Genomic DNA, 288,358 nt, shown 5'->3' on the forward strand with positions numbered 1-288,358 from the left:
CAATGCTAAGGCTCAGTAGCAACATGGATACAAAATGGGCAGAGAGGCAGGAAGCTTACTGATTTATTAATTTATTAGTTGATGAGACAAATGGTTGGTGGATGTTTTTCAGACTGCACAAAGCTTTGTAATGTGGTTCCCCTGGATTTGTTCTTGCTGATATTTATCAAAACTGTACATTTTAGCGCATAGGAAGCAATTCCAAAACATGTGTCATATGCAACTTGGAAACATGAGGAGCGTAGTGTGGAATATTAGATGGGCATGGAAAAGGCAGTAGGATGTGCATATATGTGGCAGGTGAAACCTAGCACAGGGAAGGCTCAAGTGATACATTGTCATAGAATCCCTACAGTGTGGAAGCAGGCCATTCAGCCCAATGAGTCCACTCTGACCCTCTGAAGAGCATCCTACCGAAAACCACCCCATCCCTGTAACCCTGCATTTCCAATGGCTAACCCCACCTCACCTGCACCCCCCTGGGCGCTATAGCATGGCCAATCCACCCCTGCACATCTTTGGACCTGGGCAGGAAACCGAAGGAAACTCACGCAGACACAGGGAGACTGTGTGAACTCCGTGCAGACAGTCGCCCAAGGGTGGAATCGAACCCAGGTCCCTGGCACTGTGAGGCAGCAGCGCTAATCACTGAGCCACTATCATTTCCTGAAATGTCAGTTTTCCTGCTCCTCTGATGCTGCTTGGCCTGCTGTGTTCATCCAGTTCTACACCGTGTTATCATTTGGCATGTGACCATTTTGGTCAGATAAACATTGATAAACAGTATAAAATAAAGGTATAGCTCGAAAGGGAATGTGAAAGCAGAGAACCTTGGGATATATGAGAGCATGGTCATTGAAGGGGCGGGTACAGGGCAGGTAAAGAGTCTGATTTATAAAGTATACTCTATTCTGGGGTCTTATTAATAGAGGCGCTGAGAATAAAAAGCCCCTGGCATGTTGAAACTCCACAAAGCACAAATTCAACTTCAACTGGAATAAGGTGTCCAGTTCTGGGCACCACATTTTGGAAAGGTGTTAGACAGGGGTACAGAAATGATTGACAAGAATGGTTGCTGGGATGAGGAACTTCAGTTCTGAAGGTGATTTGGAGAAGTTGGCGAAAGCAGGGGAGAAGGTTGAGTGAAGAATTGATCCAGGTCTTCATAGCCACTAGAAATCTGGGTAGAATAGATGGGGAGAAAAGAAGACAGAAGTTGCTGGAAAGGCCCAGCAGGTCTTGCAGCGTCTGTGAAGACAAAATCAGAGTTAATATTTCGGGTCCACCTCAGAACTGGGGAAGGGTCACCAGAACCGAAGAGTTAATCCTTATTTTGCCTTCACAGATGTTGCTAGAACTGCTGAGCTGTCCCAGCAACTTCTGTTTTTATTCCTGATTTACAAAGCCCGCAGTTCTTTCAGTTTTTATACGTTTGGGGAAGAAGTTGTCCCTGTTGGTGGAAGGACTGGGATGAAGGAGTCAGTGGTGGCATGAGGGAGGACACTTTGTATGGAGTGAGTGGCTGGTGTCTGAATGCTCTATCTGAAATTGTGACAGGTTTAATCCAGAGGTTAAGGGTGAGTTATATTACTGTTTGAAAAGGAAGAATGCAGACTACAAGAAGAATAGTGCCAGTTAAATTACTGCGATAGCACAATGTGCCAAGTGGCCTCCCACTGTACTGTCATCATTCTGTGATTCTGCAATAGGAACTGTCTTGATTTGATGCAATTCTGGTGACACAGGTATTAGATAAATGCCAGGATTGAATCAGTTCTTATCTGATTTTGTTATCAGGCAAACTCAGAGGTCATCATGAACTGGCAGCACACCAGGGAGTTGGGTCCCTCTATCAGGGATGTATTAGTGAGATAGATGTGTCTCCAAGACAACACATTGTAACCTCAGTGGTTTCGGTAAGTTTCCCTTAGAGATGCTTTTTCCTGCAAGGCCAGGACCCGGGACGCAGTCAGCACCTTTCGCCATCCTGTATATAGAACATAGAACATTACAGCACAGTACAGGCCCTTCGGCCCTCCATGTTGTGCCGACCTGTCATATTGATCTCAAGCCCATCTAACCTACACTATTCCATGTACGTCCATATGCTTGTCCATATAGTTACTTCTCTAGGCCCTCTTGGATGTTGACATCCTCTCTCCTGGAAGACAGCTACCAGCTCACAACAACCCAGCCATGGATAGTGAACTGTCGCAGCCTCATCCGTCTTGGAGGCACCATTCCCAAAAAGGAAGTCCAGGCATTGTCACAACCACGGTAGCACACCCTCTCCCCTGATCTGCAGGGTCTGATCCCATGAGAGGACCCAATACTGTGCCACCTTCCTCAGGGAGCTGTAATCAATCAGCACACTCTGGACTAAGAGAAATATAGGATTCAAGGCTCATAGTGTCCTTGCTGAAATCCCATGCCCTCCACATGTAATGTGTCTCCTTTGCCACCCCTATATCCATCTGTCTCTCTCCAAAGGCTGATTCCAGAATTGAGAACATTGCTTTATGAGGGGAGATTGAGCAGAATGGGTCTATGCCCATTGGAATTTAGAAGAACGGGGGTGAGTGGATTTTATAGAAACATATAAAATTATGGAAGGAACAGATAAGATAGAAAGAGAGGGTTGTTTCCACTGGTGGGTAAAACTAGAACTAGGGGGCATAACCTCAAAATAAGGGGGAGTAGATTTAGAACTGAGTTGAGGAGGAACCTCTTCACCCAAAGGGTTGTGAATCTGTGGAATTCCCTGCCCCATGAAGCAGCTAAAGCTACTTTGTTGAATGTATTTATGGAAAATATAGATAGTTTTTTGAACAGTGAAGGAATAAAGGGCTATGGTGAGTAGACGGAGCTGAGTCCACAAGAAAATCAGCCATGATCTTATTGAATGACAGAGCAGGCTTGATGAGCCAGATGGCCTCTTCCTGCCCCTGTTTCTCATGTTCTCACAAAGTGGAACCCAATAGTGACTGTGACTGAGCTCCCAATGATTGGGAGCAAGTGATGGACTCAGGGCCCTTGCTGTGCCAAGCAAGATTTTCCCAAAGTCCAGCATCATCCCTTCGGAGCTCACTGAGCTCCTTCCAAATAAAAACTCAGCAAAAGCCAATCAAAAGTAAGAAACACAAAATGGGAAGTTTGGAATGATCTGTTTAGGGTGCGGGCTGCAGCTTCTTCTCACTGATGGGCACATGTTCAGGCAAAATACACTCACCAAAGCACTGGGATCAGCTTGTGCAATGTTGGGTGCTGACCAACCTCGCCACTTCCCACCTCTGCATATTTGTACACTGCTAAATGCATTTAAGACCTACACTGTTCTCCTCAGAAAGCTGGTGTTTGGTGCTGGCACACACACTGGAAGTGACAAACAGCAGCATCACGGCTGTACTTCCAGCAAACCATTGCCTGTCACAATCAATCGACTGGCACAAAGCAGCCCCTGCCCCGACGAAGCACAGAACCCACAGTGTATAAACCTCCAGCCTAGGTGGGAAATAGAGCCGGGCTAAACAGGCAGAGCTGATACTTGGGCAGATCCCAGTGTGCTGGAATATTTACTAAGCTGGGTAAAAGGTCATTGATTGCTGACCAGGCAGCATTTATTGCCCAAATCTAATTGTCCACAGGACAGTTTAGAGTCAGCCACATTGCTGTGGGTCTGGAGTCACACGTGGGCCAGACGAGATGAAGATGGCAGTTTCCTTCCCATTGGTGAGGCTGATGGGTTTTCCTGACAATCAGCAAAGGATTCGTGGTCATCACTAGATTCTTAATTCCAGATATTTTTATTGAATTCAAATTCCACCATCTACCATGGCAGGATTCGAATTCAGGTCGCTAGTGTTCTGGGTCACTAGATTAACAGTCCAGCAATAACACCATTGAGTCATTGCCTCCCTGCAGAGTGCGCCTGGGTATGTGTGTCTGTGTTTGTGTGCGTGCATGCGCGTGTGCATGTGTGTGCATGTGTGTGCGTGTGCGTGTGTGTGTGCGCGCACGTGTGTGTGTGAGTGTGTCTGTGTGTGTGTGCGTGTGTGTGAGTGCGTGTGCGTGCATGCTGATGATTCCATTGTCCAGGCACTCCTCTAGTGGATGTAAATGCTCTGTGTATCCCCAGAGAGACAATGCCTCAGGAGCAGAAGGGCCTGGGTGAAGGAGCTGGCCCAGTTGTTAGAACTGCGCTTAGTTACTGATCGGGTCATTGCTGGCACATTTACTCCCTGATCCAGCTGTTGTACAAGAAACTGGTGCAACATTCACATTACATTGGATCCACCCATTCTGCTGGCGTCACACGCAGTGGGGATACCTCGAGCTTTCAGAGGGAGCTGCTGGATTTGTCGCAGCTCCATAAGGTGCTCGGAATGAGAACTGACCGAATGGCATCGTACTGAAAGCTATCAATCTCCCTGTTATGGAAGAGCAGCCTCTTCTGTTGATACTCTCCATTGGTGTATCCTCTATCACTGATCACTAGATAGGCCCAAGGCAGAGACAGAGACAGAGGAGGATTGGTGTAATGAACCACCTCAAACATCCCTTACCCACCGACTGGCAGAAGTGCCACATACTATCATGTGGTCACCTGGGCTCACACCAGACCTACTGGAGTAGGACAGCCTGGGTGCTGAATCCCAGCCCCAGCTGTGTCTCTGTGCCCCCACAGACCAACCCCTGCCATCCCCCTGCTGCTGAGGCCCTGGTGGTACTGGGCAGCAAAAGAAAATGTACAATGAATGCAGCAGCCATCTGGTGCTCAGGAAGATACCACAAATACTAGCGAAACGAAAAAGATACTCTTTCTTTTTCTGCAGGTGGTGGTTGAAAGGGAAATATCAGCCTGGGATCCTGGAGGTACATTTTATCCTTCAAGCCAGATCATTTCCAAACTGGTTCCAATGGCCCTGAGTTAACGCCACAAAAGTGACGCATTTAGCAATTTACCACTTCCCCAATACTTTCTGGATTAGCTCAGCTGCTTGGTACTACCATGCCACAACGAGAATTATGTGATTATATGATCTTTTCCTTCACGTTCGCCTCACTTTTTCACTGGAAGTGCGGAGCGACTGGTTCACGAGTTGTGAAGTCTCTGACTTGCTGGTTGAAAGCAACAGTTGACAGCGATTGCTGGGGGAGAAACAGTTGGCTTTCTTTAGTTTTTAACAAGTATTTTCACTAGAGGGAGTGACACCCCATGCCCTTCCAGCAGTCCAATGGCTTCTCACTATATTGTTCCCATCCATAAGCTGTTCATCTTCTCAGGAGCCAATCAGAGCATTGTTGTTGGGCTGATGACTTTTGACAACATGACTGGTCACTACTGCCCTAACCAATCAGCTACGTGTTACCAGCAGAATTTCCGGTTGTATACATACAACCTGTTTATTTACACCTTCTACAAAGCAGCAACATAAAGACAGCCCTCAATGGGTTTTAGTAACTTTTTTTTGGAGTACAACTATGCCTTCCTTAGTCCTTTGTTGTAAAACAGTCCTTTTCCCAATTCAGTCCACAACTGAAAAAAATTTCAAAAAGATACAGTCTTTACAACTTCTCCTGCCTTTTTTTAGTGGGACAATTAATTCTGTAGCAAATCTGCACCAAAATGATTCCCTCATTTTCCCTCTGGTACTTCTGCCAATTCTCTTTAATCTCTGCCCTGGGGTTACGGACCCTTCCTGCCAAAGGCCAGACGTTCTCTTCACTTGTTCCGCAAAAGCGCCACATCTTAAATGCACCTCTGTTTGCTCTCCCTGTCCTGACCTCCCAATCCCAGTGACTGCTCTCGCACATACTTCGGGATCCATCACAATGTGCTCACAGTGCAGTGTAGTACTGACTCCTGGTGCTCAGCAGTAGAATCACAATGTTTCAGTCAATTGTTTTTCTTCTTGGTAGTTCCCAGTCACCCAAATGTGCCACCTTTAGGCCTGCATAACAGGATAGAGTAATTGAAAGAATTTAATATTTATAGGCTCCTGTCCACAGGAGATATTCTGTATCCTGAGAGAACAAGGTGTAGAGCTGGATGAACACAGCAGGCCAAGCAGCATCAGAGGAGCAGGAAGGCTGACATTTCGGGCCTAGACCCTTCTACCTTTGAGTGGACTTGGGTGTACAGTTCTCCATTGCACAATCTAAATCATTAAACAGCCACATGAAACTGAAACATTCTCTCCTAACCCACAGTGCTGAACATTTGCAGCATTTTCTCTTTACTAAACCGTGTTGGTCCCCTCTAACCAGCTCAAATTTCTCCAAGTGCCGACTCACTCCCTCCTTATTCATAGCCACGGAAAACTCCACACCCCAACTTGTGAGACCATCAGGTCTGCTGTCCCCCCTCGCCTTTCTCAAATCAGACAGCTCTGATGAAAGCTTCCTAAATCACGAAGATTTAAATGTTATGACTAAAGGATTTTGCAACTTTAAAACCCTAGGGCATAAGCCATCAGGTTCCGACAATTTATCAATCTTTAATTTTCTGTTTCAAGTTCACACCAACCTGAGTGAGTTCCCGTCCTGGATTCACTGTTAGTTTTCCGGGTTTGTCAGGTATATCCTACTCTGCCTCTCCCATGAAAACTGACACTTCTGTTTCAATAATACAACTCCAATTACATTACAACACAGTACACTACAGCACAGGAACAGACAACTTCTGCACACCAAGCCTGCACCAATTCCTAACCAGTACTTACTCCCGGAGATAGCATGAACTGCAGATGCTGGAGAATCTGAGATAACGGGGTGTAGAGCTGGATGAGCACAGCAGGCCGGGCAGCATCAGAGGAGCATCAGTACTTATTCTCACTCCTTATTACCCATGCACGGGTTCCATTTCTTTGTTAGCCTCCTGTTCATGTGTCTATCAAGATTCACTTGAAGTGATGCTAACATGTCTTGCACCCACCACCTCGGCCGGTAGTCTGTTCCAGGCACTCACCACTCTCTGTGTGAAACATTTCCCCCTAAACGTTACTCTTCTCACCTTGAGCCTAAGCCCTCTTGTGGTTGGCCCTTTCACCCTGAGAACAAAGTCCCTGACCATCCATTACATCTACGCCTCTCATAATTGTATGGATTTACATGAGGTCATCCCTCAGTTCCGTATTTCCAGTGAAACCAATCCGAATTTATCCAACCTCTCCTCATAACTAAAACCATCCAGACCAGGCAACATCCTGGTAAAGTTTCTCTGCACCCTCTCCAAAGAGCCTATATCGTCTTGGTAATGTGTTGACCAGAAATGCATGCAATAAACTATCTCCACCTGCTTGCAAAGGTCCATGTTTTTCTTTATTACTTTTCACTTCCACTGTAATTACAAAACCCTTTGTATTAATGTTGATGTCATTCACACAGTTCATTGGAATTTCCTTTCTACAGCCCTTATTGTTTTGCTTTGTCTTCCCTTGCTGTTCTTTATATCATTTGCAGTCTTCTGGATCCAGGCTATTATTTGCACATTCACATGCTCTTTTTAAATTATTCCTCGATTCTGTTGGTGGGCCCTGGCTGTTTTACCGGGTAAGTGTCCTCTTCCTCCCTCAAAGGTACATACTGATCTGTATTGAGCTAGAATCTTAGAATCATACAGCATGGAAACAGACCCTTCGGTCCAACTTGTCCCAGCTGACCTGATTTCCCAAACTGAACTCGTCCCATTTGCCAGCATTTGGCTCATATCCCTCTAAACCCTTCCGATCCATGTGCCTGCCCAAATGAGAGTTTGAGGCTGAGACAGAGGGTGGGAGTAAAGATGAGTGAGTGAGTAGAAGTATGAATGAATGTGAGAAGGCGTGAGAGTGACAGCACGTGAATGTGACTATCAATGTGAGTGTGACAGTGAGTGTGCAAAATTAAATCCCAGCAAGGGTTAAGCACTAGCGCTCAGCTAACAGTCCAGATCCCTGGTGGTTTCAGTGACCCTTTATCTCACGTTGTCACGGCCGATGTTTATCTTTGACGTCACATGCTAAAAGGAATTAAGCAGGGTATGGTTTGCTACAGTTTAGCTAGTAACGGGATCAAAGTGATGCTCTCTCACAGACAACTGTCAATTAAACACACAGTAACAAGTCCCACACAGCTTATCGACTGAAAGGAATTGCTTGTTATTTTGATAGCTCTCAATGCCCTGTGATGGTGGAATATAAAACACTTTTCCTGGCTGTGACTAGAATGGTGCAGAAGCTCTGCATTTAACACATGTTCCTTCTGTTTGATATATGGGGAAGACCTGCGGTTACGTAGCACCTTGCGTGACTTCAGGATGCCCATCAGTAATTTCCAGCCAATGAAGTAGCTTTGGGGTGTGGTTACTATCGAGTTGTGGGAAACGTAGCGACCTAATTACACACTGTAAGATCCCAGAAAGAAGTTGGAATTGAGTGACCTCCCTGCAACCCATCTGAGCCACATGAGTTTTTATGTTAGGCACCGTGTGTGATAACGATACAAGCATCTGCTTCACTGCAGCCACCAGGGTAAACTCTTCCTCAAATTAGTTTGGTGGGCCGATCAGCCCACCCAGTTCAAGATAGTGTTTGTGCTCCACTCAAACTTCTTCCCATTTTCTCCTCTATATCGAAATCTCTCATCATGATCTCCATTCCTTTCCCTCCCACTTGTGTCCGTTTTCTCCTCAAATGCATTGATCCCATTTTCCTCCAAGGATCCACAATCTTACCGATCTGTCAGCAATGACATTTCTTGGTGAACCATCCTGAGTTGGTGGCTTCTGGGGATCCCCACAGAAGGAAGCATCATCCCCATGTCCATCTGATCGAAATCATTCAGAATGTCAAAGAACTTTCTGAGGAACACCTTCCTCTCGTGAGAGGTCACACCCAGCCTATGAGTCCTGTCCCAACATTTATGTTCCAACATTTCTATTAACATCATAGTGCCTTGGAGATTTTTACATCTCACTGAGAAAGACCTCAGAGTAAAATCTCATCTGAAAATTATGGCTCTATCGGGGGATAACCTATGAGCTCTGGCCTGTGCTCAGTTTCTGAAGGAGGACTTTTGACTGGTCAATGTGTACAATACTCACTGAGCTCCTGCTGACAATACGCAGCCTCCACATACAGGTTCAGAGCTAAGAAATATCTTCTAGATTAACTGCATCCCACTGTGGACTCTCCACACACTGATCTGCTCTTACTTTAACTCCATAAGTAGTATTTAGCAAGAAATAAACGAAAATGCAGGAGATTTCTCCTCTCAAGAAAAGTGGGTGTCACTGGCTAGGACACCATTTAAACCCGTCCCTAGTTGCCGCTTGAGAAGGTGGGGGTGAGCTGCTTTTTGAACCGCTGCAGTCCATGTGCTGTAGATAGACCCACAATGCCCTTAGGGAGGGAATTCCAGGATTTTGACCCAGTGACACTAAAGGAACGGAGATATATTTCCAAGTCAGGATGGTGAGTGTCTTGGAGGGGAACTTGAAGGGGGTGGTGTTCCCATGTATCTACTGCCCTTGTCCTTCTAGATGGAAGTGACCATGGGTTTGGGAGCTGCTCCTTAAGGATCTTTGGTGACTAGACGGCACACACTGAGTGTTGGTGGTGGAGGGAGTGGATGCTTGGGGATAAGGTGTCAATCAAGTGAGCTGGTTTGTTCTGGATGGTTTCAAGCTTGTTGAGAGTTCTTAGAGCTGCACCCATCCAGATAAGTGGGGAGTATTCCATCACACTCCCAACCTGTGCCTTGTAGATGGTGGACAGGCCTTGGGGAGTCAGGAGGTAAGTTACTTGCCACAGTGCCACAGTGATGCCACCTGAAGGTTGCAGGAACAGCAACTCATATTCCGCTTGGGAACCCTGCAGCCCAATGGTATCAATGTGGACTTCACCAGTTTCAAAATCTCCACTCCCCCCCACTGCATCCCAAAACCAGCCCAGCTCGTCCCCGCCTCCCTAACCTGTCCTTCCTCTCACCTATCCCCTCCTCCCACCTCAAGCCGCACCTCCATTTCCTACCTACTAACCTCATCCCACCTCCGTGACCTGCCCGTCCTCCCCGGACTGACATATCCCCTCCCTACCTCCCCACCTACACTCTCCTCTCCACCTATCTTCTCCTCTATCCACCTTCAGTCTGCCTCCCCCTCTCTCCCTATTTATTTCAGAATAGTCTCCCCATCCCCCTTTTCTGATGAAGGGTCTTGGCCCAAAACGTCAACTTTTGTGCTCCTCGGATGCTGCTTGGCCTGCTGTGTTCATCCAGCCCCACACTTTGTTATTTCTTATTCCTAGTCTCTGGCCTGTTCTTGTATCGAATGTATTTATATGGCTAGTCTAGTTCAGTTTCTGGTCAAAGGAAATACCCGCGGTGCATTGATAGTGTGGGATTAGGTGATGATGCCATTGAATGTCAAGGGACGGTGGTTAAATTGTCACTTACTGGTGATGGTCATAGCCTGGCATTTGTGTGGCGTGAATGTCACTTGCCACTTGTCAGCCCAAGCCTGGATAGAACATAGAACATAGAACAGTACAGCACAGAACAGGCCCTTCAGCCCACGATGTTGAGCCGACCATTGATCCTCATGTATGCACCCTCAAATTTCTGTGACCATATGCATGTCCAGCAGTCTCTTAAATGTCCCCAATGACCTTGCTTCCACAACTGCTGCTGGCAACGCATTCCATGCTCTCACAACTCTCTGTGTAAAGAACCCACCTCTGACATCCCTCTGATATTGTCCAGATCTTGTTGCAGTTGGGCACGGACTGCTTCAGTATGTGAGGAGTCGCGAATGGTGCTGAACATTGTGTAATCATCAGCGAACATCCCCACTTCTGACCTTATGATGGAGGGAAGGTCATTGATGGAGCAGCTGAAGATGGCTGGGTGTAGGATGCTAGAATAAGGAACTCCTGCAACCCCACAATCAACATCTAACCTCTGCAGTTCTTCATCACCCAGTCATCAATGGTCCTAAACAATTGAACATCTCCCTCTGGAAGGCGGCTCCACAAATATCCACATTCTCAACGCTGGGGGAGTTCAATACTTCATCAGCTCTGTCTCCATGCATTCTGTTTACTCTTTCCCCAGCTCAACCCCTGATTATTAACATAGATAATGCCCTTTCCCAGCTGCTTACAGTTCTGGCAAAGTGTTATTGGACCCGAAACTCTAACTCTGTTTTTCTCTCTCTACAGATACTGAGACCTGCAGAGTTTCTCCAGCATATTCTGTTTCTGTTTCAGATTTTGAGCTTCTGAAGTTCTTTGTCTCAATTTGGAGCTCATAAAATGGCTTATTTACGTCCAGAAGCAACAAACATTTGCACGCAGGGATCTGTCCTTCACAAGCGAAAAAACCTTGCTGTATTTTTCAATAACACAGGACCTTGGAGATTCTCCTCGGCTTGTTGGAGCGGGCTTGTCAATTGTTCAGCTAACCTTTCTCCTGGAATGTAGATTGTCATGGACATTCACAATCTGGTGCTCTTGCGAATTGTCTGGCCAGACAGTGGTTCAGTGGTTAGCATAAGCTGCCTTCCAGCACCAGGGGCCCAGGTTCAATTCTAGACCCAGGTGACTGCCTGTGTGCAGTTTGCACATTCTTCCCCACACCCCACCACCCCACCCTGTGTGGGTATGCTCTGGTTTCCTCGCACTGTGCGGGCTAGGTGTACTGGCCATGCTCAATTGTCCAGGGATGTGTGGCTGGCCGGATTAGGAGAAGTAAGGGGTGGGATGTGTTGCGGAGGTATGTGTGGCTGGCCGGATTAGGAGAAGTAAGGGGTGGGATGTGTTGCGGAGGGTCAGTGTGAACTCAATGAGGTGAATGGCCTGATTCCACACTGTAGGGGGTTCTATGATACTATTCCTGATGACCGCAAGACAGAAAGCTTCAGGTAGTGTCTCTTTTTTTCAGCAACATTCAAGTTCAGGACTTCCAAATAACTGTGTCAGGAATAATTCCCTTTGTTTCAAGTGTCTATCTGGAAGGATTCCAATTATTCACTCCTATATATTCATGGAATTCCAAAACGGTGCCAATATTCCCAGAAGCCCATGCACATTTCATCTCATATTCATGCAGCAAAGACAGCGTTCTGTCTTGTTGCAGACTCTTTTATGTGAAAATGAGATGATTATCTCCGACAGTGACACCCTGGCTCCCTTCCAGCTTGGAGTGAACTTTTTACTTCAGGTGTTGGCTCAGGACTGACTGAGCTCTTTCAGAACGTAGCCCCGTAACCTGATCCATTCGAATTCTGTCCCAGGTCTCCTGCTGGGAATGTGATGGAATGTGGGGAGCTCAGATTAGACTCTCCATTACCAAAGTGTCCCGCATGAACCATCATTACACTGGGTGTTTTTTGTGAGGGCTTCATGATACAAAGGCGACCCCGACTCAACCAGGATCCTCATAGCCATGGAGGACAATCAGGCTGCCTCTGAAAATCATACAGGGAGGGAGACCATTCTCATTTGGTTTTTCATTTCATTTTCATTTTCTTTTGGTTTCCCTGGAATCATATTGCAGCCTAGCCCCCAGGTCAATGCTGGGCCCCATCCCAAAGAGGCGTGAAGGTAAGATGGAGGAGTGATAGACAGCAGGGGGCAGGCTTGATGTGCATTTATTTTTAGGGTCCTCCTCGGCTTTACGGGGCGGTCTATGGGAAGCACAAGTTCAGGTGAATCCATCAACCTGCTGGGTTCACTGATCATTGGCGTCTCCTGCATGAGCCTATCGGTGTCCCTGTTTCCTACAACACAGACGCCTGTATCGGGTCGGCTGCCCCAGTTCACTTCAGGAGAGCTTCCTCACCGTCAGCATTTGACCTGGGTCTATCACCGCACCACCGCCCCCCCGCCCCACCCCCCACCAAGTTTTATCGGACTCCCTGTCACTCTGCCTACTGTGGCAGCTTCTGTAAATCTAACCCATGGCATCAGAGAGAATACAGCAGGAAGATTGTCAGGTATTTGAGGTCATCGCTGGCTGGGCCTCGCATTTCTTGTCCATCCCTATTTGCCCAGAGGGCAGTTAAGACTCAACCTACTTCCTGTGGGTCTGGAGTCACATGTAGCCCAGGCCAGGTAAAGAGAGTAGATCTCCTTCCCTGGGGGTTAAGAGTGAACCAGGAGGGTTCTTATGACAATTGACGATGGCCACAACTAGATTGTTTACTGAACAATTGTCACTATCGGCCGTGCTGGGGGTTTGAACCTGTGTCCCCAGAGAATGGGGCTCTGGGATATTAGCCGCAGAGGGACAGGGCCACTCTATCACTGCCACCTCCACCGGGAGAACAGCTCAGAGAATTGCCCTTGTGTCCGAGCCACAAACTGAACCTCTTTATCACACTGACCCTCACACTCACCGTCACACTGTTATACTCACTTTCACACCCACACTGACCCTCACACTCACTGTCACACTGACCACACTGTTATACTCACTTTCACACCCACACTGACCTTCACACTCACTGTCACACTGACCACACTGTTATACTCACTTTCACACCCACACTGACCTTCACACTCACCGTCACACTGACCACACTGTTATACTCACTTTCACACCCACACTGACCCTCACACTCACCGTCACACTGACCACACTGTTATACTCACTTTCACACCCACACTAACCCTCACACTCACCGTCACACTGACCACACTGTTATACTCACTTTCACACCCACACTGACCTTCACACTCACCGTCACACTGACCACACTGTTATACTCACTTTCACACCCACACTGACCTTCACACTCACCGTCACACTGACCACACTGTTATACTCACTTTCACACCCACACTGACCTTCACACTCACCGTCACACTGACCACACTGTTATACTCACTTTCACACCCACACTGACCCTCACACTCACCGTCACACTGACCACACTGTTATACTCACTTTCACACCCACACTGACCCTCACACTCACCGTCACACTGACCACACTGTTATACTCACTTTCACACCCACACTGACCCTCACACTCACCGTCACACTGACCACACTGTTATATTCACTTTCACACCCACACTGACCCTCACACTCACCGTCACACTGACCACACTGTTATACTCACTTTCACACCCACACTGACCTTCACACTCACCGTCACACTGACCACACTGTTATACTCACTTTCACACCCACACTGACCCTCACACTCACCGTCACACTGACCACACTGTTATACTCACTTTCTCACCCACACTGACCTTCACACTCACTGTCACACTGACCACACTGTTATACTCACTTTCACACCCACACTGACCCTCACACTCACTGTCACACTGACCACACTGTTATACTCACTTTCACACCCACACTGACCTTCACACTCACCGTCACACTGACCACACTGTTATACTCACTTTCACACCCACACTGACCCTCACACTCACCGTCACACTGACCACACTGTTATACTCACTTTCACACCCACACTGACGCTCACACTCACTGTCACACTCACACTCCCTGTCACACTCACACTGACTCTCACAGTCACACTCACTGTCACACTGACCACACTGTCATACCCCGACACTGACTGTCACACTGATTGTCACACTCACACCGACTGTCACAGTCACACTCACTGCCACACTGATCACACTATCATACTCACTTTCACACCCACACTGTCCTTCACACTCACTGACCACACTGTCACACACACTTTCACACTCATACTGACCTACACACTCACTCTCACACTCACACTCACTGTCACACTCACACTGAATGTCAGAGTCACACTCACTGTTACACTGACCACACTATCATACTCACTTTCCCACCCACACTGAATGTCACACTCACTGTCACGCTGACCACACTATCATACTCACTTTCACACCCACACTGAATGTCACACTCACTCTCACTGTCACAGTCACACTGACTGTCACACTCAAACTGACTGTCACAGTCACACTCACTGTCACACTGACCACACTGTCACACTCACTTTCACACCCACACTGACCTTCACACACACTTTCACACTGACCACACTGTCACACTCACTTTCACACCCACACTGACCTTCACATTCACTGACCACACTGTCACACACACTTTCACACTCATACTGACCTACACATCACTTTCACACCCACACTGACATTCACACTCACTGCCACACTGACCACACTGTCACACTCACTTTCACTCCCACACTGAATGTCACACTCACTGTCACACTCACACTGACTGTCACAGTCACACTCACTGTCACAGTCACACTCACTGTCACACTCACACTCACTGTCACAGTCACACTCACTGTCACACTGACCACACTATCATACTCACTTCCACACCTACACTGACCTTCACACTCACTGTCACACTGACCACACTGTTATACTCACTTTTACACCCACACTGACTGTCACAGTCACACTCACTGTCACACTGACCACACTATCATACTCACTTTCACACCCACACTGACCCTCACACTCACCGTCACACTGACCGCACTGTTATACTCACTTTCACACCCACACTGACCTTCACACTCACTGTCACACTGACCACACTGTTATACTCACTTTCACACCCACACTGACTCTCACACTCACTGTCACACTGACCACACTGTTATACTCACTTTCACACCCACACTGACCTTCACACTCACCGTCACACTGACCACACTGTTATACTCACTTTCACACCCACACTGACGCTCACACTCACTGTCACACTCACACTCCCTGTCACACTCACACTGACTCTCACAGTCACACTCACTGTCACACTGACCACACTGTCATACCCCGACACTGACTGTCACACTGATTGTCACACTCACACCGACTGTCACAGTCACACTCACTGCCACACTGATCACACTATCATACTCACTTTCACACCCACACTGTCCTTCACACTCACTGACCACACTGTCACACACACTTTCACACTCATACTGACCTACACACTCACTCTCACACTCACACTCACTGTCACACTCACACTGAATGTCAGAGTCACACTCACTGTTACACTGACCACACTATCATACTCACTTTCCCACCCACACTGAATGTCACACTCACTGTCACGCTGACCACACTATCATACTCACTTTCACACCCACACTGAATGTCACACTCACTCTCACTGTCACAGTCACACTGACTGTCACACTCAAACTGACTGTCACAGTCACACTCACTGTCACACTGACCACACTGTCACACTCACTTTCACACCCACACTGACCTTCACACACACTTTCACACTGACCACACTGTCACACTCACTTTCACACCCACACTGACCTTCACATTCACTGACCACACTGTCACACACACTTTCACACTCATACTGACCTACACATCACTTTCACACCCACACTGACATTCACACTCACTGTCACACTGACCACACTGTCACACTCACTTTCACTCCCACACTGAATGTCACACTCACTGTCACACTCACACTGACTGTCACAGTCACACTCACTGTCACAGTCACACTCACTGTCACACTCACACTCACTGTCACAGTCACACTCACTGTCACACTGACCACACTATCATACTCACTTCCACACCTACACTGACCTTCACACTCACTGTCACACTGACCACACTGTTATACTCACTTTTACACCCACACTGACTGTCACAGTCACACTCACTGTCACACTGACCACACTATCATACTCACTTCCACACCTACACTGACCTTCACACTCACTGTCACACTGACCACACTGTTATACTCACTTTTACACCCACACTGACTGTCACAGTCACACTCACTGTCACACTGACCACACTAACATACTCACTTTCACACCTACACTGACCTTCACACTAACTGTCACACTGACTGTAACACTGTCATACTCACTTCCACACCCACACTGATCTTCACACTCACTGTCACACTGACCACACTGTTATACTCACTTTTACACCCATACTGTCACAGTCACACTCACTGTCACACTGACCACACTGTCACACTCACTTTCACACCTACACTGACCTTCACACTCACTGTCACACTGACCACCCTGTCACACTCACTTTCACACTCACACTGAATGTCAGAGTCACACACACTGTTACACTGACCACACTGTTGTACTCACTTTCACACTCACACTAACCTTCACACTCATGTCACGCTGACCACACTTTCATACTCACTTTCACATCCACACTGAATGTCACAGTCACATTCACTGTCACAGTCACACTCACTATCACACTCACACTGACTGTCACAGTCACACTGACCACACTGTCATACTCACTTTCACACCCACACTAACTATCACACTCACTGTCACACTGACCACATGTCACACTCACTGTCACACCCACACTGACTATCACACTCACTGTCACACTCACACTCACTGTCACAGTCACATTCACTGTCACACTGACCACACTGTCACACTCACTTTCACACTCACACTGACCTTCACATTCACTGTCACACTCACACTCACACTGAATGTCAGAGTCACACTCACTGTTACAGTGACCACACTGCTGTACTCACTTTCATATTCACACTGACCTTCACACTCACTGTCACGCTGACCACACTGTTGTACTCACTTTCCCACCCACACTGAATGTCACACTCACATTCACTGTCACAGTCACACTCACTATCACACTCACACTGACTGTCACAGTCACACTGACCACACTGTCATACTCACTTTCACACCCACACTAACTATCACACTCACTGTCACACTGACCACATGTCACACTCACTGTCACACCCACACTGACTATCACACTCACTGTCACACTCACTGTCACAGTCACACTCACTGTCACACTGACCACACTGTCACACTCACTTTCACACTCACACTGACCTTCACATTCACTGTCACACTCACACTCACACTGAATGTCAGAGTCACACTCACTGCTACAGTGACCACACTGTTGTACTCGCTTTCATATTCACACTGACCTTCACACTCACTGTCACGCTGACCACACTGTTGTACTCACTTTCCCACCCACACTGAATGTCACACTCACATTCACTGTCACAGTCACACTCACTATCACACTCACACTGACTGTCACAGTCACACTGACCACACTGTCATACTCACTTTCACACCCACACTAACTATCACACTCACTGTCACACTGACCACATGTCACACTCACTTTCCCACCCACACTGAATGTCACACTCACACTCACTGTCACAGTCACTCTCACTGTAACACTGACCACACGATCATTCTCACTTTCACACCCACACTGACCTTCACACTCACTGTCACACTGACCACACTGTCACACTCACTTTCACACCCACACTGACCTTCACACTCACTGTCACACTGACCACACTGTCATACTCACTTTCACACCTACACTGACCTTCACACTCACTGTCACTCTGACCACCCTGTCACACTCACTTTCACACTCACACTGAATGTCAGAGTCACACACACTGTTACACTGACCACACTGTCGTACTCACTTTCACACTCACACAGACCTTCACACTCACTGTCACGCTGACCACACTATCATACTCACTTTCACACCCACACTGAATGTCACACTCACTCTCACTGTCACAGTCACACTGACTGTCACAGTCACACTCACTGTCACACTGACCACACTGTCACACTCACTTTCACACCCACACTAACTATCACACTCACTGTCACACTGACCACATATCACACACTGTCACACCCACACTGACCTTCACATTCACTGACCACACTGTCACACACACTTTCACACTCACACTGACCTTCACATTCACTGTCACACTCACACTCACACTGAATGTCAGAGTCACACTCACTGCTACAGTGACCACACTGTTGTACTCACTTTCACACTCACACTGACCTTCACATTCACTGTCGCGCTGACCACACTGTTGTACTCACTTTCCCACCCACACTGAATGTCACACTCACATTCACTGTCACAGTCACACTCACTATCACACTCACACTGACTGTCACAGTCACACTGACCACACTGTCATACTCACTTTCACACCCACACTAACTATCACACTCACTGTCACACTGACCACATGTCACACTCACTGTCACACCCACACTGACTGTCACAGTCACTCTCACTGTAACACTGACCACACGATCATTCTCACTTTCACACCCACACTGACCTTCACACTCACTGTCACACTGACCACACTGTCACACTCACTTTCACACCCACACTGACCTTCACACTCACTGTCACACTGACCACACTGTCATACTCACTTTTACACCTACACTGACCTTCACACTCACTGTCACACTGACCACCCTGTCACACTCACTTTCACACTCACACTGAATGTCAGAGTCACACTCACTGTTACACTGACCACACTGTTGTGCTCACTTTCACACTCACACTAACCTTCACACTCATGTCACGCTGACCACACTTTCATACTCACTTTCACATCCACACTGAATGTCACAGTCACACTCACTGTCACACTCACACTGACTGTCACATTCACACTGACCACACTGTCATACTCACTTTCACACCCACACTGACTGTCACACTCACTGTCACACTCACTGTCACACTGACCACACTGTCACACTCACTTTCACACTCACACTGACCTTCACACTCACACTCACTGTCACACTCACACTGAATGTCAGAGTCACACTCACTGCTACAGAGACCACACTGTTGTACTCACTTTCATATTCACACTGACCTTCACACTCACTGTCACGCTGTCCACACTATCATACTCACTTTCACACTCACACTGAATGTCACACTCACACTCACTGTCACAGTCACACTCACTGTCACACTGACCACACTGTCGTACTCACTTTCACACCACACTGACCTTCACACTCACTGTCACAATCACACTGACTGTCACAGTTACATTCACTGTCACAGTCACACTCACTGTCACACTCACACTGACTGTCACAGTCACACTCACGGTCACACTGTCGTATTCACTTTCACTCCCACACTGACCTTCACACTCACTGTCACACTGACCACACTGTCACATTAACTTTCACTCCCACACTGAATGTCACACTCACTGTCACACTCACACTGACTGTCACAGTCACAATCACTGTCACAGTCACACTGACCACACTATCGTACTCACTTTCACACCTACACTGACCTTCACACTCACTGTCACACTGACCACACTGTCATACTCACTTTCACACCTACACTGACCTTCACACTCACTGTCACACTGACCACACTGTCACACTCACTTTCACACTCACACTGAATGTCAGAGTCACACTCACTGTTACACTGACCACACTGTTGTACTCACTTTCACACTCACACTAACCTTCAAACTCATGTCACGCTGACCACACTTTCATACTCACTTTCACATCCACACTGAATGTCACAGTCACATTCACTGTCACAGTCACACTCACTGTCACACTCACACTGACTGTCACAGTCACACTGACCACACTATACTCACTTTCACACCCACACTAACTATCACACTCACTGTCACACTGACCACATGTCACACTCACTGTCACACCCACACTGACTGTCACACTCACTGTCACACTCACACTCACTGTCACACCCACACTGACTGTCACACTCACTGTCACACTCACACTGACTGTCCCACTGACCATGCTGTCACTCTCACTTTCACGCCCACTCTGACGTTCACATTCACTGTCACACTCACACTGACCTTCACACTCACTGTCACGCTGACCACACTGTCACACTCACTTTCACACCCACACTAACTGTCACACTCAGTCACACTCACTGTCACAGTCACACTCACTGTCGCACAGACCACACTGCCAAACTCACGTATACACACACACTGACTGTCACACTCACTGTCACACTCATACAGACTGTCACACTCACTGTCACACTGGCCACACTTTCATACTCACTTTCACATCCACACTGAATGTCACAGTCACATTCACTGTCACAGTCACACTCACTGTCACACTCACACTGACTGTCACAGTCACACTGACCACACTGTCATACTCACTTTCACACCCACACTAACCTTCACACTCACTGTCACACTGACCACACTGTCACACTGACCACACTGTCACACTCACTTTCACACTCATATTGACCTTCACACTCACTGTCACACCGACCACACTGTCACACACAATTTAACACTCACACTGACCTTCACACTCACTGTCTCACTAACACTCACTATCACACACACACTCACTGTCACACTGATCGTCACAATCACACTCATTGTCACACTGACCATCACAATCACTCTCACTGTCATACTGGCAGTCACTGTCACACTCACACTCACAGTCACACTGACACTGTCACACTGACTGTCACAATTAGCTACACTGGAGTTATAAAATGACTTGGAGTGAATGTAATGTTTCAGGTTTGTCTCCATTGGTGTTACTGAAAGGGTAAACAAAACGATGGCATCTCAGCTCCTGTCGGAACATGATGAAAGCACTGCATGACATTCCAGCTTCTTCATGGGGAAGTGGGCAAGACCCTGAGTATGAAAGAGGAACAGCCCCTCTTGCTGGTAATGAACATGTCCTTCTCCTCACCCTCTGTCACACAGCAGCTGATCACCCAGGGACAGTAACAGGTGAGAACTGGAAACTGCTGAACCCGGCTATTGGGTAGGGTGGGGGCCTTGGATAAGGGAGAGCTTAGGCCCTGAAATTATTGAACTCAGTATTGAGTCTGGAGGACTGTAGGGTTCCCAAGTAGAAAATGAGGTGTTGTTCCTCCAGCTTGTGCTGAGCTTCGCTGGAACACTGCGGCAAGCCAGATGCAGAGATGTTGGCCATGGGGCAGGGTGGTGCATTGAAGTGGCAGGCAAAGGGTAGCTCAGGGTCTTTTTTGTGAGCAGAACATAGATGTTCTGCGAAGCGGTCACCCAGTCTATGCTTCATTTCACCAATGTAGAGACTACATTGTGAGCAGCGAATGCTGTAGACTAGATCCTGGGAAGTGCTGTGGAGTGTTGCTTCATCTGGAAGGGATGTTTGGGCCCTTGGATTCTAGGGAGGGAGGAGTTAAATGCGCAGTAAATGCGAAGGCAAAACCTTCACCGGTTACATGGTAAGGTGCTGTGGGGCTGTGGGGAGGTGTTGGGGTTGAAGGAATTGTGGACCAGGGTGTCCCAGAAGGAACGGTCCCTGCGGCATGCAGACAAGAGAGGGGAGGGGAATATGTGTTTGATGGTGGCATCTTGCTGGAGGTGGTGGAAATGGCATCTGATGATCTTCTGGATGTGGATGATTGTGGAATGGGCGGTGAGGATAAGGGGAACCCTATCGCTTTTGCGGGAGGGAAGAGAAGGTGTGAGGGTGGAAGAGCAGGAGGTGGACCAGACCCAGTCGAGAGCCCTATTGACATTGGTGCTGGGGAATCCTGGTAGGACCTCTTCCAGAATTCCAACCCCTCTCCTTTCTATCCCTGCCACTCCCTCTCTCTCTCCCTCTCTCTCTTTATCTATCTGTGATTTGTGTTGGGAAAGGGTGCACATGGCTATTGAGCGTACACTATGATGAAGTATGATTGTGGGAGACCCCATTATAAATGTATCAATGTCCCTGAAATTGGAATCTCTCTTGTTCAATCTCAGGGGATGTTATCACTCTCCCAAAGCTGCCTGAAAGTATGTTGGAACTAGTGACAGAAAATGTACAATTCCTTCCATTCTCTCTTTCACCTCCTCCCTTGATCTCTTCTTCTCCACTTTCCCATTCCCTCCTTCAGCTCCTCTCCCCGTACCTAGATCTCACATTCAACACGACCCACTTTGCCTTTCCCCTCCCTTTCCCATCCTCTCTACTCTCAGTCCCTGCTAATTGGCTCCACCCATTTGCACTCCCCTTGCATCAGCCAGTATTCACCACACTGATCAGTGTGCCCTCCAGCCCAACCCCATATTCCTGTTGGGTTTGTTTCACCCTCCTTCAATCCCATGTGATCTGATCATGCCAACTTGGTACTTTCAATCAGGACCTGTTTCACAGAACAGGAGAAATTTGCATGGGCAAACACACAATCATTTTAGAACATAGAACATAGAACATAGAACAGTACAGCACAGAACAGGCCCTTCAGCCCACAATGTTGTGCCGACCATTGATCCTCATGGATGCACCCTCAAATTTCTGTGACCATATGCATGTCCAGCAGTCTCTTAAATGACCCCAATGACCTTGCTTCCACAACTGCTGCTGGCAACGCATTCCATGCTCTCACAACTCTCTGCGTAAAGAGAGATTTTGCATCTGCATTAACATTATGCTTGAGGATAGCTGTACCAAGATGTTGAGTATTTATCTATGAGATTAAATGACTGCAGAAACAGAGATCCCTGCATTTTTATTTATCCATTTAGGACCTCAGAAAGCCCCAAAGTGCTTCACAGCTAATTAAGGGCTTTGACTCAGAAGCAAACTTATCAGAGCTTTGAAATTTGAACAGGTAAACAGGGTGGGTAAGAAGGTGTCTAGCATGCCTGCCTTCATTGCTCAGACCATTGAGTTTAGGAGTTGGGATGTCCTATTGAAGTTACACAGGACATTATTTGGCATGGACGGGTTGGACAGAGGGGTCTGTTTCCATGCTGTATGGCTCAATGACTCTGTAAGTAAAGCTAAAGAAAGGCAGGATGGACAAGCTTTATATAATGATACAAAAACAGGATGAAGTGACAAGAAATAAAGGAAAGGAATGGTTCACAATGAACAATGCTGCCAGACCAAATGGGCGCATCAAGATGTGGGTACAGTTGGAAAATCAAGGACCATAGAAATGTTTCACATCAAGGTCTCAGGGGCAGGATTGTTGTGAGGAAGAATTCAAATGACATTTGGGATAAATTAAAAGTGAAGACAGGCACAGTTCAGTAGAAGAAGGTGGGTTCTAAGAGTTTTGAGGCCACAGTAGGAGTGTGAGATCTGTAATTTTAATCGTGGTTCTCATGGAAATAATTAAGATCCCAAGCACACAGCTTTATATGGGGAAATCATGAAATAGGACAAGCACTGGTGCCAAGAAAGGTCGGAAAATATCCATCTTGCCTGCAAAATGTTGGAGGGCTCTGTTTTACCTGGCAGCACTTCTATTTAACAGAATTAAAACATTTTTACAGCGGTTGGTAATAAAGCAATGTTATATTGCATTGGTAATTTTTTTTGTCAAGGGGAACCAAACAGTATTGCTTTTTATAGAAGTAAAAGTCTTCAAAGGCATGAGATTACAGCAGCTGTGAAATTCTGCAGAATTTATAAGCAAGAGGATTAAATAGTCACATTCAGAAGATATACCATGAGAAATAATATTAACTTCAAGATTTAACATCAGAGATGGGCCAAATAGAACAGTGGATTAGACATTTTGGCTAAAACAGTTCTTAAGTTTGAATTGCTTCAAACCTAAATACTAAATCATAAGCTGAACAAGTAAGTATGCGATTGTATTTAACTGAATTCACAGCCAACTGTGGTACAAACCAGCAAAAGATAAATTAAGACAGAGACTTGTAAAGATGTTTTGACAGGCTTTTGATGATTATTTCGATCTGAGAACAAATGAAGTTTTGTTTTCAAACTGCAAGATTTAACAGAGCAGTTCAATATCCAGGGGAATCCATAGATAGTTCAATTAACTATCTCTACAGGTTGGTGGGAAACTGAGACTAAGACGTTTTGAAAGCAGAACTCGTAACAGAACAGAATTGTTGTTGGGAATATAATCGGAACTTTGTCAGATTTATTACAGCCAAAACAAGACATGGGTTTTGGAAAAAGCTATCCAGATTGTGTTGGAATTAAAAACCAGGAAGAATTGCAGAAACCCCCAAGAGGAGAAGAACAACCTCATTGTAAGACAACAATAGAACCTATTCATTTTGTAAAGGTACAAACACTCGAAAGACGCATCACAAGTGAATACAAAAAGCTGGCCAAACAACAAATGTTAAGAGTGTCAGTGTTTTGAAAGCAAAACAAAAGCCTCACAGACTCAAACAGTACCCAGCCATGACAAAAGAATTCTACAGTTGTAAAACAATAGGTTAATTCCAGAAAACGTGCAGAAGTAGGTTGCAGTTACAGAGCACTAAAATGTTAATTAAATGTTTGTTCGTACAAGGTTAATGCAATAAAACCACAAGCAATGGAAAAAGTGCCCAATGCAATCTGAAGGAAATTGGTGTGATCAAACTGACTCAGAGGTTTAACAAAGCTCATTTATATTGAGATCAGTATACATTAGCAATCCACATGTCTGACTCATCAAACGTTTTGCTTATATATTCTTTCATGTGACGTGGGTGTCGCTGGTCGGCCCAGCATTTATTGCCCATCCCTAATTGTCTAGGGAGCCAAGTGAATCCCTAAAGGAGTTTAAGGGAAGTAGGAGTACACTTAAGGGGGAATTCAGGAGGGCAAGGAGAGGACATAAGATAGCTTTGGCAAATAGGATTAAATCAAATCCCAAGGGATTCTATAAATTAATAAAGGCAAAGGGGTAACTAAGGAGAGAATAGAGCCCCTTAAAGATCAGCAAGACCACCTATATACGGAACTACTGGAGATGGGAGAGATACTAAACAATATTTTGCATCAGTACTTACTGTGGAAGAGGACATGAAGGGTAGGGAACTTGGGGAAATTAGTGATATCTTGAAAAGAGTTTGTATAACAGAAGAGGAGGTGCTGGAGATCTTAAAATGCATAAAGGTAGATAAACCCCTGGGACCTGATCAGAACTTTGTGGAAAGCTAGGGAAGAGATTGGCGAGGATGAGGTCAAGTATGATTTCCCCCCCGTTGGTTCCCTCACCACCTGTCTCGCAGCTATGACCTTTAGGACCTTTAGGACCCGGCCAGCTCGATCAGTAGTCCTGCTGCCGAGCCACTCTCGGGGGTGGACAATGAAATCCCCCTCCCAGAGTACATTTTACACCCTTGCCATCCTTCAGGCTTTCTCCAAATGTATTCATTCAGCATGGAGGAGGGCTGATTCATCAGTCGAACGAGGACGGTACGTGGTAACCAGCAGGAGGTTTCCTTGCCCATGTTTAACCTGAAGCTTTGAGACTTCATGGGGTCTGGAGTCAATGTTGAGGACTCCCAGAGCAACACCCTCCTGACTGTATCCCACTGTGACACCCCCTCTGCTGGGTCTGTCTTTCTCTGAACCTCATGCATTTTTCCGACAATCAACAATGGCTTCATGGTCATAAGTTGATTCTTAAATCCTTTTTTTTTAAAATTCTTAAAGTTTTTAATTGAACTCCTGTTCCGTCCTCTGCTGTGGCAGGATTTGAACCCAGGTCTCCCAGAACATTAGCTGAGTTATCTGGATTAATTGTCTCACGATAGTACCACTAGGCCACAGACTCTGTCTTCACCCAGCCTGCACCCGTACCATGTAATAAAATCCACGAGGATCTCGCAATATTTCCATTTGACTCTTTTACAAAGCAGTTCCAGCGCCCGATTAACCCAGCAATGCTTCTGCTGTCTGATTTTTCCCGATCTGAAGGGCTTTGCATTTGTGTCATCGAACGCATTGCGATTCTCTAATCAGTGGCTGGAGTGTGGTTGACACACATTACTCCCATTAAGCTGTCGGTAGCAGGTGGGGTGAGGAGCTGCGCAGAGGGTTTGAAAAAATAATACAGATTAATTGTCAGTGACAAACATTTCTGCAAAACCTTATAGAATTCCAAGGAATGATGTCTGAGGGCTGTAGTCATGGGCCATGCACTGCTGTTAGCCCTATCCCTCTGGTTTACATTCATTAACTTTCCACTAATGTGACTGGGAAAGTTTCTCATTGATATTTATTCAATGTTGCAGTCTCATAGGAACATCTATCAGGGACAAACGCAGGCCAGGATACTTCATTTACACTCTTCTCCATTCATTTGGAAAGTTGAGAAACTTCAGAAGAGGAGGGTCTATTCAGCCCCTTGAGGCTGCTGTACCTTATCAGTCAGGATTTTTTGACCTACACCTCAGATCTATTTATATTATTATTCAACAACAGTTTGTCATTTACAGTCTTGAGGGGTACCATGTAACATTTCAGGAAGGGGAACAGGAGTCACTAAAGATGATACTTTAGCTGTGAGTCAATACTGGGCATGGCACCGTAATGATCCTGTAACGAGAGTGCGTCTGGACTAATCTTCCAGAGACGTGAACAGTTCGAATATTGTTAATAAATAAATCAGGGATTTCAAAAGAAAATGAGTATCATGTGTTGGTGAGCATGAAGCAAGCAGGTTATTGTGAAACGCCGCTAGCTCAATAGTGCCATCAAAACCCAGGCTATGACTTCAGGCCCACGAGCAGATGGATGGTTCTTCATGGGTCGTGGAAATGGCCCCCCAACCCCCTCCCCACTGTATCAAACTGCCCAATAGATGTAAAACCAGCCTGATCTAGGCCCGAACCGTCAGCTTTTGTGCTCCTAAGATTCTGCTTGGCCCGCTGTGTTCATCCAGCTCTACGCTTTGTTATCTCGGATTCTCCAGCATCCGCAGTTCCCATTACCCCTGATTGCCAAGGCATCAGGCACCGCAAATCCAGAGCCTGTGTGGTCAAGCCTGCAAATTCCTCTTTACCAAATCTGTAGACTCGGCAGAGCTTTCTCACCGACTATTCGAACAACAGCCTGGCAATGGCTATACTCAGCGACTCACACTACTGTGTGTCCCAAAGCCATGCCTCAGTAACACGGGCTCTGAAGCCCAGCCATTACATCGCTGGCTAAGTGGTTCTCACTGATTCTCATTTCATACTTGGCCAGTGTTGAGAGTTCTGCTCTAAGCTTCAGGAATGAGAAACTAATGAGTTCCCTTGAAGAAAAGGTTCAACACGAAACAAGCTCCTTTACTGCTACCAGTCGCTGTAATTTCACATTGGTGCCTGCGAGCTCTGCTCAGCTTTATCCTATGTTGCACAAAACAGCAAATTACAGCCAACTTGTCAAAGCCAAGTGCCAAGGGGAGAAAGCTTCATTTTGTCATTGATTCGTCTCTGGTGCTTGATAGGATGCATTCCGCACACTCTCAGGCAAAATTGGAAGGTTGGAGAAAAGAAATTCAAAAAAAGTCTAGAGAGAGAAAGAATGTGTATGAGAGGAGAGGGAGGGAGAAGTGGGGGGAGGAAAAGACAGGAGACAAGAGGGAGAAATAACGGATGGGAGAGATGGGGAGATTAGCCCCTATTTCCTTCGCCCTCTAACTATTTGTTTGTCTGTTACATAGTCTGGTGCAGAATATTAGTGGATAAGGCATACCATGGGCCTTGCTTCCTGATAAACTCAGCACTTTTGGAGTTTTAACGTTTTATTTTCATCCGCTAATGGCAGGTGGATTTGCCGGCTGGGTCACCCAGCAGTGGGTCTCCTTGAGAAAGTGTGGTTTTATCCAAACCGCTTTGGCGTTGCCAGCGAGCTTTCGGTCAGCCAACCTAACATCACCTCATGTCAAGTGGCGTAAAATTTCACCTGAGTCAGCTCCTGTGAAATTTCTTCGCGGCATTTTACTTCGTTAACGGCGCTACGTAAATGCAGCCCGTGTTTGCCTGTCGCTGACGATGACAGGATCTGAAATGTCCAGTTGGCTAATTCAGATAAAATTATCCAGTCGCGGGTTGCAGGGTCCCCCGGCCTCGGGGAGTCCAGCGACTGGACCCATGGTTTGGTCTGCATTTCTAACTGCCACAACTGCTCTCCCACCTTCACCACTCCGTCTGAACTTCTCAGTCATTGCTGAGATTAGCTTGACAGATTATGAGATAGTCAAGGCCAATCGGGGCAACCAAGAGGCAATATAAATGCAAGGGGAAACTGTCGAGCAAGTAGTAGGCCCTTAGGATCATTGATAAACAGAGGGACCTTGGGGTGCAAACCCATAGCTCGCTGGAAGTGGCAACACAAGCAGATAAGGTGGGAAAGAAGGCGTTATGGTGTTCATTGGTTAAGAGTATAAATGTTGGCAAGTCATGTTGCAGCTGTACAAAACTTTGGTCAGGCCACATTTGGAGTATTTGTGTGTCATTCTGGTCACCACGCTACGGGAAAGACGTGGGGGCTTTGGTGAGGGTACAATAGAACTTTTCCAGGATGTTGCCTGGATTGGAGAGTATTAGATATAAAGGAAAGTTGGACAAACTTGGATCATTTTCACCACAGCATCAGAGGCTGAGGGGCGAGCTGTTAGAAGTGTATAAATTATGAGAGGCATGGCTAGGTGACAGTCTTTTTCCCAGGGTAGAAATGGCAAATACTAGGCGGCATAGTTTTAAGGGAGGACAGCATCATCATCATCATCAGCAGTCCCTCGCGGACGAGGGTGACCCTCTTCCACTCTCAGGGTGAGTCTGTAGGTGGCCGTACAGACCGATACAGCTACCGCAGGCTCTGTTACAGAAGGTGGTCCCAGGGTGGGGGTGTGTGGGGCGTTGGTGTGACAGTCTGCTCCTTATGCTGTCTACGCCTGGCTTCCGCCTTTTCCCAACAGCAAGTCTCGAGGCGCTCGACGCCTTTTCCCGGATGCTCCTCCTCCACTTTGGATGGATTTGGCCCAGTGATTCCCAGGTGTCTGTGGGAATGTCGCACTTCCCCAGTGAGGCCTTGTGGGTATCACTGATGCGCTCCCTCTGTCTACCTGGGGCTCCCCTGCTGTTTCGGAGCTGGGAGTGGAGTAGCTGCTCGTGTTGGTCATGTGGACAACGTGCCCAACAGGTTGTAGCCGATCAAGGCGGGGTCAGTGCCTCGCAGCTGGGGATGTTGACCCGGTCAAGGACCCTGGTGTTGGTACGCCAGTATTCCCAATGGATTCACAGGATCTAGTGAAGGCAGCATTGGGTGGTACTGCTCCAGTGCACTCAGGTGCCCGCTGTAGACGGTCCATGTCTCAGAGCCATAGAGGAGGACAGGAACCACCACAGATCTGTAAACCAAGAGCTTGGTGTTGGATCTCATGTTCATGTCCTCAAACACACCTTTCTTCAAGCGGCCAAAGTCTGTGCTAGCAGACTGGAGATTCTGGATCTCTTCATCAACAGTTGCTTTGGCCAACAGGACACTGTTGGTGTGGTCAACATTCTCTAAGGCCTCCCTATGGACCTTGATGGCTGGGTTTGGGCGTTGGAGGGTTGGTATTTGCTTCACAATGCCAGGCTAGGTTTGTGGAGGAGGGTTTTTGTTCATGTTGAGTCATTGCTCGCACATGCATCTATAAAAGTGCTGACGATGGTCTGGAGTACATCCTTTGAATTTGCACATAAGCAAGCATCATCTGTGTACTGCAGCTCGATGATGCTGGTCGGGTGACTTTAGTTCTGGGTTGAAGGCAGCAGACGTTGACTAATTTCCCAGTGGTTCTGTCGATTAGCTTGACTCCAGTGTTTAAGAGGCAGGTACATGAAGAAGCAGGGAATAGAGGGATACAGGCTGTGCGCATCATGTTTCAGAGACGGTAGGAACTGCAGATGCTAGAGAACCTGAGATAACAAAGTGTGGAGCTGGATGAACACAGCAGGCCAAGCAGCATCTCAGGAGCAGGAAGGCTGACATTTCAGGCCTTGTCCATGCCTCAGAAATTTCCCTGAAGAAATTTTTCTTCAGAAGAAGGGTCTAGGCCCGAAACGTCAGCCTTCCTGCCCCTCTGATGCTGCCTGGCCTGCTGTGTCCATCCAGCCCCGCACCGTGTTACCTCATCCTCATCATGTCTTCCCTTTCCTTGCTTATCTTTTCTAGTGCATCTGTCCCTCTTAATCCAGGCTGAGGCTTGTTTGCCATTGATCAGCCCGTGTGAACAGCTTGCCTGTATCCTCCTGGGATTTACAATTATCCTCCTCACTTTTCAGCAGCCCTCCAGTTTTGACATCATCAGCACACTTACTGATCAAACCTCTGAGTCCTGGGAGATCCGCAGCTCCTCTGTGAGGGAGGTGAAGTTTAGATGGATTTTATGACTTGGATCAATGACTGAGTAAACAGTAATGCCAATCTGTCAACTCTATCCAGCACATTTTGATTCTCTCCCAGGTGTCTGTTATTCTGTTTATAACATTCCCAAATCCCTAGATTAGCTTCCAGCCTGTAACTCACACCCGAGTGTCTGTTATTCTATCCATAAACTATCCAAATCCCATAATTATTTTCAATCGTGAAACTCACTCCCAGTTATTTGTAATTCAATATGTAAACGATCTAAATTCTTGGATTAGATTCCAGTCTACAGCTCACTTCTGGGTATCTGTTATTCTAAACGCAAGCTATCCAAACCCCATCATTAGATTTCTGCCTATAACTGACATCTGGTTTTGATATTTGATGTCAGAATAGTGAGCAGGAACTTGTTTTGACTATGCCGGCTTCTTAAAAAACGTAGCAATCACGTCATATGCAGCTAAATCTGGATGATTACTGGTCTAAAGATTACTGGGGTTCGTGCAGGGGTGCAAGGATTACAGTAGCAAGGCAGATAGCTTGAAATGCCTCAGAGCAGAGTCTAGCACTAACTGTGTGAAGGAATCAGCTTGTCTAGCCTCATTACAATTAAACAGATGTGATATAAACGCGCAAGACTCACAATATGCTGTTTCAATGTGAACACCAGTGACACTTACGGACATAATGCCTGTGGGTAATGTCTTATTAACACATCTCATTCACATATTCAGTCCTGTGCTCTCCTGCCACTCTCTGAGTGTTGAGCCACCCATCTCTCTCTCTCTCTCTCTATCTCTCTCACCCCTCTCGCTCTCATTGTTTCAAAGATTAGGTCTCCATAGGCTCCTGGCAATGTGACATGTACAGCAAATTCAAAGGATACCCTTCAACTTTAAACAGCTCAAATAATGAGGGGCATGGATACAGTTAATGGTATCAGAGATAATGGGAACTGCAGATGCTGGAGAATCCTAGATAACAAAGTGAGGAGCTGGATGAACACAGCAGGCCAAGCAGCATCTCAGGAGCACAAAAGCTGACGTTTCGGGCCTAGACCCTTCATCAAAAAAGGGTTAGGTCTAGGCCCGAAATGTCAGCTTTTGTGCTCCTGAGATGCTGCTTGGCCTGCTGTGTTCATCCAGCCTCACACTTTGTTATCTTGGTTATTGGTAGCTGTCTTGCCCCGGGACGGGGGATTTCAAGACTTGGGGGGGGGCACACTTATTTAGGGGAGAGATTTTTAAAAGGCTTAAGGGGCAATTTTATTTTACACACAGAAGGTGGTTCACATGTGGAATGAACTTCCCGAGGAAGTGATGGATACAGCTACAATTCGGATAAGTACATGGATAGGAAAGGTTTGGAGGCATGAGGGTCAGCAGCAGGAAGGTGGAACTAGTTGAGTTTGGCATGAACTGGTTGGGCCGAAGGGTCTGTTTCTGTGCTGTATGACTGCATGACTCTAACCATGTGAAGGTAGGAGCACTCGAGTGCCTTCAGCCACGTAAACATACTCATTTCAGGATCTCCCGCTGTTTGTTGCGGTGGCACAAACAGATAGCAGCTGCAGGCTCCCACATGCTGAGCTACACATAAAGGACCCTGTGAGAGGATGCCACAAACTGTCCATCTGTGCACGAAGCTCTGAAAGTGGGGCGCACATGTTGCATTGCAGTCTTACTGAGACAGATCCAATTGGAAGTGGTCTGCACTGAGCCTTCTCAAATAGACTCTGCACATTCAGTCATGAATTGGAGGTGCCGGGGTGAATGAGGTCAAAAAAATGTGCAACGAAAACAGAACTTGCTGGAAAAGCTCAGCTGGTCTGGCAGCATCTGTGAAGAAATAAAAAATCAGAGTTAATGTTTCGGGTCCTGTGACCCTTTCTCAGAATTGATGGTAGCTAGGAAAACATTGGTATACATGAAGAAAATAGGGAGGGGGCTGGGAGAGGGAGTAAACAAGAGGATAGAGCCTCTAACGGGAGAAGAGCAGTTGGATAAACAAAGGAGTTGATAACAATTTGCCGAGGAGGGTGAATAGTTGTTAATGGGGACTGTTAGTGATTAACAAACGGGGGGTGTGTAATGGCAGGCTATGTGGTAACAAGGCCTGGTGTGCTGGGTAGGAGGCAGGAACATGGGAGAGTTTAGGCCCTAAAATTATTGAACTCGATATTGAGTCCGGAGGGCTGCGGGGTTCCCGAGCGGAAAATGAGGTGTTGTTCCTCCAGCTTGCATTGGGCTTCGCTGGAACCCTGCAGCAAGCCTGAGGCAGAGATGTTGGCCAGGGGGGCAGGGTGGTGTGTTAAGGTGGCAGGCAACGGGTAGTTCAGGGTCTTTTTCGCCGTTGGAGAAATGAAGTGTACACTAGGTGATGCAGAACATCTACGTTCTGCTTGCAAAAAGGACCCTGAGCACCCAGTTGCCTTCCACTTCAACGCACCACCCTGTTCCCTGCCCAACATCTCTGCCTCAGGCCTGCTGCAATGTTCCAACAAACATGGCTCATAACACGTTACAAACATTACTCCAAACATGCCACAAACATGACTCCCAACATGACACAAGCATGCCATTGACTCTGTTCCATTTTGTTTGCAGTTGGTTGGAGAAGTGGGATACATGACGATGGACGATTTGGGCAGCCAATGGCTTCAGGGTAGTGGGAGCGGGATTGTTGGAGGCAGGAGGTCATGTGAGTAATGCATCCCAACTTTCATTCCAGTGGAATCTGAATGGACCGCGGATGCTGTAAATCATGAGCAAGAATTTGCTGGGAAAGCTCAGAAGGTCTGGCAGCATCTGTGAAGGCAAAATCAGAGTGAACGTTTTGGGTCCGGTGACCCTTCCTCAGAACGTACATCCCAATGGGGCCACTATAACTTTCCTTGGTAAACAGTCACAGTGAAGCCTGCTATTAGCTTCTTTCCAAACCAATCCCCAAACCTTACTGGTGTCATGCTTCCTGAAGCTTCTGGTGTGGCCTTGCAATTTCTTTGTGAGGCAACAGTTTCCAGGTCGAACCCGATCAACTGGGCCCGCGGGTCGTGGCTTCAAAACCATTTTCAGTTTGCCAAGGGGATCGCCGCCCACTCCAGCTTACAGGGCCCACACGCTCAACCTGAGGACAGGATTCTCCCCGACCACGAACATCTGCAGGCTGCCAGCAACACTCATCTGTCCATTGGGCCCACTCAGGGGGGTCAGGCCACATCAAGTGGCAGCCCATAGTGGATGAGACCAAAGCCGCCAATTCTAGCACAAGCGCCGGACCTGAGTCAATGAGACCCTCACTCCTGAGGCAGACAGTTGAGAGCCCTGGTCCTGCTTGAGAGTCTGAAAGGTATAGTCAAGGCCAACAATCCAACACCGAACCTGGTTGAGTTGACAGTGTTGGAGGCAACACTGTGTTTGATGACCAGTAAACCGAATCTCCTGAGATAGCAGGAACTGCAGATGCTGGAGTTGGAGATAACACAGTGTAGAGCTGGATGAACACAGCAGGCCAGGCAGCATCAGAGGAGCAGGAAAGCTGACGTTTCAGGTCGGGACCCTTCTTCAGAAAAAAAGATCCTAAAGCACTACTTTAAAGAAAACTGGGGCGTTCTCTCGATGTTCTGGACAATAGTGGAAATAGTTTGGAATGCCCCCAGATGATCAAAAGCCTACAGGCCTGACCTACCTACAAACATGCCCACCTCACTCAGATTTCAAAGGAAGACCAGCCATGATCTTATCGATAATAAAATGTGAGGCTGGATGAACACAGCAGGCCAAGCAGCATCTCAGGAGCACAAAAGCTGACGTTTCGGGCCTAGACCCTTCATCAGAGAGGGGGATGGGGGGAGGGAACTGGAATAAATAGGGAGAGAGGGGGAGGCGGACCGAAGATGGAGAGTAAAGAAGATAGGTGGAGAAGGTGTGGGTGGGGAGGTAGGGAGGGGATAGGTCAGTCCAGGGAAGACGGACAGGTCAAGGAGGTGGGATGAGGTTAGTAGGTAGCTGGGGGTGCGGCTTGGGGTGGGAGGAAGGGATGGGTGAGAGGAAGAACCGGTTAGGGAGGCAGAGACAGGTTGGACTGGTTTTGGGATGCAGTGGGTGGGGGGGAAGAGCTGGGCTGGTTGTGTGGTGCAGTGGGGGGAGGGGATGAACTGGGCTGGTTTAGGGATGCAGTGGGGGAAGGGGAGATTTTGAAACTGGTGAAGTCCACATTGATACCATATGGCTGCAGGGTTCCCAGGCGGAATATGAGTTGCTGTTCCTGCAACCTTCGGGTGGCATCATTGTGGCAGTGCAGGAGGCCCATGATGGACATGTCATCAAGAGAATGGGAGGGGGAGTGGAAATGGTTTGCGACTGGGAGGTGCAGTTGTTTGTTGCGAACTGAGCGGAGGTGTTCTGCAAAGCGGTCCCCAAGCCTCCGCTTGGTTTCCCCAATGTAGAGAAAGCCGCACCGGGTACAGTGGATGCAGTATACCACATTGGCAGATGTGCAGGTGAACCTCTGCTTAATGTGGAATGTCATCTTGGGGCCTGGGATGGGGGTGAGGGAGGAGGTGTGGGGACAAGTGTAGCATTTCCTGCGGTTGCAGGGGAAGGTGCCGGGTGTGGTGGGGTTGGAGGGCAGTGTGGAGCGAACAAGGGAGTCACGGAGAGAGTGGTCTCTCCGGAAAGCAGACAGGGGTGGGGATGGAAAAATGTCTTGGGTGGTGGGGTCGGATTGTAAATGGCGGAAGTGTCGGAGGATAATGCGTTGTATCCGGAGGTTGGTAGGGTGGTGTGTGAGAACGAGGGGGATCCTCTTGGGGCGGTTGTGGCGGGGGCGGGGTGTGAGGGATTCCATCCCCTATTCCCAATTCCTCCGCCTCCGCCGCATCTGCTCCCACGATAAGACATTCCACTCCCGCACATCCCAGATGTCCAAGTTCTTTAAGGACCGCAACTTCCCCCCCACGGTGATTGAGAACGCCCTTGACCGCGTCTCCCGCATTTCCCGCGACACATCCCTCACACCCCGCCCCCGCCACAACCGCCCCAAGAGGATCCCCCCCGTTCTCACACACCACCCTACCAACCTCCGGATACAACGCATTATCCTCCGACACTTCCGCCATTTACAATCCGACCCCACCACCCAAGACATTTTTCCATCCCCACCCCTGTCTGCTTTCTGGAGAGACCACTCTCTCCGTGACTCCCTTGTTCGCTCCACACTGCCCTCCAACCCCACCACACCCGGCACCTTCCCCTGCAACCGCAGGAAATGCTACACTTGTCCCCACACCTCCTCCCTCACCCCCATCCCAGGCCCCAAGATGACATTCCACATTAAGCAGAGGTTCACCTGCACATCTGCCAATGTGGTATACTGCATCCACTGTACCCGGTGCGGCTTTCTCTACATTGGGGAAACCAAACGGAGGCTTGGGGACCGCTTTGCAGAACACCTCCGCTCAGTTCGCAACAAACAACTGCACCTCCCAGTCGCAAACCATTTCCACTCCCCCTCCCATTCTCTTGATGACATGTCCATCATGGGCCTCCTGCACTGCCACAATGATGCCACCCGAAGGTTGCAGGAACAGCAACTCATATTCCGCCTGGGAACCCTGCAGCCATATGGTATCAATGTGGACTTCACCAGTTTCAAAATCTCCCCTTCCCCCACTGCATCCCTAAACCAGCCCAGTTCATCCCCTCCCCCCACTGCACCACACAACCAGCCCAGCTCTTCCCCCCCACCCACTGCATCCCAAAACCAGTCCAACCTGTCTCTGCCTCCCTAACCGGTTCTTCCTCTCACCCATCCCTTCCTCCCACCCCAAGCCGCACCCCCAGCTACCTACTAACCTCATCCCACCTCCTTGACCTGTCCGTCTTCCCTGGACTGACCTATCCCCTCCCTACCTCCCCACCCACACCTTCTCCACCTATCTTCTTTACTCTCCATCTTCGGTCCGCCTCCCCCTCTCTCCCTATTTATTCCAGTTCCCTCCCCCCATCCCCCTCTCTGATGAAGGGTCTAGGCCCGAAACGTCAGCTTTTGTGCTCCTGAGATGCTGCTTGGCCTGCTGTGTTCATCCAGCCTCACATTTTATTATCTTGGAATCTCCAGCATCTGCAGTTCCCATTATCTATGATCTTATCGATAGCTGAGCAGGCTGGTGGGGCCGAATGGTCTACTCCTGCTCCTATTATGACCGCCTAGTTTGAAATGGGGTCACAGCCAAACAACATTCGTTCAGACCCCAACAGTCCTGAACTGGCTAGAGAAATCCAAGTTCATTCTGCTTGGCAGCTGCGTACCTCAAATGACTTAAAATATTTAATGTTGCATATTCAAAACTCACGTTGCTGGGGAATAATTTACCAGTGCACAAATAATTGATAGGTTGTGATTTAACAAGAGCATTTTCACTTGTGTCAGTGTCAACTAGTGTGATCTCACTTTGTTAATGTAATGTGCCTTTGAATATTCACTGTGGGATGTCACTCTGGTGCAGAGCTTTCTTCGCAGACAACACTTCCATGTGTGCCTGAGTCAAACTTTCTCTGTGCATTAACAGTTCATCCACTTCACCAACACCTTCCACCCCAACCTTCAGCTCACCTGGACCATATCCGATACCTCTCTCTCCTTACTGGACCTCTCTGTCTCCATCTACTGCAACCACCTGGAAACTGATGTCCATTTCAAGCCCACCGACTCCCACAGCTACATAGAATACACCTCCTCCCACCCACCCTCCTGCAAAAATTCCACCCCCCATTCCCAATTCCTCCGCCTCCGCCACATCTGCCCCCAGGATGAGGCATTCCACTCCTGCACATCTCAGATGTCCTCGTTTTTCAAGGACCGCAACATTGCCCCCCAGCAGTGGTCGAGAACACCCTCAACCGTGTCTCCCGCATTTCCCACAACTCATCCCTCACACCCTGCCCCCGCAATAACCGCCCTAAGAGAATACCCCTCATCCTCACGTACCACCACACCAACCTCCGGATCCAACGCATCATCCTCCGACACTTCTGCCATCTGCAATCCGATGACACCACCAAAGACATTTTTCCATCCCCTCCCTTGTCTGCCTTCCAGAGAGACCACTCTCTCCGTGACTCCCTTGTCTGCTCCACACTCCCCTCCAGCCCCACCTCACTCAACACTTTCCCCTGCAACCGCAGGATGTGCTACACTTGCCCCCACACCTCCACCCTCACCCCCATCCCAGGCCCCAAGATGACTTTCCACATCAAGCAGATGTTCACCTGCACATCTGCCAATGTGGTATATTGCATCCACTGTACCTGTTGTGGCTTCCTTTACATTTGGGAAACCAAGTGGAGGCTTGGGGACCGCTTTGCAGAACACCTCCGCTCGGTTCTCACTAAACAACTGCACCTCCCAGTCGCAAACCATTTCCGCTCCCCCTCCCATTCTCTTGATGACATGTCCATCCTGGGCCTCCTGCAGTGCCACAATGATGCCACCCGAAGGTTGCAGGAACAGCAACTCATATTCTGCTTGGGAACCCTGCAGCCCAATGGCATCAATGTGGACTTCACAAGCTTCAAAATCTCCCCTCCCCCCACTGCATCCCAAAACCAGCCCAGCTCTTCCCCACCTCCCTAACCTGTTCTTCCTCCCACCTATCCCCTCCTCCCACCTCAAGCCCCACCCCCATTCCCTGCCTACTAACCTCATCCCACCCCCTTGACCTGGCTGTCTTCCCTGGACTGACCTATCCCCTCCCTACCTCCCCACCTACACTCACCTTTACTGGCTCCATCCCTGCTTTATTTACCTGTCTGTCTCCTCTCCACCTACCGCCTCCTCTATCCATCTTCTATCCGCCTCCCCCTCTCTCACTATTTACTTCAGAACTCCCTTTCCCTCCCCCATTTCTGATGAAGGTTCTAGACGCGAAACGTCAGCCTTCCTGCTCCTGAGATGCTGCTTGGCCTGCTGTGTTCATCCAGCTCTAAACTTTGTTAGCTCAGATTCTCCAGCATCTGCAGTTCCCACTATCTCCATTATAGCTGAACAGCTGATTGGTGTGAATAGTTGATTAGAAATCATCAGGCTCCAAATCAGGAGAGAAATATCCTTCTGTCTGTGGTGAAGAAAACCGCGTTAACTCTGAAGAAAACATGTTTATTTTCCTTGACATTTGCTGCATGATATATCGATTAAGCAATAGCCAGAGACTTTATAAGTTGTGAACCAGTTGCTCTGTGCCACCTGAAAGCAGGTGAAAGCGTCTGGAGAAGGAAGATTGAGGAGCAGTGAATGCTGACAACCCACTCTACATCCTCACTGCCTGTCTCATGCAAAGACTCCATTCCATTCTCTCAGTTCCTCCGTCTCCATCACATATGTTCAGATGAGGCCAACTTCAACAAGGGAGCCTCTGACGTGTTCATCTTCTTCCTCAGTGGAGGATTCCCCAGCTCTGTGGTCAACAGGGCCTTCAATCAGGTCCGACCCATCCCCCCACAGTTCTGCCCCGACCCCTTCTCTTCCCCACAGCAACAGCGTTAGGGTTCCCCTTATCTTCCCCGACCATCCCACCAGCATCCGCATCCAAAAGATCATCAGACGCCATTTTCCCCACCTCCAGTGAGATGCCACCGCCAGACACATATCGTGACCTGTTCCCTCGGAGACGCTATGGTCCACACTTCCTTCACCCCCAACACATCCCCACAGCCCTACGGCACCTTCCGCTGCAATTGGCGAAGGTATAACACCTGCCCATTTACCTCCTCCCTCCCCAGGATCCAAGGGCCCAAACATACCTTCCAGATGAAGTAACACTTTACCGGCACTTCCCACAATCTAGCCTACAGCATTCGCTGCTCACAACATGGCCTCCTCTACAGTGGGGAAATGAAGTGTAGATTAGGTGGTCACTTAGCAGAATATCTATGTTCTGTTTGCAAAGAGGACCCTGAGCTACCTGTTTCCCGCCACCTTAACACACCACCCTGCCCCCAGCCAACATCTCTGTGTCTGGCTTGCTGCAGTGTTCCAGCGAAACCCAACGCAAGCTGGAGGAACAACATCTCATTTTCCACTTGGGGACCCTACAGCCCTCCAGGCTCAATATTGAGTTCAATCATTTTAGGACCTCAAACACCTTGTCCCATGTCCTTATTCTAATCTCCACACACCAGGCCTTGTTATCACATGTTAACCCTTTGCTAGTCACTAACAGTCTCTATAAGTAGCTATTCACACTCGTAGCCAGATTGTCATCCATTCCTTTGTCTATCCAACTGTTCTTTTGTCTTATTGGCCTCTATCTACAATTATCGTTAACTCTCTTACCCCCCCAGATCATCCTATCTTCTGCTTAAAAATACTTTTCCCACCTACCCTCAGATCTGAGGAAGGGTCACCGGACCTGAAACATTAACTCTGATTTCTCTCCACTGATGCTGCCAGACCTGCTGTGCTTTTCCAGTAACTTCTGTGCTTCCTCTCCCTCCCAAACACTGATAAAGTTCCTCCTGGTCACGAATTCCCACTGCACCAGCCTATATCTTTCAAAGGTGCTAGCTCTACCAGCTTCAATGGCCAGCCATATCCCTCTCTGTCCTTCTCTTGCAGCATTCTGAAGACAACCTTCCTTCTGTGACATCCTGATCCGCCCTTCCACACTCCCAATTTCCCATCTTTTCCTATGGTGCATTTCCATGCAAGTGTGGAAGATTAATATCAGTTCTTTGACCTCCTCCCTTCTCACGCTGCAGGGCCCAAGACACTCCTTCCAAATGAACCAAGAACCGAATCTGCTTCTTTTGATGAAGCCTACTGTGTGAACCCAGAGTAACCTAGCAGTATTATGTTCAAGTGGTTGGAAACAGCAGATCAGGTTGGGAGAGGAGTGACAAAACAATCTATGGTAGACAGAGGAACAGACTACAAAAGCAAGGAATTATGACAAATCTCCACACAAACATTGGTTCAGCCTCGACTAGAGTCCTGCGTTCAGTTCCAGGAAGGATACTTTAGGAGGGAATGTGAAGGCTTGGAGGGAAGCAATGGTCTAGTGCCATTATTACTGAACTATTAATCCAGAGACCCAAATAATGTTCTTGGGTTCCAATCCAGCCCTGGCAAAAAATATCTGGAATGAAGAGTGTAATGATGACGATCATGAGCCCATTGTGAACTATTGGAAAAACCAATAGTGGGGCGGCATGGTGGCTCAGTGGTTAGCACTGCAGCCTCACAGCGCCAGGAACCCGGGTTCGATTCCAGCCTCAGGCGACTGTCTGTGTGGAGTTTGCACGTTCTCCCTGTGTCTGCGTGGGTTTCCTCCGGGTCCTCTGGTTTCGTCCCACAGTCCAAAGAAGTGCAGTTTAGGCGGATCGGCTGTGATAAATTGCCCGTAGTGTTCAGGGATGTGTGGGTTATAGGGGGATTGGTCTGGGTGGGATGCTTCAAGGGGTGGTGTGGACTTGTTGGGCCGAAGGGCCTGTTTCCACACTGTAGGGAATCTAATCTAATCTAATCTTAAACCCATCTGGTTCATTAATGTCCTTTAGGGAGGGAAACTGCCATCCTGACCTGCTATGGTCTACATGTGACTCCATACCTACAGAAATATGGTTGACTCTTAACTGCCTCTGGGTAATTAGGGATGGGCAATAAATGCTGCCTGGTCAGCGGTGCATGAACGAATTTTAAAAAATACTGGCAGTGAAGAAAAGATTCAAAATAAACGCTTCCAAAAATAAGGCATTTCAGATGCAAAACTAAACTGCTGTTCAAACATTCAAACCTACTAGAGGGTCTGGGGATAGTGGAGCATAGGGGCCAGTCTCTGGGTGAAACCCTGTGTCAAAGAGAGTTAGATAGTCCCAACTGAGCACCTCATCAGCAACATGGGATTCTGTGGCAGACCCACTATTTGCAGACATCTCCCAAAGCCCACCACCAACGTCCTACTAGAGCAGAACTCACCCCCTGAGGAGGGAGCAGATGTACCATCGTTACCCTGGCAGCAGGGGGCAGAACTGGTTGGAGTCATACCTGGCATGTAGGAAGATGGTTGTGGCCATTGGAGGTCAGTCATCTCGGTTTCAGTTCATCTCTGCAGGAGTTCCTCAGGGCGGTGTCGTATGACAGGCAAATCGTTTCTGGGACAGTTCTTATAAACCACGCCTGGACCCCTCCCCCACCCCAAAGGCCTGCACATCGCTCCTTAGATAGAGGGTCCAAAACTATTCACAACATTCCACATGGACAGAGCCTCAGACAGACTCAGCAGTGCATCCCTGCCTCTTGTACTCAAGCCCTCTCAAAATGAATGCTAACATTGCATGTTCCTTCCTAACTGCCACCTGAAACTTCATGTTAACTTTAAAAGAATCCTGAACTAGGATTCCCTTTGCAGTTCAGGCTTCTGAAGCCTTTCCTCATTTCGAAAATAGTCTGTACGTCTATTCTTCCAACCAAAGTGCCTAGTCTAGCACTGACAGCATGATGACTCAGCAGTTAGCACTGCTGCCTCACAGCGCCAGGGACCCCAGTTCAATTCCAGCCTCAGGCGACTATCTGCATTGACTTTGCACATTCTCCCCATGTCTGCGTGGGTTTCCAAAGATGTGCAGGTTGGGGTGGATTGGCTGTGCTATAGTGCCCAGGGATGTTTTGGTTGGGTAGGTTAGACATGGGATATCAGGGGTAGGCTGATGGTCTGGGTGGAAGCTCTTCAGAGGGGTGGTGTGGACCTTTTGGGCCGAATGGCCTGTTTCCACACTGTGGAGATTCTATGACGATTATATTCCATCTGTCATTTCTTTGCTCACTCTCCTAGCTTCTCCAATTTCTCCTGCAACCTCCCACTTCCTCAACACCACCTGTCCCTGCATCCAACTGTGTGTCTTCTACAAGCCAAGCAACAATGCCCTCAGTTCCTCTGTCCAGATTGTTAATGCATAACGTGAATAGCTGTGGTCCCAACACCAACCTGCGCAGAACTCCATTGGTCGCCTGCTGCCATCCTAAAAAAGACCCCTTTATCCCCCACTCTCTGCTTTCTACCAGTCAGCCAATTCTCTATCCATATCAGTATCTTACCCCTGTCAACATGCTCTCTTAACTTAACAGCCTCTTATGCAACATCTGGTCAAAGGCCTTCTGGAAATCCAAATAAATCACATCCACTGGTTCTCCTTTTTCGAACTTGCTCGCAAAGTCAGAAGTGGGATGTTCGCCGATGATCGCACAATGTTCAGCATCATTCGTGACTCCCCAGTACTGAAGCAATCCATGCCTAAATGCTACAAGATCTGGACAATATCCAGGCTTAGGCCTGACAAGTGGCAAGTGACATTCATGCCACACAAATGCCAGGCTATGGCCATCACTAATAAGAAAGTATTTTCTCAAGTAGTTTGTGACGCATCATGTCTGTTCTTCCCACTTGTTGGTTCCCTCACCACCTGCCGCAGACCCAGTCTGGCAGCTATGTCCTTTAGATCCCGACCAGCTCGATCAGTATCACTGCCTCCGAGCCGCTCTCGGGGGTGGACATTGAAATCCCCCACCCAGAGTACATTTTGTATCCTTGCCGCCCTCAGTGCTTCCTCCGCGCAGTTTTTCAACACAATCAGCTGAGGGAAGGCAGTGCAGGTCGACCAGCAGGAGTTTTCCCTGCCTGTGTTTAATCTGAAGCTTTGAGGCTTCACAGGGCCTGACGTCAATGTTGCGACCGTGCAGTTGTGTGAAAGTGCCATGTTCATCTCTCGATCCCTCTGTGTTTGTCTGGATGCTATGTGTTTTAAGTCAGCCTGCACTGCCCTCTGGTGTTTTACCGTCACAGTAGAACCTACTGTACTCATCATTGGCCTCAACACAAGGTATAGAAACTTGAAACAAGGGAAGATAGTGCTGCTGGTTCAGGGGTCTAGATCCAGCAGCAAAGCCTAAACATTAGAGACAGACTTCAAATTTAGTGAAATAAGAAATATTACAAAACGTGAGGGCTTCTGGATGCTTGGATCTCCAAATTGACGCTCTACCAATCATAAATCTACCAGACTGTGATTTAAAATGTTTACTAAAGCTACAGCAGGATTATGCACCAGAGATAGTTGTGGAGTGGTGCACCAGAGCGAATGGCGAAATTGTCATCTCGCGTACCTGTACAAGTAACCTCCCACAGATAGTGACCTCTGAACCCTGAATTTCCCCCTTGCTCGCAGTCAGTTTGAATCTGGTGCCAAGTTTGGGGGATCTGCAAACATCCCACATCAGCGACGTCATCAGAGTGAGCAGCCAATCATGTCAAAGGAACCTCACAGTTCGCAAAGCAGGAAGTTTAAAGCACTGAAGAGCATCACGTTTTACTTTTAAACTTTACAGATGGTAAAGATTAGAACGTACACACGGAATTTAGGTAGAATTGAAAACACAATTAGCAAACTTTAAGAAGGTATTGCAGCATTTTGATGGCAAGAGTATTAGCATTTCAGAGAAGAATGACATTCTATAAGTAATTTAGATAAATGTGAGGTGTTGCATTTCGGTAAGGCAAATCAGGGCAGGAGTTATACAGTTAATGGAAGGGTCCTGGGAAGTGTTGCTGAACTTGGAGTGGAGGTTCATAATTCCTCGAAAGTGGAGTCACAGGTAGACAGCATAGTGAAGAAAGCATATGGTATGCTTACCATCAGAGATAATGGGAACTGCAGATGCTGGAGAATCCGAGATAACAAAATGAGGAGCTGGATGAACACAGCAGGCCAAGCAGCATCTTAGGAGCACAAAAGCTGACGTTTCGGGCCTAGACCATTATTGGTCAGTGCATTGAGTATAGGAGTTGGGAGGTCATGTTGTTGCCGTGCAGGACATTACCAGGCCCACTTTTGGACTACTGCGTTCAGTTCTGTTCTTTCTCCTACAGAAAGATGCTGTGAAATTTGAAAGGGTTCAGAAAAGATTTACAAGGGGTGGGAGGGTTTGAGCTATAGGGGGAGGCTGAACAGGCTGGGGCTATTTTCCCTGGAGCGTCGGAGGCTGAGGGGTGACCTTATACAGGTTTATAAAACCATGAGGGGCGTGGATAGGGTGAATAGCCACGGTCTTTTCCCCAGGGTGGGGGAGTCCAAAACTAGAGGGGCAGAGGTTTAAAGTGAGAGGGGAAAGATATAAAAGACTTAAGGAGCAACTCTTCCACGCAGAATGTGGTGCATGTGTGGAATGAACTGCCAGAGGAATTAGTTGGGGGCTGGTAGAATTACAGCATTTAAAAAACATCTGGATGGGTATATAAATAGGAAGGGTTTAGAGAGATATGGACCAAATGCTGGCAAATGGCACTAGATTAATTTAGGATGTCTGGTTGCCATGGACTGGTGGGCCTGTTTCTGTGCTCTATGACTCAATGAGTTGATGGATCATGAAGTTAAATGTTCAAGGTCAGTAAACTTCATTAACTATTAAAAACTCACTATGCCACATTCAGCTCGGCTTGATGTGTTCAAAGGCTTTTACCCATGATATTAACAGCTTAGAAGAGAAAGTTCTCACCAGCTCAGTGATTCCTGTTTGATTACAGTCTGGGTGTTTCATTAACTCACTGTGGGAATAGGAGAATTCATGGACAGAAACTTCAAAGATGCTGAACACAAATAGTTTCACACATTATTATCACATCAACTCAAGTATTGTTAGCTTTCTGAGCCCCCTCTTAAATGAAGCTGCTTGAATATCACAGGACGCTTTATAATAATATCCTGCAGACTTTAAAATGCTCATAAGGAAACTTGCAAATGCTTATAAATAGTTGTGATTTTAACTTGATTTCTGCCTCCATGTCCATCATAAGCAACTTTCCCCAGCGTGGGGTAGGAGGGCAGCCCGGAGGTACACACATTTGGAAATGGGAATCAGAACTGCTGCAGTTTCAACAAAGTCAGCCAGAGTTAGGAAGCTGGTACAAGATGTATTGTGGCTGACCTACAGTTTGGAGGCAGGAACGATACAAAAGGAAATTATCCTTCCTTTTCGTGGTGTTATGGAACACTATAGAATATTCTCCGTCTTTTCTTTTTTACTGCAGTGAATGATGAAGGAGCTCTTGATTGAAAAAGTGAGTGAGTTTTAAATGATTTGGTTAGCAGGATGTTACTTCTGACATCTAGCAACCCATCGGGTGAAGGAACAGCATTGGAAAAGGATTTAAGAACATTAGTTAATGGATAAATGCAGTTCTGCATTGCACTGTGTATAAAAAGTCAGTCCAGTTTGAAAACCAATGCTGTATGTATGAAAGTCTCTCCTGATTTAAGCATTTTCCTCAGCTTAGCTATCTGTTTGGGTATTTCAAAGATTTGACGCATGACTGAACTTTCGGCTGTGCTCAAAGGCTTGAGTGCGTTCTGTTCAGGTGAGTGCGCTGCCACAATTCTTCAATGGAATTTTGATTTGAACTTTTTGCTGCATTTTAAACTAGTAATGGGTTCTGCTCAGCAGGAGTTATTGACACAGCTGTTCAGAGGAAGAGGAGCTTATCATTTTGACACATTTATGACCTTTCTAAAGACATCCGAATGTTATCATTGAGCTCATGAACTCAGAATGGACGCTGAGTGAGCAGTTTGGGAGGTTAATGGAAAAATGGAGGGATGAAAGAGGAGTCAGGGTAAGGAGACTGGTAGGCATGACAGGAAGGGGAGGGTGGTTAGGATGAGAGAAGGTGTAAACAGTGAGGGTTAGCAGTCTCCCACAGTGTTCTCCAGAACTGGCCTGACATCTAGAAAACAGCAGAAGCTCCTTTGAGGCCAAGTTTCAAGCCACATCCTCCTGCTGCCCAAGTCCTGGTTCATCACCATTGCCAAGAAGCTGCCCTGGTTTCAGGCAATCTCCCAGCTCCTGCCTGCAAGGTGGAAATCCAGCCCACGGTTAAGCAGCGGGAATCAAGCAGCAGGTTAAGATGGGAATGTTGCTGGGTTGTCAACTCTACTGAAGTGACTGGGAGTGTCCTGGAACTAACCTCAATCTCCCAATGGCCATTATTTTAGGGAAATTAATGAATATGCTAGGACCCAATACTGCAGTATGTCAGTAGGGCGTCCAGTTCTGGGCGCCCTATTATAGGAAAGATGTGGATGCTTTGGAGAGGGTTCAGAGGAGGTTTACCAGGATGCTGCCTGGACTGGAGGGCTTATCTTATGAAGAGAGGTTGACTGAGCTCGGTCTCTTTTCATTGGAGAAAAGGAGGAGGAGAGGGGACCTAATTGAGGTATACAAGATAATGAGAGGCATAGATAGAGTCGATAGCCAGAGACTATTTCCCAGGGCAGAAATGGCTAGCACGAGGGGTCATAGTTTTAAGCTGGTTGGTGGAAAGTATAGAGGGGATGTCAGAGGCAGGTTCTTTACGCAGAGAGTTGTGAGAGCATGGAATGCGTTGCCAGCAGCAGTTGTGGAAGCAAGGTCATTGGGGTCATTTAAGAGACTGCTGGACATGCATATGGTCACAGAAATTTGAGGGTGCATCCATGAGGATCAATGGTCGGCACAACATTGTGGGCTGAAGGGCCTGTTCTGTGCTGTACTGTTCTATGTTCTATGTTCTATGTTCTATGTCATGAACATGCAATGTGCCAGTTGACCCAACAGAGTACAGGCAGCAGAATGGTGAACACCATGCTACTACTTCCCTCTCAAGGAGCCTCAGGGAGAGGCAGGGGACTCAACACCTCTGCAGGAAGCAGGGGCTACAGTCCAGGCAGATGGAGTGTGTACAGGAATTGAGCTTGCGGTCTACAGTCCCAGGGATGGAGTGCGTACAGGAATTGGGCTCGAGGCCTACAGTCCTGGGGGCTGTAGTGTGTACAGGAATTGGGCTCGAGGCCTACAGTCCCGGGGATGGAGTGTGTACAGGAATTGGGCTCAAGGCCTACAGTCCCAGGGATGGAGTGTGTACAGGAATTGGGCTCGAGACCTACAGTCCCGGTGAATGGAGTGTGTGCAGGAATTGGGCTTGAGGCCTCCAGTCCCGGGGGTGGTGTGTGTCCAGGAAGCAAAGCCGACAATCGCCGGGGTGGAGTGTGTGCTGGAAGCAAGGCTCAAGGCCTACAGTCCACTGTAACTGTTAGGGGGAAGCAGAGCAGGACTGTCCCAGGCTGAGGAGGGGAGCTGGTTGTTGTCTGTTTCAGGGGAGACTGGGCTTGGAGTTAGGGATGAGGTGAGGATCCAGGAGCAGATCATGAGGGCACTGTGTTGACTGACAGCGCCAGTTCGAAAACAGGATCATGTCACAAAATCTCTAAATACATTGTGAAGCAGAGACATTCATCCACCTGTTCCTGCTCATGTCTTCAGGCCAGGGTTAGAATGTTGGATGGTCTCCCTGGCTGGGGGCTTTGGACAACCCCCTCACCCCCACAGATGAGCTGTGCCACCTGATGTGTAGCCACCCCCCCACAGCCCCACCCACCATTGCTCCTTCACGTTGATGCTGATGATGTGATAGATGATAGTTTGTAAGGATGGAGGGCTCCAGGGTTAATTATTTTGACGGCAGGCGATGAGAGTTAAGGATTAGAGGGACAGTAACTGAGGGGAGAACCTTGTTTATAATTGGCCAATGTGGGGACCAGATGGCATTCTGGGTAATCTGCAGCATAGAGGGAAATTGGATCAAAGGAGCGGGCACTAGGTCTCATAGACAAGATGGACGTGGAGAAGGAGGGAATGGAAAGGACATGACGGAAGGAAAAGGGAGAAATTAGAGATCAACACTCGGTTGGTAGCATTGATGGGAGGTTGCGTGGATTGGCTACGGACAGGGATGGATGTCATGGCAATGGCAGCTGACTGGCCGTTCTCCATCACAATGGCAAAGACATTAACGAACTCCATCCCAGTCACTGACCAGCCGGAAGGAAGCTGTGCTGGTTATGTCCTTATATCCACTTCTCTGCTGACTGTACATAGCTGGTGACGAAGACGGTGCCCTGGAGATGGTAAGTTCGACAGCATTTACCTCCACAATAAATCCTGGCTGTGTGTACTGTGTTGTGGAGTGCAGCGCTCCTCCACCGCTGTTCAGCGCAACGATCTGCTCAGTAACACTCCTTGCGGTAAAATTGGTTCCATTTGTGTGTGCGTGCGTATGCTGTACACATGTAGACAGACAGCACACTCTGAGCCAGGTGGGCAGAGGACAGTAACCATCACCTAATCTCTTGCCATGCCTCAAATGGAGCTGGTGTGACCACAGGATTAGGGCATTGTGACAGCTGCCAGGATACTGGGCAATGATGTGCGTGGTCACACCAGGCAGGCATTGGGGGAGCAGAATCCTTTGTGGTCCAGATACATCACAGACTAGTTTTTGCAGTGTGTGGCAGCCATGGTGAACACTGCTACCCTCCCAAACTCAGCGCCTTACTCCACTTGCTTCTCTCTGGAGATGGGGAATGTGGTCTACCGCCATCTCCACGTACAGTGTGTGCATCAGAACATCACAGTGGATTTTGGGCCAGGACAATGTCTCAGATACCACCTGCTCAGACTGAAAGGAGCAGGGCACGAAGCAATTTAGGGTCAGGGTCACATTCATGATGACAACCTGGTCCGACACTGGGGCTGCAGAGACAGCAGACAGATTTGAACAGGCACCCACTGAGCACAAACCTCAGTCAGTACTCCTCGCTCAAGCTGAGCCAGCAGAAATTCCCATGGTTAGTTCCTGTGAGCCACTCCTGCGATTCCCTGCACACATTCTCCCTGTGATACTGCAGCTTAAGGCAGGCAGGACTGACTGCACACACCTTGGAACAAATGATCCATTTCTTGAAATCAGAACGATGGCCGCTCCAACACTTGCTGTAACTTCTTCAACTTTACATAACGGTAAAAGTATTTCCTCAGCAATAGGCAGGAGAAATATCCCTTTGGACACATTGTACTATGTTCCTCAAATTGACTGGATTACAGCCTGCCACCTCTGCATGGTGCCTACTATCCTTGTCCCATTGACATGTGTTCAAGTCAGACAGTCAATGCCAGGCAGGGCTTGGAGAACATTCGGAGAACCAGAGCTATTAGTTGTTTAATATACTTAACTTTCTCTCAGACAAGTCATGGAAATGGGGGGGGGGGAGAGGGGGGGGCAGGAGAGTGGGGTTGAAGCCCAAGATCAATGGCAATCCTGTTAAATAGCAGAGGACATTCAATGAGCAGAATCGTCTACTTCCGTATCCATCTCTCACACTCTTGGGACAGCAATGGAATGCTCCCCACTTGCCTGGATACGGTCTGCTCCAAAACTTGAGAAGCTCAACACCATCCAGGGCAAAGCAGCCTGATTGATTGGCACCACATTGACAGACAGCAACTCCCTCCCCAACCAGGCTCAGCAGCAGCTGTGTGTACCATCAGCAAGATGCACCGTACAACTCACCAAGGCACATCGGACAGCACCTCCCAAACCGCTCTGTACCACCATCATGTAGGGGAAGGGCAGCAGATTGTTGGGAGCACCACCACCTCCAAGTCTCCCCCTGAAACACTCTCCCATCCTGACTGGGAAATATATTTCCGTTCCTTCAGTGTCGACAGGTCAAAATCATGGAATTCCCTCCAAGGACATTGTGGGTCAACCACAGCAGACAGGTTCAGCGTGATCGAGGGGCAGCACCGGGCAGGTTCAGCGTGATCGAGGGGCAGCGCCAGGCGGGTTCAGCGCGATCGAGGGGCAGTGTTGTGTGCATTTGAAGATAAGGAGACTTTCCTACGCATGTCCCGTAATCTTCAGAGATAATGACTGGTGGATTCGTTGAAAACTACAGAAGTTGTTGTACACCTTGAGACATAAAGCAGCAATCAGAAGGTTTGTCTGGAGTCGCTTTATTATGAATAGGTGCAGCCATGAGTGAAATTCATTAAATGTAGCAAACAAGGCAGCCACATCCATTCTCCAGCATTAATGACATCCTGAAGTGGACAGGCTGGGAAATCTCAATAAATAACACACAAAATACACCAGCTTAAAATCCTACAAAGGAAACATTACCAATGCAGAGGTGAAGATGGAAGAGATCAGTCAGACAATTATGTTGGCCCATATATAGTTCTTTGCCTATATCCAGCAACTGCAAACAACCTTCAGTCTCTGCAGTTTCCATGCATTGAGAATCCACATTTTGTCTAGTCATTCATTCACGGTCTGATCACAACTTGCTAATGTACTCTGCTCCATCCGCAGCATCCCGCCACACACTTGATGAAGACTGATCAAACTACACTCCAGCACATTGTACAGCTACCAAGCAAAGGTGGTACCTTGCCTTGGGTAGAAGAATGTGCACTGACATCTGGCCGTCGAACAGTGCCATGGGATAGTGGTGTGTGCTAGGTTGAGTAGCACATGTGGGGGTGGGGAGGGAAGTCAGAGGCACATTTGCGAGAGCAGTTCACATGCAGGGTGCACAGGGCGTGTGCATGGGGACAGTGGTCTAGTGTCAGGAGACTGAAGAACGTGCCACAACATCCAAATCAGTAAATGCTGCTGGTGTCGACGAGCTGGGGCTCCGGCCTCTCCCTCAGCCTTCCCCTATTTCAGGTGTCGGAGCTGTCGCTTCCCCTTTCCGTTGGAGTTGCTGATCCCTCGGGATCTGTTGTCCAGACTGAAGTCTTTCTCCACCACAAGGCTCTGCTCCCTGCTCCCCATTTTCCCGGTGTGACATTCACCCTGATGCATCATGCATAGTCTGAGGGAAGCAGAGGGGCTGTGATAGGGGCAGGGGGGAGCACACTGCAGCGTGCGCAGGCGTTGTTTCCGCGCCTTCGCTGTTGAGCTGCAGTGCAAGAAGGCGGTCTCTGAGGGCCCCTTTCCAAGCACCGCCTCCTTGTGGCCGAGGAAGGCTCTCGCCTTGGGCTGACCACCCGCTCTCAGCGGGGAGCCTGTGCCACGCTGCTTTGTACTGGAGCTGCGGGAGAAGTTCTGGTATGCCTCAGGGCGGCTGTTGCCAATGCAGTCGGGGTACCGTAACCAGCAGTGACTGCAGGCACCGGCAACAGTGCATGCAGGCCCAATAGCCAGATACCCCGGGCTGCTGGGTAACATCAGGCAGGCTCTCCTGCCTCTCCCGGGATGCCGAGCAGGGTTACAGCTGCCGGGAGCGGTGTTGGAACGCGGGCGGGTGAGCCTGCTCCTTTCGGCCTGCTCCGTCTTCAGCTGCAACCATTCCAAAGCAAGGAGTCGGCCCACAAAGCTCTCCAGAAACCCCATAGGCCGGGCGGTGACCGGGCTCCTGGCATTGCTGCTGCTGTTGACCAGCAAAGAGAGCTCCCGCAGGTTCCAGCTGGCGTATGGCTCGGGCAGGAAATCTGGGTAGTTGAACTCAGCGCAGCTGGAAGTGGGAGTCAGGTCAGCTGGGACTATCACTTCAGCCCGCAGGTTCAGGTCCGGAGGTCTGCAAGGGCTGGATTCCAAGGGAATTCTTTCGGAATCAGAGAGGTCACTCGCGCTGTCCTCATCCGGGGCAGCTGATGGTAAATCGAAGCTCTGTGGCAGTGGGTTCAGTGTGGAGCAGCAGGCAGCTTTACGGGAGCAGGTGCTCAGCTGCTGGCAGGGCGCGTCCGCGTCAAACGTTGGGTCGCCCAGCGCTGAGGAGTCCGCTGACACCATCGGTGTTACAGGCCTGACGTTGGAGGGAGACTCCCTGGCCGCCACCGACATCCTCAGCAGCTTCCTGTGGGAGGCCAGCAGTCTCGCTGGCTGCTTCAAACGTGACGCGGACCTGGTGTTCCTGCCAAGAGAAACCCAACAACGGGATTGAGGGAGGATTCAGAGCTTCGCTCCACACTTTGTTCAGCACTTATTCCAAAAAAAACAGAAACAAACTGAAGCTTCCCAGTGACAGTGACAATCATACACACAGCAATTCCAAATTTGATCCTTGAAATACCCCATTCCTATTTATACAGCCCAGGTCAGGGTGGCGAGGGATTAGGGGAAGCGACCTGGCACAAAGCCCAGGGGACCTCATTGTCACAAACCCATCAGAAATCTACGTTGGCTCCATCAGTTTGCGGTCATCCAAAAGGTTATCTAAGATTACAAAGAGACCTTGATCAAATGGGTCAACAGGTTGAAGAATGGCTGATGCACCTTAAATTTGGATAAATGCAAGGTGTTGCATTTTGATAAAACAAACAAGGGCAGGACTTATACAATTAAAAGTAGGGCCTTGGGTAGTGTTGTATAATCGAGAGACCTGGGGTTCAGATACATAATTCTTTGAAGTTTGTGTCACATGTAGACAGGATGGTTAAGAAGGCGTTTAGCACACTTGCCTTCATTGCTCAGACCACTGAGTACAGGAGTTGGGACACTATGTTGAAGTTGTACAGGGCGTTGGTGAGGCCTCTTCTGGAGTACTGTGTCCAGTTCTGGTCACCCTGTCATAGAAAGGATATTATTAATCTGGAGTGGATTCAGAAAAGATTTACCAGGATGTTGCCAGGAATGAATTAAGGAGATAACAAGGTGTGGAGCTGGAACAACACAGCAGGCCAAGCAGCATCAGAGGGGCAGAAAAGCTGATGTTTCGGGCCTAGACGCTTCTTCAGCTTTCCTGTTCCTCTGATGCTGCTTGGCCTGCTGTGTTCATCCAGCTCCACACCTTGTTATCTCAGATTCTCCAGCATCGGCAGTTCCTGCTGTCTCTGAGTGAAATTAAGGAGAGACTGGATAGGCTGGGACTGTTTTCACTGGAGCGTAGGAGGTCGAGGAGTGACTTTATAGAGGTTTATAAAACCATGAGGGGTATAGGCAGATGTCTTTTCCCTAGGGTGGAGGATTACAAGACCAGGGGGCATATATTTAAGGTGAGAAAGGTTTTAAAAAGACATGATGGGCAATTGTTACTTTTACAGAGTGGTCCATGTGTGGAATGAATTTCCAGAGGAAGTGGTGGATGCAGGTACAGTTACAATGTTTAAAAGACATTTAGATAGATACATGAATAGGAAAGGTTTGGAGGGATATGGGCCAAGAACAAGCAGGAGGAGCTAGTTTAGTTTGGGAACATAGTCGCACGGGATGGTTGAATTGAAGGGCCTGTTTCTGCGCTGTATGACTTTAAATGATCAGGTACGCTGTCCCTATCATCAGATTCTTGCAAAGTTTACAATAAGGCACAGACAGAGGATTCCTCAAATTTCTTTAGCACCCACTTGTGTACAGATGACCCTGAACAACAGCAGAAAGATTGGGTCACATCCTGAGATGGGGGAACAGGGGGTGGGGGCAGCAAGGTGCAACTATATCCTCATTGGAAGACAGGTAGCTTACATCTATGGGGAGGGTTACCACCCAATATTAATCACAGTTAGTGGTCATATGAGCAGGTCAACTGTGTGGAAGATAGTACTGAGCTCTCACATCTGCTAACAGAAAATCAAACTGATCTGAATTTGGAGCTGTTTCTCTGAACTGAAGTACTTATCCTGGGGAGAGATTAAAACCAGAATATGCAACTCAAAGATGCTCTGCCCTAACAGAGTGGCTTGTGGGCTCGAGCTGCAACTAGCGTTCTTCCACTTTGGTCAAACGTTGGAGACCTGGAACCGGGGAATCTTGCCTTGCCCGCAGGCCATATTCGGGATCAATTGCTGCAGTAGCTAGTCTATGAGCATTAACCTCCAGGACTGGGACACAGCTTGTACTCGCATCAGGATTATCAGCTAGTCAGCTGGTTGGAACTTAAAAAGCACACTGCGCTGCTACCACTGAGTCTGGGCTAAATTACAGATAAGTGGATTAAAGGGGCAGTGCTGGCATGGGTACAAAACATTGAAGGGGTAACAACAGCAGGAATAAAATAGGACTGTGAATTGTGAACCTTGCAAAGTTTACGGGGTTGTGAGGAGTTTGCACAAAGTGAATTACCTTGGACAACTCTCAGTCAAATTATTGCTCATCTCCTTCTTCTGAACAGAGCTGTTTGGTCGGAGTAGAGAGGTGCCTCTCCTGCCTGGATTTGACATGTTTCTGGTAATCTACAAAACAGCACAGAATGCATGATACTTTCAACGATGCAACAGCCAAGAGAAATCAGGATTCTGGGAACTGGATTCATAAAGTGCCTGCACCAAGTGGTGAATTCTCTCCATTTCCAACCAGTATGAAAACATATAACTAGAAATACACAAATGTGAGGAGAAAATGAGACAACTTTCTTTGGATCACACAGCTACCATGCGTTCTCGGTTTCCTTTAAGTGGATTCTTGGCTCTTCGTCATATTTATTCCTTCTCCTAGGTCAGTGATAAAGACCAAATGTCCAGGTTTGCTAATGATAAGTTATGTGACAGGGCGAATGCTGCTGATGTGAGTCAGTAAAATGGTGACAGATGGAGTTCAACCTAGAGAACTGTGAGGACCAGAAAAAATAAAATTGAACAAAGCATTTTGCAAATGGTGAGGTGCTGAGAGACTTGGGGATGTGAGTCCAGATATCACTAAAAGCTGGTGAGCAGCTACCCATTAGAAGTTTGAGAATTCTATTATGTCAGCACTTATCTTGAGGGCTGGAACATTAACATTGGAACTTGGTTCCAGTTGCAGAGAACTCTGGGTGGACAGCATCAGGAACAGAGGGACTCCTGGGTCATGAGAACAGGGGACGAGACATAACAAAATGCGGGGCTGGATGAACACAGCAGGCCAAGCAGCATCTTAGGAGCACAAAAGCTGACGTTTTGGGCCTAGACCCTTTATCAGAAAAGGGGGATGGGGGAGAGGGTTCTGAAATAAATAGTGAGAGAGAGGGGGAGGCGGATCGAAGATGGATAGAGGAGAAGATAGGTGGAGAGGAGACAGACAAGTTAAAGGGACGGGGACGTAACCAGTAAAGGTGAGTGTAGGTGGGGAGGTAGGGAGGGGATAGGTCAGTCCGGGTAGGACGGACAGGTCAAGGAAGCGGGATGAGATTAGTAGGTAGGAAATGGAGGTGGGTCTTGAGGTGGGAGGAAGGGATAGCTGAGAGGAAGAACAGGTTAGGGAGGCAGGGACGAGCTGGGCTGGTTGTGGGATGCAGTGGTGTTGTTAAGAGCTAAGAAATTTGAAAATACAATCACAATCTCTACTACAAGAGGTAAATTTAACAGAATATTAATGCAGAGCAGGTTTAAAGGCAGAGTTAGAATTAATAGTTTAAACAAGAGACCAACTAGATTGTAAAACAGGGAAATATTTGACTTTGGTCTATTCTAAAGAATGTGATAACTGGACCGTTTGAAAAGAAGGGACTAGCGTGAACATGAAAGGGAAATCTTATTTGCCAAACCTGAAGTTTTTTTTGAGGATGTTGTGTGTAAAATTGATAAAAGAAGAACCAGTAGATCGAGTGTACTGGATTTTCAGAAAGCTTTTGATAGCGTCCCACATGAGAGGTTAATGAATGAAGTTAGAGCTCACAATTTGGCTGGCACGGTGGCTCAGTGGTTAACACTGCTGCCTCTCGGCACCAGGGACCTGGGTTCGATTCTCGCCTCAGGTGACTGTCTGTGTGGAGTCTGCGCATTCTCCACACCCCCCACCCCTATCCCCTCCCCCGGCATGTCTGCATGGGTTTCCTCTGGGTGCTCTGGTTTCTTCCAAAGATGTGCAGGTTAGGGGAATTGGCCATGGGAAATGCTGAGTTACAGGGATTGAGTGGGATGTTCTTTGGAGGATAGGTGCGAATTCAACAGGCTGAATAGTCTCCTTCCACACTAAAGGGGAATTTATGATAATTCTATGAATTGGGGTAAATAAACTAGTACAAATTGAGAACTGGCCAATGGACAGAATGCAGAAGTAAACAGACCATTCTCAAACTGGCAGGCTATTACCAGTGGGGTATCACAAGGCTCAGTGCTGGATTTACAATTCACAATCTACAGCAGGTTCCTGATTTATATACACTCATACTTACAAACAGGGTCTCATGTAGGGCTGCAATTTTAAAGACCCAACACCCACATTTTTCCTGTCCTTACAAATGGCTGCTTTCGATTATCTTGCAATGAGTTCTGATTTGCATACTAATTGACCGGTGAACAGACTTCAGAATGGAACTCATTCCTAATGTAGGGGATTGCATGTGTAATAAAACGGTTTGGAAGTGGAGATCAAATGTAATACTTCCAAGTTTGTTTATGCCACATGCTAATGGGAATGAACCTCGAGAGGGTGCAGGGAGGTATCAAGCAGACTCTGATCATGTGAGCAAATGGGCTAGAGCACAGCAGATGGAAAACAGCATTAATGAGAGTGAAGTTATCCACAACAGAGAAAAATTTTGAAAGACGGTTTATTTTTTGAAAAGAGTGAGAGTTGGTAAGTGCTGGTGTCCAAAGTATCGCGTTCACGAATCACAAGAAACAAGTAAGTGCATAGAGGCAGAAAGAAATAAGGTATGATCACGTTCATTGTTAGCAGAGAGACCAAAACTTTCTCAATCCTACGCTAGAATGAATTCACTGATGGAGCGGCTACAAACCTCTGGGTACAGAATTACAAGATTCATAACCCGCTGAGAGAGGAAATTTCTCCCTATCTCAGCCCTATATCTGAGACTGCACCCCGAGGTTCTAGCTTCCTCACTAAGGTGGAAGCAACCTCTTAGTATCAACCCTACCAAGCCTCCCTTCGGAAGCTTGTTTCAATATTTCAATGAGGTCAATTTTCATTTGTCTAACCACTACAGTACTGGCCAATTTACACAGCTTCCCATAGGTCAAGCCCCTCATGCGAGGGACCAATTTAGTGATTTTTTGCTGTTACACTTCCAACACAAGTCCATCACTCCTTAAATGTAGTGATAAGACCTGCATGCAGTTATCTAGGTGTTTGTGTGGCCGGGGTGAGAAGTCAACAATATAGATGTCTTGGTGCTTAGTGTTACTGGGAAAGGTGTGGGTGTAAGAGTGCGGAAAGTGTCTTGTGAAGAAGACACAAGCTGCAGAGAATAGGACTGGAGCTAGCTCATGGTGTCAGAGTTATTTTGGAACAGGAGATCATTTAGCCCTGTGCTGGTACTTTTAGAACATTTGAGTCAGTTTTATTCTTACATTGAGTCTCCTTGGCTCAACAGCTTCATTTCTCTCAATTATCTTTTATCGTCATTTATCATCTCAGCTTCCACCACCCACACTGTCACCAAGTTCCAGGTCCGTACCACTCAACGTGTAATAAAATTCTCTCTCATCTCCCTGTATCTCTTCACAAAAACCTTAAATCTGTGCTCCCTAGACCTTATACCATCAGCTAACGGGGACATGTTCGACTTCATTCACACTTGACACAATCTTGTAAACTCTCTCCGATCTCCTTTGCTGTAAGAACTCTCAGGCAGTTACAGGCTATCATAAGTGATGATGATTCTTCTGATCGCGTAAGTATGCTATTGGACCTGCTTCAGGAGTGCACTGCTATTCACAGAAAACAGTTTAAACAACAGATTACCTTTTTTGAATTCTTGTCCTTGTGGTCCAAGGAAAGGTTCTTTAATTTGGTTGCACAATCTCTGTGCGAGACCTGCAGTGAAAGAGGAATGCAAGTTAATTCTACAATAATTCAGCAAGACTAAGGCTCTGTCCGTCTGATGCTCCCAAAGACACGACCTGCGCTGTCAGTTTGTTTCTTCCTCCCTTCCCCTCTCTCTGCCTACATTGTGATTCAAATCAATAGCAATGGTTGACTCTTAACAGCCCCCAAACAACAAATGCTGACCGAGCCTACATACCCACATCCTATGAATGAACGAATACTAAAAATAAGATACACTGCTGTGCTATCTCTCCATAATACGTGTACACTCAGAATCCCTACAGTGTGGAAACAGGCCCTTCAGCCCAACAAGTCCACACTGATCCTCAGAGCATCCCACTCAGACCAATCCCTATAACTCACCTAATCTACACATCCCTGAACATGATGAGCAGTTTAGCACGGCCAATCCACCCTAGCCTGCACACCTTTGGACTGTGGGAGGAAACCAGAGCACCCGGAGGAAACCCACGCAGGCATGGGGAGAATGTGCAAACTCCACACAGACAGGCACAAGAGGGTGGATTAGAACCCGGGTTCCTGGCGCTGTGACCACTAACCACTGAGCCACCGTGCTGCCCTGTAATGTCACTGTCTATAACGCTGTTTTATTTTAAGGCACGAATACTGTCTGCAATGTGTATTTTTCACTGATTCTATCCCAGACAAAGCAACTCATTTGATGGGCATCACATCCACTCCCTCCACCACCAACGCTCAGTAGTCGCGGTGTGTACCACCTACAAGATGCACTGCAAAAATTCACCAAAAGACCTTAGACAGCGTCTTCCAAACCCCATGACCGCTTCCATGGAGAAGGACTAGGACAGCAATTTCATGGGAACACGACCTGCTAAAAGTTCCTCACCAAGCCACTCATCACTGAAATACATCACAGTACAGTCACAATCCTGAAACATCCTCTCTAACATCATGGTGGATCTAACTGCCACTAACATTGCTTGGTGTTTCACACACAGCCTGTACTGTCCCTCCATCTTTAACACACACACACACACACACACAGCCTGCACTGTCCCTCCATCTTTAACACACACACACATACACAGCCTGTACTGTCCCTCCATCTTTAACACACACACACACACACACATACATAGCCTGTACTGTCCCTCAATCTTTAACACACACACACACACACACACACAGCCTGTACTGTCCCTCCATCTTTAACACACACACACATACACAGCCTGTACTGTCCCTCCATCTTTAACACACACACACACACACACATACATAGCCTGTACTGTCCCTCAATCTTTAACACACACACACACACACACACACACACACAGCCTGTACTGTCCCTCCATCTTTAACACACACACACAGCCTGTACTGTCCCTCCATCTTTAACACAGACACAGACACAGCCTGTACTGTCCATCCATCTTACACACACAAAGCCTGTACTGTCCCTCCATCTTTAACACACACACACACACACACACAGCCTGTACTGACCTTCCATCTTTAACACACACACACACAGCCTGTATTGTCCCTCCATCTTTAACTAACACTCCATCTTTAACTAACACACACACACTGCCTGTACTGTCCCTCCATCTTACACACACACAGCCTGTACTGTCCCTCCATCTTTAACACACACACACACAGCCTGTACTGTCCCTCCATCTTACACACACAAACCCACACACACACAGCCTGTACTGTCCCTCCATCTTTAACACACACACACACAGCCTGTACCGTCCCTCCATCTTTAACACACACACACACAGCCTGTATTGTCCCTCCATCTTTAACTAACACTCCATCTTTAACTAACACACACACACTGCCTGTACTGTCCCTCCATCTTACACACACACAGCCTGTACTGTCCCTCCATCTTTAACACACACACACACACAGCCTGTACTGTCCCCCCATCTTTAACACACACACACACAGCCTGTACTGTCCCTCCATCTTTAACACACACACACATACACAGCCTGTACTGTCCCTCCATCTTTAACACACACACACACACACACATACATAGCCTGTACTGTCCCTCAATCTTTAACACACACACACACACACACACACAGCCTGCACTGTCCCTCCATCTTTAACACACACACACATACACAGCCTGTACTGTCCCTCCATCTTTAACACACACACACACACACACATACATAGCCTGTACTGTCCCTCAATCTTTAACACACACACACACACACACACACAGCCTGTACTGTCCCTCCATCTTTAACACACACACACATACACAGCCTGTACTGTCCCTCCATCTTTAACACACACACACACACACACATACATAGCCTGTACTGTCCCTCAATCTTTAACACACACACACACACACACACACACACAGCCTGTACTGTCCCTCCATCTTTAACACACACACACAGCCTGTACTGTCCCTCCATCTTTAACACAGACACAGACACAGCCTGTACTGTCCATCCATCTTACACACACAAAGCCTGTACTGTCCCTCCATCTTTAACACACACACACACACACACACAGCCTGTACTGACCTTCCATCTTTAACACACACACACACAGCCTGTATTGTCCCTCCATCTTTAACTAACACTCCATCTTTAACTAACACACACACACTGCCTGTACTGTCCCTCCATCTTACACACACACAGCCTGTACTGTCCCTCCATCTTTAACACACACACACACAGCCTGTACTGTCCCTCCATCTTACACACACAAACCCACACACACACAGCCTGTACTGTCCCTCCATCTTTAACACACACACACACAGCCTGTACCGTCCCTCCATCTTTAACACACACACACACAGCCTGTATTGTCCCTCCATCTTTAACTAACACTCCATCTTTAACTAACACACACACACTGCCTGTACTGTCCCTCCATCTTACACACACACAGCCTGTACTGTCCCTCCATCTTTAACACACACACACACACAGCCTGTACTGTCCCCCCATCTTTAACACACACACACACAGCCTGTACTGTCCCTCCATCTTTAACACAGACACAGACACAGCCTGTACTGTCCATCCATCTTACACACACAAAGCCTGTACTGTCCCTCCATCTTTAACACACACACACAGCCTGTATTGTCCCTCCATCTTTAACACACACACACACACACATACACAGCCTGTACTGTCCCTCCATCTTTAACACACACACACACAGCCTGTACTGTCCCTCCATCTTCAACACACACACACACACACAGCCTGTACTGTCCCTCCATCTTTAACACAGACACACACACAGCCTGTATTGTCCCTCCATCTTTAACACACACACACAGCCTGTATTGTCCCTCCATCTTTAACACACACACACTGCCTGTACTGTCCCTCCATCTTTAACACACACACTGCCTGTACTGTCCCTCCATCTCTCTCACACACACACACACACAGCCTGTACTGTCCCTTCATCTTTAACACACAAACCCACACACACACAGCCTGTACTGTCCCTCCATCTTTAACACACACACAGCCTGTACTGTCCCTCCATCTTTAACACACACACACACACACACAGCCTGTACTGTCCCTCCACCTTTAACACACACACACAGCCTGTAACTGTCCCTCCATCTTTAACACACACACACACACAGCCTGTAACAGTCCCTCCATCTTTAACACACACACACACACACACACACACACACACACACACACACACACACACACACAGCCTGTACTGTCCCTCCATCTTTAACACACACACAGCCTGTACTGTCCCTCCATCTTTAACACACACACAGCCTGTAATGTCCCTCCATCTTTAACACACACACAGCCTGTAATGTCCCTCCATCTTTAACACACACACACAGAGCCTGTACTGTCCCTCCATCTTTAACACACGCACACAGCCTGGACTGTCCCTCCATCTTTAACACTCACACACAGCCTGTACTGACCTTCCATCTTTAACACACACACACACAGCCTGTATTGTCCCTCCATCTTTAACTAACACTCCATCTTTAACTAACACACACACACTGCCTGTACTGTCCCTCCATCTTACACACACACAGCCTGTACTGTCCCTCCATCTTTAACACACACACACACAGCCTGTACTGTCCCTCCATCTTACACACACAAACCCACACACACACAGCCTGTACTGTCCCTCCATCTTTAACACACACACACACAGCCTGTATTGTCCCTCCATCTTTAACTAACACTCCATCTTTAACTAACACACACACACTGCCTGTACTGTCCCTCCATCTTACACACACACTGCCTGTACTGTCCCTCCATCTTACACACACACAGCCTGTACTGTCCCCCCATTTTTAACTAACACACACACACTGCCTGTACTGTCCCTCCATCTTACACACACACACACACACACACACACACACACATACACAGCCTGTACTGCCCCTCCATCTTTAACACACACACACACAGCCTGTACCGTCCCTCCATCTTTAACACACACACACACAGACACAGCCTGTACTGTCCCTCCATCTTTAACACACACACACAGCCTGTATTGTCCCTCCATCTTTAACACACACACACACACACATACACAGCCTGTACTGTCCCTCCATCTTTAACACACACACACACAGCCTGTACTGTCCCTCCATCTTCAACACACACACACACACACAGCCTGTACTGTCCCTCCATCTTTAACACAGACACACACACAGCCTGTATTGTCCCTCCATCTTTAACACACACACACTGCCTGTACTGTCCCTCCATCTTTAACACACACACTGCCTGTACTGTCCCTCCATCTTTAACACACACACTGCCTGTACTGTCCCTCCATCTCTCTCACACACACACACACACACACAGCCTGTACTGTCCCTTCATCTTTAACACACAAACCCACACACACACAGCCTGTACTGTCCCTCCATCTTTAACACACACACAGCCTGTACTGTCCCTCCATCTTTAACACACACACACACACACAGCCTGTACTGTCCCTCCACCTTTAACACACACACACAGCCTGTAACTGTCCCTCCATCTTTAACACACACACACACACAGCCTGTAACTGTCCCTCCATCTTTAACACACACACACACACACACACACACACACACACACACACACACACACACACACACACACACACAGCCTGTACTGTCCCTCCATCTTTAACACACACACAGCCTGTACTGTCCCTCCATCTTTAACACACACACAGCCTGTAATGTCCCTCCATCTTTAACACACACACAGCCTGTAATGTCCCTCCATCTTTAACACACACACACAGAGCCTGTACTGTCCCTCCATCTTTAACACACGCACACAGCCTGGACTGTCCCTCCATCTTTAACACTCACACACAGCCTGTACTGACCTTCCATCTTTAACACACACACACACAGCCTGTATTGTCCCTCCATCTTTAACTAACACTCCATCTTTAACTAACACACACACACTGCCTGTACTGTCCCTCCATCTTACACACACACAGCCTGTACTGTCCCTCCATCTTTAACACACACACACACAGCCTGTACTGTCCCTCCATCTTACACACACAAACCCACACACACACAGCCTGTACTGTCCCTCCATCTTTAACACACACACACACAGCCTGTATTGTCCCTCCATCTTTAACTAACACTCCATCTTTAACTAACACACACACACTGCCTGTACTGTCCCTCCATCTTACACACACACAGCCTGTACTGTCCCTCCATCTTTAACACACACACACACTGCCTGTACTGTCCCTCCATCTTACACACACACAGCCTGTACTGTCCCCCCATCTTTAACTAACACACACACACTGCCTGTACTGTCCCTCCATCTTACACACACACACACACACACACACATACACAGCCTGTACTGCCCCTCCATCTTTAACACACACACACACAGACACAGCCTGTACTGTCCCTCCATCTTTAACACACACACACACTGCCTGTACTGTCCCTCCATCTTACACACACACAGCCTGTACTGTCCCCCCATCTTTAACTAACACACACACACTGCCTGTACTGTCCCTCCATCTTACACACACACACACACACACACACACACACAGCCTGTACCGTCCCTCCATCTTTAACACACACACACACAGACACAGCCTGTACTGTCCCTCCATCTTTAACACACACACACACTGCCTGTACTGTCCCTCCATCTTACACACACACAGCCTGTACTGTCCCTCCATCTTTAACTAACACACACACAGCCTGTACTGTCCCTCCATCTTTAACTAACACACACACAGCCTGTACTGTCCCTCCATCTTTAACTAACACACACACACAGCCTGTAACTGTCCATCCATCTTTAACACACACACACAGCCTGTACTGCCCCTCCATCTTTAACACACACACACAGCCTGTACTGCCCCTCCATCTTTAACACACACACACACAGCCTGTACCGTCCCTCCATCTTTAACACACACACACAGACACAGCCTGTACTGTCCCTCCATCTTTAACACACACACACACTGCCTGTACTGCCCCTCCATCTTACACACACACAGCCTGTAACTGTCCCTCCATCTTTAACTAACACACACACACAGCCTGTAACTGTCCCTCCATCTTTAACTAACACACACACACAGCCTGTAACTGTCCATCCATCTTTAACACACACACACACAGCCTGTAACTGTCCCTCCATCTTTAACACACACACACAGCCTGTAACTGTCCCTCCATCTTTAACACACACACAGCCTGTAACTGTCCCTCCATCTTTAACACACACACACTGCCTGTACTGCCCCTCCATCTTTAACACACTCACACACACCCTGTACTGTCCCTCCATCTTTAACACACACACACACTGCCTGTAACTGTCCCTCCATCTTTAACACACACACACACACTGCCTGTACTGTCCCTCCATCTTTAACACACACACACACTGCATGTACTGTCCCTCCATCTTTAACACACACACACACTGCCTGTACTGTCCCTCCATCTTTAACACACACACACTGCCTGTACTGTCCCTCCATCTTTAACACACACACTGCCTGTACTGTCCCTCCATCTTTAACTAACACACACACTGCCTGTACTGTCCCTCCATCTTTAACACACACACTGCCTGTACTGTCCCTCCATCTTTAACACACACACACACTGCCTGTACTGTCCCTCCATCTTTAACACACACACACACTGCCTGTACTGTCCCTCCATCTTTAACACACACACACTGCCTGTACTGTCCCCCCTCCCACACACACACACACACACACACACACACACACACACACACACACACACACACCTACCTCCAGGCACTGCCTGTACATTCTCTCCATCTCTCTCATTCACGCTGCCTACGCTGTCTCTCCCTCCCTCACACATGGTGTCCTAACTGCCTTTCCACGACCAAACATCTGTCCACGTTTCATTCCATAAGACACAGGAGTAGGCCATTCAGCCCTTCAGGTCTACTCTACCATTCAATACGATCGCGTTTGATCTGAGAATCCTCAACTCCACCTTCCTATCTTATCCCCATAAGCCTCAATTGAAGTTCTGTCCACCTCAGCCTTGAAGATACTTAACAATCTGCAGCCCACTGTGGTAAAGAATTCCATAGATACCCTACATGCAGAGAAATAAACCCGCATCTCTCTTAAATGGGTGACCCCTTCCCACAATAGTGGGGAGGGTGGGAGGCCAGAACTATCTCTGATCTGACCCTGCCAAGCCCCTAAGAATTTTACAACAATCACAGAGAATGCTGGAGAAACTCAGCAGGTCTGGCATAATCTGTGGAGAAGGAAACAGAATCAATGTTTGGAGTCCAGTATGATTCTTCTTCAGAACTAGTGAACCCTCTCTGGACTGCCTCTGGCATCAGTGTGTGCTCTGTCTAATGCTTTGTACACTTTTGGCAAAATCTCCTTTTTTTAACAGTCCATTCCTTTTGAAATAAAGGTCCCTACTACCCTCTGAACATTGACTAAAAGCTAGCATCATTCATACCAAAGGCCTCCCAAATCCCTGTTCTGCAGCTTTCTGGAGATGTACCCCAGTTCAGTAATATTTAGCTTATCTCTTCTTCCTGCCAAAGTGTACAGCCTCACATTTTCCCACATCATGTTCCATTTATCAAGTTGTTTTCTTCGTTACCCTCTCATAGCCTGTCTACGTCCCTCTGCAGACTCTCTGTCATCCTTGTCTTTGCACCCATTTTTGTGTCATTCACAAACTAGGCTATAAGACGCTCACTTTCCTCATCTAGGTCACTAATATATATAGCACCGCTCCCTCTGACACTCCACTGGTTACAGAGTGCCATCTGAAAACGCGTCCTTTCGCCCAACTCTGTCTGATAAAAGACAATCCTCTATCCAAGTGAGTATTCTGCCTTCAACACCACGGGATCTTACCTTCTTGAGTAGCTCTGTGTGCAGTGCTTTAGCCAATATCTTTCAGAAATCCAAACAGATCAACTAGTTCCCCTGTACCCAGCTGTAAGAAGTTAGTCAGGCACAATTGCCTCCGTGTGAGACTACGCTGATTCTGCTTAACAAATTATGTTTTCCTAAATTTATCTGCTACTACCTCCTCTATAACGGATTCTTAACATCATCCTAAAGACAGACATTAATCTAACTGAACCTTTTTTTATCGTCTCCTTCCCTTTTTGAATAAGGGTGTTACATTAATATTTTCTCAATCCTCTGGGACTTTTCCAGAATTGAAGGATTCTTGGAAGATTACTCCCAGTGTATCCACTCTCACTATAGCTGCTTCCTTTCAAATCCACGAAGGCATTGTATCAAACCCAGGAAACATATTGACCTTAAACCCCATCAGTTTCGCTAGTACATTTTCTCCAGTGATAGCTAATGTGCTCAGAGCTTCCTCCTCACCTATGCCACTCCCCATCCGTTGAGCTCCTTAACTACTTAATATCTTAAGTAATAAGGATGACACGGTGGCTCAGTGGTTAGCACTGCAACCTCACAGCGCCAGGGACCTGGGTTTGATTCCAGCCTCGTGCAACAATCTGTGCGGAGTTTGCACATTCTCGCTGTGTCTGTGTGGGTTTCCTCTGGGTGTTCTGATTTCCTCCCACAGTCCAAAGATGCGCAGGCTAGGTGGATCGGCCATGCTAAATTGCTTGTAGTGTTCAGGGATGTGTGGGTTATAGGGGGATGGGTCTGGGTGGGATGCTGCAAGGGGCGGTGTGGACTTGTTGGGCCCAAAGGGCCTATTTACACACTGTAGGGAATCTAATCTAATCTAATCTTTGGAACGTTATTAATGTCCTTGACCATGAAGACTGATCAAAAGCAGTAATTCAACTCTTCTGCCTCACTTCTGCAGAAGAGTCACCTAGACACGAAACACTAGCTGACCCAGTGCAATCTCCAGCATTTGTTATTTCCAGTACAGTTCTCTAAACATCATGCATTAAAAGATACAGTCCCAACTGTTGGTTGCCCGAGTTCCATATATAGGTGCATCTTATGATACTGAACCTGAGATAAAATCCGAAGATGGTCGCATGTGTTAGCTCGCAACATTACAGTCAAACCAGTAGCTTCCAAATTTCGAACCAACTCTCAGTCTCCCATGCAAAGCCAGCCTGCTTCAATGTCATCAGAACAGGGTTTGAGAATGTTGTTGAGAAAGAATACGTCGTTACTTTGATAGGGCTAAAGTTTAAAATCCCCCTACGGTCAAAACCTCATTCTCGGGAGGAATGGTTAAATGTGTATAAATATGGTTAGCAACCAAACGTGAATGTTAAAAAGAGGTGGAAGAGATGAGAACGAGCAACAGAATTATATACAAAAAGAAGATGGGAAAAGGGTCTTCAGGTATATTGGAGCTTTGGCATTGAAAAACTGAACTGGTTAAGTTGGAAAGACACCAAGTAACAGGAAACAAAGAAAGCCAATGGCAGGAGCTGACGGCGTTGCGCAGTCGGAATAAACGGAAGGAGCCACTTCCTTTCTCGGAAGGCCAATTTCCAACCAGGCGTTTCTTCCAAATGGGTATTTGACCATATACAACAGTTGCATCCCTGCATGGTGCCGCAGCACGAGTCCCGTCGCCCCGTCCCCCACCCACAGTGCCATAACGACGGCGCCGTCCCCGGCCCACACCGTGCCGTAGCGACGGCCCCGTCGCCCCGTCCCCCACCCGCACCGTGCCGTAGCGACGGCCCCGTCGCCCTGTCCCCGGCCCGCACCGTGCTCTAACGACGGCCCCATCGCCCTGTCCCCGGCCCGCACGGTGCTGTCACGATGGCCCTGTCTCCCTGTCCCCGGCCCGCACGGTGCTGTAATGACAGTCCATGTCAAATTCAGAGTTTTCAATGTGACTGGCAGAAGACAGTGTGGCAGTGGATGAAGGTAGTACAGGAATAATAAATGGTGCTTAATGAGTCAATTAGGTTGTCCCTGTCCTTCATTTCTGTACGCAGAAAACAAACATGAGTTGGAATACAATGCAACAGCTGACAGAAACGTACCTCCTCAAAACGTGATTTATCTATCGTGCTGAAACTGCAACACTGTGCCCTTGTTTGGATTCTCCTCCACTTGGGCATACTATTCTTTACCTCACTCTTCCTAGAAAGTGACAGGAAGTACAGTTAATGTGGTTGAGACAACGGACAGTTTGAAAAGACATCATGTGCATGGAGATGGAAGGAGAACAAGCAGGGTAGGAGTGAATCATGTACAGTACAGGCACAGTCAGCAGGAAAGGTAGAGGGTGAGCACGCAGCGCAGGTACGTACGCTGCAGATAGACACAAGCAGTCCAAGTACTAAAAATGCACACGCAGTTACAGGCAGTGCGGGTGCGAGTGGCACAGAGGCGGTACAGGCAGTGCGGGTGCAAGAGGCGGTACAGGTGTTGTGTGTGCATACAAACCCAGTGAAAGTGGCTTGGATCGCAAGACAGCTCAGGTGGTGTCAGTGTGTGAAAGAGCGAATAGGTGGTGGAGCTGTTTATGATTGATGTATACTGCAGGCACTACAGGCTTGTAAAACAGACACATTTCATACAATGCAGTTGGGCAGACTGGACAGATATTTCAGCTGTGTAAGGGATGGTCTGTACAACCGACATGCATGCGTAGCACTGCTCGGACAGCTAAAGGCACACTACTATCAGTGTTGGCGTGGAAAGCGGAGAGACCATATCGAGACACCATTTGCATTCAGAATTAACAAGAGTTCATGAACATGTGGAGTGTTGAAATGGAGCTCTGTAACATACACAAGAAAGGAACATTATTTCAAAAAGAAGATCCCCTGCGCACGCTGCACTATCCACAGTCGAAGTAGGTTTTGGGATGCCTGACCATGTTTTGTTACATGGCATTTCTCACCAGCCAGGAAGTACTATCCAAACCTCCTCATCTGATTAGATCGGGGCCACTGTCAGGGGCAAAGTGCCTGGGTGTTACACAAACACCTACCCAGTTCCATCTCCGGCTAATAAGCCTTTCTTGATCAATGACTTTCTGACTGTGTTGTGCAGTCCTTTGGCTTCCCAGGCATCACTGGATAGTGTCAAAAATGCTTGGTGTGGCAACTGATCGGGGCTCATCTTCCAGCTCGCTGTGGAAACAAGGCAAAGAGTCAGTAACCAGCAATCATGATGACGCATAGCCCAGGGCAAAACTCATGAAAACTCATTCAAATCATCCGATTTCTTTACAACATTGTCCATGGCATGATTTCTATTCTCCCTGTTCATTTGGCCCTTCAGATGATCGTACCTTGAGATGACAGGGCCCTGAACTCTGGAATCCTTTAACCTTTAACCTCCTTTAACCTCTCCCGTACCTCACCACCTCCTTTATGCTGCTGCTGTGAATCTACATTCTTAAACCATCGTTTCATTATCTGGCCTAACCTCCCATTTTGTGCTTCAAAAAACCTGGAATATTGTGCGCAGTTTTGGTCTCGTAATGTGAGGAAGGATGTTATGAGCTGTAGGGAAGCTGAATAGGCGGGGGTTTTTTCCCCCAGGGGCATAGGAGGCTGAGGAGTGGCTTTATACAGGTTTATAAAACCATGTGAGCCATAGACAAGGTAAACAGCGAATCCCCAGGATTGGCAGGGGTGTGATGAGTTCAAAACTAGCGAGCATAGGTTTAAAGTGAGAGGCTACTTTTTCGTACAGAGGGTGATTTGTGACTGGAACAAGTTGCCAGAGGATGTAGTAGAGGCAGATAATAATGACAACACTTAAAAGGCATCTGGAAGTGTATATGAATAGGAACGGTTTAGAGGGATATGGGCAAAATGCAGGCAAAATGGGACTAGTTCAGCTTGGGAAACCCAGTCAGCTTGGACAAGTTGGGCCGAAGGGCCTGTTTCCATGCTGTTTGACTTTATACAGGGAGCGCACCAAAGGTTTACAAACTAATGCCAGGGATGGTGACACTGACACTGACAAATGAGGAATGGTTGAATGGGCTAGGACAATTTTCACTGGCGTTGAGAAGGAAGAGGGGCCAGAGTATCCAACAGAAACATTGTAAACTCAAACAGGGGGAAAACACAGGATAGGCATTCCTGATGACTGGAAAGTCCAGAACCATGGGGGTCACAGTCTAACAATATGAAGGGCTGAGAAAGGGGAGAAATTAGTCACTCAAAGAGAGGGGAGTCTGTGGAATTCTTCATCACTGAAAGCAGTGGTCCCTGTCCAACAGGTCACATTTCCCTCCACCCACCCTGTTCCTTCGCCCCCTCCCTACCAGCATCTCCCATTCCCCGTCCCTCGGTGCACCAGTCAATCCCGACCTAATCCCCCATCTCTATCTGCTCTCATCTCACAGTTCCCTAATCCCGAGTCCCCTCTTGCCATCCCTCAGGACTATCCCTCCCACCATTTGTGGATCCTCACATTGCCCCCACCCCTTCATCATTAACCCTGCCCCCTTCAATCCGCCTCACCATCTCCCACATTTCTCCCTCAGTCCATCTGCCTGCCTAAACATGATATGATTTCATGGAGTAACTGCATCAAGCACTTAGGGCTAATGGGATCCTAGGGTGTGGGGGGATTTGGGGGTTACGGGGGAGGGGTGTATGGGGGGCTATGGGGCAGTATGGGGAGGTTTGGGGGATACGGGGCATTATGGGGGTATAGGGATATGGGGGTGATGGGGCATAGGGGGCGATTATACGGGGAGAGCACGCGGGGGGAGAGCACGCGGTGGGGGGGCGACGTGGGGGGAATACGGGGGGGGATGTGGGGAATGGGGGGATATGGGGAGGGATGTGGGGGGAGCATAGGGGGATATGGGGGGGATGCGGGGGGGATATGGACGTGGGGGGGGAACATGGGGGGGTTGCGGGGATATGGGCGGATGCGGGGGGATATGGACGTGGGGGGGGAACATGGGGGGGGATGTGGGGAGGGACGGTGGGGGAGAACATGGGGGGATGTGGGGAATGGGTGATGGGAGGGATGTGGGGGAGAACATGGGGGGATGTGGGGAATGGGTGATATGGGGGTGATGGGGGATGATGGGGGAAGGATGTGGGGGAGAACATGGGGGGATGTGGGGAGGGATGTGGGGGAGAACATGGGGGGATGTGGGGAATGGGGGATACGGGGCAGGGCTGTAAGAGAAGGGACCAGTTCAATTGAATAATCAGGATAACAGAGAGTGCAGCACTCCCACAGCAGTGGCCCTGAGGTCAATGGGCCTTACACACATTTCTGGGATATTAGCAGCGCTGGAAGTTGTGAATCGGGGACATTCCGTGAGGATGGTATTTAATGATAACGATGCTCCCTCCACCACTACCGCACCCTGACTGTCTCTGAAATACTCACCGCCCACGACCAGGCCCCGGCGCACTCTCCGCCGGGAGTTGTAGTCCCCGCCCGCTTTGCCTGCCGGGAGTTGTAGTCTACCCGCCGGGAATTATAGGCTATACGCATTGTCCCACCGGGCGTTGTAGTCTCCTGCTTCGCCTTCCGTCGGGTCTTACACTTTACGTCGCACTGGCCGCTGGGGGTTGTAGTCCACCTTCGCACTGCCCGCCGGGAATGGTCGTCTACCCGCCAGGTATTAAAGACATGGCCCGCATTGCCCGCCGGGAGTTGTAGTGACCCCGCGCAGGGGTTGCGGTTGAGGTGTTGGCCTCCCGTTAGCGCGCCCCCGGCAGGTGGAGCGGTTTGTACCGGGATTTCGGCTCCGTGTGGTGACGGTATCCATGGAAACAGGCACATCAGTACCCGGATGGGAGATAGGGCCAGTGGCAAGAGATTGGGATTAGGCAGGGAGATGGGCTGAGGGAGACATGTGGGAGGTGGTGAGGCAGATTGAAGGGGGTAGGGTTAATGATGGAGGGGTGGGGGCAATGTGAGGATCTACAAATAGGGGGGGTGGGGGTGAGGGACAATCATGAGGAATGGGAAGAGGGGACTCGGGATTAGGGTACTGTGAGATGGGAGCAGATAGAGATGGGAAACTGGGTCTGGAGGGACTGGTGCACTGAGGGACGGGGAATGGGAGAGGCTGGTAGGGAGGGGGTGAAGGAACAGGATGGGTGAAGGGAAATGTGACCTTTGGGACAGGAACCCCCACCAGACAGGGAGCTGCAAGACTGAGGGACAGGAAACTGAAAAAAGGGAGACAATGGGAATGAGGGACCAGTGTTGAGGAAGAGGAAATTGTGGGAACGGGGCTGAGGTAGTGAGGGGCTAGGGCCAGGGGAAGAGGAAATTGTGGGAATGGGGGCTGGGGTAGTGAGGGCTAGGGTCAGGGGAAGACAAAATTGTGGGAATGGGGGCTGGGGTAGTTAGGGGCTAGTATCGAGAAAGAGGAAATTGTGGGAATGGGGGCTGGAGTAGTGAGGAGCTAGGGTCAGGGGACGAGGAAATTGTGGGAATGGGGTTGGGGTAGTGAGGGGCTAGTATCGAGAAAGAGGAAATTGTGGGAATGGGGGCTGGGGTAGTGAGGGGCTAGTGTCAGGGGAAAAGGAAATTGTGGGAATGGGGGTTGGGGTAGTAAGGGGCCAGGGTCAGGGAAGAGGAAATTGTGAGAATGGGGACTGGGGTAATGAGGGGCTAGTGTCGAGGAAGAGGAAATTGTGGGAATGGGGGCTGGGGTATGAGGGTCTAGGGTCAGGGGAAGAGGAAATTGTGGGACTGGGGGCTGGGGTAGTGAGGGGCCAAGGTCAGGGGAAGAGGAAATTGTGGGACTGGGGATTTGGACAGTGAAGGGCCAGGGTCAGGGAAGAGGAAATTGTGAGAATGGGGACTGGGGTAATGAGGGGCTAGGGTCGAGCAAGAGGAAATTGTGGGAATGGGGGCTGGGGTAGTGAGGGGCTAGTGTCGAGGAAGAGGAAATTGTGGGAATGGGGGCTGGGGTATGAGGGGCTAGGGTCAGGGGAAGAGGAAATTGTGGGACTGGGGGCTGGGGTAGTGAGGGGCAAGGGTCAGGGGAAGAGGAAATTGTGGGACTGGGGATTTGGACAGTGAAGGGCTAGGTTCAGGGAAAGAGGAAATTGTGGGAATGGGGGCTGGGGTAGTGAGGGTCTAGGGTCAGGGGAAGAGGAAATTGTGGAAATGGGGATTGGAAGAGAGGGAACTGAATAGCAGAAGCTAAGGGATGTGGGCCTGACAGAAGGTTGAATTCAGGAATGGTAGGGAGCGTGCGAGAGATTAACTGAGGTTCAGTGGGTGTGAGGTAAAGTAATACTGAAGGAGGGCAGTCTAAGAGTCAGGGACATCGAACTGAGAAATTTGCACCTAACTGATTGAAAATTTGCAACACTGAGGAACTCAGGAACATTGCAACAAATTTCCTACTTTACTCCAAAAGATGTTGCAGTGCAGTTTTGTTTTAACCCAAAGACACCTGGTGTCAGTTTCTCCCCACTTGTCCTTCTCAATGTGGCTAAAAAGACTGAAGAAAATCAGAAAACTGAAAAGGAAATTATCTAACAAAAGCCTTAGGATCAACTATCAAAGTGTAGGACACCATCACTTAACAGGTAACAGTGAGTCATCATTGCTGAAATCAAAAGGAACTGTGAAACAATTTAGTTTAACACACCCTGGTGAACAGGATTTGTGTTTTCAGAATTTTATTCCCTGCGTTCAGAGTTTTTTTTGTCACGTATATTATCTGTGGCAAACCATCTGTTTTGTTTCTGTCTTAAACATGAAGGAGTGTATTTGGGGTTTTAACAGGACAATAGTTTAAATCCCTTAGTAATAGATTTGGTGTTTCTTTCTTTCTGCAGTTTTTAAATGTTAAATGTGTTACAATAAATAGTTGTTATCTGTTAATGATGAAACCTGGTGTGAACTGCTTTTGTTCTGAATAGCAGTAAATCAGAAAAGTGGATTATCTGAGATATCTAATTGGGATTTTACACAGTTTGTGTCAGTTTGTGGGGTACGGGATACATTTATCAGCACATTCTCGGTTAAGTCTTGACACTACAGTTGAATTAATAAGCTCTATCGAAATAATCTCACATTTCGAGTTTTTAATTTATCTGTCAAGGCTATGGGATTATGAACAGCATGCATCAGTATGATATGATCATCATAAACTTCAAAATGTTTAAGAGGCAGTAACAATCTCAGACAATAAAATGTGAGGCTGGATGAACACAGCAGGCCAAGCAGCATCTCAGGAGCACAAAAGCTGACGTTTCGGGCCTAGACCCTTCATCAGAGAGGGGGATGGGGAGAGGGAACTGGAATAAATAGGGAGAGAGGGGGAGGCGGACCGAAGATGGAGAGAAAAGAAGATAGGTGGAGAGAGTGTAGGTGGGGAGGTAGGGAGGGGATAGGTCAGTCCAGGGAAGACGGACAGGTCAAGGAGGTGGGATGGGGTTAGTAGGTAGCTGGGGGTGCGGCTTGGGGTGGGAGGAAGGGATGGGTGAGAGGAAGAACCGGTTAGGGAGGCAGAGACAGGTTGGACTGGTTTTGGGATGCAGTGGGTGGGGGGGAAGAGCTGGGCTGGTTGTGTGGTGCAGTGGGGACGAACAGGGCTGGTTTAGGGATGCAGTAGGGGAAGGGGAGATTTTGAAGCTGGTGAAGTCCACATTGATACCATATGGCTGCAGGGTTCCCAGGCGGAATATGAGTTGCTGTTCCTGCAACCTTCGGGTGGCATCATTGTGGCACTGCAGGAGGCCCATGATGGACATGTCATCTAGAGAATGGGAGGGGGAGTGGAAATGGTTTGCGACTGGGAGGTGCAGTTGTTTGTTGCGAACTGAGCGGAGGTGTTCTGCAAAGCGGTCCCCAAGCCTCCGCTTGGTTTCCCCAATGTAGAGGAAGCCGCACCGGGTACAGTGGATGCAGTATACCACATTGGCAGATGTGCAGGTGAACCTCTGCTTAATGTGGAATGTCATCTTGGGGCCTGGGATGGGGGTGAGGGAGGAGGTGTGGGGACAGGTGTAGCATTTCCTGCGGTTGCAGGGGAAGGTGGTGGGGTTGGAGGGCAGTGTGGAGCGAACAAGGGAGTCACGGAGAGAGTGGTCTCTCTGGAAAGCTGACAGGGGAGGGGATGGAAAAATGTCTTGGGTGGTGGGGTCGGATTGTAAATGGCAGAAGTGTCGGAGGATAATGCGTTGTATCCGGAGGTTGGTAGGGTGGTGTGTGAGAACGAAGGGGATCCTCTTGGGGCGGTTGTGGCGGGGGCGGGGTGTGAGGGATGTGTTGCGGGAAATACGGGAGACGCGGTCAAGGGCGTTCTCGATCACTGTGGGGGGAAAGTTGTGGTTCTTAAAGAACTTGGACATCTGGGATGTGCGGGAGTGGAATGTCTTATCGTGGGAGCAGATGCGGCGGAGGTGGAGGAATTGGGAATAGGGGATGGAATTTTTGCAGGAGGGTGGGTGGGAGGAGGTGTATTCTAGGTAGCTGTGGGAGGCCCAAGGGACTACAGTTCACATTTCAGCCTTCCCAATTTGGCCCCAAGGGACAACAATCTCAGACTCTACTTTTCCACTGTAAAATACGTTTTCTGGTACTCGTTTAAGTTTTTTTAGAAAAGTGACTCACTGGGCTTATTATTTCCTGATTCACCATTTGCAATATGATCATGATTTCACCCCCAGTCAACAGCATCAATTGCTACTTTAAAGGGTTTATTAGAATCGGGGCTAATACTAATTCAATCACTAGGATTGCCTTCAGGTTCTCAAAAGCAGTTTGTTCATAATAATTGCCTTTGCTGTTTTCAGACTAAATCTGCTAGTGCTGCAGTGACGTATCAGTTTCTTTAAAATTTCGTTAACAGGATGAGCGAATCGCTGGCCAGGCAGCATTTATTGCCTGTCCCTAACAACCCAGAGGGCAGTTCGGAGTCAACCACGTTGCTCTAGGTCTGGAGTCATGTGTAGGCCAGATCAGGTAAGGATGGCAGTTTTCTTCCCTCAAGGGTATTAGTGAACCAGATGGGTTTTCCCTGACAGTCGACAATGGACCCATGGTCATCATTAGATTCTTGATTCCAGATATTTAGTTGAATTCAAACTCCACCATCTGCCATAGCTGCATTCAAATCTGGCTCCCCAGAATATTATTCTGAAGAAGGGCCTAGGCCTGAAACGTCAGCTTTCCTGCTCCTCTGATGCTGCTTGGCCTGCTGTTTTCATCCAGCTCTACATCTTGTTATCTCAGATTCTCCAGCATCTGCAGTTCCTACTGTCTCTGTCCTTATTCTCTTTGGGCTGCTCTGAAGTGTCTTGGAACTATTGATTGTTAAAGGCGCTAGACAAATGTGAGTTATTGTTGTTATGCAAGGAGCCTGTCACCTGGCAACAGACCGACAGACCTTCTATCTGCTTCCCCTTTTCTCCCTATTTATTTCAGAATCCCCTTCCCCATTTCTGAACAAGGGCCTAGGACCGAAACATCAGCTTTCCTGCTCCTCTGGTGCTGCTTGGTTTGCTGTGTTCATCCAGCTCTACATCTTGTTATCCCCGGAACATTATCTGGATTTCTAGATTAACAGTCCAGCGATAATACCACCAGGCCATCACCTCCCTTTGCAAATTTCTGAATTAAACAAAAAAGCACATTCCCAAAAATTCTGTTGATTTCCTATTTGGCTTTAGCAACTGGGATTTTTTCAGAACCTTCACTTCCACTGTTCTTGGTAACACCTGCTCTTACCTCACAATGAGGCCTAGTCACTTATTTCATGTAGCCTTTGAGAAAATAGCGAGTGAAAAGAATTAGCCAGAGGGAATTGAAAACACAGAGTCAGTTGACAGGGAAATTTAATTTGCGAAAGCAAGAGTGACGTACTAAGTTATGCATTGTAGCATAAGGACAGGTGTTTCCCAGAGCAGCAAGAATGCTATAATAAAAGTTCTCATTCATAAAACTAGATGAGAAATCATGAGATTTTTAAGAGTGCATGGATTCTACTGAACATTTGTGTAGAATTACAGCACAACAGCGATACTTTGAGGGAGTTTGTGAAAGAAACAAGGAACCGTTAGTTGTATTTTCAGTTGAAAGCTAGGCAGCTGCTGAGAAGTTGAAGACAGTCCTTATAAACAGACTAGTGTTGACCATCCCTGATTTTTCCAGTCCTTTTAAAAAGGCTAATCAGTTAGAGTGGCAGTGGGGGTGATGGTTAGGCACATGCTTGTTCAATGATGATGAGTCAGAAAGTCAGGAGGGTACTATTGTCAGGAACTAAACCAGTGTCCGAGGAACTACTCTCCCATAGAAGGAGAAACTTTGGGATTATTTTTGACTCTTCAACATTTTGCAATCCATGTGTGACATGGCAATGGAGAAATATTAATCTGCAGAGGCCATAATCATTGAAAAATATTTAAGCTCAAAATGCAAGACTATTCAGATGGGTCCTGTGTTTTAACCATTTAATGTAAAGGTTGTTCATGATGCTGGAAAAGATAATGTATTGGAACATATATTATCCCAAGCATAAAATGTTGGAATAAGATAAGGGTTTAAAAATACCTGAGGGGGACCTGAACTTCACAGTGGATATAGACAGGTTGTTACAGTGCAGAAGACCATTTGGCCCATCATGTCTGCAGCAGTGGCTTTCTGAATGAGCAGTGCCTATGGTGCAACTGCCTTGCCTTCTCCGTGTAACCCTACACGGTCTCTTATGTTGCAGTTCCCTCCTGAACATCTCCACTGTGATGTCTTGGGGTCTCAGCATGAACTGGACATGCTGATGATGATGATGTCATATGAAATGACTGGAAAAGAGCTGGAGCAAAATCTATTGGAGGAGACGCACTAAGTGCACATAGATCCACGACTGTGGAAATCATTAGTCTGTAGTTTAAAAGGTTATTGTTGAAATGTACACAGGCCACTGCAGAGTCATTAAAAAACTGATCAGATCCACCGTCAGACCTGCTAAAAGATGCAACATGAGGCAGCGTGTGGAAGCTTAGGGTAGTGATGGAGAGCCCAAAAGCAAGAGCTGGAGAAAAAGACTACAAAGGTGGAAAACTACTCAAATACGCCGACATTGAAAGGAATAGATTCTTCAACTCCACGCTGGGCAGCCGGCCTGACCTCAGAAGTGGGGTCAAAGTCTGAAAATGCCATCAGGCAGAGGTCTAGGGATACGCAGAACCAGGACAACATCTCTGCCGCTTCCACAGTGTTTTCAAAGACATGGCTCACATGTGGGATGTCAGCAAGAAGCGTTTTGTCAGGTATCAAACAGCCTCAGGATCGAACAGCATAGAACAACGAGATAAGGTCAGAACAGCCAGAGCCATCACCATGATTGGTGACCAGGCAAGGTCTGACTGAGACACTGTCCTCTGAGAACAATATCCTGAAGACCTTCAACACATATTTACAGTATCAAAGCATTTGCTCTTTGAATGGGGAAAGTTTAACAAACAGAAATGGAGACTAGGGAATGCATCAATTCCTTCATTAACTTCCTTTATAGATTAGTAGACAATCATGCGTATGGCAATCGAAGGAACAAGTTAATATGGGACCATATAGTCATTGCAGTGAGATGTTTGGCCCTTACAATCGAAGGAGGATTTAAGACTGGTATAGTTTACGAGGCAGTCTGAGATTTGGAAGAAAAATTGGGAGATAGTTCTGGAAGAGTCCAAGGCTCCATGGAAGAAGCCAAGTGAGTCCGCACAACTTCTAGACCCAAAAGTGGAAAGCCTGCCAACATGGAGAAAGCAGGTGAAATGCCAACTTGAAATGCTTCTGATGAAGTGAGAACAAGGCACATGCTCTCTGATGAAGGGTCTAGGCCCGAAACGTCAGCTTTTGTGCTCCTGAGATGCTGCTCGGCCTGCTGTGTTCATCCAGCCTCACATTTTATTATCTTGGAATCTCCAGCATCTGCAGTTCCCATTATCTCTGACATGAATGTGACAGGTGCCTAGCTGTGGATCTAAATGCCACAACTGTGGTAAGTGAGAGAGTTCGTTTCAAACAAATTTATAATTCTAGACCTGCCAATAATGGAAATAAATAACAACAGAGTTCGGAAACTAGCCATTGACATCCTTGGAGAGATCAATGACCCAGACAGCAAACGTTAGTCAATAAATCTCGATGCAGAGGGACACTCTGTTGTTTTAGCTGAGACATTGAGGCTGGTGTTAGCATACTATCTGACAAGATAAAATGGCTGAAGCAGAGTTAAAACCTTTTTAAATCAAACCGCAAGGTCCTGGAGGAACATGTTTGAAAGTCAAAGGTCACACCTTGGCAAGATCAATAACTAAAGGCAGAAAAATAACTGAGCCATCTGTGTTTTACACCATCAAGAATCTTCACTTCTCTGCAAAAAAGACTGCCTATGATTAAAATGATATTTAAAGTAGGTGACATTGCTAAGGAAGATAGCACTGGAGAATTTGGAGAAGAATTTCCTAAATTATTCTCAGTATTGGATAAACTGAAAATAAGGACAGTGTTACATTGCATTTCTCATGTTTGTTTTCTTCTTGTAAATCTCAAATTTCTCTTTGCATCTCAAAGTTATCAATAGTGTTGCCCTCATTTCTGTTAGTTATATTTCTCCTTTCATACAGTCGCCTGTAAGCTATATATAGATGGTCTCACAAATTGTGCCCTCCATTTTCTGTCATATTATCAATTACTCTGTGTACTACGAAAGGTTTAGTGGACTTTGCTTTTCTAAGAATATTATTGTACTTCCAGTGTTTCTACCATCAGTGTATGTTAAAACACAAGTTTATCTTCCATAAAACTTATAAGTCTGCCCATGTTTGATACTTTGGCACAGCCCAGTAACCTCAATGCCAGGAACATATTGGGGAATTTTCAACTGAAACTTCTGCTTCTTACATATAATCTACTGAAGTTAAAATGTATTCTCCAGTAATACTGCCCTGAGTCTTTCAAAATTTGTCAAAATCTGACTACTCCTCATAAGAAGTTAATAGATCATCTTTTTAATACATGACAGTTCACAATCTGTCCAAACCTTCATCCATATTCAAATCATCAAGCTCTGATTCTTAAAAATCTTTGCTTCTTTTCATGCTTCTGATTTTAATTTAAGTGCTAAAATCATTCCTCAGTAATAGAGATCCACATTGTAATATGAATCTTCCACTGAGCACAAGGCTTATTTTCAGAACAGGGGGAGTGATCAAAACTTTACACAAAAAGCTTTTGAAAACAAAATGATTTTGACCCCATAACATACGTTCTCTCTTTTGACTCCAGGAATTTTATAAAAGATACAGAACTTTGTGTTTCTGATATGAACTGTTAGGCATTAACCACAAGTGAATTACTTAGCAGGAGTGCTATCAAGTGGTACTTGCTTTGGAATAACTTGCTCAGTTTGGATTCCACCAGGGCCGCTGAGCTCCTCATCTCATTCCAGCCTTGTTCCAAACATGGTGTTGTGAAGACATTTTATATTTAAATATTATCTGGGAGAGCTTATGTTTTGAAGAATGTATAAAAATGAATTTATTTCAAGTTTATGGACATACCTGGAGTGATTTCTTTAGACAAGATGAGTGAAAAGTCACTGTGGATATGGGAAAAATGTTCAAAGAAAATGCAAGACTGATAATCACGACTTGTTTGCTGTAAAACCTGGGGCTGTTTATTGAACAATGCCTGACTTGTAGAAGGTGCATGGTTGATCTAGCTGGGTGGAGGAAAGCTTGCTAAGAACAAGCTGTCCATCTGATAACTCCAATATTTGAGAAGGAAACACTCTTGTTAAGTTCAAGATGATAACTTACGAGTGATTGGAAAGAGCATCTACAGATTACAGTTCCTGAACAAGCTGTTATTGCAAGACTTCAGAGAAAACCATGCATGATTCAAGATTGACCATACTGCCAGAATATCAGAGCAACAAAGTTTGGTACAGTCTACACTATATTTTTTTACCTTCAAGTATAGCCTGTTGGCCAAAGTTTTTGTTCTTCAGAAAGTCAATTGCTTTTACTTTCCTCGAGTGTGTGGGTTTTAGGGATATTTGCAGAAGCATGCACTTATATTCCTAATGCCAAATTTCAAACAAATATTGTATCTTTATTAAATTAGTCCTATTTTGATAATAAACCCACAATTATGTTTATTAAGAAATCTGGTTGATAGATCTTTTTGAGTAAAACCTGATTTGGATAAGGTGTTTATTTGGTAATCTTGAAAAGTGGAAAAGTTTTTTTTTAAATTTTATGCTGTGACTGTGGAGCAGTGGGAGTGAAGTGACAGTGGACTCCCCAAGTGGTCACTTGATCTAAGGCACCAGACACAACAAGTGTCATTGCTTGCCTTGTCCAAACCTGGTGACCTCTGCTCCCTTTCTAAAGGTGTGGGTTCAAATCCCACTGATCTCATTCACCTTTCAGCTCCACAAAACTTTGGGGAGGCAGTGGCTTAGTGGCAATGTAACGGGGCTAAATGCTGGACCAGTGCAAGTGGGAATGCTATCTCGTGAGGCTGTCTAGGCTATAAGGGAATCTAACCACTGTCACTTAACATTAAGTGACATTACCATCAAAAAATTCCCCACTGTCAGCATCCTGGGGGGTTACTATTGACCAGAACCTGATTGGACTAGCTGTACAAATAAATGGTGACAAGAGCAGGTCAGGGGTCAGGAATCAGACAATAAATAACTTACCCCCAGACTCTGCAAAGCCTGTCCACCATCTCCAAGGCACAACTAAGAAGTTGCCTGGATGAGATCAACTCAACAACATTCAAGAATCTCGACACCATCCAGGACAAAGTAGACTGATGGATTGACACTGCATCTATAACTGTTCACGCACTCCATCACCGAATCTCAATAGCAGCAGTGTGCATTGTCTACAAAAGGCACTGCAGAAATTCACCAAGGCTTCTTTGATAGTGCTTTCCAAACTTATCACCTTTATTATCTGAATGGGCAAAGGCAGCAGATACATGAGAGCAAACACCGTCTGCAAGTTTCCCTACAAGCCGCTCACCATTCTGATTTGGACATATATTGCTGTTCCTTCAGTGTCATCAGATGTTTGAGTATAGGATTTGGGATGTCCATATTGAAGTTGTACAGGATGTTGGTGAGGCTTCTTTCAGAGTACTGTGTACAGTTCTGGTGACCCTGTTATAGGAAGGGTATTATTAAACTGGAGAGCGTTCTGACTGGGGCAGCACGGTGGCTCAGTGGTCAGCACAGCTGCCTCACAGCGCCAAGGAACTGGGTTCGATTCCACCCTCAGGTGACTGTGTGGAGTTTACACATTCTCCCCATGTCTGCGTGGGTTTCCTCCGGGTGCTCAGGTTTCCACCCAGAGTCCATAGATGTGCAGGTTAGGTGGATTGGCCGTGCTAAATTGACCATAGTGTTCAAGGATGTGTAGATTAGGGTGGTGAGTCTGGGTGGGATGCTCCAAGGGTCAGTGTGGACTTGTTGGGCCAAAGGGCCTGTTTCCACACTAGGGATTCTATGAACAGATTTACCAGGATCAAAAACAGTTGCTGGAAAAACTCAGCGGGTCTAGCAGTATCTGTGGAGGACAAAATAAAGTTAACATTTTGGGCCTGGTGACCCTTCCCTGTAGGTAAGGATACGAGTGATAGCGGGTCATGTCGTTTTGTGGCTAGTTGATGTTCATGTATCCTGGTGGCTAGCTTTGTGCCAGTTTGTCCAATGTAGTGTTTGTCCCAGTTCTTGCAAGGTATTTTGTAGATGACGTTCGTTTTATTTGTTGTCTGTATAGGGTCTTTTAAGTTCATTAGCTGCTGTTTTAGTGTGTTGGTGGGTTTGTGGGCTACCCTGATGCCAAGGGGTCCGAGTAGTCTGGTAGTCATTTCGGAAATGTCTTTGATGTAGGGGGGCGTGGTTATGGTAACCATAACCACTTTTCCCCCCTCCCCACCCCTACATCAAAGACACAGTCCACAGATGTGCAGGCTAGGTGGATTGGCCATGCTAAACTTGCCCGTAGTGTTCAGGGATGTGTAGATTAGGTGGGTTATAGGTGATGGGTCTGGGTGGGATGCTCTAAGGGTTGGTGTGGACTTTTTAGGCCAAAGGGCCTATTTCCACACTGTAGGGATTCTACAGTTGTTAATCTATGATTGATAGATAAGGTGAATGACAAGCGTCTTTTTACTAGGGTGGGGGAGTTCAAAACTGGGGTCATACTTTTAAGGTGAGAGGAGAAAGTTTTAGAAAGGAGGAGAAACAATTTTTTACACAGAATGGTTCATGTGTGGAATGAACTGCCAAAGGAAGTGGTGGATGTGGGTACAATTACAATGTTTGAAAGACATTTGGATAAATACATGAATAGGAAATGTTTGGAAGGATTTGAGCCAACGGCAGGCAAGTGGGACTAATTTAATTTGGGAACATATTTGGCATGGACTAGTGGGCCAAAGGGTGTTTCCATGCTGCGTGACTCTATAACTCCAACCCTAACCGCACAGAGGGTGCCTCTACACACTGTAGCAGTCGAAGGTGACCCAATATGATCCATTCAAGGGTAATTATGGATAAGCAACAAATACTGGCCTGACCAGGGCCACCCACATCCAGTGAACCGAAAACAAAATTCTTCAATAGACACAGGAACCAGTGAGATGATGAACTACGTTACTTGTACGAGTGAATGGGAATCTGTCTCAAAGAGGTTGCTACAACCTTTTAGGACGTCTTTTAGCTGAAAACATGCATTCTTCCCCCTACCTCCAACCCAACGATCCTCTCTGCCTAACCAGGAACCGCCTCCCAGCTGATCCCTCACCGATAATTGGAGGTGTCCTTACAACTTGACAGCTGGAGAAAGTATTGGCTGAACGAGACACAGTCTCCAATTTGAACATGGTCAGGGTGCACTGGGGAGGACGAAGAGTAAGGAACTAAAGAAATGAACGTGAAACTTCAAGAAGCAATTAACATGGTAATATGAATACAATTCAGCAGGCTGCAGGGTTGGTCTTGTGATCTTTGCAAGAAAGGCATGGACTGACACCAATTCCACCAGGAGCGGAAGCGAACCATCTCTCTCCCCCCAACTCCTTGTTATGTTTCCTTGGAAATAAACTGTCGGCTCAGCTCTGACGCCTTTAACAGCGGTGGGGCGGATCCCTTTAACAGTGGGCTGCTGACGTCCCACGGCTGGCTTCACAAAGGCGGAGAGGTGACGGAGGGGTGCCGCCAGCGCCGCCTGTGGTCAGAGCCGAGGCAGCCGCGGCGCTGCCACGGAACCCCAGCACCACCTGATGGCCATACCGTGAATGGCAGCGGCTTCCCAAAGTCTGGGCGACAGCACCATCCAGGGGCGCCCGGCGCCGGTGCCAGATGCTCGGGCAGCCCCTACCAATCGCTGCACAGGTTTCAGAGACCAGATCCAGCAGGTCCTGGGCTGGAAGAAAGGGATAAAGCAGCAGCCAGCAGCGGGAGAATCACGGTCAGAGCAGGGCACCCACCCTGTCCTGGGAAAGGGTGCTGGGATAGAACAGGGCACCCACCCTGTCCTGGGAAAGGTTGCTGGGATAGAACAGGGCACCCACCCTGTCCTGGGAAAGGTTGCTGGGATAGAGCAGGGCACCCACTCTGTCCTGGGAAAGGGTGCTGGGATAGAACAGGGCACCCACCCTGTCCTGGGGAAGGGTGCTGAGATAGAGCAGGGCACCCACCCTGTCCTGGGAAAGGGTGCTGGGATAGAACAGGGCACCCACTCTGTCCTGGGAAAGGGTGCTGGGATAGATCAGGGCACCCACTCTGTCCTGGGAAGGGGTGCTGGGATAGAGCAGGGCATCCACTCTGTTCTGCAAAAGGGTGCTGGGTCAGAGCAGGGCACCCACCCTGTACTGGAAAAGGGTGCTGGGATAGAACAGGGCACCCACACTGCCCTGCAAAAGGGTGCTGGGATAGAACAGGGCACCCACTCTGTCCGACGTAACAGCGCTGGGTCAGAGCAGGGCACCCACCCTCACCTAGGTAAGGGTGCTGGGATAGAGGATGGCACTAGGTTTTCTCTGGGTAAAGTGCAGAGTTCAGATATGACCAGCCTGATGGTGGTTTCAGCTCTATCAAAGTCTGGACAAAATGTCAACCCAATAGTTTTAGATTCTGATTCAGAACCAAATGAGCAGCAGCTTTGTGATTCCATATCAGAAAAGGCAATTAGTGTGCCTGACTGGTGCCAACCAACAAAGCAGGGAACCCAACCTGTAGTGGGACAGGATACTGGAATCACTCAGAGAGCCCAATCATGTGCTAGTTACAAGTCAGGATTAGAATTGCAGGTTCAATTTGTGACTGATTGGCTGGTGAAAGGGTCTGAGGAGTCAGTGCAGTCTGTTCTGAGTAAGAAGCAAGGTTCTGAGGTGGGAGTGCAGCTCTTTCTGAGTAATGATGGAGGGTCTGAGGAGGGAGTACAGCCTGTCCTGAGTAACAATAGAGGGTCTGAGGAGGGAGTACAGCCTGTCCTGAGTAACGATAGAGGGTCTGAGGTGGGAGTACAGATTGTCCTGAGTAACGATAAAGGGTCTGAGGAGGGAGTGCAGCCTGTCCTGAGTAAAGATAGAGGGTCTGAGGAGGGAGTGCAGCCTGTCCTGAGTAAAGATAGAGGGTCTGAGGAGGGAGTGCAGCCTGTTCTGAGTAACAATAGAGGGTCTGAGGAGGGAGTGCAGTCCATCCTGTGTAACGATAGAGGGTCTGAGGAGGGAGTGCAGTCTGCCCTGAGTAACTGTACAGGGTCTGAGGAGGGAGTACAGCGTGTCCTGAGTAATGATAGAGGGTCTGAGGAGGAAGTGCAGTCTGTCCTGAGTAACCATAGAGGGTCTGAGGAGGGAGTGCAGTCTGTCCTGACTAACTGTACAGGGTCTGAGGAGGGAGTGCAGCCTGTCCTGAGTAAAGATAGAGGGTCTGAGGAGGGAGTGCAGCCTGTCCTGAGTAACTGTACAGGGACTGAGGAGGGAGTACAGCCTGTCCTGAGTAACGATAGAGGGTCTGAGGAGGGAGTGCAGCCTGTCCTGAGTAATGATAGAGAGTCTGAGGAGGGAGTGCAGCCTGTCCTGAGTAATGATAGAGGGTCTGAGGAGGGAGTGTTGCCTGTCCTGAGTAACAGTAGAGGGTCTGAGGAGGGGGGGCAGTCTGTCCTGAGTAACGATAGAGGGTCTGAGGAGGGAGTGCAGCCTGTGCTGAGTAACGATAGAGGGTCTGAGGAGGGAGTGCAGCCTGTCCTGAGTAACTGTACAGGGACTGAGGAGGGAGTACAGCCTGTCCTGAGTAACGATAGAGGGTCTGAGGAGGGAGTGCAGCCTGTCCTGAGTAACTGTACAGGGACTGAGGAGGGAGTACAGCCTGTCCTGAGTAACGATAGAGGGTCTGAGGAGGGAGTGCAGCCTGTCCTGAGTAATGATAGAGAGTCTGAGGAGGGAGTGCAGCCTGTCCTGAGTAATGATAGAGGGTCTGAGGAGGGAGTGCAGCCTGTCCTGAGTAACTGTACAGGGACTGAGGAGGGAGTACAGCCTGTCCTGAGTAACAATAGAGGGTCTGAGGAGGGAGTGCAGCCTGTCCTGAGTAACGATAGAGGGTCTGAGGAGGGAGTGCAGCCTGTGCTGAGTAACGATAGAGGGTCTGAGGAGGGAGTGCAGCCTGTCCTGAGTAACGATAGAGGGACTGAGGAGGGAGTGCAGCCTGTCCTGAGTAACGATAGAGGGTCTGAGGAGGGAGTGCAGCCTGTCCTGACTAACTGTACAGGGTCTGAGGAGGGAGTGCAGCCTGTCCTGAGTAACGATAGAGGGTCTGAGGAGGGAGTGCAGCCTGTCCTGAGTAACGATAGAGGGTCTGAGGAGGGAGTGCAGCCTGTCCTGAGTAACGATAGAGGGACTGAGGAGGGAGTGCAGCCTGTGCTGAGTAATGATAGAGGGTCTGAGGAGGGAGTGCAGCCTGTCCTGAGTAACGATAGAGGGTCTGAGGAGGGAGTGCAGCCTGTCCTGAGTAACGATAGAGGGACTGAGGAGGGAGTGCAGCCTGTCCTGAGTAATGATAGGGGGTCTGAGCAGGGAGTGCAGCCTGTCCTGAGTAATGATAGGGGGTCTGAGCAGGGAGTGCAGCCTGTCCTGAGTAACGATAGGGGGACTGAGGAGGGAGTGCAGCCTGTCCTGAGTAATGATAGAGGGTCTGAGGAGGGAGTGCAGCCTGTCCTGAGTAATGATAGAGAGTCTGAGGAGGGAGTGCAGCCTGTCCTGAGTAATGATAGAGAGTCTGAGGAGGGAGTGCAGCCTGTCCTGAGTAATGATAGAGGGACTGAGGAGGGAGTGCAGCCTGTCCTGAGTAACGATAGAGGGACTGAGGAGGGAGTGCAGCCTGTCCTGAGTAACGATAGAGGGACTGAGGAGGGAGTGCAGCCTGTCCAGAGTAATGATAGAGAGTCTGAGGAGGGAGTGCAGCCTGTCCTGAGTAACGATAGAGAGTCTGAGGAGGGAGTACAGCCTGTCCTGAGTAACGATAGAGGGACTGAGGAGGGAGTGCAGCCTGTCCTGAGTAACAATAGAGGGTCTGAGGAGGGAGTGCAGCCTCTCCAGAGTAATGATATGGGGTCTGAGGAGGGAGTGCAGCCTGTCCTGAGTAACGATAGAGGGTCTGAGGAGGGAGTGCAGCCTGTCCTGAGTAACGATAGAGGGACTGAGGAGGGAGTGCAGCCTGTGCTGAGTAACGATAGAGGGTCTGAGCAGGGAGTGCAGCCTGTCCTGAGTAACAATAGAGGGTCTGAGGAGGGAGTGCAGCCTGTCCTGAGTAACGATAGAGGGTCTGAGGAGGGAGTGCAGCCTGTCCTGAGTAAAGATAGAGGGTCTGAGGAGGGAGTGCAGCCTGTCCTGAGTAATGATAGGGGGTCTGAGGAGGGAGTGCAGCCTGTCCTGAGTAACGATAGAGGGTCTGAGGAGGGAGTGCAGTCTGTCCTGAGTAACGATAGAGGGTCTGAGGAGGGAGTGCAGTCTGTCCTAAGTAACTGTACAGGGTCTGAGGAGGGAGTACAGCGTGTCCTGAGTAATGATAGGGGGTCTGAGCAGGGAGTGCAGCCTGTCCTGAGTAATGATAGGGGGTCTGAGCAGGGAGTGCAGCTTGTCCTGAGTAACAATAGAGGGTCTGAGGAGGGAGTGCAGCCTGTCCTGAGTAACGATAGGGGGTCTGAGGAGGGAGTACAGCCTGTCCTGAGTAACAATAGAGGGTCTGAGGAGGGAGTGCAGCCTGTCCTGAGTAACAATAGAGGGTCTGAGGAGGGAGTGCAGCCTGTCCTGAGTAACAATAGAGGGTCTGAGGAGGGAGTACAGCCTGTCCTGAGTAATGATAGAGAGTCTGAGGAGGGAGTGCAGCCTGTCCTGAGTAACGATAGAGGGTCTGAGGAGGGAGTGCAGCCTGTCCTGAGTAACAATAGAGGGACTGAGGAGGGAGTGCAGCCTGTCCTGAGTAACGATAGAGGGTCTGAGGAGGGAGTACAGCCTGTCCTGAGTAACAATAGAGGGTCTGAGGAAGGAGTGCAGCCTGTCCTGAGTAACAGTAGAGGGTCTGAGGAGGGAGTGCAGCCTGTCCTGAGTAATGATAGGGGGTCTGAGCAGGGAGTGCAGCCTGTCCTGAGTAACAGTAGAGGGTCTGAGGAGGGAGTGCAGCCTGTCCTGAGTAATGATAGGGGGTCTGAGCAGGGAGTGCAGCCTGTCCTGAGTAACAGTAGAGGGTCTGAGGAGGGAGTGCAGCCTGTCCTGAGTAATGATAGGGGGTCTGAGCAGGGAGTGCAGCCTATGCTGAGTAACCTTACAGGGTCCCAGGAAAGAGTGCAGCCAATGACAAGTCTGCATCTGACACCCAGTCCAAAGATTGACAATGTTGTGGGTTTGAATCTGGAGTCAGCACAGTCAGAACTAGTTGAGACAGCCTGCCAAGTGAAGCCAGATATTCAGGCTGCTCTGAACAGAGGCTCTCAATCAAAGCAGTGGGTGAAGCCGACTGTACTTCAGGATGTCAGGTCAGCAGAACATTTTCAGTCCCTGGTGCCCTGGGACAAGAGGTCAGAGCAGTGTCTCCATCTGCCTTCTGCTGGGAATGGGGGCTGTAAGCAGCACAGGCAGACACTCAATTGCCATGTACACGCTGAGAACAAAGGCTTGGAGAGACACATCTTCATTGCTCTCACTCGAAACCTGAGCTACATCTCAGGTTTGTATGATAGTTTGCGGCTGGATGGGTTTAGCACACTGCACCATCAGCACAGTTCACCAGATGGAGCCCACCTTAATCTGGGTAAACAGGATCCACCATCACGACCGATGGTGCAGAAACGAGCAAAATTCTGCCCAGGCACCCCAACAGAGAAACCGCGTAGGAACAGCGGACACATTCGAGTACGTTTTGCTGACTCGGTGGGCTTACAGTTAACTGAAGTTCGCAGCTTTGACACGACAGTGGAGCCAACTGTGCCTGAATACGTATTAGCTAATCTCCATTCCACAACTCAAACCACACAGCTCATCTGGGTGCAGAGTTTTAAAAAGGAATTCAGCAATCCCAAGGACGATGTAAATTTTGACGAACGAGTGAACAGGCAGAAGGTGTGCCTGGAGACAGTGATGGAGTCCAATTTGGTGATCAGTGGCACCATCTTGGTCATAAACCTGGCGTATCATAAGGAGGTCACAGTGCGTTATACCTGCACTGACTGGAACCTTTTCACTGATGTGCCAGCCTTCTTTGAAAACAGCATTGAAGATAAAACAGACCGCTTCGCCTTCACACTGAATCTGTCAGTTCACATTCTGAAGCCAGGCTCCTCTGTTCAGTTTGCGATCAAGTACACAGTCAATGGAATAGATTTCTGGGACAACAATGACAACAACAATTACACATTGACCTACCAGCCATTTCAGGTCATGAACCCCAACAACAATTAGTTTGGTCAATTCTGACTGACACTTGAACAAAAAAGGCAGAGAGGGGCCAGTCAAATTAGGGTACAATCAGGCTGGTTTTAAAACTCTAAAACTGCAGCGATATCACCACAAAGCTGGGTGCAGTGTGCATGGCAGTCAGAGGCTGGGGATCACCCACAGGCAGAATGCACTTTGGAATCAAAAGAACTGCCGTGAGAGTTAATTGAAGGGCTCAAGAACAAAAAAAGGTCTGCCCTGAAAGTAGCCGAGATCCTGGGGCAGAGTGAGTACATGGGTCTGTACTAGATCCTACAGGAAGTGTGGCTACATTCATGGTGCTGATGCTGTCATTGACCTCATCAATCATCAGAAATATTGGTTACAGTACGTGTAAGCAATCTTGCTTTGTGTTCTCATTACTGGCATCCATATAGGTTCTGTTGTGCCCCTTGATCAGACAAGGATATTAGATGTTTTCCTGTGCATCTGTCAAGACAAGTCTCCAGAATTTGTTAACATTTGGACAATTTCTTAAAACAAACTCTGAACTGGGGCACATTCTGATCTTGAATTGATTATTAAACTGTTCATTGGTATTAATGACTGGCAACAATTATTGCATTACAAAAATCATGAGACAGGATTTCAGGGATCATTGTTTGCAATGACATGCAAATGTCTTCTTTTAAAAAAAAAACTTTTTTAAACCAAATTTCGCCCTGATATCAAATGAAGACCTCTCCATGTCCCTTTCGCACAATTCCATCTTCCAGAACCTTGTGCTGTTCATAAATGTTGAATGTTAGGTCTCAACTTGTATCCATTGGACATGCCACAAAGCATGTTCGAACATCCATACTCAACAGTAAGCTAAACAAAAAAATAGTGTTTGCTGGACTTTTGCAAAAGCACTGGTGCTGCTGGGTGATTTTTAATGATGGGGTCATTCTCAAGACTGTCCATGTATATACAGCTGCCCTAGACACATGAAGGTGATGTTCCTTTATGCACTGCCTTATCGATGACTGGTTCTGCACAGCATGACCTGGCCAAACAGCCACATGAATAACCACACCAGTCTTGACATGGTTTTCCACTTACCCAGTGAAGGATCCTTCACGTTTGCAAAGATCATACAGAACTTGCACATTGACAGTAATGCAGCCTCCATATGTTCATCTGAAACTGCTAATTTACTCTCCGGTGTACCACTGAAGAAAGCCATAAACTGCTGCACTGTATCGTGGTGAGCTAAACCTACCACCATGATGTGAATTAATACTCATCCAACCTGTAAACTTAGCAACTTGCACTGTCGAATTCAGTTATGACACTAAGTATGCCTGAAAGCATGGTGTTGCTGTGAGATCACCACAAGACCCAACTCTCACAAACACTTTTATCAAACTTCATAAGAAATGTACTTTTGATGGAATGACACCTCATCTCCTACGGCTTGTATATTTCTGGTTTGTCAATGATATGTCCGCTACATTTGAATCTGAAACTGCACGTAAAATTTTCCTCACCTATCTCTTTTATAAGACAATTCCATCCCACACTTAGCCATTCGCTAGTTTCTCAGGGCAATGCCTGACCAATGAGAATATTTCTGCTTGGTTTAAAATTTAAACAAGCCTGGCTGTTAAATATTAATCAGTAATTGGCACATTCTCCATGGCAACATCTCTACCAATCAGAATCCACTTGTCAACCTTTCATTAGAAACCCTACAGTGTGGAAACAGGCCATTTGGCCCAACAAGTTCACACCAACTTTCCAAAGAGCATCCCATCCAGACTCACCCCCTCCCCAACCTATGTCTTTAACCCTGCATTTCCCATAGCTAATCCACCTAACCTACACATCCCTGGACTGTGTGAGGAAACCAGAGCACCCAGAGGAAATCCATGCAGACACGGGGAAAATGTGCAAACTCCATACAGGCAGTTGGCTGAGGCTAGAATTGAACATTAGTCCCTGGCTATGAGGCAGCAGTGCTAATTACTCAGCCACCATGCTTCTCAGCACTCCTGTCATGCAGTATGAACTGTTTCCCCCTTGAATTGATATTCTTGTAAATAGTCCTGATAAATGAAAGATGAAAAGATTCGAGAAAATATGTATCTTTCAGCAATACTGAAGCTCTGTGCCAACTTGTGACTATGAGTACAATAGCCATTACAGAGACATTTTGTAAGGTTGCCAAGGCTGGAATCTGAATATTCAAGGATTTTTGACAGTTCAGGAAGAGAGGGCAAGGATGTGGTTTAGCTTTTTTAATACAGGATGCTCTTTGTAAAGTAGTAATAAATATTCTTGGCCTGGAAGATCAAGAAGTAGAAAGGAAAGGAAAGTGGTCACTGATGTGACTTAGAAGTATTAACATACAGAGGGATCAGGGCATGGAGATCCATAGAACCCTAAAAGTGGCAACAGAAATGGATGATGTGGTCAAGAAGGCGTTTGACATGCTTGCCTTCATTGGTTGGGACATGGAGAATAAAAATGGGCAAGTCATGTTGCAGCTGTATAGTTAGGCCACATTGGGAATGCTTGGATCTGGGTGCTACACAACCAGAAGGATGTGGAGGCTTTGGGGAGGATACAGAAGTAATTTACTGTGATGTTGCCTGGTTTGGAGGGTATTGGCTATGAGGAGAGATTGCACAAACTTGGTTTGTTTTCACCTGAACATCAAAGGATGAGGGGGCAACCCGATAGAAGTTTACAGATTTATGAGGAGCAGATTGCCTTGACTGGCATGGACATGATGGACCAAAACGGCCTTTATCTGCTCTGTCAAGAAGTATCAAAATGTGCTTGTATGAATAACAGTGCCTTCACCGATGGAGTGCAGCATGCAATATAAATATTTAAATAATAGAACTATGTTTTTTCCTATGTGCATGGGTACCTGTACTTTTTTTAAAATCATGGGAAATGAGCATCAGTGCCAGCATTTATGGTCCATCCCTAATTACCCTTGAGAAGCTGGTGGTGAGCTGCCTTTTTGAACTGCTACAATCTTTGGATGGATGTACAGCCACAGTGTCATTTGACAGGGAGTTCCAGGATTTTAATCCAGCAGCAGTGAAGGAATGGCAACAGAGTTCCAAGTTAGGATAGTGTGTGGCTTGGAGGGGAACTTGCAGGGGGCAGTGTTCCCATTAATCTGTTTTCCTTTCCTTCTAGATGTTAGATGTCATAGATTTGGAAGTTGACATCTAAGGAGCCTTGGTGAGTTGCTGCAGTACATCTTGTAGATGGTACACACTGCTGTCACTGTGCATTGGGGTGCTGGTGGGAGTGAATATTGAACATGTAGATAATGTGCCAGTTAAACACACTACTTTGCCCTGGATGGTGTTGTTTCTGGAGTGATGCTGAAGTTTCACTCATTCAAGATATTAAATGAGCAGGCATGGTGGATGAAGATGTTGGGTGGAAGAATGTATGAAGTTGGCCTTGGGGTTTGAGGGGCCATGGGGTAAATGACATTAGGGTGAGGTCTGGAGGGATGTTTTATATATTTTTTTCCCTTTCAGAGGGGTAAAATACCCTTTGGATTTGTAAAAAAAAACATCCATTTTGCATAAAAAGTACATAAGCATTTTGGGACTTGCGAAGTTGTCAAGAAACCTAGCAAAACGTGGATTAAAAATAACACATTGACGGCCATTTGGAAGTGTCTAAGTACACAAAACCATTGGGGGATTTGTGCTATTGACTGATTTCCCAATCAATATTATCACAATGGTGGAGCCTAATGATGGACAATTCGATCTGCTTATTGAATGGAAACAATGGTTAACATAAAGGATCAGTCAAAGCAATTTCAATGTATTGTGAGTTTTTGTATCAACACGTGTGCTTTTTTCAACAATGGCATCATTCATAGGCTAGTCACTTTAATGACATCATCCATAGGCTGGTAACTTCAATGGCATCATTCATAGGCTGGTAACTTCAATGCTGTCATCCATAGGCTGGTAACTTCAATGGCATCATTCATAGGCTGGTAACTTCAATGCTGTCATTCATAGGCTGGTAACTTCAATGCTGTCATTCATAGGCTGGTAACTTTAATGGCATCATCCATAAGCTGGTAACTTTATTTTCTGTCAAGATGTCTCCTGATTAATTTCCATTCTGGATAACAGGTGATTTAGCACAAAGACATGGTCAACGAGTGATGGTTGGAGGATTTCAGATTTAGGGCTCTGTGGAGCCATGGGAAAATTGGTAGATTGGCCTAATAGGAATTAAGGGTTTGGGGGTTGGGTACAACAGCAAAGATTGGTATGAATGAAGCAAGACGCTGAGAGCAGAAGGAATGTTTTCTGTTTAAACCTTTATTTTTGAACTTTATACAGCATGCTGGAGACCCCAGCCACCTTTACACCCAGGTAGCCTTGGAAACTAAGTAATTTCTTAGCCTCTTCCTAAGTCACTTAGCCAACCTCCCAATGCAGCACACCCAGACCAAAAATTGGAAACACAGCAGTCATTTCTGTCGAGTCTACATCCCTGACCCAGAAACGAAGCTTGGAGCCAATAAACCTGCCTTTATCAATTTTGTTAAGAACATCCTTAAAAATAGCTGCAACAGGCTCATCAAACACAATTCCCCATTCACAGAGATAATGGGAACTGCAGATGCTGGAAATTCCAAGATAATAAAATGTGAGGCTGGATGAACACAGCAGGCCAAGCAGCATCTCAGGGGCACAAAAGCTGACGTTTCGGGCCTAGACCCTTCATCAGAGAGGGGGATGGGGGGAGGGAACTGGAATAAATAGGGAGAGAGGGGGAGGCGGACCGAAGATGGAGAGTAAAGAAGATAGGTGGAGAGGGTGTAGGTGGGGAGGTAGGGAGGGGATAGGTCAGTCCAGGGAAGACGGACAGGTCAAGGAGGTGGGATGAGGTTAGTAGGTAGCTGGGGGTGCGGCTTGGGGTGGGAGGAAGGGATGGGTGAGAGGAAGAACCGGTTAGGGAGGCAGAGACAGGTTGGACTGGTTTTGGGATGCAGTGGGTGGGGGGGAAGAGCTGGGCTGGTTGTGTGGTGCAGTGGGGGGAGGGGATGAACTGGGCTGGTTTAGGGATGCAGTAGGGGAAGGGGAGATTTTGAAACTGGTGAAGTCCACATTGATACCATATGGCTGCAGGGTTCCCAGGCGGAATATGAGTTGCTGTTCCTGCAACCTTCGGGTGGCATCATTGTGGCAGTGCAGGAGGCCCATGATGGACATGTCATCAAGAGAATGGGAGGGGGAGTGGAAATGGTTTGCAACTGGGAGGTGCAGTTGTTTGTTGCGAACTGAGCGGAGGTGTTCTGCAAAGCGGTCCCCAAGCCTCCGCTTGGTTTCCCCAATGTAGAGGAAGCCGCACCGGGTACAGTGGATGCAGTATACCACATTGGCAGTTTTGCGACTGGGAGGACTTCACCAGTTTCAAAATCTCCCCTTCCCCTACTGCATCCCTAAACCAGCCCAGTTCATCCCCTCCCCCCACTGCACCACACAACCAGCCCAGCTCTTCCCCCCCACCCACTGCATCCCAAAACCAGTCCAACCTGTCTCTGCCTCCCTAACCGGTTCTTCCTCTCACCCATCCCTTCCTCCCACCCCAAGCCGCACCCCCAGCTACCTACTAACCTCATCCCACCTCCTTGACCTGTCCGTCTTCCCTGGACTGACCTATCCCCTCCCTACCTCCCCACCTATACTCTCTCCACCTATCTTCTTTACTCTCCATCTTCGGTCCGCCTCCCCCTCTCTCCCTATTTATTCCAGTTCCCTCTCCCCATCCCCCTCTCTGATGAAGGGTCTAGGCCCGAAACGTCAGCTTTTGTGCCCCTGAGATGCTGCTTGGCCTGCTGTGTTCATCCAGCCTCACATTTTATTATCCCCATTCACAGATCCATGTTGACTGTGTCCAATCAGATTACTGTTATCCAAATGTCTATTTATCCCATATAAATTTCCTAATACTTAGCTAACTGGTCTGTAGTTCAGTTTGCTATCTCCCTCCCTTTCTAAATAGTGAGGTGATGCTGCATTCAAACGGCTGGAACAATTCCAGAATCCATAGAATTTTGGAAGTTGATTGTAATGCATCCATGATCACCAATAACATCCTTTTTCAACATTCTTGGATGTAGAATATCAATTCCCAGGGACTTATCGACCCTGAGAACTATAATATTCTTCAGTATAACCATTTTATTAATACTAATTTCTTCCAATTCCTCATTCTTCCTAGTCCTCGGGACTTGAAATATTTGCAGACTGGCAAAGTAGTCATTTAGTTTCTCTCCAACGGCAGAGAATTTCCTCCCTAATGACATTGTGGGTCAACCTACAGCATGTGGAATGCAGTAGTTCAAGAAGGCAGCTCACCACCACCTTCTCAAGGGCAACTAGGATTGGGCAATAAAAATGCTGGCCAGCCAATGATGCCCACATCCTGTAAGTGAATAAAAAACCTCTATTTCCCCTTATAAATTCTCATGACTCTACCTGCATCTGACTAAGCTAACTACTTCCTTTCTACATACCAAAGGAAATTGTACTGTCTATTTTTGATTTTTGCCAGTTTACATTCACATTCTATTCTCCCTTTCTTTATCAGTTTCTCGGTCCTCCTTTATTGCATTCTAAAATTTTCCCAATCATCAGGTTTATTATTACTTGTGACAAATTTATAAACATTTTCCCTTATGAAATCCTTGATTTCCTCTGTTAGCAACCATTGACATTTTTTAAGTGTTGTCTGATTTGAAGGTTGTTTAGTTGCTGTAAACTATTGAAAGACAATATATTGCCCGCATACTCATTGAAGTATTTTCCCAATTCACCTCAGTCAATTTTCCCCTCATACTGTCATAATTTTCTGCATTCAAATTTAACACCTTGGGTTCACTAATTCTACCAAATTATAGTCACTTATCAGTAAAAGCTCTCTTATAACAAGATTGATAATTAGATCTTTTACATTATGTAATACTAGATCTAAAGTAGCCTCCTCCCTAGTTAGTTCATCACCATACTGTTCTAGAAAACCTTCCCTATCATACTGCAAAAATTCATCTTTCACAGCATTAGCACTCATGAAGTTTACTCAATCTATGTGCAGTTTGAAGTCATCAACAATTTACTGCATTACCATTGCTACATTTACCTCTTGGTTTATACCTTGCACCACATTAATGCAACTGTTTGATAGTCTTTAAACAACTCTGACCAATGTTTGCTGCTCTTGCTATATCTTGGCTTTGCCAAGAGTTCACATTCTGCTCTGAGATCCTCCCTTACTATTATACTGACTCCATCCTTTATCATCAGCACATCACCACCTCTTTTCACTTTTTGTCTGTCCTTCCCAAATGTCGAATAGCCTTTAATATTCAATTTCCAGTCTTGGTCACCCTGTAGCCAAGTTTCCAACCTGACAATTTGATCAGTCCCGTATACTGCCACTTGTTCCTTTAAATCATCTACCTTGTTATGAATGCAATGAGGGTGTCCTTACTTTTTTTTGTCTCTAGTAATGGTTGCAAGGTCAAACTACAAAAAATGATGGGACTAAAGACTGACAAGTCTGAGGAGCTGACAGCCTGTATCCTGGTGTATTCAATGAAGTAGCTGGAGAGATAATGGTTGCATTGGCTGTCATCCTCCAAAATTCCCAGATCCTGGAAAAATCCCAGTTGATTGAAGAATGGTAAATATGACCCCTGTACTCAAAAAAGAAGGAAGATAGAATTTAGGAAACTGCACATCACTTTCATTGGGAAAATGTTAGAATCCATTATTATGGAGGTAGTACCAGGAATTTCAGAAACCATAATGCAATAAGGCAGAGTCAGCATGGTTTTGTGAAAGAGAAATTATGTTTGACAGATGTATGAGTTATTTGAAGATGTAACAGACAAGGTGGATAAAGGAAAACCATTAGATGTAGAGTAATTAGATTTCCAAAAGGCATAAAAGTAATCACACAAGAGTATATGGTATTATGAGTGATACATTAGCATGGATAGAGGACTGACTAACTAACAGGAAAGAGGGAGTCATGATAGCTTGGTCATTTTCTGGATTTCAAACTGTAACAGGTGGAATATCACAGGGATCAATGCTGGGGCCTCAACTATTTACGATCCATGTTGAATTGAATGAAAGAGCCATATCTGATGTTACAGAGATCGATAGAAAAGGAGGTTGGTGACAAAGATAATGTTATGGAAATGTAGGAAAATGTTATAAGCCATCATTAAAGATTTTAAAACGGGCTCTTGGATAAGTCAACATGGTCAGACAGAGCCAACATTGTTTTGTCAAAGGGAAAATTATGGCTAATTAATATTATAGAAGAAGTAACTTGTACTGTTGATAAATGGGACCAGTGGGTGTACTGTATTTAGATATCCAGAACACACTGATAAAGTGCCATATCAAAGGCTATTGCTTAAATTAAAATCTCATGGTTTATGGGGTTACATATTGACTTGAACAGAAGATTGTTTTGCTACCAGGAAGCAGAGGAGTAAATGCGTCTTTATCAAGCTGGCAGGATGTCGCAAGTGATGTCCCACAGAAGTCCATGCTAAGGCCTCAACTCTTGACAACTTAACATCAAAGATTTGGATGAAGCAACTGAAGGTACAGTAGTGAAATTTGCTGAAGACACCAAGATGGGCAGGAAAGTAAGCTGTAAAAGATGTAAGAAGCCTACAAAGGAATATGGATAGGTTAAATGAGTGATTACAGATCTGGCAAATGGAGCATAATGTAGGAAAATGTAAAATTGTCTAATTTTGGCAGAAAGACTTAAAAAAGTGCATATTATCTAAATGGAGAGAGATTGAAGAGCTCTGAGATGCAGAGAGATCTGGGTGTCCTGGTGCATCAATCACAGGTTATAGTACAGGTACAGCAAGTAATCAGGAAAACTAATAGAACATTGTGTTTTATTGCAAGAAGAATTGAATGCAAGAGTAGGGAGGTTATGCTTCATTCAGAGCAGTGGTGGGACTGCATCTAGAGTACTGTGTACAGTCCTGGTCACCATATTTACAGATGGATACTACTGTGTTGGAAACAGTTCAGAGAAAGTTTACTAGACTAATAACTAAAATGAGTGAATTGCCTTGAGGAAAGGCTAACTAGTTAGGCCTGTGTGCTCTGGAGTTTAGAACAGACAAAGATGACTTAACTGAAACACAAAATACTGAGGGGACTTAATAGCTGGATATGGAAAGATGGTTCCTCACTTGGGAGAATCTGGAACTAGGGGTCACCCTTAAATTAAGGGTGAGGAAATATCTTTTTCTCTCTCAGAGGATTCAGAATCTTTGGAATTCCCTTCTTCAAAAATTAATGGATGCAGAATCTTTAAATATTTTTAAGGCAGAGGGAAATAGATTCTTGATGACCAAGGAAATGAAAGATTATCGGGTATTTGCAGGAATGTAAAGTTGAGGTTAAAATCAGATCAATCACAAGCTTATTGAATGGTGGAGAGGGCTCAAAGAGCCAAGTGGCTTACTGTTGTTTCAATACAAAGAGCGTGCAATGAGTAGGCAGACTATAATGTGAGAAACTGTGACATTGTCCAAAATAAAAACAACATTCTGGAGAAAATCAGCAGCTCTGGCAATATCTGTGAACAGAGAAACAAAGTTACTATTTCAAATCAGATATGACTCTTTGCCAGGAAGAATTGGAAAGCACAATATTACTTAAATGGATACAGACTGCAGAATGCTACATTACAAAGGTTGTGGTTCTCCTTACACAGTCACAATAAATCAGCATGCAGGTACAACAAATATTTACAAAAGTAAATGAGGTGTCGCCCTTTATTGTAAGGGGAATACAGTGTGAAAGTTGGAAAGAATTGTTCCAACTATAAGGCATTGGTGAGACTGCATCTATTATTGTTCTGATCTACTTAAGGAAGGATATCATTGCTGCGAAACAGGTCAGAGAAGGTTCACTCTGCTCATAGTCATTAGAGTATGGAAGAATGAAGGATATCTTACTGAAACATATATTCTATCAAGCCCTTAGAATCTTTTATGTTAAGAGAATAATCCCTCTTATAGGAGAGTTTAGAACTAGATGGAATAGTTTAAAAATAAATGCCGCCCCCCCCCCCCCCTCCCCATTTAAGGCAGATTTGAAGAGGCTTTTCCTTTCACAGATGGTCATTTGCGTTTGAATTCTTTTCACCAGAGAGCAGTAGAGGTTGTGTCATTGAATGTATTCAAGACTGGGTTAGTTAGATTTTTGAACAGACAGGAAAATGGAGTTAAGGCATATAATCATATTAATTGATGCAGCAGGCAAATGGTCTACTCCAAATTCTAATTCTTACACATCCATACATCAACTCAAAATCTGCTGGAAGTTTAACCAACTCCTCCACTGAGCCTTAATCCAGCAACTTTTGATTGATCTGCCATGCTGCCACGGGAACTGAGCTTCAGGATGCAGCTATCACTTATGTGCGTACTCACTTACTGTCCAAGCTCCAGGTCATTGTTCTTCAACTGTCAAGTCTTGAAAAATGTGAACTATTTTCTATGCCTTGGGAGCCTACTGTTAACAAAGGCAGACACTGGTGACAAATTCAACAATACTGTCTGTGTCAGCTCTGTCTTTGGTTGACTGAAACAAAGTGTAATTGAGGACCAAGATCTCAAGCCTGAAGATTTAGATTTGGACAACTTATAGTAGGCACCGCAAAGCACTGAGAATTACCACCAGGATCCAGCAAATTGCCGACACAGGATCCAGCACATCCAGTGGCAAGAAATAGTACAGTCCTTGCCCAAACCAATGTTTCCAGCATCAAGACGCTAAATAACATGCCGTTCATACAGGTGACTGGACTCCTAAAGTAATGGTGCAAATCAACTTGGTTGCAGCTGGAGACACCCAGCAGAACAACTTAGGGACAAAAAAACATTTCTGAGCAGTTTAAACATCTCTACTAACTAAAGAGACAAAAGCAAAATAATGCAGATGCTGGAACATACACACACACATATAAATTAGGAGCAGCAGGCCAATTGATCTGCCAATTCACAAAATCACGGCTGATCTGATTGAGACCTAATTCCATATACTCAGCTGCTACTGACAACTCTTTACTCCTTTGTTATCAAGAATCTCTTTAGCTGTGGCTCAAAAATATGAACTAAAACCAGAAAATACTGGAGAAACTCAACAATTCTGGCAGCATCTAGAAGAAAGAAACAAAGTCAAACATTTAAAATTCACAATGAATCTTCTTTGTAACTCACAGAAGTACCTGGCTTATGACTGATGAAAATAGAGAAGTTTCATTTGCGAGGACTCAACATATCAAGGCACATGGTTGAGAAAGTGCACAGGTGAAGTCATGAACACTGTCCCACACATGGCAGAGCCTGCAGGTCATGCATTAGACTTCCCAGATATCACTGAACCCATGGATTTAGAGTAGATGCAAGCCATCCTACATCACAAAGGACTGCTTAAAAAAAGATTGACAGTGTGTCACACTCAGCACTGTATTGATTAAGTGTGTCACACCAAGCAGTGTTCTTATTAACAGTGAGTCACATGAACCACTGCATAGAGGGACAATGAGTGTATTGACTGACAGTAACTAAGTTACTAAGCATTTTTCTTTTACAACGGTAGAAACAGAGGCTCTTTTTTTCGAAACAGAGACTATTGCCAAAAATGTTTTGGCAAATGTCTAGCAATCGCACCAGTAGTAACTATAATAAATCCATCAGATGTTCAAAACACAAGTCTCCCAACAGATAGAACCCTGCGAGAAATATCTCTACTTCAAGTCATCATTGGTATACCTTACTATGACTAAGATTTGGAAATAGATCAGTTCCTATTTTAATGAGGATTACAGACCCCATACAGTGAACATGTTTGACGAATTTAGGTTGACAATCCACCAGGATCGTCTGCAGTCATGCAAGTTCTAGGATTTGGTGGGTGAGGTATAGAGATGACAGACTCCACATTGGTGTTTCAATAATTGCTTTTTCTCGAAACTATTTACATATGAGAAAAGACTGATGAGATGTGGCAGTTGGAGGCAAAAGGTATTGTGCTAAAACTTGACCTTTGGAGGCCCAGTGGGTCCATTAACAAGACGCAACATTTAGCTTTAGCGTGTCTCTTCTCTCTGGTTCTGCTGCTTGTGGCGCTGGCTGTCTGGGACAATGTGCAGCTCTGACCAATTCTATCAGAAAATGATGTTTAGGATCAGACTCGTTGCTTCACTCAACTCCCATATTAAAATGTAGCGACTGCCTGGAACAGCAATTGAGGTGGGCACTCAGTCAGAAGAACTTTTTGAAATAGTCAGTGAACAAGTTGGAAAGGCCGTAAATTTCAAGCTGACGCTGTTATCATCAATACCAGACAACCAGGTCTTGTCTGAGATGCAGCAGCCAGCCTAGTGTTACAGGCTGACTGTCTTGAACATGATAGTGCACTCTCTGTACAAACAGTGACTGCTCCACATTCCTGGCAGAAACCTTGCTTTGTTTTCCAGAAACATACCATTGAAACTTAAATGTTATCCTCCTCACACAATTTTATTTTGTTTTCTACTACGTTCTGGCTGAAGTGATCATTCATTCCGAAATGGACGAAAGTTCAAACTGTGTGTTTTCATTCCATCAATACTTTGAAGTCAACAGCAACAAGAACTGAACTCAGCATTCTGGAGAAAAGTGGTATAGCAAATTGCGCTAAATATCGTCGTTCAGTGGGACACCAGGCAGACTACAGGCTGACAAATAGGGATACAAACAATTGCAGACAGGCTGCTCTGCCCAGGGTCAATTAGAGTATTTACATTCTTCATCAGTTTCTATCGTGCTACTCAGCACTGCTACTTCTTCTGTGTAATCAGAGGTTTAAAGAGTTGCCATAACTGCTTCTTCCTGTCATTAATGCAACCTGCAAATAAAACACAACTAAATGAAACACTGGCTGGAACCATTTACATGAGGAGAAACTGGAGCAGCCTGCAAAGGAACAACTGACAGAAAGCATCAACTTCCCTGATGGTTCATTTGTGAACACAGCATAGTGAGCCAGGACAGCAGGACTCCTAGCTCCGATTGTCAGTCTGTTTTCTGGAACACAATAGTGGTAGGTGTAGCCTTTGACTTATGGTCTGCTCAGTATCCCGGGGCAATCTCAGTCAGGAAGATCCTCAAACCTTATCACTACCCATGATCCCTGTATGTTGAATGATAACATCATAATAAATTGTCACGTTATTCACAGCCAAGTTGACTATATAGATTCTTTTATCATGTGGTCTGATGTGAGTTTGGGTTCAAGTCAGACTGGGTAAGGAGAAGGCAAAGCCAAGAATTGTCTTTACGCCTAGGCTTCAAAGTAAAACTGTTTCTTATGTATTAAAACTGATTTCTGTGATCCACCATAATCATAGAAATGCCAGGCTCTGACATAGTTACATTAGGTAAGGATTAATCTATCATCTGTGTGGGTCAATGACTATCTGCTTTAAATCCCTTTAGTGTTCTACTTTAGTGTAGTGTGAGCTATTGTAGTCTGTTCTGACACTGCCTATGCTGTGCTATTTATGCTCGGTGATATGCAATTCTGTGAAACCATCACAAGGTTGCTACAGGGTCCCAAAGCCCTTACACAATATGGATAAAACACAAGGAGTGAACATAATTCAGGTACCCAGCCAAAAAACCTTTGGGAGAAAGGACAGAAAATGAAACAGGAGAAGGTAATGAGAAGACAATTAAATTGTGGAAGGGTGAGCCAGAAGCAAATGGCATGATTTAAAGAACAGATACAACAGTGTGGAGCTGCAGGCCAGGCAGCATCACAGGAACAGCAAGTTGACATTTCAGGTCAGGACCCTGCTTCAGAAAAGAAGAGTTGGATGACGTCCCAGTTAGAAGAGCAACCTCAGGTGATGATATGACATGCACTGGGGCAGGGTAGAAGTCTCAGGTGAGGATGTACTATGAGTCAGGGTCTTGTAGGAAAGGGAAGACATAAAGAACAGCGGTTATATTAATTGGATTTGATTACATGGTTGAAGGTAGATTTCTGGGCAAGCCAGAGTCAGAAAAGGTGATGATGTTTCTCACCTAGCAACACAGATCACAAACCTGATCACTTCGTACTGACTTATTTAATACAGTAATCATCTCTCAGCCCCTCAATGTTGTTAATACTGCTTTATTTAATGCAGCAATAAATTTCCTATCTCTTAATACTATTAGTACTGTTCTATGTATGACAGAATAATTCCCCTGCCATTGAATATTGTTAATATTGTTTTATTTAAAACAGTAATAAGCCCCAGCCATCAATACTGTTAGTACTGTTTTATTATCATAAGAGACTCCCTGTCTCTCAATGCTCTTAATACTCTCCTATTTAGTACAGTGATAATCTCCCTGCACCTCAACACTGTTAATATTGTTCTATTTAATACAGCAATACATTCCATCCACAATGCTGTTTGATTTAGCACAGTAATAAATTCCCTGTCCCACAATGATGTTAGTACCATTTGATTTTTTTTTTGGTAAATAAACTCATTGCTGTCAATCCTCTGTTACCAGTCCATTTCTATCTCATGACAAGATAACTCAACCTCTGTAAAATTTCTCAGCATTGAGAATTAACTACCCTCTGCAGAACTCTGCAGCTTATAAATTGTTGGAGAATCTATTTTTTAAAAATCACACAGCATAAGCCATTAAACTACCTTAAAGATTTCTGTCTTTTGGGGCATGAGCCTGCAATCTGCCAGTGCAGATTGTCCTGTCTTTTTTTTGTGTGAAATATAACGGGAAATTGTACCGTTGTCTGTGGCTGTCTATTATTTACCTTACACTTGCGACACAGTCCGAGGTCAAAGTAGCACCGGTTTAAGACTGTGCATGTGAGTTCACTGTAAATGTTTTCAACTCAAATTTAGGCTAGTGTCATGTGAGTGTGCACAGTCATACACCAGGTTCAATGACAGAAGGGATATTTTTATACCTTAGATACAGAAAGAAAACAATAGTAACAACAAGAGGAAGGAATACCAGTTTGCTTATTACCCAAGCGAGTGTTAGAAATGAGGTTGATGCCTCCATCAAAGTTTCCATCATCACTATAAACTGGACCATCATTCCACATTAGGTCAAATCCTCCAACCTGTTTCTCCTTCCCGGATAATCTGAAAAAATAGAATGTCATATAAAGGGCGTGGTATTGTAAAAATTGTAGCTTCTCATTTTTTCTATTTTTTGACTGTGGACTAAAAAACAAAAATTATTGAAGGAATTTACTGTAATTTTGAAAAGCAAGTTACTGATACTGTTTGCAAGACTTTACACAGCTACTTTGTTTAAGCATTGAGGGAAGGCTGTTTGCAAACAAGCTACACCAGGTGGTGAGTAAAAATGAGATACACTGGCAACAGGATGCTGATTGGTTTGTGGAGTTGTGATCAGTTATGGATTTTAATGACCATCAGCCTGTCAACTATCTGACTGGCTTCTGAGTACTGAATAGCTGGTAGGTGTGAAAAATACTGGCAGGAACCTTTGGACAGTTGCAAGGGAAAACAATTTGTCTCTTAAGTAAAATCTCCAACATTTGAAGAAAGCCAGTTTATTTTGCCTTCGGGTTTAACCAGTAACTAAGAAACTTTGCAGCTAGTATACCAATTGCCTGTGCACCCCGCACAGTGATGAAAACCTGAGGATGGAAAACAGAAGTTCTCACAAAGCAAAATGATCATCTCAGCAAATCCTGCAGACAGGCACCATTGAACTGTTTCCCCAGTTTTTAATCCCTCCTCCATAATACCAAGTTGTGTGAGTGCCTGTGTATGTTAGGAATTGGTAGTAGCTTTAAATCAGAGTTATATGTTAACAGTTTGTAACTATTTATCTATAGCTAGAATCTATTTATGTGTAATAAATAGTAGTTTAAGTACAGAAACCTGATTCATGTTTTTTTTTGCTACCTCAGGTCTATCTGACAGATAAATGGGGATTTTTGTGTACTTTGACAAAATCTTTAGATTTTGTGATGATCTTAGGAATAGAGGGGCTTGATTTCCAGTGTGATACCCCAATGAGGTATGACAGTATCAAACCACAGAATTTCCAGAGTTCACAAATGTTAAAATCTAATTAAAATATCAAATTTTCGTATCTTAACCAACCATCTAATTCAGGTTAAAAGAATATATACATTACCAGGAAAATAACGATTTTAACCAGCCTGTTATAAGTACATGGGGAAAAGTAGACAGGTAGAACTGCTAATCCACACACGAAGAAGGGAAAATGAGATTTAGATGCCTTTTCTTTTAAGGCTTTATGTTTCTCCTGTACTGCCCAACACAAGGCTATTTGCCCAGGAACCATTGAGAAGTTGTTACTAAGCCGGGTTCTCCTGAATCCATCTTTCACACAATGACACCTTCTTACACAGTTTCCTTTGGTTTAAAGCTGTATCTTTTTACCATTTTTTAGTCCACAGTTCAGACAGAAAGTCGTCTTTTCATGGTCCACCCTGCAAAATGCATTTCATCAAAAGATATATGACAGAGACAACAAATCATGACTTATATGAGGAATGAATGAGGTTGAATAGATATATGTATTTTATACAATCTCCACCATTCCCTTCATTTCTTAACTTATCCTACCATTTTTATTTTCTGGAAAATACATCTTATCATATTATCATTTCCAGCAATGTGAATAATCTATAGATTACATCTAAAGGTTTTATATTTCAAGTTTTGCATTTTTAAACAGTCTGAGAAATATTGATGCTTCCTGACTATAATTTGACAGATCTACTTTCGAATTCTAAAGGATCATTTGTAGCAGGAGTCTCACCAATCATTTGGTATTTTTGGATTGTTCAAAGGCTATTTGCATATCTTGAGTCTCCCCTTCATTAGGCAACATTGCCATTTCCAGAGCACAGTATGAGTGATCTAGTCATGTCGCTACAGTGGTAACTGTTAGAGGATGTCCTACAATATTCTAAATGAAAACAGAGATTTCTGGAGAAATCAGCAGGTCTCATCAGCAGAATGTGTTACAGTTTCAAGTTTAATGGCTCTTTTTTTGGAACGTCTTCACCCCACAGATGCTACCAGATCTGCTGAGTTTCTCTTTGTTTTCATTTCATATCTCCAGCATTTGCAGAGTCTTGTTTCCATTATATTAGCTCGTTTAATTGCACAGCATTTGCCTGCATTTCCATGTGCTGGAAAGAAATACTACATTCCAGAGCATGGCAATCAAAATTTAACCCTGATGGTGTTTATGAATCTGTTATAGAACAGTGAATCACTGTAGGTACAGCTGTAAAGACCACATATGTTTTAAGTGCAGCCTGAAATGGAGAACAAACTATAGGTAGTCCTTAGGTTATGAACAGGTTACATTCTGAAGTCTGTTCACAAGGTGATATGTTAGCAAGTTGCAACACAATGCATAGTATAAAGAAGCCATTTGTAATTATGTCAGATCTTTAAAACTACATCTGTCAGAAACTGCGTTTGTAAGTCAGACATTCGTAAGTCAGGAAACCCCTGTACTATTAAAGTAAGGATTGCTGGACGATTACTGCATATTCTTTGAAAGCAAGTAACTTAACACTCATTGGAGGTAGATTTTACACAGCTGCTGATTAACAGCATAGCAAAAGGTGCAGCTGAGCTAGAATCAAGAATGTTTACAAATGTGATTCAGCTGGCAACAACTAGTGGTTTTTCTCTTGATGAGTGACTAGGCATCATTGACAAAGGTCTCTGCCTGTCAACAACAAAGTGATTGGCTGTCAGGTAGCTGAACAGCTTGAGGCTGGGAACAAGGTAAAGACAAGCCATCAGATCTCCACAAGTTTAGGAGCTCCCTGTTCTCTGCAGTAAAAGTCACAGTAGCCCGAAGAAAGCCAGTTTTTTTTCCCTTCAGTAGTTGTAGTAAGCTATGCATTTTAATTAATAATTCAGGGACCTTTCATTAATGTGAACCCATCACAGTGCCTCCTGTAAACTAATGAAAACGTCTGGAGACAGAAGACTAAGAAACAGCATCCTGCTCAGCACAAGAACCTTCTCAGCAGATCCTGTGAATAGGGATCACTGCACTGCTTTCTCAGTCTCTCCCTTGGTCCATAACACCCATTTTATCTCCCCCCACCCCACCACCATTGCATTTGTCATGTACATAAGGTAAAGTTTAACAAGGGATTTTGAGTTTTGCTTAGTCGAGGTTAGATGCCAACAGTCCACAATCATTTACCAGTAGATTTTTTATTTATTTGTAACAAATTAATTACTGTTAAGTACAGAACCCTGTTCTGTGCTTTCTGTCAATCTGGGCCCAAAGACAGGTAGAATTCCCCAATTTGCATACTTGTAACGTCTTTAACTACTGTGATGACTCGAGGAATAGGGCAGCTTGATTTCTGGTGCACTTAAGTTAGTCTTTACAGCATGCCAATAAAGGATCGTCAACGATAAATTCCATCACAAGTTCACTAACTTCTCTATCCTTTGATTCAGCTGGACAAAACTAGAATGTGCTGAATTGTTGGAAACTCAGCAAAACTAGGAGAGCTGAGTAGCACTTTTCTTGAAGTCTTGTAGGGATTCTCCTGGTGTCCTGGCCCACATTGCACCAAACTTCATGGCTGCTTATGAAACATTGTTATGTACAAATTCACTGTTTTATTTACCTACAGAACAACTATGTAAAGTCTACTGGTTATCAAGGGCTTGAGATACAATACAAATGCAAAATGTTCCTTTACTCACCTTCCTTCCATGTCTACAACATGCACTGTGTCCTCCAGCAAACGGCACTTCAACTCGTAATCTTCCTGGCTACTAGCTATTAGTGAAGGAGAAGCATTCACTTCTAAAAGCCACCTAAAGAAAGAGAAATGCACTAAAAGTGTTTTAAGGATGAGATGGAAAGGATATATATAAAACAAGAGAGGCATTGGCAGAGCAGAGCAAGGGAAGGAAATACAAAATTGAAAGCTATCCAGGGTGTGAGAGCACAATCCTAACAAATTTCAGGTCATTTCTGTTTAGTGTCATTGTACAGAGATATTACTGGCTAGAACAGACAGAGTGTCACAGAGAGTCACTGACCACCAGCTAAACAGACAGAGCACCATATGCAGGCAATGTCAATTCAGGTTAATGCTAGATCAAATAATGTAGAATGGATAGTCATTCCATTTACAATGAATCATGATAAAAAAATTACACAAGCAAACTTACACATAATCAACATTCAGCTTACTGTTCCCCAGCCTAAAAATCAACGACACATTGGGGTGGCACGGTGACTCAGTGGTTAGCACTGCAGCCTCACAGCGCCAGGGACCTGGGTTCGATTCCAGTCTCGGGCAAATGTCTGTGCGGAGTTTGCACATTCTCCCCGTGTCTGCATGGGTTTCCTCCAGGTGCTGCGGTTTCCTCCCACAGTCCAAAGATGTGCAGGCTAGGTGGATTGGCCATGCTAAATTGCCCGTAGTGCCCAGGGGTGCGTGGGTTTTAGGGGGATGGGTCTGGGTGGGATGATCCAAGGGTCAGTGTGGACTTGTTGGACCGAAGAGCCTGTTTCTACACTATAGGGATTCTAAGATAAACATTCAGCTTTCATCATTTCTTAGTCTAACGTCTAGAAATACATACAATCAGAAAGTGCTAGAGAAACCCATCAGGCACAAATATTCAAACCCATACAATTATCATGAAAGACAATGACACTTCCTTCAAAACAAATCATACTCCAAATTTTGACGTATATCATGCAATATGTACAGGTGCACACACATACTTATACAATAAATACAAACATAGACACAAGACAAACAAAGATACTCTAAGCACATCCAGGAAATCTCTCAGACACAACAGAATAAATCCACACTGAATTTCACACACAAGTTATTCCAACACAGTGTCCTCACGGTTTTAGGTTCTTGTCGATCAGAATGTCGTATCCATAGAGTTCGAAACAATGCTTGTCATTAATGATTACTGTTTGGACACTTTGCAAACTTTTAATGAAGATATTGTCCATATCTCTAAAAAGTGCTTCCACTGCCTCAGTGCCATGTTTTGCTGTCAGGTACTGTCGTAGTTGTTGCATCAACCACTTGCAGCCCTAGAAAACAGTACGTTTAGTGTCACGATGTATTACAGGGACTTACACTGTCACAGGGTACCATTGTTGCAGTGCGTTACAGTATATCAGTGTTGCAATGTATTAGCATCTCACGCTGTTACAGTAAATCAGCGTTGCAAGGTCTCACAGTGTGTCACAGTATGTCAGCATCACTGTATGTGACCGTGTTTCACACTGTGTCACAGAATATTAGTGCATCACAGTTATTAGAGTGTCTTGTACTGCATCACTGTGAAATGCCATGAAGTGATCTGCACGATGGTGATGCTGTGAAACATGGGTTCCATCATAGTGCATCAATGTATGTCAAAGTGATCATCATTTACCCTAATGTCCACATATACCCAAATAGTGAGTAAGATGAAACAGCAATGTCCCTTTCACCAAGTTCCCTCCCCCAAATCACTATGCCTCCTCTCAGTGCTGCACCCATCAAAGCCCCTGCACCATCAGCGCCATTCTCCCCTGTCTGATCATTATATATCCCAACTTATTGATTAATACTGCTTACCTTTTCTGGATCATAGTCTGGGGCGGTTTTCTGCACAGCAACATTCGTAAGATGTATGACTTTGTAAGGTACAAGTTATGGAACAAATGGAGCTGCAGTACAAACAGCAAAAGCTTCACATTCATCCAATACTGCAGTTAAAAATCTTGATGTGTCAAATTCACCCCACTTTGAGTGGGTGGCCATAAGCCTAACATTATTATAGAAATATTCAATTCCAACAATGTTAGGGATGTTAGGGTCTCTAAACATGGTCCAAATGATTGTCCTCATCAGAGGTTGTCTAATGATCTCACATCAAATTTTATTTTATTCAGAGCAAAATTATACTGACATATCAGACAGGAAGAAGCAGACACTTAAACTTGAGATTAATTAAAAATTTTAACTGGGTTAACATAAATATATCCAAAAAGAGGGAACAGATTTGTTCATCTTGTGGATGGATGGCTGAGACCTGTTGATTCCAATTCCTGTGCCTTGTCAGAATTCAAAACATGTGTCTTAAGGATCCACATGTATAGACAGTGTCTTCAACTGCTTTAACTCAAGTTTAGCATTTCTGGGATTGTGGGGCAGCTGGTGTCAATCAGGGAGGATGACAAATTCCTGTCTCATATGTTGCAGGAGGTGTTTATCCTACAAGAAGTGAGGGGTTAGGGTAGTAGAAGGGTGCAAATCTGGGGAAGAAGGAAGAACAGAGAATATACCACTTTGAAACTAGTACAAACCATGCAGTGGAGTTTGGATGAAACCAAGTTTGAGGAGGACAATATATAGGAAAGTGGCCAGTAGTGTATTGTAATAGTTAATTGGGAAAGTAACAAAGACATGGATGTAGGCTTATGAATTGGGACATGTTAAAGTCAAGCTGTGCTACTGAACTACCAGTAGTAGAGGTGGAAAGGCTTCAAACTCTTGCGCACTTGGGGACCTATTCAAAAGGCACTGACTAATTTCAGTACTTAAAACTAATATAAACCAATGGCACATAAATCTCCAGTGGAAGCTCAATTCCCTTACAATCAGTGGTTCCTGTTCACAGAGGTTACTGAGATGCTTCTTATGCTAGTCAGAATGCTGCTTCTACCGGTTTGGAAGAAATACACAATAGGCAGTTTACTCAATAAAGGTCTCAGACTCATCAATTAAAAGTCACAGATTTCAGCAACCACTGAAGAAGAGAAAAACTGATTCTCTTCAGGCTTGAAGTGACTTTTACTGTGGGGGGGGGGAGAGAGAGAGAGAGAGCTCCTAAGGGCTAGCACTGGTCCAAAGGCTTCTCCTTATTTTGTCCAAAGGTCCAATCTGTTTAACTGGCCCAGAAACAATCACGTAATCGCTGACAGATGAAAGATAGCTGCATTGGTAACTGGTCTCTAATCCATCAAGCAGTCCACTGCTTGGCACCAAAGTGCCATCTGTACAGGAACTTAGGTGATATCGGGGACCTCTGGAGGAAGCCTCGATGGATCACCCATTCAATGCCTCTGACCGAAGATTGTTGTAAATACTTCAGCCTTGTCTTTTGCACTGTTATGTTGGACTCCCCCATCAGTGAGGACAGGAGTATTTGTGGCATCTCCTCCTCCTGTTCATTTTTAATCATCCACAGTCATTCATGCAGGACAATAAAGCACAGATCTGATCTGAAACAAGAACAGAAATTACTGGAAAAACTCATCAGGTCTGGCAGCAGCTGTGGAGTGAAATCAGAATTAATGTTTCAGGTCCAGTAACCCTTCGTCAGTTCTAATCTGTCGTTTATGTGATTGCTTAATCATGCTGTACTTTTTGACACACAAGTTGCCCTACATTGTACTCAAATTGGCCCAACGTGACAAGTTGGCACCTGTAGGGTTCTGTACTGAGTCACAACTTTTTAAAAATTTTAAAAAATGATTTACATTACGGTGCAAAAGCATCGTGACTAATTCATACATGATACCAATATACGTAGGGTATATGAGATAGTAGGAACTGCAGATGCTGGAGAATCTTAGACAACAAGGTGTAGAGCTGGATGAACACAGCAGGCCAAGCAGCATCAGAGGAGCAGGAAGGTTGACATTTCAGGCCTAGACCCTTCTTCAGAAGGGTCATTTTCTGAAGAAGGGTCTAGCCAAAAACATCAGCCTTCCTGCTCCTCTGATGCTGCTTGGCCTGCTGTGTTAATCCAGCTATACACCTTGTTATCTTAGGTAGGGTATATGTTGTGAAGATGATATTTAAGTGGCAGAAAGATATAGATTGGTTTACTGACTGGGTGAAGATCTGGCAGCTGGAGTATGATATTGGAAAATACAAAGCTATTGACTTAGTCATGAAAAATACAAAAGCAAAATGTTACACGAGGATCAACTCCAAATTCTGAAATGCAGAGAGGTGCGAGTGTTCAGGTGCACGAATCATATAAAGTTAGTATGCAGGTACAGAATATAATCAAGAAGGTAAGGAAGGCATTATCCTTTATTATGACAGGAACTGAACACAGAAGTAAGGATGTTATGCTTCAATTATACAGGGCAGTGGTGAGAGTATACTTTGAATATTGTGTGCTGTTTTAGTCATCGTATTTAAGGAAGGATGTAAGTGCAGCTCAAAGGAGGTTTATTGCATTGATATCGTGAATGAATGGGTTGTCTTACAACAGTAGGCTTGGCATATTTCCACTAAAGTTTAGAAGAGGAAGGGTGACCAAGGACCTGAAGAAGGGTCACCGGACCCGAAACGTTATCCCTGATTTTTCTTCGCAACTCCTGGCAGACCCACTGAGCCTTTCCAAAAACTTCTGTTTTTGTTGTTGTGACTAACAGCTTCAATGGTCTTGACATGGTAGACATTTCATCTTTTGGGTGAGTCCAGAAGTTGGCAGCACTAGTTTAAACTTATAGTCCACTCTTTCAGGAGAGTGATGAGGAATTTTCTTCTGCACTTAGAGAGTTGTGTGTCTCTTGTTTCACAAGGAGATGTGCGATGAGTCGCTGACTATTTTGAAGGCAGAGGTGAATACAGATTCTTGTCAGGCATGGGAATTACAAGCTTTGGCACTTGATGAGAATGTGGAATCCAGTTTACACACAGAGTAGCTGTGAACTTAACAAACAGCACAGCAGGTTGATGGAGCCAAATGATCCACCACTCCCACTAATTCATAGATAAAGCTGAGATACGCAGGAGTTGCTCCAGGTCACACTGAGATACGCAGGGGCTGCTCCGGGTCACACTGAGATACACAGGGGCTGGTCCGGGACACAGTGAGATACACAGGGGCTGCTCCGGGTCACACGGAGATACACAGGGGCTGGTCCAGGACACGGTGAAATACACAGCGGCTGGTCCAGGACACAGTGAGATACACAGGGGCTGCTCCGGGTCACAGTGAGATACACAGGGGCTGCTCCGGCTCACACTGAGATACACAGGGTCTGCTCCGGGTCACAGTGAGATACACAGGGGCTGCTCCGGGTCACACTGAGATACGCAGGGGCTGGTCCGGGACACAGTGAGATACGCAGGGGCTGCTCCGGATCACAGTGATACACGCAGGGGCTGCTCCGGGTCACAGTGATACACGCAGGGGCTGCTCCGGGTCACACTGAGATACACAGGGGCTGGTCCGGGACACAGTGAGATACACAGGGGCTGCTCCGGGTCACACTGAGATACACAGGGGCTGCTCCGGCTCACACTGAGATACACAGGGTCTGCTCCGGGTCACAGTGAGATACACAGGGGCTGCTCCGGGTCAAGTGAGATACGCAGGGGCTGCTCCGGGTCACAGTGATACACGCAGGGGCTGCTCCGGATCACAGTGATACACGCAGGGGCTGCTCCGGGCAACAATGAGATACACAGCGGCTGCTCCGGGTCACAGTGAGATACACAGGGGCTGCTCCGGGTCACACTGAGATACACAGGGGCTGGTCCGGGACACACTGAGATACACAGGGACTGGTCCGGGTTACAGTGAGATACACAGGGGCTGCTCTGGGTCACACTGAGATACACAGGGGCTGGTCCGGGACACAGTGAGATACACAGGGTCTGCTCCGGGTCACACTGAGATACACAGGGGCTGCTCTGGGTGACAGTGAGATACACAGCGGCTGCTCCGGGTCACAGTGAGATACACAGGGTCTGTTCCGGGTCACACTGAGATACACAGGGACTGCTCCGGGTCACACAGAGATACACAGGGGCAGCTCCGGGTCACCATGAGATACACAGGGGCTGCTCCGGGTCACAGTGAGATACGCAGGGGCTGCTCCGGGTCACACTGAGATACACAGGGGCTGGTCCAGGACACAGTGAGATACACAGGGGCTGCTCCGGGTCACACTGAGATACACAGGGGCTGCTCCGGGTCAAACTGAGATACACAGGGGCAGCTCCGGCTCACAGTGAGATACACAGGGTCTGCTCCGGGTCACACTGAGATACACAGGGGCTGCTCTGGGTGACAGTGAGATACACAGCGGCTGCTCCGGGTCACAGTGAGATACACAGGGGCTGGTCCGGGTCACAGTGAGATACACAGGGGCTGCTCCGGGTCAAACTGAGATACACAGGGGCAGCTCCGGCTCACACTGAGATACACAGGGTCTGTTCCGGGTCACACTGAGATACACAGGGACTGCTCCGGGTCACACAGAGATACACAGGGGCAGCTCCGGGTCACCATGAGATACACAGGGGCTGCTCCGGGTCACAGTGAGATACGCAGGGGCTGCTCCGGGTCACACTGAGATACACAGGGGCTGGTCCAGGACACAGTGAGATACACAGGGGCTGCTCCGGGTCACACTGAGATACACAGGGGCTGCTCCGGGTCAAACTGAGATACACAGGGGCAGCTCCGGCTCACACTGAGATACACAGGGTCTGCTCCGGGTCACAGTGAGATACAGATGGGCTGCTCTGGGTCACACTGAGATTCACAGGGGCTGGTCCGGGTCACAGTGAGATACGCAGGGGCTGCTCCGGGTCACACTGAGATACGCAGGGGCTGGTCCGGGACACAGTGAGATACGCAGGGGCTGCTCCGGGTCACAGTGAGATATGCAGGGGCTGCTCCGGGTCACAGTGAGATACGCAGGGGCTGCTCCGGGTCACAGTGAGATACGCAGGGGCTGCTCCGGGTCACAGTGATACACGCAGTGGCTGCTCCGGGTCACAGTGATACATGCAGGGCTGCTCTGGGTCACAGTGATACAGGCAGGAGTTGCTCCGGGTCACAGTGAGATACACAGGGGCTGTCCCAGGTCACACTGAGATACACAGGGGCTGCTCCGGGTGACAGTGAGATACACAAGGGGCTGCTCCGGGTCACAGTGAGATACACAGGGGCTGCCCCAGGTCAAACTGAGATACACAGGGGCAGCTCCGGCTCACACTGAGATACACAGGGTCTGCTCCGGCTCACACTGAGATACACAGGGGCTGCACTGGGTCACACTGAGATACACAGGGGCTGCTCCGGGTCACACTGAGATACGCAGGGGCTGGTCCGGGACACAGTGAGATACGCAGGGGCTGCTCCGGGTCAGAGTGAGATACGCAGGGGCTGCTCCGGGTCACAGTGATACACGCAGGGGCTGCTCCGGGTCACAGTGATACACGCAGGGGCTGCTCCGAGTCCCAGTGATACACGCAGGGGCTGCTCCGGGTCACACTGAGATACACAGGGGCTGGTCCGGGACACAGTGAGATACACAGGGGCTGCTCCGGGTCACACTGAGATACACAGGGGCTGGTCCGGGTCACAGTGAGATACACAGGGGCTGCTCCGGGTCACACTTAGATACACAGGGGCTGCTCCGGGTCAAACTGAGATACACAGGGGCAGCTCCGGCTCACAGTGAGATACACAGGGTCTGCTCCGGGTCACACTGAGATACACAGGGGCTGCTCTGGGTGACAGTGAGATACACAGCGGCTGCTCCGGGTCACAGTGAGATACACAGGGGCTGGTCCGGGTCACAGTGAGATACACAGGGGCTGCTCCGGGTCAAACTGAGATACACAGGGGCAGCTCCGGCTCACACTGAGATACACAGGGTCTGTTCCGGGTCACACTGAGATACACAGGGACTGCTCCGGGTCACACAGAGATACACAGGGGCAGCTCCGGGTCACCATGAGATACACAGGGGCTGCTCCGGGTCACAGTGAGATACGCAGGGGCTGCTCCGGGTCACACTGAGATACACAGGGGCTGGTCCAGGACACAGTGAGATACACAGGGGCTGCTCCGGGTCACACTGAGATACACAGGGGCTGCTCCGGGTCAAACTGAGATACACAGGGGCAGCTCCGGCTCACACTGAGATACACAGGGTCTGCTCCGGGTCACAGTGAGATACAGATGGGCTGCTCTGGGTCACACTGAGATTCACAGGGGCTGGTCCGGGTCACAGTGAGATACGCAGGGGCTGCTCCGGGTCACACTGAGATACGCAGGGGCTGGTCCGGGACACAGTGAGATACGCAGGGGCTGCTCCGGGTCACAGTGAGATATGCAGGGGCTGCTCCGGGTCACAGTGAGATACGCAGGGGCTGCTCCGGGTCACAGTGAGATACACAGGGGCTGCTCCGGGTCACAGTGATACACGCAGTGGCTGCTCCGGGTCACAGTGATACATGCAGGGCTGCTCTGGGTCACAGTGATACAGGCAGGAGTTGCTCCGGGTCACAGTGAGATACACAGGGGCTGTCCCAGGTCACACTGAGATACACAGGGGCTGCTCCGGGTGACAGTGAGATACACAAGGGGCTGCTCCGGGTCACAGTGAGATACACAGGGGCTGCCCCAGGTCAAACTGAGATACACAGGGGCAGCTCCGGCTCACACTGAGATACACAGGGGCTGCACTGGGTCACACTGAGATACACAGGGGCTGCTCCGGGTCACACTGAGATACGCAGGGGCTGGTCCGGGACACAGTGAGATACGCAGGGGCTGCTCCGGGTCAGAGTGAGATACGCAGGGGCTGCTCCGGGTCACAGTGATACACGCAGGGGCTGCTCCGGGTCACAGTGATACACGCAGGGGCTGCTCCGAGTCCCAGTGATACACGCAGGGGCTGCTCCGGGTCACACTGAGATACACAGGGGCTGGTCCGGGACACAGTGAGATACACAGGGGCTGCTCCGGGTCACACTGAGATACACAGGGGCTGGTCCGGGTCACAGTGAGATACACAGGGGCTGCTCCGGGTCACACTTAGATACACAGGGGCTGCTCCGGGACACAGTGAGATATGCAGGGGCTGCTCCGGGTCACACTGAGATATGCAGGGACTGGTCCGGGTCACAGTGAGATACACAGGGGCTGCTCTGGGTCACACTGAGATACACAGGGGCAGCTCCGGGACACAGTGAGATACGCAGGGGCTGCTCCGGGTCACACTGAGATACACAGGGGCTGGTCCAGGACACAGTGAAATACACAGGGGCTGGTCCAGAACACAGTGAGATACACAGGGGCTGGTCCAGAACACAGTGAGATACGCAGGGGCTGCTCCAGGTCACACTGAGATACGCAGGGGCTGGTCCGGGACACAGTGTGATACGCAGGGGCTGGTCCGGGTCACAGTGAGATACGCAGGGGCTGCTCCGGGTCACAGTGAGATACGCAGGGGCTGCTCCAGGTCACAGTGATACATGCAGGGGCTGCTCCGGGTCACAGTGATACACGCAGGGGTGCTCCGGGTCACAGTGTTACATGCAGGGCTGCTCTGGGTCACAGTGATACGGGCAGGAGTTGCTGCGGGTCACACAGAGATACACAGGGGCTGTCCCGGGTCACACTGAGATACACAGGGGCTGCTCCGGGTCACAGTGTGATACACAGGGGCTGGTCCGGGTCACAGTGAGATACACAGGAGCTGCTCCGGGTCACAGTGAGATACACAGGGGCTGGTCCGGGTCACAGTGAGGTACACATGGGCTGCTCCGGGTCACATTGAGATACACAGGGGCTGCTCCAGGTCACAGTGAGATACGCAGGGGCTGCTCCGGGTCACAGTGATACACGCAGGGGCTGCTCCGGGTCACAGTGATACATGCAGGGGCTGCTCTGGGTCACAGTGATACAGGCAGGAGTTGCTCCCGGTCACACAGAGATACACAGGGGCTGTCCCGGGTCACACAGAGATACACAGGCGGAGCTCCGGGTCACACTGAGATACACAGGGGCTGCTCCGGGTCACAGTGAGATACACAGGGGCTGCTCCGGGTCACACTGAGATACACAGGGGCTGCTCCGGGACACAGTGAGATACGCTGGGGCTGCTCCGGGTCACACTGAGATACACAGGGGCTGCTCCGGGTCACAGTGATACATGCAGGAGTTGCTCCGGGTCACAGTGATACACGCAGGGGCTGCTCCAGGTCACAGTGAGATACACAGGGGCTGCTCCGGGTCACACTGAGATACCCAGGGGCTGCCCCGGGTCACAGTGAGATACCCAGGGGCTGCCCCGGGTCACAGTGAGATACACAGGGGCTGCTCCGGGTCACACTGAGATACACAGGGACTGCTATATTAATGATTCTTATTGAAGTTACCAATTGTTGTTTTATTTTATATTTATCCAGTATTTCTCAATGTGCCTGGCGAGCTGTGTCATTGCCATACGGTAAAGGATACAATGATCATCAATGCTGCTCAGTGAAAATCGGGTGTTTGAAAATCGAGCAAATCCATCTCTATATAACCACGCTTTCAGAGGAACATACTGTATTGTGCGAGAGAGGAGATGAAATTCAAGGTAACACATCACTCATATTCAGAACAAATATTGACCATCTGACTGCATTCACGGATAGCTTTTCAAACTCTTTCAAAGAGCACTTCCTCTTATTCCCTGGCTCAGTCCTGCCCCTTGCCCCATATTTCATTGTCCATTAAAATTCCCTTTTGCACCACCATTCTACATTTAATTGCATTCCAAATTCTAATCATATTGTGCATGAAAAACCTTTCCATTATTTTAGCTCTGTCTTTTTGCTCATAAACCTCATCCTGTACTCTAATCATGAACCTTACTAATTGAGTATACAAATGGGCTAAAAATTGACATAGAATTGTTATTGATTCAGCTGTGGTTCAACTGGTGACAGATTTGCCTCTGAATCGCAAGTCTCCAGGTAAAAGTCTCACTCCAGAGCTTGAGAACAACAGTATAATATTGAGGAAGTGCTGCACATTGGAGCTGCCAACTTTCAAATGAAAGATTAAACCATGAAACATTTGCCTTCTGGTCTACCCACACAGGAGGCCCAGATTTCAAGTTCTTTCTCATTCAGAGGGCCAACAAAGTTCATACAAATACTTCTTGGCAGAAAAAATATGAGTTTCAGGGAAAATGTTCCAATTTTATTATTTGTAAATAATGAATGCAATGACCATCGAAAAGTATAAAGCAGCAGAGCTAACTAATAAAACCTCTTTCTCACTGGTCTATTTGGTTAAGAACAGAGTGCTACAAAGAGAAAAACTTCACATCCTGCTCACTTGAGATGGGATAGGAATGGGGGCTGAGCTAAGCAAGTGAGTTTAACTATCACTGATCTACTGATCTTGATTCATGTCTGGAGGGACATGTTCTGAGCTGGCCTGAGAGGAATTCATGTGAAACTGGGTTGCCGTATAGTCTGGGTTTTCCTCCTCTCCCAGCTTGCTTTGTGAATAGGGCACAAGGGAAGGGAAGGTAGAGGCAAGGGTATGTGTGTGTGTCTGGCTCAGTGCCACTCAGTCACCTCCTCAGTCACTCACTCATTCAAACTCCAGTTACTCAGTCCCCAGCCACATAGAACTGCTTGGCCGGAGTGACCAAAATGCTGCTTTTGCCTTTTATACCGAAGACTTGGCAAAGGTTAAATCATCATAGTCCTAGTAGACCATTGGGCTGATCTATCATTATAGAGAGATAAACGTTGGTGGCTTAACCAGAGGGTCACCACATTTCAGGTGGGGGGAGTGGTCGAGAAGGACAGTCTTTCAATGTAACTTCAGTCAGTGTGAGAATTGAATCCCTTATGTTGGCATCATTCTGCATCACAAACCAGTCGTCCAAGCTAACCGATGCCTGAAATGTATTCAGCAATGAAACATTCACAAGCCTCTGATGTAGAGAAGTCCAAAACTTTAAGTGAAGAAAATTGAAATCTGAAGTTTCATGGTTTACAATTCTCCCAAGTTTCATGATGCCCATACACTTTGAAAATGCCCTCTTGTATATCAACATCTAGATTATTTATTTTATTTATATGTGGAGAACTCCACAACAAACCTTTCACTGGCCTGAAAAATACCCATTAACCATTACTTTTGTTTCCTGATCTTCAACCAATTCTGTATACATGTTACTACTTTTCTTCTATGACCTAAAACTTTCCGCACAAGTCTGTTGATGGCACTATACTGAACACCTTTTGGAAGTCATGTACATCTCATCAACACTCTATTATCTCTTCAAAAACCTCCAGCAAATTAGCTAGACACAACTTTCCCTGAACTCTTCCAAATCAATCCACATTTTGCTATTTGACTATGAATTCGATCCTGAATAACTGTTTCTAGAAGTTTCCCCATCACCACAGTTAAACTGACTGGTCTGTAATTGTTGATCAAGGATGAAATGTTTGTAACTTTTCAGTACCACTCCCAAATCCAGGGAGATTGAAAGATAATTTGCCAGTGCCTCTGCAATTTGCACTTTCACTTCCTGCAATATCTTTGGATGCATCTCATCTGATCCCAAGTCCTCATTAATATTAAGTATCTTCAGGTTATCCAATACTCCATTCTTATCTATTTTAAACCTTCTTGTGATTGAGTTTCCTCCTTTGTTTCGATGGCCTGGGCAGCATTGGCCTCAAAGACAAATGTAAAGTATTTATTTACACCTCAGTCATGCTACTAAGTATAAATTCCATTTTTAATCCCTTATTCGCCCTACACTTCCTTTTAATTACCCTTTTATTGTTGATGTTCTATGGAAGACATTTTTATATCAACTGCCAGTCTTTCTTCATATTTCTCATATTTGCTTTTTCATCTTCCTTCTAAACCTTGTATACTCAGCATGATTTTCAAATGTGGTTACTATTTTACATTTGGCATAAACATACCATTTCTTCAACTTAATTTCTAACTCCTTTGTCATCCAGGGAGTTCTGGCTTTGTCCTACCTTTCCCATTGCAGGGAATGTACCTTGACTGTGTCCAAACCATCACTGTTTTGAACGAAGCCTACTGTTCAGCTACTGTTTTTCCCTCCGACTCTTCATCAGCAGCCTTAACCCTCCAGCCCATCCATTACAGCTCTGTTCCTGATCCAGTCAAGTTAGCTCACCATTATTATTACTGTGCACTGACCAATGTCATTTTCTACTCTCATCCTAAACCTTACGATACAATGATCACCATCCCCTACGTGTTTCCTCACTGTCACTTTAAACTACTTGGCCAACCTCATTCCCAAGCACCAGGTCTAGTATTGACTTATTGGACTGACCACATAATACTGTAGGAAATTCTCCTGAAAATAAATTGAGCACACCTATCCCACAATGTGATACAATACAGTTATCCCGGATAATATACAGGTAATTAAAATCCCTACTATAACTACTCCACAATGCTTACACCCATCTGTAACCTCCATATAATTTGTTCCTCTATATCCTTCCCACCATCTGACGGCCTATATATTACATCAAACAGCATAATTGCAAGCTTTCTATTTCTTAGTTCAAGCTAAAGTGATCTGTCTTTGAACCCTCTGAAACATCCTCTTGCTGCGGTACTGTAATACTTTCCTTAATCCAAAATACCACCTCTCCTCCTTTTTAGCCCTTTTGTCTTTTCTAAACACTTTGCAACGAGAAATATTTAACACCTGGATCAGGGCATGCTGAAGCCAGATCTCCTTTGTCACCACAGTATTATCATAATGCCACATAGTAATCTGTACTTGCAATCTCCCAAACATATTCACTCTACTCCACATATTCACTTATATGCAGAATAATCCTGATTTAGGTTTCATTACTGTCTCCCTTATTCTAACTCCACCAATTAACTTACTATTCTCTAGTTTAGTGCTATTAGTTATTAACATTAGAAAATAACACTCTTGTAATTTTGATGAAGACGACTCAGTAGATGCTGGAGTCTGAAAGAAAGAGGGAAAAGTAGAAGCACATCTTCCTCATTCTGCATAGGATTCCCACATGAGCTAAACTTCTGACTTCACGTTTGGGCTATATCGCAGTCGGGCATAGTCCACCCTCAGTGTTTCCCCTCAATCATGCGACTTGCAAACTTGTCTGCTTTGATAGTCCCAAGTATGACTCACTCCGATTGCAATGGTTAAATTCTTTTGTTGTAAATGGTCACTGCCTAGCAATTGAGGGATGAATGTCACTAGCTCCTTATCATTCAAAGCCTGAATGTTGGCACGGTTTTGTTCTTTGTGGGCACAACTGTTTCAATATTGGAGGAGTTGTGAATGATGCTGAATATTGTGAAATCAACAGTGAACATCCCCACTTCTGACCTTATTCTTGAGGGCAGTTCATTGATGAAGCAGCTGAGGATCACTACTCTAGAGAACTCCTACAGTCATGTTCCAAATGATTAGTTCCAACAACCATAACCATCGTCCTTTGTCCTAGGTATGATTCCAAATTGTGGAGAGCTTTTGCCTGATTCCATGTAACTTCAGTTTTACTCGGTCTTGGTTAAATGTTGCTCTCATGTCAAAGACAGTCACTCTCATGTCAAAGACAGTCACTCTCACCTTATCTACAGAATTCATTTGTCCACATTTGGATCAAGGTTGAAAAGTGGTCAACAGCCAAACTGCCCACATGGAACCCAAACTGAGTATCAGCAAGCAGGTTATTGCTAAGTACTGCTTGATACTGCTATAAATCTCACCTTCTTTCACTTTATAGACTAATGTAACGGTTTTGGATTTGTTCTGCTTTTTTATTAACAAGCCACACCTTGATAACCTTCTACATTTATCATGTAGCTGCCATTGTTGTATCTGTTGAACGTCTGCAATTTTGTACTTCGCTCAACAATCTCCAACGTATCCCATTGAGCCTGGATTGCCAACCTTTCAAGTTTCTCCTCTTTATCTATATTTATCTCATCCAATATCCTGTCAATTTCCATTGTTCCGGTGTCATATTCTTCCTTACGAAATCAGAAGGCAAACTCATTGGGTACCTGCACTAACTGATCTCTCCCTTTGAGACACCAATTCACATCAAGAGCCATTTAATGAACCTTTTCACTGTTCATATGCCCACTGAAGAGCACTGGATTTCCAGCTTATTGAAGTAGTACACATGTAGCATGTCCTGGAACACATCCAGGTTTGGGCTGATAAATGGAAATGCCAAACAGTGACCACCTTAAACAAGGGAAAGATCATCTCAATCTCCCTTCAACATTTAATGGCATTACTATCATTCAGTTCCTCCTATTATCAACTTCTTGGGGTTATCATCGACCAGAAACTTAACTGGACCAGCCACGTTAATGTTGTGGCAACAAAAACAGGTCAGAACCTGGGAGTTCTGCAGCAAGTAATTCAACCACTGACTCCTCAACGCCTGACTACTAGCTACAAGGCACATGTCAAGAGTGTAATGGACTTGCCCGAATGAGTGTAGCTCCAACAACCCTCAAGAATCTCAACACCATCCAGGACAAAGCAGCCTGCTGGATAGGAATCCCATTCTCCACCTTAAAATTCACACCCTCCACACCCAACACCCAGCAATGTCTGACTAAGCCTCCTTCAACAGCATCTGCAAAAACCTTGATCTTTACACCTGGAAAGACAAGAGCAGCAGATGCATTGGAACACTACCACCTGTACGATTCCTTCTAATGAAACATCATTCCCTTTACTGGAACTATATAACCATTCTTTCAGTGTCATTAGGTCAACTGGGAACTCTATCCCCAACAGCACGGTGGATGTTCCGACATTTTATGAACTGCAGTACTACAAGGTAACTCACACCCACCTTCTCAAAGACAATTATACATGAACAATGCCAATGTAACCAGTGATGCCCATATCCCATGAATGAATCAATTAGCAAAACCTCAAAGGCTCTGTTACAGATGGTACAAATAATTCAAATTCATCTATTCAGCAGTCCAATTCACAAACAACCATAAGTTAATTCACTTTCATTGAGATGATATAGTGCACAAGTTGCATAATACTATTGTAAATAAATCAATGTATACATTTCTTTTGGATCAGAGTGGTAACTTGCACAAAGATGAGATCGGTTGAGAATTCAAGATTACAGTGAGTACAGTAATTACTTACTCCAAGTAAAATAATTACCATTTGTAAAAATAGATGGATGCTTGATGACTGGTGCAGACACAATGGGCAGTGGCCTTTTTCCACGCTATTAAAACTCTTTGAGTTGATGAATTTATAACTGAGATTAGAGAGTAAGTGAGGAGGTGGGTACTGAAACTTTACTTACTGGAAACAGACACATCTAGACTCAATGGAGTAGGATACATATCCACTGAAGATTGTGTGTTTGCAACATGTCACTAACATGCCTGCAACATGTCACTAACATGCCCACATTGGCTGGGATCTGGCTTGTATCTTGATATCCTGTTTTATTGTTCATTCTACATACTCACTTTTTGTACTAGCTTCATGCCAATCCACAATCAGCGCAAACATGAAATGGCATTACCAAGTCAGACAACAGCTAAGGCTCACACTCATTTCTGACATCACTTAACTAATTATAACCCTTAAAACTGGTGATTATTCTCAGATTAATGACAAAAACAAAATCTACTTACAGATGTCACCAGTACATAGACTCGCAGATCAAATTTTCTCCCTAGAAATAACAAAACACCTTGTTGCCAAACTTTGTGTAAACAATAGTAAGTAAATATAAAGGTTTCCAGGATAGAAAAGCAGCTATAGTTTTGCACAGATGACAGATTGTGTGCTGGAATAAGCATCATGAACAAGCACTGGAATACAAGACTAAGCCAGAGTCTTTAGCTTCTTTCCAAATGAAACCAACTAAGGACAGGCTAGGAATGGAGATGCAGCGGTGTGTGTGTGTGTGTGTGTGTGTGTGTGTGTGTGTGTGTGTGTGTGTCAGTGTCTGTGTAGGTCTGTGTGTATGCCAATATCTCTCTGTCTGGCGATGTGTGTGTCTCACTGTTTTCTGTCTATCTCTCCTTGTCCTGTTTGTGTCTCTTTCTGGAGTGTGGGTTAGTGAGTGAATAGCAAAAATATTCTCTGTGCTGTGTGGATCCATAAACAGAAGTCACATACTTTAAATTATTTATAAAATACCAAGAGGGAGATGTGAATTTTTCAGAATTTGTTCTTGGAACTCTAATGGAAAAGATGTTGAAAGGTTATTCTATAAATAATTTTAAAAACAGCAAGAACAAATGAGAGGTTGGAAGTCTTCGCCAGAATCTGCTTGAAGAGAAAGACAAGATAGTCTTTTCTGCCACCGAACGATGAATGCATTAGTGAGAACTTTGGGGACATCAGGTGTGATCAGCTGTCAAGTCTCCCAATGTCAAGGGAAAAAAAAGTCCAATTCTCCAAACTAGTGTTGAACAGTGAGATGAGAATCTCATTAGTGAGTGGTGAGGGGCCTATTCGCATGCATTATCATGCGTGACATTTCATTATTATTTAATCTCACCCCATTCTCCCACCCACCTCATAGTATCAGACGGTAACAATTCCTGAAATGAAAGTCAGAGTGGTAACCCAGTGACTCCAGCTTGCCACTAACTCCCCCAGCCCTCCATATTAGACACCATTCATCAACATCTCAGGAAATGCTCAAAAGCAGCAACTGCAAGCATCTACCAGCCGTTGAGATGGGAATGAGACACATGCCAGTCTCACTGTACCCTAATGGCACATCTCCAATCCATGTACAATACAGTGCCACCACACTTAAACGCTGCACTGGATTTGATCAAGCTGCACCTCAGGGGTCTTCAATTGCTGTCTCAGCCCTCACTCACATTGCTTGTACTTAGATTCTCACAGTATTATTGCTTTACCTCGCCTTAACTTTGTGTGCTTTGCCCCCTTAGCCACAGCTTAAATTTCAGAGTATTTCTGCCTTGCCTTTTAGCACAGACTCAAAGCCAGGCAGCTTGTCATAACCATCACTCATCTGGTTGAACATGTTTCTACGTGTCACTTTGCGGCATGAATCTCACACCCACACTATTGTACCAGCAGCCTCCAGAACAAACACACTCCATCAACCAAATGGCTATGTCTCAAAGTCTAAGGGGCGTAGTCCACAGTCACCTTAAGAAAGGCACCTTCAGTCAGAGGCTGCCAGCACAATCGGTCAACAGCAGCCTCCAATGTTGATTGCAGTTGGGCTTGGGTACTGTCAGCCAGCTGCTTGGGGTGGTCAGGGCCAGGTTACCTACTCATATGGGGTGACGAGATGAATGATGGCACCTCACCATCTGTATTGGCTCTTTATGCCCTGCGTTGGGTCTTTTTCTCCTGAAATGAAGCAAAGGGCGGGATTGTGTAAGATAAGTGGCATAGCTGCTAGTGCTGGTGCAGGTTGGGGGAATGATGACGAGGTGCCCGGAATGGGTGAGTGCAGGTAGAGGGAAGCCAATGCGGGAAGATGCCAAACGCAGACTGAGCATGAGCCTTGGTAGAGGAGTGTGCAGTGAGTGTATGATAGCAGGGATATGATGAGTGACACTTACCCTGATGAAGTGACAAAGATCAGTAAACCTTCCTCCTGAACTGCTGGGAGCTCCTCTGAAAATGGATACCGCAGTAGCCCAGGTGGCAATCTCAGACCAGACTTCCAGGATTTGGTACTGCGGTCTCTTCTAGCAGTCACGAAGGAACAGGACAGCCCTGTCTCCAACACCCATCTACCAGGAGCACCTGGTCTACTAACCAGCTGCAAATTCCCTCTGGTCCAAAACGTCTGGAATCATTCACATAGTCCGTGCAGGATAGCTGCAGACTGCCGAGGCTCAGCTACAAAAATGGCACCATCAACAGGATTCTCGGAAGGTCTCAGGAGTGGTAAATATTTTTGGGTGTGGTGCATAGGTAATGAATGTAATTTGGGAAGACAGTGTGAGAAATCTTGCCAGGAACCACAGAGAGAAACCCTCCAAAACCTCAACAAAACTGACACTTCAACAATTTTGGGTACAATTCAGTCCAGAGTTAGAATTTCAGGTCATCATCAGCATTGAAGGGAAACAGAAAACAGGGAAAGAGGTGGTGGCAAGAAGAAAAAAGGGAAAAATCTGTCGATCACAGGTGGAAGCCAGGATAGATTAATTAATATTTCAACTTTATCTTTCTGTTAAAGATTGGACAAAGTACCTCCAATTAGATAGGGGTTCTCAATGTAGCGCTGAACAACATAACTTTCCACAGCAACTTCATCCTTTGAGTCATCAGCACGATTCCCATCCTAGAGATAAAGAGACGTATTTGAGAGAATAAAGACTTTTCTGTTATCTACTTTATATTGAAGAAAGAAAGAATTTGACATCAGAAATATTATTCCTCACTGAGCTTCAGTGAAGGGAATTACTCCCTGAACAGACTGAGTGAATACAGCCTCCTGCAGAGAGCCTTTCCCACTCCTGTGTTCCAGCAGTTTGCCCTGCCTGTGTCACTTCTCCACATTAAATCCATCAGGCTACAATTTAGGAAGAGTACAAACTATTACATCCATCTGCGAGCACATTGTAAGGACCATTGTCTTTTCAAAACTGCAGATTGGATAAGAAAGAAGTATTTTAAAACCGATGTTTGAAAGGATGGTTTTGCATTTTGAAAGCACTTGCTGCAGCCATCTTGTAAACTGTTTGAACAAGCAGTAATCGAAGTTTGAGTTGCAGATGATTTGGGGCAGAGGCGTGTTTAGCTGCAGTTCCTTTCGACAACAAGAATTTGATTTTTTTTTCAATCAACAACAGATATTTTTGCCTGCCAGCAGCTGTGCGATTGGTATTCAGGTTACTGAACAGCTTGGAGCTGGAAACATGTTACAAAGAGAGAGAGAGACAGGTTCTTTTCTCTATAAAAACCAAAAGAACTATGGATGCTGTAAATCAGGAACAAAAACAAAGTTTTGGAAAAGCTCAGCAGGTCTGGCAGCATCTGTGAAGAAAAGATCAGAGTTAATGATTTGGATCCAGCGACCCATCGTCTGAATTTTTCCTCAGAACACTTAAGGAGTTCTGAGGAAGGGTCACCGGACCCGAACAGTTAACTCAGGTTCCTTTCTGTTTTCTGTGGTCAAAACTCATTGTAAACCTGAACAAAACTGGTTTATCTTCTCTACACCAGTTGTTGCAAGCTGGGATCTTTAACTGGCAAGTCAGAAACTCTTTATATGTGAACAACCCACATTCTCTAATGTCCTTTACAAAATCTTTAGTTTTTGTGATGACTGGAAATACCGGGGCTTCATTTCCAGCACGTTACCCCAGTGAGGTGTAACAATGTGGTTTATGTAGAATCCTTTAAGCCAAGGTAAAGCCCACAGCACCAATTTCACCACCAACTGTACATCTCAGCGACTTTTAAACTACTCTTCAAACAACTACAACTACTGGCAAGATCCAGTCAAAACCATGAAATACATGAATGCAGATTGATGATCTTTTCACATAGCAATGACTGGGGGTATACTTTTGGCAACTTCAACTGTATGTTTAATACAAGGGGTTATAGCTGGAGCAGTGTGCTTCACTTGACAGAATTGCTATCAAATGAGTAATACATAGCATCATTAACTTGACTGAATTTTATGAGATGAGGAAGCTGCTTGATGAAGGTAGAGCAGTAGGTGTTGTCTACGTGGATTTAACTAAGGCTTTCAACAAGATCCCTCACGGTAGGCTCATCCAGAAGATTAAGATGCATAGGATCCATGGTGTCAGAGATAATGGGAACTGCAGATGCTGGAGAATTCCAAGATAATAAAATGTGAGGCTGGATGAACACAGCAGGCCAAGCAGCGTCTCAGAAGCACAAAAGCTGATGTTTCGGGCCTAGACCCTTCATCAGAGAGGGGGATGGGGGGAGGGAACTGGAATAAATAGGGAGAGAGGGGGAGGTGGACCGAAGATGGAGAGTAAAGAAGATAGGTGGAGAGAGTATAGGTGGGGAGGTAGGGAGGGGATAGGTCAGTCCAGGGAAGACGGACAGGTCAAGGAGGTGGGATGAGGTTAGTAGGTAGGAGATGGAGGTGCGGCTTGGGGTGGGAGGAAGGGATGGGTGAGAGGAAGAACCGGTTAGGGAGGCAGAGACAGGTTGGACTGGTTTTGGGATGCAGTGGGTGGGGGGGAAGAGCTGGGCTGGTTGTGTGGTGCAGTGGGGACGAACAGGGCTGGTTTAGGGATGCAGTAGGGGAAGGGGAGATTTTGAAACTGGTGAAGTCCACATTGATACCATTACGCTGCAGGGTTCCCAGGCGGAATATGAGTTGCTGTTCCTGCAACCTTCGGGTGGCATCATTGTGGCACTGCAGGAGGCCCATGACGGACATGTCATCTAGAGAATGGGAGGGGGAATGGAAATGGTTTGCGACTGGGAGGTGCAGTTGTTTGTTGCGAACTGAGCGGAGGTGTTCTGCAAAGCGGTCTCCAAGCCTCTGCTTGGTTTCCCCAATGTAGAGGAAGCCACACCGGGTACAGTGGATGCAGTATACCACATTGGCAGATGTGCAGGTGAACCTCTGCTTAATGTGGAATGTCATCTTGGGGCCTGGGATAGGGGTGAGGGAGGAGGTGTGGGGCCAAGTGTAGCATTTCCTGCGGTTGCAGGGGAAGGTGCCGGGTGTGGTGGGGTTGGAGGGCAGTGTGGAGTGAACAAGGGAGTCACGGAGAGAGTGGTCTCTCCGGAAAGCAGACACGGGTGGGGATGGAAAAATGTCTTGGGTGGTGGGGTCAGATTGTAAATGGCGGAAGTGTCGGAGGATGATGCGTTGTTTATACTGGTTTTTATACAATGCTTTGCAGAACACCTCCGCTCAGTTCGCAACAAACAACTGCACCTCCCAGTCGCAAACCATTTCCACTCCCCCTCCCATTCTCTAGATGACATGTCCGTCATGGGCCTCCTGCAGTGCCACAATGATGCCACCCGAAGGTTGCAGGAACAGCAACTCATATTCCGCCTGGGAACCCTGCAGCCTAATGGTATCAATGTGGACTTCACCAGTTTCAAAATCTCCCCTTCCCCTACTGCATCCCTAAACCAGCCCAGTTCGTCCCCTCCCCCCACTGCACCACACAACCAGCCCAGCTCTTCACCCCCTACCCAAAGCATCCCAAAACCAGTCCAACCTGTCTCTGCCTCCCAAACCTGTTCTTCCTCTCACCCATCCCTTCCTCCCACCCCAAGCCGCACCCCCATCTACCTACTAACCTCATCCCACCTCCCTGACCTGTCCGTCTTCCCTGGACTGACCTATCCCCTCCCTACCTCCCCACCTATACTCTCTCCACCTATCTTCTTTTCTCTCCATCTTCGGTCCGCCTCCCCCTCTCTCCCTATTTATTCCAGCTCCCTCTCCCCATCCCCCTCTCTGATGAAGGGTCTAGGCCCGAAAGGTCAGCTTTTGTGCTCCTGAGATGCTGCTTGGCCTGCTGTGTTCATCCAGCCTCACATTTTATTATCTTAGGATCCATGGTGACTTGGTTGTGTGGATTCAGAATTGTCTGGCTGATAGAAGGCAGAGAGTAGTTGTGGAAGGGTGCTTTTCTGGCTGGAGGTCTATGGTTAGTGGTGTTTCACAGAAATCTATACTGAGACCTCTGCTGTTTGTGATATATATAAATTACTTGGATCAGTCGGTTAGTAAGTTTGCAGACAATATAAAGATCGTTGGAATTGTGGATGGTGTAGAAAGTTGTCAAAGGTTACAGTGGAATATAGATCAGTTACAGGTATGGGCAGAGAAATGGCAGATGGAGTTTAATCCAGGTAACTGAGTTACTGCACTTCAGGAGATCAAATGTTAAGGAAAAGTATACAGTTAATGGCAGGACCCTGAACAGCATTGATGTGCCGAGGGATCTTGGGTTCAAGTCTGTAGCTCCGTGCAAGTGGTAAAAAAGGCATATGGCATGCTGCCTTTATTGGTCGGGGAATTGAGTACGAGAGTCCGGTTGTCATGTTGCAGCTTTATAAGACTTTGTTTAGGCCACAGCTAAGAATATTGCATTCAGTTCTGGGTGCCACATTACAGGAAGGATGTGGAAACTTTGGAGTGGGTACAGAAGAGGTTTACCAGGATATTGCCTGGATTAGATGGTATGAGTTATAAGGAGAGGCTAGAAAACCCAGGCTGTTTTCTCTGGAGCAGCGTAGGCTGAGGGGAGACTTGATAGAAGTCTATAAAATTATGAGATACATAAATAGGGTTGATGCTCAGAACTTTTCCCCAGAGTTGAAATGTCTAACACTAGAGGGCATGCATTTAAGGTGAGAGGGAGAACGTTCAAAGGAGATGTGAGAGGCTAGATTTTTTTTTACACGGAGAGTGATAGGAGTCTGGAACACGCTGCCTGGGGTAGTGATGGAGGCAGACAAAATAGAAGCATTTAGGGACTTTTAGATAAGCATATGAATAATTAGGGAATGGAGAGATATGGACCAAGGGTAGGCAGAAGGGATTAGTTTAATTTGGCATCATGTTCAGCACATCATAAGCCAAAGGGCATGTTCCTGTGCTGTACAGTTCTATGTTCTATGATATGGTGAGCACCAGAAATGAGATTGTATGTTGTGGTCGCTATTCTGCAAGTAGCTCTCATAACTTAAAAAAAGGGCATCACGGAGACATATTTCATTCACAGCGCTGAAAAAAACAGGCATTACAGGACAAATTTCACAATCCTCACTTTTGAAAAGGTGGTAATATTTTCTATAGATCAGAACATTATTACAAGCAGAACATCACCTTTCTCCACTCCATAATATCTTTAAGTTTTCGGAAAAGAAAGATGCCTTTGCCCTGTGATCTTGCAACCTATTTGGAACAGAAATACTTTGTCAGGGGATATTCAGCAGAATTCAATATGATTTATGAAATTGCTGGCTGTGTACAAATACAGCACTATGTTCCAGCTGAAGCTTCACTGGCTGACATACAGTTACTTGAATTCAACAAGTTCACTGTGTAATCACCTAGTTGCTGAGGTGACACTGGACTGCACCAGTGCTCACAACCTTCACCTATTTTTCAGCTTCACTTCATGTTTAGTCCATCAGCGAACAATTTCAATCTACTGTCTTTGCATCACCATCATCATCATTAGTTTCCCTTCATTATCAAAGATGGCCATTTCTTGCACATCTCAAGACATTTGTTTTACATTCTAACATGGCTAAGAAGCCTGAACGCACAGGTTTCCAAAGCACAAGCTGGATGTCGTGTCTGATTTTGTTGGGACTTCCCTGTCTTTCTAACATGCATTTTTGTCCTTAGCTGCCAGACTTGTTGCTGTTCAAAGGAAACAATGCCACTATTTGAGATTGCTTTCCAGGTGGTTATTGTCCACTATTTTCTGAATCCGTGATGTATATGCCACATTTCCTGAGGTTACCCTTCCAGAACACTTTAAACCTTAAACTTAGTCTGCTTCACAGGTGCTGTCCAAGTTTAAGTTGTGAATACATGACCGCCTTAAGGATTTTATTGTCAGTCATACACATTACATGCACATCATAACCTCTCACGATGAGCACTCCTGGATCATAAAGTATAGGAGGAGAATTAGGCCATTCAGCCTATCGAATATGCTCCACCATTCGATCATGGCTGATATGTTTCTCAATTCCATTCTCCTGCCTTCTACCTGTAACCTTGATCCCCTTACTGATCAAGAGCCGACCTCTGTCTTAAATACACTCAGTGATTTCGTCTCCACAGCCCTCTGTGGCAATGAGTTCCATAGATTCACCACCGGCTGGCTGAAGAAATTACTCCTTATCTCAGTTCAAAAGGGTGGTCTCTTCACTCTGAGGTTGTGTCCTTACGTCCTAGTCTCTCCTACTGGTAGGAATATCTTCGACATGTCTATCGTATCCAGACCTCTCGGAATCCTGTAAATTTCAATTAGATTCCCCTTCATTCTCCTAAACTCCATCAAGTACAGACCCAGAGTCCTCATGTGATAAGCCCTCCGCACCGGGATCATTCTTGTAAGCCTCTTTGGATTTCCTCTAATGCCAGCACATCCTTCCTTAGATACAGGGCCCAAAATTGCTCACAATATTCCAAATGTGTCTGACCAGAGCCTTATATAGCCTCAGCAATATATCTCTGTTCTTGTATTCTAGCCCTCTTGAATTGAATGCTTACATTGCTTTGGCCTTCCTAACTGCCATATGAACCTGCATGTTAACCTTAAAAGAATCCCGAACTAGGACTCCAATCCTTCAGATTTTGAAAGCATTTCTTCATTTAGAAAATAGTCTACACCTCAATTCTTCCAACCAAAGTGCATAACCTCATACTTGTCTGTATTCCATCTGCCACTTCTTTGCCAACTCTCCCGGCCTGTCCAAGATCTTCTGTTTCCTCAACACCACCTGTCCATCTACCTATCTTTGTGTCATCTGTAAACTTAGCAAGAATGTCCTTAATTCCTTCATCCAGATTATTCATTTATAATGTGAATAGTCTTGGTCATGAAACTGACCCCAGCAGAATCCCATGAACCATCCTGACTCTCTGCCTTCTGCCAGTCAGTCAATCCTCCATTCATGCCCCTTGCCCCTAACACCGTGGGCTGTTATCATATTTAGCAGCCTCCTGTGCAGCACCTTGTCAAAGACTTTCCGGAAATCCAAACAGATCATGTCCACTGACTCTCCTTTGTCTAACTTGGTCATTACCTCTTCAAAGAATTCTAACAGATTTGCCAGGCATGATCTCCCCTTTACAAAGCCATGCTGATTCAGCCCTATTTTACCATGCACTTCCAAGTATTCTGCAATCTCATCCTTAATAATGGACTCTGAAATCTTAACAGTGACCGAGATCAGGCTAACAGGCTTCCTACCTTCTGCCTTCCTTCCTTAAAAAATAGTGTTGCATTTGCCATTTTCCAGTCCAATGGGACCCTCCCCGACCCCAGTGATTCCTGAAAGTTCACCTTTGATGCCTCTACAATCTCCTCACCTATCTCCTTTAGAACTCTGGGATGCAGTCCATTTCATCTGGATGAAATATCTACCTTCAGGCTTGTCATCTTCCCCAGCAGTTTCTCCTTAACGATGGCTACTAAACTCACCTCCGTCCCCTGACTTTCTTCAAGTTCTGATGTGCTGCCGGTGTTTTTCACTGTGAAAACTGATGCAAAGTACTATTAATTTCCTTTGCCATTGCTTTATTCCCCATTACTACTTCAATTCTGGACATTTCTGCTCCTTGAAATTTTGGCATCTTTTTCCTCGCATTTAATGCCCAAAATGTTCTAAATACATTTTATGTGGAATCTGTCCAATTGTTTACTATATCTGTAGTAGGAAATCCATACATCAAGCCATATAGGAGGGTAGGTGCTACAACAGCTTAAAACACAGAAAGCACTGTTGTAAGTTTGATACGATGTTTGTTCCACAATCTGCAACATAAAATGCTGAGCTTACTCTGGCAATCTTATTTGTTTACCTACTGTTGATGCAGAAAATTTGAGCAGATTGTGTTTCTGAGACATACAGAGTTAACTTCAAACTTATGACATTGATAAGCATAGACGTTTGTGTATAATCAGAGATTGGTGGTGGTTGGAGAACCACGTCAATTCATACTGATTGAACACACTATACAGGGTACCTTGGTCTGGATATACTGGATAGTGTGAGGAGTACCGGAGTACAGGCTTCACTATTGACTGTGTATGGTATCCAGGTTAGGGGTTTATTGTGGGCAGTGTGCGTGGCACCCGGGTCTGGGGTTTATTGTAGACTATGTGTGGGAGATACCCGAGTAAGGGGTTTATTGTGGGCTGTGTGTAGGGTACCCAGGTCTGGGGTTACTGTGCGCAGTGTGCGTGGGATTTCCAGATCTGGGGTTCACTGTGGGCAAAGTGTGTCTGGGGCTTATTGTGAGCTGTGTGTGTGGCGTACCCATATCTGGGGTTCAGTGTAGTCAGAGATAACAAAGTTTGGAGCTGGATGAAGACAGCAGGCCAAGCAGCATCTCAGGAGCATAAAAGCTGACGTTTTGGGCCTAGAACCTTCATCAGAGAGGGGGATGGGGAGAGGGAACTGGAATAAATAGGGAGAGAGGGGGAGGCAGACCGAAGATGGAGAGAAAACAAGATAGGTAGAGAGGAGAGTATAGGTGAGGAGGTAGGCAGGGGATAGGTCAGTCCAGGGAAGATGGACAGGTCAAAGAGGCGGGATGAGGTAGTAGGTAGGAAATGGAGGTGCGGCTTGAGGTGGGAGGAATGGATGGGTGAGACGAAGAACCGGTTAGGGAGGCAGAGACAGGCTGGGCTGGTTTTGGGATGCAGTGGGGGGGAGGGGACGAGCTGGGCTGGTTTTGTGATGCAGTGGGGGGAGGAGGGGAAGAACTGGGCTGGTTTTGGGATGCAGTGGGGGAAGGGGAGATTTTGAAGCTTGTGAAGGCCACATTGATGCCATTGGGCTGCAGGGTTCCCAAGCGGAATATGAGTTGCTGTTCCTGCAACCTTCCGGTGGCATCATTGTGACACTGCAGGAGGCCCATGACGGACATGTCGTCTGAGGAATGGGAGGGGGAGTTGAAATGGTTCGCGACTCGGAGGTGCAGTTGTTTGTTGCAAACCGAGCGGAGGTGTTCTGCAAAGCGGTCTCCAAGACTCCGCTTGGTTTCCCCAATGTAGAGGAAGCCACACCGGGTGCAATGGATACAATATACCACATTGGCAGATGTGCAGGTGAACATCTGCTTGATGTGGAAGGTCATCTTGGGGCCTGGGATGGGGGTGAGGGAGAAGGTGTGGGGGCAAGTGTAGCACTTCCTGTGTTGCAGGGGAAGGTGCCAGATGTGGTGGGGTTGGAGGGGAGTGTGGAGCGGACAAGGGAGTCGCGGAGAGAGTGGTCTCTCCGGAAGGCAGACAAGGGTGGGGATGGAAAAATAGCTTGGGTGGTGGGGTTGGATTGTGGAGGGCGGAAGTGTCGGAGGATGATATGTTGTATCCGGAGGTTGATGGGGTGGTATGTGAGAATGAGGGGGATCCTCTGGAGGCAGTTGTGGCGGGGGCAGGGTGTGAGGGATGTGTTGCGGGAAATGCGGGAGACGCGGTCAAGGGCGTTCTCGACTACTGCGGGGGGCAAGTTGCGGTCCTTGAAGAACGTGGACATCTGGGATGTGCAGGAGTGGATTGCCTCATCCCGGGATCAGATGTGGCGGAGGTGGAGAAGTTGGGAATAGGGGATGGAATTTTTGCAGGAGGGTGGGTGGGAGGAGGTGTATTCTAGGTAGCTGTGGGAGTCAGTGGGCTTGAAATGGACATCAGTTTCTAGCTGGTTACCTGAGATGGAGACTGAGAGGTCCAGGAAGGTGAGGGATGTGTTGGAGATGGCCCAGGTGAACTTGAGGTTGGGGTGGAACGTGTTGGTAAATCTTCGGTCCGCCTCCCCCTCTCTCCCTATTTATTCCAGTTCCCTCTCCCCATCCCCCTCTCTGATGAAGGGTCTAGGCCCGAAACGTCATCTTTTGTGCTCCTGAGATGCTGCTTGGCCTGCTGTGTTCATCCAGCTCCACACTTTGTTATCTTGGATTCTCCAGCATCTGCAGTTCCCATTATCTCTCTTTCAGTGTCGTCAGTGTGTGTCTGGAACTGGGGTCTGGGATTTAATGTGAGCTGTGTATGTGTGGAGTACTTGGTCTGGGTTTCACTGTGGTCAGTGTGTATAGAATAACCGGATCTGGGGTTCACTGTGGGCTATGTGTGTGTGTGGTATTCAGGTCTGGGGTTTAGTGTGAGTAATATATATGGAGTACTCACAGATATTTGAGTCTAGGGTGCTCTGCGGACAATGCGAGAACTTGGATAAGTGACCTGTGCCTACCTGTTGTGTTTTTTCTCACCGGTTTCATGATCCAGGTGATTCCAGGATTTCTCTTGAACTCCTCCACAAAAAGGTGGTACTCCACAGGCAGCTCAAAAGTCTTCGGAAAAAAGTCACATTTTGCTGCCTCTTGCTTCCCCTGATCACGCTCCAGCTGTTTGCGAAACCGCTTCAGGTTTTTCACCATAAAGTTTTTCCGTGTCAACTTCCATGCAAAAAAAAATTGTATGAACATTTAAACCTTCAACATGTAGATTTAGAGACTTGTTGGATTAATTCTTCACAACCCCATTCTTTAACTGTGGCCCACATCATAAAGGTCACAAGGAATATCTGAGACCTAATGGACCGAGAGAAGAGGTGATGGATACATTCATTGGATTTGAATGATAGGGATCTCATGGTGCAGTGGTATCATCCCTACCTTTGAGCTAGAAGCACAGGTTCAAGTCCCTATTGCTCCAGAGGTATGCAATGACACCCCTGAACAAGTTGATTAGAAATTTTTTTGGTAATTATTGAGCTGAAAGTTTTATGGAGTTTGGCTAACTGAAATAAAGCTCTCACTAGAAGTGTAGACTTGGATTCTGTTTAAATACAGTTATTGCCTGGAGTGATAGTAGGACAAAATCGCAAAAATCACAATTGTTAATGCAAAGGGAGGCCAAACAATGTGCATCTTGATCACTGGTGTGTGAAGTCTGTCTTCATAACTCTCAGCAACAACTTGCATTTATATAACGCCTTCAGGAAAATATCCTCAGGTACTACACAGGTGTGCTCTAGACGACAACTCACACCGAGTCACATAAAGGGAAATTGGAACAAACACCAAAACCGAGTAGGGGGCTGAGTTATAAGACAGGAGGAGAGAGATGGAGAAGTTTAAAGAGGGAATTCCAAGAAACCTGGCCAATGGCTGACGGCATGGCTGTCAATGATGATGCAATTACAAATCAGAGGAGCACAGAGATCTCTGAGGGTTGCACATTTACAGGGAGTTAAAGAAAGAGAAAACATGAAGCCCATAGAGGAATGTAAACATATCCTCATTCTTTGGGAAACTCCTTATAATCAACTCCTTTGGTCATAATGCCCTCCTGAATATTCGGTATGAAGTCATTGAGACTTTTTATGTTAAAGACAAGTTGACTCCAGATATGGGGAATGAGGAATGGAGACTGGGGAAGGAGGAAATGACAAAGGTTCACGGAGGGAGCTTGATTCTCCAGTGCCAGTTTGCAGCCAACATCTAAGACCAAATGTTTCCTCGTTATTTTAAAATCAGGATGGTTCTGATGATTACACTTAATGCTAATTATTTCTACCAAGCTAGGATGCAGTAAGCTTTGACTTTCATACCTCATAGTGATTGCGAAAGTGACAGACACGAACATGCTCATCCATATACGTGTAGCCGAAGTTTTCACGCAGCCAACTGATGTCACACCAGTAAAAGTCCCAATCTCCTTCACTGTCAACAGAGAGAGCTGAATGAGAAGAAGGACATGAACATACAGCAAGGCATAAAGACACAAACCACAATAACTTGCAAATATAATGTCACATCACGGATCACCATATATCTAGTTCACCAAACAGACCATGGAAAAGATTTATAGATACATCATGAACAAAATGAACATATTCAGATAGCTGAGACTAAAGATCATCAAACTTCTTATCCAAGGGTCCAGGCTTCATGTCTCTGAGCTTTATTCTGGAGAACAGATTTTCACTTGAGAGGAGAGAATGTTAAGGGTAAGTTAATAGATGCTTCCAAAACGAAACAGGAGCAAAACGTGGACTATGAATCGCTACTTATTTTAAGCTCCATGCGACTTCCTAATGTTTGACAATGGCTTGGGAAGGGAACGGTACAGAATGCCACCTTGCCGAAGGAGTTTATGCACATGCAGCTAATAACTGGGCAAACAGTGTCCTGAACTGATGCCAGGATTTCCACTATACTCCAGCCTGTGCTGTTTTAACCTAGATGCAGCTGAACACATCAGAGATAATGGGAACTGCAGATGCTGGAGAATTCCAAGATAATAAAATGTGAGGCTGGATGACACTCTCATCCGCCTAGCTGAACTCATCCTCACACTCAACAACTTCTCTTTTGACTCCTCCCACTTCCTACAGACTAAGGGGGTGGCCATGGGCCCCAGCTATGCCTGCCTCTTTGTAGGTTACGTGGAACAGTCCCTCTTCCGCACCTACACAGGTCCCAAACCCCACCTCTTCCTCCGGTACATTGATGACTGTATCGGCGCCGCCTCTTGCTCCCCAGAGGAGCTCGAACAGTTCATCCACTTCACCAACACCTTCCACCCCAACCTTCAGTTCACCTGGGCCATCTCCAGCACATCCCTCACCTTCCTGGACCTCTCAGTCTCCATCTCAGGCAACCAGCTTGTAACTGATGTCCATTTCAAGCCCACCGACTCCCACAGCTACCTAGAATACACCTCCTCCCACCCACCCTCCTGCAAAAATTCCATCCCCTATTCCCAATTCCTCCGCCTCCGCCACATCTGCTCCCACGATAAGACATTCCACTCCCGCACATCCCAGATGTCCAAGTTCTTTAAGGACCGCAACTTTCCCCCCACAGTGATCGAGAACGCGCTTGACCGCGTCTCCCGTATTTCCCGCAACACATCCCTCACACCCCGCCCCCGCCACAACCGCCCTAAGAGGATCCCCCTCGTTCTCACACACCACCCTACCAACCTCCGGATACAACGCATCATCCTCCGACACTTCCGCCATTTACAATCCGACCCCACCACCCAAGACATTTTTCCATTCCCTCCCCTGTCTGCTTTCCGGAGAGACCACTCTCTCCGTGACTCCCTTGTTCGCTCCACACTGCCCTCCAACCCCACCACACCCGGCACCTTCCCCTGCAACCGCAGGAAATGCTACACTTGTCCCCACACCTCCTCCCTCACCCCTATCCCAGGCCCCAAGATGACATTCCACATTAAGCAGAGGTTCACCTGCACATCTGCCAATGTGGTATACTGCATCCACTATACCCGGTGCGGCTTCCTCTACATTGGGGAAACCAAGCGGAGGCTTGGGGACCGCTTTGCAGAACACCTCCGCTCAGTTCGCAACAAACAACTGCACCTCCCAGTCGCAAACCATTTCCACTCCCCCTCCCATTCTCTAGATGACATGTCCATCATGGGCCTCCTGCACTGCCACAATGATGCCACCCGAAGGTTGCAGGAACAGCAACTCATATTCCGCCTGGGAACCCTGCAGCCATATGGTATCAATGTGGACTTCACCAGTTTCAAAATCTCCCCTTCCCCTACTGCATCCCTAAACCAGCCCAGATCGTCCCCTCCCCCCACTGCACCACACAACCAGCCCAGCTCTTCCCCCCCACCCACTGCATCCAAAAACCAGTCCAACCTGTCTCTGCCTCCCTAACCGGTTCTTCCTCTCACCCATCCCTTCCTCCCACCTCCAAGCCGCACCCCCAGCTACCTACTAACCTCATCCCACCTCCTTGACCTGTCCGTCTTCCCTGGACTGACCTATCCCCTCCCTACCTCCCCACCTATACTCTCTCCACCTATCTTCTTTACTCTCCATCTTCGGTCCGCCTCCCCCTCTCTCCCTATTTATTCCAGTTCCCTCTCCCCAACCCCCTCTCTGATGAAGGGTCTAGGCCCGAAACGTCAGCTTTTGTGCTCCTGAGATGTTGCTTGGCCTGCTGTGTTCATCCAGCCTCACATTTTATTATGCAGCTGAACAGATGCTCAGTCTTATGAAGGGAAGCCCAGTAGCACACTTCACCCTCCCTCTCCAGCTATAAAGGATCATGAACTCTTCTCTTCACAGGGTGCTCCCTCAAGACAGAGAATACCTTGCTTCCACACTTGTTCTGTGGCTTCTGAACTCAAATGTTTGCATGTTCTGTAGAATCTGCCAGATGCAAACTCCATGGTGTTTGAGACGGTCATGTGGAGGGTTGTTTGAACAGCTTGACTATGACATCTGAACTATATATATGCACGTTCTTGATCAAATTTCTCAATGCGCCCTCCTGAATGAGCTTTATTCTTTTATGGCTTTGAATATGACTGTATGCATTACTGGAGATTAATGCCAAGTATTTGTACAACTCCTCTACCATCTCCTGATTCCCCATTATTATTTCTCAGCCTCGTTCTTTAAGGGGCCTAGGTTCAGTTTGGCTTCTCTTTCCATCGATTAAAAGAGGTGGAACAGGGAGGCTACATGAGGAACAGCCCTGCTCTGCTGATGTTCTGCATGATTGAACAATGTGTGATACTAGTAACCTCAGCCACAACTCCCTTGTCACTGATATCCTATACCCCTTACCCTTCCTCCATTAATGATTGCCAGATCATGTTCTTTCTGACAAGAATGAACAACACAAGAGAATAATGCTGCAATACATTTCCCCAGTAACTGCAGCATGGCTGAGGGGAGGTAACAGACCTACAATTCAGGAGACTGAAAATGGCATAGGAAGAGCAGTTTCAAGCTCCCACGTCACTATCTTGAACAGGGGCAAGAGAGTTATCTCCTACTTCAACTAACATCACAAAAACACATTAAAGACATTTGGAGGTGGGTGAAAGATGCCACATGAAAGTAGACCTTCCATTTTTCCTTCCTGCTCTGACTCCTACACTGGGACTTACACTGCAGGCTGTGACCATGTGCAGATCCCTCTTTAGCTGAGTCTCTAAATGTAAACACAGTTTCAGTCTCTGAACTCATAACTTCAAGTGTAAGAATAAGTGACTCTGTTCTTCCAACTTCCACCACTGATGATAAAGGTTCCTCTTTGAGACTACCTGAACTGAAAAGGAACTGGGGCTGGGCTGTGGTGAGTGGACAGTAGAAAGCAGGACACAGCTCCCCAAAGTGGGAGTTGGGACTACAAGTGGGGTCCTGAGTGCCAAGGTAACAATAGCTGCTATGAAGCTCTGAATATAACAACTGTATCCCATACGTGACAAGTCCAACTTATACAGAAAGCTGTTTCAGAGATAGTAGGAACTGCAGATGCTGGAGAATCTGAGATAACAAGGTGTACAGCTGGATGAACACAGCAGGCCGACCAGCAACAGAGGAGCAGGAAAGCTGATGTTTCAGGATTCTGAATTTCTGAAGGTTCGAAGCCCGAAACATCAACCTTCCTGCTCCTCTGATGCTGCTTGGCCTGCTGTGTTCATCCAGCTCTACACCTTGTTATCTCTTATACAGAAAGCTGCTCTTTCTCGCTGGTCTCCCTCTGCAAACACACACACGCACGCACACACTCACACAGAGTTCTCTCTTAGGCTTGCCACAAATTTGAAGCCTCAAAAAGCGGTTACAATAAGTAAACGTTTAGGAGGCAGTGAAACAGGAAGTATGGACTCACAAACATCTTCAGTTTTTAAGTCAGAAGAGAAGCATCTACGTGAAGGTATTGAAATGAGGTTTAGCTATGTGAATAGTCACTTTATTGATCTCACAGTCCCAGTCATTCTACAGCTATTCACCTCCACTTTGTGTCCTGAGTTACCATTTGTCCAGGATTTGTCACCTTTGTGTTTGTTTCTCAGAAGCACATTATTAAGAGTTTTCAGTGAACGCCCACCCCCTTGTCAGCCAGAAATAAAGAGAGACTCACTCTTTGACTTCAACCCATCCAGGTCGCTGACGAAGAACATCAAGAATAGTGTTGGTCAAAACACATTTGAATCGGATGCTATTGCGTTGCTCCCTAATAATAAGAATTCGTCATGAATAATGTGCTGTTAACTTAGAATAAGCAGAAAGTTTAGTTAATCCACAATAACCAGAATGTACAATTAATTCACAAGGGAGGGGGAGAAGGGTACATGGAGAGGGGCTGGGAGGTAAAGTAATAGTGATAGAAGATTCTTTAGTTAGGGAGAGATTGCGTTGCTGTGGTTGCAGGCATGACACCAAAGTGTTGCCTCCTTGGTGCCAGATCAAGGATGTATTAGACAGGATTCAGGACATTGTTCCGGGGATCATGAACAGCCAGCGGCTGGGGTCTACATCACGACTGAAGTGGGAAAGAGACTGAGGTCCTGAAAGCAGATTTTTGGGAGCTAGGATGGAGACTGTAAAGCATGTCATTTCAAGCAGTAACCTCAGGTTTATCTCCAGTGCTACCGACTACTGAACATAGAAACAGAGGAGTAGAGAGTTGAACGCAGCTGGAAAGCTGGTATAGGAGAGTCAGCCTTGAATTTCTGAGACTGGTTTTGGGGCAAGTGAGACATGCGTAAACAGGACCATCTGCACCTGAACAAGAACAGGATGAATATTACAAACCAAGTTGATGTTATGGCCAGAGAAGTCAGATCCCAAATTGAAATCTTGGCTCACATTTCACCTTTTTTTGGCTTTATTGAGGTGGACTCTCAGTGAGACAGAAGCATGCAATTTTGTTTTTAATAAAATAGGTATGTATTACAGAAAATAAATACAGATATATAGAATAAACCAATGTTCATAGTTTCAAACACACAGTAAAATTATAATCCCTGTTAATCTGCTATGGTCATATTGAATGGCAGAGCAGGCTCAAGGACCCAAATGGCCTTTTCTTGCTCCTATTTCTTATGGTGATCTAGTGCGAAAACACTCCTTCAGAAATTTCAAAAAAATCCCTTGTACAATATTGCCACCAGAATCCCTTTCTCTAACACCTTGATAGGTTTAAGGTAGCTGTGACCTTAACTCTTAAATGACCTCAGCTTCAAGTCTTCTTCGGGGTTGCATCCCAACATTTCTCATCTAGGTACAACACTAACCCTTTACTCTAGGTAATCAAGTTTAATTAAATTCTCTCCTACTCAGGAGAATTGCTCTATGCATGCAATTCCATGCAAGGACTTCACAAAACTGTCCAAAATGAAGTAAAATTGAAACAAACATCTTTTCCTCTAACCTATAGGTGCACCACGTACACTCAATAAGAACACCCAGCTGAGATATTTCCAACAGAAACCTTACTACACTGTAGAGAAAAAAGCAAACTAAAGCCCATCAGGCGATTCAAAGTTGTCTTCACAGACTATTTTAAAAGAAATCACCATGGCTACAGAAACATTTACAATTATAAACTTCAGACACACAGAAAACCCATGTTACAAACCAATTTAAAATGATAAAAATAATTTCAAAACACAAAATGAATGATATTAAAGATAAATAGAACAGCATCACAATATCCTTTCAGAAAGATTCCCTAGTGCTGTTGGAGGTTTTTAAACTAGATTGGCAAGCAGATGAGAACCTGAGGACAGATTCAGGTAAGTCTATTTCAGAGCAAGGAATGGAAAACAGAAAATGTGAGGGAAGAAAAACTTCAAATGTATAGCACAGGAAATTGATAGTGGTAAAGAGTGCATATATAAATACAAGTGGTATAGCAAACAAAACTAATGAGCAGAAGAGATAAGGTGTAGGGCTGGATGAACACAGCAGGCCAAGCAGCATCAGAGGAGCAGGAAAGCTGACGTTTCAGGTCTAGACCCTTCAGATGTCTCAGATGGGCCCACCTGGCAGCATGATATCATTCCTTAACAGAAACTTGGCTTAACGAAGGCAAAATAGTAGCTCAGCACCTCTTGATACTTAAGTTTCCAGGCAGGATACAGAGGGAGACAGAAATTGTAGAGGATTTACATTATCGGTTAAGGAATCAAATTTAGCTGTGTGGGTTGAGGTCAGAGATAGGAAGACAGCCAGCCACATTACTGGGAGTGTACTACAGACCCCAAACAGTGGGACAGAGTCAGAGGAGCAGATAATTAGACAATTTATAAGTGCAAAAACAATAGGACAATAATAGGTGGGAACATCAATTACCCAATTCTAAACTAGGATGTGAACAGCGTAATAGGTATAGTAAGCACAAAATTCTTGAACAATATTGAAGAAAACTTTTTGAGCAGGTAGAATGCAATTCTACATTTAGTTTTAGGCAATGAAACTAGGCAGGTGGACACCACAGCAGTGGTGACATTTTGGAGCAATAATCATAACAAGGGGCAAAGATAGAACAGGAATGAAATATCTACAATGGGAGGAAGTACATTTTGCGAAGACTGAAAGGTGATCTGGCGAAAGTGGACTATGTACAGCTACTTGAAGGAAAATCAGTGGGATGTATTCATAAGTAAGTTACTATGGGCACAGTGAAGACAGGCCTCCACAAAAAAATAAAAGCAGAACTGCTCTAAACAGATGATGTAGAAGAATATTATTAGGAATTGAAATCTGCAGCTATGAGGAAAGACTGGATAAGCAATGGTTGTTTCCCTCAGAACAAAGGGAGCTAAGGGATAGCTTAATTGAGTTCTGGACAGGGAAGGTCTGCTTCCACAAGCTGAGAGGTCAGTTACCCAGGGCACAGATTTAAGGCGTTTGGTAGAAGGAAACATGAGGAAGAAAACTTTTTCATCCAGCAGATGGTGGTTGAAATAGAAATCCTCAACACACTAAAAAGAAAACTGGATCTGCACCTGAACGCTGACCAGGCTATGAATGTCAGAATGTCAGTCCTTAACATCTTCACTTCCAACTCCTCTCATTTTCGTCAGGTAAGGGGTGTTGCCAGGGGTACCTGCATGGGCCTTAGTTATGCCTGTCCCTTCGTGAGGTACGTGGAACATTCCTTTTTCCAGTCCTATTCTGGCCCCCACCCACAACACTTACTCTGATACATCAATAATATCATCAGTGCTGCTTCGCTTTCTCGTCTGGGATTGGAAAACTTCAATTTCACCTCCGATTTCCACCCTTCCCTCACTTTCACCTGGTCCATCTCTGACTCCTCTCTTCCCTTCGTCAACATTTCTGTTTCCATTTCTGGGTATAGACTGGTCACTAATATCCATCACAAACCCACTGACTCCTACAGCTACATGGACTATACATCCTCACACCCCACTTCCTGGAAAGACTCCATCCCATTCTCTCAGTTCCTCCATCTCCATCACATATGTGCAGACAAGGCCAGCTTTGACAAGGGAGCCTCCAAAATGTCCATCTTCTTCCTCAACCGAAGACTCCCCAGCTCCATTGTCGACAGGGCCCTCAACCAGGTCTGACCCATCTCTCATACTTGTGCCCTCCCGCAACAGTGATAGGGTTCCCCTTATCCTCACCGCCCATCCCACGAGCATCCACATCCAGCTCCAGCTGCCTTCCGCAGGGACCGTTCCTTCTGGGACACCCTGGTCCACAATTCCTTCACCCCCAACACCTCCCCATAGCCCTACAGCACCTTACCATGTAACCGGTGAAGGTTTTGCCTTCGCATTTACTGCGCATTTACCTCCTCCCTCCCCAGAATCAAAGGGCCCAAACATCCCTTCCAGGTGAAGCAACACTTCACCTGCACTTCCCAGGATCTAGTCTACTGCATTCGCTGCTCACAATGTGGTCTCCTCTACATTGGGAAACGAAGCATAAATTTGATGACCACTTCGCAGAACATGTACATTCCACTCACAAAAAAGACCCTGAACTACCTGTTGCCTGCCACTTCAATGCACCACCCTGCCCCCGGCCAACATCTCTGTCTCTGGCGTGCCGCAGTGTTCCAGCGAAGATCAATGCAAGCTAAAGGAACAACACCTTATTTTCCACTTGGGGACCCTATAGCCCTCCGGACTCAATATCGAGTTCAATCATTTTAGGGCCTAAACTTTCCCATGCTCTTGCCCCCCACCCCACACACCAGGCTTTGTTGCCACATAGCCTGCCATTACACACCCCCAGTTGTTAGTCACTAACAGTCCCCATTAACAACTACTTATCCTCCCAGCCTGATTGTTAGCAACTCCTTTGTCTGTCCAACTCTCTCTCTCTCTTTGGGCTCTATCCTATCATTTACTCCCTACCCGACCCACCTCCTTATTTTCTGCACATAAAATGATGTTTTCCCAGCCACCATCAGTTCTGAGGAAAGGTCATTGGACCCGAAATGTTACCTCTGTTTTCTCTTTCACAGATGCTGCCGGAACTGCTGGGCTTTTCCAGCAACTTTGTTTTTGTTCCTGATTTACAGCATCTGCAGTTCTTTTGGTTTTTTATTACCAATGTCAGAGACCTGGATTCAAGTCGCACCTGCTCCAGAGGTGTGTAAAAACATCCCTGAACAGGTTCAATAGGAAAATAGGTGGAATGTGCAGCTAGTAATATTTTTTTTCATTAGCTGATGCAGACACAGTGGCCTGGATGGTCTCTTTCTGTGCTAGAACTTCTCTATGGTTTGACAGTTCTTTTTATTAATATATGAACTGCCTGGTACAAAGTCTCTCTTCATATTACTGCCTGTTTAAAAATAAAGAACTCACTTCTGTTTCAGATTACCAGATGGTCCTTTGCTTCCAGCACCCTATGGAAAAAATTGTTGGTTAATGCACTTTCATTGTTCACCAAAAAAAGCGGGAGTGCGGCATGGAGAGGGGAAATAGTGAGGCATGGGAGAAGTAGGGAGGAGGGGGGGAAAAGGGAATGGGGGGGAATGGGGAAGGAATGGGGGGAATGGGGAGGGAATGGGGGGGTAATGGGGAGGGGGGAATACAGGGGGGGAATATAGGGAGGGGGGATCAAGAGGCAGGGGGATACAAGGAGGGGGGCGAATGGGAGGGAACATAGGGAGGAGGGAATGGGGGTAATAGAGGGGGGAATGGGGGGAATATAGGGAGGGGGGAATAGAGGGGGGAATGAGGGGAATATAGGGAGGGGGGAAATGGGGGAATAGGGAGGGGGAAATGGGGGGGATAAGTGGAGGGGGTGATAGTGGTGGGGTGGAATAGTGGAGGGGGTGACAGTGGAGGGAGTCATAGTGGAGGGAGTCATAGTGGAGGGGGGAATAGTGGAGGGGGTCATAGTGTAGGGAGTGATAGTGAGGGGGGAATAGTGGAGGGGGGAATAGTGCAGGGAGTGATAGTGGAGGGGGGAGTAGTGGAAGGGGGAATAGTGCAGGGAGTGATAGTGGAGGGGGGAGTAGTGGAGGGGGGAGTAGTGGAGGGGGGAATAGTGGAGGGGGGCAATAGTGGAGGGGGATGATAGTGGAGGTGGATGATATGGAGGGGATGATAGTGAAGGGGGCGATAGTGGAGGGGGTGATAGTGGAGGGGATGATAGTGGAGGGGGATGATAGTGGAGGGGGATGATAGTGGAGGGGGTGATAGTGGAGGGGGTGATAGTGGAGGGGGATGATAGTGGAGGGGGTGATAGTGAAGGGTGAGGATAGTGGAGGGGGTGTTAGTGGAGGGGGATGATAGTGGAGGGGGTGATAGTGAAGGGGGAGGATAGTGGAGGGGGGTGATAGTGGAGGGGGTGTTAGTGGAGGGGGATGATAGTGGAGGGGGTGATAGTGAAGGGTGAGGATAGTGGAGGGGGGTGATAGTGGAGGGGGTGTTAGTGGAGGGGGATGATAGTGGAGGGGGTGATAGTGAAGGGGAGGATAGTGGAGGGGGATGATAGTGGAGGGGGATGATAGTGGAGGGGGTGTTAGTGGAGGGGGGTGATAGTGGAGGGGGATGATAGTGGAGGGGGATGATAGTGGAGGGGGATGATAGTGGAGGGGGTGATGGTGGAGGAGGGTGATAGTGATCTGTTTATCAGGATAGGGAGGAAGTGAGGGGATAAGAGAGGAAAGGGCGATCTTGACCTTGCCCCGGTTCATGGCGCTCCGCACCCGGGGCCCAGGCTCGACGCCTGCCGTTCCCATGGTAACGACACCGCCGGGGGCCCGAGACTGGGCATGCGGACTGATCGTCTCACTGGGCGTGCGTACTGCTGGTGTGACCGGGCCCGGGACTGAGCATGCGGACTGATGGTTCCATTGGGCGTGCGCACTGTTGCTGTACCTGTTCCACTGTTGAATTTGATAACGCAGATGTACAAGCGGGGATGCAGACCCTTTTGGCCAATTTGTTTATGCCACCCAGATGTCTCAAATTAATCTCGTGCAGTTTGCCAGCATGTGGCCCATATCCCTCTAAACCCTTCCCATTCATGTACCCACTCAGATGCCTCTTAAATGCTGTAATTATACCAGCCTCCACCACTTCCTCTGGCAGCTCCTTCCATACACACACCACCCTGTGTGTGAAAAAGCTGTCCCTTAGGTCCCTTATAAATCTCTCCCCACTCACTTAAAATGATTGACCGTAGCAGTGTTTTACCAACGTGCATGTTGGTGGCTGCATCAGCATTTATTACCCATTCCAAGGGGCTCTCAGCATTGACCCTGGAGCCTGAAGTCTCATGGCTTCAGGTTAAACATGGGCAAGAAAACCTCCTACTGGTTACCACATACTGTCCTCTCTCACCTGAATGAATTAGCACTCCTCCATGTAGAACAACACTTGAAGAAGGCACTGAGGATGGCAAGGGCCCAAAGTAAGACCATAAGGCTATAGCTCATAGGAGCAGAATTTAGGCCATTTGGCCCATTGACTCTGCTTCGCCATTCAATCCTGGCTGATAAGCTCCTCAACCCCATTCTCCTGCTTTCTCCCTGTAACCCTTGATCCCCTTGATAATCAAGAACCTATCTATCTCAGTCTTAAAAGTACTCAATGACCTGGCTTCCACAGCCTTCTGTGGCAGTGAGTTCCATGGGTTCACCACTCTCTGGCTGAAGAAGTTTCTCCTTATTTCCATCCTAAAAGGTCTTCCCTTCACTCTAAGGCTATGCCCCAGACTCTCCAACCAATGGAAGCATCTTCCCAACATCCATTTATCTAGGCCATTCAGTGTCCTGAAAGTTTCAATTCGATCCCCCCCTCATCCTCCTAAACTCCAATGAATATAGTCCCAGAGTCCTCAAACGTTCCTCATATGTTAAATATACTCTGGGTGGGGGATTTCAATGTCCACTCCCTAACAGGTAGCAAGAACTGCAGATGCTGGAGTCAGAGGCAATATGGTGTGGAGCTGGATGAACACAGCAGGTTAGGCAACATCAGAGGAGAAGGAAGTCAATGTTTTGGATTTACACTCTTCATCAAGACCTTCATGATGATGAGTGTAAACCCGAAACATCAACTTTCCTGCTCCTCTAATGCAGCCAGATCCCCTGTTTCACCACCGAGAGTGGCTCGGCAGCATCACTGCTGATCAAGCTGGTCGGATCATGAAGGTCATAGATCCTGGACTGGGCCTGCGGCAGGTGGTGAGGGAACCAACAAGAGGGAAAAACATACTAGACCTCATCCGCACCAATCTGTCAGCTGCAAACCCATCTGTCCATGACAGTATCGGTAAGAGTGACCATGGCGCAGTCCTTGTGGAGACAAAGTCCCACCTTCACGTTGAGAATAACCTCCATCATGCTGTGTGGCACTATCACCATGCTAACTGGGAAAGACTTCACACAGATCTAGCAACTCAATACTGGGCATCCATGAGGCACTTTGGGCCATCAACAGCAGCAGAATTGTTCTCCAGCTCAATCTGTAACCTCATGGCCCACTTAACCATTACCATCAAGCCAGGGGATCAACCCTGGTTCAATGGAGAGTGCAGGAGGGCATGCCAGGAGCAGCACCAGGCATACCTGAAAATGATAACAAACAAAGTGTAGAGCTGGATGAACACAGCAGGCCAAGCAGCATCTTAGGAGCAGGAAAGCTGACATCTCGGGCCTAGAACCAAGGCGGGGGGGGGGGGGGGTTGTGGGTGGAGAGGAGACGGGCGAGTTGGGGGGGGTGGGGATGGACCCACTGGGTGTAGGTGGTGGGGGATGGGGGAAGTGTCAGTCCGGGGGGGATGGGGTTTGTGGGTGGAGGGGTGGGGGTGCGGCTTGGGGTGGGGGGGGTGCAGGGCTGGTTTTGGGGTGCAGTGGGGGGAGGGGAGATTTTGAAGCTTGTGAAATTCAGGGTCTCCCCTCCCCCAACCGCATCCCGGGGCTGCCCCATCTCGTCCCCACCTCCCTGGCCTGTTCTTCCTCTCGCCTGTACCGTCCTCCCGCCTCGGGCCGCACCCCCGAACCCGCCTGCTGGCCTCATCCTGCCCCCTTGACCTGTCTGTCCTCCCTGGACTGGCCTGTCTTTTCCCTGCCTCCCAACCTACGCTTACCTTTACTGACTCCATCCCACCTCTTTGACCTATCTGTCTCCTCTCCATCTATCTTCTCCTCTATCCATCTTCGGTCCGCCTCCCCCTCGCTCCCTATTTATTTCAGGGAACTCTCCCCCTCCCCTGTTTCTGGTGGAGGGTCTGGGCCCGGGGCATCGGCTTTCCCGCTCCTCTGATGCTGCTGGGCCTGCTGTGTTCATCCAGCTCCACACCTTGTTATCTCAGATTCTCCAGCATCTGCAGTTCCTACTGCCTCTGATACAAAATGTTCCAGGTGTGGTCTGACCAAGGCCAGGTACAATTGCAGTAATCCCTGCTCCTGTACTTAACTAGACTTACCATGAAGGTGAACATATCATTTACCCTCTTCACTGCCAGCTCACTTTCAGTGACTCGTGTACAAGGAGACCCAGTTCTTCAATCAGATCATGGACTCCCTACGGTGTGGAAACAGGTCCTCAAGACCACACTGAGCCACAGAGCATCCCACCCAGATGCATTCTCCTATTAATCCACCTAATCCACGCATCCCTGAACACTATGGACAATATCCCATGGCCAATCCACCTACCCTGCACATCTTTGGACGGTGGGAGGAAACCGGAGCACCCGGGGTAAACCCACGCAGACATGGGGAGAAAGTGCAAATTTCAGTTGCCCAAGGGTGGAATCAAACCCGGGTCCCTGGCGCTGTGAGGCAGTAGTGCTCACCATTGAGCCACCGTGCCGTCCCTTCTTCTTCTACAGGTTCTTCTTGTACGTCTCCCTTTCCCAATCCGCAGCATGCAGATAATAACCCTCTTTCCTGTTTTTGCTATCAGAGTTTGGTCACATTACACGTATTTGTCATGTATTTGCCCGCTCACTCAACTTGTCCAAATCAGGCTGAAGCATCTCAGTATCTTTCTCAAAGCTCACCCAAACACCCAGTTTTGTGTCTCTTGCAAATTTGGAGATATTCAATTTAGTTCCCTCATCTAAATCATTATTGTGAGTAGCTGGGGTACAAGCGGTGATCCCTGTGGATCTCTCGAATCATTAACTGCCATTTGAAAAAAGACCTGTATATAGGTTTTGTGCTCCTGAGATGCTGCTTGGCCTGCTGTGTTCATCCAGCTTCACACTTTATTATCTTGGATTCTCCAGCATCTGCAGTTCCCATTATCACTGTATATGCTAACTGCTTGTTTTCTATTTGCCCGCCAATTCTCTACTTATTTCAGAATGCTAACCCCCAATACCTTATTAATTTAATTTTACATGCTAATTGCTTATGTGTCACCTTATCAACAACCTTCTGAAAACCCACGTAAACCATAATCAAACACTGGCCAGGTATTTAACAGCGAGGAAGGAGGTCTTGGGTTACAGGAGGATATGGATGGATTGGACATCTGGGTAGACGGAATTTAGAACATAGAACATAGAACATAGAACAGTACAGCACAGAACAGGCCCTTCAGCCCACAATGTTGTGCCGACCATTGATCCTCATGTATGCACCCTCAAATTTCTGTGACCATATACATGTCCAGCAGTCTCTTAAATGACCCCAATGACCTTGCTTCCACAACTGCTGCCGGCAACGCATTCCATGCTCTCACAACTCTCTGCGTAAAGAACCTGCCTCTGACATCCCCTCTATACTTTCCACCAACCAGCTTAAAACTATGACCCCTCGTGCTAGCCATTTCTGCCCTGGGAAATAGTCTCTGGCTATCAACTCTATCTATGCCTCTCATTATCTTGTATACCTCAATTAGGTCCCCTCTCCTCCTCCTTTTCTCCAATGAAAAGAGACCGAGCTCAGTCAACCTCTCTTCATAAGATAAGCCCTCCAGTCCAGGCAGCATCCTGGTAAACCTCCTCTGAACCCTCTCCAAAGCATCCACATCTTTCCTATAATAGGGCGCCCAGAACTGGACGCAGTATTCCAAGTGAGGTCTAACCAAAGTTTTATAGAGCTGCAACAAGATCTCACGACTCTTAAACTCAATCCCCCTGTTAATGAAAGCCAAAACACCATATGCTTTCTTAACAACCCTGTCCACTTGGGTGGCCATTTTAAGGGATCTATGTATCTGCACACCAAGATCCCTCTGTTCCTCCACGCTGCCAAGAATCCTATCCTTAATCCTGTACTCCGCTTTCAAATTCGACCTTCCAAAATGCATCACCTCGCATTTATCCAGGTTGAACTCCATCTGCCACCTCTCAGCCCATCTCTGCATCCTGTCAATGTCCCGCTGCAGCCTACAACAGCCCTCTACACTGTCAACGACACCTCCGACCTTTGTGTCGTCTGCAAACTTGCTGACCCATCCTTCAATCCCCTCATCCAAGTCATTAATAAAAATTACAAACAGTAGAGGCCCAAGGACAGAGCCCTGTGGAACACCACTCACCACTGACTTCCAGGCAGAATATTTTCCTTCTACTACCATTCGCTGTCTTCTGTTGGCCAGCCAATTCTGTATCCAAGCAGCTAAGTTCCCCTGTATCCCATTCCTCCTGACCTTCTGAATGAGCCTACCATGGGGAACCTTATCAAATGCCTTACTGAAGTCCATATACACCACATCCACAGCTCGACCCTCATCAACTTTTCTAGTCACATGCTCAAAAAACTCGATAAGGTTTGTAAGGCATGACCTGCCCCTCACAAAGCCGTGTTGACTGTATTTGATCAAGCCATGCTCTTCCAGATGGTCATAAATCTTATCCCTCAGAATCCTTTCTAACACCTTGCAGACGACAGACGTGAGACTTACTGGACTATAATTGCCGGGGATTTCCCTATTTCCTTTCTTGAAGAGAGGAATTACATTTGCCTCTCTCCAGTCCTCAGGTACGACTCCAGTGGAGAGCGAGGATGCAAAGATCTTCGCAAGTGGCGAAGCAATTGCATTTCTCGCTTCCCAAAGCAGCCGAGGACAAATCTGGTCCGGGCCTGGCGACTTGTCAATCTTAATGTTTGACAAAATTTTCAGCACATCAGCTTCCTCTATCTCTATCCATTCCAGCATGCACACCTGCTCTTCAAAGGTTTCATTCACTACAAAGTTCGTTTCTTTCGTAAAGACAGAAGCAAAAAACTCATTTAGGACTTCCCCTACCTCCTCAGACTCCACACACAAGTTCCCTATGCTCTCCCTGATCGGCCCTACTCTTTCTTTGACCATTCTCTTATTCCTCACGTAAGTGTAAAATGCCTTTGTGTTTTCCCGGATTCCTTCTGCCAAGCCTTTCTCGTGCCCCCTCCTGGCTCTCCTCAGACCATTTTTGAGCTCCTTCCTTGCCTGCATGTAATCCTCACTAGCTGAACTTGACCCTAGCTTCCTCCACCTTATGTAAGCTACCTTCTTCCTTTTCACAAGAAGTTCCACCGCTCTCGTCATCCAAGGTTCCTTTATCTTACCCCTTCTTGCCTGTCTCAGAGGGACATATTTACTCATCACTCCCAACAACTGTTCCTTAAACAGTCTCCACATGTCTATAGTTCCCTTACCATGGAACAACTGCTCCCAGTCCATGCTTCCTAACTCATGTCTAATCGCATCATAGTTTCCTCTTCCCCAATTAAATATACTCCCATTCTGCCTAATCCTCTCCTTCTCCATAGCTATGTAGAATGTGAGGCAGTTACGGTCACTATCACCAAAATGCTCTCCCACCACAAGATCTGATACCTGCCCCAGCTCGTTTCCGAGCACCAAGTCTAGAATGGCCTCTCCCCTCGTCGGCCTGTCAACGTACTGCGTTAGGAAACCCTCCTGAACACACCTTACAAAAACAGCTCCATTCAAATCTTCTGCTCGAAGGAGGTTCCAATCAATATTAGGAAAGTTAAAGTCACCCATTACAACAACCCTACTGCGTCCGCACTTTTCCAAAATCTGTCGACCTATGCTTTCTTCAATCTCCCTGCTGCTATTGGGGGGCCTGTAGTAAACCCCTAACGCGGTGACTACTCCCTTGCTGTTTCTAATTTCCACCCATACTGACTCAGTAGGCAGATCGTCCTCGACAATGGAAGCTTCTGTAGCTGTGATACCCTCTCTGATTAGTAGTGCTACAAGCTTCTGACAGAAGCATCTAAACCCTGAAAAGAAATTCCATTTCAGTTTTGCAATGGGAATTCTACCATAGCCTTTACTTTTATTGTCCTTGGATGCATTTGGCCTCTCCCTACGTTGTGTCCCAGGTAAGATTACTGCACCTCTATGTGCTCATTCTTGGCAAGATTTGCCCCGAGATCAGTTAACTGTAACTGTTTAAACAAGACCTCCAATTGCTTTAAATGTTCATTCCATCTGTATTCATCTTCCAAGTGAACCACAAAGACTAGTTACGAGTTTGCAAAGAAGCTGGAGAGTATTTAAACCCAAGTTGCATTTACTTTTCATTGATGTAACCGATTTGGTGTAACGATAGTCAATAACACCTTAGCTTTCAAACTCCACTCTACTTGCCTACATCTCTTCAATAAATCAATCAGAGACTGACAGCCCCAATCTTCTTACTGATGAATTGATTATGAATCTGTAACACATTACTGTTCTGTAATCTATGTTATTTATGGAAATAACTTGGATGTGAACATAGTGGACATGGTTAGTAAGTTTGCAGATGACGCCAAAATTGAAGGTGTAGTGGACAACAATGAAGGTTACCTCAGAGTACAACAGGATCTTGATCAGATGGGCTGATGGGCCAATGGGCCAAGGATTGACAGGTGGAGATTAATCTCGATAAATATGAGTTACTGCATTTTGGAAAGGAAAATTAGGGTAAGACTTACACACTTAATGGTAAGGTCCTGGGGAGTGTTGCTGAACAGAGAGACCTTGGATTGCAGGTTCATAGTTCCTTGAAAGCGGAGTCACAGATAGGCAGGGTAGTGAAGAGGCAGTTGGAATAATTGTTTTTACTGGTCAGTTCATTGACCATAGGAGTTAGGAGGGTCATTTTGCAGTGGTACCATTTTTGGAATGATATGTGTAATTCTGGGCCCCCGGCAATAGGAAAGATGTTATGAAACTTGAAAGGGCTCAGAAAAGATTTACAAGGATGTTGCCAGTGATGGAGGGTTTGAGCCATGGGGAGAGGCTGGATAGACTGGGACTATTTTCCCTGGAACATTGGAGGCTGAGGGGTGACCTTATAGAGGTTCATAAAATCACGAAGTGCATGGATAGGGTGAATAGACAAGGTCTTTTCCCCAGCGTAGGCGAGTCCAAAACTAGAGGGGCATAGGTTTAAGGTGAGAGGGGAAAGATTTAAAAGGGACTTAAAAGGCAACTTTTTTCACACAGAGGGTGGTCCATGTATGGAACGAGCTGCCAGAGGAAGTGGAGGAGGTTGGTACAATAACAACATTTAAAAGGCACCTGGATGGGTATATGAATAGGAAGGGTTTAGAGGGACATGGGCCAAATGCTGGCAAATGGGACTGGATTAATTTAAGATATCTGATCAGCATGGACATTTTGGACTGAAGGGTCTGTTTCCTTGCTAAACACCTCTATGACTCTAATTGAGTCGTCCCATAACTTAAGAGCTAAGACCATTGTTGAACTCCAACTGCCTCAATTATTCAATCAGGTGATTTTCTCATTTATAGTTAATTTCTATCTTCACTTAAGCCTGTTTTTCTGTTTGTAAATGAGATTAACGTGTTTGATTGGTGCAGATTTCTCTGTTTCCACATTGTATTTGACTGAAGTTTTGCACCCTGGATTACCTCTACAAGTTTCCTGAAAATTTCGTAAGTCACTTCCCCTGATCTTCCCAACATCACTTCCCTTAAGTATGAGAATATGGTGTCTAACCTTTCCATTATTTCAATATTAGCTAATGAGATAGTAGGAGGTTAAATCTGTGAATCGTCCAAGTTTTGTGCTAACTCACTCTCACTGTTTCTATCGTTCTCAATGATCCTCATTATCTGATGTACTTAATCCTTTACTTTCTCTCTTCAATGGTTTTGTTTTAACATGTTGATATGAAAACAAGAAGTTAATCTTCCAGAAAGTCCACTGGATAATTTATATTACTAACTCTCTCGATTCCTTTCAAAAACACAAATTGCTGGAAAAGCTCAGCAGGTCTGGCAGCATTTGTGAAGAGAAATCAGAGTTAGTGTTTGAGTCTGGTGACCTTTCTGCAGAAGGGTCCTTCTGAGGAAGGATTACTGGACCCAAAACATTAATCCTGATTTCTCTTCACAGTCGCTGCCAGACCTGCTGAGCCTTTCCAGCAACTTCTGGTCTTGTTTCTGATTTACAGCATTCACATTTCATTCGTTTTTTTCTTCTCTAATTCCTTGTATAGACCAGTGGATCTTGTAGTGCGGGTCTCCCCCAGGGAAAAAAGTCTCCATCAGCTGATTGAAATGCTCAACTTTCAGCATTTCTATCTATTTCATAACCTGTGAAAGTTGTAAATGCTCCTGTCCTGTGTGTCTACACAGAGTGTATGATCCAATATCGAGGATCCATCTCTCTGTCCACAACACCACTCCTTTAGTGGACCATAGGCTCGTTCAAATAAGCAAAACTTGGGAGATCCATTCAAAATGTCTCTGAAAGCAAAGGAAAACAGCTCCACAACTTAGTCGCGAATATTCATTGAAATCTGGGGTTCTCTCAGTTTGCTGCTCCCTCATTTCACGTGTCAGGATGGAGAGGTCGAACCCTTCTGATAATTAAAATCGAATCACAGTTCCCCAATCTGTTATGGTGGGAGTAGAGGTCCCGTTCCAATAATTAAACCCAAAAAAACCCAGAAAAGCTCACCTCATCTCACCTAATCTGTTATAAAGGCGTGAAGAGTTATGGAGAAGGGGAGGTTAAATGAAAGAAAATCCCTCATATTTACTTTAGCAGTAACAAGTAACAATTTATTTATTTAACTCTAACAGTGAACAAACTAACAGGTCTACTAACAAACCAAAACAACTCCCTCTTAACCACTAACTATTCCCTAACTGAACCAGATTCCACTGGTATGCAGTTCCCATAAACACAAGCCCCCCGATATAAACCCAAGTAATAAGAAAATAAGTCAAAACTTCATCTCTCAAAGTCTACAAACCTTTCTTCTGCTTTTCTCAAGCCATAAACACCTTTCTTCCTCTGATCCAGCTTTCAGGGATATTTTCTCTATTAAGTCTTCTATGAGGACTCTTAGCTAGAAATGCCTTGGTACTTTTTATGGATAGATGGTGCTTTCTTAGAAAGGCTGGTGATTTCTTGTAATTTCTTCTATTTCTGAGGAGGCAGTGCACTCTCGCACTAATTTCCAAAAACCCTCTCCTTATATACCTTGGATGACATATCAATTTTCTTAGAACAGCATTTGTCCGAGATTGTCAAAACCATCAGATTTAAATTCAATTTGCTTTCAATTGCTGGTTTAAATTAATTGGCTGATTCCAGCTCATTGCCGAAACATCAAAACATGCCTAATGTTCTAATCCCACAGCCAACTGATACATGTTTCAATCTCAGAACTAGCTGTACATCTTTAGCAACATACAGAAATTTTTTTTCTGTATAAATCTCTTAAGCTTAGAAATTCACATCACCTCTTAAAGGGACCATGCACTCTTCCCCCTCCATCATTTTTACAAATAGATTCTAGCCTGCTGCATTCCAATTTATGAGTACTCTACACAACTTTGTAACACATTCGAAAAGGCCTGTACTCTCCCTGATTCCTTTTTGAACATCTCATGCTGTTCTCCCATAGGTTTTCCCACCAGTAGCTGATCCCAATCTACTTTGGTCAGATCTTGCATTACTTTCATAAAATCTACCTTCACCAGATCCAAAACTCTGTTTCAAAGATCGTTTGTTTTCTTTTCTGTAACACATTTTAAACATATGGTGTTAAGGCCACTATCGCTAAAATTCTCAACCACTATCCCTCCTATGCCTGTCCAACTTCATTTCATAGAAATAGAAACTGCACCATCACTTCAACAAGGTCCAAAAGGATGGTTATAGACATTTCAAAGAAATTTTTAGAAGGAATGAGTATATATATTCTCCACTAATTCAGTTTCTTTAAGTATTAGCTTTCGCTGCACTTTGGAGGCAAATTAAGTCTTTGTTTAGCAAAAGAGTTTGAATAATTCCTGTCTCCCTTCATATAGTTATGGTTTTAGCTGGATCATGTTAGGAATAAAGAATTACTTTTCATCTCATCAGAAAATGATTGTATCTCTTCTCTACCTTATTTACGTCGCCTGCAATCACAGTGGTAGCTCACCTTAGTTTCATCTTTATCGTTAAGACAACTACTTAATCTGCAGTGTTTCATTTTCTTCCCTTTTTCAGACTTGCTGTTATAAACCCCAATAAGACACATTGGTTTCCCCGTGATTACCAGCATTCTGAATCTAGATAAAAACTGAAAGAACTGCGGATGCTGCAAATCAGGAACAAAAGCAAAGTTGCTGAGCGGGTCTGGCAGCATCTGTGAAGGAAAAAAACAGAGTTAATGTTATGGGTCCGGTGACCCTTCCTCAGAACCGGTTCTCAGTTCTTGCCCAGTTTCCTTATGTTTCAAAACTTTTGCCTGAATACTGCAGGAATTGACCCACATGCCCTTCATCATAAACTATCGGAAAGTGATGCATACACTTTATAGGCGCTGCCTGTCAACTTGCTCTGCATGAACAGTGTCCAATGTTTTTTAAGCCAATTCACTTGTTTTGCTACTTTGTTGAATTGGACAAAAAATGCTTAGATATCCTCAAATCACAGTGGAAATGTAAATGCCTTATTGTTAGGTTCAGTTTTTATTTCCTTCATTAGATATCTTAATTTGATATCTTCTTTTATATCACCAATCTAAAACTGGTGTTTTATTTCTCTCTCCTCTTCTCTTGCTTGAAATACTCTTCCTCTTTCTTTTACAAGTTCATTTTTTTTTTAATTTTCCATTTCTTTTTCTATCCTTTTCAATTCCAAAGATCTTTCCTTGCCTTTCTCTGCTTTCAGAAAATCTGATCGTTCCTTCTCATGCATCACGTGGTGTAGCTGGTCTCCCTAGTATTTCTGCCAATCCCAAAGGCTATGATCATTCTTTGATTATCTCTACCTTCTCAGCTTTTTCAGGCAATGCTACCTTTTTTTCACCAATTCTCTTACTTTAGCTTCACTTCAATCCTGTAGACTTGTATTGCAATACCTCCTCCATCTGTAGGAAGGTTTTGGACACTTGCAACAGTCAAATAACATAAGATACTTGTCCTTCTATTCTCTATTAATTATTAATATTTGATATCCATTGACACTGTCCATGTAAAATAGCCCAATATGTCTGTGATGGTCAGAATACGTTGATAATCACTTCCGCTACTTGTATAAATGTTTTAATTCAATGAAAATTGATTGGCCAATTGTTTGTTTTTTATTATTGCTATCCAGAATAAAAGAGCCTTTCACCAGGCTTCTTTGATAAAGTTAATGTACTCCGTTTGTTATAAATAAAACACTAACCTCTTCAAAACAAAACTGGTTAACGAATGAACTACATCCCAGAATCAAATGGCATCTCTTTTTGAACCCTTTAAATCCCAAACACACATGCTCACACACAAAAGGCAACAACAATTCTGTGGAGATGATATTTTAAAAACAGCAGAATGTCCATATTGATCACTGGTCTGTAAACCAAAGGATAAAGATTGATGAATTTCCACAGTCCACTGAGCCTCTTGTTGACAAAATCGAATTTCATGATGGCCATATACAGATAGAACATTGTTTAAACAATATTTCCATTCATTTGGAAATCAGGTTAGATCCAAGACATTGCATGGCGATCACAGAGTTCAGAATTTCACGGTGTGCGAGCAGCTCAGAATACTGAGGTGTCGGTGTAATCAAAATTCCAAATTCCAAATGCAGAAGAGAGAGAGCGAGAGAGAGACTCTGCAGTGTTACTGCTGCTTCTTCACATACTTTCTTACCGACTCCCCAAAGGGTTCAGAGTAACCCAAATGAGGGCTACTTGGCAACATTCAGAGCAGAAGTCCCACAATCTCTACCAAAGGCAGGTATTCACACAAATAAATCCTTCTTATTCCAAACACATCAATGTTTTCCAGATATAAAAACAAAATACATAAGTGGATATGTGTATTCCAAACAACAGTAATATACTGGGATATACTGCAGTAATCCTCTCTATTGTAACCCACTGGAATACGCTGTACAGCACACACTGGGATACACTGCAGTAACACACTGGAAAACCGCAAACTATAACAGACTGGGATACGCTGTACAGCAATACACTTGGAGACACTGTTCAGTAAAACACTGGGATACACTAGCGAGTTTTGAGAAGATTTGTAGCTCAGGTTGAGGTTCTGGATGTGAGTTTGCTCGCTGAGCTGGAAGGTTAGTTTTCAGATGTTTTGTCACCATTCTAGGTAACATCATAGGGACGTAACACCAGCACTTCGTCGGAGGCTCACTGATGATGTTACCTAGAATGGTGACGAAACGTCTGAAAACTAACCTTCCAGCTCAGCGAGCAAACTCACATCCAGAACTGGGATACACTGTTCAGTAACACTGTACAGTAACACATTGGGATACGCTATGCAGTAACACTGTACAGTAACACACTGGGATACGCTATGCAGTAACACTGTACAGTAACACACTGGGATACACTGTTCAGCAACACAGTGGGATACACTGTTCAATAAAACACTGGGATACACCGTTCAGCAACACACTGGGATACACTGTTCAGTAAAACACTGAGATACACTGTTCAGTGACACTGTACAGTAAAACACTGGGATACACTGTTCAGCAACACACTGGGATACACTGTTCAGTAGCACACTGGGATACACTGTAAAGTAACACACTGGGATACACAGTCGAGTAACACTGTACAGTAACACACTGGGATACACTGTACAGTAACACACTGGGATACACTGTACAGTAACACACTGGGATACACTGTAGAGTAACACACTGGGATACACTGTACAGTAAAACACTGGGATACACTGTTCAGCAACACACTGGGATACACTGTTCAGTAGCACACTGGGATACACTGTAAAGTAACACACTGGGATACACAGTCGAGTAACACTGTACAGTAACACACTGGGATACACTGTACAGTAACACATTGGGATACACTGTACAGTAACACACTGGGATACACTGTTCAGTAACACTGTACAGTAAAACACTGGGATACACTGTTCAGCAACACACTGGGATACACTGTTCAGTAGCACACTGGGATACACTGTAAAGTAACACACTGGGATACACAGTCGAGTAACACTGTACAGTAACACACTGGGATACACTGTACAGTAACACATTGGGATACACTGTACAATAACACACTGGGACACACTGTACAGTAACATGTTGGGATACACTGCACAATAACACACTGGGATACACTGTACAGTAACATTGTACAATAACACACTGGGATACACTGTACAGTAACACACTGGGATACACCGTTCAGTAACACTGTACAGTAAAACACTGGGATACACTGTTCAGCAACACACTAGGATACACTGTTCAGTAGCACACTGGGATACACTGTTCAGTAAAACACTGGGATACACTGTTCAGTAACACTGTACAGTAAAACACTGGGATACACTGTTCAGCAACACACTGGGATACACTGTTCAGTAGCACACTGGGATACACTGTAAAGTAACACACTGGGATACACAGTCAAGTAACACTGTACAGTAACACACTGGGATACACTGTACAGTAAGACATTGGGATACACTGTACAGTAACACACTGGGATACACTGTACAATAACACACTAGGATACACTGTAGAGTAACACATTGGGATACACTGTACAGTAACACACTGGGATACACTGTAGAGTAACACATTGGGATACACTGTACAGTAACACACTGGGATACACTGTAGAGTAACACACTGGGATGCACTGTACAGTAACACATTGGGATACACTGTACTGTAACACATTGGGATACACTGTACAGTAACACATTGGGATACACTGTACAGTAACACACTGGGATACACTGTACAATAACACACTAGCATACACTGTAGAGTAACACATTGGGATACACTGTACAGTAACACACTGGGATACACTGTAGAGTAACACATTGGGATACACTGTACAGTAACACACTGGGATACACTGTACAGTAACACATTGGGATACACTGTAGAGTAACACACTGGGATACACTGTACAGTAACACATTGGGATACACTGTACTGTAACACATTGGGATACACTGTACAGTAACACATTGGGATACACTGTACAGTAACACACTGGGATACACTGTAGAGTAACACACTGGGATGCACTGTACAGTAACACATTGGGATACACTGTACTGTAACACATTGGGATACACTGTACAGTAACACATTGGGATACACTGTACAATAACACACTAGCATACACTGTAGAGTAACACATTGGGATACACTGTACAGTAACACACTGGGATACACTGTAGAGTAACACATTGGGATACACTGTACAGTAACACACTGGGATACACTGTACAGTAACACATTGGGATACACTGTAGAGTAACACACTGGGATACACTGTACAGTAACACATTGGGATACACTGTACAGTAACACACTGGGATACACTGTACTGTAACACATTGGGATACACTGTACAGTAACACACTGGGACACACTGTACAGTAACATGTTGGGATACACTGCACAATAACACACTGGGATACACTGTACAGTAACACATTGGGCTACACTGTACAGTAACACACTGGGATACACTGCACAGTAACACTGTACAATAACGGTTGGGATACAATGTTCTGTAGTGTTCCATATGATGCTCTTGTGTCCCGCTTATTTTGATTTCTCACAGAGCAACATGTGACTGAGGTCAAGTTTTGTCCAGTGGATCACATCTTGGGATTCTCTCAGATTGCCAGCGAAGCGAGTGATCCACAACTGCTGATCTTTTTCAGTCTGTTCGCTGCAGCAATAGCGTAATAATTCTTCTATAAAACAACACACAGGGATTTGAATTCGACTGAACCAGGAAATGAAACAGTTCACATTGAAGCAACATTCCCCAAAACCTTTTCTTGTTGTCACCTCACTTCAAGGGTTAAAAGTTGACCCCATCCCCCAGTGAGGACTAAGCAAGCAGGGAACCAAAAACAGTGAGACTAGTGGGAGGATGTGGGGATCTGAGAGAGTAAAGGGATGAAGGGGGCATGGAAAAACCGTGAGAATGGGAAGGGGGCCAACAGCAGGGCAAGTGGGTGTAGGTAGTTAATCTGCAGGAAGGTTTCTCAGCAGAAATCAGGTCCCAAAGATCACCGAGTGATGGAATGCCCATCATTAAAACAAACTTGAGGATGTAAGGGGCCTTGAGTCAGATAATACATTCATTCATAGAATGCCCACAATGTGGAAACTGACCCTTCAGCCCAACAAGTCCACACTGTGTGTGTGCGTGCGTGCGTGCGTGCGTGCGTGCGTGTGTGTGTGTGTGTGTGTGTGCGCGCGCGCGCACACGCGCTTAAGAGAGAGAGAGTTAATATGTCTGTGACCATCTGTGTGTGTATGTATGCAGGCCTGTGTGTGCATGTGCCTGTGTTTGTGTGTCTGTACATGAGTGAGAGAGTTAGGGTATCTGTGTTACTCTGCAAATGAGAGAATGAGGAAATGAGTGAGTGTCTGTGTGGATAAGCGAGTGAGTGAGTCTGTGAGTAAGTATGACAGTGAGTGAGTAAGTATTCATGTGAGTAAGTGTGTCAGTGAGTCAGTGTGCATTAGTGAATGAGTGAGTGAATGAGTGTGTCAGTGAGTGAGTGTGTTAGTGAATGAATGAATGAGTGAGTGGATGAGTGTATCAGCATGTGTGTTAGTGAATGAATAAGTGAGTGAGTGCGTCAGTGTGTGTGTTAGTGAATGAGTGAGTGAATGAGTGTGTCAGTGTGTGCGTTAGTGAATGGATGAATGAGTGAGTGAATGAGTGTGTCAGTGAGAGAATGTGTTAATGAGTGAATGAGTGAGGTGAGTCAGTGAGAGAGTGTGTGGATGTGTGTTTGTGTGTGTGTGAGAGCGAAAGTGTGAGTGTGCTAACAAGTGACAGGATGGGTGGAATGGGGAAGACTTTCACAGGACAGTGAAAGCCCTTTTACTGCAAATATCTCAACTTCAACACAAATGTTTACGATCCAAATTAGAAGGCCAAGGATGACATGTGTACCTGCAGTGAACGTGCTCAGAGTCCCCCAAACACTTTAATTGAACACGTTGGGAAAGGTCCTTGTTAAAACGTAGAGACCATGCCATCAAGAGACACATGACAGATACAATGAACTGTGCAGAGGAAATGACCAGGCTATCGGATTTAAAGATGCTTGTTGTGATATAAAACTCGGCACAGAGGATGAGAGCACCTGCAACATTTCTGTCACTGTGTGAATGCAACTACTTACACCAGCACAAGCAAATACAGGGGACATTGGTGAAATGTTGCATCTTAAAATCAGCGCCTCAGGACATGCAGCATTCCCTCAGCACTGACACTCCTACAGTGCGGCGCTCCCTCAGCACTGACCCTCCAACAGTGCGGTGCTCCCTCAGCACTGACCCTCTGACAGTGCGGCACTCCCTCAATACTGACCCTCTGACAGTGTGGCACTCCCTCAGCACTGACCCTCCGACAGTGCGGCAATCCCTCAGCACTGACCCTCCAACAGTGCGGCGCTCCCTCAGCACTGACCGTCCGACAGTGCTCACTCCCTCAGTACTGACCCTCTGACAGTGCGACACTCCCTCAGCACTGACCCTCTGACAGTGCGGTGCTCCCTCAGCACTGACACTCCGACAGTGCGGCACTCCCTCAGCATTGACCCTCCGACAGCGCGGCGCTCCCTCAGCACTGACCGTCCGACAGTGCTCACTCCCTCAGTACTGACCCTCTGACAGTGCGACACTCCCTCAGCACTGACCCTCTGACAGTGCGGTGCTCCCTCAGCACTGACACTCCGACAGTGCGGTGCTCCCTCAGCACTGACACTCCGACAGTGCGGCACTCCCTCAGCATTGACCCTCCGACAGCGCGGCGCTCCCTCAGCACTGACCGTCCGACAGTGCTCACTCCCTCAGTACTGACCCTCTGACAGTGCGACACTCCCTCAGCACTGACCCTCTGACAGTGCGGTGCTCCCTCAGCACTGACACTCCGACAGTGCGGTGCTCCCTCAGCACTGACACTCCGACAGTGCGGCACTCCCTCAGCATTGACCCTCTGACAGTGCGACGCTCCCTCAGCACTGACCATCCAACAGTGCGACGGTCCCTCAGCACTGACCCTCTGACAGCGCAGCACTCCATCAGTAGTGACCTTCTTGTAGGGAAACACTCCAAAAAGTTTGTCAATTCATTCTTGCTCAGAATTGATGTAGTTATTAATATTTCTTGGTATGGAGGTTTTGATTCCTGAGGTGGGTCAGGAGTTTGAGGCAGAGCTGAATATGTCAGTGAAGGGGAGAGATGGTACAGAAATGAAACACAGCTATGTGCAGGGACAGTACAACATGACCGGGGAGGGTCATTTTCTGTGACCCGAACATAGAGCTGCCATGAGCACAATGGGCAAAATGATATGCAGGTTTGGAATGAATGAAAATAGCCTTTGATCTCTCACTTTGGTCATGGTCAGATTATTCTGGAAATACACACTCTCACTGTTGTGGTATTGTGGTAATGTCCCTGCCTCTGAGTTGGGCAGATGTTGCTCGGTTCCTACTGGATGAGTAGATGTTTCACTGTGCTGTGATTGAAGAGAATGAATTTCAAATCTCACCTTCCACAGACGCTTCATTACATACTTCTTCAGCAAGAGCTGTGACTTCAGTTGGATCTTGCTGTGCTTGCTTTTCGCAGCAAAGTTGCTGAGCCAAGGATGTTTCAGACACTGGGCAGCACTGATCCTCCCACTGCAAAACACAGACACGTAACACCCCACGTACCCACGCTTGACCACAGGCCAGTGAAACTAGGACTGATGTAATTACTGACACACTCGCCAACGTAACTGTTGATACAGTCACTGGCACGCTCGCTGACACACTCACTGAATCAACCAATGAGCACCCATTGAAACAAGCACTGATACATTCATCAAGACTAGGATTTACAAGGACGTTTTGCCCAGGCTGAAGGATTTGAGCTCTCGGGGGGAATCTGAATAGTAGATGTCGGTGTGTCTGCTGAGCTGGGAGGTTTGGTAGCAGATCTTTCTTCCCCTTACGAGGTGACACCCTCAGTGCTGTGGAGCCTCCTGTGAAGCGCTGTTGTATTGTGCCAGTTTAAATTTATATGGTCGGGTTTTTTGCTGATTCTGAGAGGTGCTTGTTCCAGCCGTGCATTGTAATGGTCGGTGCATCTAATTCAACATGTTTGTTGATGGAGTCTGCGGCTGACTGCTACCCTTCCAAGAATCCCCTGGCTGCTCTCTGTTTGGCTTGTCCTATGATATTAGTGTTGTCCCAGTTGAAACACATTGAATTAGACCCAGTATACAGAACATTACAATGCACAGCAATGCAACAGCGCTTCACAGGACACTCCACAGCACTAAGGGTGTCACCTCATAAGGGAATGAAACATCCACTACCAAACCCCCCAGCTCAGCAAACACACCAACATCTACAACCTGCACCCAATCTACCAGTTTTCACTCAAGCTCTGAGAGCCTGAATAGGCTGGGACTATTTTCCCTGGAACATTGGAGGTTGAGGGGTGACCTTATAGAGGTTTATAAAATCATGAAGGGCATGGATGGGGTGAATAGCCAAGGTCTTTCCCCCAGGGTGGGGGAACCCAAGACTAGAGGGGCATAGCTTTAAGGTGAGAGGAGAAAGATTTAAAAGGGACCTAAGGAGCAACTTTTTCACACAGAGGGTGGTGCGTGTATGGAACGAGCTGCCGGAGGAAGTGGTGGAGGCTGGTACTGTTACAGCATTTAAAAGGCAGCTAGATGGAAAAATGAATAGGAACGGTTTAGAGGTATATGGGCCAAATGCTGGCAAGTGGGACTAGAATAATTTAGGATATCTGGTCGGCATGGACGATTTGGACCAAAGGGTCTGTCTCCCTGCTGGACATTTGTATGGCTCTTTAACTACTGACACACTCACTGAAACAAGCACTGACACACTTGTTAACTATAGAAACACTCACTGACACAACTTCTGACATGCTCTACAACTCAAATCCTAACACACTCATTGACACACATATTGATAAATGAAAAAAACTGCTTCATGTCACAAAGAGCAAGATTTTCCAAAGTGTGTTTCTTCTCCTCACTCTTGAAAATAGAAAGGGAGACGCATTCCTTGAGAGCGAAAAGGAAATCAAATCTGTAAAATGCCAGAATCAGTGTCTCAAGTAGAGGTTCTATCTTGACATGCTCCATATTGTGATACACCAACTGCACTGACAGGTTCTGAGCACGCATGTGCAAGAGCAAACAGACTCGCTGGCTCAGATAGTCACACTCACACCAGAAACACACACGCACAGAAACACACACGCACGCAGAAACACACTCACGCAGAAACACACTCACGCAGAAACACACACTCACGCAGAAACACACACGCACGCAGAAACACACACACACGCAGAAACACACTCACACAGAAACACACACTCACACAGAAACACACACACACGCAGAAACACACACGTATGCAGAAACACACACTCATGCAGAAACACACACACATAGAAACACTCACTCACGCAGAAACACACACGCACGCAGAAACTCACTCGCATGCAGAAACACGCACGCAGAAGCACACACGCACGCAGAAACACACACGCACGCAGAAACACACACGCACGCAGAAACACACACTCACACAGAAACACACACACACGCAGAAATACACACTCACACAGAAACACACACGCACGCAGAAATACACACTCACGCAGAAACACACACGCACGCAGAAACACACACGCACGCAGAAACACACACTCACGCAGAAACACACACACACAGAAACACTCACTCACGCAGAAACACACACGCATGCAGAAACACACACGCACGCAGAAACACACACACACGCAGAAACACACTCACACAGAAACACACACTCACACAGAAACACACACACACGCAGAAACACACACGCATGCAGAAACACACACTCACGCAGAAACACACACACAGAAACACTCACGCACGCAGAAACACACACGCAGAAACACACACGCACGCAGAAACACACACACACGCAAAAATACACACTCACGCAGAAACACACACGCACGCAGAAACACACACGCACGCAGAAACACACACACGCAGAAACACACACACACAGAAACACTCACTCACGCAGAAACACACACGCATGCAGAAACACACACGCACGCAGAAACACACACACACGCAGAAACACACTCACACAGAAACACACACTCACACAGAAACACACACACACGCAGGAACACACACGTATGCAGAAACACACACTCACGCAGAAACACACACACAGAAACACTCACGCACGCAGAAACACACACGCACGCAGAAACTCACTCGCATGCAGAAACACGCACGCAGAAACACACACGCACGCAGAAACACACACGCACGCAGAAACACACACTCACACAGAAACACACACACACGCAAAAATACACACTCACACAGAAACACACACGCACGCAGAAATACACACACGCAGAAACACACACGCACGCAGAAACACACACGCACGCAGAAACGCACACAAATGCAGAAACACACACTCACACAGAAACACACTCACACAGAAACACACACGCACGCAGAAACACACACGCATGCAGAAACACACACTCACGCAGAAACACACACACACAGAAACACTCACGCACGCAGAAACACACATGCACGCAGAAACTCACTCGCATGCAGAAACACGCACGCAGAAACACACACGCACGCAGAAACACACACGCACGCAGAAACACACACTCACACAGAAACACACACACACGCAAAAATACACACTCACACAGAAACACACACGCACGCAGAAATACACACTCACGCAGAAACACACACGCACGCAGAAACACACACGCACGCAGAAACACACACAAACGCAGAAACACACACACACAGAAACACACTCACACAGAAACACACACGCACGCAGAAACTCACTCGCATGCAGAAACACACACACATGCAGAAATAACACACTCACGCAGGAAGACACACACACAGAAACACACACGCACGCAGAAACTCACTCGCATGCAGAAACACACACACATGCAGAAATAACACACTCACGCAGGAAGACACACTCACACAGAAACACACACTCACACAGACTGAATTCTGTAGATGTCAGCCTTAAACCAGGTTTTTGAAAAGGCCTTCAATGGGAAGAAAGCCTAATTAAGAACCAGCTGAAACTGGATGGGATTACTTCATCAACTTGCAATAAATCCACTCCGAGGTAGTGGTGACCATAACATGGTTAAATTTTGCGTTAAGTTCAAGGGAGAGAGAAGTGGATCTGAGACTTTTGCTTCAGATTTAATTCAGGGGAATTATGAGACATGAAAGCAGAGCTGGTTCAAGTGGGTTGGCAAATTAAATTAAAGAATATGTCAATAGTGGGGCAGTAGCAGAGATGTTTCAGAATTCACAGAAGAGATACATTCCAATGACCAAGAAAGAAAATTCAACAGGATGGAATCACTATCTGTGGCTAATTAAAAAACTGGTAAAGACAGCATCGAACAAAATGAAAAGGTAACAATACAACGACAGCGGCAGGTCAGAAGATTGGACAGAATATTTGAAAAAATAGGAAGATTGCCCAAAATTTTATAAAGAGGGAAGAATAAGAGTGAGAGAGAAAGCTAGCCAGAAATATACATACTAACAGTAAGAGTTTCTACAAATACTTAAAGAAGAAAAGGGTTAACAAAATGAGTACAGGAAACAGATGCGGCTGCTGGAACGATTCCACCAATGTTGCCTGCGCTCTATATTGGGCATCACCTGGCAGGACCATGTCTCTAACAATGAAGTGTTGGAAAAGGCCAGGCTCCCCAGCATCGAAGCGACCCTTCTCCTGAAGCAACTTTGATGGTCGGGTCACGTATCGTGGATGGACAACACCAGAATACCCAAGACAGTGTTCTTCAGGGAACTCTGTGACGGCAAAAGAAACAGCAGTGCCCCGCGCAAGTGCTACAAGGACCAACTGAAGCAACAGCTGTCTCAAGCTGGCATCGTCTCAATGGATTGGCAAAGGCTGGCCTCTGACAGGGACGCATGGCGGAAGAAAACTACGACAGCGACGGATTAGTTCGAATTTTCGAGGAGAGCAGCTGCAGAGGACAGACGGAGACGCAGGAAGGAGACCTCATCTCAAGCCCCGCTGTCCGCAGCATTCCCCTGCCCGCACTGTCCCAGGATCTGCAGGTCCAGGATAGGACTCCACAGCCACCAACGGTCATGCCAACAAAATTGCTGACGAATCTCTTGCCAACTGATCTTCGCAAGCGAAGAATCTGCCTGATACAGGTCTTATAGAATGAGAGCCCAGGGGAATAACAACGGAAAATAAGGAGATGGCAGATGAATTGAGAAGGCGTTTTGTGTCAGTCTTCCCTGCAGACAACATTGGTAACATTGCACAAGCTGTGATAAATCAGGGCACGGGAGAATTGCAGAAAGTTACACTGATGAGGGAAGTGCACTGGGGAATTAGAGGAGCTAAGGCTGAAAACCGCCCGGGATTTGAGGTTAAAATCAGATGAGCCATCAGCTTACAGAATGACAAAGTAGCTCAAGGGGCTGAACAGTCGACTCTAATTCCTAATTCCTAATGTTAGTACGACGCACTCACCAACACTCACTGACATACCCATCAACACACTCACCAACACTCACAGACATAACCGTTGACACACTCACCGACACACTCCCTGACATACCCATCGAAAAGCTCACCAACACTCACTGACATACCCATCAACACACTCACCAACACTCACAGACATTACCGTTGACACACTCACCGACACACTCCCTGACATACCCATCGAAAAGCTCACCAACACTCACTGACGTTCCCATCGACACATTCACCGACACACTCATTGACATACCCAACGACACACTCACCAACACTCACTGACGTCCCCATCGACACATTCACCGACACAGACACCGACTCACCCATCAACACACTCACCAACACTGGCTGACATACTCATCGACACACTCACCAACACTCACTGACATACTGATCGACACACTCACCAAGGCTCACTGACATACTGATCGACACACTCACCAAGGCTCACTGACATACTGATCGACGCACTCACCAATACTGACTGACGTACCCATCGACACACTCACCAACACTGAGTGACATACCCATCGACACACTCACCCGCACTCACTGACATACCCATCGACACGGTCACCAACTCTCACTGTCATACCCATCGACACACTCACGAACACTCACTGACTTACCCATCGACACACTTACCAACACTGACTGACATACCCATCGAGTCGCTCATCCACACTCACTGGCATACCCATCGACACACTCACTGACATACCCATCGACAAGCTCACCAACACTCACTGACGTACCCATCGACCCACTCACCAACACTGACTGACACAGCCATCGACACACTCACCAACACTCACTGACATTCTGATCGACACACTCGCCAACAATCTCTGTCATACCCATCGACACATTCACAAACACTCTCATTGACTTACCCATCGACACACTGACCAACACTCACTGACACACCCATCGACACACTGACCAACACTCACTGACGTACCCATCGACACACTCACCAAAACCCACTGACATACCCATCAACACACTCACCAACACTCACAGACATAACCGTCGACACACTCACCGACACACTCACTGACATACCGATCGAAAAGCTCACCAATACTCACTGACGTTCCCATCGACACATTCACCGACACTCTCACTGACATACCCAACGACACGCTCACCAAAATTCACTGATATACCCATCGACACACTCACCGACACACTCACTGACATACCCATCAAGACGCTCACCAACACTCACTGACATACCCATCGACACACTCACCAACACTCACTGACATACCCATCGGCACACTCACCGACACACTCACTGACATACCCATCAAGACGCTCACCAACACTCACTGACGTACCCATCGACGCACTCACCAACACTCACTGACGTACCCATCGACACGCTCACCCACACTCACTGACACACCCATCGACGCACTCACCAACACTCACTGACATACCAATCGACACGCTCACCAACACTCACTGGCATACCCATCAACAAACTCAGCAACATTGACTGACATACCTGTCGACACACTCACCGACACACTCACTGACATACCCATCGACAAGTTCACCAAGACTCACTGATGTACCCATCGACACTCTCACCAACACTCACTGACATACCCATCGACACACTCACCAACACTCACAGACATAACCGTCGACACAATCACCGACACATTCACTGACATACCGATCGACAAGCTCACCAACACTCACTGACATAACCATCGGCACATTCACCGACACTCTCACTGACATACCACGACACACTCACCAACACTCACTGACGTCCCCATCGACACACTCACCAACACTGACTGACATGCCCATCGACACATTCACCGACACAGTCGCTGACATACCCATCGACACACTCGCTGACTCACTCATCAACACACTCACCAACACTGACTGACATACTCATCGACACACTCACCAACACACACCGACACACTCATCGACACGCTGACCAACACACACTGACATGCTCATCGACACGCTCACCAACGCTGACTGACATACCCATCGACACACTCACCAACACGCACTGACATACCCATCAACACGCTAACCAACACTCACTGACATAGCCATCGACACACTCACCAACACTGTCATACCCATCGACACACTAACGAACACTCACTGACTTACCCATCGACACACTCACCAACACTGACTGACATACCCATTGAGTCGCTCACCCACACTCACTGACATACCCATCGACACACTCACCGACACACTCACTGACATACCCATCGACAAGCTCACCAAAACTCACTGACATACCCATCAACACACTCACCAACACTCACTGACATACCCATCGAGACGCTCACCCACACTCACTGACATACCCATCGACACGCTCACCAACACTGACTGATATACTCATCGACACACATACCAACACTACTGACATTCTGATCGACACACTCACCAACAATCTCTGTCATACCCATCGACACATTCACCAATACTCTCATTGACTTACCCATCGACACACTCACCATCACTCACTGACACACCCATCGACACACTCACCAACACTCACTGACGTCCCCATCGACACACTCACCAACACTGACTGACATACCCATCAACACATTCACCGACACAGTCACTGACATACCGTTTGACATACTCTCCAACACTCACTGACATACCCATCAACACACTTGCTGACTCACCCATCGACACACTCACCAACACTCACTGACATACCCATCGACACACTCACCAACGCTGACTGATGTACCCATCGACATGCTCACCAACACTCACTGACATACCCATCGACACACTCACCAACACTCACTGACATACCCATCGACACACTCACTGATGTATCCATCGACACACTCGCCAACACTGACTGACATACCCATCGACACGCTCCCCAACAATCACTGACATACCCATCGACACGCTCACCCACACTCACTGACATACCCATCGACACACCCATCGACACACTCACCAACACTTACTGACTTACCAATGTACACACTCACCAACACTCACCGACATACCCATCGACACACTCACCAACAATCACTGACATATCCATCGACACACTCACCAAAATTCACTGACATACCAATCGACACGCTCACCAACACTCACTGACATAGCCATCGACACACTCAACAACACTGACTGACATACCCATCGACACACTCACCAGCACTCACTGACATACCCATCGACACTCTCACCAACACTCACTGACATACCCATCGACACACTCACCAGCACTCACTGACATACCCATCGGCACACTCACCAGCACTCACTGACTTACTCATCAAGACACTCATTGACATACCCATTGACACACTATCTCTCACACTCAATGTCATACCCATCGACACACTTTCTGACACACTCATTGGCATATCCATCGACACACTCACTGACATGCCCATTGACACACTCACAATCACACTCACTGACATACTCATTGACACACTCACGGACACACTCATTGACATACCCATCAACACACTCACTGTCATACCCAGCAATATACTCACTGTCACACTCACGGACATACCCATCGACACACTCACTGTCACACTCTCTTAAACACTCACTGTGACATTCACTGGAACACACTTTTGAAAACACCGTGGTGGTCACAGACAAGCTCCATGTTTAACTATTTTCTCAAATTTACCTTTTCTCCCTGATCAGCAGATTTGCAATAAAATCTTTTGCTTCTTCTGAGATGTTTTCAAAAGCTTCATCATCAAAGTTACAGTTTGTGGTGAGGATGTTACTGAGGGTCTCAGCATCGCTATCGCCTAAAAATGGTGATAGGCCACTCAATCTGGACGGGGAGAGAGACAGGCACACTGACAGAAGCAGCAACAAAAAAATAAAAGAGCATGAAATACCGGGATGCTTATGGAGCACTGCCATTGTGCTAAAGCATTACAATCTGACCAACCCAGTCTGTGTGTGAGTGTTATAGTCTGAATAATACAGTCTGTGTTTGAGGGTTACAGTGTGACCAATCCAGTCTGTGTGTGAGGGTTACAGTCTGAATAATACAGTCTGTGTTTGAGGATTTCAGTGTGACCAATCCAGTCTGTGTGCGAGGGTTACAGTCTGAGTAACCCAGTGTGTGTGTGAGGGCTATATTCTGACCAAGACAGTCTGTGTGTGAGGGTTACAGTCTGACATATCCAGTGCGTGTGTGAGGGTTACAGTCTGACCAACCCAGTCTGTGTGTGAGGGCTACAGTCTGACCAACCCAGTCTGTATGTGAGGGCTACAGTGTGACCAATCCAGTCTGTGTGTGAGGGTTACAGTGTGACCAATCCAGTCTGTGTGTGAGGGTTACAGTGTGACCAATGCAGTCTATGTGTGAGGGTTACAGTCTGACCAATCAGGTCTGTGTGTGAGGGTTACAGTCTGGCCAATCCAGTCTGTGTGTGAGGGTTACAGTGTGACCAATCCAGTCTGTGTGTCAGGGTTACAGTCTGACTAATCCAATCTGTGTGTGAGGGCTACATTCTGACTAATCCAGTCTGTGTGTGAGGGTTACAGTCTGACCAATCCAATCTGTGTGTGAGGGCTACATTTTGACCAATACAGTGTGTGTGTGAGGGTTACAGTCTAATCAATCCAGTCTGTGTGTGAGGATTACAGTGTGACCAATCCAGTCTGTGTGTGAGGGTTACAGTGTGACCAATGCAGTCTATGTGTGAGGGTTACAGTCTGACCAATCAGGTCTGTGTGTGAGGGTTACAGTCTGACAAATCCAATCTGTGTGTGAGGGCTACATTCTGACCAATCCAGTCTGTGTGTGAGGATTACAGTGTGTCCAATCCAGTCTGTGTGTGAGGGCTACCATCTGACCAATCCAATCTGTGTGTGAGGGTTACAGTCTGACAAATCCAATCTGTGTGTGAGGGCTACATTCTGACCAATCCAGTCTGTGTGTGAGGGCTACCGTGTGACCAATCCAAGCTGTGTGGGAGGGTTACAGTCTGAGCAATCCAGTCTGTGTGTGAGGGTTGCCGTCTGACCAACCCAGTCTGTGTGGGAGGGTTACAGTATGACCAATCCATCTATGTGTGAGTGTTACAGTCTGACCAATCCAGTCTGTGTGTGAGGATTACAGTGTGACCAATCCAGTCTGTTTTCGAGGGTTACAGTGTGACCAATCCAGTCTGTGTGTGAGGCTACAGTGTGACCAATCCAGTCTGTGTGTGAGGGTTACAGTGTGACCAATCTACTGTCTTTTTGAGATTGTCACAGTCTGACAGGGCCCAGTCTGTGTAAAATGTTTACAGTCTGATAGATTCTAGATTGTGTGTGAGTGGATTACTGTTTGCCAAATGCCGATCAGAATTGGAGAGAAGGTTACAGTCGGACTCATCCCAAACTGCATGAGGGGGTTCCAGTTTAACTGATCACAGCCTGTCTAAGAAAGGTCAGTCTGACAGATCCTAGTCAACCAATACAGCAACTAGAGGCCTCTAGAGTCATCGTATTCCCCCTTCCTTCCTCTTAGAGCTTCAATATTCAAATAAATGTGGCCTGTCTGGGCAAGTGTACATCAGCTCCTCAGCCTCTTGTAGCCATAAATTTGAGATATGGCTAAATCCTTGAAGGTCCTGAGTGTATCTCCACACAACACACTCTCTCTTTGCCCACCATCCACCAACCTCACTCACGAGGTTTCCCTGATGCTTTTGGAGCTAACCTCTGGGACCCTCTCTTGAAACGGTGCCCAGACTCAGAGCACAAATCTCCCTGCCTATCACAGTGAACTCTGTCTACAGTCAGTTACTCACAGCATGTAGGTGATGACACCCAGGCTCCACATGTCCGTAGGGAAGGAGACATGTTCAAAGTTGACAATTTCTGGAGCGAGGAACTCTGGTGTCCCGAAGGACACGCGCAATTTATCTCTGGGCTTGTACCTGAGGCAGGGAATGAAATGATAAGCGAAGGAAGGACACCATCCTACACAGAGACACTGCTGGTACTCTCCAGTATCTCCTATAATCATTCAATCCTTTGGCCAATAAATAAAAGGGGTGGGGTGGGGAGGAAGAGAAGGAAGTTCATGGGCATTTGTGCAGCAAGGTGAAGAAAGACAGAAATATCTAAATTTTGACTCTGTGGCTCAGTTGGTGCATTCAGACAGCACCTTCTAAACCCACAAACACTTCTGTCTAGAAGGACGAGGGTAGCAGATACATGGGAATGCCACCACCTGCAGGTTCCCCTCCAAACCACTCAGAATCCTGACCAGCCAGTGATGCCCACATCACACAAATGAATTTTTAAAGAAATTCTTCCTTCGAGACAGAAGGTTGTAGATTCAGGCCTGACATAAGCTGATTTCTGGATGGGCAGGCCTGTAGGTTACTGAGGGAGTGCTGCACTATTGGTGGCATCATCTGCCAGTTAGTTGTCTGAGGTGGATATCAAAGAGGTTATGATTTCTGAGCGGGGAGGCAAAGTCTGTACGAAGACAGGTATCTCCTTGTCTTTAGCATGAAGGCCAAACGAACGTATGCGATAGAACATTCACAATCGCAATGTTTCCGTTACTAATTACACCGAATGTGAGCTCTTGTCCAATGCAGTACAGCTTCAGAGCTGTGTTTGTATTTTCATTCATGGGCATTGCTGGCTTGCTTGTATTACCTGTCCCTAATTGCCCTTTTGAAGGTGGTGGTGAGCTGCCTTCTTGAACCACTGCGGTCCATGTGTTGTAGGTTGACCCACTATGCCCTGAGGGAGGGAATTCCAGGATATTGACCCAGCCACACTGAAGGAACGGTGATATATTTCCATGTCAGGATGGTGAATGGCTTAGAGCTAATGCTGCGTAGGATGGTATTCCCAAATTTATATTAATAAAAATAACTAAATGAAATGTTAGATAAAAATGACAACATATCTACCAGGTCAAAGAAAAAAAATGGCTTGTCTTAATGACTCCTGTATTCCACTCCCAATCCCCCATTTACCACAATCATATTCGTACCTCTCCTTCTCCAACCCAGATCTCTGACCAGGTTCTCCCTTTTCCTCACCATCTCCTCTACTGGCTACATATTTAACACATCATTTTCCATCGTCATCTCGTCACCAAACTTCCCCCTCCTCGCAGATATTGCTTCTCTTTCACATCCTCATCCATTGTTTCAATTTGCGCTCCCCATCCCAAGCAAGTCTCTATCCCTTTCCCTCCTTACTTGTACCAACGACATCCTACTAATTACAGATGCAACATTACATCTGCCTCACTACAGCAATCAAACTCTCCCCTGCAGTGGCTTTGTGGGAGAATCAGTTGCCTCCCTATTATTGCCCACTTGCTTGCCCCTAACCTCGTCTGAAATTTTACTCTGTCTGCCCCAGAGATTTTATCCATCTACAAGGTTGCTGACAACACCGCCGTAATGGGACAGATATCTAACAACATCGAGTCAAAATACAGAAGAGAGGTAGAGAGCTTGGTGACGTGATGCAATGAAAACAGTATGTCTCTCAACATCAGCCGAACTAAAGAACTGGTCATCGACTTCAGAAGGAAAGGAGGAGAACACACCCCCATCTCCAGCAACTGACCTGAGGGTGAGAGGGTGAGAGGGTGAACAGCATCAAGTTCCTCGCAGTAACAGTCAGCAACAACCTGTCCTGGACTTCCCCATAAATGTGACAGTCAGGAATGCACAACAAAGCCTCTTCTTCCTCAGGTGGCTCAGGAAATTTGCCATGTCCATAAAATCCTTCACCAACTTCTACAGATGCACCATTGAAAGCAAATTGCCCAGGTGTTAAACGGCCTGGCACGGCAACTGCTCTGCCCAGGGCTGTAAGAAACTACAGAAGGCGGTGAGCACAGCTCAGTCCATCACAGAGGCCAACCTTCCATCCATGGACTCTATTTACACAGCTCGCTGCCACAGAAAGGCAGCCAACATCATCAAAGATCCATCGCACCCCGGTAATGCTCTCCTACAACCTCTTCCATCAGGCAGAAGGTACAGAAGCCTGAGCACACTCACACACAGCTTCAGGAACAGCTTCTTTCTGGCCGTTATCAGACTGTTGAATGGACTGTAGCCTCAAATAATGTAACCTGCAATGTAACCCGCGAGCCTCTAAGTCTTTTTGATCTGTACATCCTTTGCTTGCTGTGACCTGCCTGTACTGCTCGGAAGCAAAGTTTTCACTGTATTTTGGTACACATGACAATAAAATCAATCGATCAATCAATGGAGCCTGAAGGCATGCCCGAGCCTCAATGGACCAATAAATGATAGGATATATTAGAAGAGAACTAATGTATAAATGTGGGGAATCAGTGGGTGAGATTTTATGCAGTGCGGTTAACTAGAATAAAGCTCTCACATCAAAGAGTGGACATGAATTCTGTTTCAATGCAACTACATTTTGGAGTATGCCACTGGAAACAGATGATGGTTAAGTCAAAATCTAAATATCCACCCCTGTTTTCTGAAAATGAGACCTCTGATTAGTGAAAGAATGGAATTATAATGTGGACCTGGGTTACTTCTTTACCGAAAAGGAAATGAGGTCTCAGCACTTTCAGCACCGTACAGAAGCAGGAGAGGAAGTCAAGATTTTTCTGCAGATGGAGCCTGATGATTTGAACATGGATGAAGGTTTGGGCAGATTGTCAACATTCTTGGATGATGTAATCAGATTTTGACAAATTTAAAAAGACTGAGCTCAGTACTATGGAAAAATACATATTGGAATTCAGTAGATTGTAAGCAAGACAGCAGAAATTTCATTTGGAAATTCCCAAATCTGTGCTAGAATTTAGGATATTGGACTGCACCAAACTATCATGTATGAACAGACTTCTAGTTCTGACAAAAGTTAAATTTGTGGATAAGCACATTGGAACAAATTTCAGAAGAATTTAAAACAAATTCTGAGGAAAACAATGCTTCCTAACAATATTCATTGCACAAGGAAGGCAATCAAAAAGTAGAGGAGGCAATGTTAATGAATTTGCGAAACCATCTAGATGCAGATTGTCAGCAACAGTACAAAAGGAGAACTGGAACTAATAGAAATGAGGACAGAAATGCTATTCATAATTTTGACAAGTTGAAATTCAATGTGAATAAATCCCAGAAGCACTAAGGGTGTAGTCAGCTGAGATTTCAGGTGTGATTCAAAGTATCACTCTGCCATAAACAGTTCCAAATGTTACAATATTTTATACAAAATCAAACAGGAGCCAAAAGATTTGAAGGAACCAGATTTAGCACAAGGTGTTTTGACCGAGAGTTAGATGTATTGGTGGCAGAGTCTTTCAATTGTAAGTAGCAGAGATAAATGTTAGATTTGTGAAGAAATTTGCAGGAAACATGGAAGATTTTCTTCATAGCTGACATTAGGTTCGGCCTAAGCAAGAGATTTACAATCAAGTAGGGGCCATGGATTTAAATGTATGGAATAAAGAAATAAAAAATCTTCATCTCATGTTTTTAAAAATTTGGCAACTACATTTTATCAGTCAACAATAATATTACTGGAGTATCAAGTTCAACGTAAAGGCCTTTTTCAATGTTTCTGTATTTTTGATTGTTGACGGGATTGGAAAAGAACTATTTAAAAATTGGGTTGTTGTGAGATTTGATGCACTTTGTTGAAAATAAATAATTTGACCCTCATTGTAACTGCTTTTACACAGCATCTGGTTCAAGCAGTAGTGGCAGAAGTTTATACATAAACTGAAGTTAGGGAATGTGTACAAATGGAGATTCAGCTGGCAACAAGTAGTTGATTGGTTTGTGGACCAGTAATGAGTTACTGATGATTTAAGGCCTTCTGCCTACCAACAACTATGTAATTAGCTCCCAGGTAGCTGAACTGCTTGGGATTGTGAACAAAGTAGGGGGAAACCATCAGATATCCATGTGCTGAGGAACTCACTCTGTTCTCTTTCTTAAAAAAAACACTTTAAGCCTGAAGAAAAGCAGTTTATATTTCTTCCAGTTGCTGTAAACTGTGTCTTGTAATTAACAATTCAAGACTTTTTTATAAGTTTGAGCCAGTTGATAAATGCCTCCTGAAAATGAGCGAAAGCATCCAGTGAAGGAAAACTAAGAAGCAGCGCTCTGATCAGCACAAGGACCATCTCAGAAAACCGTGCGACAGAGACCATCGACTGCTTTCCTGTTCTTTCCTTCCATTCATAAAACCCATGTTTTTTTTCTGTGTGTGTGTGTGTGTGTGTGTGTGTGTCTGTGTGTGTCTGTGTGTCTGTGTGTGTAGAGGGAAGGTCTACATGGGGAAGTGTCCGTGTTTTATCCAGTAGAGTTCTATTCTGATGGTTCATAATTGTTCACCTGCAGCTAATACCTAACCACTTGCAATAAATAATAATTCATGTCTGGTGCAAAATCCTGATCTGTGCTTTCTGTGTAACCTTAGTCTGAGAGACAGTAGCATTGGAGAATTTTGCATAATTTCTATAACCTTTAGATGACTCAGGATTAACAGGGATTGATTTCCAGCGCAGTACGCCAGTGAGACTTAGCACAAGTTAATAAAAGATACCAAACAACAAGAACTACAAAGCTGCAGGGAATTTGAGGTGTATGTGGAGGTCTCATAAAGGGGACAACAAGCCCTAATACATCAAGCATTATATCAATAAGAAGGAACCATGGGATAACAGACACGCAACAAAAAATATGATAGTAAAAAAACTGAGGATCGATCTGATTGTTGTAAAAGTATGAGAACGGAGATATTCCAAAACTGGAATAGGAGGATAGCTTTCTGATTGTTTTACGAGAAAAAGCAAGATCTCAGAAACTGTTAGACATACTGGAAAGAGACTTTTGGGATTTTAACGTGTAAAGAGAAACATGGGAATATAATCTGTCATCTTTATTATACAAAAATAAGAAGTGAATTTGTTATTATCTAAGAATTGATTTGGTTTGAATCAATTGCGTAAATATGGGGAGGGAATCAGTTAGCTCAGTTAGCTGGACAGCTGGTCTGTGGTGCAGTGTAACACCAACAGAATGGCTACAATTCCCACATGGGCTGAGGTTACCATGAACGACTCTCCTTCAACTTCAACCCTCATCTGAGGAATGGTGGCCCTCAGGCTAAACCACCGCCCGTTGTCTCTAATGAGAGGGGGGGGTATGATACAAATATTGGGAGCTAGTAATCAGTGGGGTGAGAGCTATATAAAGTTGACCAAAATGAAGCCCCCTCATAAAAGGGTCAATTTGAACTCCTTTAATATCATCTGCAATGAAAGTACTTGGGCCATTGAGGTGCTTGAATGGCCAAATAAGAGCTGCTTAAGGGCATCATGCCATCCTCAGACTGGTATCTTTAGCCCAAGAGGAAGGCTACACCACATGTTGAGCCCAGCCACTTCAACAAAGGAGGGAAATGGAGAGTGTGGGTGGGGGAAGGAGTCTCAATCAAAACCCGTTGGAGGGTTACCCTACTTCAAATGGTGTTTCCCCCTCTTTGAGACCTGCCATGACCTCTTGAACCCAGTACCCCACCCCACTCACTCTCTTGTTGAGATTCCTGACCAAAGACCTACCAGGGTGGGTGCTCAAGTTGGCAGCATTGATCATCATTCCTCATTGGCACTGCCTACTCCAACTGGGATTTAATCTCATTTGTTTTTCCCTTTTCCTCTCTGTGTTGTTCCAGTCTCTCCCATTCCCCAATGATGAAAGCTCGTTGAGCTGAAATGTTCACTCACTTTCTCCCTCCAAAGACATTTCCAGCATTTTTTTCTTGTTTGGCTTCATTTCAACTTGCCACAGGGTTTGGCATTTGCACCTGGCTTGAGGTGTGGAAATATTGGCAACAAGATTGAACCCTTATGGTGTGTACACAATCCCTGATACTGTGGCCCTTCACAGCAGGTAGAGAGCTGGACATCAATTCTGCTCAGACTCATCTCAAAAGTTAACGATTTTAACCAATTCACAGAATTCCCCAATTTTCCTGCAAAAAGAGAAATTGCTGGATAAACTCAGCAGCTCTGGCAGAGAACGTAGAGTTAATATTTCGAGTCCAGACCTGATGGGACCTAGGGAACAGTTAGTACATATACGGACAGGGGAGTAAGGGGAAGGAGTCAATGATAGATGGAAATGGGGCCCACAGAGAAAAATATTGGACAAAGGACTGAGTCAGGTTCACCTTCGGGGAACAAGTAGCAGCTTATAGGGACCATCAGTGGCTGACAATGTGTTGTTTGTGGTAGCAGTCTATGTGATAACAAAGCCTGGTGTGTGAAGGTTGGTACAAGAACATGGGAGAAGGTGCCTCGGGCCCTAAAATTATTGGACTCGATATTGAGCTCCAGAGGCTCCAGGGTCCCCAAGTGGAAAATGAGGTGTTGTTCTTCCACCTTGTGCTGAGTTTCGCTGGAACACTGCAGCAAGCCTGAGACAGATGCTTATCAGGGTTTTTTTCACAAATTACCTGTGTTTATATGTAGAGGTTGACAGAAAGCATGGACCAGTTTCTATGCTGAACAAAGATTACTATTTATCACAAGACTGCAGATTCCAGGTACAGATAAACTATTATGAATTATTGTTGTCTCCCAATTAGTGCCCCTTATAAACTTACCCCAATGGACACACATAGACAGGAATAAATTAGAGGATCAGGAGGAAAGGCTGGGAAGGCAGTTCAATAGTCTCTGTTCACAGGGATTACTGAGGTATTCATTTTGATTTTTCAGACACACTGTTCCTGGATTCTCCTTGTCTAGATACTTACATTTGTTTGCAGAAGGTATGGAACAGCTACTTCAGGCTTAAGAAGGCCCAGGCTTAGTGTCTAAGAATCAGAGTTCACAGCAACTGCTCAGGCTTCAGGAGGGTTTCTTTTTACTGCAGAGAAAAAAGACAGCTTCTAGCTTTACAGAGATCTGACAGCCTCTCACAAATGCTCACACTCTTAAGTTGTTCAGCTCCCTGGGAGCCAATCATATTGCTGTTGGCAGGCAGAAGGTTTTTGTCACTGATGACAGATCATTGGTCCACAGACCAATCAGCGACTTGTTGCCGGCCGAATATCCATTGTACGCACATTCACCAAAGTCAGCTCATCTGCAGACCTTGACCCACAGGATAGCAGTGAGTGTCAGGTTACTTGCTTTTTAAAAGTATAGAAATTCAACAACAATCCATTGTTTTTATGTCAGTTCTTTTACTATTTCAGTAATGGATCTGAAATACTGGCAATAAAATACATGGTCTTTATAACACAGTGTTCCTGTTGTACACTACCTTCTTGCCAATCCAAAATCGATGATCTTCACCTGATTACCATTATGGTCCACACACAAAATATTTTCTGGCTATCGAGACAGAACAGAAATGACAACTTCAATCAATGTTACAAATCCACGTCGAATTTATTAGACAATTACACGGAGGGGCGCAGGATATATCAGCGTGACAGAGTGAGGGGCGCAGGATATATCAGCGTGACAGAGTGAGGGGTGCAGGATATATCAGCGTGACAGAGTGAGGGGTGCAGGATACATGAACATGATAGAGTGAGGGGCGCAGGATACATGAACATGATAGAGTGAGGGGCGCAGGATATATCAACGTGATAGAGTGAGGGGCGCAGGATATATCAGCGTGATTGAGTGAGGGGGACGGGATACATCAGCGTGATAGAGTGAGGGGGGCAGGATATATGAGCGTGATAGAGTGAGAGGCGCAGGGTATATGAGCGTGATAGAGTGAGAGGCGCAGGGTATATGAGCGTGACAGAGTGATAGGCGCAGGATAGATGAGCACGAAAGAGTGAAGGGCGCAGGGCATACGAGCGTGATAGAGTGAGAGGTGCAGGATACATCAACATGATAGAGTGAGGGGCGCAGAATATGTGAGCGTGAAAGAGTGAGGGGCGCAGGATATATGAGCGTGATAGAGTGAGGGGCGCATGATATATGAGCCTGATAGAGCGAGGGGGGCAGGATACATGAGCGCGAAAGAGTGAGGGGTGCAGGGTATATGAGCGTGATAGAGTGAGGGGCACAGGATACGTGAGCGTGAAAGAGTGAGGGGCGTAGGATATATGAGCGCGTGACAGAGTGAGGGGCACAGGATATATGAGCGTGATAGAGTGAGGGACGCAGGATATATCAGTGTGATAGAGTGAGGGGTGCAGGATATATCAGCGTGATGGAGTGAGGGACGCAGGATATATCAACGTGATAGAGTGAGGGGTGCAGGATACATCAACGTGATAGAGTGAGGGGCGCAGGATACATGAGCGTGGAAGAGTGAGGGGCGCAGGATATATGAGCGTGACAGAGGGAGGGGCACAGGATATCTGAGCGCGATAGAGTGAGGGGCGCAGGATATATGAGCGTGATAGAGTGAGGGGTGAAGGATATATCAACGTGATAGAGTGAGGGGCACAGGATATATGAGCATGATAGAGTGGGGGGTGCAGGATATATCAACGTGATATAGTAAGGGTCGCAGGATACATCAGCGTGATAGAGTGAGGGTCGCAGGATATATCAGCACTATGGAGTGAGGAACGCAGGATGTATCAACGTGATAGAGTAGGGGGGGAAGGATACATCAACGTGATAGAGTGAGGGGCGCAGGAGATATCAACGTGACAGAGTGAGGGACGCAGGATATATCAGCGTGGTAGAATGAGGGGCACAGGATAAATCAGCGTGATAGAGTGAGGGGCGCAGGATAAATCAGCGTGATAGAGTGAGGGGCGCAGGAGATATCAACGTGATAGAGTGAGGGACGCAGGATATATCAGCGTGATAGAGTGATGGGTGCAGGATATATGAGCGTGAAAGAGTGAGGGGCGCAGGATATATCAGTGTGATAGAGTGAGGGGTGCAGGATATATCAGCGTGATGGAGTGAGGGACGCAGGATATATCAACATGATAGAGTGAGGGGTGCAGAATACATCAACGTGATAGAGTGTGGGGCACAGGATACATGAACGTGATAGAGTGAGGGGTGCAGGATATATCAACGTGATATAGTGAGGGGCGCAGGATACATCAGCGTGATAGAGTGAGGGTCGCAGGATATATCAACATGATAGAGTGAGGGGCGCAGGATACATCAGCGTGATAGAGTGAGGGGCGCTGGATATATGAGCGTGATAGAGTCAGGGGTGAAGGATATATCAACGTGATATAGTGAGGGGCGCAGGATACATCAGCGTGATAGAGTGAGGGTCGCAGGATATATCAGCGTTGTGGAATGAGGAATGCAGGATGTATCAACGTGATAGAGTGAGGGGGGCAGGATACATCAACGTGATAGAGTGTGGGGCACAGGATACATGAACGTGATAGAGTGAGGGGTGCAGGATATATCAACGTGATATAGTGAGGGGCGCAGGATACATCAGCGTGATAGAGTGAGGGTCGCAGGATATATCAGCGTTGTGGAGTGAGGAATGCAGGATGTATCAACGTGATGGAGTGAGGGGTGCAGGATACATCAACGTGATAGAGTGAGGGGTGCAGGATATGTGAGCGTGATAGAGTGAGGGGTGCAGGATATATGAGCGCAATAGAGTGAGTGGCGCAGGATAAATCAGCATGATAGAGTGAGAGCCAAGGATATATGAGTATGATAGAGTGAGGGGCGCAGGATATATGAGCGCGATAGAGTGAGGAGCACAGGATATATGAGCGTGATAGAGTGAGGGGCGCAGGATATATGAGCGTGATGGAGTGAGAGATGAAGGATATATCAACGTGATAGACTGAGGGGCGCAGGATATATCAGCGTGATGGAGTGAGAGGTGAAGGATATATCAGCGTGATAGAGTGAGGGGTGCAGTAGATATCAACGTGATGGAGTGAGGGGCGCAGGATACATCAGCGTGACAGAGTGAGCGGTGAAGGATATATCAACGTGATAGAGTGAGGGGTGCAGGATATATCAGCGTTATGGAGTGAGGGGTGCAGGATATGTGAACGTGACAGAGTGAGGAGTGCAGGATATATCAGCGTGATAGAGTATGGGGCGCTGGATATATGATTGTGATAGGTGCATGGAATATCAATGTATAACAGTGAGGGGTGCGGGGTTTAGCAGTTTGTTACAGTGAGGGGTGTGGGGTATATTGGAGTGTTACAGTGAGGGGTGCGGTGTATATCAGTGTGTTTCAGTGTGTGCTGTGGGGTATATCGGTGTGTTACAGTGAGGGGTGTTTGGTATATCGGTGTGTTACAGTGAGGGGTGTGGGTTATATCCGAGTGTTACAGTGAGGGGTGTGGGGTATGTCGGTGTGTAACAGTGAGGTGTGTGGGGTTTAACTGAGAGTTACAGTGAGGGGTTTCGTTATAACCGAGTGTTACAGTGAGGGGTGTGGGGTATATCGGTGTATTACAGTGAGGGATGTGGGGTATATCGGTGTGTAACATGAGCGGTGTGGGGTATATCGGTGTGTTAAAGTGAGGGGTGTGGGGTATATCAGTGCGTTACAGTGAGGGGTGTGGGGTTTATCAGTGTGTTACAGTGAGGGGAGTGGGGTATATCGGTGTGTTACAGTGAGGGGTGTCGGGTATATCAGTGTGTTAAAGTGAGGGGTGTGGGGTATATAGGTGTGTTACAGTGAGGGGTGTGGGGTATATCGGTGTGTTACAGTATGAGGTGTGGGATATAACCGAGTGTTACAGTGAGGGGTGTGGTGTATATCGGTGTGTTACAGTGAGGGGTGTGGTGTATATCGGTGTGTTACAGTGAGGGGTGTGGGATATAACCGAGTGTTACAGTGAGGGGTGTGGGGTATATCGGTGTGTTACAGTGAGGGGTGTGGGATATAACCGAGTGTTACAGTGAGGGGTGTGGGGTATATCGGTGTGTTACAGTGAGGGGTGTGGGGGTTATGTCGGTCTGTTACAGTGAGGGGTGTGGGGTATATCGGTGTGTTACAGTGAGGGGTGTGGGGTATATCGGTGTGTTATAGTGAGGGGTGTGGGGTATATCGGTGTGTTACAGCGAGGGGTGTGGGGTATGTCGGTGTGTTATAGTGAGGGGTGTGGGGTATGTCGGTGTGTTATAGTGAGGGGTGTGGGGTATATCGGTGTGTTATAGTGAGGGGTGTGGGGTATATCGGTGTGTTACAGTGAGGGGTGTGGGGTATATCGGTGTGTTACAGTGAGGGGTGTGGGGTGTATCGGTGTGTTACAGTGAGGGGTGTGGGGTGTATCGGTGTGTTATAGTGAGGGGTGTGGGGTATGTCGGTGTGTTACAGTGAGGGGTGCGGTGTATATCAGACTGATACAGTGAGGACTGTGAGGTATATGAGAGTGTTAAAGTGAGGGGTTAAGAGTTTGTCAGGATGATGTATGGTAATAATTGCAAAGACACAGCTTTGGTGTTATAAATGTTGCTGGCGTTTGCCCTGGCCAGTGGAAACACTGAGTGCTGGGTGTAGGGAACACAATTTGAACCCTGCCTCCCTTGGCTGTGTGCACCAACGCACTGCTGGTCCCTGTACACTTTACCTTTAGGTCTAGGTGTAGCACATACATGTTGTGCATGTAATGTACACCCTGACAGATCTGCTTCACATACACCATTGCGTCGAGCTCTGTCAGACTGTAGTTTTCATCCACAATCCTCTCAAAGAGCTCTCCACCTTCCACACTGCAAGGAAAACACGCAGTGTCAGAATAAAAACCAAAGGAACTGCGAATGCGGTAAATCAGGAGCAAAGTTGCTGGAAAAGCTCAGCAGGTTTGGCAGCATCTGTGGAGGAGAGAACAGTTAACATTTCGGGTCCAGTGACCCTTCGTCAGAGCTGATGGTGGCTGGGAAAACGTCAGTTTATATGCAGTAAATAGGGAGGTGGGTGGGGTAGGGAGTAAACGATAAGATAGAGCCCCGAAGAGTGAGAAAGACAGTTGGACAGACAAAGGAGTTGCTAACGATTAGAATGGGAGGGTGAATAGATGTTAAATGAGGACTGTTAGTGACTAACAACAGGGGGTGTGGAGTGGCAGGCTGTGTGTGTGTGGAATGGGGGGGCAGCAGGAGCATGGGAGAGTTTAGGCCCTAAAATTATTAAACTCAGTATTGAGACCCGAAGCTGTAGAGTCCCCAAGCAGAAAATGAGGTGTTGTTCCTTCAGCCTGCATTGATCTTCGCTGGAACACTGCGGCAAGCCTGCGACAGAGATGTTGGCCAGGGGGCAGGGTGGTGCATTGAAGTGGCAGGCAACAGGTAGCTCAGGGTCTTTTTTGTGAGCGGAACGTAGATGTTCTGCGAAGCAGTTGCCAAGCCTACACCTTGTTTCCCCAATGTAGAGGAGACCACATTGTGAGCAGCGAATGCAGTAGACTAGATTCTTGGAAGTGCAGGTGAAGCGTTGCTTCGCCTGAAGGCTATGTTTGGGCCCTTGGATACCGGGGAGGGAGGAGGTAAATAGGCAGGTGTTGCAGCTTCGCCAGTGACAGGGGAAGGTGATGTAGGGCTGTGGGGAGGTGTTGGGGGTGAAGGACGTGTGGATCAGGGTGTCCCAGAGCAAATGGTCCCTGTGGAAGGCGGACAAGGGAGGGGAGGGGAATATGTGTCTGGTGGTGGTATCTTGCTGGACGTGGTGGAAATGGCATCTGATGATCAGTGTCAGAATACTGCCATCCTCCTGCATGGCACAGACCAGTTCAGTCCCAAGTGGCACCTTTTTTAGATAGACTGCTGGGTCTGAGAGAGTGAGGGGCTGAGATATGCCCACTTTCACAGCGTAGACTGTTTGGTGGGGCTCTGCCTGTGATTGAAAACACTGGAAAAACATTGGCATGTACCTATTCTGAGTGAGAACATGTCTGAGAGAGCGCACAAGGCAATTTCATTCATTACACTCATTGGGGACCAGGACTGCCTTGCACAAAGCTCAGCACAGGGAATATGATTAATTAGATCGCTGTACCCAAAGATCTGGCGCAGACATAACAGGCCAAAGGAGGAAATAATTCTTCTTAAAGATTCCTGTGTCCTCAGAACCAGTGATCTCACAGGCACTGTAATGAACACACACACTCACACTGATACAAATGAAACCACACTCACACACACTGTCACACCCTCACTGATACAGCTATAGTCACACTCAGACACGGTCTCATACAGATTCACTGTCACACACTCACTGACGCAGATGTAGACACACACACACACGCACACGCACACACACGCACACACACGCACAGGACATTAATACTCACTACTCCATCATGAGAATCATCTCACTCCTGGTCTCAAAGGCATCATAGAGTTGAATGAGATTGACATGGTTCAGCAAATTCATCACCTGTACTTCATTGGTGATACTCTCCTAGAGAGAAACAAACAGACAATTTCACAATTTCTCCCTATTTATTCCAGTTCCCTCCCCCCATCCCCCTCTCTGATGAAGGGTCTAGGCCCGAAACGTCAGCTTTTGTGCTCCTGAGATGCTGCTTGGCCTGCTGTGTTCATCCAGCCTCACATTCTATTATCTTGGAATCTCCAGCATCTGCAGTTCCCATTATCTCTGAGACAATTTCACAGGGTCATGTTCCTAACTGGCTGATGGGAGAGAAAGAGAGAGAGAGAGTGAGAGAGAGACAGAGATCAGGGAGGGGGGTTCCTTCTCCCAGGCCCTGAATGACATGGCCAATGGTGAGCCTGTTGGTGCAAAGAAGATGCAAAGATCGGGTAATTGAGGAATCTCAGTGATGAGAAATAAAAACCCAATGTTGTCCCTAAGGTTTGAATGGGAGGGTGAGAATCTGGTGTGAGTGATCAGGGCCCTACTTGTATGTGTGTTACTTCCCGTTATCACCTAACCTTGCATCTTCAAAATGCAGGCTGCTACATCCCCAGTCATCCCATTGTGAGTGGGAGCTGGTAACGCTCGGCTCCTGGTGGCCTGCATCTTACTCGGGTAAGCATCTTGCCCAGCAGCCCCTGGACTCTCAGGGCATGCCATAAGGGTGCCAACTGTCTACATCCTTGGTCCATCGTGGTTGGCTTCCAGCTTCACCACATCACCACGGCATATTTCTGACGCTGCGTTTGGAATACAGGTCACCACTCTAATCCTGCACTCGAGACAGCACCAATACCTCTCATTGTAATCTCGCTGCCAGGCCACTTTGTACACAGGGTCAGGCTCATATATCACCGCAGGGGACATCTCAAGGCTTTGAGCTTGCTGGCTTAGCAACCTCTCCCCTAGCACTTATCGGGCATCCCAGGTATCTTGCCACGCCTCGCCTCTTACACTCTGCTGCCTCATTGAGAATGTCCAGGCTCCTCCCAGTACAGCTGTCTTATTTTGTTTTTGTCAAAGGCTACTGGCCTGTTGTGTGTACCTGCAACGATCAGTTGAGGGAAGTGGTGGCCATAACAGTGTAGAGCACTGTGTTACGTCAATGTCTTACCTGCAGTGTGGGTCACAATGTGCGAAAAATACTTGGCGCACTCCGAAAGCCTAAGAGCAGTAGGCCTCAGGTGGTCAAGGGGTCAATGTTCAGTCCAGCAAGGGTGAAGTGGCACAGCGAGTCAGTATCAATCCTGGGGCTTGGTCACAGCCGCAGGGCAGTAGGGTGGTCAGTGTAAGGAGTACCCTCCCTCAGGGCATTGTGGGTCAACCTACAACACATGGACTGCAGTGGTTCAAGAATCCAGCTCATCATTAGCTTCTCAAGGGCAGCTAGGGACGGGCAATAAATGCTGAACCAACTAGAACTGCCACTTCCCACCAGTGAATGGAATAAAATTACAGTCCAGGCAGTGGGCCACAACCAGCCCTACAGGTCCATAGCAACCCATCTGGACTAGGGTTAGGGTTAGGGTTAGGGTTAGGGTTAGGGCTAGGGCCAGGGTCAGGGTCAGGGTCAGGGCTAGCATCAGGATCAGGATTAGGGTCAGGGTTAGGGCTAGGGTTCAGGTCAGGATCAGTGTTAGGGTTAGGGTTAAGGTTAGGGCCAGGGCCAGGGTCAGGGTCAGGGCTAGCATCAGGGTCAGGATCAGGGTCAGGGTTAGGGTCAGGATCAGTGTTAGGGTTAGGGTTAGGGTCAGGATCACAGTTAGGGTTAAGATCAGGGTTAGGGTTAGTGTTAGGGCTAGGGTTAGGGTCAGGATTAGGATTAGGGTTGGGGTTAGGATCAGGGTTGGGGTTAGGGTTAGGTTCACGGTCAGGGTCAGGGTCAGGGATAGGGTCAGGGTCAGGGTTAGGGGAAGGGTTAGGGATATTGTTCGGGTCAATCTGGGGATTTGTGCTCTGTCAGGGAGATGCAACGAGGTCAGACAGGGATCCGATCAGTCACTGTTTGGGATCGTTTCCAAGTCAGGCACGAGGGATGAGCCATGATCAGCCCTGGAGTACTGCTCAGTGAAAGGCAAGGGTGTTCCTGGGGCTTTATCGGGACGGTGGGGAGCTGAATGCTGGAGGTGGGAGGCAATGCGCTGGGTGGCCAGGAGATAATAATTGTGAGAAGGGAAACTCAACAAATATGGGAGTGGGCAACAGAGCCTCAAGGGTCAGGGGATGCTGTAGGTCGCTGGCATTGCTTCACACCTCATTGGCATCAATAGGGACCAGTGTGTACCTCTGCCTGGCACGGCTGAGCTGTAGGAGGAACAGCTGAGCAGTTCAACTATGGAGCTGTGTGGGGAGTATGAGGCCTTTGGCGGGGGTGGGGGGGGGGGGTGCAGCAACAGGCAGAAAAGAACGTAAATTTTCCGGGTCATTTCAATCACCAGGCGGCTCACTCCATGAAGTGCTACTTCGAACAGAATAGAAATTTATTGTCACATTTACTTTTACATGAAAAATACAGAGAAAAATTTTATAAGTTGACACGCTGCAGCACCGACATCAGTGAGAGCCACACATAATGATAATTAAAATGTCAAATTCAATTCACAGCTCCTGGCCTTCGGTAAAGCCAATTAAGAAATGAAAGAATATCCTAATTATGCAGTCGGGATGAGAGAGGGAGAGAGAGAGAGAGAGAGAGAGGCAGAAGGAGAGAGATTGAATACAGTCAAGGAGATACAGACGGAATAGAGAGAGTGAGGCAGAGAGAGGAAGGGTCAAGGAAAGACAGAGAGACGCTGAGAGAGAAAAAGAGAGAGGGAGGGAAATACAGAAAGAGAAAGAGAGACAGTGCTAATACAGAGTCAGGCAGAGAGAGGGTGGGAGAGAAAGAGAGGAAAGTGAGAAACAGAGAGGGAGAAAGATAGAGAGACTTGAGAGAGAGGGTGGGAGAGAAAGAGAGAGGGAGACAGAGAGAGGAAAGTGAGAGACAGAGAGGGAGAAAGAGAGCGAGACGGAGAGAGAGGGGTAGAGAGAGAGAGACAGATAGGGAGAGAGAGAGACAGAGAGGGAGAAAGAGAGAGAGTGAATACAGAGTCAGAGAGAGAAAGAGACAGAGAGAAAGGTTAGAGATACTGGATAGAGAGAAATGGTTTGAATGTGGAGTGGAGTGTGAAATGATGATGAGGGGAACGCGATTGTGGCTCTGAGAGGGAGGGTAGGTGTGAGGGTAAGGCTCTGTTCAATGGGATAGACAGAGCTGAGGGCCTGCCACCCAATGCATGGGGACTGGGAGAGGCTGAGGAAGAGGAGGGTGGGGGTGTGGGGTTTCGGGGAGGGAGGTGGGGTGTGAAATGCTCAGTGGGAACCAGGGGGGCACTTTGGAAGTTTCACTGTGATGAGAGATAGCACAGGGCCCCAGTGCAACGAAGAGGAATGCTTACACATAGCGGGTTGTGGCTGGAACACAATATCGGATTGGGTAACGGGCTCCCACTCAACAGAAACTTCCAGAAAAGGCAGGCGTCAGGAGCTGTGGGATGGAGGCGGGTTGGGGGGGTGGGGGTGCACGGGGGAGTGTAATGGGTGTAAACAGAGAGGTCTTTCAGTGAGGCCAGCAGCAGGCTCAATGGCTGAATGGCCTGCTCCTCAGCTCGGGGATTGTGTAGCTGCAGAGGCTTGGAATGGAAGTGGGGGGAGCTCCTGGGGTTGAAACTGGGAACGCCGCTTGGGAATGCAATGGAGGACAGGACACAATGCAAGGGACTCAGTCACAAACGATCACGTATTCTGAACAACAGTCACCCACCAGGAAATTCATGGACAGTATCTGAAGAAACACTTCATGGAAAGCAAATTGGAGCAAAATGAAGCAGGATGGACATGCAGGGATCTTTTTACTAGAATCCCTGCGGTGTGGAAACAGGTCATTTGGCTCAACACGTCCACACCGACCCTCAGAGCATCCATTCAGACTCATCCACCTATAACCCACCTAATCTACACCTCCCTGAACACGATGAGCAATTTAGCATGGCCAATCCACCTACCCTGCACATCTTTAGACTGTGGGAGGAAACCGGAGCACCCGTAGGAAACCCACTCAGACACAGGGAGAACGTGCAAACTCCACACAGACAGTCGCCTGAGGCTGGAATCGAACCGGGGTCCCTGGTGCTGAGAGACAGCAGTGTTAACCACTGAGACCCTGTGCTCAGGGAGATTGTCCCCGTTCAGAGCGGTGCATAGCAGAGACTTCAGAAGCATATCGCGGGGAAACCACGTGTTTGACGCTGTTAATAACATCCAACACGGAGTGTAGATCAACCCTATCGCGTGCAGGATGGAGGGTGAAACAGCAGGGATGGAACAGTTATGACTTCAATGATAGATATATAACATCCAGGCTTTACCTTTTCTTTGGCAGATCGCACTTTAATTATTTTCATGGCGAGCTGGAGCCCAGAGGATCGCTCTGTGCAACGGTGAACACTGCCAAACCGACCCCTACAAACAACCAGGGACAGAACGATACTCAGCACAAGCACAGCAACTCACGATAACAGGAAATGGCAATAAAGCCCCGTGGAACTGACACTATCCCTCACTGTCACACACTGACACTATCCCTCACTGTTACACACCGACACTAACCCTCACTGTCACACACTGACACTATCCCTCACTGTCACACACTGACACTATCCCTCACTGTTACACACTGACACTAACACTCACTATCACACACTGACACTATCCCTCACTGTCACACACTGACACTATCCCTCACTGTCACACACTGACACTAACACTCACTGTTACACACTGACATTAACACTCACTGTCACACACTGACACTATCCCTCACTGTTACACACTGACACTAACACTCACTGTCACACACTGACACTAACCCTCACTGTTACACACTGACATTAACACTCACTGTCACACACTGACACTATCCCTCACTGTTACACACTGACACTAACACTCACTGTTACACACTGACATTAACACTCACTGTCACACACTGACACTATCCCTCACTGTTACACACTGACACTAACCCTCACTGTCACACACTGACACTAACCCTCACTGTTACACACTGACAATACCCCTCGCTGTCACACACTGACACTAACACTCACTGTTACACACTGACACTATCCCTCACTGTCACACACTAACACTAACCCTCACTGTCACACACTGACACTACCCCTCGCTGTTACACACCGACACTATCCCTCACTGTTACACACTGACACTAACACTCACTGTTACACACTGACACTAACACTCACTGTTACACACCGACACTATCCCTCACTGTTACACACTGACACTAACCCTCACTGTCACACACTGACACTATCCCTCACTGTTACACACTGACACTAACCCTCACTGTTACACACTGACACTATCCCTCGCTGTTACACACTGACACTAACCCTCACTGTCACACACTGACACTATCCCTCACTGTTACACACCGACACTATCCCTCACTGTCACACACTGACACTAACCCTCACTGTTACACACTGACACTATCCCTCGCTGTTACACACCGACACTATCCCTCGCTGTCACACACTGACACTAACACTCACTGTCACACACTGAAACTAACCCTCACTGTCACACACTGACAATACCCCTCACTGTTACACACTGACACTATCCCTCGCTGTTACACACCGACACTATCCCTCGCTGTTACACACTGACACTATCCCTCACCATAACACACTGACACTATCCCTCACTGTCACACACTGACACTATCCCTCGCTGTTACACACTGACACTAACCCTCACTGTTACACACTGACACTAACATTCACTGTTACACACTGACACTAACCCTCACTGTCACACACTGACACTATCCCTCACTGTCACACACTGACACTATCCCTCACTGTTACACACTGACACTAACACTCACTGTTACACACTGACACTAACCCTCACTGTCACACACTGACACTATCCCTCACTGTCACACACTGACACTATCCCTCACTGTTACACACTGACACTATCCCTCGCTGTTACACACTGACACTAACCCTCACTGTTACACACTGACACTAACACTCACTGTTACACACTGACACTAACCCTCACTGTCACACACTGACACTATCCCTCACTGTCACACACTGACACTATCCCTCACTGTTACACACTGACACTAACACTCACTGTTACACACTGACACTAACCCTCACTGTCACACACTGACACTAACCCTCGCTGTTACACACTGACACTATCCCTCGCTGTTACACACTAACACTAATCCTCACTGTTACACACTGACACTAACACTCACTGTTACACACCGACACTATCCCTCACTGTTACACACTGACACTAACCCTCACTGTCACACACTGACACTATCCCTCACTGTTACACACTGACACTAACACTCACTGTTACACACTGACACTAACCCTCACTGTCACACACTGACACTATCCCTCACTGTCACACACTGACACTAACCCTCACTGTTACACACTGACACTATCCCTCGCTGTTACACACTGACACTAACCCTCACTGTTACACACCGACACTATCCCTCACTGTCACACACTGACACTAACCCTCACTGTTACACACTGACACTATCCCTCGCTGTTACACACTGACACTATCCCTCACTGTCACACACTGACACTAACCCTCACTGTCACACACTGACACTATCCCTCGCTGTTACACACTGACACTATCCCTCACCATAACACACTGACACTATCCCTCACCATTACACACTGACACTAACACTCACTGTTACACACTGACACTACTGCTCACTGTCACACACTGACACTAACACTCACTGTTACACACTGACACTATCCCTCACTGTCACACACTGACACTAACCCTCACTGTCACACACCGACACTATCCCTCACTGTCACACACTGACACTAACCCTCACTGTCACACACTGACACTATCCCTCACTGTTACACACTGACACTATCCCTCACTGTCACACACTGACACTATCCCTCACTGTTACACACTGACACTATCCCTCACTGTCACACACCGACACTATCCCTCACTGTTACACACTGACACTATCCCTCACTGTCACACACCGACACTATCCCTCACTGTTACACACTGACACTAACCCTCACTGTCACACACTGACACTAACACTCACTGTTACACACTGACACTATCCCTCACTGTCACACACTGACACTAACCCTCACTGTCACACACTGACACTATCCCTCACTGTTACACACTGACACTATCCCTCGCTGTTACACACTGACACTATCCCTCACTGTCACACACTGACACTAACCCTCACTGTCACACACTGACACTAACCCTCACTGTTACACACTGACACTATCCCTCGCTGTTACACACTGACACTATCCCTCACCATAACACACTGACACTATCCCTCACTGTCACACACTGACACTATCCCTCACTGTCACACACTGACACTAACACTCACTGTCACACACTGAAACTAACCCTCACTGTCACACACTGACAATACCCCTCACTGTTACACACTGACACTATCCCTCGCTGTTACACACCGACACTATCCCTCGCTGTTACACACTGACACTATCCCTCACCATAACACACTGACACTATCCCTCACTGTCACACACTGACACTATCCCTCGCTGTTACACACTGACACTAACCCTCACTGTTACACACTGACACTAACCCTCACTGTCACACACTGACACTATCCCTCACTGTCACACACTGACACTATCCCTCACTGTTACACACTGACACTAACACTCACTGTTACACACTGACACTAACCCTCACTGTCACACACTGACACTATCCCTCACTGTCACACACTGACACTATCCCTCACTGTTACACACTGACACTATCCCTCGCTGTTACACACTGACACTAACCCTCACTGTTACACACTGACACTAACACTCACTGTTACACACTGACACTAACCCTCACTGTCACACACTGACACTAACCCTCGCTGTTACACACTGACACTATCCCTCGCTGTTACACACTAACACTAATCCTCACTGTTACACACTGACACTAACACTCACTGTTACACACCGACACTATCCCTCACTGTTACACACTGACACTAACCCTCACTGTCACACACTGACACTATCCCTCACTGTTACACACTGACACTAACACTCACTGTTACACACTGACACTAACCCTCACTGTCACACACTGACACTATCCCTCACTGTCACACACTGACACTAACCCTCACTGTTACACACTGACACTATCCCTCGCTGTTACACACTGACACTAACCCTCACTGTTACACACCGACACTATCCCTCAATGTCACACACTGACACTAACCCTCACTGTCACACACTGACACTAACACTCACTGTTACACACTGACACTATCCCTCGCTGTTACACACTGACACTATCCCTCACTGTCACACACTGACACTAACCCTCACTGTCACACACTGACACTATCCCTCGCTGTTACACACTGACACTATCCCTCACCATAACACACTGACACTATCCCTCACCATTACACACTGACACTAACACTCACTGTTACACACTGACACTACTGCTCACTGTCACACACTGACACTAACACTCACTGTTACACACTGACACTATCCCTCACTGTCACACACTGACACTAACCCTCACTGTCACACACCGACACTATCCCTCACTGTCAGACACTGACACTATCCCTCACTGTCACACACTGACACTAACCCTCACTGTCACACACTGACACTATCCCTCACTGTTACACACTGACACTATCCCTCACTGTCACACACTGACACTATCCCTCACTGTTACACACTGACACTATCCCTCACTGTCACACACCGACACTATCCCTCACTGTTACACACTGACACTATCCCTCACTGTCACACACCGACACTATCCCTCACTGTTACACACTGACACTAACACTCACTGTTACACACTGACACTAACCCTCACTGTCACACACTGACACTATCCCTCACTGTCACACACTGACACTATCCCTCACTGTTACACACTGACACTATCCCTCGCTGTTACACACTGACACTAACCCTCACTGTTACACACTGACACTAACCCTCACTGTCACACACTGACACTATCCCTCACTGTCACACACTGACACTATCCCTCACTGTTACACACTGACACTAACACTCACTGTTACACACTGACACTAACCCTCACTGTCACACACTGACACTAACCCTCGCTGTTACACACTGACACTATCCCTCGCTGTTACACACTAACACTAATCCTCACTGTTACACACTGACACTAACACTCACTGTTACACACCGACACTATCCCTCACTGTTACACACTGACACTAACACTCACTGTTACACACTGACACTAACCCTCACTGTCACACACTGACACTATCCCTCACTGTCACACACTGACACTAACCCTCACTGTTACACACTGACACTATCCCTCGCTGTTACACACTGACACTAACCCTCACTGTTCCACACCGACACTATCCCTCACTGTCACACACTGACACTAACCCTCACTGTTACACACTGACACTATCCCTCGCTGTTACACACTGACACTATCCCTCACTGTCACACACTGACACTAACCCTCACTGTCACACACTGACACTATCCCTCGCTGTTACACACTGACACTATCCCTCACCATAACACACTGACACTATCCCTCACCATTACACACTGACACTAACACTCACTGTTACACACTGACACTACTGCTCACTGTCACACACTGACACTAACACTCACTGTTACACACTGACACTATCCCTCACTGTCACACACTGACACTAACCCTCACTGTCACACACCGACACTATCCCTCACTGTCAGACACTGACACTATCCCTCACTGTCACACACTGACACTAACCCTCACTGTCACACACTGACACTATCCCTCACTGTTACACACTGACACTATCCCTCACTGTCACACACTGACACTATCCCTCACTGTTACACACTGACACTATCCCTCACTGTCACACACCGACACTATCCCTCACTGTTACACACTGACACTATCCCTCACTGTCACACACCGACACTATCCCTCACTGTTACACACTGACACTAACCCTCACTGTCACACACTGACACTAACACTCACTGTTACACACTGACACTATCCCTCACTGTCACACACTGACACTAACCCTCACTGTCACACACTGACACTATCCCTCACTGTTACACACTGACACTATCCCTCGCTGTTACACACTGACACTATCCCTCACTGTCACACACTGACACTAACCCTCACTGTCACACACTGACACTAACCCTCACTGTTACACACTGACACTATCCCTCGCTGTTACACACTGACACTATCCCTCACCATAACACACTGACACTATCCCTCACTGTCACAGACTGACACTATCCCTCGCTGTTACACACTGACACTAACCCTCACTGTTACACACTGACACTAACACTCACTGTCACACACTGACACTATCCCTCGCTGTTACGCACTGACACTATCCCTCGCTGTTACACACTGACACTAAACCTCACTGTCACACACTGACACTAACCCTCGCTGTTACACACTGACAGTATCCCTCACCATAACACACTGACACTAAACCTCACTGTCACACACTGACACTATCCCTCACTGGCACACACTGACACTATCCCTCGCTGTTACACACTGACACTATCCCTCACTGTTACACACTGACACTATCCCTCGCCATAACACACTGACACTATCCCTCACTGTCACACACTGACACTATCCCTCACTGTTACACACTGACACTAACCCTCACTGTCACACACTGACACTATCCCTCACTGTTACACACTGACACTATCCCTCGCTGTTACACACTGACACTAAACCTCACTGTCACACACTGACACTAACCCTCGCTGTTACACACTGACACTAACCCTCACTGTCACACACTGACACTATCCCTCGCTGTTACACACTGACACTAAACCTCACTGTCACACACTGACACTAACCCTCGCTGTTACACACTGACACTAACCCTCACTGTTACACACTGACACTATCCCTCGCTGTTACACACTGACACTATCCCTCACCATAACACACTGACACTAACCCTCGCTGTTACACACTGACACTATCCCTCACTGTCACACACTGACACTAACCCTCACTGTCACACACTGACACTATCCCTCACTGTCACACACTGACACTAACACTCACTGTTACACACTGACACTATCCCTCACTGTTACACACTGACACTAACCCTCACTGTCACACACTGACACTATCCCTCACTGTCACACACTGACACTAACCCTCACTGTCACACACTGACACTATCCCTCACTGTTACACACTGACACTATCCCTCACTGTCACACACTGACACTATCCCTCGCTGTTACACACTGACACTATCCCTCACTGTTACACACTGACACTAACCCTCACTGTCACACACTGACACTATCCCTCACTGTTACACACTGACACTATCCCTCACTGTCACACACTGACACTAACACTCACTGTTACACACTGACACTATCCCTCACTGTTACACACTGACACTAACCCTCACTGTCACACACTGACACTATCCCTCACTGTCACACACTGACACTAACCCTCACTGTCACACACTGACACTATCCCTCACTGTCACACACTGACACTAACCCTCACTGTCATACACTGACACTATCCCTCACTGTTACACACTGACACTATCCCTCACTGTCACACACTGACACTATCCCTCACTGTTACACACTGACACTATCCCTCACTGTCACACACTGACACTATCCCTCGCTGTTACACACTGACACTATCCCTCACTGTCACACACTGACACTATCCCTCGCTGTTACACACTGACACTAACCCTCACTGTCACACACTGACACTATCCCTCACTGTTACACACTGACACTATCCCTCGCTGTCACACACTGACACTATCCCTCACTGTCAGACACTGACACTATCCCTCGCTGTCACACACTGACACTATCCCTCACTGTCACACACTGACACTAACACTCACTGTCACACACTGACACTATCCCTCACTGTTACACACTGACACTATCCCTCACCATAACACACTGACACTATCCCTCGCTGTTACACACTGACACTATCCCTCGCTGTCACACACTGACACTATCCCTCACTGTTACACACTGACACTATCCCTCGCTGTCACACACTGACACTAACACTCACTGTTACACACTGACACTATCCCTCACTGTCACACACTGACACTAACCCTCACTGTCACACACTGACACTAAACCTCACTGTCACACACTGACACTAACCCTCACTGTCACACACTGACACTATCCCTCACTGTCACACACTGACACTAAACCTCACTGTTACACACTGACACTAACACTCACTGTTACACACTGACACTAACCCTCACTGTCACACACTGACACTATCCCTCACTGTCACACACTGATACTAACCCTCACTGTTACACACAGACACTATCCCTCGCTGTCACACACAGACACTATCCCTCACTGTCAGACACTGACACTAACACTCACTGTTGCACACTGACACTAACACTCACTGTTGCACACTGACACTATCCCTCACTGTCACACACTGATACTAACACTCACTGTTACACACTGACACTATCCCTCACTGTCACACACCGACACTAACCCTCACTGTCACACACTGACATTAACACTCACTGTCACCCACTGACACTATCCCTCACTGTCACACACTGACACTAACACTCACTGTCACACACTGACACTATCCCTCACTGTTACACACTGACACTATCCCTCACTGTTACACACTGACACTATCCCTCACCATAACACACTGTCACTATCCCTCGCTGTTACACACTGACACTATCCCTCACTGTCACACACTGACACTATCCCTCACTGTTACACACTGACACTATCCCTCGCTGTCACACACTGACACTAACACTCACTGTTACACACTGACACTATCCCTCACTGTCACACACTGACACTAACCCTCACTGTCACACACTGACACTAAACCTCACTGTCACACACTGACACTAACCCTCACTGTCACACACTGACACTATCCCTCACTGTCACACACTGACACTAAACCTCACTGTTACACACTGACACTAACACTCACTGTTACACACTGACACTAACCCTCACTGTCACACACTGACACTAACCCTCACTGTCACACACTGACACTATCCCTCACTGTCACACACTGATACTAACCCTCACTGTTACACACAGACACTATCCCTCGCTGTCACACACAGACACTATCCCTCACTGTCAGACACTGACACTAACACTCACTGTTGCACACTGACACTAACACTCACTGTTGCACACTGACACTATCCCTCACTGTCACACACTGATACTAACACTCACTGTTACACACTGACACTATCCCTCACTGTCACACACCGACACTAACCCTCACTGTCACACACTGACATTAACACTCACTGTCACACACTGACACTATCCCTCACTGTCACACACTGACACTAACACTCACTGTTACACACTGACACTAACCCTCACTGTCACACACTGACACTAACCCTCACTGTCACACACTGACACTATCCCTCACTGTCACACACTGATACTAACCCTCACTGTTACACACAGACACTATCCCTCGCTGTCACACACAGACACTATCCCTCACTGTCAGACACTGACACTAACACTCACTGTTGCACACTGACACTAACACTCACTGTTGCACACTGACACTATCCCTCACTGTCACACACTGATACTAACACTCACTGTTACACACTGACACTATCCCTCACTGTCACACACCGACACTAACCCTCACTGTCACACACTGACATTAACACTCACTGTCACACACTGACACTATCCCTCACTGTCACACACTGACACTAACCCTCACTGTCACACACTGACACTAACCCTCACTGTTACACACTGACACTAACCCTCACTGTTACACACTGACACTATCCCTCGGTGTTACACACTGACACTAATCCTCACTGTTACATCCTGACACTAATCCTATTTTCAACATTGTACACTACAGTCTCTCTCTAACCCTGCCTTTTCTCAGTTTTATATGAATGTTCTGTGTGAGTTCTCACATACCCCTCCCTCTCTGTCCGTTCAGCCTCATTCATGTTCACTTTTTGTCTTTTGATCATTTAATTTCTGCCTGTTTTTGTGCCTGTTGCTGCCTTGGTTACGTTTCGCTCTGGCACTTACCCTCCGAGTACCTCGCTGAGGTTATACTGGTAGAAGCTCCTCACTGGTCCTGTTCGAAATGACACACAGCGATGTTCAAACGGAGCGGGTTGTGGTGGTCTGTCATCTGTAGGCAGTACAGGGACAGCGTCACTCATCACCACGGGGCAGTGCTGTTAGCATCTCAGGCAGGACTGTGGTTGGCGGCAGCCCTTGCCTGGCATGAGTTCTGGTGACACCAGTTGCCATTGCTGTGAGCTTCCAGGGAGGTGCCAACTGCTTCTTGTGCAGCAATGATCATTCCCAGGCAGCCACACAACTTCCAAAGGGTGACCCTTCAATCCCTGGGCTTGGCACAATTACAGAGAGAAAACTAACGCCTCCGCAGCACAGGAACAGGCCCCTTCGGCCCACCAATGTTGCCCTAACATGCCACGCTTTGAAAGTACAATCCTTTTGCTTCAATGCTATGTATCCCTCTGTTCTCTGGCTATTCATGTCTGTCTTGATGCCTCGTTCATGTTGTCATTGAATCTGCCGCCACCACCTCTCCTGGCAGCACCTTCAATGACAATAGTCTTTTAACTCATCAGCACTATCTGCTTCCTGTCCATTGTCCAAGCCTCTATCCCCGCTAATATATCTGAGGAAGGACCTTCTTGCTATTGAGTGAGCCCAGGGAAGATTCCTGGGATGGTAGGACTGGCATACTGGGTCAACTGGCCCTGTACTCACTGGAATTTAGACGGATGAGGGTGGGAATCTCATAGAAACATACAAAATCCTGGTGGAACTGCCCAGACCAGATGTGGGAAAAATGTTCCTGATGTTGGGGAAGTCCAAAACTAGGGGTTACAGACTAAGCATAAGGGGTTAGCCATTCAGGACTGAGATGAGGAAGAATTTCTTCACGCAGAGAGTTGTGATCCTGTGGATTTCTGTCCCACAGGAAGCTGTTGGGGCGAGTTTGTTCGATATTTTCAAGAGGGAGCTGGATGTGGCCCTTGTGGGTAAAGGGACCCTCTGATGAAGGGTCTAGGCCCGAAACGTCAGCTTTTGTGCTCCTGAGATGCTGCTGGGCCTGCTGTGTTCATCCAGCCTCACATTTTATTATCTTGGATTCTCCAGCATCTGCAGTTCCCATTATCAATGCTACATCTACAAGTTCCCTGTTATCCGCTCTATTGACTATGTCCTCCAAAGAAAAAACTCTAAGTGTGTGTCAATGCATTTTCTCTTTCATGCATACAAAACCAATATGCTGCAGGTGTTGGGAATCTGAACTGAAAACAGAAAACACTGGAAAAGCTCAGCATCTGTGGAGAGAGAAACAGAGTTATTGCTTCGAGTCATGACCTTTCACCAGAAACAGTATAGGCTTCGATTGAGAAGCGACAGAGATAGGGAAAGCGGGCAAGCGGAGCTCGGAGACAGGTGTAAGACAGGAGAGATTAAATGGAGAAAAGATTTGACAGTAAGGACTGCAGATGTTGGAAGCCAGAATCAATAGATGTAGAGCTGGAAAAGCACAGCAGGTCAGACAGCATCCGAGGAGCAGGGAAGTCAACGTTTCGGGCTGAAGGGTTTTGACCCAAGCCATTGATTTTCCTGCTCCTCGGCTGCTCTCTGACCTGCTGTACTTTTCCAGTTCCACACCTATTGACTGATCACAGGCAGAGATCATGTGGCAAGCTTAGAAATGCAACTAAACAGCTTGATTTGACCTGTAGATGTGACACTAGTAACCTGGTGTTTAATTCTCTATCTCACTCTAACACTGATCTCTCTGTCCTACAGTGTGCCAGTCAAACACAATGTAAGCTCAGGGATTGGCACCTCATCATCCTGTTGGACATGAAGCCTCTCAGTCTGAATAGCAGATTGAGCCTAATCTAGACAAACATGAGATGCTGCATTTCGGAAAGGCAAATTGGGCAGGACTTATACACTTAATGACAAGCTCCTGGGGAGTGTTGCGGAACAAAGTGACCTTGGAGTGCAGGCCCATAGTTCCTTGAGAGTGGAGTCGCTGGTAGACAGGATAGTGAAGAAGGTACTTGGTATGTTTGCCTTTATTAGTCAGTGCATTGAGTATGGGAGTTGGATTGTCATGCTGCAGCTGTACAGGACATGAGTTCGGCCGCTTTTGGAACACTATGTGCCATTCTGGTCTCCCTGCTGTAGGAAGGATATTATGAAACTTGATAGGGCTCGAAAAAGATTTACAAGGATGTTATCAGGTTTAGAGGGTTTGAGCTATGTGGAGAGGCTGGATAGACTGGGACTATTTTCCTGGAGCATCAGAGGCTGAGGGGTGACCTTATAGAGGTGTATAAAATCACGAGGGGCATGGATAGGGCGAATAGACAAGACCATTTTCCTGGGGTGGGAGAGTCCAAAACTAGAGGGCACAGATTTAAGGTGAGAGGGAAAAGATTTAAAAGGGACCTAAGGAGTAACTTTTTCACACAGAGGGTGGTGCGTGTATGGAATGCGTTGCTGGAGGAAGTGGTGGGGGCTGGTACAATGACAATATTTAAAAGGCATCTGGATGGGTACATGAATAGGAAACATTGAGAGAGATATGGGCCAAATGCTGGGTAACTGGGATTAGGTTTATGTAGGATATCTGGTCAGCATGGATGAGTTGGGCTGAAGGGTCTGTTTCTGTGCTGTATGACTTTACCACTCTGTGACCAATTCCACGCTGTAATCTCTGCCCCGATTCTGCTTCCTCATTCTTTACATGTTTCAGACTTACTCTTGTTTTCATCTTTCCCACTTGCAGCTTCTGGTTTCGATCATTTCTGCCAATCATGCTAACTTCGGACCCATTGCTTGTTTCTTTACTTGTCCCATTGCTCCTCCATTTTGTCGTGCAGTGCCAACTGTTTTGTCAGTGAATTATTCCTGCCTCCTACTCTCAATGTCAACCCTATTAATTCCCATTCCAATCTTGCACGTTTCAGCAGAGTCACCTCTCGTTCACCTACATTTCAAAAAACACCGATCCAATTTAATCAGCAAATCTCATCTGTCATTTCCATGATAATTAGTTCCGTGTGAAACCACGGCCAAGTGTAAACTGGGTTAATCACTAAAGTCAGTCAGCACCTCTCAGCTGCACACTTTTCAAAATCCTTGGCTTCAGAATCCATTCCCTCGTCAGACGGGGAGTCAAACGAAAAAATCTGATGCCCAGCTGACCTGAGGGCAGCATTTGGCCAAACCGCAGTGTAATTGTGGCAGATTGCAGTGGATCACGCCTTTGCATGCTGGTCAGTTAATCTCATCGATTATTACTCAGCCCTAACCATCCCTACAGAGCTGATGGTGAGCTGCTTTCTTGAACCACAACAGTCATTGAGCCAAACAGCACTGAAACAGAGCCTTCAGTCCAACCAGTCCATGCTGACCATAATCCCAAACTAAACTAGCCCCACCTGCCTTCCCCTCGCCCCATCCCTCCAAATGTCTTTTAAACGTTGTAACTGTGTCTGTACCCATCACTTCCTCTGGAAGCTCATTCCAAACATGAATCACTCTGTGTAAAAAAAATTTGCCCTTATGTCTTTTATTAAATCTTTCTCCTAAGTCCTTAAAAATATGCCCCCTCGTCTCAAAATCCCCCATCCTAGGGAACAGGCACCTGGCATTCACCTTATCTATGCTCCTAATGATTTCACAAATCTCTAGCTCCTGCACGCCAGTGGAAAAAAGTCCCAGCCTATCCAGCCTCTCCTCATAACCCAAACCCTCCAATATCCTGGTAAACCTCTTCTGAAGCATCTTCAATTTAGTAACATCCTTCCTATGACAGGGCAAACAGAGCTGCACACAGTACTCCTGAAGAGGCCTCAACAACGTCCTGTACAATCTCACATGACATCCCAACCCTTGACAGAAAGGTCTGAGCAATGAAGGCTAGTGTGTTAAATACCTTCTTAACATCCCCGTGACACAAACGTCAGAGAATTACGCACCTACACCCTGAGGTCCGTCTGTTCTACAACATTACCCAATACCCTACCTTTAACTGAATAACTTTGTTTGTTCTACCAAAATGCAATATCTCACGTATTTCAGATTAAACTCCATCTGCCACCAATGAGATACTTTATACCTTGCCAGGGCAGTTCAGTGTGAAACTGCTTGTAAACCAAAAGATCCTGTTCCCAACATTCCTCTGTTTAATGTCCTCCCGTGGCAGGAACTCCTTCAGATCAAGAAATCCCATTGGTTTTCCCTGTTATGGAGATGCTGCGTATTAAATATTGATTGGAGAGGACTTTTAAGTTTTGAAGGGTGGTGGAGAAAGGAACATATTTCACATTTTGTGGAATTACCTGGAGTGGTTCCTTTCGAAGAGGCCATTGAAAACAGATTGTGAAAATTGGCGTTTTTAATTTAACAAGGGTTCCTAATCTGGCAATAACTGCTTGCTTTGCTGTAGTTTCCCATCAGGACTGCTGTTATTGGACAGTGACTGGATCAGAGATCACCTCTCTTAAAAACGCAAGCATCGCAGCCAATCACATTCAATCAAATGCACCCAATGGCAGTGGGAAACAAGAAGGGGACTGAGTCGAGTCGGCTCAATTTTTCCAAGGAGCTAGCACTTTGGAGATGGTCTGAATGGTATCCTGTACAGTCAGACTCAATGAAAGTCACTGTTCATCAGAACCTTGGAACATCGCAACGAGGAGTGAGACTGCGTTGCTGTAGCACCATTCATATCCTCCATAAAATCCACTCTCCTTACATTCTCGGGCTCTGCCTTGGTGTCCCACTCAGCGATGAAGAGGGAACCCTCAGAGTGCAGGCTAATATGGGCTGGCTGCTCCAAGGGACTTGTGTGGGAAATGGAATTTAAACATGAAATTTGCGAGGCAATTCATTTTTGTCTGAATAACTGAGTATTGGAGTACACACTGAATGGTAGGACCCTCAGAGGTACAGAGGATCAGAGGGGCCTTGGTGTGCCTATAGATCCTTGAGGGCATTAGGGCTGGTCAATAATGTGATTAAGAAGGCCTGCTTTTATTAGTCAAGGCATTAAATAATAGATCAAAGTGGCAGCTTTGGAGCTGTATATAACTGCTGTGTGCAGTTCCAATCCCCACACTAGAGGGAAGATGTGATTACTCTGGATGTGCGACCGGATGTTGCCTGAGATGGAGCATCACAGCTGTACAGAGAGCAACACAATAGACAATAGACAATAGACATTAGGTGCTGGAGTAGGCCATTCGGCCCTTCCAGCCCGCACCACCATTTTTTATGATCATGGCTGACCATCCACCGCTAGTATCCTGTTCCTGCCTTATCCCCATAACCCATAACACGATGCTGGGGACGACACAGTCTGGAGGAACACAGCCAGGCCAGGCAGCATCTGAGGAGCAACAAAGTTGACTTCATTTCTGCAGAAGGGTCCCAACCCGAAACGTCAGCCTTCCTGCTCCTCTGATGCTGCCCGGGCTTGCTGTGTTCCTCCAGCTCCACACTGTGTTATCTCTGACTCCAGCATCGGCAGTTCTTACCGTCTCACAATAAGCTTTGAGCAGGGAAGGACCTGGATAATCAGATTGTGGTGTACAATGTTCTGAGGGCCACAGTGAGAAATGTTTTGCCTTTGTAAAAGGGTGTCAGTAATTAGGGGGCACAAGATCAGGAGCAGCAGGTTTAGAGGGGATTTGAGGAAAACATTTTCGCGGACTGGCGTGTGAGTATATAGAACTTACTGCCTGAGAGGCTGGAAGACCTCAGAACCCTCAGGATATGTAAGAAGTATTTCGATGGGCAGATAGTGTATAAGGTTACAAGGCCAAATGCTGGACATTGGGATTAGAATAGATTGATGATGTAATGATGTACCGAGACCTGATGGGCCAAAGGCCCTCTTTCTGTGCTCTATAAACTTGAAAACTCTGTATATAACCTGGTGTAACAGTGTACGGACTCCAGGTTATCTCAGTTTGGATCGGTGTGTGCGAATGGGGACCTTGTATCTGAGATCCATGAACAAACATTGATCCTTACCAATGACTTTGATCGCGTTGTCTTCACCAGTGCTGCCCTGCACTGCAGCTTGCTCCTCCTGGCACCAGGGAGCTGTGCTGACAGTTGCCCCTTCACTCTCTGTACCCTCCTTCATATCCTTTGAAGCTCCTCCTTCAGTCTGGGGGACATCGGCGCTCAGTACCGGCCTGCTTCCTCCAGCTCCGGGCTCTGCAAGGAAGCCGTGCTCCCCACCCCCAGCCTGGTGCTGGGACGTATCGGGACGTTGGGGAGGGGAGTCAGTAGGACTCCGCACTGTTCCCAGTCTCCGAGCCTCTGCACACAGGTCAGGTCCGTCACTGGTCAGGCCGGTGCCCACCGCCACTCCATCTGCTATCGATGCGGCACTCTCAGGCACTCCCTCTTCATGGCTGCTGTGGGAAAGAGAAGAAACCAAAGAACGGTCTCAGAATACATGGGTGGACGGCACAACAGAGACGTGAACAGCAGAGGACAGCTAAACATTGACATGGAGACACTCTGATCACCGTCGCCCTGCCACACTGAGGCTGGTGCCAGAGAATGGGAATCTGGCTAAATAAAGCAGAAAGAGATAGCTGTGCTCACTGGAGGTCCGTCAACATAATGCCAAGTGATGGGACATTAATCTGGGACAAAATTAGAACGTGGCTCAACGGCCGGGAACACAGGTTAAGGACAAATCCTGCTGACTGATTTAAGAGACCTCTTTGACAAAGTAAATTCAGAGAGCTCGGGTGAAGTTGATCCATTGACATTCCTCGTATAAACTTTCAAATGACATTTGACTGAGTACCACAGAAATCAACTGGTTCAAAAATAAAAATTCTTAACTCATTGAAGATGCCAGGACAAGTGGAGAGAGCTCGCAATAAAACATTCAGAATCCTCAGATAACAAAGTGTGGAGCTGGATGAACACAGCAGGCCAAGTAGCAAGTTAGGAGCACAACTAGGAGCACTGAGGAGTGCCAGGTGGACTGAGGAGGGCCAGGTGGGAGCACAAAAAAGGCTTGGCAGGAAGGATTAGGGAGAAAACAAAGGCATTTTACTCATTCATGAGAAATAAGAGAATGATCAGGGAGAAGGTCGGGCCGATCAGGGATAGCGTAGGGAATTTGTGCGTGGTGTCTGAGCAGATAGGGGAAGCCCTAAATGAGTTTTTTGCTTCGGTTTTCACTAAGGAAAGGGACCTTGTTGTGAATGAGAACTTTGAGGAGCAGGAAAACAGGCTTGATCAGATCAAGATTGAGGAAGTTGATATGCTGGAAATTTTGGCAAACACTAAGATTGATAAGTCCCCAGGGCCAGACTAGATTTATCCTAGGCTGCTCCGGCAAGCGAGAAAGGAGGTTGCTAAGCCGCTGGCGAAGATCTTTGCTTCCTCACTCTCCACGGGAGTCATACTGGAAGATTGGAGCGAGGCAACTGTTGTTCCTCTTTTCAAGAAAGGGAATAGGGAAATCCCTGGAAATTACAGACCAGTCAGTCTTACGCCTGTGGTCAGCAAAGTTTTGGAAAGAATTCTGAGGGATAGGATTTATGACTATTTGGAAAAGCATAGCGTGATTAAAGGGAGTCAGCATGGCTTTGTGAGGGGCAGGTCATGCCTTACAAATCTTATTGAGCTCTTTGAGGAAGTCACAAGACATGTTGACGAGTGTCGAGCAGTGGATGTGGTGTACATGGACCTCAGCAAGGCATTTGATAAGGTTCCCCATGGCAGGCTCATTCATAAAGTCAGGAGGTATGGGATACAGGGTGATTTGGCTGTCTGGATTCAGAATTGGTTGGCTGACAGTAGGCAGATAGTGGTTGTAGATGGTAAGTAATCTGCCTGGTCAGTGCTGAGTGGTGTCCCACAGGGCTCTGTTCTTGGGCCCCTAATCTTTGCAGTTTTTATAAGTGACTTGGATGAGGAGGTTGAGGGGTGGGTTAGTATGTTTGCTGATGACACAAAGGTTGGAGCTGCCGTTGATAGTATCGAGGGCTATTGCAGGCTTCAGCGAGACATTGACAGTATGCAGAGCTGGGCTGAGAAATGGCAGATGGAGTTCAACCTGGATAAATGCGAAGTGATGCATTTTGGAAGGTCGAACTTAAATGCTGAATATAGGATTAAAGGCAGGATTCTCGGCAGTGTGGAGGAACAGCGGGATCTTGGTGTTCAAGTGCATATTCCCTCAAAGTTGCCACCCAGGTGGATAAGGTTGTTAAGAAAGCATATGGTGTTTTGGCTTTCATTAACAGGAGGATCGAGTTTAAGAGCCGTGAGGTTATACTGCAGCTCTACAAAACCCTGGTGAGACCACACTTGGAATATTGTGTCCAGTTCTGGTCGCCCTATTATAGGAAAGATGTGGAGGCTTTGGAGAGGGTGCAAAGGAGGTTTACCAGGATGCTGCCTGGACTGGAGGGCTTGTCTTATGAGGAGAGGTTGACTGAGCTTGGACTTTTCTCTCTGGAGAGAAGGAGGAAGAGAGGTGACCTGATCGAGGTGTACAAGGTAATGAGAGGCATGGATAGAGTCGATAGCCAGAGGCTTTTCCCGAGGGCAGGATTGACTGCCATGAGGGGTCATAGTTTTAAGGTGTTAGAAGGAAGGTATAGAGGAGACATCAGAGGGAGGCTCTTCACCCAGAGAGTTGTGAGCGCATGGAATAGTTTACCAATGGTAGTCGTGGAAGCGGAGTCATTAGTGACATTTAAGCGACTGCTGGACATGCACATGGACAGCAGTGAATTGAGGGGAATGTAGGTTAGGTTATTTTATTTTTGGATTAGGATTATTCCATGGCACAACATCATGGGCCAAAGGGCCTGTACTGTGCTGTACTTTTCTACGTTCTACGTTCTAAAAGCTGACGTTTCGGGCCTAGGCCCTTCATCAGAATCCTCAACCTTACCAAGATCAAGTGTACTGCAACAGGAAGGTTATGCTGAAGTTCTCTAGCACACTGGTTAGACCTCAGCTTGGCGTCTTGTTTATGGTTCCAAACAATGTATTTTCGGAAGGATATGAAGGCATTGGAGAGACTGCAATAGAGGTTTACAGGAATGATTCCAAGGAGGAGAAATTCAGTGAGAAGGAATGATTGGAAAGAATGGGGCTGTTTTTGAGTGTTGCTGCAGATATGTGGGGCCCACCCTGATCCTTACCCAGGAGTTGCTGGTCCCTTTAAGACCCACTTTACTCAGGATGGAGCCAGCAACGCGGACAGAGCCTACAACCCAGCCCTCAAGCATCCTAATGCACCTCAATGACGCCTTGCCACACACCCAGCACTCCCCCCAAAACCCTCCACCCAGGCAATCCTCCAATCATCAGCGTGACCGCTTTGACCCAACTATCTCCCAAACTAAGTACCCACCTCACTCACTCACTCACTGATCCATTCACTCACTCATTCACTCACCCACTCCCCAACTCACTCACTGACCCACTCACTCACCCACTTACTCACTCACTCACTCACTCACTCACTGAGCCACTCACTCACCCACTTACTCACTCACTCATTCACTCACTCACTGAGCCACTCACTCACCCACTCACTGACCCACTCACTCACTCACTCACCCACTCACTCACTCACTGACCCATTCATTCACCCACTGATCCACTCACTCACTCACCCACTCATCAACTCACTCACTGACCCACTGACTCACTCACCCACTCATTCACCCACTGACCCACTGACTCACTCACTCACCCACCCACACTTTGGAAGGCGCTGTGTGAGGATCTTTGGTGAATTTCTGCAGTGAATCTTGCAGATAGTACACACTGTTGCTACTGAGTGTCGGTGGTGGGGGGAGTGGGATGTTTTTGGATGTGGTGCCAGTCAAGCGGCTGCTTTGTCCTGGATGGTGTCAAGCTTCTCAAGTGTTGTTGGAGCTGCACCCATCCAGGCAAATGGGGAGTATTCCATCACATTCCTGACTTGTGCCTTGTAGATGGTGGACAGGCTTTGGGGAGCCAGGAGGTGAGTTACTCACCACAATATTCCCAGCTTCTGGCCTTCTCTCGTAACCACTCTGTTAATGCGGTGAGTCCAGTTGAGTTTCTGGTCAATGGTAACCCCCAGGATGTAGACAGTGGGGGATTCAGCGATGGTAACACCATTGAATGTCAAGGGACAGTGGTTAGATTGTCTCTTATTGGTGATGGGCATAGCCTGGCATTTGTGTGGCATGAATGTCACTTGCCACTTGTCAGCCCGAAGGTGGATATTGTCAGATCTTGTTGCATGTGAACACGGACTGCTTCAGTATCTGAGGAGTCACGGATGGTGCTGAACATTGTGCAATCATCAGTGAATATCCCCACTTCTGGCCTTACGATGGAGGGAAGGACATGTTGAAGCAGCTGAAGATGGTTGGGCCTGTGACATCACCCTGAGGAACTCCTGCAGAGATGTCCTGGAGCTGGGATGACTGACCTTCCACAACCACAACCATCTTCCCATGTGTCAGGTATAATTCCAACCACCGGAGTGTTTCCCCCCGATACCCATTGACTGCAGAGTTGCCTCTGCCCCAGGTGCTTGTGGCTGCGTCAATGGTGAATGTGTTGAAGGCTGGGCTAAGCCAGTTCTAAGGAAAGCAAAGCTCATCTGAGACTCAGTAGTGGAGAGTTCAGTGTGACCACCCACAGAGGCAAAGGTATAGTCCAGGAGGGATAGTGAGGGCAGAGCCAGATTGCAGGTGTCCTAATGTTACCAGCTAATGTCCAACATAGAGACAGGGAGGGAGAGGGAGAGCTAGCTCAAACTGTACCTGGTGCAGTTCCATTTTATCAGGGCTGTGTGCATCAGGGTCCAAACGTGATACCTGGAGTTTCAATCAGTTGGACATTCCCACAATGTTGATACTCTCACAACTGGAATAGAAAGATATACCTCGCTACACCCCATCCACAATGACCACTCAATAACCTCATTCACGCCCGACCTCCTCAACTGACAAACAACCTCCTTGCCTCCCTTACCAACAGCCCCTCCATCCTATTTCCTTCAGCTATATCTCAAAACACTCCTGCTTTCCCTCCAAGACCCCCAACATCCACCTCATGGTCCCTCAATTCCCAACGTTCCTGCCCTCATCCCCCAAAACACACCCTGCCATCTCCTCAACTATATACCCCTCAGCTCCTAGCCACTTTGCCCAAGCAGGCACTTCCCCGGCTCCTCCCACTGTGTCCTTGACCACTCCCACTACCCCCACTTGTCCCTGCCCCTCCTCACCTGCTCCTATCTGCCCCTGTCTGCCCCCTGCTGGAGCTGTCTGCCTAGCCAGCCAGGGGTTTGGACATGCAGTGTTACCTGTGGACTGAGGGGGGACAGCCATTGCTGTGCTGGGAGCCTGGGTCTTCTGGAGATGTTATCAGAGCTGTATCCACTGCCAGGCCTCTCCTTGAGTCACATCCAGCTTCATTATGGCCCAATCCAGTGGGTTCCTCAAAGATATGCTCACTGTTCACAATGAGCTCACAGTGTCTCTCCTCACCCAGGTCCCTGGCTGGGTCCAAACTCACATCGATAGGATTCTCTAGACTGCATTCCTCAGGAAGGTCTATCGTTGAGTCCAAGCTCACATTGATGGGAGTCTCTGGGCTGCATTCCTCAGGAAGGTCTATCGTTGAGTCCAAGCTCACATCAATGGGATTCTCTGGGCTGCATTCCTCAAGAAGGTCTATCGTTGAGTCCAAGCTCACATCAATGGGAGTCTCTGGCCTGCATTCCTCAGGAAGGCCTATCACTGGGTCCAAGCTCACATCGATGGGATTCTCTGGGCTGCATTCCTCGGGGAGGTCTATCGCTGGGTCCAAGCTCACATCGATGGGATTCTCTGGGCTGCATTTCTCAGGAAGGTCTATCGCTGGGTCCAAGCTCACATCGATAGGATTCTTTGGGCTGCATTTCTCAGGAAGGTCTTTCGCTGGGTCCAAGCTCACATCGATGGGTTCCTCTGGGCTGTGTTCCTGATGAAGGCCAGGCCCGTGTGGAGCCTGGGAATCCACCAGCTCCTGAAACTGTGAATTGTCTGCTTCAGGTGGGAGCACTCCCTGTTGTACAGAGACCTTGATGCTTCCTCCAAGTGTAGTCCCCGTACTCTTGTGGCTCTGATCTGTCACTTCCGCGAGACTTTCACACCGTTTATGGCTCGATTTTAAGGTCTCCTGTTCAGTCGAGGTATCTGCATTGGAAAACACAAGGCACAGCATTGAGACACATTTCGCTCACTGGCAATTCCCAGTGTAGCTCTGTCAATAAACTCAGCTTCCACTCCATTCAACCCTTCCTACACATTCAAAGGAGAGTATAATGTCTTTGAAGAGCAAACCTCATGAGATAATCATTGCATGTGATAGCAAACAAACAGTTGGAGACACTGGACACTGCAAACACTATGGGCCCTGACCACATTCTGGCAATAGTACTGAGGACTGGTGCTCCAGAACTTGCCGCTCCCCTGGCCAAGCTGTTCCAGTCCAATTACAACACTGGTATCTAGCCAACAATGTGGAAAATTGCCCACGTATGTCCTATACATAAAAAGCTGGGCTAATCCAACTGGGCCAATTCCCGCCCCATCAGTCTCCTCATGATCATCAGGAATATGATGGAAAGGGCTATCAACTGTGCTATCAAGCAGCACTAGATCAATACATCTGTGACTTTTAAATCACTTCACTATTGCTAGATGCTCCTTCAGGGGCCCAGGACCCTATGTTCAAGAAATGCTTTGTCCTAACCCTCAGCTAGGAATACTGTAGCAAGCAACTCACCTCCTGAATCCCCAAAGCCTGCCCACCATCTCCAAGGCACAAGTCAGGAGTGTGATGGAATACTCCCCACTTGCCTGGATGGGTGCAGCCCCAACAACACTCAAGAAGCTCGACACCATCCAGGACAAAGCAGCCGCTTGATTGGCACCACATCCACAAACATCCACTCCCTCCACCACAGACGCTCAGTAGAAGCAGTGTGTACTATCGACAAGATGCACTGCAGAAATTCACCAAATATCCAGGACAGCGCGATAGCCCAGTGGTTAGCGCTGTTGCCTCACCCAGGTTTGACTCCACCCTCAGGCAACTATGTGTTTGGGTTTTTCACATTCTCCCTGTGTCTGCGTGGGTTTCCTCCGGGTTCTCCGGTTTCCTCCCACAGTGCAAAGATGTGCAGGTTAGGTGGATTGGCCCTGGAAATTGCAGGGTTACAGAAATAGGGTCAGGGAGGGATGCTGTTTAGAGGGTTGATATGGACTCGATGGGCTGAATGGCTTGATTCCACACTGTAGGTATTCTATTATCTCTAGGTAGTGCCTTCCAAACCCATGGCCACTTCTGTCTAGAAGGACATGGGCAGCAGATACATGGGAACACCACCACCTACAAGTTCCCCTGCAAGCCACTCCTGATTTGGAAATACAACACTATTACTTCAGTGTCCCTGGGTCAAAATCCCTCTCTAAGGGCATTGTGAGTCAACCTACAGCACATGGACTGCAGTGGATCAAGAAGGCAGCTCACCCCCACCTTCTCAAGGGGGCAACTAGGGACAGGCAATGAATGCTGGGCCCGACCTGTGATGTCCATGTCTTGGGAATAAATCAAAATGATCAAACTGCGAGATTTAAACAATGAAGGGAAGATACAATAAACATGCATTTTCTGGGATTTGTGGTCAGTCACACATCTAAAGTACGAAGTGGAACAGATGGTTATATTGAGTGACAATAGCACAATTGTTTAGGTGCAGTGTTGACAATGTGCAGCCATGAAGAACACTGGTCACCTCAAAGTGTGTGAGAATTTCGGCACAATTATTGATACTTGATCTACGGTAAAGATGAAATCTAAGACCCATCACTTTTTCTGAACCAGGGATGATGGCGTAACTACGTAGAATAAAGAATTAAATCAGCTAGAAACTGACAAATAAGGAGTGAGCTGGAGTGAATGATCCTGATTAAATGGGGAGTGAGCTGGAGTGAGTGATCCTGATTAAATGGGGAGTGAGCTGGAGTGAGTGATCCTGATTAAATGGGGAGTGAATTGGAGAGAGTGATCTGGGTTAAATGAGGAGTGAGCTGGAGAGAGTGATCAGGATTAAATGGGGAGTGATCTGGAGAGAGTGATCTGGATTAAATGGAGAGTGTGCTGGAGTGAGTGATCCTGGTTAAATGGGGAGTGAGTTGGAGTGAGTGATCCTGGTTAAATGGGGAGTGAGTTGGAGTGAGTGATCCTGGTTAAATGGGGAGTGAGCTGGAGTGAGTATTCCAGTTGCCGTGAACAGATATCAAAACTCCTATTGTAATCACATGGGTCTGTTTTTAAGCATAGGTTTGTCCAATGTTTCTTTGATAAAATCAGTTGATAGTTTCAACATAAAAGAGGTGATATTCCATTTGGGAATAACATGTTCACTTTACACAGTGACTGAATCTCCCGGATTTCAGTGGAGCGTTGGTCAGGATTTTAACAATGAAGTTTTTGTTCAGGAGGAGATGGAGAGGTTATTGCCTCTGGTTAGGGTTTCCATAATGAGAGATCATTCCATTATCATCACTGCAAAGAGAATGAGGAAGGAGAGGAACAGACTATCCTTCACAGTGAATGTGGTGTGGGCTGCAACTGGGATAATTTATCCCAGGGAACGGCTGCGGCTGAATCTTTTGGATCCTTCCTGGGCTGATCTGATCGGTATTTGAAGCTGGAACCGATATGGAAGCACAGGGCATTGGGCTCGGTTTGGATTGCTCCAGCAGAGCAAGCCCGGGTATGATGGGCTGAAGGGCCTGTGCCTGTGCATTGGCTCTATAACATTACACTCTCACTCGTCTCGACTTGCCTGGACACTCCAGGATTGAGTTGGAAGAAACTGGTTATGGTGATGGTGAAGTGGTTGCCTTGTAAACCCTGGTATGTGGCACCTCTGCCAGCCAGTCGGTGGTTAAGGGGTGCTTGACGTGGTCCATTACACCAATCCTCCTCTGTCTCTGTCTCTGCCTTGGGCCTATCTAGTGATCAGTGATAGAGGATACACCAATGGAGAGTATCAACAGAAGAGGCTGCTCTTCAATAACAGGGAGATTGATAGCTTTTGGTACGACGCCATTCGGTCAGCTTTCATTCCGAGCACCTTATGGAGCTGCGACAAATCCAGCAGCTCCCTCTGAAAGCTCGAGGTGTCCCCACTGCATGTGACGTCAGCAGAATGGGTGGAGCCGATGTAATGTGAACTTTAACCTGTTGACCTGAGATAAGAGATCTCAGCGCCTAACTCCACGAGCAGCAATTACCTTGGCCGTGTGATTGTGTCTTTGCTGCAGTTTCATTTCGGGTTTCCATTTTGCCTCACTGAATGGGAAATGAGAAAGAGAAAGCATCAGTTCCCATCAGGGCAAGGATATTGTTTCAAAACAGAGTCATATAGCATGGAAGCAGACTCCTGTGTCCAACCAGTCCGTGCCAACCATAATCCCAAACTAAACTAGTCCCGTCTGCCTGCTCCGAGCCCATATCCCACCAAATCTTTCCCATTTATGTACCTATCCTAATGTCTTTTAATGTTGTAACTGTAGCTACACCCACCACTTCCTCTGCCAGTTCATTCCACACATGAACTGCTCTGAGTAAAAAAATTGCCCCTCGTGTCATTTTTTAAATCATTCTCCTCTCACCTTAAAAAATGTGCCCCCTCGTCTTAAAATCACCCACCCTAGGGGAAAGACAGCTGCCATTCTCCTCGTCTGTATCCCTCATGCTTTAATAAATTTCTACAAGGTCACTCCTCGGCCTCCTACGCACCAGTGAAGAAGCCCCAGTCTATCCAGCTCCTCAATGTAACTCAAACCCTCCATTCCCGGCAACATCCCGGTAAATCTCTTCTGAGCCCTCTCCAACTTAATAATATCCCTCCTAAAACAGGGAGGCCAGAACTGGACGCAGTACTTCAGAACAGGCCTCACCAATATCCATATGTTACTTACACATTTGTAAAAGTGCTATCAGCAACAGTTTAGCATTGCTGCCTCACTCGGCATGCAGTCTTCATTTTTGCCATTGATGTGTTATCAAACAGCTGAGCAGTTGCTGAAATGGGGCTGGAATCCAGGAATAGGAGCGCACCCACTGACTTAAACCTTAAATGTCTCTGCTCCAACAATGACAGGGGCATGAAAATCCAGGCTTCAGATCAGAATGCTGGCACTGTCTCTCGTGTTTTACACCTCGATCCAGGACACAGCCCAGGAGCGATGTGGGGAGAGGGCATGGCCCTGCCTGATTCCGGATATATTTAGGGAGCTTTGGGAATTCGAGCTGATCATTCCGATCATGCAGCCAAAGATTCCCTCCTCAAAGGCCATGAGTAGAGATCAGCTGGACCATCACTTTTGGAGATGAGATTAGCTCTTACATGCTCCTCTGGGCATTAGAGATGGGCCAATAAATGCCAGCCTGGTTGGTGATGCTCTCTTATTGCGATTGAATTATATATAAAAAAGGAACCTCAAGGGCATCAGCTGCCATCAATGACACACAGAGCAGATTCAGCAGATTGTCTGGATTTGGGTTGTTTCTCTCGGTCACTCTGATGCTCTGAACATCACTGAGGGTGAAGAATTTCTCAATATTCTCCTGGATCACATCACATCAGTGAGACTGTGACTCATGAGCAATTTCAGCCTTGTATATGACTCCAGAACTTTAGTAACACTTTACTCTTCATTGCCCTCTGAAACACAACAAAGAAATGGAACAGAATGGATCACCCGGCATTGACCTACGCACCAGAAAAAAACGGCAAAAACAGCCCTGTCAACCCTGCAAAGTCCTCCTCACTAACATCTTGGGGTTAGTGCCAACACTGGGAGAGCTGTCTCACAGACTAGTCAAGCAACAGCCTGATACAGTCATACTCACAGAATCGTACCTTACAATATCCCAGACACCACCATCACCATCCCTGGATATGGCCTGTCCCACCAGCAGATCAGGGCCCAGCAGAGGTGGCAGCACAGTGGGATACAGGAGGGAGTTGCTCTGGGAGCTCTCAACATTGACTCTGGACCCCGTGAAGTCTCATGGCTTTAGGTTAATCATGGGCAAGGAAACTTCCTGCTGATTACCATGTACAGTCCTCCGTCAGCTGATGAATCAATACTCCTCAATGTTGAACAACACCTAGGGGAAGCACTGAGGGTGGCAAGGACACAAAATGTACACTGGGAAGGGGAAGAGTGGCTCGGCAGCAGGACCACTGATCGAGCTGGTCAGGTCTTAATGGCCCATAACCTCATTGCAGCCTCGGTTCAAACATAGATAAGAGAGCTGAGTTCCAGAGAGGTGAGAGTGACAGCCCTTGGCATCAAGGCTGCATTGGATCAAGTGTGGCATCAAGGAACCCTGGCAAAACTGGAATCGATGGGTATCAGGGTTCAAACTCTCTGCTGTGTGTAGCCATAGCTGACACGTAGGAAGATGATTGTGGTTGTTGGAGATCAATCATCCCAGCTCCAGGGCTTTTCTGCAGGAGTCCCTCAGGGTAGTGCTCTAGGCCCAAGCATCTTCGGCTGCTTCATCAATGACCTTCCCTCCATCATAAGGTCAGAAGTGGAGATGTTCGCCAATGATTGCACAATGTTCAGCACCATCCGTGACTCCCCAGATACTGAAGCAGTCCATGTTCACATGCAACAAGATCTGGACAATATCCAGACTTAGAGCTGACAAGTGGGAGACAGTGGTCTTCTTCAATAACAGACAATCTAACAATCACCTCTTGGCATTCAACAGCATCACCATCAGTGAATCCCCCACTATCAACATCCTGGGGGTTACAATGACCTGGACTTGCCATATAAACACAGCGGTCACAAGTGCAGGCCAGAGGCTAGGAACTAGGAATACTGCGGTGAATAACTCACCTCCTGAAACCTCAAAGCCTCTCCACCATCTCCAAGGCACAAGTCAAGAATGTGATGGAATACTCCCCACTGCCCTGGATGGGTGCAGCTCCAACAACACTCAAGAAGCTCAACACCATCCAGGACAAAGCAGCAGCTTGATTGGCACTACATCCACAAGCATTCACTCTCTCCACCACCGATGCTCAGTAGCAGCAGTGTGTACTATCGACAAGATGCACTGCAGAAATTCACCAACACTCCTTTGACAGAATCTTCCAAACGCACGACCCACTTCCATGCAGAAGGACAAGGGCAGCAGATACATGGGAACACCAGCTCCTGGCAATTCCCCTTGAAGCCACTCACCATCCTGACTTGGAAATATTTCACTGTTCTTTCACCGTCGCTGGGACAAAATCCTGGAATTCCCTCCTTAACAGTATTGTGGGTCAACCCACAGCAGGGGGGCTGCAGCTGTTCAAGAAGGCAGCTCACCACCACCTTCTCAAGGGGGCAACTAGGGACAGGCAATAAATGCTGGGCCCAGCCAGCAATACCTACACCACTTTTAAAAGTAAACAAATGTGTGGTTGTATAAATAATGTGCACATGTAATTTGAAATACCAGTAAGGACTTCTCAGCTGCGCACAGGAGGGGAACTTGTCCCCCAGTGGCTGAAACCTGAACCTGAAGTTATCTGGTTCACATTTTTCTTGGTTCTGCCTCAGCGGGATTGGACGAACTGAGGGACAGATTAATATTGTTACGGATGGAGTGCCTATCCCAGCTGTGGGGAATGTGACTGCTTTCTGTAACCTTGCAGCACTGTTGAGCTGAATATAGATCCCAGAGGAAGAGTTAAAAAGGCTCCAAGATTTCAAGAGAGATAATGGGAACTGCAGATGCTGGAGAATCCAAGATAGCAAAGTTTGGAGCTGGATGCACACAACAGGCCAAGCAGCATCTCAGGAGCACAAAAGCTTTCATGGTCCGGAGATGCTGCTTGGCCTGCTGTGTTCATCCAGCTCCACACTTTGCTATCCAAGGTTTCAATACTGTTCAGGGTGTGTAGCTCGAATGCACTGCTGTCAATGTATCTCCACAACTGTGCTCACAGCTTCCTGATTCAACACAACATGATGAGGTGAGACCTGCCCCCTGTTGGTGAGTCCCATTCAAACAACAACTCAGAATTTATATAGCATCATGCACCACACAAAATAGCACCAGACGCTACATGGGAACAGATTAAAACAGGATCTGAAAAGAGACTACATCTGGAGATACTGGGACAAGAGGTACGTTTGAGTCTGCAGTGTGAGCCCAGTGTGAGTTTGAGAGCCAGAGAGGCGACGTGACCATAAAGCTGTTGAATCTTTGTTGTTGTAACCTAACTGGTGCATCAATGTCATTTCAAAAGGAGCTCCTGCTGTCACTGCCCAGTCTGGCTCTGGGCTCACACTCCAATTATTCGTAACTACCCACTGGAATGAGACAACATACAACGCATTCCTGTTTGGAACTGTCCACAATGGACATGAAATGTTCATCCCATTCACATGACAGGAATTAATCTAAGATTATTCCCTATACAACTTTGGAAAACAAAATATTTCAAATTGGACAGAGTGCTTATTTTAAATCTGGGGGATGGTAACGGCCAAGCCTCAATTCCGTGCCTCTGTAATCAGTTGCAAGCTGATTGTTTGAAAAATAAACCAGCTCTAATTATAGGACCTGATAGTTGATTCATCTCAAACACAAAAGAGAAACGTTTCACTGCACTCCTATCTGTCCCTACGTGACAGTAGGGGAACACATGGACTAATTCAAAAGTTACAGTCCCCTCATGAAATTCACTGTAGAGTCTCCTCAATCACTCACCAAACAGATCATAATATTTCCGACTTTATATCTGCTTCAAATTCTTGGACACACAATCAAGTGCAGTGCTGAGGCAATACAGCACTGTCAGAGGGTCGGTGCTGAGGGAGAGTCGCACTGTCAGAGGGTCAGTACTGAGGGAGTGACGCACTGTCGGAGGGTCAGTACTGAGGGAGTGACGCACTGTCAGAGGGTCAGTGCTGAGGCAATACAGCACTGTCAGAGGGTCAGTGCTGAGGGAGTGACGCACTGTCAGAGGGTCAGTGCTGAGGGAGCTCCGCACTGTCAGAGGGTCAGTGCTGAGGGAGTGTTGCACTGTCGGACGGTCAGTGCTGAGGGAGTGGGCACTGTCGGAGGGTCAGTACTGAGGGAGCGCTGCACTGTCGGAAGGTCAGCGCTGAGGGAGTGCCACACTGTCGGAGGGTCAGTGCTGAGGGAGTGGGCACTGTCGGAGGGTCAGTGTTTGAGGGAGGGCCACGCTGTCAGAGGGCCAGTGCTGAGAGAGCGCTGCACTGTCGGAAGGTCAGTGCTGAGGGAGTGTCGCACTGTCGGACGGTCAGTGCTGAGGGAGCGCCGCACTGTCGGAGGGTCAGTGCTGAGGGAGTGCCGCACTGTCGGACGGTCAGTGCTGAGGGAGCGCCGCACTGTCGGACGGTCAGTGCTGAGGGAGTGCCGCACTGTCGGAGGGTCAGTGCTGAGGGAGTGGGCACTGTCGGAGGGTCAGTGCTGAGGGAGTGTCGCACTGTCGGACGGTCAGTGCTGAGGGAGTGGGCACTGTCGGAGGGTCAGTACTGAGGGAGCGCTGCACTGTCGGAAGGTCAGTGCTGAGGGAGTGCCACACTGTCGGAGGGTCAGTGCTGAGGGAGTGGGCACTGTCGGAGGGTCAGTGTTTGAGGGAGGGCCACGCTGTCAGAGGGCCAGTGCTGAGAGAGCGCTGCACTGTCGGAAGGTCAGTGCTGAGGGAGTGTCGCACTGTCGGACGGTCAGTGCTGAGGGAGTGCCGCACTGTCGGACGGTCAGTGCTGAGGGAGCGCCGCACTGTTGGAGGGTCAGTGCTGAGGGAGCACCACACTGTCAGAGGGTCAGTGCTGAGGGAGCACCACACTGTCAGAGGATCAGTGCTGAGGGAGCGCCACACTGTCGGAGGGTCAGTGCTGAGGGAGTGTCGCACTGTCAGACGGTCAGTGCTGAGGGAGTGTCGCACTGTCGGACGGTCAGTGCTGAGGGAGTGCCGCACTGTCGGACGGTCAGTGCTGAGGGAGTGTCGCACTGTCGGACGGTCAGTGCTGAGGGAGTGCCGCACTGTCGGACGGTCAGTGCTGAGGGAGTGTCGCACTGTCGGACGGTCAGTGCTGAGGGAGTGTCGCACTGTCGGACGGTCAGTGCTGAGGGAGTGTCGCACTGTTGGAGGGTCAATGCTGAGGGAGTGTCGCACTGTCGGACGGTCAGTGCTGAGGGAGCGTCGCACTGTCGGAGTGTGAATTCTGATTATAGCGCCAACCACTAGCTTGAGACATCTGATCATTTGTTCTGTTCTAGTCACTCTGAGTGTGTAAAGTCTGTCTCAGAAACTTACATTACTGTCACTCAGAGCTAATAAAATGTTTCCCCTGTTTAATTAAAGTTCTGTCCTCACTTTCCACAGTCCCACCCGACAGGAACCTCTTCATCAGTTCTGTGCTGTGAAGCAGCTCGGGCTTCTCCCTTACCCATATGTTAATGAACACCATTGCGCTCTCCCCTGGTTGCTACATTGTACCTTGTTGATGCTGTGGGGAGCCGATTGCAGGAAACACTCCCTCCAGGCTCTATGTTGTCAGATTCGGATTTATGTCATTCCTCTGTCTCCTGAGCTAGTGCTCTCGCCTTTGAAAGTCAGTAGGACCTATCCTGCAGTCATCTTGCTGCTACACTTGCACCAGGCTGCACAATAATCGATATAGATCCCAACAGAGATCCTCAGGTGCAACAACAGGATTTCTCCACCCTCCCACTCCTTTTGCTGGCTGGGTCAGGCCTATGGCCCTCCTCTCTCTGGCGATAGGCAGGGAACCTTCTTCTTCTCTATGCCCAGCTTTAATGCTGCTCTGCAGATTGTTGACACGTGTCCCTCAGCTGCTTTACTGTTGTCATGGTGCCTTGGAGACCACGGGATGTCCCAGCACCACTCTCCTGGCATCCCTCAGTGGTCCAGCTCTGATACACTTATCAGCGAGTGGGCCCCAGCCAGTGTGGAATAACGAGGTGACATGCCAGTTAAATCAGCAGACAATTCCAAATATAGCGAGACAGCCCTCGCCAGCTTGTTTCCATTGTTGTGCGGGTTACATTCTCCTCCGTGGTGACAAATTCCTGCTGGGTAGCTATCTGTCAGCTCATCCCAGTTATATGGGTTTATTTGTGTGTGTGTGTGTCTGTGTGTGTGTGTGTGTGTGTGTGTGTGTGTGTCGCGCGCGTGCGTGTGGGTGTGTGTGGATGGGTGTGCGCGTGTTTGGGTGTGTGTGTGGTTGTGGGTGTGTGTGTGTGAGAGAGTGTGGGAGTGTGTGTATGTGTGTGTGTGAGAGAGAGTGTGTGGGTGTGTGTGTGTGAAAGAGTGTGTGTGTGTGAGTGTGTGGGTGTGGGTGTGTGTTGGTGGATGTGTGCATGTGTGGGTGTGTGTGGGTGCATGTGGGTGTGGTTATGGGGAGTGTGGGCATGGGTGTGTGTGGGTGTGTGTGGGTGGGTGTGTGGGTGTGGTTGTGGGTGTGTGTGGGTGGGTGTGTAGGTGTGTGTGTGTGGGTGTGGTTTTGTGTGTGTGCGTGTGTGTGTGCACGTGTGCGCGTGTGCGTGTATGTGTGTGTGTGTGTGACAGTACAAACAAAGTGACCCCTGCTGTCAGTCTCTCTAAAACTTTGTTAAAGATGAAGAGCTGAGTGTGATCACACCCCCAGCAAACCGAGCCATTACAGTGTGTGTGATCAGAGCCGTTACAGCGTGAGTGTGACCAGAGCCGTTACAGTGTGAGTGTGACCAGCTGACATTACCCTGTGAGAGGTTGATATGAAAGAGTGAGCAAGGCCCCCAGGAGGACTGGGTAGAGGCTTCAGAACAAGCTGTAACATTTGCATTATTTCTGGTCTGATAACAGCTGAAGGGGAGAGGATGGATACACTTGGCCTCTGGCTGTAAAGTAGGCTACAAAACAATGCCTGGCTGTTAGTGTGAGATTGAGACGAGGGATATTTATAGCAAGGCTTTCACAACCTCAGCACATTCAGTGTATAGCTGAAGAAATGCCTATCAAAATGTAGTTACTGCCATTGTGTGCACAGCAAGGTCCCAAAGTCATCATTGGAATAATGATGAAATAAGATGCTTTTGTGATGTTGACTGATGGATACATATTGTCCATCGGTGCCTCTGTTGTTGAGATAATGTCGTGGGAAGTTTCTCAGATGGGAACGCATGAGTGGTGTGCAATGTGAAAGATGCCAGCTCAGTGGCGTGACAGGATGGAGGTGAGATTTAATAGAACATAGAACATAGAACATAGAACAGTACAGCACAGAACAGGCCCTTCAGCCCACAATGTTGTGCCGACCATTGATCCTCATGTATGCACCCTCAAATTTCTGTGACCATATGCATGTCCAGCAGTCTCTTAAATGACCCCAATGACCTTGCTTCCACAACTGCTGCTGGCAACGCATTCCATGCTCTCACAACTCTCTGCATAAAGAACCTGCCTCTGACATCCCCTCTATACTTTCCACCAACCAGCTTAAAACTATGACCCCTCGTGCTAGCCATTTCTGCCCTGGGAAATAGTCTCTGGCTATCAACTCTATCTATGCCTCTCATTATCTTGTATACCTCAATTAGGTCACCTCTCCTCCTCCTTTTCTCCAATGAAAAGAGACCGAGCTCAGTCAACCTCTCTTCATAAGATAAGCCCTCCAGTCCAGGCAGCATCCTGGTAAACCTCCTCTGAACCCTCTCCAAAGCATCCACATCTTTCCTATAATAGGGCGCCCAGAACTGGACGCAGTATTCCAAGTGCGGTCTAACCAAAGTTTTATAGAGCTGCAACAAGATCTCACGACTCTTAAACTCAATCCCCCTGTTAATGAAAGCCAAAACACCATATGCTTTCTTAACAACCCTGTCCACTTTGGTGGCCATTTTAAGGGATCTATGTATCTGCACACCAAGATCCCTCTGTTCCTCCACGCTGCCAAGAATCCTATCCTTAATCCTGTACTCAGCTTTCAAATTCGACCTTCCAAAATGCATCACCTCGCATTTATCCAGGTTGAACTCCATCTGCCACCTCACAGCCCATCTCTGCATCCTGTCAATGTCCCGCTGCAGCCTACAACAGCCCTCTACACTGTCAACGACACCTCCGACCTTTGTGTCGTCTGCAAACTTGCTGACCCATCCTTCAATTCCCTCGTCCAAGTCATTAATAAAAATTACAAACAGTAGAGGCCCAAGGACAGAGCCCTGTGGAACCCCACTCACCACTGACTTCCAGGCAGAATATTTTCCTTCTACTACCACTCGCTGTCTTCTGTTGGCCAGCCAATTCTGTATCCAAGCAGCTAAGTTCCCCTGTATCCCATTCCTCCTGACCTTCTGAATGAGCCTTCCATGGGGAACCTTATCAAATGCCTTACTGAAGTCCATATACACCACATCCACAGCTCGACCCTCATCAACCTTTCTAGTCACATCCTCAAAAAACTCGATAAGGTTTGTAAGGCATGATCTACCCCTCACAAAGCCGTGTTGACTGTATTTGATCAAGCCATGCTCTTCCAGATGGTCATAAATCTTATCCCTCAGAATCCTTTCTAACACCTTGCAGACGACAGACGTGAGACTTACCGGTCTATAATTGCCGGGGATTTCCCTATTTCCTTTCTTGAAGAGACGAATTACATTTGCCTCTCTCCAGTCCTCAGGTACGACTCCAGTGGAGAGCGAGGATGCAAAGATCTTCGCAAGTGGCGAAGCAATTGCATTTCTCGCTTCCCAAAGCAGCCGAGGACAAATCTGATCCGGGCCTGGCGACTTGTCAATCTTAATGTTTGACAAAATTTTCAGCACATCAGCTTCGTCTATCTCTATCCATTCCAGCATGCACACCTGCTCTTCAAAGGTTTCATTCACTACAAAGTTCGTTTCTTTCGTAAAGACAGAAGCAAAAAACTCATTTAGGGCTTCCCCTACCTCCTCAGGCTCCACACACAAGTTCCCTATGCTATCCCTGATCGGCCCTACTCTTTCTTTGACCATTCTCTTATTCCTCACATAAGTGTAAAATGCCTTTGTGTTTTCCCGGATTCCTTCTGCCAAGCCTTTCTCGTGCCCCCTCCTGGCTCTCCTCAGACCATTTTTGAGCTCCTCCCTTGCCTGCATGTAATCCTCTCTAGCTGAACTTGACCCTAGCTTCCTCCACCTTATGTAAGCTACCTTCTTCCTTTTCACTAGAAGCTCCACCGCTCTCGTCATCCAAGGTTCCTTAATCTTACCCCTTCTTGCCTGTCTCAGAGGGACATATTTACTCATCACTCCCAACAACTGTTCCTTAAACCATCTCCACATGTCTATAGTTCCCTTACCATGGAACAACTGCTCCCAGTCCATGCTTCCTAACTCATGTCTAATCGCATCATAGTTTCCTCTTCCCCAATTAAATATCCTCCCATTCTGCCTAATCCTCTCCTTCTCCATAGCTATGTAAAATGTGAGACAGTTATGGTCACTATCACCAAAATGCTCTCCCACCACAAGATCTGATACCTGCCCCGGCTCGTAGCTGCTGCCAATTTCAGAACAGGCCCGTCATGGGACTGACATTCGCTCGTGCTGTCCTGTTCTAGCTACAGTCCCTGTATGGGAGGATTTGAAACCCAAAACTTCAGTTTACACATTGGCATAATGGTATTGTGGCTGGGTATTCGTAACCCAGGGGCATGGGGAATGTTCTGGGCACCCCGGGTTCAAAACCCACCATGAAAGATATCGGAATTTCAATCTAATAAAAGTTGGAGTTGAAAGTTCATATGGATCAGCTGTCAGGTTCACTAATGCCCTTTAGGGAAGGACATCTGCAAGCTTTACCTGGTCTGGCCCACAGGTGACTCCAGACCCAAGCAGCAATGTCATTAACTTCTAACTGCCCTCTGAAAAGGACTAACCAGGCAGGCCACCCTGGCACTGAGCTAGGCCCCAGAAATTATAACTGTAAACTGATCTCTACTGACCTACAAATCCATTCTCACCAACTGTTGGGGACTAGTGCCAAAAGCGAGAGAGCGATCTCATGGACTAGTCAACAACAGCCTGAGACAGTCCTATCCACAGAATGGCACCTTACAGACAATGTCACAGACGCTACCATCACCATCTCTGATGGTATAACCCACTGAAGTAGCGAACTGAATTCAAACCCCTCTATTCCCAGTGTCACAGTCTCCTTCTGTCTGCAACGCAGGACAAAAACAACCTCAGATAATAAAATGTGAGGCTGGATGAACACAGCAGGCCAAGCAGCATCTCGGGAGCACAAAAGCTGACGTTTCGGGCCTAGACCCTTCATCTGATGAAGCGTCTAGGCCCGAAACGTCAGCTTTTGTGCTCCTGAGATGCTGCTGAGCCTGCTGTGTTCATCCAGCTCCACACTTTATTAACTTGGATTCTCCAGCATCTGCAGTTCCCATTATCACTGACACAAAAACAACCTCACCAGGTTCCTTCATTAACAATCAAAAAAGCCCACTATTTATTGTAAAACTCTTAACTTTAACATGAGCTGCAGGACTTTTCATCGATCCATCATTGTGAAGTGCTTCAAGACGTTAGTAATGGCACACATCAAACCAAGCCTCCCAGATTGTCTGAACCACTGCGATATGCCCACAGTAAATGCCATCTTTCCTGGCACTACGTTCATCCCTGGAACATTGGGATAACAAGCACACCTACATTAGACTCCCATTTATTGACTCTGCCTTCTGCACCATAATTCCAACAAAACTTTCTCAAGTCAGGAGACCAAAACTGTACATAGTACTTCTGTGGGGCCTCACGACCCACCCCCCACCCCCCCCCCACCCCCATACAGCCGCAGCGTAGTCTCCCTGTGTTTAAACTCCATCCTTCTAGTAACGAAGGACAATGTTCCATTTGCCCTCTTAATTAGCTGCTGCAGCTGCAAACCAACTTTTTGTGATTCATGCACAAGGACACTAGTATGCACAGCAGTGATTTTTCACTACTTAAATAATAGTCCATTTTGCTGTTATTCCTCTCAAAATGGATGACCTCACCAACATTGTAGTCCATCTGCCAGACCCTTGCGCACTCCTTATTCTATCTCCTCTGCAAACTTTCAGTGAAACAACAGACGGTGAATCTATGGAACTCATTGTGACAGAGATCCGTGGAGACCAAGTCATTGATGTATTTAAGATAGAGATAGATAGGTTCTTGATTAGTAAGGGGGATCAAGGGTTACAGGGAGAAGGCAGGAGAATGGGGTTGAGAAACATATCAGATATGGTCAAATGGTGGAGCAGACTCAATGGGCCGAATGGCCTAATTGCCTTCCTATATCTTATTGCTTTAAGGTTTTATGATTACAAACGAACAAAAATTGCTGGCGAAACTCAGCAGGGAGAAAGCAGAGTTAATGTTTCAAGTCCAACAATCAGAGCCAGGATGATGACATCCAACTCTCAGACAGATTAACACACCCATACAAAGACCAGGAGATCCCAGTTGATCCACACGTTGATATTCTTGACTATGAAGTTGAAGACATGCTCAATGATGATGTTCCTGGAGGAACAGATGAGAGGCGTTCCCTGGAAAGGGAGGCAGCAGCACTGACATGAGCGGGTAAAAATAGGCTGGCAGTCAGAGACAGAGGTAGGTTCATTGGGCTGATTGGATTGATTCTTGTTCTACTAAAGATAAAGGAGCTGGGTCTTTGGTGTCTCTCTGGTAAGTGATTAAATTGGTGATAAAGTTGATACAATCCATAAAAGAAAACATAAGTCTGTGATTAAATAATTCAAACTCATTCAAAGGAACTGGACAGATGATGTGTCAATGTTGTAGTACGTGGGATCTCCTGTGTACCGTTATAAGCTAGGACAAACAGCGTGTTTGAGTAGCTTTGGCTCAGGGTCGATGAGCTAGAGGCTGAACACTGTGATGCTTCGGAGATGGGGGCATCATGTAGATTCTTTGTAGAAGGACGCAATCACATTCCTTAGGGTGGGGTCATTTGACTTGGTCAGTGGTTAGGGACAGTAGGCTGTGTCTGGGCATGACGCAAGTGAGGGGACTTAGAGAGCAGGCATGTCAGCCTCTGCAATTGCTGAGAAGGTACGCAGTTCTCTCTTATTTATGTTGCTGTGGCTTTAAGAAGTTATTTTGTCCATTTTTTTGAAGTGAGGTTGTAAGGCAGACGCACCGAGCAGTTTACCACAAGCATTGAAATAAACAGCTTGGGAGGCCTTGGAGTTTTTTTTTAAAACAGCCTGAATGGGTGTGGCCAGCTCTCACAGATTAGAATTTCTGGGTTTTGGCTTTTTCAGTAGCATCAGAAGCTACTGGGCTCTCAACAGATTTGGAAGCTTCGGTGAAATTCTCCTGGCCGCTACTCTGTTTGAATTTTCTCTTGATGCTTTTTTCCTCCTGGATTGGAGAACTGCATGGGAGAATCTGTGTCTGAATTTTACTTTTCGCCAAGGGGTTGTTTTTATGGGATGTTACTAAACTGGAGCAGTTAATTAGTAATTGTTACTATATCCATTATTAGTTTCCAAATAGATTTAGGTTCTTCTGTTTCTTTGTTTGTGTTTAAATATGGTGTTTTATAGAACAAAAGAACAAAAATTTAAACGGAAATACAGCCCAGGAGTAGGCCCTTTGGCCCTCCAAGCCTGTGCTGATCATTGTGCCCTGATTGAACTAAAAATAAACCTTCTGCTCTTATTTTGTCCTTATCCCACTATTCCTTCCTGTCACAACTGGTCTATTCCCTTCTAAATGTGCATATCTCCTGTCCCTCAGTACCTTCTCCAAGAGCTGCCCCTCCACAGTTGTCAGACTCAACAGCCTATAATTTTAAATGAATTGCGTTTTGTTTAATGACCAGTAGTTTGATTTGTCGCATTGCATCTGAAACTTGGCACTTCACATCCACCTTTAAAATAAGATAAAGTTAGGGTTAAGGCTACTTTCTTAAAATACCCTGAGGGGGTCTGATCTGGTCCATAGCACATATGAGGGCTGCAGGGCAGAAGTACAAACTGACCATTGTACAAGATGCCATTCAAATGCAAGAGGAGAGCAAATTAACAAAACCATAGTCACTAAGGAATTGTTACAAAGAAACTGATGGAGCTGATATGCCTCTGAGGTCCAGGTGAATTTCACCCTGTGATCGTAAAAAAGCAGAATGATGAGGTATTTGATGCATTTGCACTCATTTTCCACAACTGCCTAGATTCAGGAAATTGTCTATCAGACTGGAAAGTAGCAAATATAATATTCCTGCCCAGAAAAGGGGGGAGTTAGGAAACAGGAAACTATAAAGCAGTCAGCTTGCTGTTGGTTGTGGGGAAGGTTTTAAAAGTCATCATCATAGCTGCTCACTTCGAAAAACTCACTGTAAACAGGAAATGTCAGCATGGTTTTTTTAAGTGGTTTTTACTGAAGTTCTTTGAAGTTTTAACATATTTTGTAAACAAAGGGGGACACTTAGGTGCTCTGTATTTGGATTTCCAGAAAGCATTTCATGAGGCAACCCATTAAACATTATTGTTGAAAATAAAAGCTCATGGCAAGTCCGCGAGGAGTCTTACCAATTATTATAGATGCCCCATAGAAAGCATCCTACCCGAATGCATCACAGTGTGGTACAGCAACTGCTCTGCCCAAGAATGTAAGAAACTAAAGAGAGTTGTGAACGTAGCTCAGTCCATCACAAAAACCAGCCTTCCTTCCATTGACTCTGTCTATACTTTCCACTGCCTCGGGAAAGCAACCAACATCATCAAAGACCCCTCCGACCCTGATTATACTCTCTGCCTCCCTCTTCCACTGGGCAGAAGATGTAAAAGTTGGAAAACACGCACCGATAGATTCAAGAGCAGTTTCTTCCCTGCTGTTGTCAGACTTGTGAATGGAAATCTCATATATTAGAATTGATCTCTCTCTGCACCTTGGCTGAAGCTGTGACACTATATTCTGCATTCTGTTCTATCATCCTGATGTATGAGTGTAAGGTAGGATTTGTCTGGATAGCACACAAAACAATACTTGTCACTGTATCATGGTACATGTGACAATAGTAAATCAAACCAACCCTTAATTTAGGAGGAATTGAACAAGGTAAGGGTGTTATACAGGGCATTGGTGAGAGGACATCTTAAAAACTACATGCAGTTTTGGTCTCCTTTTCTAAAGAAGAATGACATTGGATATGAGATTTACTGCTTTGATACCTGCAATGAGAGGGTTATCTTATGAGGAAAGATTGGACAGACTGGGCTTATAACAGAGTGAGGGGTACCTTGACTGAAGTATATAAGATCCTCAAGTGTCTTGCCAAAGTGCACATGGACAGGACATTCCCTCTTGTGGGTGCATCAAGAACTAGGGGGCACTGTTGTCAAACTGGAGAGATAGAGATAGATTGATTATTGTTAGGCAAGGGGTCGCAGCCAATTATCGGTAGAAGGGAATGTACAATTTGAAACACCAGTTGATGAACTGGTATCTAATTGCCTGGCACAGCAACTAACCACGTATGTTGGTATGATTTATTAGTCTGGCCAGAGCCAGTGTGAATGGTTACAGTCAGCATCTGCTGAAGATGAGTAACTACAAGAGACACTGACTATCCAGGGATAACCTGATAGTGTTGAAGAAATACTGGAGAGGATTCATCCATTTTGGCCATACAGGGAAAGACTTGGTACAACCATTATCTCTTTCTAATCCCAGAAACATTGCACCAAGATATCACACCCATGTAATGTCAGGGACAGGATAGGGTTTGAACGTAGGAGACAGTTGACACCTTGAACCTGAGCCATGGACCTGGTGCGATCAGGACGTTCAATGATTTGTAAGTACACGGTTACCATCGCCTACACAATTCCTGTTTGGAAGGTAAGTGTGAATGACTTTGTTCAGGGTGCAGTTAGTTAACCATGCTACAGCACAGGATATGCCTCTTCAAAGGTAGAGGAGAATGAAAGAGACACATGACCAGTGAGCAGCTGGAAAACTGCTCATGGGGCAGACAGTGCAAGTTAGAAATACAAACACTTGGATACTAACAAAGGTATTTACAAAGTAGAACCAGCCTGGATCATACAAAGTAGTTTCTGATCATGGTGTTACATTGAGAGGGAAGAGAAGACAAACTGATGTACAGCAAATACCGACCAACGACAGTGAGGAAGAACACTCTGACAATGATCATGTTCAATAACAGAAACCAGCAACACGGTAACAAGATTGTTAAACAACAGCAGGTAAGTATGTCACCACCAGATCAAAGCATTACATTGAAGTTTGAAATGCTAATTTTGTAAACTATATAATTATTGAATGTACAACACATATGTATATGCAACCACACATATCTGTCTGGGATTTATTTTATCTTTGGTTAAAGGGAGATTGATGACATGTCTTGAGATAAGTGTGTCAGCATATTTTAAAGCCAGAAGTCGCACGACACACAGTTATAGTCCGAGATCACAAGGTGTAGAGCTGGATGGACACAGCATGCCAAGCAGCATCAGAGGAGCAGGAAAGCTGATGTTTTGGGCCTAGTCCCTTCTTCAGGAATCCACAGTTATAGCCCAACATGTTTATTTCAAATCACAAGCTCTTGTGGCATTGCTCGTTCATCAGGTGAAGTGAGAGAGAAGCACATAGAGAGAGATCAAAGGGCAGAGAGAGGTCCAAACTGTCGGATGGTGTGCATAAATTGATAGCAGCTGAATAACAAATGAAGGATGACCTATAAATTTAATCAGATTATAGGTCATCCATTTGTGTGTTATTCAACTTTACTCATTCTGTCTAACAGTTTGGATCACCTGCAGGGACTTATTTATTCAGCATTCCACCCACACTATGGAGATGGCTCTTTGATCTCTCTCTGCCCCTAAATAAAGTGTTTGTGTGATTTTTCACAGCCAAATCACCCTGTATCCCATACCTCCTGACTTTATGAATGAGCCTGCTGTGGGGAACCTTATCAAATGCCTTGCTGAAAGCGCACGCTTGGAGGGCCGAAGGGCCCGTTCCTGTGCTGTAATTTTCTTTGAACATTGTTCTTGATCTACACTCTCTGTAGTATGATGTGCCTGTACAACACATTAATATTACACTTTTCATGGCACCTCAGTGCATGTGACAATCATGAAACAAATCTTTCTTTCACACACACAACAATTGAGTGAGTGAGTGTGCCACTCAGGCTCCCCAGAATTTTTCACCGCATTCTCTCCTTCATTGGTCCTCCCCATCACTTGATCCATCTGTCAACATTCTCTGTCATTCCATCTTTTGCCTTTTGTCAGTTTCTCCCTCACCCTCTATCACGCTGTCACACTCACACACACTCACTCACTTTATCCAGCAATAACGTTATTTCAATTTATCACACAGTCTCATTTCATCACCCACTCAAACCCCTGGCCACTCTCTCAGACATGCACGCCTCCCTCATCCTCTGAAAGCTCCCCCCTTTATCACTGCTGTAAAGATTCTCTCTCATTGAGATAACTTCTCCGTCTCAGTGTTCCCGGTGAACGTGTTCACTCTATTCGGCGTGCTGTGTGACAGCTTCCTGCAGTTTGCCTCTCCCTGAGAGATCAGGACAACCTTGGCCTGGGAGAATGTTGACGAAAGGCTGAAGGAATGTAGCCAGTGTTCTGATGGCAGTCACTGATCGGGGCCGGACCTCCAGTCTAACTGGAAACAGCTGGGACAGGAATTCCTTTGCGGCCTCATGCTCAAAACAGCCCGTTCTTTGTCTCACAGAGCCCTGTGGTTACAGCCATGCATTAACAGGAGACCAATCACTGTGATGGTGAGGCCGAGGGAGCACCCGGAGTGTGAAAACACATCCTCTGTTCGAGACATGGACTGATTTACAGGCTTGAGATTGCCTCTCCGCATCGTGGTCCAATTTTTTTTATTAACTCCTCCCCTCCGTCTTCCAGGCTCAATCTTCAGGTTCTGTCTCTGAGGAAAGAAAAACCATCCCTTGATCTCGCAGCTGGCCAGCCACCAAGAAATGCAGACTGCCCTTGTTTCGACAGCAGGAGCTGCACTGTCCCAGGGAGTAAACTGAACAGTGCCAATGAGAGCGTGTGTGTGTCAGTCAGGGAGGGAGGAAAGCACCTTGCTGAGGGGTAAAGCTGGCACATGGCGAAGGTGTGGGGGCGGGGGGGGGGATTTGTGCGCAGCATCCCTGTCAGTGAGAGACTGGATAAATTGGCAGTGACAGAGTCAGGGGATGCGGGGGGGCCGATATGTGGATAAGGTGGGTGTGGAGTTGGTCAGGGACTAAGGGGATGATAGAGAAGGGGCAGGAACAGTGCGGGAGAGAAGGGGAGGGAGAGGGAGAGGCCGGGTGGGTGTGAGGTATCAGGAGGGGACAAGGTCCTTGGGGTCAGGGGGGTGGTCAGTGTCAGGGGGTGGTCAATGTCAGGGAGTCTGCGAGGGGGATCGACGTGAAACCGAATCAGTGCGGGGTGGAGTTCAGATTGAGGGGGGTAAGTGTTTTGGGGGGTGGGGCAGTATGATGGGGTGCCAGTGTGGGGGTGCAGTGTGAGGGTGTCAGTGTGGAGGGGGGTCAGTGTAGGGGTTTCGGTGTGAGGGGAGTCAGTGTAAGGGAGGGTCAGTGTGGGGTGGTCAGTATGGGGGGCTCAGTGTGGGGGGAGAGTCAATGTGGGGGGGGGGTCAGTGTGAGGGAGAGTCAGTGTGAGGGGGATTCGGTGCAAGGGGGTGGTCGGTGTGATGGGGAGTCAGTGTGGGGAGGTTGGTGTGTAGGGAAGTCAGTGTGGAGGGTGAGTGTGAGCGGGAGTCAGTGTGGGGAGGCTGGTGTAAGGGGGAGTCAGTGTGAGGGAGAGTGAGTATTGGGGGAGTTCAGTGTGAGGGAGAGTCAGTGTTGGGGGGTTCAGTGTGAGGGGGAGTCAGTGTGAGGGGGAGTCGGTGTAAGGGAGAGTCAGTGTTGGGGGGTTCAGTGTGAGGGGGAGTCGGCGTGAGGGGGAGTCGTTGCAAGGGGGATTCAGTGTGAGGGAGAGTTAGTGTTGGGGGGGGGTTCAGTGTGAGAGGGTGTTAGTGCGAGGGGGAGTTGGTGTTGAGGTGTTCAGTGGGGGGGTAGTCAGTGTGGGGAGGTCGGTGTGTAAGGAAGTCAGTGTGGAGGGTTAGTGTGAGCGTGAGTCAGTGTGGGGAGGTCGGTGTAAGGGGGAGCCAGTGAGGGGGGATGTCAGGGTGAGGGGGAGTCGGTGTTGGGGGGGGTCAGTGTGGTGGGGTCAGTGTGAGGGGGAGTGGGTGTGAGGGGGTCAGTGTGGTGGGGTCAGTGCGAGGGGGAGTCAGTCTGCGGAGGTCGGTGTGAGGGGGAGTTGGTGTGAGGGGGAGTTGGTGTTGGAGGGTTCAGTGCAAGGGGGAGTCGGTGCGAGGGGGAGTCGGTGCGAGGGGGAGTCGGTGCGTAGGGGAGTCAGTGTGGGGAGAGTCAATGTGAGGGGGAGTCGGTGTGAGGGGGGAGTCGGTGTTGGAGGGTTCAATGTGAGGGAGAGTCGGTGCGAGGGGGAGTCGGTGTTGGGGGTGTCAGTGTGGTGGGGTCAGTGAGAGGGCGAGTCAGTGTGGGGGTGTTGGTGTGAGGGGGAGTTGGTGTTGAGGTGTTCAGTGTGGGGGTAGTCAGTGTGTGGAGGTCAGTATGTAGGGAAGTCAGTGTGGAGGGTTAGTGTGAGTGTGAGTCAGTGTGAGAGGAGTCAGTGTGAGGGGGAGTCGGTGCGAGGGGGAGGTCGGTGTGAGGGGGAGTCAGTGCGAGGGGGAGTTGGTGTTGGCGGGTTCAGTGCGAGGGGGAGTCGGTGCAAGGGTGTGTCGGTGCGAGGGGGAGTTGGTGTTGACGTGTTCAGTGGGGAGGTAGTCAGTGTGGGGAGGTCGGTGTGTAAGGAAGTCAGTGTGGAGGGTTAGTTTGAGCGTGAGTCAGTGTGGGGAGGTCGGTGTAAGGGGGAGCCAGTGTGGGGGGGTGTGTCAGGGTGAGGGGGAGTCGGTGTTGGGGGTGGTCAGCATGGTGGGGTCAGTGTGAGGGGGAGTGGGTGAGAGGGGGTCGGTGTGAGGGGGAGTCAGTGTGTGGGGTGTCAGTGTGTGGGGTGTCAGTGTGAGGGGAGTCAGTGTGAGGGGAGTCAGTGTGAGGGGTGTCAGTGTGAGGGGTGAGGCAGTGTGTGGGGTGAGGCAGTGTGTGGGGTGTCAGTGTGTGGGGTGTCAGTGTGTGGGGTGTCATTGTGTGAGGTGTCAGTGTGTGGGGTGTCAGTGTGAGGGGAGTCAGTGTGAGGGGTGTCAGTGTGAGGGGTGTCAGTGTGTGGGGCGTCAGTGTGAGGGGAGTCAGTGTGAGGGGAGTCAGTGTGAGGGGAGTCAGTGTGATGGGTGTCAGTGTGTGGGGTGTCAATGTGTCGGGTGTCAGTGTGTGGGGGGTCAATGTGAGGGGTGACGCAGTGTGTGGGGTGTCCATGTGTAGGGTGTCCATGTGTGGGGTGTCAATGTGAGGGGTGTCAGTGTGTGGGGTGAGGCAGTGTGAGGGGTGTCAGTCTGTGGGGTGTCAGTGTGTGGGGTGTCAGTGTGTGGGGTGTCAGTGTGAGGGGTGTCAGTGCGTGGGGCGTCAGTGCGTGGGGTGTCAGTGCGTGGGGTGTCAATGCGTCGGGTGTCAGTGTGTGGGGGGTCAATGTGAGGGGTGACGCAGCGTGTTGGGTGTCAATGTGTGGGGTGTCAGTGTGAGGGGTGTCAGTGTGAGGGGTGAGGCAGTGTGAGGGGTGTCAGTCTGTGGGGTGTCAGTCTGTGGGGTGTCAGTGTGTGGAGTGTCAGTGTGTGGGGTGTCAGTGTGAGGGGTGTCAGTGTGAGGGGTGAGGCAGTGTGAGGGGTGCCAGCGTGTGGGGTGTCAGTGTGTGGGGTATCAGTGTGAGGGGTGTCAGTGTGTGGGGTGTCAGTGTGAGGGGTGAGGCAGTGTGAGGGGTGTCGGTCTGTGGGGTGTCAGTGTGTGGGGTGTCAGTGTGTGGGGTGTCAGTGTGTGGGGTGTCAGTGTGAGGGGTGTTGGTGTTGGAGGGGATTCTGTGTGTGGGGTGAGGCAGTTTGAGGGGTGTCAGTGTGTGGGGTGTCAGTGTGAGGGGTGTCTGTGTGAGGGGTATTGGTGTTGGGGGGAATTCTGTGTGAAGGGTGAGGCAGTGTGAGTGGGGTTCAGTGTGAGGGGTGTTGGTGTTGAGGGGGATTCTGTGTGAGAGGTGAAGTAGTGTGAGTGGGGCTCAGTGTGAGGGGTGTTGTTGTTGGGGGGGATTCTGTGTGAGGGGTGAGGCAGTGTTAGTGGGGAGTCAGTATGAGGGGTGTTGGTGTTGGGGGGTATTCTGTGTGAGGGGTGAGGTAGTGTGAGTAGGGCTCAGTGTGAGGGGTATTGGTGTTGAGGAGGATTCTGTGTGAGGGGTGTTGGTGTTGGGGGGAATTCTGTGTGAGGGGTGAGGCAGTGTGAGTGGGGGTCAGTGTGAGGGAGTTGGGGGCTGATTCTGTGTGAGGGGGGTATCAGTGAGTAAGTTGGGGAGGTGGTGCGGGGGTCAGTGTTAGGATTTATCCAGAACATGGCAGGGATTTTAGTCCATGTAACATTTCTCCCCTGACTGATCCGGGAGGTTAGCCAGGACATTCGGAATTCTCTGAGTTGGGGACTGTTTCAGACACTGGGTATTCCCCCTTTGGGACTGTCAACCTCACAGAAATTTACGCCGTGGTGAGGGTGTTGGGGTTTCCAAGGGGTGTCCTGGTGTGTCTGTCAGAATCTATCCAGCGTTTGACTATCCTGGTCCAGAACACTGAGCCCATGTCTACTTCCATCACCTCAGCAGCAGCCATCACTTCACAGCCAATGATGTGATTTCAAAGTCAAACATAGGGCACGCGAAAACCAATCAAGTCTTCAATTAAGAAGCACCAAACACTTAGCTGTAACGGCCAGAAAAAACCTGTCTTTCGGGTGTTCTCTGAAGGTCAGCCATTGGCCTGGCGAATGGGGAATGCGCCCACAACACAGCTGCCCTCACCCAGTACTGGGTGTCAGTGTGAGGGGCGGGTCAGTGTGAGGGTCAGCCAAAAGTTCACACTGAGGTACAGGCCAGAGATCCCTCCATTTCTGTGGCCTATGCTATCCATTGCCTTCCAGCTCACACATCTATTCCTGCACAATAACCTTCTTGTCTTGATAATTGGTGGCAAATTGTCATTGAAACCTGACATTAGGCCTTCCATGATGGTAAAATGACCGGAGAATACCAGAGCAGAGAGGGAGGAGCAGGAATGGTCTACTCAGGCCTTTGGCCTGCTTTCTCAGCCAGTCGACTCGTGACTTCGACACCACTTTTCCACAATTTCTCTCAACGCCCTGGGAGACTATTTGAAATCAGCCTTAAATATCACGGAATCCCAGACTTGTGGCACTGCTGCTAAGCCCATGAATGAGTGCTTCACTCCGGGAGTATCCAGAATCCTTTGGGGTGATAATTTCAGAGAATCACAGGCCTCAGAGTGAGGAAATGTTCCCCTGATCTTAGTCCTATGTGACCAAACCCTTACCATGTTGTCCAGTATTCAAGGTTCCCATCCAGAACGGTTTGACAAATTTACTCAAGTTTGTTTTTGACAATGTAATGAGGAGGGTGAATATAGAGGAACCTGTAGAGGTAGCGTATTTGGATTTCCAAAGGCATTCAGTAAGATGTATACAAAGGCTTTGTGTACAAAACTGTGGGTCACATATTAGTATGGGCAGAGAATTAGTCAATGGATAAAAAGCAAAGGATAGGAATAATTGGGCAATTTAAGGTTGCAGTACAGTAGAGTAATATTCAGTGCTAGGGCTTCAGTTCTTCAAAACGTAGAAAAATGACTTAGATGAGAAAAGTATCCACATTGGCTAATGATGCAGGGTTGTTGCTGAAAAGAGAGTCATGCCACTGACAAGTCAGGACAAAAGCAAGAATGCCAAATTTCAAAGCATCACAACAATTTATACTAAAGAGGAAAAGGGTGATTTGATTGGCTAAAACATCACCATGGAGGATGCAACAGTGCAACTTTCGGATTCTCTAGAAACGATCCTGAAGGAATTCCAATGCTGCTGTTATAAGACTCTATCAGGGCTTCAGCAAAGCTCTAGTATAATTTCAGAAGAACAATATTTCAGTAGGGATTACACACAAGGATCATGCTACAGCGATAACAATATTTCAGGGAGGTGCTAACAGAGTTTTAACGGGGCTCTTGAATGCACCTAACAAGGTTCGGAGCAGGCATGTCCGCAGGTGGTTTTACAGCATTTCTGTTCCGCTGGGCAGTCCCCATCGTGTTGGCAAAATTCAGCACACATCTTTGTTCCCCGAGGCAGAGTGCATCTTCCAGGTTTCACTGTGTGAAACAATGGAGACAAAAATCAGGAGCAGGGAATACTGAGCACATTCATTTCAGGCATTCCTTTTACCCCGACAAACTAAGAAGGAGAATTTGGAAAATTTGAGACTTAATTTTTGAGGACGTAACTGGGAGGGTTAATGGGGGGGGAGCAGGTAGATGTAGCATATTTGCATTTCCAAAAGGCACTCAATAAGATGTCTACAAAAGCTTTGCATACAAAATTGACATTACCAAGACCAATTTTAATGTCAATACACAAAAAGATGGCTCTCCCCACCCACAGCGTGTTACTTCAGCTTTGAAAGGACTACCTCATACAGTTGTGTGTGCTGAGGGCTCACCTCAGTTGTATGTGGGGTTTGTACGCTACCTTTCTGTGCAAAAGTGCATGAATGTCCACAACCATTACTGCAGCATTTCTCCTCCCCCGGACAGTCACTGTCATCTGTACAGTATTCTGCACACACTCCAACACCACCGTGCCTCCGAGGACAGATTCCAGGTTTACCTGTGGAAAGCAAGTGTTCCACTCAGTCACGAGCTGCATCTGATACTGAAATGCAAAACTGCCCACCCCATTCCCGACCTGACATTCATCCCGGCCAGGCTTTGGGAACAACCACTCAGCCCCTCTAGTTGGTACAGACATTGAGTGAGATCCTGAGTGTCCGAGTCCCACCCATGTCTCTGCATTGTTTAACACCCCGGGCTGGTAAACGGTCATTGCTGGGAGAAGCATTAGTGTGAGGGCCCAGGTGATTTGTGTAAGTGACAAATGGTTGCGATGATGCTTGTGTGAGCAGAGTGGAGGTGTTCCTCAAAGCAGCCTGTGCTTCATCTCCCCAGTGTAGAGGAGACCACACTGTGAGCAGCAAATACAGTCGGCTACATTGTGTGAAGTGCACTGCTTCACCTGAAAGTCTAGAGTCTTGGATAATGAGGGGGGAAGAGGTATCTTCTCCCTATCCTCACACAGTGGCAGTTTTAACTTGGTTTGGCTTTCAGCAGAAGAGTGAGGTTAACACTCTGGACCTACCTATGTCTCTCCACATCACTCTCCCAACATCTCTCATTCTGGGGCATCTGTGATCATGAGTGTCTCTCACCCTCTAACCGTCCCTTCTGTTCCACATGCTGGACAGTGCAAAACCCATTATATCCCACCTCTTTCTTCAGTTCTGAAGAAGTGTCATACTGAATTCGAGACGTTAATTCTGTTTCTCACTTCACTGATGCTGCCAGACTTGCTGAGATTCTCCACCACTTTCTGCTTTATTTCACATCCCCAGAATTTGCAGGAAACCCCTGCCCGCTTTGACCCCATGCAGGAATTGAGCTCAGGTGAGTTAGATAGAGTCATACAGCATGGAAACAGGCCCTTCAGTCCAACCAGCCCATGCTGACCAGAATATGAGGAGGACACAGAGTGCTCTGGATCGATGTTTGTAGGTGATACAGAGCAAGGCAGGAATGGGAACTCTGAGGAGGACACGGAGTGCTCTGGATCGATGTTTGTAGGTGATACCGAGCGAGGCAAGAATGGGAACTATGAGGACACAGAGAATCTGCAGAGGGACAAGGACAAACTCAATGAGGGTTCAATAGCATGGCAGGGAAGGGAGCATGTGACCAATGACCTGCCATGATCATATTGAACGTTGTAATGGGTTACAGAGCCTTTGAGTCATACAGCATGGAATCAGCCCTCTCTGTGCAACCAGTCCGTGCCAAACATAATCCCGAACTAAAGTAGTCCCACCTGCCTGCTCCTGACCCATATCCCTCCCAACCTTTCCCATTTATGTACCTGTCCAAATGCCTTTTAAATGCAGTAACTGTACCTGCCTCTACCACTCTCTCTGGCAGTGCATTCCACACAGCTCACTCTCTGTGTAAAAAAAAAATGCCCCTCATGTACTTTTTAAATCTTTCTCCCCTCACCTTAAAAATCTGTCCCCTAGTCTTGAAATCCCCCATCCTAGGGGGAAAAAACCTTGCTATCCATTTTATCTATACCCTTCATGGTTTTATAAAGGTGACCACTCCACCTCCTACCCTCCAGTGAAAAAAATCTATCCAGCCTCTCCTTATAACTCATATCGTCCATTCCTGGCAACATCCTGGTAAATCTCTTCTGAACCCCCTGCCGTTTGATCACATCCTTTAAATAACAGAGAGACCAGAACTGGACATAGTGTTCCAGAAGATGCCTCACAATCTCAACATAACATTCCCAGCTCCCACGTTCAGAGCTCTGAACACTGAAGGGTTTGAGGACTTACAAGTTCTGCTCCAATATCTATTTCTCAAGTTCTCATGTGTCATGGCCGGGTAGTGTAGCAGGAATAGCTATTCTGGAAATGTTCAGCTGTTTCTCCCTGCTTCCAGTGAGACAGAGAATGAATATTGCAGAAATTCTGTCTCCAATCCTCACAACACCTTTAGGGTCGAGAAATCCCTCTGTTTTCTTTCTTAAACATATCCACAGATTTGACCTCCACAACCTTCTGTGAATTCCACAGGGTCACCACCCTCCAAGTGAAGGAATTTCCCCTCATTTCAGTTTAAAACGGCACACTGTATCCTAGCACCATTACCCCATTATTTTCTCTACTTTATAATTTACTCATAAAATCTGCAATGCTGCTCGTTTTTTTTACCTAAGAATTGTAACTGAAGAAACTGTACCTGAGATAGCACTGTAAGCAGTGACTTATACACTTTTCACTCCACTCATTAGAATACGTGTGACCATAAAGCTAATTCTAATTCTAATTTTCTGGAACCCCTGGGCAGAGAAACATCTCACCGCCCTTCCTGCATCCAGTCTTTCCAGCCCTGTTAGAATTTTGTACATTTTAATCCGATCTGCTCCCAGTCTTCCACATCGCAGTAAATTCAGGCCCAGTTGGCCCAATCTCCTCATGGCACGCAGACAGATCCCTGTAGTCACATCCTACTGCTCACTCTCTCAACTCACTGTTCCTATCCCTCAGTCAGCTCCTCACCAGGTTAAGCATTGTCCTTCAAGTCTATAAACATTAACTTCTCCCCAAAAACACTCATCCATTGAGAATGCCACGAATGTCACTTGCCACTTGTCAGCCCAAGCCTGGATATTGTCCAGAACTTGTTACATTTGAACATGGACTGCTTCAGTATCTGAGGAGCCGCAAATGGTGCGGAACACTGTGCAATCATCTGCGAACATCCCCACTTCTGGCCTTATGATGGAGGGAAGGTCATTGATGAAGTCTTTGTCCCTTCATGTTGCTTTTAGGTGGTTTCTTTGGAGCAAATCATGCCTCAATTTTTTCTTCCCATTCTGCATCACATTGCATTCATCCCACCCCCTATCCCCATTCCAGTGTCACCCTGGTCCTCAGGTATGTAGTGTTGTCTACACCTTAGGTCTGTTCAGAGATAACATTGTAATTTTGTGATGGTGTGATGCGGTGCCCAGGCGTACTTGCGCAGGGCTCAACACAGGAAACAAGGGGATGATACTTACTGAATGCTGGGGGCACGCACACTGCTCCACAGTCGAACACACAGCACTTGTCTGGCCCAGGGCAGTCTTCATCACAACGGCATCCCCGCTTTGTCACCGCAACCACCAGTCTCCGCGGACACTTACCAAATTTAACCACTGCAAACACAAGGCACAGCCTGTAGTATCCCAGAGTCACACACAAAACCTTAGACTGCAATCAAAAGAGGCTTAAACAGTGATCAGAAAGAACACCGCTTAAACAAGACTTACAATGAGTGTTAATAAATTTGGTTTTAAAAAAGGTGCAGCAGTCCTTGAAAGTTCCCTGGTGTTTAAACCAGCATTTTTTCCTAAACCACATTTCATTGCCCAATTTAAAATACTAGAAAACCAAAAGATATAATCTTTAACAACTACAAACTTGGTTGATGTGAAGGATAAGCCCAAAAGCAGAGGTACGCATTATGTCGTCTCTCCCAGGTTCTGTTCACTATCTCCCTCACTCCACTCCCTGCATCCATCCCCGTCACCATCTCCTTTGTACAGACCTCCATCATCAGAAACACAGCTGGACTTTCACCTTGCCCTTTCCCTAAACAAGAGACCATCTCAAAGCTCTGCTCCCCCATCAAAGAACAAAGAACGAAGAAAATTATAGCACAAGAACAGGCCCTTCGGCCATCCAAACCTGTACCCATCCAGATCCTCTATCTAAATCTGCCGCCTATTTTCCAAGGATCTGTATCCCTCCGCTCCCTGCCCATTCATGTATCTGTCTAGGTACATCCTGAAATGATGCTATTGTGTCCGCTTCTACCTCCTCCACTGGCAACACCATCCTCTGCATAAAGAACTTTCCACACATATCTCCCTTAAACTTTTCCCCTCTCACCTTGAAATTGTGACCCCTAGTAATTGAGTCCCTCACTCTGGGAAAAAGCTTCTTGCTATCCACCCTGTCTATACCTCAATCAGCTCCCCCCTCAATCTTTGTATTTCTAATGTAAATAATCCTAATCTACTCAACCTCTCTTCACAGCTAGCACCCTCCATACCAGGTAACATCCTGATGTACCTTCTCTGCACCCTCTCCAAAGCATCCACATCCTTTTGGTAATGTGGTGACCAGAACTGTACACAGTACTCCAAATGTGCCCGAACCAAAGTCCTATACAACTGTAACATGACCTTCCAACTCATGTACTCAATACCCCGTCCGATGAAGGAAAGCATGCCGTATGCCTTCTTGACCACTATCAACCTGCGTTGCCACCTTCAGGGTACAATGGACCTGAACACCCAGATCTCTCTGTGCATCAACTTTCCCCAGAGCTTATCCATTCACTGCTCTTGAATTGGATCTTCCAAAATTCATCACCTCACATTTGCCTGGATTGAATTCCATCTGCCATTTCTCCGCCCAACTCTCCAATCTATTTTTATTCTGCTGCATTCTCCAAAAGTCCCGTTCACTATCTGCTACTCCACCAATCTTAGTGTCATCTGCAAACCTGCTAATCAGATCATCTATACCTTCCTCCAGATCACTTACGTATATCACAAACAACAGTGGTCCCAACACGGATCCCCGTGGAACACCACTGGGCACAGCCCTCCATTTTGAGAAACTCCCTTCCATTACAACACTCTGTCTCCTGTTGCCCAGCCAGTTTTCTATCACTGCTGTATTCATCTGTGTTACGATCCTAGCTGGTGCTAATATTGGACAAGTCTGGTCCCAGAGTGAGTCTTGGTTTGACAAAAACATTTATTTTTGTTAACTCTTTACCATGATAGTCAGTAACTGAACATATTCAAAAGAGGCTGTCAGTGTACATTTAACAAAAGAACAAAGATTATGACAATGCAAAGCAAAAAAAAGCAAAATATTTTTTGCCATACAAAAGATCTATTTGAAAAGGGCTTGTTAAAAATTTCCAAACTAAATATTCAGATCTTTTAGTTTCACTAACAATTAGGCACTCCACCTCAGTGAAGGGTAGTCCTGTTTCCAATTTAAAGTTCTTTGTTTAATTGGCATAGCTGAATTTGTTTCCTTGCAGTAAACCTGTGCATGGTCTTGATGTGATTTCATTAGTCTATGTCAATTCCTGAGACTTCAAGCAAACTGCTGCCAGAGCTCACTTATTTCTTAACATGGAGGGGTGTTCCTAATGACACAGGGTCACAGAGCAGAAACAATTCCTTTTCAAACCACAGAACTATTCAGAAGGTCAGTGAGTGTGGAGAGTCTTTCAGAAACAGAGAAAAAAGGACTATAGCAGCAGAGGTGCAGTTTAGCAGTCTCCAAAGCAGTCGGGGCAGAGGAATAAATGAATTAATATCAGGAGGAGAAAATCTCCAGAAACAGAAGGCTGTGGAAGAGGACTTTAAGATGACTTGTTAAGTTGACTAATCCACTTTTATTCTCTCTTCCATCCTTATTCCAGAGCACTAAACTAATCATTTTGAGCATTTGTAAGAGTCACAATGAAATACATGTGAACAAATTTCCAGATGGTGCGACACCGCTCACAGGAAATAAAATATGAAACAAAAACTATGTGTCATCTGCGTAACACACACAATATAGAAATAAAATCCAAAACAAAGAAACAAAGAAACAAAGAAACCTACAGCACAGGAACAGGCCCTTCGGCCCGCCAAGCCTGAGCCGATCAAGATCCTCTGCCTAACCTGTCATCTATTTTCTAACGTCTGTGTCCATTTGCTCCCTGCCCATCCATGTACCTGTCCAAATATATCTTAAAAGATGCTAACATGTCTGCGTCTACCACCTCCGCTGGCAACACGTTCCAGGCACCCACCACCCTCTGTGTAAAGAACGTTCCACGCACATCTCCCTTAAACTTCCCTCCTCTCACTTTGAACTCATGACCCCTAGTAATTGAGTCCCCCACTGTCGGGGGGAAAAAGCTTTTTGCTATCCACCCTGTCTATACCCCTCATGATTTTGTAGACCTCAATCAGGTCCCCCCTCAATCTCCGTCTTTCTAATGAAAATAATCCTAATCTGTTCAACCTCTCTTCATAGCTAGCACCCTCCATACCAAGCAACATCCTGGTGAACCTCCTCTGCACCCTCTCCAAAACATCCACATCCTTTTGGTAATGTGGCGACCAGAACTGTACACAGTACTCCAAATGTGGTCGCACCAAAGTCCTATACAACTGCAACATAACCTGCCAACTCTTGTACTCAATACCCCGTCTGATGAAGGAAAGCATGCCATATGCCTTCTTGACCACCCTATTGACCTGCGTTGTCACCTTCGGGGAACAATGGGCCTGAGCACCCAGAATTCTCTGTTCATCAATTTTCCCCAGGACTTTTCCATTTACTGTATAGTTAGCCCTTGAATTTGATCTTCTAAAATGCATCACCTCGCATTTGCCCGGATTGAACTCCATCTGCCATTTATCTGCCCAACTCTCCAGTCTCTCTATATTCTGCTGTAATTTCTGACAGGCCCCTTCACTATCAGCTACTCCACCAATCTTAGTGTCATCAGCAAACTTGCTGATCAGACCACCTACACCTTCCTCCAGATCATTTACATATATCGCAAACAACAGTGGTCCCAGCACAGATCCCTGTGGAACACCACTGGTTACTGGTCTCCAATTTGAGAAACTCCCTTCTACTACTACCCTCTGTCTCCTGTTGCCCAGCCAGTTTTTTATCCATCTAGCTAGCACACCCTGGACCCCATGTGACTTCACATTCTCCATCAGCCTGCCATGGGGAACCTTATCAAATGCCTTACTGAAGTCCATGTAGATGACACCTGCAGCCTTTCCTTCATCAATCAACTTTGTCACGTCCTCAAAGAATTCTATTAAGTTGGTAAGACATGACCTTCCCTGTACAAAACCATGTTGCCAATCACTGATAAGCCCATTTTCTTCCAAATGGGAATAGATCCTATCCCTCAGTATCTTCTCCAGTAGCTTCCCTACCATTGATGTCAGGCTCACCGGTCGATAATTACCTGGATTATCCTTGCTGCCCTTTTTAAACAAGGGGACAACCTTAGCAAGTCTCCAGTCCTCTGGGACCTCACCCGTGTCTAAGGACACTGCAAAGATATCTGTTAGGGCCCGGTTATTCCCTCTCTCACTTCCCTCAGTAACTTGGGATAGATCCCATCCGGACCTGGGGACTTGTCCACCTTAATGTCTTTTAGGATAACTAACAATTCCTCCTTCCTTATGTCAACTTGACCTAGACTAAGCAAACATCTATCCCTAACCTCCACATCCGTCATGTCCTTCTCCTTGGTGAATACCGATGCAAAGTACTCGTTAAGAATGTCACCCATTTTCTCTGACTCAGCGCATAACTTTCCTTCAGTGGGCCAATCCTTTCTCTAGTTACCCTCTTGCTCTTTATATATGAATAAAAGGCTTTGGGATTTTCCTTAACCATGTTTGCCAGCAATACCTCATGTCCTCTCTTAGCCCTCTTAATCCCTCGTTTCAGATTCGCTGTACATTCCCGGTATTCTTGCAAAGCTTCGTCTGTCTTCAGTTGCCTAGACCTCATGTATGCTTCCTTTTTTCTCTTGGCTAGTCTCACAATTTCACCTGTCATCCATGGCTCCCTAATCTTGCCTTTTCTATTCCTCATTTTCACAGGAACCTGTCTCTCCTGCACGCAAATCAACCTCTCCTTAAAAGCCTCCCGCATATCAAATGTGGATTTACCTTCAAACAGTTTCTCCCAATCTACATTCCTCAGATCCTGCCGAATCTTGGTATAGTCGGCCTTCCCCCAGTTTAGTACTCTTCCTTTAGGACCACTCCTATCCTTGACCGTGAGTATTGTAAAGCTTACGGAATTGTGGTTGCTATTTCCAAAGTAGTCCCCTACTGTAATATCAACCACCTGGCCGGGTTCATTCCCCAGCACCAGGTCCAGTATGGCCCTTTCCTGAGTTGGACTGCATACATACTGCTCTAGAAAACCCTCCTGGACACACCTTACAAATTCTGCTCCGTCATGACCCCTAACACTGAGTGAATCCCGGTCAATGTTGGGAAGATTAAAATCTCCCATCACCACCACCCTGTTTCTCCTGCACCTTTCCATTATCTGTTTACATATTTGTTCCTCTATCTCACGCTCGCAGTTGGGAGGCCTGTAGTACAGCCCCAACATTATTACTGCATCCTTCCTATTTCTGAGCTCTGCCCATATTGCCTCACTGCTTGAGTCCTCCATGGTGCCCTCCTTCAGTGCGACTGTGATATCGTCTTTGACCAGTACTGCAACTCCTCCACCCCTTTTACCTCCCTCTCTATCCCACCTGAAGCATCGATATCCTGGGACAACTAGTTGCCAATCATGCCCTTCCCTCAACCAAGTCTCAGTAATAGCAATAGCATCATACCTCCAGGTACCGATCCAAGCCCTAAGCTCATCTGCCTTATCTACTACACTTCTCGCATTAAAACAAATGCACCTCAGACCACCTGTCCCTTTGTGTTCATCATCTGCTCCCTGACTACTATTCCCTTTAGTCACACTGACTCCATTAACTTGTTCCCTACAGGCTTTCGTTTCTACCTCTTTTCTGTCCAATATTTGGTTCCCATCCCCCTGCCACATTAGTTTAAACCCTCCCCCACAGCATTAGCAAAAGCACCCCCAAGGACATTGGTTCCAGTCCAGTTCAGGTGTAGACCGTCCAATTTGTAATAGCCCCACCTTCCCCAGAACCGGTTCCAATGTCCCAAAAATCTGAACCCCTCCCTCCGACACCATCTCTCAAGCCATGCATTCATCCTAGCTATTCTTTCATTTCTGCACTGACTAGCACGTTGCACTGGTAGCAATCCTGAGATTACTACCTTTGAGGTCCTACTTTTTAACTTGGCTCCTAACTCCCTAAATTCTGCTTGTAGGACCTCATCCCGTTTTCTGCCTTTATCGTTGGTGCCTATATGCACCATGACAACTGGCTGTTCGTGAGGGGTGTAGGGGTGGGAGGAAGTGAGGGATGGGGAGGGGTGTGGGGCAGGAGGAAGTGAGGGATGGGGAGGGGTGTAGGGGCGGGAGGAAGTGAGGGATGGGGAGGGCCACGCATTCACACCAGCTTTACAATTTCTGCCCATGTTAGAACGCAGATTCCCAAATAATAAAACAAATAATTTTATAATGAGCATTCATAATAACTGGCACACAATGGCTCATGATTTCTAACCCCCTCAAAGTCAGCACTCTTTCCCTTGCTTCCATTTCAGCGTGCAGTTGCATCCCCCATCTCTCCCAACTTGTCCAGCCTCATAACCCTCCCCATCCCTCATTTCCTCCAGTCCCTACACCCCTCCCCATTCCTCACTTCCTCCTGCCCCCACACCCCTCCCCATCCCTCATTTCCTCCCGCCCCTACACCCCTCCCCATCCCTCACTTCCTCCCACCCCTACACCCCTCCCTATCTCCATCATCTCTTCCAGCCCTAACACCTCTGTCCCTGTCACCTCCCCCAGTCCCACAACCCACCCTCTGTCAATGCCCTCCTCCTGCCCCTACAATTCTTGGATGCCTGCATTCCTTCAATTCAGACCCCTTGCTTATCCCAATAAACTTTGGCTCGCCCCTGACTATCCTGAGTCCAGGTGCCTGTGTGCCAAGGCTGGAATCCCTTCCCAAGATCAGGCCTCTCCTCTCGGATTCTTCAAAAACAGCTCCTCGCTCACTTATCTCAATGCCTCCTTCTCTAGCTCCTGCTCTGTTTAATTCTGTCCAACATTTTGTGGGGATTTTTTGTTCATTCCTGGCCAGGTACCAACGTTAATTCCCGTTGTTGTCAGAGACAGAGACAGACAATGGACAATCCCGGACAATGGACAATCACTGGGAAAGCGATGACAGTGATCTTGCTACAAGCCCCTGAGATTCTGCCACAGGCAAACTGCACTTATATTCATTAGGAAGCTGCTGACTGCAGATTAAATGAGTCTTTTCTGTACTGGCTGGCAAACTCTTGCTGCTCTCTAATTGCAGCCATTTCCTGCATTCCTCATGCTGAGGGGACTGGATATTCCCCCAAGACTCACCCTGCCCCCAACACCAATGAAAAGAGAGCTTGTGCTGAGCCCAGACTTCCTTATAACTGCCTCTCCATCCATTCATTGCCAAAATGAAAGGTTACTATTATCGACGGTGAGGAAGTGAGAGGCAGGGATCCAGAGTAGGAGGTGAAATCACTTTGTGTTAGCTCAGGTCAATTGTCTCACTGTGAGGGCAGTCAGGCTTCAGGACGATGGAGTTATCACTTGGCCTTGAGAAGGTCACTGCCCTAATTATAATCAGGAACAAATCCAGGCCAGGTATGCCGAGTCCTGCCAATGGCATTAAGTGGAAAGATATTTGACTCTGTTTTAAAGATGGGATCAGTTCTCAGCAGAATGAGCTTGTCCGGGCGTTAGGCAGATGATGGAATTTTATCGAACTGGACAGATCCGAGCCTGCGGTGAGTAACTCATTTCCCCAAAGCCTGTCCACAAGGCACAAGTCAGGACTGTGATGGAATACTCCCCAATTGCCTGGATGGGTGCAGCTCCAACAACCCTCAAGAAGCTCGACACCATCCAGGACAAAGCAGCCCCTTCATTAGCACCACACCTCTCCTGCCAGCATTCCGTAGGGACCATTCCCTCTGTGACACCATAGACCATTCCTCTATCACACTGTGACACCAACACCTACCATATAACCTTCTCGCCATCATTCAAATACAACTTCGCCAGCTGTAGCACAATTTCACGTGATTTTTTTTCAATCCTGTCTACTGTATTTGCTGCTCACAACACCATCTCCCTAACACCAGGGGGAACACACATAGTCAATTACTTTGAGGGTCATCTCTGCCTCAGTCCACAAGCTTGAACCTGGCCTCCTGGTCACTTGTCACATAATGAACCATTAATTTGCTCCCCCTCACTTAATTCTGAATGACAAGTATTGTAGGCAGAAAGGGAACGGGTGACCACCAGGCAGTCAACAAGTAGGATGCGCTGAAATTCCCCAACAAACATGAATGCAGGTCGGTATGTTGCCTCCCGAGAGCTGAGGACCAACAATGTCACTAAACTGCTGCAAAGCACCCTGGGAGGCAGGGCTCAACTGTCAGCAGGCATTGGTCTAATGGGACCGAAACCTTTGGCAGAATGGCCAATGTTGTCCTGCGATCATGATTTAGGGTGTCAGGTAGGAACGTAGCAAGCATAGCCTAAATGGCAATAATTCTCTATCTGACTACAATCTTCAGCCAGAAGTGTCGAGTGGATGATCCATCCCAGCCCTGTCCTGCGGTCCCCAACATCACAGATACAGGTCTTCAGCTAATTCGATTCACTCCATCTGATCCCAATGAACGGTTGGAGACACTGGATACTGCAAAAGCTACGGGCCCTGATGATATTCCAGCAATTTTACTGAAGACTTATGTTCCAGGACGTGCTGGTCTCCTAGCCAAGTTGTTCCAGTACAGTTACAACACTGAAGTCTACCCAACAATGTGGACAATTGTCCATGTATGTTATAGAATAATAGAATCAGCGTCATACTGTGTGGAAAAAGACCCTTCGGTCCAACTCATCCATGCCAACCAGCTTTCCGAAACTGAGCTAGTCTCATTTGCCAGCATTTGGCCCGTATCCCTCTAAACCCTTCCTGTACATTTACCTGTCCAAATGTCTTTGAAATGTTGTAATTGTACCCGCCTCTACCACTTCCTCTGGCAGCTCTGTACATGCACCACCCTCTGTGTGAAAAAAGACGCCCCGTAGGTCCCTTTTAAATCTTTCCCCTCTCGCCTTAAACCAATGCCCTCGAGTTTTAGACACCCCTACACTGGGGAAAAGACCTTGACTATTCATCCTGCCTGTGCCCCTCATGGTTTTATAAACCTGTACAAGGTCACCCCCTCAGCCTCCCGACACTCCAGGCATCAAAACCTGCGCCTATCCAGCTTCTTGCTTTTACTCAAACCCTCCAGTCCCAGTGACTAAAAAACAGGACAGATCCAGTCCCCAGTATCTTCACACAACAATTTGTATATAAAGGATCTGGGAGCAGCCAATCAGTTCGGTTCTTGTGCCATTCTGTACTGGATGGCACACAAATATTCTGAGAATGCAGAGGCAGTGAAGCTGTTCAGAGGCGTACTTCCAAGGAAGAGCAGAGTGTTACCAGAATACAGAGTGAAACTCATTTAGTGCCTATGCATGTTGTCGGGGTGTACAGTAAATGAGAAATAGGAAGTAGTTACAGTTTCAGTTGCAAGCACTAAGTGCAGGAAGTTCACAATTAAGAGGCTTATTCTTAATTGAAAGCTGGCTTTGTGTATCTTTGTATAATGCAAGTAGTTATTATGCAATAAGGCTTTACTGTTTATCAAGATTGGGCTCTCTCTCTTGCTGAAGGTTTAATTGGATTTTCTCTCCCACATAGTACCAGTAGCAATAACGGGTAGGATTTAAGTCACCTTATCAAGGCATCTCAGATGATTCATTGGAAGTGGCTACAACAGGCACAAAGGTAACTGAGTGGCTAATTTCACTTTGCAGCTCCTTTCTGACCAAGATTCTGAACAAAATCTCCGTCAATAGCTCACTGTGATCTATTTATTTCTCTCTCAGACTCCTGTGGAATGCTCTAACTATTGAAGATGCTATGGCAATAAAGTCATTGTTGTTGGCTTGGATTCAGTTACAATCGATTTGTTTTCAACACCATGGCCAACAGCTTCATGGCTTGGAGCTCTGACATTACCTCAAGACAGATACTCAGCTCAGGCTCAGGAAGTGGATTGTAAAAACCAGAACCAGTCACCCAGAGGGGGGACAAAAAACTTCGGACCAGTCTGATTGCCCTGTCACCCTCACTATGTAAACACTCACACTCTGGCCAGTGGCACACAATTCTTCTGTATAACTAATCAGCACAATCAGAAACAGATTCCCAAAGTCTAAGATTCATTTGATCAACCAGCCATTGCTCAGGACCTGGGAATAAAGGAGTTTGGAGAGAAGATACAAGGAGATGATGAGCACATTGAACAGGGAGACAGCAGCTCAGAATTATATTGTGACCTCCCAAATTCGACTGAAAGACATTCTGTACTGGATGGCACACAAATATTCTGAGAATGCAGAGGCAGTGAAGCTGTTCAGAGGCGTACTTCCAAGGAAGAGCAGAGTGTTACCAGAATACAGAGTGAAACTCATTTAGTGCCTATGCATGTTGTCGGGGTGTACAGTAAATGAGAAATAGGAAGTAGGGGGTGTCCAAGAATTGATCCCGAGAGAACTCCAGAGGGAATAATATGAAGCAAGAAGGGAAGGAGCCATTCTCAAAGATTTGATGTTTAGAACAGATTGTTAAGAATGGAGCGAGAGAGAGAGAGAGATGCAGCCAAGGGAGGGAGAGTGAAGCAGACGCCAAACAGAGTTGCAGTCAGGAGAAATATAGAGTGAATGTTGAGAAAGAAGGGAGTGAGATAAGTAGAAGACTTCAATGATAGCATTTTAAAAAAAGACTTGTAAAGAGGACACAGAGACAACTTGTTTCATTCACTCAATGATGGTGGATGAAATTGATTCATGTAGCCGGTTCATGTTCATTACCCTCATGAATCAGTGAACCATAAAACATTCCCCATTGTCTCGGTTCAGGGGCTCCAAGGAAAAAGACTGAACTCACCAGTGGAGCTGTTTCCCTTTGCAGAGCTGGACTCAAGCCACAGGACGAGAGTGCTGAGGGTGAGCACTAAGAAGACCCAGTGAGAAGACTGTGTTCCCATGTCTGACAGACAAAAAGAGCTGGATTCGGTGAAACTACAGTCCCACAAGTTGAAACACAGCTACTGCCAGTCTGAGAATCTGGGCAGGTCTCATTACCTCAAATATTTCAAGCATTCATGCTGTGATCCAGCCTTGTGTTTATGCACAAGATTCCGACAGGAATTTTGATGCCAATTTCTAAAGAAATGTGTTCCCAATTTATTTGCATCCCTCGGCCTCCTAGTGTTCTCCTTCTCACTCAGAAGGTCTTTTGTTTATAACGAAGGCGGTGGCAAGCAGTTTGTGTGCAGGAAGTTCAGGAATTCCCAGTCTCGACCCTGAGCAACCAGAGGAGGCACAAAAACAGTTTGCAATCTTGGGGTGGGGGGGTGGGGGGTGCAGAAACCTGAAGAGTTTGCAGCTGTTTTCTGCAGGAATGTAAAGACTGAGGGAGAGTTTCAAGCTACTCGAGAAAGGCTTTAAGAAGACAAATGTCGAAATGTTTCCATTTGTGGATCTGTGTTCAAAAATAGGGATCACGAATGTAAGATATTTTCAATAAATCTGGTATAGATGGCAAGATATACCTGTCTCACCCTGCACAGTCTCTGTTGTAGTGATATTCCCCGGGGAGACACAATGTCACCAACCCTTCTTCATGGTATTGGTCCAAGTTACAACACTATATGGGGAAGAATACCACACTAAGTCTATGTTAATAGCTAGTTACAGTATGTCTGAAACTGTCCCTAGTGAGAGTATCCCTAACCTAAGAGCGAGTCCACGTTATTGTTAGCAACATGGATCTTAGCACAAGAACAGAGCTTAGGACCACAACTGGTTAGCCTTTCCCAGCCATTATACCCTGATGGGCAAAGCTTATCCCAGGACAGGAGTTAACCCTTTCAGGTCCTGGCTGCCTGATAAACCAAAACCCACTAGGAAGTTTAGGAGATAACAAGGTGTAGAGCTGGATGAACACAGCAGGCCAAGCAGTCTCAGAGGAGCAGGAAAGCTGACGTTTTCTGAAGAAGGGTCTAGGCCCGAAACGTCAGCATTCCTGCTCCTCTGATGCTGCTTGGCCTGCTGTGTTCATCCAGCTCTACACCTTGTTATCTCAGATTCTCCAGCATCAGCAATTCCTGATGTCTCAGGAAGTTTGGGAGAATGCTGTTTTTCTTATTTAACCTACATTTCCTAATCAACCTATTTAGGGATGTTGTTGCATCCCCATGCAGTGGGTGGAACTCGAATCCAGGACACCCAGTTCAGTGGTAGGGACGTTACCACTGTGTCACAAGAGGGCCCTGAGAGAAGCATCATTACTTGAGCAGTAAAATGGCTACAAGTGACATTGATAAAGCAATGGTAGAGAAAAAAAATGGGCCGATATGAAGCAGTTAACTGAGGTTGGCTGAGTAAGGCTTTTGAGGAACAGGCAGACTTCACTAGTCAGTCGCAGTTAATGAAACAGTGACTGGTTAAGGCCAATTTAACCATCGACGAGACAGATGCCCACCACCAACATTACAAACCTGTTGGTAGGTAAAACTGCAGAAGTTCGGTGCATGCAGGGGCCAGTGCATTACTTTTGAGGGTTATTTCCGAGGGAGCAAAATTCAATTTTGTTGAGGGCTACTTTTTGATTTTCACACGAAGAGATTGAGATGCAATTGCCCCTTGAAACTTTGGGGTCAGAAGGTCAGGAGCCGGAAGACAGAGTTAAGATGACTGGGGAGAAACAGCACAGGGGAAAATGCTTGCTCAGCAAGTTCTCATCAGGAAAAGTGATGGAAGCAGTGGAATTATTTTCATACAGGGACTGATACATGCTTAAATTGAAAACAAAAATGTAGTGCTCAGGGGAAGAACGTGGGTGCAAGGCAAATTATTATCATTTTCAAAGAGTGAGAACTGGTTCAGCAGAGGCCTAGTGGTATTATCGCTGGACTGTAATTCCAGAGACCCAGGTAATGTTCTGGGGACCCGGGTTTGAACCCTGCCACGGCAGATGGTGGAATTTGAATTCAATAAAATATCTGGAATTAAGAATCTAATGATGACCATGAATCCATAGGCGATTGTTAGGAAAAACCCATCCGGCTCACTAACGTCCTTTAGGGAAGGAAACTGGTCTGGCATACATGTGACTCCAGACCCACAAAAGGTGGTTGACTCTTGACTGCCCTCTGGGCAATTAGGGATGGGCAAGGAATGCTGCCTGGACAGCGGTGCCTTCATCCTGGGAATGAATTTTGGAAATCAAAAGCTGAATTGTGGCTCACTGGTCCGTATCAATCTATGAGGCCCCTTATTAGCTCAGATATGTCTAGCCTCATTCTTCAGTGTTACCGGGGCAAACTATCATTGTGCATTGGAGAAACTGTGTCAGGAATTGAATTATGACTCCCATGGGAACAGGAGTGCATGAGAACATCAAGTCACAGACTCACACGGCATGGAAACAGACCCCTCGGTCCAACCAGCCCATGCCAAACATGCTCCCAAACTAGAGTAATCCCACTTGCCTGTGCGTGGCCTATACCCCTCCAAACATTCCTGAACTTTTCTAAGATAATGGGAACTGCAGATGCTGGAGAATCTGAGATAACAAAGTGTGAAGCTGGATGAACACAGCAGGCCAAGCAGCATCTTAGGAGCACAAAAGCTGACATCTCTGATGAAGGCTCTAGGCCCGAAACATCAGCTTTTGTGCTCCTAAGATGCTGCTTGGCCTGCTGTGTTCATCCAGCTCCACACTTTGTTGTCCTGAACTTATCTAAGTGTCTTTTAAACTACACCTGTGTCTATCACTTCCTCTGGCAGCTCTTTTCACACACGAACCTCACTTTGTGTAAAAAAAGTTTCCTACTATTTCCTTTTTAAGTCTTTCTTCTCTCACTTTAAAAAGCTGACCCCCCCCCCCCGTAACTTTTGACCTCCTTGTCTTTCACCTTATCCATGCCCCTCATGATTTTATAAACCTCAATAAGGTCACCCCTCAACCTCCTACATTCCAGTGAGAAAAGTCCCAGTCTTTCTAGTCCATTTTTATATCTCAAACCCATTCCTGGCAAAAGCCTCATAAATCCTCTCTGAACCATCTCCAGCTTGACAATATCCTTCCTAAAACAGGGAGAACAGAACTGCACACAGCACTCCAGGAGAAGCCTCTCCAGCGTCCTGTAGAACCTCAACATGACATCCCAACTCCTATACTCAAAGGTCTGAGCAATGAAGGCAAGCATGCTAAATGCCTTTTTAACCACATTGTCCACCAGTGATGCAAGTTTCAAAGAATTATGTACCTGAACCCCTCGGTCTCCCTGCATTAGAACCTACCGAGGGCCCTACCGTCACCTGCATAAGTCCTGTCCTTGTTTGTTTTACCAAAATGCAACACGTTGCATTTATCCAAATTAAGCTCCATCTAACATTCTTCAGCCTGTTGACCCAATTGATCAAGATTTCTTTGTAATTTTAGAGAACCTTCTTCAACGCCCACAATACCACCAGTTTTGGAGTCATCTGCAATCTTACTAATCACGCCTTCTATATTCTCATCCAAGTCATTTCTTCAATGAAACGACCAAAAGTGAACCCAGCACCAATCCATATGGAACATCTCTGGTCACCGGCCTCCATGACGAAAAAACAATTTTCTGAAGAAGGGCCCTGACCCGAAATATCAGCTTTCCTGCTCCTCTGATGCTACCTCTGGCCTGATGTGTTCCTCCAACTCCACACTGCGTTATCTCTGAGTCCAGCATCAGCAATTCTTACTATGTCCTCCGACTATCAAGCCAATTTTGTATTTTATTGTCAAGCTCACCTTGAATCCCAGTTACATCTCAGTCACAAGCTGATTGTCCTTTGTATTTCCCCCAAAAAAACTTTGCAGCCTTCCCTCAGTTCCTAATCATCGTATTCCTGACTCGCTTGGCTATTAGAAAACCATGTTGCTATAAATATTTATTCACTGAAGGCTGTGTTATTATTGGTCCTCTGCTTCCATCCCCAAACCTTTAGTTTACTCCATCTCTTGCTCACCACTTCTACTCGTGACTCTCTCATTCACCAATCCCCCCTCAGCACCTCTTGCCCTTGTCAACACTCATTGAGATCTCACTCACTACATCTTGTGTGAAACAGAATGGAGCTGTGATCTGAGGCTGCTTCAAAGGTTCTTCGATTCATGATTTACGTTTTACTACGCAAGGAATTGGTTTGGGACGTGATGTTTTTATTTAATGAGCTTTTCTTCCAATGGTCATTATTGCCAAGTGAGCTCACACAGGGTTCCTCAACCTGACTTCACACATTCCTGCTGCTCTCGTCAAACTGCATTCCGCACAGGGCTCGCTGTCATGAGATTTGCCCACATCTCAGCATTTGTGGGGCTTTCTGTCGGGCATCCAGGGTCAATGCACACGCCATCCCCAGGTAAATGTGAACGCTGAGTAAAGGTTTAGCAAGGCATCCTGGAAGAATTGATACGGACTTGCGAAACGTAACAAAATTCTCAGAAAAACTGTCTCATTTTGTGGGGGACGATATAATGGTCAGGAGTGACCATAATGACCTCAAAACTGACAGTTGTGCAATCGCCAAGAAGAATAAACTAATGGGAGAGATGGTGACCAATGAGTTTAGATCAATATTTCCAGCCAGGAGGCCTTTTCCAAAGATTAAGATATTGGATTAGGAATGCACTGAAATTAACAAGCAGAAGAGCATTTAATGAAGAAATCAACAACATTAAACAGCGACAATTTTTAATATTCATTCATAGGTTGTGGGCGACACTAGCTGGGCCCAGCATTTATTACCCATCCCTAGTTGCCCCCTGGAGAAGGCGGTGGTGAGCTGCTGCAGTCCTCCCGCTGTGGGTTGATCCATAATGCCATTAGGGAGGGAATTCCAGGATTCTGGCCCAGCGACAGCGATATATTTCCAAGTCACGATGGTGTGTGGCTTGGAGGGGAACTTGCAGAGGGTGGTGTTCCCATGTCTCTGAGGATCTTGCCCTTCTCAATGGAAGTGGGTGTGACATTGGAAGGTGTCGTCCCAGGATCTTTGCTGAATTTCTGTAGCTGGGAACCACTGGAGGAGGCTGAGATGTATCATCCACTCGGCATTTCTGGCTGGAGATTGCTACGAGTGCTTCAGCCTTATCTTTTGCACTGATGTGCTGGGCTCTTCCGTCATTGAGGATGGGGATATTTGTGGAGCCTCCTCCTCCAGTGAGTTGTTTAATTGTCCACCACCATTCACGACTGGATGTGGCAGGTCTGTTTAGACATGATCCATTGATTGTCAAATTGTTTAGCTCTGTCTATCACTTGCTGCTTTCACTGTTTGATGTGCAAGTAGTCCTGTTTGGTGGCTTCACCAGGTTGATATCTCATCTTCAGGTATGCCTGCTGGCATGTCCTCCTGCACTCTCCATTGAACCAGGGTCGATCCCTGGTGATGGTTGAGTAGGGGATATGCTGGGCCATGAAGTTACAGATTTGCTGGAGTACAATTCTGCTGCTGTTGATGGCCCACAGCGCCTCATGGATGCCTGGTCTTGAGTTGTTAGATCAGTGCAAAGTCTGTCCCATTGAGCACGGTGATAGTGCCACACAACATGATGGAGGTTATTCTCAATGCGAGGGTGGAATTTTGTCTCCACAAGGACTGTGCCATGGTCATCCTTACTGATGCTGTCATGGATTGGTGTATCTGCAGCTGACAGATTGGTGCGGATGAGGTCCAGTATGTTTTTCCCTCTTGTTGGTTCCCTCACCACCTGCCGCAGGCCCAGTCTAGCAGCTATGTCCTTTAGGACCCAACCAGCTCGATCAGTGGTGCTGCTGCCGAGCCACTCTCGGGGGTGGACATTGAATTTCCCCACCCAGAGCACATTTTTCGTTCTTGCCACCCTCAGTGCTTCCTCTAAGTGTTGTTCAACATTGAGGAGTACTGATTCATCAGCTGAGGGAGGATGGTACATGGTAATCAGTAGGAGGTTTCCCTGCCCATGAAGAGATGAGACTTCATGGGGTCCACAGTCAATGTCGAGGGATCCCAGAGCAACGCCGTCCCGACTGTATCCCTCTGCTGGGTCTGTCCTGACACTGGGACAGGCCATATCCAGTTACGGTGATGGTGGTGTCTGGGACATTGTAAGATACGATTCTGTGAGTATGACTGTGTCAGGCTGTTGCTTGACTTGTCTGTGAGACAGCTCTCCCAGTGTTGGCACTAACCCCCAGATGTTAGTGAGGAGGACTTTGCAGGGTCAACGGGGCTATTTCTGCCGTTATCTTTCTCGGAGCTGAGGTCAATGCCAGGTGACCTGTCTGGTTTCATTTCTTTGAGACTTTGTAGCGATTGGTACAACTGAGTGGCTGGCTCAGCTATTTCCCAGGGCAGAGGAACAGCAGCATTGTTTAGGATTTCAGCCCCAGAACTTAAAATTCATGGAGAAGCTCAGTGTTAGGAAATAGTTGGATGTTAGGGGTGGAGGGATACAGGGTTTGGATGGAAAGATGTGATGTGTGGATAGAGAGATACAGGGTACGGGATGGAGGGATACAGGGTGTGGATGGAGGGATACAGGGTGTGGATGGAGTGATAGAGAGTACAGGATGGAGGGATACTCTGTACGGGATAGACAGATATAGGGTTTGGATGGAGAGATGCAATGTGTGGATGGAGAGATGCAGGGTACGGGATGGAAGGATACAGGGTGTGGATGGAGGGACACAGGGTATGGATAGAGGGATAAAGGGTGTTGTATCCCTACATCCACACCCCATATTCCTCCATCCTGTACCCTGTATCCCTCCATCCCGTACCCTGTAGCCCTCATTTCGCACCTTGTATTGCTCCATCCTGTAGCCTTTATCCCTCCATCCCGTACTCTGTGTCCCTCCATCCACACCCTGTATCCCTCCATCCCGTACTCTGTATATCTCCATCCACACTCTGTATCCCTCCATCCACAGCCTGTATCCCTTCATCCTGTACCCTGTATCCTTCTATCCCATATCCTGTATCTCTTCATCCAGACCTTGTATACCTCCATCCTGTACCCAGTATCCCTCCATCCTGTACCCAGTATCCCTCCATCCCGTACCCTGTATCCCTCCATCCTGTACCCAGTATCCCTCCATCCCGTACCCTGTATCCCTCCATCCTCTACCCTGTATCCCTCCATCCCATATCCTATATCCGTCCATCCTGTGCCCTATATCCCTCCATCCACATCCTGCATCCCTCCATCCCATACTCTGTATCTCTCCGTCCACACCCTGCATCCCTCCATCCTGTATGCTGTATCCCTCCATCCACGCCCTGTATCCCTCCATCCCATACCCTGTATCTATCCACCCACACCCTGTATCCCTCCATCCACACCCTGCATCCCTCCATCCACACCCTGCATCCCTCCATCCACGCCCTGCATCCCTCCATCCACGCCCTGCATCCCTCCATCCACACACCGCCTACAACAGATTGCTCCTGTGGTTCGAAAGGTTTGTGATTTCCTCTTGCCATCTGTGGAGTGTTGTAGCCCATTCCTGCCTCTCCCCATCAGCCGGACCCCATGTTTCTGTGACAGCTAGAAGCAGATGCCTCCAGAAGCACCTTAAGTGTGGGCACAAGTCAAAGATAGGAGTTCAGTGGAATTGATTTATTTTATTGCAGGGATAAATTTCCAACTCCTTGTGCTCTGGGACGTGGACAATGTCTGAGGGGGAATTAAACTGGGTCCACTTTGAAGAGTTGACAGGGAAAGGGGATGGTGTTGTGGCTGACCTCCAAAGGGATTTTATCCGGCTCCGGTCGGTCTCCCATTCAGCTCGAATATCGCCCTATCCGGTTCAACTGGGCTCCAAAGTGATTCCAACGTGGCTCAAACAGGGATCCAGCAGGGATTCAAGCAGCCATGCAGAAACCTTCCGTCAGAGCTTTACACAGGGATCCAGGATAGCTCACAACAGACCTTCAACACAGATCCAACCACGGATAAATCCTATTCCAACATGTTTGGAAAACCGGAATACATGGTTTCAACAGATCAACATCTCTGTCTGGGCTCTGTCTGAGTGAGGGGCTGACCAGATTCAGTGACCACGGATTAACAGCCTGAGAGGATGGGGTGACATTCAGACAGGATCGAGTGGGAATCCGACAGGATTGGGTGAGAATCCAACAGGATTGAGTGAGAAACCAACAAGATTGAGTGAGAATCCAACAGGAGTCGATGAGAAGCTGACAGGATTGTGGGTGAATTTGGCAGGATTGAGAGAAAATCAATCAGAATTGAATCGGAATTTGATAGGATCGGGTGAAAAACACACAGTATTGGGTCAGAATCAAAGAAGATCCACTGAGTCAAGTAGGATTGGATGAGAACCAAATGGAACTGGGCGGAAACCCAGTGAGACCATTGAGAAGTTAAGAGGGTTAAGTGTGGGCCTGACAGATATAAGTGAGAAACTAACTACATTGAGCAGGGATTGATTGTTACTTACGGAGTATCATTCAGGATTGTGCGAGAATTGAAAGGATTAACGGGGAAATTCAAATACATAGAATGATGATCTCACAGGGAGAAACAGCCACAAATTGGATGATAGAATCCAGAAGTTAGCGAACCCACATGGTCGATTTTGCTGCAAAAACAAAATGAAGAGGCAGCGAGTCACTACGAAGAACGAAATGGAAGAAACCAATGCCGGGAGAAATGGGAAATGGAGAGAGCGCTGGAGAGACTGGGACAGGTTAGAAAAAACAAAGTGAGTGCGAGAGGGTGGGGGATTGGATGGGGCACAGTGTGTGAGGGTGGGGATTGGATGGGGTACAGTGTGTGTGAGGGTGGGGATTGGATGGGGTACAGTGCGTGTGAGGGTGGGGGATTTGATGGGGCACAGTGTGTGAGGGTGGGGATTGGATGGGGTACAGTGTGTGTGAGGGTGGGGATTGAATGGGGTACAGTGTGTGTGTGGGTGGGGATTGGATGGGGTACAGTGTGTGAGGGTGGGGATTGAATGGGGTACAGTGTGTGTGTGGGTGGGTATTGGATGGGGTACAGTGTGTGAGGGTGGGGATTGGATGGGGTACAGTGTGTGAGGGTGGGGATTGGATGGAGCACAGTTTGTGTAAGGGTGAGTTGGATGGGGCACAGTGTGTGTGTGGGTGGGGATTGGATGGGGTACAGTGTGTGTGAGGGTGGGGATTGAATGGGGTACAGTGTGTGTGTGGGTGGGGATTGGATGGGGTACAGTGTGTGTGTGGATGGGGATTGGATGGGGTACAGTGTGTGTGTGAGGGTGAGTCAGATGGGGCACAGTGTGTGTGTGGGTGGGGATTGGATGGGGTACAGTGTGTGTGTGGATGGGGATTGGATGGGGTACAGTGTGTGTGTGAGGGTGAGTCAGATGGGGCACAGTGTGTGAGGGTGGGGATTGGATGGGGTACAGTGTGTGTGAGGGTGGGGATTGAATGGGGTACAGTGTGTGTGTGGGTGGGGATTGGATGGGGTACAGTGTGTGAGGGTGGGGATTGAATGGGGTACAGTGTGTGTGGGTGGGTATTGGATGGGGTAAAGTGTGTGTGAGGGTGGGGATTGGATGGGGTACAGTGTGTGTGTGGATGGGGATTGGATGGGGTACAGTGTGTGTGTGAGGGTGAGTCAGATGGGGCACAGTGTGTGTGTGGGTGGGGATTGGATGGGGTACAGTGTGTGTGTGGATGGGGATTGGATGGGGTACAGTGTGTGTGTGAGGGTGAGTCAGATGGGGCACAGTGTGTGTGTGGGTGGGGATTGGATGGGGTACAGTGTGTGTGAGGGTGGGGATTGAATGGGGTACAGTGTGTGTGAGGGTGGGGATTGGATGGAGCACAGTGTGTGTAAGGGTGAGTTAGATGGGGTACAGTGTGTTCGAGAGGGTGGGGGATTGGATGGGGTACAGTGTGTGAGGGTGGGGATTGGATGGAGCACAGTGTGTGTAAGGGTGAGTTGGATGGGGTACACTGTGTGTGTGAGGGTGGGGATGGGATGGGTTACAGTGTGTGTGAGGGTGGGGATTGAATGGGGTACAGTGTGTGTGTGGGTGGGGATTCGATGGGGTACAGTGTGTGTGAGGGTGGGGATTGGATGGGGTACAGTGTGTGTGTGGATGGGGATTGGATGGGGTACAGTGTGTGTGAGAGGGTGAGTCAGATGGGGCACAGTGTGTGTGTGGGAGAGATTTGGATGGGGTACAGTGTGTGTGAGGGTGGGGATTGAATGGGATACAATGTGTGTGTGGGTGGGGATTGGATGGGGTACAGTGTGTGTGAGGGTGGGGATTGGATGGGGTACAGTGTGTGAGGGTGGGGATTGGATGGAGCACAGTGTGTGTAAGGGTGAGTTGGATGGGGTACAGTGTGTTCGAGAGGGTGGGGGATTGGATGGGGTACAGTGTGTGAGGGTGGGGATTGGATGGAGCACAGTGTGTGTAAGGGTGAGTTGGATGGGGCACAGTGTGTGTGTGGGTGGGGATTGGATGGGGTACAGTGTGTGTGAGGGTGGGGATTGAATGGGGTACAGTGTGTGTGTGGGTGGGGATTGGATGGGGTAAAGTGTGTGTGAGGGTGGGGATTGGATGGGGTACAGTGTGTGTGTGGATGGGGATTTGATGGGGCACAGTGTGTGAGGGTGGGGATTGGATGGGGTACAGTGTGTGTGAGGGTGGGGATTGAATGGGGTACAGTGTGTGTGTGGGTGGGGATTGGATGGGGTACAGTGTGTGAGGGTGGGGATTGAATGGGGTACAGTGTGTGTGTGGGTGGGGATTGGATGGGGTACAGTGCGTGTGAGGGTGGGGGATTTGATGGGGAACAGTGTGTGAGGGTGGGGATTGGATGGGGTACAGTGTGTGTGAGGGTGGGGATTGAATGGGGTACAGTGTGTGTGTGGGTGGGGATTGGATGGGGTACAGTGTGTGAGGGTGGGGATTGAATGGGGTACAGTGTGTGTGTGGGTGGGTATTGGATGGGGTACAGTGTGTGAGGGTGGGGATTGGATGGGGTACAGTGTGTGAGGGTGGGGATTGGATGGAGCACAGTTTGTGTAAGGGTGAGTTGGATGGGGCACAGTGTGTGTGTGGGTGGGGATTGGATGGGGTACAGTGTGTGTGAGGGTGGGGATTGAATGGGGTACAGTGTGTGTGTGGGTGGGGATTGGATGGGGTACAGTGTGTGTGTGGATGGGGATTGGATGGGGTACAGTGTGTGTGTGAGGGTGAGTCAGATGGGGCACAGTGTGTGTGTGGGTGGGGATTGGATGGGGTACAGTGTGTGTGTGGATGGGGATTGGATGGGGTACAGTGTGTGTGTGAGGGTGAGTCAGATGGGGCACAGTGTGTGAGGGTGGGGATTGGATGGGGTACAGTGTGTGTGAGGGTGGGGATTGAATGGGGTACAGTGTGTGTGTGGGTGGGGATTGGATGGGGTACAGTGTGTGAGGGTGGGGATTGAATGGGGTACAGTGTGTGTGTGGGTGGGTATTGGATGGGGTACAGTGTGTGAGGGTGGGGATTGGATGGGGTACAGTGTGTGTGTGGATGGGGATTGGATGGGGTACAGTGTGTGTGTGAGGGTGAGTCAGATGGGGCACAGTGTGTGTGTGGGTGGGGATTGGATGGGGTACAGTGTGTGTGTGGATGGGGATTGGATGGGGTACAGTGTGTGTGTGAGGGTGAGTCAGATGGGGCACAGTGTGTGTGTGGGTGGGGATTGGATGGGGTACAGTGTGTGTGAGGGTGGGGATTGAATGGGGTACAGTGTGTGTGAGGGTGGGGATTGGATGGAGCACAGTGTGTGTAAGGGTGAGTTAGATGGGGTACAGTGTGTTCGAGAGGGTGGGGGATTGGATGGGGTACAGTGTGTGAGGGTGGGGATTGGATGGAGCACAGTGTGTGTAAGGGTGAGTTGGATGGGGTACACTGTGTGTGTGAGGGTGGGGATGGGATGGGTTACAGTGTGTGTGAGGGTGGGGATTGAATGGGGTACAGTGTGTGTGTGGGTGGGGATTCGATGGGGTACAGTGTGTGTGAGGGTGGGGATTGGATGGGGTACAGTGTGTGTGTGGATGGGGATTGGATGGGGTACAGTGTGTGTGAGAGGGTGAGTCAGATGGGGCACAGTGTGTGTGTGGGAGAGATTTGGATGGGGTACAGTGTGTGTGAGGGTGGGGATTGAATGGGGTACAATGTGTGTGTGGGTGGGGATTGGATGGGGTACAGTGTGTGTGAGGGTGGGGATTGGATGGGGTACAGTGTGTGAGGGTGGGGATTGGATGGAGCACAGTGTGTGTAAGGGTGAGTTGGATGGGGTACAGTGTGTTCGAGAGGGTGGGGGATTGGATGGGGTACAGTGTGTGAGGGTGGGGATTGGATGGAGCACAGTGTGTGTAAGGGTGAGTTGGATGGGGCACAGTGTGTGTGTGGGTGGGGATTGGATGGGGTACAGTGTGTGTGAGGGTGGGGATTGAATGGGGTACAGTGTGTGTGTGGGTGGGGATTGGATGGGGTAAAGTGTGTGTGAGGGTGGGGATTGGATGGGGTACAGTGTGTGTGTGGATGGGGATTGGATGGGGTACAGTGTGTGTGAGAGGGTGAGTCAGATGGGGCACAGTGTGTGTGTGGGAGGGGATTGGATGGGGTACAGTGTGTGTAAGGGTGAGTTGGATGGGGTACAGTGTGTGCGAGAGGGTGTGGGATTGGATGGGGTACAGTGTGTGAGGGTGGGGATTGGATGGAGCACAGTGTGTGTAAGGGTGAGTTGGATGGGGTACAGTGTGTGTGTGAAGGTGGGGATTGGATTGGTTACAGTGTGTGTGTGTGTGTGAGGGTGAGTTGGATGGGGTACAGTGTGTGTGTGGGTGGGGATTGGATGGGGGTACAGTGTGTGTGTGAGTATGGGGTAATGGTTGGGTACAGTGTGTGTGAGAGAGTGGAGATTGGATGGGGTACAGTGTGTGTGTGAGGGTGGGGATTGGATGGGATACAGTGTGTGTGTGGATGGGGATTGGACGGGGGACAGTGTGTGTGAGGGTGGGGATTGGATGGGGTACAGTGTGTGTGAGGGTGGGGATTGGATGGAGCACAGGGTGTGTAAGGGTGAGTTGGATGGGGTACAGTGTGTGTGTGAGGGTGGGGATTGGATGGGGTACAGTGTGTGTGTGAGGGTGGGGATTGGATGGGGTACAGTGTGTGTGTGAGGGTGGAGATTGGATGGGGTACAGTGTGTGTGTGAGGGTGGGGATTGGATGGGGTACAGTGTGTGTGTGAGGGTGGGGATTGGATGGGGTGCAGTGTGTGTGTGTGGGTGGGGATTGGACGGGGTACAGTGTGTGAGCGTGAGTTGGATGGGTTACAGTGTCTGTGAGGGTGGGGATTGGACAGGGTACAGTGTCTGAGAGCATGGGGGATTGGATGGGTATAGTGCATACAGCGATGCTGAAAGATCTGCAACATTTCACTGTGTCTCCGTTACTCTCGCCCTGTATCACTGTTTGACTGCCTTTTATGAGTTTTATCTCACCATTTACCATCATATAACTCACCGTCTCCCAGTGTTTGTAATTATTACTGAGTGTATCTCTTCGCCAGTCCGCAATATTCGCCCAACCAGTCACTGGTCCTGTCATTTCATTGCACTTCCTATCATTTAATCTTACTGTATCACACGCCTCGTCATTGTTACTCCTCCAATGCTTAATCTGTCATTACTCCTGTGACTTTATCTTACATTTGGTTATTTTTATTCTCACTCTATCCAACAATTAAGCTCATTCTGTTTTACTATCACAGTCCAACCCTGTTAATCTCTTTGGATATTTGTTAGTTTATTATGTTATGTTAATGCTGTTTTGCTGACTGTGTTACACTTAGTCAATGTTATTCTCACCATAGTTTGCTGCTTGTCATTGTTACTCTCATTGTTTGTAATTGTTCATGTATTACTTCATTGCCAATGTTGCTACCACACTATCACATCGTTAATCACTGTTATCCTTAGAGTCATTGTTTTTCCTCAAAGTTATCCTGTCCTTATACTATTACACCCAACCAAATTTTCAGCACTAACAGTCCTCATTAATATCCATTCACCTCCCTGGCCTGACCTTTATCCACTCCTTTGACCCTCTCCCTCTTAGGGCTCTATCCCCACCTATTGTTTGTCTTTAACCCCTCCCTCCACCCCCATGTAAGCCACATTTTCCCTAGCTACCATCAGTTTTGAGAAAGGGTCACTCGATCCAAAATGTTGACTATGATTTCTCTCCACAGACGCTGCCAGACCTGCTGAGCTTTCCCAGCAACTTCTGTTTTCATTTCTGACATACAACACCTTTCGGTTTTCTCTCACTGTGTTTCACGATAAAGGATTGCTATTCTATTATAGCTCACGGCTAGTCATTGTTACTGTCAGCATAACAAATCACTAGTCACTGTTACTGCCACTTCATTTCGCTGTTAGTCATCATTACCATTGTATCGCATGTCTTCTCATTATTACTGCCACTCTCACTATTTCTCATTGTTATCCTCGCTACACCTCACAGTTAATTGCTGTTAGTCTTCCTGCATCTTAGTGTTTGTCATTCTCACTCTTGCTGTATCCCACTGCTTAAACTTACTTCATCTCAATGTCGCTCTAAATCTCCACTTATCCTGATGTAAGTCAATGGTAATTCTCATGTTTTTCCTTGCAAGGCTGTTACTCTCATTGCATCTCACAGCAGTCTCTATAACAGTGACTGTGTCTCAGTGCCAATCTGTGTTACTCTGGACCGTACCTTCCTCACGAGATTTACATGAAAAACGACATTTATTCCTGCAGCATTTTTTCTTCCCTTCGCAGTCAGTGTTGTCGACGCAATAATCTGCACAGAGTCCGTTTTGAGTACGTTTTTGAGGCTTGTAACTCCATTTGCCTGAGGAAGTTAAACACATCAGAGGATGTGGAGACCATTTCAAACGTCAAATTAATCCGTGCAATTCCAGTTCTTGAACCCATTGTAACCATGACCGATCCCTCTTGTTCCCACCACCACCTTCTGCCTCCTCCCTTCAAGCCAATTTGTATCCAATAGACTCGCTCTCCCTGGATACCATGTGAAATAGCCTGCCTACTATGTAAACCCTTGTTGAACGTGTTGCTGAATCCCATAGATACATCTATTGCTCTGCGTTCATTGGTCCGCTTTGTCATCTCTTCACAAAACTCCATCAAGTTACTGAGATATGATATCCCATGCACGAACCTATTGTATTCACGGCTGACCCCTGTTATTGTGTGTGTAATTAAGTACTAGTCTCTATTTGGCTCCATAAACCTCAATAATAATACCTGTTATTCCCAATGTATCTCAATATCAATCACTTCAGTTTCCTAATCCCTATTACTCTCTGTATACTTCAATAGTAATATTGTTACTCTCTGTATACTTTGATAATAATCTCTGTAACTCTCTCCATCTCTCAGTAATGATTTGTGTCACTCTCTGTGTTTCACTATATTAACCTTCACATTGAGAACATCATGTTGTGTGGCACTATCACCGTGCTAACTGGGACAGGCTTCGCTCAGGCCTAGCAACTCCAGACTGAGCATCAACAAGGCGCCGTGGGCCATCAACAGCAGCAGAATTGTTCTCCAGCACAATCTGTAACCTCATGGCCCAGCGTATCCCCCACTCAACCATTACCAGGGATCGACCCTGGTTCAATGGAGTGTGCAGGAGGGCATGCCAGCAGGCATACCTGAAAATGAGGTATCAACCTGGTGAAGCCACCAAACAGGACTACTTGCATTCCAAACAGCGAAAGCAGCAAGTGATAGACAGAGCTAAGCAATCCCACAACCAACAGATCAGATCTAAGCTCTGCAGCCCTGCCTCATCCAGTTGTGAATGGAGGTGGACAATTAAACAAGTCACTGGAGGAGGAGGCTTCACAAATATCCCCAAACTCAATGATGGAAGAGCCCAGCACATCAGTGCTAAAGATAAGCCTGAAGTCCCCTCCAGTGGTCCCCAACATTACAGATACCAGTCCTCAGCCAATTTGATTCACTCCAGTGAAATCAAGAAATGGTTGAAGACACTGGATACTGCAAAGGCTACAGGCCCTGACAACATAGGGTGGCACAGTGGCTGAATGGTTAGCACTGCTGCCCCACAACATCAGGGACCCAGGTTCGATTCCGCCCTCGGGCAACTGTCTGCGTGGAGTTTGTACATTCTCCCCGTGTCTGCGTGGGTTTCCTCCGAGTTCTCCAGTTTCCTCCCACAGTCCAAAGATGTGCAGGCTAGGTGGATTGGCCATGGCAAATTGCTCATTGTGCGCAGGGATGTTTAGGTTGGGTGGGTTAGACTCAGGGAAATGCAGGGGTAGGTGAACAGGACTGGGTGGGGTACTCTTCGAAGGGGCAGTGTGGACATGTTGGGATGAATGGCCTATTTCCACACAGTAGAGCTTCTATGATTCTATGAACATTCCGGCAATAGTACTGAAGATTTGTCCTCGAGAGCTTTCCGCTCCCCTGGCCAAGCTGTTCCAGTCCAGTTACAACACTGGCATCTACCTGGTAATGTGGAAAATTGCCCAGGTACGTCCTGTACACAAAAAGCAGGACAAATCCAACCCAGCCAATTCCCACCCCATCAGTCTCTTCTCGATCATCAGTAACGTGATGGGAGGTGTCAGTAACAGCTCGATCACACAGCACCTACTCAGCAATAACCTCCTTAGTGACACCCAGTTTGGGTTCCGCCAGGGCCACTCAGCTCCTGACCTCACTACAGCCTTGGTTCAAACATGGACAAAAGAGCTGAATTCCAGAGGTGAGGGGGAGTGACAGCCCTTGACATCAAGGCTGCATTCGACTAGGTGTGGCATCAAGGAGCCCCTCAGCAAAACTGGAATCAATGGGTATCAGGGGGCAAACACTCCGATGGTTGGAGTCATACCCAACACATGGGAAGATGGTTGTTGTTGTTGGAGGTCAATCAGCTCAGCTCCAGGAGTTCCTCAGGGTAGTGTCCCAGGCCCAAATATCTTCAGCTGCTTCATCAATGACCTTCTCTCCATCATAAGGCCAGAAGTGGGAATATTCACTGATGATTGCACAATGTTCAGCACCATTCGTGACTCTTCAGGTATTGAAGCAATCCATGTTCACATGCAACAAAATCTGACAATATCCAGGCTTGGGCAGGCAAGTGGCAAGTGACATTCATGCCACACAAATGCCAGGCTATGACCATCACCAATAAGAGACAATCTAACCGCTGTCCTTTGACATTCAATGGTGTTACCATCACTGAATCCCCCATTGTCAATACCTTAGGGGTTACCATTGACCAGAAACTCAACTGGACCCATTGCATAAACACAGTGGCTACAAGAAAAGTCCAGAAGCTAGGCATACTTCAGCAAGCAACTCACCTCCTGACTCCCCCAAAACCTGCCCACCATTTACAAGGTGCAAGTCAGGAGTGTGATGGAATACTCCCCACTTGCCTGGATGGGTGCAGCCCCAACAACACTCAAGAAGCTCGACACCATCCAGGACAAAGCACCCGCTTGACTGGCACCACATCCACAAACATCCACTCCCTCCACCACCGACACTCAGTAGCTGCAGTGTGTACTATCTGCAAGATGCACTGCACAAATTCACCAAAGATCCTCAGACAGCGCCTTCCAAACCCACGACCACTTTCATTGAGAAGGACAAGGGCAGCAGGTACATGGGAACACCACCACCTCCAAGTTCCCCTCCAAGACACTCACCATCCTGACTTGGAAATGTATCAGCATTCCTTTACTGTCACTGGGTCAAAATCTTGGAATTCCCTCCCTAATGGCATTGTGGGTCGACCCACAGCAGGAGGAGGACTGCAGCGATTCAAGAAGGCAACTCACCACTACATTCTCAAGGAGCAATTAGTGATGGGCAAGAAATGCTGGCCAGCCCAGTAACACCTACATCCCACAAAATGAATAGAAAAGAAATCCCAAACTAACCCCAGTTGCTCTCAATATGTCCTACCCTGTTATTATCTTCTTACGTTTGGACTCATTATATAAATTTTATAATCAGGTTTTGATAGCTGAGGACTGGAAACCAAACTAGTGCAAACTAATTGAGGTATTTACACCTTTTACAGAGACTTTGTTTAGCAGGCCTCCCTTAGAACTTCCTTCCTTCTGGCCTCAGCACCACAGGATCTGACATCTTCTGATGATGCATCTTAACTATTATTTTAACAGCTATAACCTCCTCATACTACACCTCCCCCTGACTTTTTCATTATTATTCTCCTCCTCCCATCAACCCCATTCCAAAGTCACCTCTGAGTCAGCTGGAAAGTCACTGGAGGATGGACCAAAGATAGTAGGAACTGCAGATGCTGGAGAATCCAAGATAACAAGGTGTAGAGCTGGATGAACACAGCAGGCCAAGCAACATCAGAGGAGCAGGAAAGCTGATGCTTCGGGCTTAGACCAAGCCTTTGTCCTCATTTGTCTCGGAGGGGAGTTAGGAAAACAGGCATCCAGTGGGGTGGTGAGGCGACAATGAGGGTGGTCACAGTTACTTCCTGCTCAGCTGCGCTGTCTTGAAAGGCCAGTAAAATCTGGGAGATTGCTGGGGGGGCGGCGGGGCAAGGCATCAAATGGCAGTCTGTTCCATCCAATGATGTAAAGGGGCTGTGTGGATGAATTAGAATGAGGATGAAGCAGATGATGACCGGGTCAGTGCTGGTCATGGAACCAGAGGGTGGACAGTTGGCTGTTCCTGTACCTTGAAGTTTGAAGGTGACTATATTGCTGTACATTAGCATGCTCTTCCTGCTGGTCAGTCTCTGTGGTGGGTCTTTAAGAGGAATTTGTTCTCTCTTGCTTCTGTTGAAGAGGGGTGTTGCAAACCTGGTGTTGAGGTGTCTGCTCAATGGAAAGCAGAGTAAATAGTTTTGGGATAGCGCAGTGTGGAGCAGGAAGGACACAGCAAGCTTGCATCGGCAATTAGACAAATAAAAACATGAGTGGGTGGAGTCAGGGTTTTAGTTTTGCTTTTAGTTGTTGCAGTTGGGTGGGTTTTTGGAATTGAAGCTGCTAGATATAGCCCTCTCTCTGCTGTTGCAACAAGTTTGAGTTCTCTCTCTGTTGCTAGATTCTTTCTGCCTACGTTCCTTCTCTTGGACTGGAAGAGACAGCAAGTGAGGGAAATATGTTTTGCTGAATTTGCCTTTGACAAGAAAACTGAAAGAACTGTGGATACTGTAAATCAGGAACAAAAACTGAAGTTGCTGGAAAAGCTCAGCAGGTCTAGCAGCATCTGTGAAGAAAAAATCAGAGTTAACGTCTCAGGTCCGGTGAACCTTCCTCAGTTCTGATCCGAAACATTAACTATGATTATTTTTCTTCGCAGATGCTGCCAGGCCTGCTGAGCTTTTCCAGCAACTTTTGTTTCTGTGTCTTTATGTGATGCTGCTATACTGAAACAGTAGATGAGTAGCACTTAAAAAAAATTGTTACATATTTAAATGGAGTTAAAGTTATGCCAATACTTTCTTTTATTGTTTGTGTTTTAACTATGGTGGAAGAATAAAGTATGTTTTGCTTAAAGCCTAGTTGTGTGACCAATTGAATTGCATCTGGAACACAGCACTTTACACTTTCTTTTAAACTCAATGAAAGTTAGGGTCTAGTTACCTCGTTGATATATTTTAAGGGGGAATTGGTTTGGTCCGTAACTGTGGTACCTGGCTGGATAGCATGTGAAGATTCAGGAGCTGAGTATGTGACCCCTGTACCTATCTGGATCTCAGGAGGAATCAGAGGTGTGAATGTAACGAAGTGAGGCCAGATCAGTGAACAGGGCGTTGAGTATACACTCAGCCCAACCACTGACTTGTGGTGAAGTGTTGACATGTAATACAATTGGATGAGGCCATTAGCAAATGGTGAGCTGTTGCCTTTTAAAAAAAAAGTCTTTTGTTGTGAAAATTTCATTAGAATTGCCATCCAGGTGCAGCATTTTCAGTTGTTTCACCTGTGGATATCAGGAAGGATAGCCACCAACCACAATCCACGCTGGGGTGGTCCCACAGACAGGAGGGCAAACAGGAAGACACCAGTCCAGCTGGGGGATAGTAAGTCCTGGACAGTCTTACAATATGTCTTCATTGGCTTTCAACATACTGCTGTCACCCAGAGCTCGATGCAGACCCACTCCTCACAAATAGGGGCAGAGGAAAAGAATAACTAACTAGCAACTAACTTAGTGGTCTCAGTTTAATGATACTGGTGTATGTTTAGCTGGACAAGGTTAGGGTTAGAGTCAGAGGGCAGATGAGGGTCAATCACATTGTTGTGAGTCTGGAGTCGCATCGAATTTTACAGCACAGAAGGAGCCCATTCGACTCATCGTGTCTGTACTGGCTCCAAAACAGCTACCCAACTAGTCCCATTCTCCAGCCCTATCTCCATGGCACACTAACTTCATCCCTTTCAAATATATATCCAGCTCTGGTTTGAGCCCTCCTGTGGAACCTACCTCCGCCACTCTCCCAGGCAGTGCATTCCAAATCCCAACAACTCTCTCAGTAGAGTTTCTCCTCATCCCTCTTGCTGACAATCCTGAAATTGTGACCCACAGTGACTGACTTACCAACGAGTGGAAACAGAATATCCTTCTTTACCCTGTCAAAAGTGTTCATAGTTTTGAAGACCTCAATAAGGTCACATTTTAATCTTCTCTGCTCCAAGGAATACGAGCCCAATCTCTCGAGACTTTCCTTGTGTCTAAAATCTCTCATTCCCGGTATCATTCTAATAAATCTCTTCTGTACTCTCACCAGATTTTAGCATTCTTCCTTAAATTTGGTGCCCACGACTGACCAAAAGCTTGTAGAGGTGCAGTATCACTTCCTTGCTTTTACACTCTCTGCTTCCATTTACAAACCCAGGGATCCTATCAGCCTCTGAACAATTGGTTCAACTTGACCAGGCACCTTCAGAGAATTATGTGCATGAACCCTGAGGCCCCTCTGCTCCTATACTCCCCTCAAAGGTGTACCACTGAACCTGTATTGCCTCCTCATGTTCTATCAAAATGCATTACCGCACAATTCTTTGCCTTGAAATTCATCTGCCGGGACTCTGCCCATGGCGACAAGGTGTTAATGTCCCTCCTGGTACCACTCAGCCTCATTGTCCCAATTCACTATTGTCCCCACCTTGTACCACCTGCTAATTTAGAGATTTTACCTTCGATACCCATCTCTAGATCCTTTATATAAATCAGAGAAAGCAAGGTCCCCAACTCCAATCCCTGGGGAACCTCATTTTCAACTCATCTCCAGTCATAGAATCCCTACAGTGTGGAAAGAGGCCCTTCGGCCCAACAAGCCCACACCAAACCTCAGGGCCTCCCATCCACACCCATCCCCCTATAACCCACTTCATCTACACATCCCTGAACACTGTGGGCAATTTAGCACGGCCAATCCACCCTAACCTGCACATCTTTGGACTGTGGGAGGAAACCGGAGAACCCGGAGGAAACCCACACAGACACAGGGAGAATGTGCAAACTCCACACAGGCAGTAATCCGAGGCTGGAATCAAACCCAGGTCCCTGGTGCTATGAGGCAGCAGTGCTAACCACTGAGCCACTGTGCCAACCAAGTCTGAGAAATGTATATCTATACATCTAGGCCAAACCGAGTAAGGATGGCAGATTTCCTTCCCTAAAGGACATTCATGAACAATTTGGTTTGTGACGAACGACAATGTTTTATGATCATTATTAGACTAGCTTTGAACTCTGGATTTGTGAAATGAATTCCCGTGGTATCAGACTGCATCTCATTAATTACCAAACATCACCGCAGTGCGAACTCTCTTCCTTTTACCTCACTGCAGCTGAGAATGCCGGAGTTGAGAAGCCACAAATAGTATTTGGTTCATGCAACCAAACAAGATTACAGCTCAGAGAAAACCCAGGGGGAAGTTCTTCTTGGTGAAGTTAGCTGTCAACAGAACGTGGGAGTGGGTGAAAACTAGAGTGCTTTTTTGGGGGGAAACTGGGGGAGCAAAGACCCAGAAAAGGAATGTGATCAGAATAGGAGCAGTTATTAAGGCAGAACATGACAGAACAGCCCTTGAGAGAATTTCAAGTTCAGATTAGCTAAAGTGAAGAATCGTGTTCCCTTGTGAAGTTTAATTAGACGTGATGACACACTGTGTCACTAACATCTAGAGATGGAATTGCTGAGAACTCTGTAAGATCGATCATGTCCATTATATAATGTACGCTGTCGACATTTGGATCATTATTATCCATTTTTACCAGTTAATTCTGAATGTTAGAAAGATGATGAATATGTATTGTGGATTGTATTACTGTTCTAACTTATAAAGTATTATTGTGTTCAAACCATAGAATCTTGGGGCTTTACTCTCTTTGTAAATTACCTAGATCTCACACTTCTCTTATTTTAAAAATACAGATTACTGGTCTCTAACCCAATAATTACATAATTTGGTGATCTGGCTGAAATCATGATATAAGCCAAGATAAAGGGAACTCCCACTATCTTCTACTGGGATGTGCACAGCAAGAATTGTCGTGGCTGTACAGGGCTTTGGTTAGGCCATTTTTGGAACACAGGCCCCCAGCTATAGTAAAGATGTTGTTAAACTTGAAGGGGCTCAGAAAAGATTTAGAAGGATATAGCCAGGGTTGGAGGGTTTGAGCTACAGGGAGAGGCTGAATAGGCTGGAGCTATTTTCCCTGGAGTAACGGAGGCTGAGAGATGACCTTGTAGAGGTTTATAAAATCATGAGGGGCATGGATAGTGTGAATGGTCTTTTTCCGCAGGGTGGGGGAGTCCACAACTTAGAGGGTATAGGTTTAAGGTGAGAGGGGAAAGATTTAAAAGGGACCTAAGGGGCAACTTTTTCACACAGAAGGTGGTGCGTGCATGGAATGAGCTGCCAGAGGAAGTTTTAGAGGCTAGTACAATTAAAACATTTAAAAGGCATTTGGATGGGTACATGGACAGGAAGGAGAGGAGGAAACTCTATCACCAGAAAGATAGGAAGAAACGGATAGATTTTTCTGAAGAAGGGTCTAGACCCAAAATGTCAGCCTTCCTGCATCTCTGATGCTGCTCAGCCTGCTGTGTTCATCCAGCTCTACATCTTGTTATCTTAGATTGACAAGGTATCTGGGCCGGATGAGATGTGTCGAAGGATTTTGAAGGAAATGAGGGTGGGGGGTGTCACTAGCTATAATATTTCAGTCTTCCCTGGATTCCTGAGAAATGCTGGAAGACTGTCAACACTGTGGCCTTGCTCAGTTAAAATTGTGAGGATAATGCCAGCAAAGTTGTAGTATGGCGCACTGACCTTTACATCGCTGAGACCAGGTGCCATCTCTCCAACATCTCCTCCTACTGCTCCCTGGATCATGACCCCATTCCCGTGCACCAAACCATTGTCTCCCAAACCATTCACAACCTCATCACCTCAGGTGATCTCCCACCCATAGCTTCCAACTTCATTGTTCCCCAACCCTGCACCGCCCGCTTCTATCTCCTTCCCAAAATCCACAAACCTGCTTGCCCTGGTCGACCCATTGTCTCCGCCTGCTCCTGCCCCACCGAACTCATCTCCACCTATCTGGACTCCATTTTCTCCCCCTTGGTCCAGGAACTCCCTACCTACGTCTGTGACACCACCCACGCCCTCCACCTCCTCCAGGACTTCCAATTCCACGGTCCCCAACACTCATTTTAACAGTGGACATCCAGTCCCTATATGCCTGCATTCCTCATGCAGAAGGCCTAAAGGCCCTCTGCTTCTTCCTGTTCCACAGGCCCGACCAGTCCCCCTCCACCAACACCCTCATCTGCTTAGCCAAACTCGGCCTCACCCTCAACAACTTCTCTTGATTCCTCCCACTTCCTACAGGCAAAGGGGGTGGCCATGGGTACCTGCATGGGCCCAAGCTATGCCTGCCTCTTTGTAGGTTACGTGGAACAGTCCCTCTTCCGCACCTACACTGGCCCCAAACCCCACATCTTCCTCTGTTACATTGATGACTGTATCGGCGCCGCTTTGTGCTCCCAAGAGGAGCTCAAACAGTTCATCCACTTCACCAACACCTTCCACCCCAACCTCAAGTTCACCTGGACCATCTCCAACGCATCCCTCACCTTCCTGGACCTCTCTGTCTCCATCTCAGGCAACCACCTAGAAACCAATATCGATTTCAAGTCCACCGACTCCCACAGCTACCTAGAATACACCTCCTCCCACCCACCTTCCTTCAAAAATTCCATCCCCTATTCCCAATTCCTTCGCCTCCGCCGCATCTGCTTCCAGGATGAGGCATTCCACTCCCACACATCCCAGATGTCCTTGTTCTTCAAGGACCGCAACTTACACCCCTGCAGTGGTCGAGAACGCCCTTGACCGTGTCTCCCGCATTTCCCGCAACTCATCCCTCACACCCCACCCATGCCACAACCGCCCAAAGAGAATCCCCCTTGTCCTCATGTACCACCCCATCAACCTCTGCGTACAACACACCATCCTCCATCTGCAATCTGACCCCACCACCAAAGACATTTTTCCATCCCCACCCTTGTTTGCCTTCTGTAGGGACCACTCTCTCCGTGACTCCCTCGTCTGCTCCACATTCCCCTACAACCCCACCACACCCAGCACCTTCCCCTGCAACCGCAGGAAGTGCTACACTTGCCCCCACACTTCCTCCCTCACCCCTATCCCAGGCCCCAAGATGACTTTCCATATCAAGCAGATGTTCACCTGCACATCCGCCAATGTGGTACACTGCATCCGCCATACCCGGTGTGGCTTCCTCTACATCAGGGAAACCAAGCGGAGGCTTGGAGACCGCTTTGCAGAACACCTCTGCTCGGTTCGTAGCAAGCAACTGCACCTCCCAGTCGCAAACTATTTTAACTCCCCCTCCCATTCCTCAGACGACATGTCCATCCTGGGCCTCCTGCAGTGCCACAATGATGCCACCTGAAGGTTGCAGGAACAGCAACTCATATTCCGCTTGGGAACCCTGCAGCCCAATGGTATGAATGTGGACTTCACAAGCTTCAAAATCTCCCCTTCCCCCACTGCATCGCAAAACCAGCCCAGCCCATCCCCGCCTCCCTAACCTTTTCTTCCTCTCACCTAGCTCCTCCTCCCACCTCAAACCGCACCTCCATTTCCTACCTACTAACCTCATCCCTTCCCCTTGACCTGTCCGTCCTCCCCGAACTGACCTATCCCCTCCCCACCTCCCTACCTATACTCTCCTCTCCACCTATCTTCTCCTCAATCCATCTTCGGTCCGCCTCCCCCTCTCTCCCTATTTATTTCAGAATCCTCTCCCCATCCCCCTCTCTGATGAAGGGTCTAGGCCCGAAGCGTCAGCTTTTGTGCTCCTAAGATGCTGCTTGGCCTGCTGTGTTCATCCAGCCCCACACTTTATTATCTCGGATTCGCCATCATCTGCAGTTCCCATTATCTCTCTCAATTATAGACCAATCAGTTTAACTTGGATGGTGGAGAACCTTTTACAAAGGATAGAATTAGTAGTCACATGGAAAACAAAGGGTTCATTAGGAAGGGTCAGCATGGATTTCTAAAGGGAAAATTCAGCTTTAATGAATTTGCTGGAGATTTTTCAAGAAACAACAGAAAGGCTCAGTGAGGTAACACTTGATGTGGTACACATGGATTCCTGGAAGGCAATGATACTGTGAGGAAAGGTATAGGTCATGATATGAAAGGGAAAGTGGCAATGTAGATACAAAATTGGCTGAGTGATAGGAAACAGAGAGTACTGGTCAATTAAACAAACAGAATGCGGTAGAAACTGAATAAGTCAGGCAGCACCTGTGGAGGGAGAAACCGTTAACATTTTGAGTCTGGTGTGACTTCTTCAGAACTGAATGGTCATTAATGGTCAATGATAGTCTTAAGGCTGGAGGAAGGTTTGTAGTGGTCTTCCCCAAGGGTCAGTATTGGGACTCTTGCTTTTCCTGATATACATTAGTGATCTAGACCTTGGTACACAAGGTACAATTGCAAAGTTTGTAGGTGATATGAAACTTGGAAGAATTGTAAACTGTGAGCAGGACTTTGTGGAACTCTTAAAAAAACATTGACACGATGGTGGAGTGGGCACATGAGTGTCAGATGATGTTCAATGCAGAGAAGTGTGAGGTGATGCACTTTGGTTGGAAGAACATTGAAAGACAATGCAAAATAGGGGGTGCAGGAGCAAGGGGAGCTGAGTGTATCTGTGCACAGATCATTGAAGGCGGCAGGACGGGGAGAGAGAGCACTTAATAAAACAAAGAGTGTCTTGAAACTATTAATAGGGGCATGGAGTTCAAGTGTAAAGAGGTGATGTTGAACTTGTACAAGATACCTGTTAGACCTCAGCTGCATTTGTGGGCACCACACTGTAGCAAAACTGTGAATGCAGTGAAGAGAGTACTGAAGGGATTTACTAAGATGGCAACAGGAATGAGAAATTTCAGTGATGAGAATACATTTGAGAAGTTGGAACTGTTCTCTTACAGGAAAGAAGGTTGAGAGATTTGATAGAGGTTTTCAAAATCATGAGCGAGTTGGGTAGACAGGGAGAAGCTGGTCAACCTCAGAGACCCTGTAACACTGTCTGTCATTTCTTCCACCTGGGACTGGCAGACGAGGCCACGACACCAGACCATGCCAGCTTGGTCTGAGATTGCCACTTGGTCAGTGTAGTCGCTGCCAGCTGGAGGAATACCCATCAGTGCAGGGAGAAGGCCAGTGACTGTCTGTGCTCTGCCAGTGTGAGTGCCATCATCTCTCTTATACCTGACATTCGCTCTATCTCTGCCATTGTACCCTCCTTCCATCAAGGCTCACGCTCTACTCCAACCCAGTTGCATGCAGCACCTCCCTCTCACCCTCTCGCCCACTCAACTGCCCCACAATGCCAACACTGCATTGGTCACTGCGCTGCCTATTCACTCACTCAGAACATCTCAGTCGCCCCTCTTCCAGCCGCACCTACACTAACAGCTAGCATTTTCCCCTAATCCTCCGACTAGTCGTTTTACATCAGCGGCCCCTGCTAATTTGGCCTCCTGATAAACAAGAACATTTTATGAGCTTTGCTAATTACATGCTGTAGCTGCAGGCTAACCTTTAGTGATTCACTTACAAGGACACCCGCATCCCTCTATATCTCAGAGCCCTGTAATCTCTTGTGGCTCTGCCATTCTCTGTGTACATCACTTTCAAATCTGCCTGTGGAAAGCGCAGTAATTCATTCACACTCAGAAATAAAACTCTGCAAATCCACATTCTTTAGATAGTGCCCTCCAAACTCAAGACTTTTAATGTCTACAAGGACTAGGGCAGCAGATACATGGGAACACCACCCCCAACAAGTTCCCCTCCAAGCCACTCACCATCCTAACTTGGAAATGTATCGCTGTTGCTTTAATGTTGCTGGGTTAAAGTCCTGGAATTCCCTCCCAAATGGATTTCAAGGTCTTTTTCTTGGGGTTGGGAGTCCAAAACTAGAGGGGCATCGGTTTAAGGTGAGAGGGGAAAGGTTTAAAAGGAACCTGAGGGGTAACTTTTTCATGCAGAGGGTGGTGTGTGTATGGAATGAGCTGCCAGGGGAAGTGGTGGAGGCTGGTAAAATTACAACATTTAAAAGGCTGGAT

At 47.0% G+C, this 288,358-nt stretch overlaps 4 protein-coding genes and 2 long non-coding RNA genes across 15 annotated transcripts in view; 1 reads left to right on the plus strand and 5 right to left on the minus strand.

Moving 5' to 3' along the window:
* LOC125461178 (uncharacterized) overlaps nt 1-6,566 on the minus strand; it is a 16,256-nt gene extending 9,690 nt beyond the window's left edge. The window contains exon 1 of the long non-coding RNA XR_007249420.2: nt 6,527-6,566. This is a non-coding gene — a long non-coding RNA (uncharacterized LOC125461178). The remainder of the gene's footprint in view (nt 1-6,526) is intronic.
* Nucleotides 6,567-50,896: 44,330 nt separating this feature from the next.
* On the minus strand, nt 50,897-72,631 carry LOC125461374 (protein FAM217A-like). 5 transcript variants are annotated; one of them, XM_059652640.1, is made up of 6 exons: nt 72,491-72,631; nt 70,113-70,254; nt 69,157-69,256; nt 58,523-58,594; nt 54,962-55,071; nt 50,897-52,817 (listed from the first exon to the last, which is right to left on the minus strand). In XM_059652640.1, exons 2-6 carry the CDS (start codon nt 70,241-70,243, stop codon nt 51,620-51,622), a joined length of 1,611 nt encoding a protein of 536 aa, XP_059508623.1. In that variant the 5' UTR covers nt 70,244-70,254; nt 72,491-72,631; the 3' UTR covers nt 50,897-51,619. The 5 variants fall into 5 exon arrangements, with proteins under 5 accessions (XP_059508623.1, XP_059508624.1, XP_059508625.1 ...); XM_059652641.1 differs by lacking the exon at nt 72,491-72,631 and adding an exon at nt 72,370-72,486; XM_059652642.1 differs by lacking the exon at nt 72,491-72,631 and adding an exon at nt 72,366-72,477.
* Nucleotides 72,632-74,170: 1,539 nt separating this feature from the next.
* On the plus strand, nt 74,171-125,991 carry LOC132210760 (uncharacterized). The gene is made up of 4 exons (XR_009446948.1): nt 74,171-74,658; nt 76,929-77,041; nt 120,391-120,563; nt 124,839-125,991. It is a non-coding gene; the product is annotated as an uncharacterized LOC132210760 (long non-coding RNA).
* Nucleotides 101,212-150,744, minus strand: ttll9 (tubulin tyrosine ligase-like family, member 9). Of its 2 annotated transcripts, XM_059652870.1 has the most exons (14): nt 150,643-150,744; nt 149,318-149,358; nt 144,607-144,699; nt 140,295-140,406; nt 138,952-139,137; nt 133,825-133,893; nt 129,228-129,318; nt 126,665-126,705; nt 120,443-120,530; nt 111,790-111,848; nt 111,061-111,257; nt 109,892-110,005; nt 106,161-106,279; nt 101,212-104,013 (listed from the first exon to the last, which is right to left on the minus strand). In XM_059652870.1, exons 1-14 carry the CDS (start codon nt 150,700-150,702, stop codon nt 103,946-103,948), a joined length of 1,338 nt encoding a protein of 445 aa, XP_059508853.1. In that variant the 5' UTR covers nt 150,703-150,744; the 3' UTR covers nt 101,212-103,945. The 2 variants fall into 2 exon arrangements, with proteins under 2 accessions (XP_059508853.1, XP_059508854.1); XM_059652871.1 differs by lacking the exon at nt 149,318-149,358 and having other exon boundaries at nt 150,643-150,728.
* A 15,265-nt stretch (nt 150,745-166,009) lies between these two features.
* LOC125461596 (myosin light chain kinase 2, skeletal/cardiac muscle-like) lies at nt 166,010-229,614 on the minus strand. 5 transcript variants are annotated; one of them, XM_059652865.1, is made up of 13 exons: nt 229,296-229,614; nt 223,042-223,099; nt 219,057-219,930; nt 213,734-214,125; nt 207,713-207,818; nt 197,777-197,870; nt 193,285-193,394; nt 191,566-191,707; nt 187,335-187,405; nt 179,841-179,969; nt 177,713-177,865; nt 168,948-169,080; nt 166,010-166,122 (listed from the first exon to the last, which is right to left on the minus strand). In XM_059652865.1, exons 2-13 carry the CDS (start codon nt 223,088-223,090, stop codon nt 166,042-166,044), a joined length of 2,334 nt encoding a protein of 777 aa, XP_059508848.1. In that variant the 5' UTR covers nt 223,091-223,099; nt 229,296-229,614; the 3' UTR covers nt 166,010-166,041. The 5 variants fall into 5 exon arrangements, with proteins under 5 accessions (XP_059508848.1, XP_059508851.1, XP_059508850.1 ...); XM_059652868.1 differs by having other exon boundaries at nt 229,246-229,614; XM_059652867.1 differs by lacking the exon at nt 229,296-229,614 and adding an exon at nt 229,173-229,277.
* Nucleotides 229,615-245,814: 16,200 nt separating this feature from the next.
* Nucleotides 245,815-260,805, minus strand: wfdc2 (WAP four-disulfide core domain 2). Its single transcript, XM_048550173.2, has 4 exons — nt 260,465-260,805; nt 249,750-249,887; nt 246,609-246,746; nt 245,815-246,232 (listed from the first exon to the last, which is right to left on the minus strand). Exons 1-4 carry the CDS (start codon nt 260,562-260,564, stop codon nt 246,099-246,101), a joined length of 510 nt encoding a protein of 169 aa, XP_048406130.1. The 5' UTR covers nt 260,565-260,805; the 3' UTR covers nt 245,815-246,098.
* Between the last annotated feature and the right edge of the window lie 27,553 nt (nt 260,806-288,358).

Source organism: Stegostoma tigrinum, chromosome 19, assembly GCF_030684315.1.
Source record: "Stegostoma tigrinum isolate sSteTig4 chromosome 19, sSteTig4.hap1, whole genome shotgun sequence".
Classification (NCBI taxonomy): domain Eukaryota; kingdom Metazoa; phylum Chordata; class Chondrichthyes; order Orectolobiformes; family Stegostomatidae; genus Stegostoma; species Stegostoma tigrinum.

Excerpts from the sequence above, each read along its gene's own strand:
- ttll9 (XM_059652870.1), bottom strand. The coding sequence starts at position 150,702 with ATGGGAACGGCAGGCGTCGAGCCTGGGCCCCGGGTGCGGAGCGCCATG. Across the intron at positions 144,700-149,317 it reads TCTGGTAATCTGAAACAGAA|GGAGCAACGCAATAGCATCC; the intron begins GTGAGTTCTTTA and ends TCTTATTATTAG. Across the intron at positions 140,407-144,606 it reads GGATGGGTTGAAGTCAAAGA|TGAAGGAGATTGGGACTTTT; the intron begins GTGAGTCTCTCT and ends CTCTGTTGACAG.
- LOC125461374 (XM_059652640.1), bottom strand. The coding sequence starts at position 70,243 with ATGAGCCCCGATCAGTTGCCACACCAAGCATTTTTGACACTATCCAGT. Across the intron at positions 69,257-70,112 it reads TTAGCCGGAGATGGAACTGG|GAAGAGTGAGGTAAAGAATA; the intron begins GTAGGTGTTTGT and ends GTCACTTTCTAG. Across the intron at positions 55,072-58,522 it reads AGGACAAGAATTCAAAAAAG|ATTACCAGAAACATGTCAAA; the intron begins GTAATCTGTTGT and ends GCTGTTTTGTAG.
- LOC125461596 (XM_059652865.1), bottom strand. The coding sequence starts at position 223,090 with ATGGAAACCCGAAATGAAACTGCAGCAAAGACACAATCACACGGCCAA. Across the intron at positions 197,871-207,712 it reads CTCAGCGAGGTACTCGGAGG|GGGTCGGTTTGGCAGTGTTC; the intron begins GTAAGTGCCAGA and ends GGTTGTTTGTAG. Across the intron at positions 191,708-193,284 it reads ATGATTCTCATGATGGAGTA|TGTGGAAGGTGGAGAGCTCT; the intron begins GTGAGTATTAAT and ends TTTTCCTTGCAG.
- wfdc2 (XM_048550173.2), bottom strand. The coding sequence starts at position 260,564 with ATGGGAACACAGTCTTCTCACTGGGTCTTCTTAGTGCTCACCCTCAGC. Across the intron at positions 246,747-249,749 it reads GTGCGTGCCCCCAGCATTCA|GTAAACCTGGAATCTGTCCT; the intron begins GTAAGTATCATC and ends TGCTTTCCACAG. Across the intron at positions 246,233-246,608 it reads ATGCACTTTTGCACAGAAAG|TGAAACCTGGAAGATGCACT; the intron begins GTAGCGTACAAA and ends TGTTTCACACAG.